Source organism: Gadus macrocephalus, chromosome 4, assembly GCF_031168955.1.
Source record: "Gadus macrocephalus chromosome 4, ASM3116895v1".
NCBI lineage: Eukaryota > Metazoa > Chordata > Actinopteri > Gadiformes > Gadidae > Gadus > Gadus macrocephalus.
Genome location: NC_082385.1, coordinates 27,504,566 through 27,754,565, shown reverse-complemented (window position 1 = coordinate 27,754,565; position 250,000 = coordinate 27,504,566). Strand labels below are relative to the sequence as shown.

The 250,000-nt window shown below is 44.5% G+C and overlaps 8 protein-coding genes, 5 long non-coding RNA genes and 4 pseudogenes across 17 annotated transcripts in view; 2 read left to right on the top strand and 15 right to left on the bottom strand.

The window, feature by feature from the left end:
* Window positions 1-9,739, bottom strand: part of LOC132455315 (uncharacterized) — a 33,132-nt gene extending 23,393 nt beyond the window's left edge. For both annotated transcript variants that reach the window (XR_009525177.1, XR_009525178.1), the window contains exons 1-3: window positions 9,673-9,739; window positions 9,050-9,166; window positions 8,574-8,730 (exon numbers count right to left, since the gene is read on the bottom strand). This is a non-coding gene — a long non-coding RNA (uncharacterized LOC132455315). The remainder of the gene's footprint in view (window positions 1-8,573; window positions 8,731-9,049; window positions 9,167-9,672) is intronic.
* Window positions 1-76,656, bottom strand: part of LOC132456607 (zinc finger protein 729-like) — a 353,266-nt pseudogene extending 276,610 nt beyond the window's left edge.
* Window positions 35,138-40,530, bottom strand: LOC132455249 (zinc finger protein 664-like; annotated as a pseudogene).
* On the bottom strand, window positions 38,203-42,786 carry LOC132455289 (uncharacterized). Of its 4 annotated transcripts, none has more exons than XM_060049133.1 (3): window positions 41,771-42,512; window positions 41,316-41,448; window positions 38,203-38,927 (listed from the first exon to the last, which is right to left on the bottom strand). In XM_060049133.1, exons 1-3 carry the CDS (start codon window positions 41,912-41,914, stop codon window positions 38,569-38,571), a joined length of 636 nt encoding a protein of 211 aa, XP_059905116.1. In that variant the 5' UTR covers window positions 41,915-42,512; the 3' UTR covers window positions 38,203-38,568. The 4 variants fall into 4 exon arrangements, 3 of the variants coding, with proteins under 3 accessions (XP_059905116.1, XP_059905117.1, XP_059905118.1); XM_060049134.1 differs by having other exon boundaries at window positions 38,204-38,927; window positions 41,785-42,512; XM_060049135.1 differs by lacking the exon at window positions 41,771-42,512 and adding an exon at window positions 42,660-42,786 and having other exon boundaries at window positions 38,219-38,927.
* Window positions 53,498-57,019, bottom strand: LOC132455244 (zinc finger protein 135-like). The gene is made up of 2 exons (XM_060049076.1): window positions 56,580-57,019; window positions 53,498-55,118 (listed from the first exon to the last, which is right to left on the bottom strand). The coding sequence occupies exons 1-2, from the start codon at window positions 56,755-56,757 to the stop codon at window positions 53,872-53,874; spliced, it is 1,425 nt and encodes a 474-aa protein (XP_059905059.1). The 5' UTR covers window positions 56,758-57,019; the 3' UTR covers window positions 53,498-53,871.
* On the top strand, window positions 60,265-61,208 carry LOC132455309 (uncharacterized). Its single transcript, XR_009525164.1, has 2 exons — window positions 60,265-60,617; window positions 60,743-61,208. It is a non-coding gene; the product is annotated as an uncharacterized LOC132455309 (long non-coding RNA).
* Window positions 76,657-79,127: 2,471 nt separating the features above from the next.
* On the bottom strand, window positions 79,128-80,769 carry LOC132455271 (zinc finger protein 431-like). The gene has a single exon (XM_060049105.1). It carries the CDS (start codon window positions 80,680-80,682, stop codon window positions 79,687-79,689), a length of 996 nt encoding a protein of 331 aa, XP_059905088.1. The 5' UTR covers window positions 80,683-80,769; the 3' UTR covers window positions 79,128-79,686.
* A 25,656-nt stretch (window positions 80,770-106,425) lies between these two features.
* LOC132456606 (uncharacterized) lies at window positions 106,426-208,467 on the bottom strand. Its single transcript, XM_060051019.1, has 14 exons — window positions 208,392-208,467; window positions 207,866-208,146; window positions 207,643-207,706; window positions 145,598-145,710; window positions 145,281-145,347; window positions 144,026-145,014; window positions 124,359-124,444; window positions 123,424-124,254; window positions 114,723-114,898; window positions 109,991-110,499; window positions 109,226-109,358; window positions 108,319-108,602; window positions 108,075-108,138; window positions 106,426-107,548 (listed from the first exon to the last, which is right to left on the bottom strand). The coding sequence occupies exons 1-14, from the start codon at window positions 208,402-208,404 to the stop codon at window positions 106,476-106,478; spliced, it is 4,683 nt and encodes a 1,560-aa protein (XP_059907002.1). The 5' UTR covers window positions 208,405-208,467; the 3' UTR covers window positions 106,426-106,475.
* Window positions 114,454-115,786, bottom strand: LOC132455265 (zinc finger protein 239-like; annotated as a pseudogene).
* Window positions 123,953-124,722, bottom strand: LOC132455334 (uncharacterized). The gene is made up of 3 exons (XR_009525198.1): window positions 124,528-124,722; window positions 124,359-124,444; window positions 123,953-124,254 (listed from the first exon to the last, which is right to left on the bottom strand). It is a non-coding gene; the product is annotated as an uncharacterized LOC132455334 (long non-coding RNA).
* LOC132455297 (zinc finger protein 845-like) lies at window positions 157,996-171,716 on the bottom strand (annotated as a pseudogene).
* LOC132455337 (uncharacterized) lies at window positions 183,265-183,816 on the top strand. The gene is made up of 2 exons (XR_009525201.1): window positions 183,265-183,355; window positions 183,424-183,816. It is a non-coding gene; the product is annotated as an uncharacterized LOC132455337 (long non-coding RNA).
* LOC132455250 (zinc finger protein 665-like) lies at window positions 185,713-187,275 on the bottom strand. Its single transcript, XM_060049081.1, has one exon. It carries the CDS (start codon window positions 187,210-187,212, stop codon window positions 185,911-185,913), a length of 1,302 nt encoding a protein of 433 aa, XP_059905064.1. The 5' UTR covers window positions 187,213-187,275; the 3' UTR covers window positions 185,713-185,910.
* LOC132455262 (zinc finger protein 239-like) lies at window positions 204,954-207,382 on the bottom strand. Its single transcript, XM_060049093.1, has 2 exons — window positions 205,999-207,382; window positions 204,954-205,962 (listed from the first exon to the last, which is right to left on the bottom strand). Exon 1 carries the CDS (start codon window positions 207,289-207,291, stop codon window positions 206,137-206,139), a length of 1,155 nt encoding a protein of 384 aa, XP_059905076.1. The 5' UTR covers window positions 207,292-207,382; the 3' UTR covers window positions 204,954-205,962; window positions 205,999-206,136.
* A 251-nt stretch (window positions 208,468-208,718) lies between the features above and the next one.
* Window positions 208,719-210,997, bottom strand: LOC132455317 (uncharacterized). The gene is made up of 3 exons (XR_009525181.1): window positions 210,573-210,997; window positions 209,409-209,541; window positions 208,719-208,848 (listed from the first exon to the last, which is right to left on the bottom strand). It is a non-coding gene; the product is annotated as an uncharacterized LOC132455317 (long non-coding RNA).
* A 3,548-nt stretch (window positions 210,998-214,545) lies between these two features.
* LOC132455294 (gastrula zinc finger protein XlCGF62.1-like) lies at window positions 214,546-215,620 on the bottom strand. The gene has a single exon (XM_060049141.1). The coding sequence runs from the start codon at window positions 215,525-215,527 to the stop codon at window positions 214,625-214,627; it is 903 nt and encodes a 300-aa protein (XP_059905124.1). The 5' UTR covers window positions 215,528-215,620; the 3' UTR covers window positions 214,546-214,624.
* A 21,045-nt stretch (window positions 215,621-236,665) lies between these two features.
* Window positions 236,666-238,702, bottom strand: LOC132456481 (zinc finger protein RFP-like). The gene is made up of 2 exons (XM_060050840.1): window positions 238,530-238,702; window positions 236,666-238,424 (listed from the first exon to the last, which is right to left on the bottom strand). The coding sequence occupies exon 2, from the start codon at window positions 238,420-238,422 to the stop codon at window positions 237,076-237,078; it is 1,347 nt and encodes a 448-aa protein (XP_059906823.1). The 5' UTR covers window positions 238,423-238,424; window positions 238,530-238,702; the 3' UTR covers window positions 236,666-237,075.
* Between the last annotated feature and the right edge of the window lie 11,298 nt (window positions 238,703-250,000).

The following is a 250,000-nucleotide window of genomic DNA, read 5'->3' as shown; positions in this document are numbered from 1 at the left end:
CTCTCTTTTTGTTATTAAAGCTTAATAAACTCAACAGTGTACAAAAAAAACAAGCACAAAAATATATTGTACACCCAAAATCTGAAGTGGTGTAAGTAATGTTGTAAGTGTGCAATGTTTACTCATCAATAGCAGTGTATAGGGTAATAAACTGGCATGTATGGAGGAAGGATAATGGGTAGGGGTTGGAATGGATGGAAATATGGCTGTGGGTACTGATGAGTGTAAACTGTGGGCTGTGTCTGTATTGCAGTCACGATGAGACGTGGCTGGTATGTCGGTTGACCAAGGGCTGTATAGGTGAGCATCTGGCCAGGGTGTCTTTCTCTGGTAGACCTCCTTAGTGCAGGCTGAGCGTCAAGCTGAATGTCTTGAATATCTCTGTCTGGACTGTGAACCTGAGCCAGCTCCTGTTCCTGGTAAGGCTGGGGTTCCTCAGCACAAGGCACACTTTCATTTTGTCTTTCATGTTCTTCCTCACTGTTACTTTCTCTTTCAGGTGCAGGCTCAACATGAACTGTTTCCTCGAGGTAAGTTCCAATCTGTTCGGTATTGTGTTGTGTTTCACAGGTAACAGTTTGATGAGGTAATGGATTTGCGATCCTTGGCACTTCCCTTGCTATCCGCAGCCAATATCTTGGTTGATCGTCTTCGTCGTCTGATCCACTTGAGTCATCATTCTGTGTCTGTTCGATTTTTCTTGTGGGTTTGGTTGACTTTCCATTTCCCCTTTGTGACTTGGCAGGTGCATTTGTGACTGGTGGCTCTACAGGTAAGTCATTCACTTGGAGCAACAAGTTTTGGTGGAGAGTGCGAGTGGGACGGTTTCCTGTCTCAGGACTCACCTTATAGACTGGGTTTTCACCGAGCTGTTCTTGTACAATATAGATTGTCTTTTCCCAGTAGGGTGTCAGTTTGCATGGACCTCCTCTTATAGAAACGTTGCGAACGAGAACCCTGTCTCCTGGCTGTAGAGTGACGCCTCTGTTTTTCCTGTCATAATATTGTTTGCCTTTTGCACTTGATTGTTGGCTATTGGTGCTGGCTATTTTGTATGCTTCGATCATTTTCTCTGCCCACTTTTCCGCATAGCTACTTGCTGTGTTTTCTTCTTTCTCTGTTACCAAACCGAACAGAAGGTCAACAGGAAGACGTGGATGATGACCATATAACAGGTAGTATGGGGAATAGCCTGTTGCCTCATGCTTGGTACAATTGTATGCATGGATGATATGAGGCAGGTGGTCCTTCCAGCTTTCTCTCTCTTTCTCGCCCAAAGTTCGGAGCATTTGTAACAGAGTCCGGTTGAACCTCTCTGCGGGATTACCTTGGGGATGGTAAGGGGATGTTCTTGAATGGTTCACGCCTGCGAACTGTCTGAGGGCTCTGAACAGTTCATTTTCGAACTCCCGGCCTTGATCATGGTGGAGTTTAGCCGGGTATCCGAACCGAGGGACAAAGTCATTGAAAATCCTGTCAGCAGCTGTTTTGCCGGCCTTGTTTTTGGTAGGGTATGCCTGGGCAAACCGGGTAAAGTGGTCGACCACCACCAGGATATATTCGTATCCACCACGGCTGGTTTCAAGGTGGAGAAAGTCAATACAGACTAGATCGAGGGGTGAGCTGGATGTTATACTGCCCATCGGCGCCCGGTCATGTACAGCTGGCTTCTTTTGTTTAATACAACGACACTTCCTGGTGATGTACTCCTCAATATCATTTTTCATGTATGGCCAATAGAATCTCTCTCTTGCGAGGCTCAAAACTCGCTCTACACCAACATGTCCCATATTGTCGTGCAGGTAGGTTAGGGCTGTCTGTTTATAAGTGGCTGGCAAGACTAGCTGTTTACGACCAAGAGTTTTCCTATACAGGATGTAATTTTCCACGTGCAGTCTGCTCCACTCTCTTGAGAGTTTTCTTGTGGATTTGTCCATTGCTCTGCGTCCCACTTCCGTCAATTCACTGTTTTTCTCCTTTAATTCCAAGATTTTCCCAATGACTGGGTCTTTTTTCTGTTCACTTGACAGTTCATGGTGGTCAATTGTTGGGAAAGGTTCCGTGTAAGTTTGCTGTTGAGATGAGATGTTAAGGGCCGCCACCCATGCTACTTCTCCATGCTGGGCTGTCCTGCTGCCTTCCCAGGTGGCGCACACTGCCTCCTCTGACAATTTCTCAGAACACTGACTCATGTAGGCATTGATGTCAAGGGGACAGCGGGATAGGATGTCTGCAACAACATTCAATTTCCCTGGTTTGTACCTTATTTCAAAGTCAAAGTCTGCAAGCTCCCCTACCCAGCGATGGCCCACTGCATTAAGCTTAGCTGTGCTCATCATGTAGGTCAAGGGATTATTATCGGTGTAGACAATGAAATGGGGAGAATAAAACAGGTAATCCCTGAACTGTTCACATACTGCCCACTTCAAAGCCAAAAACTCGAGCTTGCCACTGTGAAGATGGTAACTTTGCTCCGCTGGTGTCAGTGTGCGGGACCCATAGCCGATCACTCTCATTTTCCCATCCTGATTTTGGTAGAGTACCGCCCCAAGGCCCTGTTGGGAGGCATCAGTGTGGAGTATGAAGGGCTGATTGAAATCTGGGTAACCCAGTACTGGTGGGTTTGTAAGGATGTTTATCAGGCGTTCAAGGATCTGCTGGTGCTCACTGTTCCACTTCACTGGGGTGCGTGAATGTAGTTGAGGGCCCTGTGGTTTTCCCCTTGCAGGCTTGGGTTCTGGTGGACTTTTTTTTTTCTGAAGTAGCTCATATAGGGGACTGGCTATCCGTGAGAAGTCTTGTACGTATGTTCGGTAATAGCTCAGAAAACCTAACAGTCTCCTTACATCCCCCACTGTTCTCGGAGTTTTCTCCTTCAAGGCTTGCACTGCTTCCACATCTTTCGGATCCACCCTCACCCCATCTGCAGACACCAGCCGACCCACATACCTGACCTCTTTGCGAAACAGTTCACACTTTTCAGGTCTTAACTTTACTCCATGGCGCTGCAGAGCTCGAAGTACATTGCGCAGTACCTCAACATGCTGTTCGAAGGACTTTGAAAAACAGAGGACGTCGTCTAGATAAGGGATGCAACACTCATCCCTCAGCGTGTCAAGCATCTCCTCCATGCTTCTTTGAAAAGATGCTGGGGCATTTGACAAACCGAAGGGTATTCTAACCCATTCGTAAAAACCCCAAGGGGTTGTGAAGGCGGTCATGTGTCTGGACCCCTCTGCAATGAAGCCTTGGTGGTAGGCTTTGCCCTGGTCTAGGATGGAAAACCAGCCATAGCCACCAAGTGAGTCGATTAAGTCCTGTATCCGGGGAAGAGGATGTTTGTCGGGTACTGTCTTTTGGTTGAGCAGTCGATAGTCGACACAAAGGCGCAGTGATCCATCCTTTTTCCTGACACAAACAATAGGTGCGGCATAGGGTGAGTGTGATTTCACGATCCATCCTTTCACAATCAAATCTTGGATGTACTCTTTCACTTCCTTGTACAGTGGTTTTGGGATGGAAGCATAAGACCTCTGAACAGGGATGTCGTCTTTAAGCCTGATTGACATCTGAAGAGAGGGGATACACCCTATGTCTTCGCCGTCGTGGGCGAATGCTGCAGACTCCTCGCGCAACATTTCCTCAACCATTCGCTGCTGTTCAAGGTCAAGATGACTGAGGTCAACAGGTGGTCGCCAGGGCTCAGTCGGGGGGGTTTCACAGGTGGTAACATTGTGGACTTCAGCCCTAACTGTTGTACCCTGTGGTTTCTCAACCTGTTGTGTCTCTGTCTTATCCGTTTCAATGACTTTGGCTACGTGCTGGATGGATCCCAGCTGAGTTCTCTTTGGGAGAATTACTTCATGCTTAGTGTGGTTAGAAACAGGCACGTTGACAAGAGGCCACCTGCTGTTATTAATTTCCAGTATACCCTCCCCGACACTTAATTGTTCCAAGGGTGTGCTCCCTTCTGCGGGTTCATAAAGGACAACAGGGTTGGACGTGTCAAAGGTAGGTGGTACTCTGCACCGCACATGCAATGTTTTTCCAGCTGGGATGCTCACATCCTCTTTACCAACTCTGATCGTGGCCATGCTGTAGTTGGGTGTCTTTTGGCCCTGTATGAAGTTAACCATAGCTGCTGCCTGTTCCTCTTCAACACCCAATGCTTTTTGGAAGAGACCAATAACCATTTCATGTGCATCAGCGGGAGATTCTTGCCCATTCATCATCACTTGGAGAACATTCGCTCCCAATATAGGCTGAGGGAGGGGAAGCTGGCTGACCAGAAAAGGTGTCTGTATTGAAAGGTTTGGATTGTCATTTCCGGGGAGGTTGACCGTTAGCTCCACCCATCCATCATACGGGATTGGTTGTCCATTTGCTGCATACAGAGTGAGGCTTTCCTCTGTGTCAAGAAGCTCATGCAATGGTCGTACTGGGTGATTGGGGATAAATGTCTCTCTCCAGGGCCGGTCAATCATGCTCACTTGCGAGCCAGAGTCAAAAAGCACTGTTACTGCATAACCGTTGATGAAACATTTGAGCATGCTCTTTCTACCAACCAGCGGTGCTGTGAGAATGGCATCTTCAGGGGTTACTGGTGTCTCTCGAGAGTAGCGATCACAAGCTCTTTTACGATTCATATCTTTTTTTTGGCGTTGCTGCTTCAGTGTGGAAGTTACTGAGTGGGACTGGAACTTTGGAACGGCCCCTGGTTGTCCCTCATCAAAGACCGGTTCCCGTTTCCCTGCTGCCTGGTTCTCTTTAAACAGCCCACAGCCCGGTGTCCTGATTCACCACACACAAAACAATGATTACAATCCTCCGCACCTTGGTGTGAACACTTTGTGCAGACAGGCATTTTACCCTTTCTTGTGTGGGAGAGCTGGCCGGGGAAAGACGTAGGAGGGGCGTGTGGCTGTACATGAGGTTGGCCTAGTGCTTGGACAGGTAGGATCTTTGAGTGAGTCGCGTATACCACTGGGTTTTGCTGATCTATTAAAGCTGCAACCATGTTGGTTAAAGTCTCCACCTGAGCGCTGAGCTGCTGTATTGTCTTCTGTTCTCTAGTGTCTGAAGTCTGATCACCATCAACTTGAACACTGTTTGTGTGTGTTGCTCTCTGTCGGGAGACATTACCAAATCTACGTTGATGTTCGTTTTCAGAGTTGATTATCTTCATCACCCTGCTGACGATCTCTTCATCAGAAATTTGGTTGTTTGTGATGAGTGGCCTCAGCTGCTGGCGAATGTCTGTGTGTTTGGACCCGAGGCCCTGGTAAATGGAGTGCAGAAAAACTTGCTGGATGGTCTTGGGGTCATAGTGGATTTCTGTGTTTGCCTGTTTTGACTGGAAGAGGATTTTCTGTTTGAGGCCTATCATGCGATAGATGAACTGCTGAGGAGGTTCATGTTCGTCTTGCTTTGCACACATTAGATCCTGAAACAGTTCAGTGCCTGCCTTTTCACACAGATGAGACCGGAGAAAGCCCTTCAGTTCACAGATTGTAATGTCATCTTTATTGGTGAGCATGTTCTTAAAAGCACCAGGTTTTACACACTTCAGCACTCCTCGGATGACCTCTGTCTCTGTAAAGCCCTCTCTGTCTCCTTCGTCTATTTGCTTGCTGATACTGTTATATGTGATATCAGAGCTTTGGTCCCCAATCTGTCCTCCATGGACCTTGAATTCCCTCCGTTGCAGGTAAGACAGATGCTTTAAGGAGTCCACTTTCTCTTCGTCAACATGTAGTGGGTCGTGACGTGGGAGTTGGTGTTGTAGTTGCTGACCTAGACTGGTGGACTTACTGTGTGCTGTGCAAGCCATATCTTTGTAGTATTGAAGCTTTTTTCCGAGGTCTTCGTGCATTGCTTGTAGCTGGTCAATACTTTGAGTGGTAATGTCTCTGTCGAGGTTAGCATGTTGTTGTGTGGTGTGGTTTGTCGTGGTTGTAAGGGCAGTAAAGTGTGAGGTGGTTGGCGTGTCATCATTGACGTGTGAGAATGTAGTGTGGCCCTCTATCATGGTTGGCACAGTGGTGAGTGTAGTGTGTTTCTGTGTTACACCCTTTGTAATTACAGTTGCAACAGGATTATCAATGATACTCTTAACCAGGTCATTTAACATTAACAAATCAGACATTCCCTCATCTTCGGATTCAAGTAAGGTATCAGACTGCATATAGTAAAGGATATAGTTGACACAACTTTCTTCATCACTGGACTCCAAATCTTGGCTGCTGTCGCTGGCGATGTCCTTCGCCAGCTTGTAGACATCGTCGCATGACAGTCGGTACAAGTTCTTTTTGATGCTCCAAACGAGTTCTTTGCGTACTGTAGACATGACGTCTGTGGACCTGACAATGATAGCGTGGTTCCCCTTGGAAGAATGAAGACCCTTCTCTGGCTCCGATCTCCCCTTGTGGACACCCACCAGCTGTCGTCTCGGCAGTAGTCACGTCACCTCGCCTTGGCCTCGTGGTTCTTCTTATCACTGGATCTGCTCCCCTGGACAGTATTGTTGGAGGCAGATCCCGGACGAGCCCCCACAATTTGTTACGGGTCCCAGGATTGGGTGCCACGGCAACAATAAAGAAATCTGTAATGTACAGAAAATGGTGAGAAACAATGAAGACACGACTGCTCAGTTCGTCATCCAAGTTGCGTCTGTATTCAAATTCACAAATAAAATACAAACATTTCTCTGAGTGTCTCTTGTTCAGTCTTCAACTGTTTAAGTACATCAAATATTAACTACATCGTACATCGTATTCTAATTCACATTCATGTTATAGCTCGTGCACATTCAATATTCTCCATTAGTCCACTTGACTCTACTTGAGCAACGTACTCATTTACATTCACCTGTTTAAGTGAGTTAAAGCATTAATAATAATATAGTGCAATAAACAGCATTAATCCACTGTACTTGAATGCAACATGTTGTTGGCAATCATTCTCGATTCACACACACTTAAATAACACATAAGTATTACTCAGAGAGAGCTAAACGTTTTCAATACAAAGTTAACCAAGATGTGACTGGATGTAACAGTAACATTTTTATCTTTAACCAGTATGCATTAATATAAACATTCTTTCAAACTTGTATATCTGTAACCATGAACCTTTAACATTTATTCATATTCCCATTTGAACTGTAGTGTAAAGGAGACCACAAATAAAACTAACACTGTGCAAAGTGCTGACAAAAACCCTTACATTTCGCGGAATGCCCGCAAGGCAATACACAGGGTGAACAATAAACCCATAATCGGCGGGAACTGCCGTTTCGCGCCTTCCGGTATTTACCCCTGCCATTGTACTCAACGGCGGTATTTTAAAGTCTTTTAAGTTCGCTAAAAACACAACAAAACATGACCCGAACTTCTTTAACAGTTATACATATAAAGCAAGGCTTTAGAAGGTTGACATTTTATAGTTTGAACCAACTACTGACCTGTAATGTACAGAAAATGGTGAGAAACAATGAAGACACGACTGCTCAGTTCGTCATCCAAGTTGCGTCTGAGGACGCGGGAGGAAGTGCTCCCGTCTGACGACAACCCGGAACGCAACTACTTCAGTGTCAACAGTTCCACCTGGGTGCTGCTTAGATATTAAGTTCCTCTCAACCCTAATTATGAGGAATAAATGAATGTACTGGTCTCATACATTTATAAAAATCGTTTCAAGCCCTTAAATTCAGAGAAAATTACCTTCTGCTAATATAAATCAAATAATCAGTTTTGAGAGTACCACATGTACAACACTTGCGTTACAGTCCAGGAGCTCTATATCTAAACGATATCATATAATACATAGAAATCTATCATTTAATACATATTATCACGGCCAAAAGCTGTGTGCGCCTCCAGACGATATTATGAATCACAAACGACTTTGTTGGGTTCTGCGACGTCTCTGGTTCTTCCACTTTCACATTAACCTGAAGTCGACTGAACCGCGCGCTGCCTGCTGCCGTCTGCCCGCTGCCGGGCGATGGTGCCTCGCGGCAACCGGCGGCATATCGCAGTTCATGTACTTCAGCGAGTCAAAGCCAAAGTTCCTTTCCCCCAAATCCTTCTCAACCATGGCTCAGATAACCCCCACAACAGTCTCGTTGTGGAAATACAAGACACGTCAAAGAACCGGCAAGAAACACTTGCGTTACAGTGTGTGTATTCACACAAACACACACACACACACATGTGGCGCTCGCACGGTCGAGTCTCATTGGCGGGCCAACGTCTCTGGGCGGGCCAGGCAGAGTAAGGGGCGGAGCTGAGATTCTTGGTGACGTCATGAATACAGACATTCCAAATCAGCGCGCTTGAGCCTCCGTTTTTTCAAAGGCGAGCAGAACAGCTAGTGCTCGTTTTACACCAAACACAAGTTTTAGCCACTGGGGGACCATAGGCAGGCTAGGGGAACTCATATTTATGTTAGAAAACCTTTCATGTCATGGGATTTTCATGTCATGGGACCTTTAACAACTTTCCAAAAAAGTATTTTAGGGTCTGAATTAAAAATGTTTATATCTACAAATTGCACATTTTCGGAATGCTCACCAATAGCGATGTTTCTGCCATTCAAACTAAAAAAGAAATTTACTCTCCGTCTCTGAGTATTGCCTCGACTGACATTCCTCCACCGATATAAGTTCTCCTCTATACTCCATGACAAAGGCACCTGGTTCGATGGGCTGGGTAGCAAAAACTCCCCTTCCTATAAGTACATAAATTAATAGATTGCTTTCTTACTGCATTGGCTAAAAATATTTTGTTGTCTCATCCATTAACAGTGATTCATCCACATCTCCAATAAATGAATAACCATAAAAATATAAATATATATATAATATATATATTATAACCACTTACAATATAATCGTATACAATTTTAACCATAGCTGGTTATATTGGATTCAACAAAAACAGCAGCTTAATAACAGCTTTTAAACACAAATATTAGGGTTTTTTTTATGTGTATGTGAAAGAACAGTACTGAGAAATGAACTGGTGTAATATGATCTGCTGCCTTGTACCTTTTTCGCTATCAATGTATTTCCCTCAATTCCTGGCTTGTCCTTTGAGAGCAGAATGAATGATGTTTCTTCCTCAACAGGGTTTATTCTTTTTTTCCGGGTTGACATCATGGCTCCCTGAAAGTGATTTGGACATCATAAACCTTACACAGTTACCCAACATGCAAGAATTGACTGACTCATGATCTGTTTCAAGCAGTTACCAGAACCACAGTAGCTAACCAAAAAAGAAAAAAAAAAGTAAATGGTTCATAAACTGACTCTGATCTTCAACATTCCAGGGCTAGATGCTTCCAGTGAAGCCATAAAGATCCATGCGTAACATTTACATGGTTTATCTCTAAACACAACAACCACAATAAAATAGGAGTTGTAGGAGAAAGTCAAGAAGTTAACAAAGACTTCACTGACTTGTTAATTTATCACCATTTAAATAATTAAAATTCATAAATATGTGTATATGATATAATATGTGACTATAACCTCAAAGTCTAGCCCAATGATTCTGGTAACTTGTAGACAGAAAATTGTAAAAGCAAGGATAAATTGATCTGTTCAACATAATAAACGAATACAGATAACGTTATCTTGCTCCTTTAACGTTGCTGAGTAAATCCTCTTACCTTTCTAGCATGTGTGCATGTCGTCTTTCTTTTATATTTCACTGAATTGACAACAACTTATTGTTATTATTATCATTGCACTCATGCCTAAAATGGCGGCCATGTCCCACAATGCATTGCGGCGGAACTTCGCTAATGAGTGCTCCAACATGCTAATAGGATAACTTACACAACTAGTAGACACTCTTATAAACAACACAGCTTTAACCGAGTGTCAAGTTGTAGATAACGTTATGTTAGTGAGCTATTTAGCTAGTGCACGGCAGCCAACAGCTAATATCAAATGCACTATTTAGCAACAAGCACTCTGTAGCTAATGTTAGCCAACTAGCTATTGGTGTAAAACAGCATTGTATTACATTTGCTAACTCATTATATGTACAGTAATATCACTGGATATTTTCCGAATCATTTTGACTTAATCAGATGAATAACACCTACCTGTTGTCCATATATTTCCAAGAAATATAAAGGCAACCAGACCACCAGTGATAGGCATAGGTAATGGGACTTAATCTAACTTGCCGTCGGTCGATGCCGATTCTTCTGAGAGTGGGTCGAGTAATCCGTGAAGTGCTTCGCTTATTGTGGATCCACTCCACTCACACTTTGTTGGGTAGTATCAGTATTGGTGATTTGCTGGTTTGTGAGTGATATAGACGTACCCTCATCTGTACCATGTGAAAGAGTGTGTTATCCAAAGCAGGAGAAGTTGTTTATAAAAGGAGAAATAGTCTGAACCCCAGCATAGTGGAAAATGTTTTGTTTCTAAACACACATTTTTAAGTTGCACAAGCACATTCACTGCTCCTTACTTTGTTATCACACTGCGACAGTTTGAAAAGAATTGTTCCCTTCATTATGTGTTATTCATTTGACATAAAATATTTATTAGATCCCTATGTATTGTCATGTTTCATACTCATAATAATACACTAAACAAAATATACATTTCATTTATATGAATGAATACATGAACGATGCATAAAATGTATTTATTAAGATATATTGATTTATTTACTTGTCAGTTTTGCCATGTCTGGACTCTTGCAGGGCAGTATAGCCGATTGAGTGTATTACAAATTGATAGAATGACCTTTAATATATCTGACTATTTAACACTGGCTTCAAATAGTTTCACCACGCCATCACTATCAGACCACCTCCTTCTTCTGTATGGTTTATTGGCGGTTGACAATCCAACTTGGACTGGAGTGTGAAAAAGAGATAAATGCGGAATAAAGGAACAAATAAAAGTAAATCTCATCTCATCATCTCATTTTCGACCGCTTATCCGGGGTCGGGTCGCGGGGGGAGCAGCTCAAGCAGGGGGCCCCAGACTTCCCTTTCCCGGGCCACATTGACCAGCTCTGACGGGGGGATCCCGAGGCGTTCCCAGGCCAGTGTTGAGATATAATCTCTCCACCTAGTCCTGGGTCTTCCCCGAGGTCTCCTCCCCACTGGACGTGCCTGAAACACCTCCCAAGGAAGGCGCCCAGTGGGCATCCTTACCAGATGCCCGAACCACCTCAGCTGACTCCTTTCTAAGTAAAGGAGCAGCGGCTCTAATCCGAGTTCCTCACGGATGGCTGAGCTTCTCACCCTATCCCTAAGGGAGACGCCAGCCACCCTTCTGAGAAAACTCATCTCGGCCGCTTGTACCCGCGATCTCGTCCTTTCGGTCATCACCCAGCCCTCATGACCATAGGTGAGGATAGGAACGAAGATCGACCGGTAGATCGAGAGCTTTGCCTTGCGGCTCAGCTCTCTTTTCATTACAACGGTGCGGTAAAGCGAACGCAATACCGCCCCCGCTGCTCCGATTCTCCGGCCAATCTCACGCTCCATAGTACCCTCACTCGCGAACAAGACCCCGAGGTACTTGAACTCCTTCACTTGGGCTAAGGACTAATTTCCTACCCGGAGTAAGCAATCCACCGGTTTCCTGCTAAGAGTCATGGCCTCAGATTTAGCGGTGCTGATCCTCATCCCAGCCGATTCACACTCGGCCGCCAGCCGATCCAGTGAGTGCTGAAGGTCACAGGCCGATGATCCAATGAGGACCACATCATCTGCAAAAAGCAGTGACGAGATCCTCAGACCACCGAACTGCAACCCCTCCCCACCACGACTACGCCTCGATATCCTGTCCATGTATATCACAAACAGGATTGGTGACAAGGCGCAGCCCTGGCGGAGACCAGCACCCACTGAGAACGAAACTGACTGGCTGCCGAGAACACGAACACAGCTCTCGCTTTGGGAGTACAAAGATTGGATGGCCCTGAGGATAGACCCCCTTACCCCATACTCCCGCAGCACCTCCCACAGTTTCTCCCGGGGGACCCGGTCATACGCCTTCTCCAGATCCACAAAACACATGTAGACCGGATGGGCATACTCTCAGGCCCCCTCCAGGATCCTTGCAAGAGTGAAGAGCTGGTCCGTAGTTCCACGTCCGGGGCGAAAACCGCATTGTTCCTCTTCAATCTGGGGTTCGACGATCGGCCGAACCCTCCTTTCCTCCTTTAAAAGTAAATACATTTACACAAATTTAAAACTAGATTACTCCAATTTCTCTTCGGAGCTTAATACTATCATGATATGCTTTGCCTGCTGTTTCCCCAAAAGCCCTGACAGTGATAGGTTGTTGTGTTTTGCCAATAAACCCTACAGAAGAACTGAAGAATAACTTTTACACACATTGGCCTACCTAGTTTTTGGCACTTTGTGGGTCCCTCCTTCAGGTGTGTGTGTGTGGAGTGTGTAAGTGTGTATCGGGTGCAGTACTGGGGTCCGGTAAAGGGGGCGATAGTGAGCACACACACTTTTACACACGTACCTAGTTTTTGTCACTTTGCGGGCCAAATTTCAAAAAGCTAAAAAAAAGCAAGAGACACATCAGGGGAGGCTCCTGAGCACAGAGGGATGAAGATCGGTGTGGGGCATAGGCGTAGCGGCCATATACATTGGGGGGTACAAGTCCCCCCCAATGTTCAGATATCCCAAAATGTCCCCCCCAATAAATCGCTGGGAATAGGGATATAGCAATTCAATATTTCTATGGGTAGAACACTTAGGTTTTCCCTGAAGTACACTCCGTTCCCTGAACGCATCTCTGCACACAGTGTGCGCCGCACACCCTAAATAACTCAATCCGATTCTATCTACAGCTCTTACAGCCAATGAGAATATGGCTGTTCGGGCTAGCTAGCCAATGGGATAGATCCATGATTTGATTCGTCCCCGCACGTGCGGCTCGGTGACGGTGACTTGTGTCACTCGAGTCTTTTTTACATGACCATGGAATCAAAAACATCAACAACAGCAAATTAGTGGCATGTTACGATCGAAAAAACAGGTAAGTTATGAAGCTTTTGATAGTGTCTATCAAATTTCGTGGGTTTTTGTCGCTTCTCTAGCAAGCAGCATCATTAGCTATGTGTTACCCATGTAATAAACCAGCTAGATGACGTTGGCCCCGGCCCCATTCCGTAATTCCAACGCCTCATTATGCCGACGTCTCAATGTTCCGAAATGTTCCCCATTAGATCTAAATGCATGGGCTGTTTGGTTTTAAATGTGCTGGGGACAGAGATGCATTCGGAAGTGCATTTTCAGAAGTGCTAGGTACAATGAGGATGTGGATCTTCCCTGTGGCATGTTCACTTTGGTGTGTTCAGAATAAAGAGAGTGAAGCACAGAGAGAGCAAGAACGTTTGGAGGATGAAAGCAGCGTGTGTCAATCTGGTAGTGACATAGAGGTGAGTAGCCTAAGAGAGGAGTTCTGGAAACTAGTAGAACCTTGGCTTTTCCTATGTTCAATGCAATTTGTAAGTTACTTTGGTTAAAAGCGTCTGCAAAATGATTGTCAAAGAGTAAATATTAATGGTTTAAACCGAATTGTGACATTAGAGCAGAATCCTGTTGGCAGTGGCACTGATGTCTATAGTGTGTTTCAGTAGTCTGCTGGTAAATAGTTTGCTGATATCTGTGATATTATTCCTTCCATGTTTCCTCTGTTGTGTTCAGTGTAGAGCTAGTGAGCCAGCGGGAGAGACAGAAAGTTTGGAGGATGAAAGCACAGGGAGAGTTTGTCAATCTAGTGGTGGCATAAAGGTGAGTCGCCTAAGAGAGGAGTAAATATGAAAGGTTAAGAACGAATCATGACATTCAAGCAGAATCCTGTTAACACACATGTATATAGTGTAGGGTTGTCAAAAAAATCAGATACTAATCGATTAAAATTAAAAAAAATAATAAAGGATTAGATACTTATGTGCAACAGTATCGATACTAAAACCGCTGTCTTCATCATCTTCATCTCATTTTTTTTCTCGCCTCCTTCAGTTGACACACAACTTTACACAGCAGCGTTGCAGTTGCTAATATAGCAATATAATAATTATTAAGTCAAGTCTCATTCAAAGTTACAAAACATTGTATAATGTATGTATTCATAGATTAATCCATAACTAATCAGAAAACATTTAGGTTATGTCCTTGACATGTCCAATTCTTTAACAGTGCATCATTCATTACGGCTAATGGTTTCACCATGAGATTAGCTCAATGCGCTCTCTCATGAAACTCATCTAGGTACTTATTAAACAAGTGGTTGAAAATATCAGAAAATCTGAGGGGTAACAAAAGTTTTGGGGTGGGGTTCTATTTAGGTCCATGAGATAGATGCACCTGGGTGGGTTTTACTCAACATTGGCAAATGTGATGGTTATGCAATAAAAAATGTAATGGAAGTAAGAACTGGCTGGATTTTGTGTCCTTGTTGTGGTGGTGCAGGTGTTTGTTTGTGTGTGTTTTGTAAGAAAGACAAAACATCAATGAATTGAATGTGGGAAAACTGACTGGATTGGTTGAAATATTGAGGAGCACAAAATGTTATATTAAATTGAAAAAGTAAAGGAAAACAGAGCTCTGAAGTATTTGTGTGTAAACCTTTTCCCAATTTCAAGTCTTCCACACTCCCAGACTGCTTGGTCACATCCAGTATTAAAGTGTTTTAAACATCCATCCCTAGAAAGGTGCTAGGTATTGAGATTTTGCTCTCAGAGTGCACCAGATTAATGCATGTTCAAAATCTTTGCCTGGGGGGGCCGGACCCCGCCCCCAGGCATTTGTCCCCCCCAATGTTGAAACCATGGCTACACCTCTGGTGTGGGGCCCACCATTTTGGGCCCCACAAGGTTTCAGGGCCCCACACCGTTGGTGTGCTCCAATAGCCTGGGCCCCACGTAGTGATAAATGCAAGTACACACACACACACACACACACACACACACACACACACACACACACACACACACTTTACATATTTATTTTACGCACGCATTGACTTGTTCAGCTATTTACTGCCAAGCCTTCTCTCGCGCTCTCGCTGCCGCGGCGGAATTGCTTTTTTTTGTTAAAATGGGTAACTGTTCGGCATACGCGTTCATTAGAATTTCCAATTCCGTGGGGGAAAAGTAAGTGGATCTACGCTTTTGGTCCATGTTTGATCATGTTATCAGAGATCCATTGATGATGGCTCTTTATAGTCAACAGCCACGCCCTCAACCCAGAGTGAACATACTCAGAGTTGATTAACCCAACGCTGATCACCTGTTCTGAAACCGAAAACCCAGAGTTGCTTTTCAACCCTGAACTCTGAGTCAACCAACTCAGAGCGCAGGATTAAACTCAGAGTATGTTAAACCAGCTACCTGAAACAGGCCTCAGCCATATTAAAATCACTATTTTCAACCGTGGAGTGAATTCGCGAGTCTGCAGCAACGACCTAGTTGTACCATGCAAGTGACGTCATCGGCGCTCTAATACTAAAAGATGCATTATCTTTTGTTGCTAAAAAAAAAGCTATATATTGACTTTTTAAAGGTCCCATGACATGAAAATCTCACTTTGTGAGGTTTTCTAACATAAATATGAGTTCCCCTAGCCTGCCTATGGTCCCCCAGTGGCTAAAACTTGCGTTTGGTGTAAAACTAGCACTAGCTGTTCTGCTTGCCTTTGAAAAAACGGAGGCTCAAGCGCACTGATTTGGAATGTCTGTTCTCATGACGTCATCAGGAATCTCAGCTCCTCCCCTTACTCTGCCTGGCCCGCCCAGAGACGTTGGCCCGCCAATGAGACTCGACCGTGCGAGCGCCACATGTGTGTGTGTGTGTGAATACACACACTGTAACGCAAGTGTTTCTTGTCGGTTCTTTGATGTGTCTTGTATTTCCACAACGAGACTGTCGTGGGGGTTATCTGAGCCATGGTTGAGAAGGAATTGGGGGAAAGGAACTTTGGTTTGACTCGCTGAAGTAGCCTACATGAACTGCGACATGCCGCCGGTTGCCGCGAGGCACCATCGCCCGGCAGCGGGCAGCCAGCAGCAGGCAGCGCGCGGTTCAGTCGACTTCAGGTTGATGTGAAAGTGGAAGAACCAGAGACGTCGCAGAACCCGACAAAGTCGTTTGTGATTCATAATATCGTCTGGACTGGCGCACACAATCTGTTATATGATATAGATATCTATGTATTATATGATATTATTTAGATATAGAGCTCCAGGACTGGAGTGGAGTGGAACGCAAGTGGTGTACACTTCCTTGTTATTTGGATAACCGTTCTGCTGTTGGTGTGATGGCCACGACAAGGAGGAGAAAGGGATCTTTGCCGGGCAGCGCTTATGCACCTCCGCCTCCGGCGGTGGTCCCTCAGCGGGGCTCAAGCGGGAGACATTCGCCGCCAACAATCCCTTTCTCCTCCATGTCGTGGTTCATGTTCTTGAGGGAGTCAAAGCCAAAGTTCCTTCCCCCCAATTCATTCTCAACCTTGGCTGAGATAACCCCCAATACGAGTCTCGTTGTGGAAATACCAGAGACGAGAGTCCGACGTGTTATGCGCCATCACACCAACAGCAGAACGGTTATCCAAATAACAAGGAAGTGTACAACACTTGCGTTACAGTCCTGGAGCTCTATATCTAAATAATATCATATAATACATAGATATCTATATCATATAACATATTGTGTGCGCCTCCAGACGATATTATGAATCACAAACGACTTTGTCGGGTTCTGCGACGTCTCTGGTTCTTCCACTTTCACATCAACCTGAAGTCGACTGAACCGCGCGCTGCCTGCTGCCGGCTGCCCGCTGCCGGGCGTTGGTGCCTCGCGGCAACCGGCGGCATGTCGCAGTTCATGTACTTCAGCGAGTCAAACCAAAGTTCCTTTCCCCCAATTCCTTCTCAACCATGGCTCAGGTAACTCCCACGACAGTCTCGTTGTGGAAATACAAGACACGTCAAAGAACCGACAAGAAACACTTGCGTTACAGTGTGTGTAGGCCTATTCACATTGATGTGGACGTTGAAGAACCAGGAACGTCGGAGAACCCAACGCGGTCGTTTGAGATTCATAATATCGGCTCACACAGCTTTTGGCCGTGATAATATATATTATATGATATAGATATCTGTGTAGGCTATATGATAATATTTAGATATAGAGCTCCAGGACTCCCGTGTGTTCTAGAATATTTACAGAACACGGCTAAAGGCTGTGTGCGCCTCGCCATTGCGATACATCCACTGTAAACAGAGCGCACGGTAACGTGGCTGCAAGCTGCTCAGGGCCACACCCCCACCCTCCTCCTTGACACGCCCACCGAAACAGCGCATTTGGGGGAAGCTCAATGTGCGACTGGCTCGGAGTGGCTGTAACTCTGCACCACGGCTGAATTTCGGGAACGTCTTTGAATACTGTGTTAGTTGCCCACTAATACCTATATTAAAGAATACATAAAATAGCATGTCATGGGACCTTTAAATATTTTTTTTAGTGTCATTTTTTTATTTTTAGAATGGTCATAACTAAAACGTTAACGTTGTTTATTATTTCAGTTCAGTTCATCTTTAATGTGGTGAAAGACCAGCCTTTCAAAGCATTTCATGATCACAGGTGTTCGAGCTACTGGGCGGTAGTAGACGCACGCAGGGCTTCTCCCCGGTGTGAGTCCTCACGTGGATCTTCAGCTTGGAGCCATGACTGTATGGCGAGTGGATAGTGCCAGGATTCCCTGGAGAAGGATAACAACGTGTGAAATGAACGTGTGGAGAAGCTACGCCGCCGCCGTGTGGAGAGGATATGCACGCCGCCGCCGTTGGGACTGGGGTTCGATTCCCAGTCTATATATATAATTTTTTCTTCATTATTTTCTGGTATTAATATATCCAATGACTTGTTGATGAATAAGTTGATGACATTTTATAAAAAACGTTAGTTTTTATGTGTCAAAAAGACAAACTGTTTTAAAACAGATCTCAAAAATGTTTTGATGATTGTATGGGCATGATGTCACTTCATAGGGCAGAGGGGTATTCCACAAAGCCGGTGTTACACCGAATTCTGCGACCCGTCGAAATGTGTGACCCCAGAGGGCGCTGTTGCACATTTTCTGCAACATGCACGAGTTTGAAGCTAGACTCGGAATGGGTACATTCGTTTTGTGACACCGGGCAATGCTTTCTTTCTTGAAAGCGTCTTACTGACTGACTGTAGCGTCTTATGGGGAAAGAAGCAACGGTGATTGACCGTACTAAACACCTTATCCATTCTATGGGTCTGTGAAATGCAAATGAAATCAAATGTAGCCTATTTATTAAGCACATTTTATGTTTTTGTTGTAATGCCCACCGTTTTTATTTGTATGCCCACCGTTATTATTATTTTTTACTGCCGTTTATGAAATAAATATGAACTAATGCCACAATTATTCATGTCTGCGATCATCACAGAGTCCACAAGCAACGCAGTTCGCAATCAACGATGCCACAATCAATCTAGCGCACCGTCGAATTCTGCGCCCACACTGTAAATGCAGGAAAAATTAGGCAAACCCCAACCAAATGTTTTCAGGTCATTTGTCGTCCTCATATCTGTATTTGGACACAATTATTCATGTCTGCGATCATCACAGAGTCCACAAGCAGCAGGTCGCAATCCCCGATGGGTCACAATTCATGACAGCAGACCGTCGAAATCTGCGACCACTGTAAATGCTGGGAAAATGAGTCAAACCCCAACCAAATGTTTTCAGGTCATTTGTCGTCCTCATATCTGTATGTGCACACAATTATTCATGTCAGCGATCATCACAGAGTCCACAAGCAGCAGGTCGTCATCCCCGATGGGTCACAATTCATGACAGCAGACCGTCGAAATCTGCGACCACACAAATGCGGGGAAAATGAGTCAAAGCCCAACCAAATGTTTTCAGGTCATTTGTCGTCCTCGTATCTGTATGTGTGCACAATTATTCATGTCTGCGATCATCACAGAGTCCACAAGCAGCAGGTCGCAATCCCCGATGGGTCACAATTCATGACAGCAGACCGTCGAAATCTGCGACCACACAAATGCGGGGAAAATGAGTCAAAAATTTGACGGTGCGCTAGATTGATTGTGGCATCGTTGATTGCGAACTGCGTTGCTTGTGGACTCTGTGATGATCGCAGACATGAATAATTGTGGCATTAGTTCATATTTATTTCATAAACGGCAGTAAAAAATAATAATAACGGTGGGCATACAAATAAAAACGGTGGGCATTACAACAAAAACATAAAATGTGCTTAATAAATAGGCTACATTTGATTTCATTTGCATTTCACAGACCCATAGAATGGATAAGGTGTTTGGTACGGTCAATCACCGTTGCTTCTTTCCCCATAAGACGCTACAGTCAGTAAGACGCTTTCAAGAAAGAAAGCATTGCCCGGTGTCACAAAACGAATGTACCCATTCCGAGTCTAGCTTCAAACTCGTGCATGTTGCAGAAAATGTGCAACAGCGCCCTCTGGGGTCACACATTTCGACGGGTCGCAGAATTCGGTGTAACACCTGTTTTATCACATAACCGGGCAAATTAACCCAGGGTTTGCGGTAACCCTAGGGTTTCCGTTCCAAAATGAACACGGTATGTGTTCCAAAACCAAGGAACAACGGACCATCTCCTTCAGAAACATCAAACTTATCAACACCACAGACCTCTCCACCATGATCAGCTCCTACCCCAACCCTCCCCCAGCTTCCTCCCTGACTGACCTGGTGACTCACTACAATAACTGCCTCTCCTCCTCCCTCACCACCCTGGCCCCCCTGAAAACCCGCTCAGTCTCATTCACCCACACTGCTCCCTGGTTCACTCCTCATCTGCGCCAGCTCAAAGCCACTGGTCGTCGACTGGAGCGACTCTACAATAAGACTCAACTCACTGTACACCGCCAAATGTATTCGGACCACCTCCATCACTACAAGAATGCCCTCACCACTGCCAAAACCTCATACTACTCCAACCTCATCAACACTGGTACAGGCAACAGCAGAGTCCTCTTCTCAACAGTCAACCACTTACTTCAGCCTCCTAAATCTCTCCCTCCAGATATTTCCACCACCCAATGCACTGCGTTCCTTGACTTCTTCAGCTCTAAAATCAACACCATTCACCAACAACTGGCCTCATCTCGCACCCCCTCTGATGACCCACCCTGGATGATCACCTCTGGCCAACCTCTCATCAGCCTCTCTGACTTCACCCTAGTAACAGAACAGACCGTTTCAGAACTCATCCGCAAAGCCAAAACCACCACCTGTCAGCTCGATCCTCTTCCCACCTCCCTTGTCAAAGCATGTCTTCCGTCCATCTCCCCCATGATCACCAACATAATTAACTCCTCCCTCACTACTGGTACTGTACCCCCCACTCTCAAGCTGGCTGCCATCACTCCCATCCTGAAAAAACCTGGTGCTGACCCAACTGACCTTAACCATTACCGGCCCATCTCCAATCTCCCTTTCATCTCCAAAACACTTGAAAGGGTGGTTGCCGCACAACTACAGTCCCACCTCGACATTAACAATCTCCATGAACCGTTCCAATCTGGCTTCCGTCCAAAACACAGCACTGAAACAGCCCTTGTCAAAATCACCAACGACCTCCTCCTTGCAGCCGACTCTGGATTACTCACCATTCTCATCCTCCTCGATCTCAGCGCAGCATTCGACACCATCTCCCACCCTCTGCTCCTTGACCGCCTAGCTGGTATTGGGATCACTGGTGCTGCACTCTCCTGGTTTACATCCTACCTCACCGGCCGTCAACAATTTGTTCAACTAAGCAACCACAAGTCTGGGTGTTCAGGTGTCTCACTGGGTGTCCCCCAGGGGTCAGTCTTGGGTCCACTCCTCTTCACCACTTACCTCCTCCCGCTGGGCACACTCCTCCGTCACCATGGGGTCCATTTTCACTGCTACGCTGACGACACACAGGTCTACATCTCCACCAAACCCACCGCTGCCATCCCCCCCACCTCCCTCATCACGTGCCTGGAAGAGATCCGGAGCTGGTTGAGCAGGAACTTCCTGAAACTCAATGGAAAGAAGACCGAGGCCCTGCTCATCGGATCCAAATCCACCCTCACTAAATCACAACACACCCCAGCTCCACTCATAATTATCGATGGATTCCCAGTACCCTTCTCCTCCAAAGTCAAGAGCCTCGGCGTCATCCTGGACAACACCCTCTCATTCGCACCCCATATTCACAACATCACCCGGACTGCATTCTTCCACCTCCGCAACATCGCCAGACTCCGCCCATCACTGACCCAATCCAGCACTGAAATCCTAGTTCACTCATTTGTCACATCACGCATAGACTACTGCAACGCCCTCCTCACCGGACTCCCCACCAAACTCATCAACAGACTGCAGATCATTCAGAACTCAGCCGCCCGGATCATCACCCGCACCAAATCATCTGACCACATCACCCCTGTCCTCATTCAACTTCACTGGCTCCCAGTACACTACCGTATCCAATACAAAACCCTACTCCTCACCTACAAAGCTCTCCACAACCTAGCCCCCAGTTATCTCTGCGACCTCCTCCAAGAATACACTCCCTCCCGCTCCCTCCGCTCAACCTCTGCTGGACTACTATGTATCCCCACATCACGACTCACTACAATGGGTGCCCGGTCATTCAGCTGTTCAGCACCCAGGCTCTGGAACTCCCTCCCCCCACACATAAAACAGTCAGACACCATTACAACCTTCAAGTCACAACTAAAAACTCACCTGTTCAAACTCGCACACAACGTCTAACTGATCACTGTTTTGATTTCTTTTTTTTTTTTTTTTTTTTGTTTTATTTATTTCTTATTGCTTATGTTAATTTATTAATTTATTTATTTTTCCACAATGTCTTGTTTTTTTTAAAAAATGTATGATGACTATATGCTCTGTAAGGTGACCTTGGGTGTCTTGAAAGGCGCCTCTAAATGAAATTTATTATTATTATTATGTTAGTTACTATAGCAACATATGCTCTGAATCAAACCTGGTCGGACCAGGTTTTGTGCAGGTTAAGTTTGGAACATAACCCGGTTTTGGGGATTTAAAGCTGCGTTCACCGCAGATTCCATATGTTCACAATGGCATGCCCTTTTGATGAGAGCCCTGTTGATACCGGAGCGCCAATTATTCGTGCAATCCACCGGGAGAGAGACCACGGCTATATCCGAATGACTTTTTGCTGGAGAGATACAGATTCTCACGCAAATCTTTAATATATTTAAATAGCCTTCTCTCTAGTTCAGGCGTTCTCACGGCGACGTAGGGTAGCAGGCGTCTTAGTGGCAACGAACTTATCCACACGTCGAGAGTAGACGTACATTTTGTCTGAATTTCCTTATGTACGTCGCCGTGACACCGCCGTATGGCGAGTGGATAGTGCCAGGATTCCCTGGAGAAGGATAACAACGTGTGAAATGAACGTGTGGAGCTGCTACGCCGCCGCCGTGTGGGGAGGATATGCACGCCGCCGCCGTTGGGACTGGGGTTCGATTCCCAGTCTATATATATAATTTTTTCTTCATTATTTTCTGGTATTAATATATCTAATGACTTGTTGATGAATAAGTTGATGACATTTTATAAAAAACGTTAGTTTTTATGCGTCAAAAAGACAAACTGTTTTAAAACAGATCTCAAAAATGTTTTGATAATAATAATAATAATACATTTAATTTAGAGGCGCCTTTCAAGACACCCAAGGTCACCTTACAGAGCATATAGTCATCATTCAAAACTATGTAAAACAGACTAGGAATAAAAGGAAAAAAATAATTGATGATTGATGATTGTATGGGCATGATGTCACTTCATAGGGGTAGGCCTATTCCTTAAAGCCGGTTTTATCACATAACCGGGCAAATTAACCGAGGGTTTGGGGTATCCCTAGGGTTTCCGTTCCAAAATGAACACGGTATGTCAACATATGCTCTGAATCAAACCTGGTCGGACCAGGTTTTGTGCAGGTTAAGTTTGGAACATAACCCGGTTTTGGGGATTTAAAGCTGCGTTCACCGCAGAGTCCATGTGTTCACAATGGCATGCCCTTTTGATGAGAGCCCTGTTGATACCGGAGCGCCAATTATTCGTGCAATCCACCGGGAGAGATTTATAAGACCACGGCTATATATCCGGATGACTTTTTGCTGGAGAGATAGATTCTCACGCAAATCTTTAATATATTTAAATAGCCTTCTCCACAGTAGCGTGCAGTGAATAGGCTACATTAACGCCTCGACATGTTTCGATTGGTAGTGATTTTCACCTCTTGATATTGATTTATTTTCATTTTGAAAGAAACAACACATCTCTCGCACATCTCAACGCCATATCTCGTTCGGTTGTTTAGAACTGAAAATCCGGTTCCCAGGACAACATGACATTTTCACTTTCAAGCTGCCCGTTTCCCCATTTCGATCAGGGTTCATCTCATCTCATCTCATTTTCTTCCGCTTATCCGGGGTCGGGTCGCGGGGGGAGCAGCTCAAGCCGGGGGCCCCAGACTTCCCTTTCCCGGGCCACATTGACCAACTCTGACGGGGGGGATCCCGAGGCGTTCCCAGGCCAGTGTTGAGATATAATCTCTCCACCTAGTCCTGGGTCTTCCCCGAGGTCTCCTCCCCACTGGACGTGCCTGAAACACCTCCCAAGGAAGGCGCCCAGTGGGCATCCTTACCAGATGCCCGAACCACCTCAGCTGACTCCTTTCTAAGTAAAGGAGCAGCGGCTCTAATCCGAGTTCCTCACGGATGGCTGAGCTTCTCACCCTATCCCTAAGGGAGACGCCAACCACCCTTCTGAGAAAACTCATCTCGGCCGCTTGTACCCGCGATCTCGTCCTTTCGGTCATCACCCAGCCCTCATGACCATAGGTGAGGATAGGAACGAAGATCGACCGGTAGATCGAGAGCTTTGCCTTGCGGCTCAGCTCTCTTTTCGTTACAACGGTGCGGTAAAGCGAACGCAATACCGCCCCCGCTGCTCCGATTCTCCGGCCAATCTCACGTTCCATAGTACCCTCACTCGCGAAACAGACCGGACAGAAACAGGACTCATTTCCTACCCGGAGTAAGCAATCCATCGGTTTCCTGCTAAGAGTCATGGCCTCAGATTTAGCGGTGCTGATCCTCATCCCAGCCGCTTCACACTCGGCCGCCAGCCGATCCAGTGAGTGCTGAAGGTCACAGGCCGATGATCCCATGAGGACCACATCATCTGCAAAAAGCAGTGACGAGATCCTCAGACCACCGAACTGCAACCCCTCCCCACCACGACTACGCCTCGATATCCTGTCCATGTATATCACAAACAGGATTGGTGACAAGGCGTAGCCCTGGCGGAGCCCAGCACCCACGAGAACGAAACTGACTGGCTGCCGAGGACGCGAACACAGCTCTCGCTTTGGGAGTACAGGGATTGGATGGCCCTGAGGATAGGCCCCCTTATCCCATACTCCCGCAGCACCTCCCACAGTTTCTCCCGGGGGACCCGGTCATACGCCTTCTCCAGATCCACAAAACACATGTAGACCGGATGGGCATACTCCCAGGCCCCCTCCAGGATCCTTGCGAGAGTGAAGAGCTGGTCCGTAGTTCCACGTCCGGGGCGAAAACCGCATTGTTCCTCTTCAATCTGAGGTTCGACGATCGGCCGAACCCTCCTTTCCAGCACCTTGAAGTAGACTTTACCAGGGAGGCTGAGAAGTGTGATACCCCGGTAATTGGCACACACTCTCTGGTCCCCCTTTTTGAACAGGGGAACCACCACCCCGGTTTGCCACTCCTTTGGCACTGTACCCGACTCCCACGCGATGTTGAATAGGCGTGTCAACCATGACAGCCCCTCAACACCCAGAGCCTTTAGCATTTCTGGCTGGATCTCATCAATCCCTGGGGCTTTGCCACTGCGGAGATGTTTGACTACCTCAGTGACCTCCACCAGGGAAATTGACGACGAAACACCATCAACCTCGAGCTCTGCCTCCAACATAGAGGGCGTGTTATTCGGATTCACAAGTTCCTCAAAGTGTTCCTTCCAACGTCCGACGACCTCCTCAGTTGAGGTCAACAGAGTCCCATCCTTACTGTACACAGCTTGGACGGTTCCCCGTTTCCCCCTCCTGAGGTGCCGGATAGTCTTCCAGAAACACTTTGGTGCCGACCGAAAGTCCTTCTCCATGGCCTCTCCGAACTTCTCCCACACCCGCTGCTTAGCCTCCGACACGGCAGCAGCTGCAGCCCTTCGGGCCTGTCGGTACCCTGCAACCGAGTCAGGAGTCCTCCAGGATATCATATCCCGGAAGGCCTCCTTCTTCAATCGGACGGCTTCCCTGACCACCGGTGTCCACCACGGTGTCCGAGGGTTACCGCCCCTTGAGGAGCCTAAGACCCTGAGGCCACAGCTAGCCACCGCAGCTTCAGCAATGGAGGCTTTGAACACCGCCCACTCCGGCTCAATGCCCCCAACCTCCACAGGAATGCTAGAAAAACTCCGCCGGAGGTGTGAGTTGAAGATACCTAGGACGGGGGCCTCCTCCAGACGTTCCCAGTTCACCCGCACTACGCGTTTGGGCTTACCAGGTCTATCCGGAAATTTCCCCCATTCCCTGATCCAACTCACAACTAGATGGTGGTCGTTGACAGTTCCGCCCCTCTCTTTACCCGAGTGTCCAAAACATGCGGCCTCAGATCAGATGACACGATCACAAAATCGATCATTGATCTTCGGCCTAGGGTACTCTGGTACCAGGTACACGTATGAGCACCCTTATGTTCGAACATGGTGTTTGTTATGGATAATCCATGACTAGCACAGAAGTCCAATAACAAACGACCGCTCGGGTTTAGATCAGGGAGGCCGTTCCTCCCCACCACGCCTCTCCAGGTGTCTCCATCGTTGCCCACGTGGGCGTTGAAGTCACCCAGCAGAACTACGGAGTCCCCTACTGGAGCCCCATACAGGACTCCATTCAGGGTCTCCAAGAAGGCCGAGTACTCTGAGCTGCTGTTTGGTGCATACGCACAAACAACAGTCAGAGTTTTCCCCCCTACAACCCTTAGGCGCAGGGAGGCGACCCTCTCGTCTACCGGGGTAAACTCCAACACCGCGGCGCTCAGCCGGGGATTTATGAGTATCCCCACACCCGCCCGGCGCCTCACGCCCTTGGCAACTCCGGAGAAGAATAGAGTCCAACCCTTATCCAGGAGTACGGTACCAGAGCTGAGACTGTGCGTGGAGGTAAGCCCCACCAGATCTAACTGATAGCGCTCCACCTCCCTCACAAGCTCCGGTTCCTTTCCCCACAGCGAGGTGACGTTCCACGTCCCCAGAGCCAGCTTCTGCCGCCCGGGTCTGGTCCGTCGAGACCCCTGACCTTCGCTGCCACCCATGTGGCTGCGCACCCGACCCCAACGGGTCTTCCCACAGGTGGTGGGCCCATGAGATGAAGAGAGGGGGGGTGCCACGTAGTTTGTTCGGGCTTTGCCCGACCGGGCTCCGTGGCAAACCCGGCCACCAGGCGCTCGCCATCGAGCCCTCCGTCTGGGCCTAGCTCCAGACGGGGGCCCCGGGCTTCCTCCGGGCCGGGTCACATCTCCTCTATTTCCGTTATTCATTGAGGATTTTTGAACCATTCTTAGTCTGGCCCCTCGCCTGAGACCACTCTGCCATGAGAGACCCTACCAGGAGCACAAGGCTCCAGACAGCACAGCCCTCAGGTTCACAGGGACACGCAAACCTCTCCACCACGATAAGGTGACGGTTCCAGGAGAGGTTTATGGATCAGGGTTTCCATGATCCATAAATCACTTCTTTATAGGTTTGGCGTGGACGCGCACAACCCTGTGTTAACCAACCCTGTGTTGATTGAACTAATGCATAACCGGTGCGGTGGAACCGACAGCTCTGGTTTAGTTGGCACAGGCTCACTCAACCTAGAGTTCAGCGTTAACTCTGTTTGTTAAACGTCCATTCGTGGAATACCCCCCAGGCCGATGACATTTTCTGTTTTCTATCTAGGCTATGTTGTGCCGGCGAAATGCACATTTCATGTCGCGTTGTGCCGGCGAAATGCACACTTCTTGGACCCCTGCATAACTGCTTGCAGTTCTAGTTCACTTTCTTTTACAAAAGTTGTAGTTAATATATAAATCAATGTAACAATGTAAATGATCACAATGGAATTTCTTTGATGAAACAGAAAACATTTGTGAATTAACAACCGCATTCATCTGTGTTTCAAAGTAAATTTTAAGCATTGATCATTCAACAGAATCTGTGCTTTGACAGCAGATAATTAACCATACAAATGTTGAATTTGAGAAGGCAAGAAAGAAGAAAAACATTATTGGGCAGATAGAAGACTTCATTGTAGTCACTAGTTGTAAGCCAACATCTATTATTTTGGCAGACGGCCAAACAAAAGCTTTGATTGTAGTCATCCAATAAGGGTCTGGCAAAGCATAAAAACGTGGAACTGGGACGAGACGCTTCTGCAGGTTTAGAACCGGAACCACAGGAACCAGAATCTGGGAGGCAGGCAGGAGAAGTGGAGGTGTGGGCAAGTGGTTGAAGAGCTGGTTTAGTTGACTGGAGAGGAAGCTCAGGAGCAGGCCTCAGAACAGAAGATGGAGCCTCTATGGGTTCTCCCTGTGCAGTGCCTAAAAGTATTACCTTTTTTGTATAACAAAGCATAATATCAGATGACAACATGGCTACACAGGAAATGGCACAGATACTAGGTTATTATTGGCTGGGTAAAGTGTTTATAAACTCAACATCTTGTGATTGTCGCAGTATTTATCACTTGGAGCCGGGTGGTGCTTTTCTCCATCACCATGATATTAATAATAATGACTTGCCGGATGTGGGGGTATGGCTCAAACAATGGTGCCTGACTCCACATACGCGCCTTGATCCACAGTACTGCTCGTAGAGTTGGATGAAAAGTGCCTCAAACACACGATTGCAGTCAGGTCACTGTGCTGGGCTTCTCCCTCCTGCAAAGTATTTGCAAAGGTATTGAGTAGCATTAGTGTAGTACAAGACATGATGCAATGGCTTGCCTTGCAGTATTGTCATGCTTGCTCAGAGTATTCATTTAGAATATATTTGTTTGTGAATGTGAGCTTAATTCAAATTGTATTCATGATTGTAATCATATACTCGTGAAAATCTGTTTATTCTTGGTATTGTACGGCAACCCAGTCTCACCAATATGCGTACAGATCGCACGGTTTGACACTTTCAAAATGCGTGCAGTACATACGGCAAATGACCATTTCGCGTGCATATGATACGCAAAACCCAGCATTAACTACTGTGGAGGGCGGATGCGTCCATTTCGCGTGCATATGAAACGCAAATCCCAGCATTAACTGAATGTGAAATGCAATATTTTAGGACAGATTCACCATTAAACGTGTTTCTAATGACAATTCTAGCGAGAAATTTACTTTTTCCTGGAATAATCTTCAGTCAGTGAATGTGTATGATCATTATTAATCTTTATTATCTGAATGGGAAATGCAATATTTTAGGACCGATTCACCGTTAAACGTGTTTCTAATAACGTTTCTAGCGAGAAATATAAATATTGCATAATCTTCAGTCAGTGATTGTGTCTGATCTTTAGTTTTATAGTTATGAGGAAGATTTTATCGGCTCGCTCGCATGTTTCAACGACGTCAGACGCTGCTTTCGCTAAACTAGCAGCTCACGTGTTTCCTGCGTTTGTGTTATTAAACCGTTACTTTATGTAACCTTTAATGATATCATCTTGTTAGAAACACGCATATCCGAGAGCCAACCCAGTCGACAAAAGCATACGTTGACAGTGTACGTTTTCGTGAACCCTGGATTACGTCGCATTTCAACATAAAATAGCGTGTTATACACACACACACACACACACACACACACACACACACACACACACACACACACACACACAAACAATGCATTTCGCTGCTTAAACAACAACATATATTATATTCCCTCAAATATTATTACTTTCAAAACATTGGCCAAAGTGGAATATCTTTTTTATTTGGGCTGCTTCTAGGACATTTTGGGTGGATTTTGAACGGTATGTGGGCAGGACGTTTTTTGCAGGACCTGGCAACCCTGCGCTGTTGCCCGACGTGCAGAAATGCTCCGGAACAGATCTGGATCCACTATGGCCAAAAGACTTGTATGCCCCCCTCCCCCCTTAAATAAATACTATGGCAGAATAAAGAATAAATTCATGCATTATCATTCAACTTGAACATGTGTTTTCACAGTATAGCGTGGTGGAGGGATGACGTATGTTGGCCAACCCGGAAGCGTCGCCCTGGGTTCCCTTGACAAAAAGCCAACGGGGTTTTCCATTGGATTTTGGATTATTGCAGAAAAATTAGCATCTTTGAAGCACCCCCTCAAAAACTGAAAATAAATAAATAAATAAAAATATCCTTGCTCCAAAGAACGAAATGTAAACCAATGCATTCTGAATGGGAGTGTTTCTCCGATTTTTCCATGCTACACAGAACGAAATGTAAACCCATGCAAATAAAGACTTCATGGTCATAATAATTTAAATATCATTAATCTCCTGAGGGTGGTATTCTATTTTTTTCAACGGGGCTGCATCCAGTCACTTGACCGTCATGGTTGCTATGGTGGTTGCTATCGACCGCCCCCTCATACATGGCTCGGCTCTAAAAACCACGCGGCAAAGGAGCTGCCGTAAATTGTGTTGTTTTTGTCGTAAACTAGGGTCCGATGGTTAAAAAATAGACGGATATTCCAAGGTATCCTTAAAAGGCAGCTTGGATGTTTTTATTTTCTGCAGTTTAGACTTCTTCTATAACCTATTTTTGAAAGCAAAACACCAAGCTCATTGATTTAACGAGGCAGGGTTATTTGAACCAATTTATTAAATAAATATTTGTGAGGTCATTCCATCTCCCGAGTTTGCTTCCTATTTATGTCTAGTGTACAACCCTACTGTCCACAAGCATCACGTAGCCATCCAACCTGCATATCTGAGAATCAGGCCTCTCTTTAATAATGACCAAACGTTATGAGAGAAATACACATTAACTTTTGTCTCATAAGCGGCTTGGTGCCGGCTCCTTTTTACCTTTTGACCCCTGACTTCTGGGGGAATAGCTGCATCAATTCATTAGTCAATCAGAAGCATGTAAATATCTTCCCGGTAGCGTAACGGGGCAAACAAGGTGTCCTTTGACATCTACGTTTCGAGGCGATTGCAACAGTGCCACACATGAGCATATTCGAACATGTTTAATGGTAGTAATTAGCTGTCGAAATCGGAGGCCTTAATCAATAATGAGCAGCTATTGATTTGCTTCCCGATAGAAATTTGTGACAAATTACATGTTATTTAGCATCTACACGTTGAGCTGAGTCCAATGACACCGAGCATGACACTCTAGCAAATGGTAACATGTATTTTACATGGTACACCTAGGTCTAGGACATGATCTCGGTGTAGCAAGAGGGCGAGCTTGATCTCATTGGACTCAGCTTAACGTATAGATGCAAAATAACATGTAATTTGTCAAAAATCTCCATCGGGAAGCAAATCTATAGGTGGTCATTATTGATAAAGGCCTCCAAAATCGACAGCTAATTACTACCCCGAAACATATTCAAATATGATCATGTGTGGCACTGTTGCAATCGCCTCGAAACGTAGATGTCAAAGGACACCTTGTTTGCCCCGTTACGCTACCGGGAAGATATTTTCATACTTCTAATGGATTGATTCATATTCTAAGGTTCTCGGAGTGAGACTTTAAGATGCTGCAGCAGAAGTGTTGAGACGAAAGATGATATCAAGACATTTATAGAATATTCCCATTCACATTATGATTCTTCGTCATAACATCCGACCAAACATCCTTTACATTCACCGAGCGAAGATTATGAAAGTCCAGGCCCCCCCTTCCTGAACTCGGGGTCCGACTGGGCCAAGTTTCGGGCAGGAAGGACCCCCCCTTCCTGCCCTCGGGGTCTGACCGGGCCAAGTTTCGGTGTGGGGGTCCCAGTTAGGCCCTAGAATAAGGTATTCAAATTTCAGGGCGGTAGGACCTTCCTATCTCAAAAACTGTTTTTCCACCACATTCTGAACCATTAGGTCTTGCAGGCAACACTTCTGAGGGGCTTTGTCCAAATGACAGTCCATTTGGGAAAACTTTTTTTCTCTAAGGGCTAGAACTCCAAATCTCGGATATGTCGTTCTCGGGGCCCCGGGAAATGTGTGTAAACATTTTAGCATCCCTAGCTATCTCGAAAAGGCCGGAAAAGGGGCGTGACCTCCAACAGTACAGTAAATGTACATAAGACAGAGGTTTGTTTCTAGTCCTCATTTTTTGTGGGATGGAGGTGTACATTTGTGGCTTAAGGTGTGTAGACACAGCTGGCCTGTGGCCACGTTTTTGAAGTCTGGGGTCAAAAGGTCAAAAGGAGCCGGCACCACGCCGCTTATGAGATAACAAAAAGTTAATGTGTATTTCTCTGATAACTTTTTGTCATTATTAAAGAGAGGGCTGATTCTCAGATATGCATGTTGGATGGCTAGGGTGTAGGTCTGGGAAGAACTTCAGGCCAAAATCTTGCAAGCGAGCCGCTGGGTGAGCTGCAAAGAGATGGAGCACTTGCTGAGTTTTTCCTGTAGGGCAGGAGCCACAGGTTGAAGCGTATGCGTCCTTTCAGACCCCCTGATATATGAGACCCCAAGGTAGAGCTTACTTAAATGTTGTCGACTCAGTCACCTATTGCATCACTTCCTTTAGGGCTTCAGCCTCCTAATTGATCATTGTAGTAGGCTATAATTGAATGCCCTCTTTCATATATGATACCTCCACCACTGGGACGTGGCAACAATTCTCTAAATCCATATGGGGAGGGGGGGGGGGGGGATGCTTGTGGACAGTAGGGGTGTATACTAGACATAAATAGGAAGCAAACTCAGGAGAAGGAATGACCTCTCACAAATATTTATTTAATAAATTGGTTCAAATAACCCTGCCTCGTTAAATCAATGAGCTTGGTGTTTTGCTTTCAAAAATAGGTTATAGAAGAAGTCTAAACTGCAGAAAAAAAAAACATCCAAGCTGCCTTTTAAGGATACATTGGAATATCTGTCTATTTTTTTTAACCATCGGACCCTAGTTTACGACAAAAACAACACAATTTACGGAAGCTCCTTTGCCGCGTGGTTTTTAGAGCCATGTAAGTATGAGGGGGCGGTCGATAGCAACCACCATAGCAACTATGACGGTCAAGTGACTGGATGCAGCCCCGTTGAAAAAAATAGAATACCACCCTCAGGAGATTAATGATATTTAAATTATTATGACCATGAAGTCTTTATTTGCATGGGTTTACATTTCGTTCTGTGTAGCATGGAAAAATCGGAGAAACACTCCCATTCAGAATGCATTGGTTTACATTTCGTTCTTTGGAGCAAGAATATTTTTATTTATTTATTTATTTTCGGTTTTTGAGGGGGTGCTTCAAAGATGCTAATTTTTCTGCAATAATCCAAAATCCAATGGAAAACCCCGTTGGCTTTTTGTCAAGGGAACCCAGGGCGACGCTTCCGGGTTGGCCAACATACGTCATCCCTCCACCACGCTATACTGTGAAAACACATGTTCAAGTTGAATGATAATGCATGAATTTATTCTTTATTCTGCCATAGTATTTATTTAAGGGGGGAGGGGGGGCATACAAGTCTTTTGGCCATAGTGGATCCAGATCTGTTCCGGAGCATTTCAGCACGTCGGGCAACAGCGCAGGGTTGCCAGGTCCTGCAAAAAACGTCCTGCCCACATACCGTTCAAAATCCACCCAAAATGTCCTAGAAGCAGCCCAAATAAAAAAAGATATTCCACTTTGGCCAATGTTTTGAAAGTAATAATATTTTAGGGAATATAATATATGTTGTTGTTTAAGCAGCGAAATGCATTTTGTGTGTGTGTGTGTGTGTGTGTGTGTGTGTGTGTGTGTGTGTGTGTGTGTGTGTGTGTGTGTGTGTGTGTGTGTGTATGTGTGTGACACGCTATTTTATGTTGAAATGCGACGTAATCCAGGGTTCACGAAAACGTACACTGTCAACGTATGCTTTTGTCGACTGGGTTGGCTCTCGGATATGCGTGTTTCTAACAAGATATCATTATCATTAAAGTAACGGTTTAATAACACAAACGCAGGAAACACGTGAGCTGCTAGTTTAGCGAAAGCAGCGTCTGACGTCGTTGAAACATGCGAGCGAGCCGATAAAATCTTCCTAATAACTATAAAACTAAAGATCAGACACAATCACTGACTGAAGATTATGCAAGTAAAAAGTATATTTCTCGCTAGAAACGTTATTAGAAACACGTTTAACGGTGAATCGGTCCTAAAATATTGCATTTCCCATTCAGATAATAAAGATTAATAATGATCATACACATTCACTGACTGAAGATTATTCAAGGAAAAAGTACATTTCTCGCTAGAAATGTCATTAGAAACACGTTTAATGGTGAATCTGTCCTAAAATATTGCATTTCACATTCAGTTAATGCTGGGATTTGCGTATCATATGCACGCGAAATGGACGCATCCGCCCTCCACAGTAGTTAATGCTGGGTTTTGCGTATCATATGCAGGCGAAATGGTCATTTGGCGTATGTACTGCACGCATTTTGAAAGTGTCAAACCGTGCGATCTGTACGCATATTGGTGAGACTGGGTTGTGTACGGATAATAAATTGTTGTGTTGGTAGATCTATAGTCTCCTGTGTGTACAAGGAAATATGAAAACAGGCAAGAGAGGAGATTTAACGCTGGTTATGTTGGCTGCCATTGTCATCTCCTTTATTTTACACCACATCAGATATTCTTAGCATTGTTATCTCAATCAATGAATAATCTACACAATTTCTTCTGTATGACTCTGATTAAATAAACCCAATAACCAATAACCAAAATAAACCTTCAAATCAAATTCATTTATCTAATTACATTAATATAAATATTAAGTATAAATGTGACTCTTAACAGATATACTGTAGTAAAAGATAACACTTTCAGTGGTGTTTAATGCCAAGTCTGTAGACCTACCCATTTTAATTACAGTAAATTACCCAAACAAATTAGCAATTCATTATCTCAACTAAAACAATAATAGGTCTACTTTGAGAGTGAATAACCGTATCAAAACAGGCACCATCAAAATAGTCTACATTTAAACAACACTTTATCCGTCCTACACCATTATACATTGCTGTTCCAAGTGATATAAATGTGCTGGTTGTATAAAACACTAGTAAATCCTAAACTAAGTCATAAAATCACACGGAAGCGCTTTACCCAAACAAATTAGCAATTCATTATCTCAACTAAAACAATAATAGGTCTACTTTGAGAGTGAATAACCGTATCAAAACAGGCACCATCAAAATGGCCTACATTTAAACAACAGTTTATCTGTCCTACATTATACATTGGTGTTCCAAGTGATATAAATGTGCTGGTTGCATAAAACACTAGTTAATCGTAAACTACGTCATAAAATCACACTGAAGCGCTTTGTGGCCACATACCAAGTTCAGGCGTTCCCACGGCGACGTAGGGTAGCAGGCGTCTTAGTGGCGACGAACTTATCCACACGTCGAGAGTAGACGTACATTTTGTCTGAATTTCCTTCTGTACGTCGCCGTGACACCGCCGCCGGTGGGCGGATCTTCCATGCCGTCGCCGTGACGTCGCTGCTGGTCTCTCGTCTGCAGTCCCAATCAATCCCATTCAAAATTTCACACGTTCCCACGGCGACGTAGGGTAGGCTGCTCCTTCGCCTCTTCCAGGGAATCCTTAGGTTTGGCACTATCCACTCGCCATAGAGGGAATCCTTAGGTTTGGCACTATCCACTCGCCATATGACTGAAGCGCCTTGCGCATTGGTCACCCATGTAGGGCTTCTCCCCGGAGTGAGTCCTCATGTGGCAATTGTCTTGCTCTTGTTGAAAGTAGTTCGAAACGGGTGGCTTTTAACTCACTTTATTTGTTTAAGTATTTCGGTATGGTAACTATGAAGCAAAAGGGAGGGAATTGTATCCAACACTAGCAGAGAGAAATACCGTGAGCTACTTCGAGCCCCGGGCTTAGGCCCGACTCTCTCTGCGGGGCGCCTATGATTCTCTGACCTCCGCTGGCTCCGGTCGCTGAAAATGGACCAAGCAGGCGTGGCTTGTGTGAAGTGGGCGTGGTCTAGCTCTTAGCTTCAGCTTCCGCGTCTGTCTTAAAGATGCTGCCTTCTTGGTTCCTGGGCATGCACATTCAGCAGGACCTGACCTGGACAATAAACACCAAGGCGCTTCTGAAAAAGGCCCAACAGAGATTGTATTTCCTAAGGATCCTCAGGAAGAACAATCTTCAGGAGAAAATGCTGATGAGCTTTTATCGCTGCACCATTGAGACTGTCCTAAGCTACGGCATCTCGCTGTGGTTTGCCAGTTGCACTGCAGCTGAGAGGAAAGCACTCCAGAGGGTCATAAAAACGGCACAAAAAGTCATTGGATGTCCTCTTCTCTCTCTTGAGGATGTGTACAATAGACACTGCCTCAGGAGAGCTCATAGCATCCTGAGACTCATCCCACCCAGGCCATAACCTGTTTGAACTGTTGCCCTCTGGGAGGCGCTACAGGGCAATCAGGTCAAGAACAAATAGGCTTAAAAACAGTTTCTACCCCAGAGCTGTTATTTCTCTAAATAATGCAGAATTATAAATGACTGCATTATCATACCAATCTGACCTTTTAAATTGGCTGATATTTTAAAATGTATATGTATATTTTTTTGAGTTCAACATTCTAAATTTATTTTCAAAAAATACACTCATTTTCTCTTTTAGTTTTTGTTTTAAAAGCACTTATTTTGAGAGCCTCTACCCCAATTTCGGTGCACTTTGTGTAATGACAATAAAGAGATTCTGATTCTGATTCTGTGGCTGGGGTAGATATTACAGCTTGTGTGTTCGATCCTGCTTCCTAGTGGCTATGTGGGGGCAGCTTACGTGCTTAAAATACATAACACATGTGGTCCTCCAGGTGCCTTTTCTGACTGAAGAGCTTTGTGCATTTGTTCAGACCTGTCGGGCTTCTCTCCGGTGTGAGTCTTCATGTGGCTCTTCAGGCAGGCTTTATAAATGAAGCGCTCCGTGCATTGGTCACACTTGTAGGGCTTCTCGCGGGTGTGAGTCCTCATGTGTCTCTTCAGGCTGCCTCTCTGTCTGAAGAGCTTCGTACATTGGTCACACTTGTAAGGCTTCTCCCCGGTGTGAGTCCTCATGTGGATCTCCAGCTTGTCTTTCCGAATGAAGAGCTTCGTACATTGGTCGCACTTGTAGGGCTTCTCCCCGGTGTGAGTCCACATGTGGGTCTTAAGGTGGCTTGTCGTTAAGAAGCGCATTGCGCATTGGTCGCACCTGTAGGGCTTCTCCCCGGTGTGAGTCCTCATGTGGATCTTCAAGTGACAGTTCAGACTGAAGAGCTTCATGCATTGGTCGCACTTGTAGGGTTTCTCGCCGGTGTGAGTCCTCATGTGTCTCTTCAGGCTGCCTATCTGTCTGAAGCGCTTTGCGCATTGGTCACACTTGAAGGGCTTCTCCCCGGTGTGAGTCCTCATGTGGATCTTCAGCTGGTCTTTCCGAATGAAGAGCTTCGTACATTGGTCACACTTGCAGGGCTTCTCCCCGGTGTGAGTCCACATGTGGCTCTTCAAGTGCGTTTTCGATATGAAGAGCTTCATTCATTGGTCGCACTTGTAGGGTTTCTCCCCGGTGTGAGTCCGCACGTGGCTCTTCAAGTGACATTTCAGACTGAAGAGCTTCATGCATTGGTCGCACTTGTAGGGTTTCTCGCCGGTGTGAGTCCTCAAGTGTCTCTTCAGGTGTCCACTTTGACTGAAGCACTTTGCGCATTGGTCACACTTGTAGGGCTTCTCTCCGGTGTGAGTCCTCATGTGGATCTCCAAGTGTACTTTCCCACTGAAGCGCTTCGTGCATTGGTCGCACCCGTACGGCTTCTCGCGGGGTTTTGTCCTCATGTGAACGACCATATTGTCATTATTGGAAAAAACCTTGCCACACAAGACACCGGGCCGGCCCTTGCGGCCGCCCCGATGCCCGGTCAGCTCCTCAAGGCGGACCAACCGCACGCTGCAGTTCAGGCTCTTGGCCACGCTGCAGTCCACGGACAGCGAGCTCAAGGCCTCCGGTTCTGACGTGGTGAAGAGGGTGTCATGGCCGTCCACCGCCCGTGGGCCCTCCCCTTTTCCGTAGACGCTCAGGATCCGCAGCTCCCCGTTGTGACTGGACATGTGGGAGGAGCCAGGGGCGTCCACACCCACATTCTCAGAGGTGTCGCCGCGCTGCGTGCTACAGTCTCTGATGTCATTGCCGTTTTCTTCAGAGAGGAAAACAAAGACAGAGAAAGTAATGGTTTGAATTCATGATTTGCACAAAGGGATACAGCATGTACTTTTACACACTGATGTATTGGAAGAAGTATATTTTGACACTTTCTTTCTAACTTCTTTTTGTTTATTATGCATTTCCCTTGTTCCCCTTGGGGGGTCAAGGGTCAAAGGCCTCAGCTGAGAAGGCACCGCTACGTCTCCGCCTTTTAAGGATGTGGGGAGGTCATAAAGACACAACCCAGGTCATCTGTTGTTTCCGATCACCTGCTTTACCAATACTGTAGTTATACTGGGAATCAGAGCGGATTCAGCATTCCTGACACCTGCCATGAAGAAGATGTAAATCATTCTACTATAAACTGTATAGTAGTCCTTGTGTTTTAGGAGGGCTTTGGTCATGATTCTTTTCAAAAGAGGACCAGGCTTTTTAGCGTAGGTAGAATCGAGTACATTCTCAGTTGGTACGTTGTTTGCTTGCATGGATGCAATGTGTATTACTAACCTACAGCGGGAATGCCTCCACCAATATCCTCTTCAACCTTGATTGAAATGGTGTCTGGGGTCTGCTGCTTTCCAAAAAGAGGGAAACACACACAAGACAAAATTCTTTCATTTCCACAGAATAGATGTTAATCCCCACCCAGGATAGACTGGGTGCCCCCAGCCTGTTCTGACGGCGATTTGAATTCGCCCTGCAGAAGGGTCTGGAGAAGAGCAATTCATTTCTTTCTGCTTCCGATACGTTTTTGGAGGAGCCAATCACCAAGTTGGTTAGTTCTCCCCCTGGCGCCCTATTGGCTGGTTTAACACAATGATGACAGGGAAGCGACGGCAAGCAGACATTTGCGTACAGAGTCAGTTGAACAAGTTGATCAAGCCTCTTGTGCTGAAGACAATGACAGCAGCTTCCCCAGACCAAAGATCAATCTACGATTGAGCTTGGTCTGGCCATAGCCAGGCTACACGTACGGAACATTAAATCATAAAGGAGTGTGCTTTATAAGGGTGTGTGCTGGAGTTGTAACAGAGGAAGCCTCTCATTTGGATGCTGAATAAGAAGATTATTTCCAACCTGCACACTCAGCTCCTCACGGCAGACCAGCCGCTCGCCGCGCTCCAGGCTCTTGGCCGCGCTGTGGTCCGCAGACAGCGAGTTCAGGGCCTCCACTTCTAACGCGGTGAAGAGGGTGTCATGGCCGTCCACCGCCAGTGGGCCCTCCCCTTTACCGTAGACGCTAAGGATCTTCAGCTCCCCGCTGTGACTGGACATGTGGGAGGAGCCAGGGCCGTCCACACCCAGACTCTCCGAGGTGGCGCCGCGCTGCGTGCTACGGTCTCCAAAGGCATCGCAGTCTTCTGCAGAGGGAGAAAAAAATGTATATTTGTACACATGAAATCAATTATTTAAATGTACCATTGTCACAGAGGGTTTAAAATGTGTACTGCAGAAAAAGATTCAGAGTTTTGGAGAGGGACTTCTCCTCCAGCACCCTCCCCCTTAGACTCAAAGCTCAAGCGGGGGCCAGGTGGAGGACACTGAACGAACACCAGCGCAAAAGGATCTGAGCACAACACGACATGCGAGACAAGCACAATCATTCTATTTTGACAATAACAAGCGACAATGTATCCTTCCCTGTAAGCTGATCAGCTAACAGATACATTTTGAATTCATTGATGTTTGAGAATGATAAACCAGCTCATGGGGAATCTGTCTTGAAATCCTTCTGGGCCCCTGACTGATTTCATCTTTGAAATGCTACTCCCAAATTTGACTCGTGTTTAACAGGGCGCTGGTCATGATGCTTTTCCAAAGAGGACCAGGCTTTTCAGCGCAGTTAAGTAAGTACATTCTCAGTTGATCCAGGTTGTTTGCTGGCATGGATGTAATGTGTATTACTAACCTACAGCGCGCATGCCTCCACCAATATCCTCTTCAACCTTGATTGAAATGGTGTCCGGGGTCTGCTGCTTTCCACATAAAGAAGGAAACACATACAAGACATATTCTTTCATTTGCACAGAATAGTTGCCAATCCCCATTAAGGACACATTATGCATTTTTACACTGCCAACCCGGTTCGTTCGCGGCTTTGCACGCCCTGCAAATTCATTGTCTTGCCTGTGTACAACAGAGGGGGTAAAATCCCCCTTCGTAACGGAGCCAGCTTTCTTGGTTCACTGGAGATGGCGGGGCTATGCACGGAGAGTACACGTCTTATCAATAAATTGCATACTCCGAATGTCTTTTTTCTTTCGATTCACTCATTCTCGCATGCAAGAATAAGTTGATGAGTGTAGACTAAAACGCGATTCACTATTTACAAGCGCAAAATCAACAACATATTCTTTATTTGGCTGACCACTTTGCTGACCAAGCATCGTAAGGAAAGTTCTTCTGGTATTTTCTCTTAGATCGCACTCTCTCACCGTCTTCGTTAAATGCGACTGCATCACCTTCCCTCCCATGACGGTCAGCAGCTTGCAGATATCAGTACCCCTCCAGTTATAACTACTCATGTTGAAATCACTGCGTTGTCTCTGTTGTAGAGACAGTGCAGCAACACCTCTACCCAAGTCCCTTCCCTGGAACCTCAAAGCTGTCTAATCACATTTACATCTAAATGAAAAGCGCCAATATGTGTAAATTGGGGTGCGAAATCAAGCCGGTAAATGACCACGGTCAGTGTAAACGCGCGGACCATGCAAGGAAAAAGGTGGGCATAAGTTGGGCATATTTGGCAGCGTTTACTGAATCATAAAGGGGTGTGCTTTCTAGGGGTGTGTGCTGCAGTTGTAACAGAGGACGCCTCTCATTTGGATGCTGAATAAGAAGATGATTTCCAACCTGCACACTCAGCTCCTCGTGGCAGACCAGCCGCTCGCCGCGCTCCAGGCTCTTGGCCGCGCTGTGGTCCGCAGACAGAGAGTTCAGGGCCTCCACTTCTGACGCGGTGAAGAGGGTCCACCGCCAGTGGGCCCTCCCCTTTACCGTAGACACTCAGGATCTTCAGCTCCCCACCGTGACTGGACATGTGGGAGGAGCCAGGGGCGTCCACACCCAGACTCTCAGAGGTGGCGCCGCGCTGCGTGCTACGGTCTCCAAAGGCATCGCAGTCTTCTGCAGAGGGAGAAAAACAATGACAGAAAGTAATTGTTTCGGTACACTGTTTGCATAAAAGGAGGAACTGTGTATTTGTACATTTTAAACTATTTAAATGTATGTATATACCATTGAGACCGAGGGTTTAAAATGTGTACTGCAGACAAAGATTCAGAGTTTTGGAGAGGGATGTCTCCTCCAGCACCCTCCCCCCTAGACTCAAAGCTCAAGCGGAGACCAGGTGGAGGACACTGAACGAACACCAGCGCAAAATAATCTGAGCACAACATGACATGCGAGACAAGCGCAATTACTCTATTTTGACAATAACAAGCGACAACGTGTCCTTCCCTTTAAGCTAATCAGCTAACATTTATACATTTTGAATTCATTGATGATTGATGATTCATTGAGAATGACTAACAGCTCATGTGATATCAGTCTTGAAACCCTTCTGGGCTCTTGACTGATTCCCTCTTTGAAATACAACTCCCAAGTTTGTCTCTTTGCAGGGCGCTGGTCATGATGCTTTTCCTAAGAGGACCAGGCTTTTTAGGTAGGATCTAGCATCAGCCTAGAGTCTTTGCTGCCTAGAATCTACTACATCAAATGTAAATGTAGTCAAGGTGGAAAGTACATACCTTTACTTGTGAAGTGGGGCCGGAAAGTCTTTAAGGATAGCCGTGTGGCTACAGTATGTGTTTCCAGGTGGTCTGTATGGCAGGCAACATCCCTTGAGAGAAACACCTGAAAGTTACCAATTGATGGGCTGGCCTGTGTAGAGACAAGAAGGTCAAATTAGTACTCAATGTATTGCTTTGTATGTATTCCAGGTGCAAGTTGTAAGAACATATAAGGTACGCATGTTTAGTGAATTACATTAGCCAGAGACTTAAAATTAGATCTATGAAGTCATCAAATGATGTTACATTCATTTGTTTGCATATTTCATGCAACGTAAAAGATCATCTCATCATCTCACTACAATTACATCAAGCTCTGCAGAAACCTGTAAATAACCCATTGATTTGAATCAGGTGCGAAGGGGAAAATATGAGTGGGCCCTGGAATGGCAGTCCAACCCGCAACTCACTACCTGTGAACTCGTACCAGATCGATGTATAACATTCTGCTGCATCCGGGGACACATTTCAGACCGTAAGTTACGAGCTGTAACGAGGTCATAGATCTGGTAGAGGGTTGTGAAAACACGGGTTACGGGTTGCCTGGATCGCACCATATGTATGATTATCTCCTCATCAGTAAAACGCTAGAACTACTGCGGTCACGTCGCTGTTAAAATACAGCTGTATTAGTTTGTTGTAGAGCCCGACCAATATATCTGCAGGCCGATATTAGGCATATTAGCCCTAACCCTGGAATAACAGGGCATTTTCTTTTACATAGAATCCAAAATCATATTTAATATGTCTCATATTGGAATTTTTGGTGGGCTTTTATTTTGAAACTCCACATCAGAATATCCTGAAACTTCGTGGTATCACTATGGGGTCGTGAACCATAACCTTGAAGTGAAATGAGCCTGAAATAACAGGGCATTTTCTTTTAAATTGAATCCAAAATCATATTTAATATGTCTCATATTGGAATCTTTGGTGGGCTTTTATTTTGAAAGTAAATACCCCAACGGCCGTACACTTCCTTTGATAGTATTTGCTTTTATTGACCGTCTTTTTGTATGTACCCGACGAATGCTTTTACTTTAAACTAGTTCCGAGACGCTATTACCGTAATGGCTAGTATATACAGGTACGGCAAAAAACTGGGTCGGCTGGCTTGACCGCCGATCTCGATGAGTGGGCTGGCATGACGGTGCTTGAAGGTAGGTTTGCAATGTTGACACTAGACCGGTAGACCTCGGGAGGTTGGCTATTTGAAAAGTAGATCTTGGGTCAAAAAAGGTTGGGCAGCCCTGCTGTAGAGCTAATGCTAGGGTAACAAGGTAATTTAGGTAGTTTACTTACTTGTCCGAGATTTGTCGCTGAGCCGAGGAGTGTTGGTACTAATCCGGACTCCATTTCCAGACGTTCCGCAAGTCCAGCTTTGTATTGGACCAAGTTGAGGAAGCAGTCGTCGGTGAAACTTACTATGGCTGGGTTGCACCAACATGGATTAACTCTTAAACTGGATTAATTCCAGGTTTAACTGTTAACCGTGTTGCACCAAACTCTAACCTGGTTTAAACATAGTTTAATATTAATCCTGGTTATATTTAACCCTTTGGTAATCTCAGTTTAAACTCAATTTAAACTGAGATTAAATTTAAATCCGTTGCACCAGCAATTTCAAACCTAGTTTAATCCTGGTTTAACAGTTATATTTAAACCACCTCTGGAGGAGGTTTATGTTAGGTTTATCGCTGTTTTCTTGAGAACATGGCAGCATATCTTCGCTGGATGGCGTTAGAGGAAAGAGTTCCTCGCAGGAAAATTAGAGATAGATTAAACCCAATGGAATTTTATGAAAATAGCGAGTTTTCACAGCGATATAGATTCACCAAAGAATCTGTCATATGCCTCAATGGGAAGGTTGGACCAGCTATCAAGCATCAAAGTGAGAGGAACTTTGCTGTGCCACCACTTCAACAGCTTTTAATAGCATTGCGATTTTACGCTACCGGCTGTTTTCAGTTGGTTGACGGGGATCTTTTTGGAGTTCATAAATCCACAGTCTGCAGGATTGTCAGAAGAGTGTCGACGGCAATTGCCAGATTGAAGGGTCAGTATATACGGTTTGAACCGAGGAGAGAGACAACAGCTGGATTCTATCGGAGAGCAGGTTTTCCGGGAGTAATTGGGGCTATTGACTGCACCCACGTTCCCATTACCAATCCAGGTGGTGAGAATGGGGAACTGTTTCGCAATCGAAAGGGCTACTGCTCGATTAATGTCCAGGTTGTGTGCGATGACCAGGCCAGGATCACAAACGTTGTTGCGAGATGGCCAGGATCCACACATGACAGCCGTATCTTCGACAACAGTCAACTTTGTGCGCTGCTGGAAGAAGGGGACATCCATGGACACCTAGTGGGTGACAATGGATATGCATGTCGCCCCTACCTGATGACACCTCTTTTGAACCCTCAGACCCAGGCAGAGAAAAATTACAATTACTCCCACATTCAAACCAGAGGAATAATAGAGAGACTATTTGGTGTGTGGAAGCGGAGATTTCCATGCATAAAAGAGGGACTCCGCACAAAAGTGGACACTACCCTGGCCGTCATCGTTGCAGTAGCTGTGCTGTATAACTTTGGGAAGAGAGTAGGAGACGAGCTACCAGAGGTGGATGAGGACCCACTTCAGAACGACCTGGAAGATGCTCAAGTGCAGAATGCTGCAAACCCAAATGGCAATGCTGTCAGGAGAACACTGATTGAAAATCACTTTGCAGCATAAGGTCAGTATTGACATAATTGTATATGTTGATGGATACTAAGGGCACTTCTACATTAGATTACCTTAACCCATACTTACTAATTTATATGCTTCTTACTTTCTCCTCCAGAAGAACTCACCAGAAAATCAAGACAAGGAGACAATTGAATTGAAAGAAACATTTTATCATACAAATATAACACAATACAGGGGGGAAGGCAATTGCTTATTCAAAAATAAATACGTTAATGATATCACAGTTTCAGAATTCATTCACTACTTAATTACTAGGCTACTTCATTAATTACAAATTATAGTTGCGGCTCGCATATGTCGAGTAGCTTTTGCTTCTGAAGCGATAGGACCTCTTTCTGAAGCAAAAGGACTTCTTTTTTTATGTGGGCATTTTCGATGTCAAGCATGCATCTTTCTGTCTCCAATCTCAGAAGTTCCCGGTGACAGCCAAGCTTAGAGCGCTTTTCAGCAGGGGCATTCACTGGTGATGCTGCTTCTTCTCTCAGGTTTCCATCATCCGGCTCCAGTGGCTCAATCAGGTCGAGCACAATGAAAGTCTCAGCTAAACAAACAAAAACACAGAAGACATGAAACAAATTAATAGAAGGATACCCACAGCTAAAGACAAACGTTACTATTTTAACGTTTTTTTTTTTTTTACGTTAGGCTTTCATTGCTGCGATTAATGGCTTTGGACAGAGGGGGTGACACATTATTGTAACCTGCTAAGTTACGTTATTAATAATATTATAAAAACGGTTATAAAATGTAGTTAACGAGCTATGGTTACTAGTTAACGGTACTTACTTTCGATTTCTGTCGCTGCATTCCTCTCTAATGCGCCGTCATCGTCGTATGGGTTAGGGAGGGGGGAAATCTGCTGCGGGATCATATTAATGATTTTTTTCGATAGAGGGTCCGTAATCATTGGTGGTGGTCCTCCGCCAGTTTTAAACATCCCCCTCCTCTCTTCTGCCGCATCCTTTTTTGCCTTTGCCTTTAAGTTCTTCCAGCAGGCTTTCAGTTGTGACTTGTCCCTCGCCTCCTTAATGCCAGTTGAGCCATTGAAGCGCTCCGCTAACATGACCCAGGTCTCCTCCTTTTTTTCCAGGGTAACGCTGTCAGTCTTTTTATCCTCAATTATAATACCAAAGTCCTCCATCAATTCCGACAGCAACATCTTTTCAAATGTGGAAAAGTTTGATCCTCGTTGACGTGCCATCTCTTAATAAATGTAGCTACTTATGTTCATTTCAGTGTCAACTGTAACAGTTAAGGTAAATTAACGGTTAACTTTATTCAAAAAGTGAGCTTGTGAATATATTCACGAGCCCTCTCTCGTGAACAGTTGTTTTTTTTCACGATGTAGGATATAAAAAAGACATAAAATTGTGGATTATATTGTGCAATTTGTTCACATTTCGCCGGGATCCATCATGGCAGACTGAACACAAACTAATCCTATTTTAATCCTTGTTTAAACTAGGTTAACTAATCCAGAGTTAAAACTAAGATGTGCAACGCATCTCGGATTAATTATAAACCAGTTTAAACCTAGATTTACTAACCCTAGATTAACCCTAAACCAGGATTAATTTAATCCATGTTGGTGCAACCCAGCCTATATGTAGTGATGTTATGGTTTGCGTCGAGGCATCGGGGCGTGTGTCGACTGTACCTCGGCTCCTCCCCCCAGCGAAGCTCCCTATCGAGCAGGCTTCACGTAGGCGAAATGACGTAGCGGGTGACGTCCGAGGCTTCATCTCGGGCTGTGTAAAAGGTAACCTCTCCCCGTATTTTTCTTATTCTTTTTTATTGAACATGTTTATAGATGATAATAAAAAACAAAAGAATGACCGATAAAAAGCAAGAAATAAAATAAAAACGAACAAATGAGATCCTCAGGATCCTTAGCTTAGGTAATACAGTTCAAATAATACTTTTTTTTCATTATTTCCTTTTTGAAGAGTTTTGTTAGATTTGATATAGTGGTACATTTTAACCCTTTGCATTGGTTCTTAACACACACACACACACACACACACACACACACACACACACACACACACACACACACACACACACACACACACACACGTTTTTGGTGGAATAATTACTTTACTACTTTATTACTCCTCTTCTTGTTCCCTGTGTCAATACCCGACGTCGTACTAGTGCAACTATCTTGCCGTTATTAACAAAGATCCTTTATCAACAGTCTCTGTTAATGTTAAAAGTAACTTGTTCTATCAATCACATGCACATTCTGAGTGCAGAAACTGACGATTGCAGATCGAAAATCTGATTTACAGAGCAGTTAGGATTACCTAAGTTAAGATAAGATAGGAGGCCAAAGATAAGATAGGAAACGGCCAACAGGTTAGGGACTGCTTCTGTAATAGGAAGTTAGGATTTTTCCTATCTTTGAGTCCCTAACTTAAGTTAGGATGAGAAGTTAGGATTTTTTCTGTAATGAGGCCCCTGGTGTGTAAAAAGACTAACTCTGCCAACTAGCCACTGTTATTCACAAACGTTAGCAAGTAAACAATGTGGAAATTAGAGTCAACTCGGCTGATACTGTGCTGAATTTCACACACTAACAACATGCCGACAAGCTGTTGCGGTCTGGGATTATACACAGCGTTATAACAAGGATTCAGGAGGTTATTTCTAAAGGTTTACAAAGCAAAGTGACAGTAAAAGAAAGCCTTCATTTTCATCCAGAGTTACGAGTTGTCTGATATGAGGAAAGTGACGATTTCTCCGTCAAATGAACCGTCCGTCTTTACTCTTTTTTTTGCCAACCAGTTTACGTGCGGGATTCCAGAATCACAACGATAAAGGCCAATTTCCACCGGAATCGGCACGGAAGCGCCACGGCAGCGAAGCGGCTGTGTTCCGTACTGCAATCCCCACTGGAAGCGGCACGGACACGTTCCGACAGATGGCTCAAGACGTGAATAATTATAAGTATTCATACAATATTATTCACGAGTTATATTGAAACCATATATATTATAATATACATTATAATATATATATATACATAGGCCTACCTTATAGTCAACCATACACATGACATAACCCATTAAATACGGTAGACCTATGATTTCTAGATGTCATGGCAACGTCCACTCGCGACACTGGACTTGCGAGGCATCGACGCAGACTTTCATTTCTTCTTTGCCACTGATTAGCTATTGATACCATACCATGATAGATAGACTCATGTATAATATATAAATACCCTGTGAATTGCATAGGGATCGATGTGAGCTCATGAATATTCATGCGCAAAGGCAAACTGATTGGCTGTAGTCGTGTTCTGAGACACGGCAGCGAACCGGCAACTTTCAGAAATAGAAGAGACAAGTATCGTAAACGAAGTGCCGGTTTGGGGACGGTTCCGTGCCGTGCCGGTGCCGTATCCAATGGAATAGCCTACGTTCACTTGAATGGTTTCTATTATTTTCGGCGAGCGATTCGCTGCCGTGCCGCTTCCGTGCCGATTCCAGTGGAAATTGGCCTTAACGTTCAACGTGTCTATTAATATGGCCAGCAACATTTTACACCAGTTTTAGAATGTTCACTACAACAGATGTTGAACACCAACATGCTTATGTAAAATCAGCATAGTACCATATTCAGCTATGGACAGATTACATACGGAATGTAGGGAATTGGATGTCCGGCTGGTGTTTTGATCGCGAAGTTTTGCCTTCTTGGGGCCAAAAAAATCGGAAAATACTTATTTTCTGTGACACATAGCACTTGTAACAAGCTTGACTTTTGGATTTTTCCCGCCGCGCACATAGCATTGTTCTGCGTTGTGCGTCATAGCCTTCGTCAGCCTACACAGACAATGTCCTAAATAAAATGAAATGCTAATATGATAAATATAACAAAAAGGGTGGATGTCAATAATTTCAAGAAAAATCATGTTGTATGATAAAATTCTATCAAACGTTCTCACTTGCAGTTACAGCCAGGGACCGCCAGGGGGGTACAGCAGCACCCTAAGCACCCCCACTTCCCGCGTCCCTGAACACAGCCAAAGATGACACAGTTTCACGGCTACTGTTGGGGATACAGACAGGAACAGCAACGTCCAAAGCGTTGAACATGCCGCTTCAGCAGCAGCAGCTAGCTGGGAAGTGGCGCTAGGTGAAGACCTGTGAGAAGACGTCAATGACATAGGACTCTGTTATTGGCGGAATTATTGGCGACCCTCTTCACAGAGGTATTATGAGCACATGCCACAAACTGAAGTGAGCTATTGCTTTTATTCAACGGTTACTATTATGGCAAAACGAAAGTCACACGGTAGGTAGTGATGTTACGTTTTGCGTCGAGGCATCGAGGCGTGTGTCGAGTATCTCGGCTCCTCCCCCAGAGAAGCTCCGCTTCGAGTAGGATTCACGTTGGCAAAATGACGTAGGGTGTGACGTTCGAGGCTTCGCCTCGGGCTTCTGCTTCGAAATATGGGTTCAGTATTGGCGGGAGATTTCGACTATAAAGATGTCCCGTATACGATCACAACCCTGTGGTATATTCAATATACCACTAGTCTGTGATCGTAGTAGTTTGAGCATTGCATTTTCTGTAGTATCAATCGAAACATCACACATTGTGTAAACATCACGTAGGGAGCTACGTGAAACATTACCCCCCCCTGCACCTCCCTCCAAAGTTACACAAAACACTGTCCCCCACATCTCATCCACATTTCCCCTTTTACAAAATCAGGGGCCGTATTCACAAAGCATTTTATCTTACCGCTAGGAGTGCTCCTAACTCGCGCTAAAACATTTTACGTAGGAGTTTTTTCTTAAAAGTTATTCACAAAGCCGCTGAGACCTACTCTTACTAAGGATAAATCACAAAGAGTGAACTAAGAGTGACGCGCCGTTGCTATGGATTACGTCAATTCTCGTGCACGAGTTTAGAAGCGGTCAGTTCGGTGATTGGTTGTTCAGACGAGCCCACTGAATCACCGAAAAACAAGGAAATAGCCTAGGCTAGAAATGAATTCCTATTAAGTAGTTATAGTGCAGTTAGCAGAATACACGCATGATGACAATTTTGTGCAGACCACGATAATGACGTTGTAGCCTGCACGTTCAAGAGAGAGAGAAAGCAAACAATAAAAATACGTAAAATCTAAAAGAAAATAAATGTTACGAACTACCCAAGTGTTGACTGATTTGTGCCAAGGTGTTTACCTAAAATGTGTTTTCAAAGTGATCCCTAAATGCCTGTCCACTCGGTTCCACACGTCCAAATTCCTTGTAATGTTGATCGCCATCATCATCATCATCATCATCATCATCATCGTCTGGCTGTGGAATGTTCCTCCGCTTGCAGAGGTTGTGTAGAATGGCACATACAGTGATTACTGTGCTTGCCCTCTCTGGGGTGAGGCGTATTTCGCCGTGGAGGACATGAAACCGACGTTTCATCTGCCCAATTCCTCTCTCCACAACATTTCGTGTATGTTTGTGTGCTCGCAAAGAGCCAATACGATGTGTTTTACGCATAGGACTAAGCGTAATATGCGTAATCACTTACATGTTACACTTTAACTGTGCTCCCGGTTGTGGATTGAGGTAGGGACGGGTGTCTAGAGCCACGTCTTGCATGGATAGTCACTGTCACCCAGCAAGTGACACCCAACTGGTACATCTCAAAAAGCTGCCTCAGACCGCTCACCATTAAAATGCGCGAATCATGGGTAGCTGAAGATCCAGGCCACTTTGCAACAAGATCCAGTAGGCTATGTTAAAATTTTGCATCAATTTGCATCAAAAACAACCTGCGTGTTGATGGAATGCACTTTCTTCCTATTGACGAACACGTCCTCGTCTTTTGATGGCGCAATTATTTTTATTTTTTATAAGTTATATATATTTTTTTATAATTTAGAATTTTTATAACATTTTATTTCGGGACTAATCTGATTATTCCTGTTAGTCGGGGATGTTATTGCATCGCGCATTAACTCCACAATAAGTTGAATACCCTAACATTTCGTCTCGCAGGCATTTTAAGATTCTTTGTGAATAGGTCTTACTGAGTTAGGAGTCCTCTTGAGGACTTTTAAGCTCTCCTAGACTTAGGTGCTACTTTTAGTCTTAAAATACTTTGTGAATTGCTCTTAGTGAAAGAAGTTAGGAGTCCTAAATTTAAGAGTGACACGCCCATTATTTTTAGGAGTTACTCCTAAATTCGCCAGTTAGGACCTACTTTTAGCCCTAAGATCCTTTGTGAATACGGCCCCAGTTCTATCATTCTGCCAAAAAAAATCAATAACCACTGTCCAGAACACTGTAATGGCTATTAAATTAATGAGTCCTTCTCAGTTATCATGCAGTGTGGGTCGGCTTAGCTCAGGAGATAAAGCAGTTGACCTGTAACCAGTAGGTTGCTAGTTCAATCCCCAGCTCCTCCTAGCTCAGTGTTGTCTTCACCCTGTGACTTTGCTCCTGACAGCTGACTGTCGCCTTGCATGGTTGACTCTGCCGTCGGTGTGTCAATGTGTGTATTTACCGATGTAAGTCGCTTTAGATAAAAGCGTCTGTTAAGACACACTTTTGCCAAATGATTTATTTTCTAGCATGAGCTCTGTGCCATTTTATGAATGTCACACTCACACATGTATCACTGAAATTACTTCAATTCTCAAATGATTTAATGTATCGGCACACGAAGCAAAAATCACATTTTGGGTTGGGTTGTCATAATTTCATTCACCACTAGATGTCCCTAGCGTACTCATTTGAAGCTTCGAGCACGAACCACTTTGGTGGTTCACCTGGCTTTGAGGCTTTGACGTTTCATGAGGCATCATCTCGGCACCACTAACGGTAGGTAGCCTACATTAAACCGCTCGGCTAGAGCGGTTCCCCGGCAATTTATCCTATGGAGCAGTTCACTCGCCGTGTGCCTAAGCTTTCGTTAGTCCCTCCATCGCCTTGCTCACTCCCGGAGTAACAACATTTACACCCTCTCCATCAGGGACGTGCACAGGAATTTTGAGGGGCAGTTGCTCTGACCTGAAAAAAGAGCACCCCCCCCCCCCCCCCAAAAAAAAAAAAAACTCACAGGCTATCTGAAGGACTGAGAATAACAGGGTCTTTATTAATATATTAATACAAATAAGTAAAACACTGAAATAACTACTACTAACGATAATGCAGAAAAACATGACTTGAAGAAGAAGAACATAACATGAACACAAACATAATTAAACAACATCCTATGAAGTCAAATTGACATTTTAAATGTCACACACTTGACCACACTGATTTCAGATTTCGGAGTGATGTGCTCCTCTTTGCTGCCTCCTTTAGTTGTCTCTCTCTCTCCTGAATCCTCCTCTTTTCACTGGGCATTTCGGCTTCACTTAACAATAACAAACAATACCCAAAATAGTGATAAGATTTAGGCATGAACCATTTTGAATGAAAGAATTCATTTGATGCATTACTTCCATCATTTATTCTTCTTGTTAAAACGAAATGTTAGAAACTAACTATCAGCAGACATGTAACTTAGTTTGCCTACCAAAAAATGTGTAGACTATATGATAACGGGCTGCTTGTCTGCAAGCTAGCGAGCTGTCTGATTATTTAGGCTAAACGTTACGTGGCAAACTGAGCCTGGATTTATGAAGATTGTAATTCATTTCATAAAACGTGATGATGATTGTTTGTTTGTTATACATCTCAAATTCACCTTTTCCGAGAACATCAAGGCAGTCGTCTCACAGGTGCCGGTGTTCCGGTCGCGTGCAGCGCTGCAGCTACGTAAAGCAGCTTTCACACGCCGCGCGGCAACTCACCCCCTCCATTCATTTCAACGGGGGAAGGGCGGCAGAGGGGAGGCGGCAAAAGCGGCTGTTGCCACGCGGCAGAGTTTGCCCTCCCCCTACTGACTTTCACTCTGTGCCCGAACGGAATTGAATGAGGCTACGCTTACTTTATAAAATGTTTCGAGTGGCGATTTTTATTATCTAGGCCTACATGAAATTCTGCATCCATTAAATGATTAAAAATATCTATATATATATTTTTTTTTTTTTCGTCGGAAGGGCAACCTGAGTCGAGGAGGGCATATAGGCAGTTGCCCAAGCAACCTGAGCAACCCCCCTGTGCACGTCCCTGCTCTCCATCATTCAACATGTTTTACTTTGTAACTACTTCCAGGTGCGGAGTGATATGCAAACGTTCACAAAGTGATTGGGCGTCATAGCAGTTATGTATACGCTCATTATACACAACCCGGTATCACCCGGTATTATACAACAGTTAGGAACCAATCATATCGCTGGATTTAAGCCACCCGTTGTATAAAGGCCTAATAATAATCGTAATTTACCATAAAATGTAGGGTTATATTCTTCCGTACTATTACCAGTTATCTGTATTCACCGTCTAACCCCTACCTGCTGCTTAATCACATGGGGCTGTATTCACTGTCTAACCCCTACCTTCTCTTTGAATCACATGTATCTGTATTAGCTGTCTACCCTACCTACTGCTTCATCACATGTATCCTTAATCACTGTCTTATCCCTACCTACTGCTTCATCACATGTATCCTTATTCACCGTCTAACCCTAGCCTGGTTCTACCAGACTCTCGTACTTCACTTCATTTCATTTGTACAGAGTCTGGACCTAATCAATTGACAAACGTTAACTCACTTGAAGGCGGGTGTCTGTTGAAGTTTAAAATGATTGGATCTGCCCAGTGCCACTCTGGATCTGCCATAACCAATCGCTAACGTTTGGTTGTGACGTATGTCATGCGCCGGGAATCACGCGCAGGTTGTACACAAACCAAACACCTTGCGCGTCTGCACGAAAATGTCCGTCAACGACAGCTGCAGGTTTTGTTCGTCGAATTTAATTTATCAGGGAAAAATTGCACATTGTAAATCAACTACCGACCTACAACAACAACAACTCAAACTGGCGCACGACTTTATCGTCATTGTTCTCAGACACGCCCACTGTTCGCTGATTGGACGCCGCTGTGGCGGCACCAGAAAACCAAATTACATACAGCAGGTCCAGACCTAGTACTGAAGGGAAATTCAAATTGAGCGGAAGTACTTTGGCGGGCGGAGCCAGGCTAGTCTAACCCCTACCTACTCCTTGAATCACATGTATCTATGTACTGTAAGTCGTTTTAGGGTGAACGGGTCTGAAGGGTATCAACCACTATAGAAACGATCGAAAACGTTAAATTCAAACAATTTTCTGTTGAGATCTGAAAGAAATTAACTGCCTATTGTGATTCAAGGTATGAACTAGAAAATAATGGCAGTAGAAAGACAGCAATTAGAAAGTCAAAACAAGAGGTAGTTGGCATTAAGGACATGCCAAAAGGTAAGTGAAACAAACACAATCATGTATAATGTGGGGTTCAATTGCAGTCTATTTCACAGGTCAACTTTGCAGGCTTTTTCTAATAACAAAGGTAGAGGTAACGACAGTGTCGAAATATCAAGCGTAAGTTTAATATATACAATTATATACAAATGATATAAACCCTGTTTATAGAATAGAATACTTTGTCATTATACAATGTAGAACAATGGCTATGGCGTCCTCCGTTGATCAATTTGATCGATAGGCAAACTGGTGGGGGTCGAAGCTGGGTGGGAGGCGGGCTTTAAAGATGAACTGAGCTGAGATCTGAAGGTTAGTTGATATAACAGATGTATTGTCTGCCTTCTCATTGGTACAATAAGTAAAAAGGGCTGAACTTGCTAAAAGGGATTAAATTGTACTGTAGGGCTTCTCTCCGGTGTGAGTCTTCATGTGGCTCTTCAGGCAGGCTTTATAAATGAAGAGCTCCGTGCATTGGTCACACTTGTAGGGCTTCTCCCCGGTGTGAGTCCTCATGTGGACATTTAGGCTGCCTCTCTGTCTGAAGCGCTTTGCGCATTGGTCACAGTTGAAGGGCTTCTCCCCGGTGTGAGTCCTCATGTGGATCTTCAGCTTGTCTTTCCGAATGAAGAGCTTCGTACATTGGTCACACTTGTAGAGCTTCTCCCCGGTGTGAGTCCTCATGTGGATCTGGATCTGAAGGGTGCTTGTCTGTTCGAAGCGCATTGCGCATTGGTCACACTTGTAGGGCTTCTCCCTGGTGTGAGTCCACATGTGCCTCTTAAGCTGCCTTGGCTGTCCGAAGCGCTCTGCGCATTGGTCACACTTGTAGGGCATCTCGCCGGTGTGAGTCCTCATGTGGGTCTTAAGATGGCTTGAATGTCCAAATCCCTTTGCGCAATGGTCACACTTGTAGGGCTTCTCCCCAGTGTGAGTCCTCATGTGGCCCGTAAGCTGGCTTGTCTGTCTGAAGCGCTTTGCACAATGGTCACACTTGTAGGGCTTCTCCCCGGTGTGAGTCCTAATGTGGATCTGAAGGGCGTTTGTTTGTCCAAAGCGCTTTGCGCAATGGTCACACTTGTAGGGCTTCTCCCCGGTGTGAGTCCACATGTGGCACTTCAAGTGCGTTTTCGATATGAAGAGCTTCATGCATTGGTCGCACCTGTAGGGCTTCTCCCCGGTGTGAGTCATCATGTGGCTCTTCAGATGTCCATTTTGACTGAAGCACTTTGCGCATTGGTCACACTCGTACGGCTTCTCGTCGGGTTTTGTCCTCATGTGAACGATCATATTGTCATTATTGGGAAAAACCTTGCCACACAAGACACCGGGCCGGCCCTTGCGGCCGCCCCGATGCCCAGTCAGCTCCTCAAGGCGGACCAAACGCACACTGCAGTTCAGGCTCTTGGCCACGCTGCAGTCCGCCGACAGCGAGCTCAAGGCCTCCACTTCTGACGTGGTGAAGAGGGTGTCATGGCCGTCCACCGACAGTGGGCCCTCCCCTTTTCCATAGACGCTCAGGATCCGCAGCTCCCCGTTGTGACTGGCCATGTGGGAGGAGCCAGGGGCGTCCACACCCAGACTCTCTGAGGTGGCGCCGCGCTGCGTGCTGCGGTCTCTGATGTCATTGCCGTCTTCTTCAGAGAGGAAAACAAAGACAGAGAGAGTAATGGTTTGAATTCATAATTTGCACAAAGGGATACAGCATGTACTTTTACTAGAGCTGTAGCGATGCGTCGATGACGTCGACGTGTCGACGTCAAAAATTCGTCGACGTCAAATTTCTCCGTCGACGATTTTCGACGGAGAAATGGACGAAAGTCACAATAAAGGAAAATGTCCGCGCACAAAATCATCAAAGGTATGGAAATACTTCAAGTTAAGTCCTAAACGGAAAGGAGTTGTGATTTGCACTCTTTGCCAAATGGAGTTGGCATATCACAAGAGCACGACAGCAATGTTGGAGCATCTCAAACGAGAAAGTATCTCGTGCGCATGAGAAAGTATCTCGTGCGCACGAGAAAGTATCTCATGAGCATGGGGAAACATCGTGCGCATATCACTGGCAGTGTGTGTGTGTGTGTGTGTGTGTGTGTGTGTGTGTGTGTGTGTGTGTGTGTGTGTGTGTGTGTGTGTGTGTCGTCAGCGAGTAGGTGGACGAGCGTGCGTGCGATAGCGTGCGTGTCAGTCTAGTGAAGTCATGAACGAGTCCGGTTGTGTGTAAGAATAAAATACCCAGCCTGTCAAGAATCGGTGGCCGCTTCATTCCATCATATTCCGACCTATAAGCAGACTCACTGTCGGTCAAAGTGAAGGGTCATGCCCCCGAGAGCGCATCGGACCTGGAGGGAACGGATCACCTGTGCTCCTCGGTCTGGGAGCCGACAGCAGGAAAGATAACTCGTAGTTGGAGGCGGAGCGCAAGAGTATACGCGCACACATTTTTTTCATGTCCCTTTACGGGTTCCGTATTAAATAAAGTATATTATTAAGAATTTTTTGGTATTTATTTGAGACACATTATGGTTTTTATTAATCGAGCAACAGAAAAAAAAAAAAAAAACGTCCAATTGGTCATTAGATTAGTCGACTAATCGATAAAATAATCGCCCGATTAATCGTTTGATAAATAATCGTTTACCCCCAGCCTTAACTTTTACACACTGATGTATTGGAAGAAGTATATTTTGACACTTTCTTTCTAACGTCTTTTTGTTTATTATGCATTTCCCTTGTTCCCCTTGGGGGGGGGGTCAAGGGTCAAAGGCTTCAGCTGAAAAGGCATCGCTACGTCTCCACCTTTTAAGGATGTGGGGAGGTCATAAAGACACAACCCAGGTCATCTGTTGTTTCCGATCACCTGCTTTACCAATACTGTAATTATACTGGGAATCAGAGCGGATTCAGCATTCCTGACGTCTGCCATGAAGAAGATGTACATCATTCTACTATAAACTGTATTGTAGTCCTTGTGTTTTAGGAGGGCTTTGGTCATGATTCTTTTCAAAAGAGGACCAGGCTTTTTAGCGTAGGTAGAATCTAGTACATTCTCAGTTGGTAGGTCGTTTGCTTGCATGGATGCAATGTGTATTACTAACCTACAGCGGGAATGCCTCCACCAATATCCTCTTCAATCTTGATTGAAATGGTGTCTGGGGTCTGCTGCTTTCCAAAAAGAGGGAAACACACACAAGACAAATTCTTTAATTTGCACAGAATAGTTGTTAATCCCCACCTACGATAGACTGGGTGCCCCCAGCCTGTTCTTCCGGCCATTTGAATTCGCCCTGTGGAAGGGTCTGGAGAAGATCAATTCATTTCTTTCTGCTTCCGATACGTTTTTGGAGGAGCCAATCACCAAGTTGGTTAGTTCTCCCCCTGGCGCCCTATTGGCTGGTTTAACACAATGACGACAGGGAAGCGACGGCAAGCAGACATTTGCGTACAGAGTCAGTTGAACAAGTTGATCAAGCCTCTTGTGCTGAAGACAATGACAGCAGCTTCCCCAGACCAAAGTCCAATCTACGATTGAGCTTGGTCTGGCTACACTTACGGAACATTAAATCATAAAGGAGTGTGCTTTATAAGGGTGTGTACTGGAGTTGTAACAGAGGAAGCCTCTCATTTGGATGCTGAATAAGAAGATGATTTCCAACCTGCACACTCAGCTCCTCGTGGCAGACCAGCCGCTCGCCGCGCTCCAGGCTCTTGGCCGCGCTGTGGTACGCATACAGCGAGTTCAGGGCCTCCACTTCTGACGCGGTGAAGAGGGTGTCATGGCCGTCAACCGCCAGTGGGCCCTCCCCTTTACCGTAGACGCTCAGGATCTTCAGCTCCCCGCCGTGACTGGACATGTGGTAGGAGCCAGGGCCGTCCACACCCAGACTCTCCGAGGTGGCGCCGCGCTGCGTGCTACGGTCTCCAAAGGCATCGCAGTCTTCTGCAGAGGGAGAAAAAAAATGACACCAAGTAATAGTTTTCATACACTGTTTGCACAAAAGAAGAAAGTGTAATGGTACATTTGAAACTCTTTAAATGTATGTTTATGTAACATTGAGAGAGGGTTTAAAATGTGTACTGCAGACAAAGATTCAGAGTTTTGGAGAGAGATGTCTCCTCCAGCACCCTCCCCCCTAGACTCAAAGCTCAAGCGGGGGCCAGGTGGAGGACACTGAACGAACACCAGCGCAAAATGATCTGAGCACAAAATGACATGAGAGACAAGCGCAATTATTCTATTTTGACAATAACAAGCGACAACGTGTCCTTCCCTGTAAGCTGATCAGCTAACATTTATACATTTTGAATTCATTGATGTTTGAGAATGATAAACCAGCTTATGGGGAATCCGTCTTGAAACCCTTCTGGGCTCTTGACTGATTCCATCTTTGAAATGCTACTCCCAAATTTGACTCGTGTTTTAACAGGGCGATGGTCATGATGCTTTTCCAAAGAGGACCAGGCTTTTCAGCGCAGTTAGAATCGAGTACATTCTCAGTTTATCCAGGTTGTTTGCTTGCATGGATGCAATGTGTATTACTAACCTACAGCGGGAATGCCTCCACCAATATCATCTTCAACCTTGATTGAAATGGTGTCCGGGGTCTGCTGCTTTCCACGTAAAGAAGGAAACACATACAAGACATATTCTTTCATTTGCACAGAATAGTTGTCAATCCCCACTAAGGACACATTATGCATTTTTACTCTGCCAAGCCGGTTCGTTCGCGGCTTTGCACGCCCTGCAAATTCATTGTCTTGCCTGTGTACAACAGAGGGGGTAAAATCCCCCTTTGTCACGGAGCCAGCTTTCTTGGTTCACTGGAGATGGCGGGGCTATGCACGGAGAGTACACGTCTTATCAATAAATTGCATACTACGAATGTCTTTTTTCTTTCGATTCACTCATTCTAGCATGCAAGAATAAGTTGACATCTGAGTGTAGACTCAAACGCGATTCACTATTTACAAGCGCAAAATCAACAACATACAGTGGCGATTTGAGAGTGAGTGGGCGCCCTAGGCAAAAATTCCTAAATTTTAATTTATTATGTTATAAATAATCTGACCCAAACAGTGTCTCGAACAAAAACCTTTTATTTAAAATATATATATATAACATCTTAACCACTTGGTCTTCGGGCCATTGTTTAGTTTTTGCACTGCGCCTACTCTAGAGAGCACTGCTCTTTCATAGTATGACCTCTAATCACATGCTTGGTCTCTTTGGAAAGCTGAGAACCTGTAGAATTGTATGACATTATCAGAATAACTGCATCATGTACTGACACAGTGCTGGGAAGGCTACAACATTGTTTTTCCTTCCAGCCGATTTCACACACCTCTAAAACCAAGCTAATTGTAGTACCCCTGGGTAACTCCATGTCCCTTGGAAACACTACTGAGCCCTAGGTCTTGTGATGCGGTGTGTAAAAGCAGATCAAAGCATAAAAGATGAAGTCTCCAGCTCCTTTTATGTAATATGTCCATTCGTTTTGGTCAGGGTCCTTTTAGAGACTCCAAAAAAAGACCTTTGGCTACCCAAAATGCTTACTGTAAACAAAAGGTTTACTACACATGAACCCAAACATGTCTTGGTCTCAAATGAAAGGTTACTTTCTGGGCTTCCTTGTGAACCATTTAGATAGCATACCAGATGATATGTAATGAGACAAGGATTATCACACAAAAATCAAATTTTTAGCTATTCCGCCTATGCAACTTTGACCAAAAAAAGCTAAAACAAAGTGTTTTGGCAATTATTTTTACTTAAAAAGTGCAAACTGCATTGGTATAAAACACCAAAACTGAAATAGTGAAAATACTATATATAACTGTACAAATAAACAAAAATAAGTAAAATTACAATAACAATGTACAAATAAACAAAAATAACTATTTACATGATTCCCTCCCTCCCTTTATCAACTCCCTCCCCCTCCTTTCTTCTCCGGGCGTTTGGCTATCTTTCAAAATGTTCATAAAACCAAACTCAGAATACTAAATAAAAATAAAACCACACACAAGCGCGCAAATCAACCTCCTGCTCCACACTCGCACTCTGGCGACGACGAGCCTGCTACTTTACGCACACCCCTGGCGCATTTGTTTTCTCACCCACACGTGAGAAGGTGTTTGACATGCTGGATATCGTCAGAAAGGTCTCTTCATTAGCTATTAGCAGAGCTATAGAGAGAGAGAGTTGCGACACTTCCATTGGACTCCGTTGTAGCGCCTACTTCCGGGGTATGGAGCCTCGAATAGTTCCAAACAACCATTTTACGGCGGAGGAGACCGTTCATTTCCATTGCTGGCCGCCGAGTAACTTCTGAGGTAAATTGATTAAATAGCTACCTCTTTTGAATTGTCAACTGTCTATATTGTATCAGAGGCCCTTTATGATGCATATACTGATCTTTATTTGTAAATGCACAGCGTAATTATATATATTTTTATCTTGGTAGACGACCGATTGCCTGCTAGTTTGTTAGCTCGACTTCACCACCTGTGAAGGTATCTCCGGGGGTACATTGATTAAATAGCTACCTCTTTTGAATTGTCAACTGTCTATATTGTATCAGGACCTTTTATGATGCATATATTGATATTTATTTGTATATGGACAGCGTAATTATATATATTTTTATCTTGGTAGACGACCGATTGCCTGCTAGTTTGTTAGCTCGACTTCACCATCTCTGAAGGTATCTCCAGGGGTAAATTTATTAAATAGCTACCTCCTTTGAATTGTCAACCGTCTATATTGTATCAGGACCTTTTATGATGCATATACTGATATTTATTTGTATATGCACAGCGTAATTATATATATTTATATCTTGGTAGACGACCGATTGCCTGCTAGTTTGTTAGCTCGACTGCACAATGTGATGGTATCTACACCAACAATTACAAAGTTCAGTACTAGTGAATCTAACTTTTATTTAGTTAGTTATTTATGTTGGATTACTAGGATAATTTAGGTTGATTTAAGGACGGGTTTTATGATGCGATAGCTAGTAGAAATAACAGTGTTTGTTTAATTATATCCTGGAAAGGGTGATGTTCAGCACATGAAGCCCAACAGATGCCGCCGATTCAACAATGCTGATTATGATGGGCGGTCAATTTAACCTGTATGGCTTTTTCGTTTTAACTTCTTGTTGACTGAATTGTTTCTCTTTCTTAGTGCCAAATTGATTCTTTTTTGTTTTGCAATAGCCCTCTCTGCTCTCCTTCTCATTAATTTTTCCTTTTCTAGTTGCCTTATTAGGTCCTCCACAGTCGCCCCATCAGTCCCTGGCAGTCTGGTCCCTGGAGCAGCTGGCCCTGGCAAAAGTTATTCCTTCACTGTTGACCCCTGACTGACTGGCCCTCGGCACACAAATCCCTGGATCACCTGCCCCTGGATCACCTGCCCCTGGCAATGTAACCTCTTGATTGCTCTCTCCGTCTCCTGTGATGTCCTTTTCAACGCTCTTGAAATCCACCTCAATCTCTGTAATAATTACAAGGTAATGTTGCTGTTATATGTATTTTGCCTTTGCATTTGCAACTACTGTCATCTCCAATGTAATAAAATGAATTAAAGCAAAACATTTCTGTAATGTGAATTAAATCATCTGCCACAATCAGAAACCAATACAATTTATAAATGGATCTACCGGCAATTGTTAATTGGGTAGAAATGTGTCGATTATCTACATTGTGTGCAAATCCTCAGAGAATCCCTGCCTTCTGGTTGTTTTTTAAACTGAATGTACAAATATGAATTATGTAATCTCATTAGGAGTGTAGTCTATCCTTGAATTACATGAAATGGGGAATATTGTTAGCTGCATGGATCATACCGAAGTTTAATTTGGTGCAATATGTGTGGTCCGTTGCACTTGGTTCCGGAGGCACCCTCACAGAAGGGGGTTTCCTCCTCTTCGGTTTAGGGCGATGGATGAAAACTGTTGGGCCTGCATCGGGCCTCAACTTCAACATCCTATCTACTTTTGTGGCTTTGAATCTGTCATTTTCAAAGTGTACCTGTAGGTAGGCTTGTAAGATCAGTTTCCATTGCACTTCAAATATCATTGGAAAGTCATAATTCTCTACACTTAGAATTATTATGCCCTTTGAAATGCTAGCAAGTGATCTGAACATTACGTTACATCGTTTTTGACTGTTGCTGACTGTCAATAAGTTTTGACGGCTGACCATTGCCATCCATTTCTCCCTGCGCTCTTGGTCCTTGGGGAAGCCGTACATGTGATAACCCTTCTCGGACCGATTGGGGCATCCAAATGCTGCACAGCCAACCATGGTATGACCATTTATCTATAAAATGTTAGTTGTAACCAATGAACCATGACACCATTGAAGATCACAGAGCGGGTAACAACTGTTCCTCAACCACTTATGCCCCGACTTTTGAGAATAGGTTAGAGGTCAGAGTTCATGACCAAACGAGGATCCTCCCTCCTAAACCCATTTTGAATTTGCTCAGGGCTATTCTAAGTATTGTAACGGCATAAAGTATAGTATATTTGCAACGTTATATGTTAATGGTTTGCCCTAAGTATATAGTGTTCCTGCTGTGTCCATTGTTGAATCTGTTCACACAATCGCAATCACTTGTTCTTGTCACACTAATTGTTTAATAAAAAAAATTACAATTTCATTCATCGAAGCGTAATGAGTTGTTATTCTTTAATATATTTGATACTTTGTGTGGCTTATATCTTTAAATGATCATGGTAGAACATCTTGAATACTTTGATTTCAACACAGATGTAAGGTAAAAGTTAAGGTTAGGCCAGTATGCTAACACGAACGTGAAGCTTTCCCTCCAAAACTTAAAAACGTATCTAAGTAATAGTACTTATAGATAGCTTTCAGTTGCCCCCCTACCGCTCTAAATGTAAAACTGATATTTACAAATATGCAATAATGCAATAACAGTCAGACAAATACTTGTATGTGATTTTTTCATACATATTTACCATTTAATATTGAAATCTCTGCTGTCGTCCCATAGAATAACATTGAAATCGCGGCGTGTTTGGAACTATTGAGGCTTACATGAACCACGTGACAACCACGTGACCACCCTGTCGGCGAGATCATAGCGTGTCGCAACTCTCTCTCTCTATAGCTCTGGCTATTAGGATATCTAAGGTCCGCCCCCGAAACTTGCTGTTTGCTGGTGAAGCTGTCAATCAAAGTATACATACCCCGTTTCGATAGTGATCGCCTCATTGGCTTGTAAAGGCTTGTTTACAATAGGCCGCAAGGTGAAGCACGAAAAGTCCTTTAGAAAATGAATCCCGTTCCACTCACTGGCATCTACACAATCTTTAGCTTATAAAAAAGAACGAGTCGTGGTTAGTTACCAAAAAAAAGTTTGTCGCTGATTTTCCAGTCGATTGTCTATATGGCTTTGTTTTATGCAGAACTAGAGACTTCAGAGCGTAATAAGATTTTTGTCGGGAGCCGTGCCACGGTTCAACATGTGATCATGCTACACCAATAAGAAGGCTGCTTTTTGACAACAGAATGGAAAAATGGCAGCTCCCGTGTGGTTAGAAACAACGTTAATGATAGAGGAAAACACCCGAACATCCTCAAAAGTGGGCTAAATTAATTCTAATTAGTGCTGTATACATAGCATCGTCCAAGAATAACAATGAGGCAAATATACGATAATGTTATTTTTATGTTAAGTCATTTACATCACTTATATGATCAGCCAGCTGCTGATAATGTAAATGAAGCTAGGTACAAGGCTTTCTGTATGACATCATCAGCCTTGCCAGAATTATCCATTCCCCCTACCACTGATGCCCTCCATCAGCACTGCAAAAGGGCAAACTACCAGGCTGCAATAATGAGGTCCTGTCTCAAACAAAATATAAGTGCTCCATCACCTGCTGGATATGGTTGGCAAATAGAGGATGGGAACTTGCACGTCACCTGGATGACTAGAAATCCGGCCCCTGACAGTGTTTTGCATGTGATACACTGTGGCTGCAAAGGTGCCTGTGAGACAGACAGATGTTCCTGTTTTTCTGCAGGATTGTGTTGCACAGACCTATGTCGTTGCCGTAGTTGTGCCAACACAAAAGAATCGGAGGAACTGGAAGATAACTGTCCTGACACTGACACTGACACTGAGGACTGAGTGTCCCTAATCTGTTATTTCTTATTCAGTTTTGTACAGTTTTATATATCATATTTAATGTTTCATAAAGAGTGTTTTTATGGTTCATTAGTGTTGTTTTCATTTGTGGAAGAATGAATGAATGAACAAACAGATGGTCATTGGTATAAGTACAATTACTGCCTTTTATTGATACATGGAGGTTTATTTGTCACATACATAGAAATACTACTGTTTTTTCTGTGCGAGTGTGAAGAAAGAAAGATCAAGAAATATTTTTCATAAATAGCAAGAGGGAGTTTAAAGGGACTCTCACCTTTGTTGCATTTGAGAATTACAGCACATTCAAATCATCCCGCCTTCCTCCAATGCCCCACCCCCTAAGCGTTATTTTTTAGAGTACAAAAGTTCTAGACTCCCATGGGTTATGTTTAGACTCCCATGGGTTATGTTTAGACTCCCAGGGGTCATAATATCTACCAGGGGCCGTATTCACAAAGCATTTTATCTTACCGCTAGGAGTGCTCCTAACTCGCGCTAAAACATTTTACGTAGGAGTTTTTTCTTAAAAGTTATTCACAAAGCCGCTGAGACCTACTCTTACTAAGGATAAATCACAAAGAGTGAACTAAGAGTGACGCGCCGTTGCTATGGATTACGTCAATTCTCGTGCACGAGTTTAGAAGCTGTCAGTTCGGTGATTGGTTGTTCAGACGAGCCCACTGAATCACCGAAAAACAAGGAAATAGCCCAGGCTAGAAATGAATTCCTATTAAGTAGTTATAGTGCAGTTAGCAGAATACACGCATGATGACAATTTTGTGCAGACCACGATAATGACGTTGTAGCCTGCACGTTCAAGAGAGAGAAAGCAAACAATAAAAATACGTAAAAGAAAATAAATGTTACGAACTACCCAAGTGTTGACTGATTTGTGCCAAGGTGTTTACCTAAAATGTGTTTTCAAAGTGATCCCTAAATGCCTGTCCACTCGGTTCCACACGGCCAAATTCCTTGTAATGTTGATCGCCATCATCATCATCATCATCGTCGTCTGGCTGTGGAATGTTCCTCCGCTTGCAGAGGTTGTGTAGAATGGCACATACAGTGATTACTGTGCTTGCCCTCTCTGGGGTGAGGCGTATTTCGCCGTGGAGGACATGAAACCGACGTTTCATCTGCCCAATTCCTCTCTCCACAACATTTCGTGTACGTTTGTGTGCTCGCAAAGAGCCAATACGATGTGTTTTACGCATAGGACTAAGCGTAATCTGCGTAATCACTTACATTTAACTGTGCTCCCGGTTGTGGATTGAGGTAGGGTGTCTAGAGCCACGTCTTGCATGGATAGTCACTGTCACCCAGCAAGTGACACCCAACTGGTACATCTCAAAAAGCTGCCTCAGACCGCTCACCATTAAAATGCGTGAATCATGGGTAGCTGAAGATCCAGGCCACTTTGCAACAACATCCAGTAGGCTATGTTAAAATTTGCATCAAAAACAACCTGCGTGTTGATGGAATGCACTTTCTTCCTATTGACGAACACGTCCTCGTCTTTTGATGGCGCAATTATTTTTATTTTTTATAAGTTATATATATTTTTTTATAACTTTATAACTTTATAACATTTTATTTCGGGACTAATCTGATTATTCCTGTTAGTCGGGGATGTTATTGCATCGCGCATTAACTCCACAATAAGTTGAATACCCTAACATTTCATCTCGCAGGCATTTTAAGATTCTTTGTGAATAGGTCTTACTGAGTTAGGAGTCCTCTTGAGGACTTTTAAGCTCTCCTAGACTTAGGTGCTACTTTTAGTCCTAAAATACTTTGTGAATTGCTCTTAGTGAAAAAAGTTAGGAGTCCTAAATTTAAGAGTGACACGCCCATTATTTTTAGGAGTTACTCCTAAATTCGCCAGTTAGGACCTACTTTTAGCCCTAAGATCCTTTGTGAATACGGCCCCAGGGGTCTAGTAAACAAGAAATTTAGCAGGTGGCTCACTGTAATTTTATGGGCTTCGTGTGATACCGTTTTGAGGCCCCATGTTGAAGGACAGTGGTCCCACTGAGTATAAGAAAGGTGTATGAGCATTACAAACAGAGTAGCGGGACAACGTAGCGTCTGAGCCCGAAATGGGTCCCGTAATCGGACTGAGTGGTGCGGTTGGTTGCCAACGGTCTGGAGGTCTTGAGAATCATCCAGGGGAGCGGGACCACTTGGCTTCTGAGGCCGAATCGGGTCCCCTTGTCGGACTGAATGGTGCAGTTGGTGGCCAACAGTCTGGAGGTCTTCCTGAGGCTCCAGAGGAGGGTAACTCTGTGAGTCTGAGTCCGAGATGAGTCCCCTAATCGGACTGAATGGTGCAGTTGGTGGCCAACAGTCTGGAGGTCTTCCGGAGGCTCCAGAGGAGGGTAACTCTGTGAGTCCGAGTCCGAGATGAGTCCCCTAATCGGACTGAATGGTGCAGTTGGTGGCCAACAGTCTGGAGGTCTTCCTGAGGCTCCAGAGGAGGGTAACTCTGAGTCCGAGTCCGAGATGAGTCCCCTAATCGGACTGAATGGTGCAGTTGGTGGCCAACAGTCTGGAGGTCTTCCTGAGGCTCCAGAGGAGGGTAACTCTGTGAGTCTGAGTCCGAGATGAGTCCCCTAATCGGATTGAATGGTGCAGTTTCAGTACGCCGTGGACCACTTTGGTCTGCCATCGTCAGTCGCTACGGTCGCCGTGGAATCAAAACAAACCCTCTAGTTGAGGACGCGCCTTGATGACGCGGGCCCGAATGCGCCACAAGAAGCAGACGGAAAACCTTATATATCCATGCAGCAAACAGACAGGTCTGTCGGCCAATAAGGTCCTTCGGTCCGAAGAATTTTATTGGTTGAAGTTTTCACTAAATATTATGAGAGTAAAATAATTGTTTGTTTTTACTCCTGGTGGGTCTGTCTTGCATATTAGAGTGTTATTACCTTATTAATACCAATTCAACCTTATCCAAAAAAAGTGTAAAAATGCAACAAAGGTGAGAGTCTCTTTAAAGAGCAGTGTGTGAAAAAAGGTGTAATTGATGTTTTATAGTCATTGTGTGTGTTCAGGATAAGGAATGCTTGAGGAAAGAAGCTCCTCCTCAGTCTCTCTGTTCTGGTCTTGTAGCAGCAGAGACGTTTGCCTGACCTCAGTGTTTTGAAAAGTCCATGGTCAGGATGTTAAGAATCCTTTACAATACCTTGGGCGCTGGTAGGTAAGTCTTTTCTTGTAGGTCTCCTGCAGAATATGGAGAGATGCTCTGATGATTCGGTGCTGCAGTCACAGGCTGTACAGTTCCCATACCAAGTGATGCTGTCAGGACACACAGCTGATGGGTGCGGATGCTCTGAACTTCCTCAGCTGATGTAGGAAGTACAGTCTTTGCCTTGATTTCTTCGGTGTGCTGGGTGTTCACAGTCCATGTAAGATCGTCAGTAATGTGTATTCCCAATTCCCATGTATGTCAAACTTGATGTAAATGACTTAACATAAAAATAACATTATCGTATATTTGCCTCATTGTTATTCTTGGACGCGGCTATGTATACAGCACTAATTAGAATTAATTTAGCCCACTTTTGAGGATGTTCGGGTGTTTTCCTCTATCATTAACGTTGTTTCTAACCACACGGGAGCCGCCATTTTTCCATTCTGTTGTCAAAAAGCAGCCTTCTCATTGGTGTAGCATGATCACGTGTCGAACCGTGGCACGGCTCCCGACAAAAATCTTATTACGCTCTGAAGTCTCTAGTTCTGCATAAAACAAAGCCATATAGACAATCGACTGGAAAATCAGCGACAAACTTTTTTTTGGTAACTAACCACGACTCGTTCTTTTTTATAAGCTAAAGATTGTGTAGATGCCAGTGAGTGGAACGGGCTGAAACGAAAACCGTGTTCACCTTACGGCCTACAAGGAAGTATTGGTCTTACGGACATGTGTGGGGGCTCTACGTCAGTGTGAGACCCTGGCGAATAATAGCGGAATTCAAACCCTAACTCGCAGTTCTCTTCAAAAAACATTGCAGCGTTTCGGTTTTCTATTTTTCGGCTGCTTTGTATAAGATGGCTTGTGCATATACACAATGTAATTAGACTAAAATAATATTGATATCCGATTTCTGTGGACCCTTATGAACATTTCAAGACCCAACATGAAGTATAAACTCATTGCTAAGGATATCCACAATGACGATTTTTCTAACCTGTATAGATGACATATCCAGTTAGAAAAGAACCGTCACTCTCCACGGTCACTAGTAAGTGACACAGATTGATGATGGGAATGACAACGAGGGGGCGGGGAACTCAAGGGGGTTGTCTCAACTTGTCGTTGAGAGAGTTGTCTCAACTTGTCCTGAGGGAGCTGCGGTCACTGCTGAGTCATTAAGTTTGTCGGCCGTTGGGGGGGCCCCCTGGCGGCTCGGGGCCCCAAGCAGTTGCCTGCCTTGCCTGTTCACAAGCTGCGCGTCTGACAACATATTCTGTAATTGGCTGACGACTTTGCTGACCAAGCATCGTAAGGAAAGTTCTTCTGGTATTTTCTCGTAGATCGCACTCTCTCCCCGTCTTCGTTAAATGCGACTGCATCACCTTCCCTCCCATGACGGTCAGCAGCTTGCAGATATCAGTATCCCTCCAGTTATAACTACTCATGTTGAAATCATTGCGTTGTCTCTGTTGTAGAGACAATGCAGCAACACCTCTACCCAAGTCCCTTCCCTGGAACCTCAAAGCTGTCTAATCACATTTACATCTAAATGAAAAGCGCCAATATGTGTAGGGTCTGAGAGGGTAAATTGGGGTGCGAAATCAAGCCGGTAAATTACCACTGTCAGTGTAAACGCGCAGACCATGCAAGGAAAAAGGTGGGCATAAGACGGGCATATTTGGCAGCGTTTACTGAGTCATAAAGGGGTGTGCTTTCTAGGGGTGTGTGCTGGAGTTGTAACAGAGGACGCCTCTCATTTGGATGCTGAATAAGAAGATGATTTCCAACCTGCACACTCAGCTCCTCGCTGCAGACCAGCCGCTCGCCGCGCTCCAGGCTCTTGGCCGCGCTGTGGTCCGCAGACATCGAGTTCAGGGCCTCCACTTCTGACGCGGTGAAGAGGGTGTCATGGCCGTCAACCGGCAGTGGGCCCTCCCCTTTACCGTAGACGCTCAGGATCTTCAGCTCCCCGCTGCGACTGGACATGTGGGAGGAGCCAGGGCCGTCCACACCCAGACTCTCCGAGGTGGCGCCGCGCTGCGTGCTACGGTCTCCAAAGGCATCACAGTCTTCTGCAGAGGGAGAAAAAAAAAAGACAGTCATTGTTTTGACACAGTGTTTGCATAGAAGGAGGAAGTGTGTATTTGTACACATGAAAAAACTATTTAAATGTACCATTGACACAGAGGGTTTAAAATGTGTACTGCAGACAAAGATTCAGAGTTTTGGAGAGGAACGTCTCCTCCAGCACCCTCCCCCCTAGACTCAAAGCTCAAGCGGGGGCCAGGTGGAGGACACTGAACGAACACCAGCGCAAAATGATCTGAGCACAACATGACATGCAAGACAAGTGCAATTATTCTATTTTGGCAATAACAAGCGACAACGTGTCCTTCCCTGTAAGCTGATCAGCTAACATTTATACATTTTGAATTCATTGATGTTTGAGAATGATAAACCAGCTTATGGGGAATCTGTCTTGAAACCCTTCTGGGCCCTTGACTGATTCCATCTTTGAAATGCTACTACCGAATTTGACTCTTGTTTTAACAGGGCGATGGTCATGATTCTTTTCCAAAGAGGACCAGGCTTTTCAGCGCAGTTAGAATCGAGTACATTCTCAGTTGTTTGCTTGCATGGATGCAATGTGTATTACTAAGGCACAGGTTGAAGAATTGAGACAGGAAACTAGACAAGGTATTGCAAAGATAGACAAGTCAGGGCTGCCAGGTAAGCTTAAGTTGTGGTGTCTGCAGTTTGGTTTATTGCCTCGGCTAATGTGGCCATTGACAGTGTATGAAGTTCCTCTGTCAAAGGTAGAAAGGATGGAAAAAATGATCAACTCTTTTGTCAGAAAGTGGCTTGGAGTCCCACGCTGCCTAAGCAGCGTGGCCTTGTATGGGAAGGGCATTGTAGAGTTGCCCATATCTAATCTGACAGAAGAATTTAAATGTGCTAAGGTTAGACTGGAGATGACTCTTACTCAGTCCAAGGACCCAGTGGTGAGGAGGGTTGCACCCACAGTTAACGCAGGGAGGAAATGGAAACCAAAACAAGCGGTCCAGCAAGCTCAATCGGCACTTAGACATAGAGATATTATGGGCCATGTTCAGCACGGGCGGGGGGGCTTAGGGAGGGACGTAGGTAAACCCTCGTGGGGTAAGGCTTCTGCAGGGGAAAGGAGAAAATGGTAGTGGAGGAAATACATAGGCAGGAGGAGATTGTAAGATGTACTAAGGCAGTGTCACAGGCAAAACAAGGGCAGTGGGTGAATTGGGAGGGAGTGGAGAAGAAGAAGATAAAGTGGAGAGATCTATGGAGCATGGAGGCTAGCAGGATCAGATTTATGATAGGTGCCACTTATGATGTACTCCCATCTCCCCAGAACTTAAATCAGTGGTATGGTGAGGATGAGACATGCACACTATGTTCCTGTGTATGCAGCCTCCGCCATATCCTATCAGGGTGCAAGGTAAGTCTCTCCCAGGGGCGGTATACGTGGCGTCACAACCAGATATTGAAATGTTTGGCAGAGGCTGTTGATGATAAACGGGGAGAAGCTAATTCATCAGCCGCTAGTAAAGAGGGTAGGCAAATTAACTTTGTGCAGCAGGGGGAAAAGGCTAGACCATTTAGAGGCAGGCACAGAGTCGGGCAGCTAAGTAATGGAGGAGCCTGGGAATTGAAGGCGGATCTTATTCAGCAGGTTGTTGTGCCTCCACACATTGTTAGCACTCGGCTAAGACCAGATATGCTATTGTGGTCAGACTCAGAGAAGATTGTTTATTTTATTGAACTTACAGTTCCTTGGGAAGACAGAGTTGAAGTAGCTAATGAGCTTAAGAAAGCGAAATATGCTGAGATGGCTGAAGAGGCAGCACAGAGAGGCTGGAGTTCGCGACTAAGGCCTATTGAAATCGGTGCACGGGGGTTTGTGGCTAGATCTGCTATTAGCTTGCTGACTGAACTGGGTATTTGTGGACGAAGTCTGAGGCAGGCGGTTAGTAACATGTCTGTGGCAGCAGAACGAGCAAGTGAATGGCTGTGGGTAAGGAGAAAACATACTTCCTGGGGTGCAAGCTGAGGTAAGCCAGCTGTGCTAACGTGAGCTAATATGCCAACGTGTTTGTGTGGTCAGGGTTAGGGGTAGGGCTAGGGGTACGATGCAGGAAAGAGTGTTTAGATGCATTAAATGTGGCAATGTGGTGGCAGCATTGAGGGGGGTGAATCCAGGACGCTGGTTTCATTGTTAAGCCTTCAGGAGGTGTCGTGGGCCTAACTTAAACGAAACATCTGTGAAAGAGGGTGCCCACTTGATAACCCCAATGATATTCTGCTTACTGCTTACTGCTGTATTTACTGCTGTTAGTTGGACTAGTTGTCTCGTGTTTTTTTTTTTTTTTTCTCACCTTTGGTTGGTAGCTCAGTAGCCAGCGTGCTTATAAGGTTGGTTTGGACAGGGGCTTCTGAATATGTGTTTTCCTTGGATTTTGGCACAAGGGATTATAACATCTGATCCTGTGTATTAATGAATTACTAACCTCCAGCGGGCATGCCTCCACCAATATCCTCTTCAACCTTGATTGAAATGGTGTCTGGGGTCTGCTGCTTTCCACATAAAGAAGGAAACACACTCAAGACATTCTTTCATTTGCACAGAATAGTTGTCAAGCCCCACTAAGGACACATTATGCATTTTTACACTGCCAAGCCGGTTCGTTCGCGGCTTTGCACGCCCTGCAAATTCATTGTCTTGCCTGTGTACAACAGAGGGGGTAAAATCCCCCTTCATCACGGAGCCAGCTTTCTTGGTTCACTGGAGAAGGCGGGGCTATGCACGGAAAGTACACGTCTCATCAATAAATTGCATACTCCGAATGTTTTTTTTTTAATTCAAGACACTCATGCAAGAATGAGTTTACATCTCAGTGTAGGATAAAACAACAAGTGCAAAAACGACAACATATGCTTTATTTTGCTGACCATGCATCGTAAGGAAAGTTATTCTGGTACTTTCCCGTAGAACGTACCATCTTTCCCCGTCTTCATTAAATGCAACTGCATCACCTTCTCTCCCATGATGGTCAGCAGCTTGCGGATATCAGTATCCCTCCAGTTAGAACAACTCATGGTGATATCGCTGCGTTGTCTCTGTTGTAGAGACAATGCAGCAACACCTCTCTACTACGGGTGTAGCAGTACACGTATTTGTACCGAACCGTCACGGTACAGGCACCTTGTGCGGTTACAGAGGTTTACCGCGGTTTGTAAATGCGGCGTACATAGCGTTAATATGGTCGGAGTTCCACCCGGACAGTTTAGCCAAAGTATACAACTCCGACTCCGTAATCCGACTCCGTAACTACGGAGACCCCTCAGCAGTTCTCCGTCGGGATGTCGGATACGCAATGCAATACACCGCCCGATCCATCTTATATGTTGACTACAGTACAGACCATGTAAGCAGTAACTTCGGACCTTTCTTGGAAGGAATTATTAGTGACTGGACCTTGTTCAATTTTATAGGCGCGTTGTCTTTTTTTACAGTTTAATAAAATGTTTACAACCCGCCAGCTCTCGTTGTGAAGTCACCATGCCATTCGTTCCAATGGGAATAGTGACGGTATATAATTTCAACATAAAATGTACATATTTGTAATTTCAAAGCCGTACCAGCCTTTATACCACAGATACTATAGGGTCTATAGCATATAACCACGTTTTCCGATTAAAGTTTAATGCATTTTTCAAAATTTACCAGCTCTCATTTTGAAGGCAGTGTTCATTTTGCCATCCATTATAGATTTAGTCTTGGGCTGCACAGGGTTCTGTTTATGAGAGCCTAAAACACCCAGGACCCCCACCATCATTGCTAAATCAAGTCTAGTATCTTGCTGATATGTTAAACATTCAATAATCAACTACACTCCCAATCCCGCTGTGTTTGGTTAATGTTATAATGTCGACGATTGAGAATGAGAACGAGGGAGGAGCTGAGTTTGAGAACCGTGCATTCCTTGATTCGATTCACCGCTACCGGAAAGTCGACTGAACGAACGAACGATTCCCGATCGACTCGTCTTGGCGAACTGACCGAAGCGAACTGAATCACGGAAACGAATCAATACTAAATCCCCCACTACCCGTGAACAGGCAACACAAAGCCTCCGAGTGGTTTGCAAAGTCACTGCCGATGTTCTCGACTTCGGCTCCTTATATATCCAATCCTTACCCAACATTATTGATTTACATAACATGATTTTTTCCAGGTCAGAGCGTACATTGATCACAATGCATACAGAACACACGAGCAGCGTTGGTGTGTAGTGTGTGCTTGTCAGCACATTTTTCAAAGTGCAGCCGAAGTTTGAAGTCTGTTCATCTTGAACCCTACACCTGGCAGTAGCTACACAAGATAGGAACAGAGGGACCCGACTCCGCTGCGCCGTTTAAAACCTAATTTCCACTGTTAATGTATATGATATAGGCCTGATAATAATAGTTTGTTAATTTATTCCATATGAGCAGACATTCTTAAGCCCAGTTCAGACCAAAGATTCACCTTGCAACGGCTTGCAACTCGCAACTCCTTGCAACGCCTTGCAACGAGACGGGCTGCGACGTTCTAAAACTGGGCAGTTCACACTGGCTGCAACGGGCTGCGACGCTAGGTGGTTTCCATAGCAACTGTGAACGCTCTGGCACAGCTGAGAGCCGCAACATCATCATTTGCGTAGGTTAGGTTAGATTAGTTAGGTTTGCGATTAGTTAGGTTTGCAATTAGTTTTATTTTTATTTTGCTTGAGAGTAGGCTAGAGTTATGTTTTGTCATTCTCCACTACATCTGCATTGGAGTAAATAGCTGGAGCTTACAGTTAGTTTAGATTACCCGTTGTTGGTTACATTGCATTTTCCGTTAGTTGAATTTCAGTTTGATCTGTCTTTGTTCACCATCGGCTCAACTACTACTTGGAGATGGATAACTTAATTATAAACATGCCTAATTATGTTAGTGAGAGTGAAATGGTCGCAGTTTTTGCTGTGGCTTTAATCATGAAAAGAAGAAGACGGCGAGTTAGAAAGCCAAGAATATGGAACCGCAGTTGGGTACTTCAGCGGCAGAAACAGGGTGCCTACGCCAATCTGTGTATAGATTGGCGAATTAAGTTCTCCTCCCTCTCATCGGACCAGAAGTCTGCCATCTTCAGATCTTTTTATGCTGGAGTGGACAGTGCGGTACCGGGACGGAGTAAGGCCGTGACGTACAAGTTGTTTTGTGCTGTGATTGGCTGAAGAGGAATAGTTAAATCGCCGCGTTCTAAAACTGGACCTTGCGATTTGACATGTTCAATCTCTGGCGACTCCTTGCAACGCCTTGCGACGCCTTGCAACGGCTTGCAACGGCTTGCAACGACCCGTTCACACCGCCCCTGCGACGTTCTAAAACCGTCTCGTTGCAAGCCGTTGCAAGGTGAATCTTTGGTCTGAACTGGGCTAAAGATTCGGGACATTCTCTTGGTATCCAAGCAGTAGAGATCAGTGCCTGTACCCCCTTTGCTAAACTTTGCCCATTCTCGTGTGATCCCCCTGGTTTGCAGAGGTGCCCACTCAGACAGAACGGTTATCCAAATAACAAAGAAGTGTACAACACTTGCATTACAGTGTGTGTATTCAAACACATACCCGATACCATCTACCTTTGCATTAGACAGTGAAACAGTAGCTGGGCTGTTAAGGCCGATTTAGGGTCGTTTTAGACGCAGAGACGTAAGCACGTAATTTACACAAGGGACTTGTTTTAGACAAGTTTTGATTTACGGTTCCTTGTTCCTTGCGCGTGTTGCAAGGGGATTCTCCGTCAGAACAGTAGGGGGAGCAACGAACGAATCTGTGGGCGTGGAAGTGGAAATCGCTGGCTTGTTTATATTTATGCACTTCCAGTATTTTCGACGAGAGTAGCAGTAGCTAAGTTTAGGTTAGCGGTCTTTTTCCACACTCTGAACGATGTTAAGGTTGCTGTAAAACCGGAAATGTGAGACTCCTGAAAGGATGTGGTTAGCTGGCCAATCACATTTTTTGCGAGCTGCGTAGGGCCGTAGTGTTTTAGTCGCATAGTCAGGAATTTTGGGCGACGCACTTAAGCACGTAAGGGGGGATATTTTACCGCGCAAGGGGGGGTTATGTATCTTACGTGCTTACGCGTTAAGGCCGATTTAGGGTCGTTTTAGACGCAGAGACGTAAGCACGTAATTTACACAAGGGACTTGTTTTAGACAAGTTTTGATTTACGGTTCCTTGTTCCTTGCGCGTGTTGCAAGGGGATTCTCCGTCAGAACAGTAGGGGGAGCAACGAACGAATCTGTGGGCGTGGAAGTGGAAATCGCTGGCTTGTTTATATTTATGCACTTCCAGTATTTTCGACGAGAGTAGCAGTAGCTAAGTTTAGGTTAGCGGTCTTTTTCCACACTCTGAACGATGTTAAGGTTGCTGTAAAACCGGAAATGTGAGACTCCTGAAAGGATGTGGTTAGCTGGCCAATCACAGTCTTTGCGAGCTGCGTAGGGCCGTAGTGTTTTATGCCGCTTTTCCACTGCATGGTACCAGCTCGACACGACTCGACTCGACTCAGCTCGCCTTTTTTGCGTTTCCACCGCGAAAACATGGTATCTGGTACCTGAAGTGGCTGCTTTTTCTAGTACCGCCTCGCTCTAGGTTCCAAGCGGCTGAGCCGATGCTAAAAGGTGACGTCGGCAGACGGCCGGCCACTGATTGGCCAGAGAGTGTGACGAAGTCACGAGAGCGACATGGCAACCATGCTGGTAACAGCCATAGCAGCGCCGCAGCCAACATATTCCACTTCTTCAACATGCCAGCTAATAATACGAACACGAATACCATCGCATCGATGTTCTCCATTGTTGTTATGTGGGTTCTGTCCATGTGTGGGTTACGTAGGTGTTGTTTGCGTCGCGTACAAAAATACGTCACGGCCCTTTCGCGCAGCCGACCCCGCCCACGTCCCGGAGGTACTATTTGCGGTGGAAAAGGACCCGCGCTGCTACCGTGTCGAGTCGTGTCGAGTCGAGCTACATGTGCGGTGGAAAAGCGGCATTAGTCGCATAGTCAGGAATTTTGGGCGACGCACTTAAGCACTTAAGGGGGGATATTTTACCGCGCAAGGGGGGGTTATGTATCTTACGTGCTTACGCGTTACGTCTAAAAAAGCATATATCGGCCTTTACGTCTAAAACAGAGCATATATCGGCCTTTAGCTGTAGAGCTAATGCTACAACAACATTATAAGGGTAACAAAGTAATATACAGTAAAGCAACACAATGATATAGCGGTAGTTCACTTACTTGTCCGATGTTTGTAGCTGAGCCGAGGAGAGTTGGTACTGAACCGGACTCCATTTCCAGATGTTCCGCAAGTCCAGCTTTGTATTGGACCAAGTTGAGGAAGCAGTCGTCGGTGAAACTTACTATGCGTGCTGAGCTCACGCGGTCGTAGCTCATTTTCTCATGGGCGGTCGGGACAAATTCTCTGGACGGGCAAAGTAGAGAAAGGGGAGGTAACCTCTCCCCGTATTTTTCTTTTCTTTTTTATTGAACATGTTTATAGATAATACAAACAAAAGAATGAGCGATAAAATGCAAGAAATAAAATAAAAAATGTAATGAGGATCAATGAGATCCTCAGGATCCTTAGCAACAAATATAGGGTTAGGTAATACAGTTCAAATAATACATTTCTCTTTCATTATTTCCTTTTTGAAGAGTTTTGTTAGATTTGATGTAGTGTTAAATGTTAACCCTTTGCATTGGTTCTTATTGGTGGTCACCATGTCCAGTATTAAGCTCACCATGTCCAGTATTCCGAATTCAAAGCATTTATTCACACATTTGCCAAGCGGAGCCGACAGTCCTGTGGTAGACAAGTATGCAAATTAGCCATGTGCGGCAAACAGAAGATAGACGCAATGTATAGAGTGGCGAAGTCACGCCCCTTCCGGTAGGGCTCAAGGGACCTATGAGATCGAAAAATATGAATGGGTGTCAATGGAGAGAAAATAATTATTTTCTGGTCCCAGTCTTTATATGCCCTGGATTACACATATGTTGTTTGTGGATTTAAATGATAATTTTTCATGCAAAGAAAACAAAAAATGTTCGTGAAGAAGTTTGATAATTTTAGGTTTTATGTGAGGCCGCTTTGTGAACTACAGCTCTTCGCTGCTCTAGACGCATATGATATACGTCACCACACCCGCCCTTGGAACTCGGCACAAGGATGGCGATCTCTCTGCCCCACTTCACCGCTTTTTCCAAGGGGAGGATAGACGCATCGAAAGAGGTGAAAACCATTATAAATCGGGGCACGTGCAGAGTTTCAGTTATGCCGATGGGAAGATTGTCGGTCTTCTCCACGCCAGTCGCAGGGAGCGTGACGTCACATACGAGCCGTGTAGTCTTTCTCGTTGTGTTTTCTCTACAGCCTTTATCTGAACAATTGCACAATAAACGGTCGAACTCTTTGCATGAAAAATTATCCTTTAAATCCACAAACAACATATGTGTAATCCAGGGCATATAAAGACCGGGACCAGAAAATAATAATTTTCTCTCCATTGACACCCATTCATATTTTTCGATCTCATAGGTCCCATGAGCCCTACCGGAAAGGGCGTGACTTCGCCACTCTATATAACTGATTGTTGTGCATTGTTGTGGATATGTAGGCTGGTTAGTTGTGGTTGTTTGTGGTCTTAGTGAAACAGCCTTGCCTTGGAGTTGGAGAAGTTGGAGTGATTGTGTGAATCTGCGAGAGAGAGCGGACCTGCCGTGGTGATGTTGGGCTTGTTGTGGGCTTATATGTGATCAATGATGTATCTGTCTGATCGTATTAGCTGTAGATGGATGGTTAAATAATGTCAAAAGATCGGTCATACTGCAGGCTCATACTACGGGCACACTGATTGTGTGCCCGTCTCCGATATGCTATATCTGGCATTTATTTAGTTCATGTTCTTCTGAGTGCGCAAGAATGTTGCCAATTATTGTCGTGTTTGCATTGTAATGCACAACTTTGCCTCTCCCTGTGTTATAAAATAACGTGCATCCCAACAACTTTAGCCAATGCAGGCTCCTATTGCTTTACGTCTGTGTGTGTGTGTGTGTGTGTGTGTGTGTGTGTGTGTGTGTGTGTGTGTGTGTGTGTGTGTGTGTCTCCAAATTTGACTCAGATTATCTTGTTCGCCACCTACAGAGCTGCTATGTACGATGAGGGAACCGGAGCCTCGGATGCGGGACTTCTTCAGAGGTCTATTGTTTTTCATATTTTATTAACACCACATGATTGGACCATTCAGCGAATCAATCAAATAGGCTACCTCCCTCAGTAGCAATCGCGCAACACAACTGCATGCAGAGAAAAGAGATAGATAACTAGCAGAGAGTTGCAAATTACAACTCTGCTAGAGTTGTAGCAGAGAGTTGTAAATTCTCTGGTGGGTGGAAAGGAGCTTTTCCACCCATTTCAGTGGAGGAATTGGACTCCCAAAGAACTTAAAACGGGCAAGTAAGTTACATATTAATTTAGTCTTTTGGCCCATAGCCTATAAACAAAGTGAAGCAACAATCCCATATTTCTAACTGCATTTGAAGTAGACATTGAGACTCACAAAAAAATGGAGGCTATAGGACAGTGATCATGATATGCCTCAATATCAGAATAACAACCTTTTGGTCAAATAGCAATGGCTAGTGGAAAAAACATAAAATGGCCATTAAGTATAGGTCTGTATTTGCAGTGTAAGCTTGTCCAGGCCCTGCAAGTCAGGGTGTAGGCTATGATTTTTAAGCTAGTGGGCATCTCAGAAATGCACCAGAATACAGAAAATAAAATGTACCAAATTCAAAATTGTCTACCCCCGTTCATTACTGCACCCATCCCACACATTTGATCACCAGCCGCCACGGCAAACAAGGAGTGAAGGCTCTGAATCTTCCGACTCTGTCCCCTGAGAATAATGCTGCACTCTAGGAGGACCGGCATGAACTGACTCAAGCATCACTGAGATCTAGACATTTAACCAGGGACCTTTTTAAGTGGATCCTCTTCAACCACGATTGCCTATTGTGGTACAAGATATGAAATAGAATATAATGGCAGTAGAAAGACAGCAATTAGGAAGTCAAAACAAGCGATAGTTGGCATTAAGGACATGCCAAAAGGTAATTGAAACAAACACAATCATGTATAATGTGTGGGGTTTAATTGCAGTCTATTTCACAGGTGAACTTTGCAGGCTTTTTCTAATAAAAGGTAGAGGTAATGACATACTTGTGGAAATATCAAACGTAACTCCAATATACAATTGTATATAAATGATATAAACCCTGTTTATATAATTAATCAATTTAAAGTAATTTATATACATTCTCCTTGGACCTAGAGACACCTCCCGTCCCCTCTAATTAAAAGGCATTAAGATAGTTTGCATTTGCAACTTACTGAACGAATGCTTGGTAAATTTGCTGCCTGTTTCTTCCCATGATTAAGCTCTAAAAATAAATCAAATGTTTTGCAGTCAGAAGTGTCCTAGAACTAAGTCATTCTTCATCACAGACATAATTTCTCAAAAATAAAAACATGGCGAATCAAAGTTGGAAAGCATTTAATCATGATGAAAAAAAAGCAGCACCTGGATACAGGTGTGAAAGCATCCCTTTAAAGGGGTAGTTCCGAATTTTGGACAAAGGGCCTGATTCTCATAATGTTAGAAATAGAACTAGCCTCGCATTAGAAATTAAACTTCTAGCCGGTGTGAGTCTTCATGTGGACTTTCAGGGACGAGCTCTGGCTGAAGCACTTCGTGCATTGGTCACACCTGTAGGGCTTCTCGCCGGTGTGAGTCCTCATGTGGATCTTCAGCATGCCTTTCAAACTGAAGCGCTTCGTGCATTGGTCACACCTGCAGGGCTTCTCCCTGGAGTGCGTTCTCATGTGGATCTTCAGATCGTTGCTCTGACTGAAGCTCTTCGTGCATTGGTCACACCTGTAGGGCTTGTGAGTCCTCATGTGGCTCTTCAGGTGGTTTTGCTGACTGAAGCGCATCGTGCATTGGTCACAGCTGTAGGGCTTCTCCCCGTGTCCACACGGAGCCACATGAGGACCCGTGTGAGTCCTCATGTGGCTCCACAGGGACGAGCTCCGGCCGTAGCGTTTCGTGCATTGGTCGCACCCGTAGGGCTTCTCGCTGGAGTGCGTACTAATGTGGTTCTTCAGAGCGTCTTTCCGCATGAAGCGCTTCATGCATTGGTCACAGCTGTAGGGCTTCTCGCCGGTGTGAGTCTTCATGTGGCCCTTCAGGTGTTCTCTTTGACTGAAGCGCTTTGTGCATTGGTCACAGCTGTAGGGCTTCTCCCCGGAGTGCGTTCTCATGTGGTTCTTCAGGACGTTACTTCGACTGAAGCTCTTCGTGCATTGGTCACAGCTGTAGGGTTTCTCCCCGGTGTGAGTCCTCATGTGGTTCTTCAGTACGTTTAGCTGACTGAAGCTCTTCGTGCATTGGTCACAGCTGTAGGGCCTCTCCCCAGAGCAAGTCCTCATGTGGATCTTCAGGAAGTCTTCCCGTATGTAGCGCTTCTTGCATTGGTCGCACCCGTACGGCTTCTCGTCTGGTCGGGTCCTCATGTGTACGATCATATTGGCATTGTTGAGAGAAACCTTCCACCAACCATCCACCGCCAGTGGGCCCTCCCCTTTTCCGTAGACGCTTAGGATCTGCAGCTCCCCGTTGTGACTGGCCATGTGGGAGGAGCCAGGGGCGTCCACACCCAGACTCTCTGAGGTGTCGCCGCGCTGCGTGCTGCAGTCTCTGATGTCATTGCCGTCTTCTTCAGAGAGGAAAGAAAGAGAGAAAGTAATGGTATTAATTAATTATTTGCACAAAGGGATACAGCATGTACTTTTACACACTGATGTATTGGAAGAAGTATATTTTGACACTTTCTTTCTAACGTCTTTTTGTTTATTATGCATTTTCCCTTGTTCCCCTTGGGGGGGTCAAGGGTCAAAGGCTCCTACTGAGAAGGCACCGCTACGTCTCCACCTTACCAATACTGTAGTTATATTGGGAATCAGAGCGGATTCTGCATTCCTGACACCTGCCATGAACAAGATGTAAATCATTCTACTATAAAACTGTATAGTAGTCCTTGTGTTTTAGGAGGGTGCCGGTCATGATGCTTTTCAAAAGAGGAATAGCGCAGTTAGAATCGAGTACATTCTCAGTTGGTAGGTCAGTTTACTTGCATGGATGTAATGTGTATTACTAACCTCCAGCGGGCAAGCCTCCACCAATATCCTCTTCAACCTTGATTGAAATGGTGTCTGGGGTCTGCTGCTTTCCACATAAAGAAGGAAACACATTTTCATTTCCTTTCATTTGCACAGAATAGTTGTAAATCCCCCCTTACGATAGACTGGGTTCCCCCAACCTGCTCTGACGGCGATTTGAATTCGCCCTTCATAAGGGTCTGGAGAAGAGCAATTCTTATCTTTCTGGTTCCGATACGTTTTTGGAGAAGCTGAGACCGTTTTTTGAGACCAAAATTGTACCGGGGGCGAAAGTTGTACCGCTTACGTAATCTGCGTTCGAAATTTCCAAACCTGCCTGGCAACGGACGAACGATGCATGGGAAGCTTCATGAATATTCCCAAACATTTGTTCTGTTCTGATGGCGATTTGAATTCGCCCTGTGGAAGGGTCTGGAGAAGAGCAATTCATTTCTTTCTGCTTTCGATACGTTTTTGGAGAAGCCAATCACCAAGTTGGTTAGTTCTCCCCCTGGCGCCCTATTGGCTGGTTTAACACAATGATGACAGGGAAGCGACGGCAAGCAGACATTTGCGTACAGAGTCAGTTGAACAAGTTGATCAAGCCTCTTGTGCTGAAGACAATGACAGCAGCTTCCCCAGACCAACGAGTCTGGCAATAGGCAGGCTACACTTACGGAACATTAATTCATAGAGGAGTGTGCTTTATTTATTTATTTTTAAGGGTGTGTGCTGGAGTTGTAACAGAGGAAGCCTCTCATTTGGATGCTGAATAAGAAGATGATTTCCAACCTGCACACTCAGCTCCTCGCGGCAGACCAGCCGCTCGCCGCGCTCCAGGCTCTTGGCCACGCTGTGGTCCGCAAACAGCGAGTTCAGGGCCTCCACTTCTGACGCGGTGAAGAGGGTGTCATGGCCGTCCGTCGCCAGTGGGCCCTCCCCTTTTCCGTAGACACTCAGAATCTTCAATTCCTCGCTGTGACTGGACATGTGGGAGGAGCCAGGGGCGTCCACACCCAGACTCTCCGAGGTGGCGCCGCGCTGCGTGCTACGGTCTCCAAAGGCATCGCAGTCTTCTGCAGAGGGAGAAAGAAAAGGAAAAAGTATATTTACATTTAGATATTGCATAAAGGGATGCATTGTGTATTTGTACACGTGAAAGAAACTCTTTAAATGTATGCAACATTGACACAGAGGGTTTAAAATGTGTACTGCTGACAAAGATTCACAGTTTTGGAGAGGGACGTCTCCTCCAGCACCCTCCTCCCTAGACTCAAAGCTCAAGTGGTTGGCCAGGTTAAGGACACTCAACGAACACCAGCGCAAAATGATTCTATTTCGACACTAAAAAGCAACAACGTGTCCTTCCCTCTAAGCTGATCAGCTAACATTCATGCATTATGAATTTATTGATGTTTGAGAATGATAAACCAGCTCATGTGGCATCTGTCTTGAAACCCTTCTGGGCTCTTGACTGAGTCCATCTTTGAAATGCAACTCCCAAGTTTGACTCGTGTTTTAGCAGGGTGCTGGTCATGATGCTTTTCCAAAGAGGACCAGGCTTTTCAGCGCAGTTAGAATCGAGTATATTCTCAGTTGATCCAGGTTGTTTTCTTGCATAGATGCAATGTGTATTACTAACCTACGGCGGGCATGCCTCCACCAATATCCTCTTCAACCTTGATTGAAATGGTGTCTGGGGTCTGCTGCTTTCCACATAAAGAAGGAAACACACACAAGACATTCTTTCATTTTCACAGAATAGTTGTCAATCCCCACTACTGACAGATTCTGCGTTTTTACACTGCCAAGCTGGTTCGGTCGCGGCTTGGCACGACCGAACCAATGTCTTGCCTGTGTATTTTTTTTTGTGGATTCAAGACCCTCGCATGCAAGAATGAGTTCACATCTGAGTGTAGGTTAAAACGCGATTAACTATTAACAAGTGCAAAAATGCCAAAATATTCTTTATTCTGCTAACCAGCAGTTCATCGCTGTGACTGGACATGTGGGAGGAGCCAGGGGCGACCACCGCCAGAATCTTTGAGGTGGCGCCACACTGAGTGCTACGGTCTCCAAAGGCATCGCAGTCTTCTGCAGAGGGAGAAAAAAAGGAAAAAGAAATTGTTTTGATATATTATTTGCATAAAGGGAGGCATTGTGTGTCTGTACAACTCTTTAAATGTTCGCAACATTGACACAGAGGGTTTAAAATGTGTACTGCTTGCTGACAAAGATTCACAGTTTTGGAGAGGGACGTCTCCTCCAGCACCCTCCTCCCTAGACTCAAAGCTCAAGTGGTTGGCCAGGTTAGGGACACTCAACGAACACCAGCGCAAAATGATCTGAGCACAACATGACATGCGAGGCAAGCACAATAATTATATTTGGACACTAAAAGGCAAAAACGTGTCATTCCCTCTAAGCTGATCAGCTAACATTCATACATTATGAATCCATTGATGTTTGAGAATGATAAACCAGCTCATGTGGCATCTGTCTTGAAACCCTTCTGGGCTCTTGACTGATTCCATCTATGAAATGCAACTCCCAAGTTTGACTCGTGTTTTAGCAGGGCGCTGGTCATGATGCTTTTCCAATGAGGACCAGGCTTTTTAGCGCAGATAGAATCTAGCATCAGCCTAGAATCTATACTGCCTAGAATCTACCAAATCAAAGAAAAAAAATACTCAATGAGTAATGTACACACCTTCACTTTTAAAATGGGGCTGCATAGACTTTAAGGATAGCTTTGTGCCTACAAATATGCGTTTCCAGGTTTTCTGTCTGGCAGGCAACATCCCTTGAGAGAAGCTGCTGAATGTAAGCACTTGATGAGCTGGCCTGCGTAGAGACAACAAAGAAAAATCAGTACTCAATTTTTTACCTTGTATGTATTCCAGGTGCAAGTTGTAAGAAAATATAAGAGAAGCATGTTTGGTGAATTACATTAGCCTAATACTTAAAATGAGTTCTATGAAATGATATTACATCCTTGATTTGTTTACATATTTTATAGTTCATCTCAACAACCCAATACCATGACATCAAGCTCTGCAGAAATCGGCTAACCCTTTGATTTGAATCAGGTGTGAAGGGGAAAACATGCCTATAATAGTGTTTTCCAGGTACACTTTTTTGCCCGTAAATAACCAGCTATAACTGGGAGTACAAGAGGGTAGAAGGGTGCGAAAACACGTGTTTCCCAGGAACGCACCATATGTATTTAGGATGAGTTTAACAGGTCAATCTCCTCATCAGTAAAACGCTAGAACTACTGCGGTCCAGTGGCCGGTAGAATACAGTTGTATTCGTTTGTTGAATGGTGAGCAGACATTGTTAAACATCGCATTCCCTTGGTATCCAAGCAGTAGAGATCAGTGCCTGTAGCCCCTTTGTTGAATTGTGCCCATTCTCGTGTGATGACCCATGCTTGTTTAGATGCACTCTCGACTTACAGTGTGTGTATTTATAGGAATGAATGGGCGGCCATGTATTAGTCCACTGTCCTTTCTCTATAATAGGTCCATGGTATTTAAACACATAACTGATGCTATCTACCTTAACATTAGCGACAATAACTTGGCTGTTAGCTGTAGCGCTAATGCTAAAGCAACATTATAATGCTAACAAGGTAACTATAGACAGTAAAGCAACACAATGATATGGCGTTAGTTAACTTACTTTTTCGAGATTTGTAGCTGAGCCGAGGAGAGTTGGTACTGATCCAGACTTGATTTTCAGACGTTGAGCAAGTCCAGCTCTGTATTGGCCCAAGTTGAGGAAGCAGTCGTCAGTGAAATGTTTGGCGCTGCCGTGTTCTAGCAACGGGACGCCCATACGTTCCTGACCTCATCTGACTCCCGCGCTGCGTTTGTATCCAGTAGGCGTGGCCTATGCCGTATTGGCTCCGGCTTCCTCATCTGTCTAAAAATGCTGCCAGAGCCATAAAGAGAGAAGAGTTGCGCCACTCTCTGGGGCCGTATTCACAAAGGATTTTAGGGCTAAAAGTAGGTCCTAACTGGCGAATTTAGGAGTAACTCCTAAATATAATGGGCGTGTCACTCTTAAATTTAGGACTCCTAACTTTTTTCACTAAGAGCAATTCACAAAGTATTTTAGGCCTAAAAGTAGCACCTAAGTCTAGGAGAGCTTAAAAGTCCTCAAGAGGACTCCTAACTCAGTAAGACCTATTCACAAAGAATCGTAAATGCCTGCGAGACGAAATGTTAGGGTATTAAACTTGTTGTGGAGTTAATCGCAATGCAATAACATCCCAGACTAACAGGAATAATCTGATTAGTCCCGAAATAAAATGTTTGGCCACACTACGTTATTTAGCAACAGGGGAAATGCAACTTTGCAATGCCGACGATTTAAAAATATCGCAACCATCAGTCAGCCGTGCCATAAACTTTCCTTTGGACATTCAACAATTACACAGGATCAAAGCCAACTTCATGGCAATTGCAGGTATGCCCGGTGTGGTCGGTGCTATTGACGGGACGCACATAAAAATAATTGCGCCATCAAAAGACGAGGACGTGTTCGTCAATAGGACGAAAGTGCATTCCATCAAGACGCAGGTTGTTTTTGATGCAAATTTTAACATAGCCTACTGGATGTTGTTGCAAAGTGGCCTGGATCTTCAGCTACCCATGATTCGCGCATTTTAATGGAGAGCGGTCTGAGGCAGCTTTTTGAGATGTACCAGTTGAGTGTCACTTGCTGGGAGACAGTGACTATCCATGCAAGACATGGCTCTAGACACCCTACCTCAATCCACAACCGGGAGCACAGTTAAAGTATAACATGTAAGTGATTACGCATATTACGCTTAGTCCTACGTGTAAAACACATCGTATTGGCTCTTTGACGCCTTTTATTTGTTGAATACATATTTATTATTGTTTACTGATTTCTTCCATATATGCTAGAGCACACAAACATACACGAAATGTTGTGGAGAGAGGAATTGGGCAGATGAAACGTCGGTTCATGACCTCCACGGCGAAATACGCCTCACCCCAGAGAGGGCAAGCACAGTCATTACTGTATGTGCCATTCTACACAACCTCTGCAAGCGGAGGAACATTCCACAGCCAGACGATGGTGATGATGATGATGATGATGATGGCGATCAACATGACAATGAATTTGGCCGTGTGGAACCAAGTGGACCGGCATTTAGGGATCACTTTGAAAACACATTTTAGGTAAACACCTTGGCACAAATCAGTCAACACTTGTGTAGTTCATAACATTTATTTTCTTTTAAATTGTACGTATTTTTATTGTTTGCTTTCTCTCTCTTGAACGTGCAGGCTACAACGTCATTATCGTGGTCTGCACAAAATTGTCATCATGCGTGTATTCTGCAAACTGCACTATAACTACTTAATAGGAATTAATTTCTAGCCTAGGCTATTTCCTTGTTTTTCGGTGATTCAGTGGGCTCGTCTGAACAACCAATCACCGAACTGACTGCTTCTAAACTCGTGCATGAGAATTGACGTAATCCATAGCAACGGCGCGTCACTCTTAGAGTAGGTCTCAGCGGCTTTGTGAATAACTTAAGAAAAAACTCCTACGTAAAATGTTTTAGCGCGAGTTAGGAGCACTCCTAGCGGTAAGATAAAATGCTTTGTGAATACGGCCCCTGATCTCGCCGGCAGGGTGGTCACGTGGTTCATGTAAGCCTGTATAGTTCAAAAACAGGCCGCGCTGCCGTGTTCTTCAATGGGACTGCCAGCAGCGATTGCAATATTGAATTGTAAATATATATTAAAAAACACAAGTACTTTTCTGACCATTGTTGCATATTTGTAAACGTTTACATTTGGAGTGGTAGGGTGACAACTGCAAGCTACACAGATACGTTGTTAAGTTTGAGGGAAAGCTTCACGTTCGTGTTAGCATGGGTAGCACTAGGCTACTGACTTTAGTGGCTTAACCTTACATCTGTTCTGAAATCAGAATCAAAAGTATCACATATATTAAAGAATAACAAATGAAAGTATTTTTTTTATTAAACAATGGGTCAGACAACAAGAATGTGTGTGTGTGTGTGTGTGTGTGTGTGTGTGTGTGTGTGTGTGTGTGTGTGTGTGTGTGTGTGTCCAACTTGAAAAACAACAACAAAGTGAAGGAACAGGGATGAATATTGTGTTAACAAGAGAGGAATACGCTGAGGAAAGGAGACAATTAAAAAAGTAAAATGGACCACTGGTTATAATAAAACCCTGCAGCAAATGCAGATTCCACTGGCTAACATCTGCACGCTGCAAAGAGAGTAGGCACCAAGTAAAGCTGGGCCCCGTTTCCCGAAAGCATCGTTAGCCTAAGTGGATCGCAGAGTGGGTCGTACGAGCATCGTACAGTTTTCACACCGTTTCCCGAAAGCATCGTTGGTTACGAACGTCTTAAACGCTCGTAGCTAACGAGTGCTCCAGGGTACTCGTAGGACGCTAACGCCTCGTTTCCACATACGTATGTTTTTCGTATCCGTGCTTCCGTAAATTTACGGAAGTAGTCGCTAGTGTTTTACGTACGGACATGAATTTATTTACGGACAAAAGATGGGGGAGCGTATGATAATGGCCGAAGATCGACCGGTAGATCGAGAGCTTTGCCTTGCGGCTCAGCTCTCTTTTCGTCACAACGGTGCGGTAAAGCGAACGCAATACCGCCCCCGCTGCTCCGATTCTCCGGCCAATCTCACGCTCCATAGTACCCTCACTCGCGAACAAGACCCCGAGGTACTTGAACTCCTTCATTTGGGCACTCATTTCCTACCCGGAGTAAGCAATCCGCTGATTTCTCCTAACATCTTTTGTCCGTAAATAAATTCATGCCCGTACGTAAAACACTAGCGACTCCTTCCGTAAATTTACGGAAGCACGGACACGAAAAACTTACGTATGTGGAAACGAGGCGGAAAGTTAAATTTTTTTAACGTATATTACGGACATACCGGACAGAAATTTTACGGAGGGGAGGAGTCTCGGAGGAAAAACAGACATTACGGAGAATCACGTAGGAATGAATGGACTTTCGGTCGGAGACGGTTGGATCGCATACGAGAATGTACGTATGTGGAAACGAGGCGTTAGAGCATCGTTAGCCTACTATAGAGTGAACTCATTATTGCATGCGGGTGTCTTCATTCATAAAAAAATGAAAACATTCGGGAGTATGCAATAATACAAATGATTCTAAAGAGGTCAGAGACTCCGTGCACAGCCCCGCCTTCCCCAGTGAACCAAGAAACCCCGCGCTGTGACGAAGGGGGGACTTAACCCCCTCGGTTTGACACAGGAAACTTGAGATAAGAAGGTGAAATCGCCGGGCGTGCCAAGCTGCGACCGAACCGGCTCGGCAGTGTAGAAAGACCTATAGCCAGGGTTCGAGTTAGGTGGGAGGCAGTGGGAGCTGAGCTCCCATCAAGAGAGGTCTGGCTCCCATGAAAGCAGTAAACTCAAATATCTTTGGGGGTCTCGGAAAATACAGCCGCATAATATTGTAGATACAAATAAAGCTATTTTCCCTTCCACATGCAGAGTAATATTGACGTTAAGTGGGATAATAGAACGCCGGTCATTATCGGGAAAATAAGCCCAGACAGGGCGAACCGGACACCGACGCGAAACGGAGGTGCTTCGACCTGAAGGGGCTTATTTTCGATTATGAGCAGCTGCTTGCCAAACGAAAAAATAGCCCGACTTCACAAGGTGTCTTTTTATAATTTATTTGTTACCATACGTAGTGTTGATCAGCAGAGAAATAGTTAGCAGAAGACGTTGACGTCGCTTAGCAGCCGAAGACGCTGGCGTTGTTGTGAAGGTCCCATGCAAGTGAACGGAGCGTTCCACGGCATTGAGAAGAGCCGTGTCATAATAGCCCATATTTACGTCCTATATCCCCCCCCCCAAATGCTCCAAAGAAATTATCGATGGTTCGAAACACCAACAGCCGTCGCCAGCACAAGCCGCCACCACTAGCAGCAGAAGGCGACACCACCATCCTTCGCCACCACCAGCCAGCTCAAGCAGCCATCGCCTCAAGCAGCAGCGACCTGCAGCAGCAGTGTTATCCGGCCCCAGCCAGCTCAAGCCACCAGCAGCAGCAGCCACCAGCAGCAGCATCCACCTTCAGCAGCATCCACCATCAGCCGCATACACATAACCGCTATGTCAGTGACACAATTAGGCCTAGGCATTTTTTATTCATACTATAGCTGTGAGAATTGTTCAGAAAAATCACCTCCATAGTCGCCCTGGAGTCACAGGCCGACAGTCGCCTGCAAGAATCAGGGAAACCTATTATAGGACATTCTGTCCAGAAATTAAACATTTAGAAGAATACGTGACACTTTGCTTTGATAGTTATATACCTCTGATTGGAGATTGATTGTCGGCAGCTCCTCCAAACTAATGATTGTACCTTCAACTAAAAATGACAATTAATTTACACTCAATCATTTCACAACAATTTGAATAGCAAGACAATTATTGATGTCCATTGCCAATACATGAATACATACTCAGGGCCGGCGATCGGCATAGGCGAGCTAGGCGACCGCCTAGGGCGACAAATGCGTTGGGGGCGCCCTCTGGTGGCGCCCTTAATTAAAAAATATATCAATTAAAATATACGACGCGAACGGAGAAGCGAGGGGGCGCGGGAGCAATTGTCAGGGCGGCCCGAAACCGTCAGCGTAGCACCCCCCCCCCCCCGCTCGCAAGACCTGTCCAGGGCGCAAGTTGATTTCGAGTCGCCTAGGGCTCCGAAACGGCCAGCGCCGGCCCTACTCATTACAAAGGCCTTTAATGTCGAGGCAGTGGGGTCAGAGGACCCCCCCCCTTCCACTCCTACCATCATCGGCCGACCTTCGTTATTGGCGAGAGCCAGCTCCTCCGAAGTGGTGAAGGGCGGTGGAGCGGTCCTCCTCCCAGTCGTATTAAATTTGTTTTTTTTATTTGCTGCAGGTAATCAACATGTGACTAATGGTTGGAGCCTAGGCCATTGCAAATCATAGGCTAGATTCACCTGAAATTATTCAAATGGATGCTTACAACTTACCACATTGAATATTATTTTAATATTTATTTTTGACTTGGCCCCATGTTCGTAGGAGCGTGCTTGCACCACATCTATGGGGGTAAAAGGCATGATGATACATGATATTTTTAGACAATATGCAGAATCTTTTCACTTACGAATGAACACGGACGGCTATTTTTTGCCAGCACGCTACCCTAGCCATATTATGGGCAACCGTGTTCCCCTTGGCTGTGATTTGGACCTTGAATTCCTCGTAGGAATTCATAATAATACACCACACACGCACGATTCACTTTGCATAAGGGGGAGTCAAATGACGTGATAAACACACCTTTTCTGTGAACGCGCATTGAACCTAAAGCGGAAAACCTGGTTTGACTAATTGAATCTAAAGTGAGTGTCGTGGAACCATTTAACTCTGACTGCGAGTTGCGTCTCTGTCGAACCAGGTTTTCCCAAGAAAAGCTGGGTATGTTCAGTGAGGTTCGTGGTATACTCCCCTCACAAGTTTCCTTTGTATTTACCAACGATGTGAACGGTTCCTAATATTTTACTGTTAGAGAAATAAGTTCTTTATCACACATACATAAATTACTAAAATGAAAACAAAGCAAAACAAAGCGAATCAAAAGCAGGAAAGTGTTTAATCCTGATGAAAAGAAAAACTAAAAGCAGTAATTTTGACACATACCGGACAGAGGTCTCAATCAAAGCACCCCATTACCCTGTGTGAAAGCACCCCATTGCCCGTGTGCTTGAGCATGTGCACACTCAAATTGCTTGGGTCGCTGTAGCTGGCGTTGCACTGCACCAACAGGCAGGGCTTCTAACCGGAGTGAGTCCTCTTGTGGATCTTCAGGTTGCTTTTGTGACTGAAGCGCATCGGGCATTGGTCACACTTGTAGGGCTTCTCCCCAGAGTGAGTCCTCAGGTGGATATTGAGGACATCTCTCCGACTGCAGCGCTTACTGCATTGGTCACACTTGTAGGGCTTCTCCCCGGAGTGAGTCCTCATGTGGTTCTTCAGGATGTAATTCTGACTGAAGCGCATCATGCATTGATCACACTTGTAGGGCTTCTCGCCGGAGTGAATCATCATGTGGAATTTCAGGTGGCCTTTCTGTCTGAAGCACTTCATGCATTGGTCACACCTGTAGGGCTTCTCCCCAGAGTGAGTTCTCATGTGGATCTTCAGGGCGTAGCTATCACTGAAGCGCTTTGTGCATTGGTCACACTTGTAGGGCTTCTCGTCGTTATGGGTCCTGATCATATTGGCCTTGTTGGGAATAACCTTTCCACACAAAACACCGGGCCGGCCCTTGCGGCCGCCCTGATGCCCAGTCAGCTCCTCAAGGCGGACGAGCCTCACGCTGCAGTTCAGGCTCTTGGCCACACTGTGGTCAGCGGACAGCGAGCTCAAGGCCTCCGGTTCTGACGCGGCAAAAAGGGTGTTATGGACGTCCACCGCCAGTGGGCCCTCCCATTGTCCGTAAACGCTCAGGATGCGCAACTCCCCGCTGTGACTTGACATGTGGGAGGAGCCAGGGGCGTCCACACGCAGACTCTCCGAGGTGGCGCCGCGCTGCGTGCTGCAGTCTCTGATGTCATTGACGTCTTCTTCCAGAGAGGAAAACAGAGAAAGAGAGAAAGTAATGTTTTTAATTAATCATTTTCACAAAAGGTATACAGTATGTACTTTGTACACACTTGTGTATTTCTAACTTCTATTTGTTGATAATGCATTTTCCTTGTTGCCCATTGGATGGTCAAGGGTTGAAGGCTCCTGCTGAGAAGGCAGAATTGCGTACATTCTCAGTTTAAAGGTTGTTTTCTTGCATAGATGCAATGTATATTACTAACCTACGGCGGGCATGCCTCCACCAATATCCTCTTCAATCTTGATTGAAATGGTTTCTGGTGTCTGCTGCTTTCCACATAAAGAAGGAAACACACAAAATACACACAAGACATATTCTTTCATTTTCACAGAATAGTTGTCAATCCCCACTAACGACTGATTAGGCATTTTTACACTGCCAATCTGGTTCGGTCGCGGCTTGGCACGCCCTGCAATTTGCAACACTGCCAAGCTGATAAAATCCCCCTTCGTCTCGGAGCTGGCTTTCTTGGTTCACAGCAGAAGGCGGGGCTACACACTGGAGGACTTTTTACAATGAATTGCAAAAAAATAAATTTGATTCAAGACCCTCGCATTCAAGAATGAGTTCACATCAGAGTGTAGAGTAAAACACGATTAACTATTCACAAGTGCAAAAATCCCAACGTATTCTTTATTTTGCTAACCACTCTGCTGAAGAAGCATTTTAAGGAAAGTTTGCCTGGTACTTTCTCTTAGATCAACCATTTTTCGTCTTCTTTAAATGCGACTGCATCACCTTTTCTCCCGTGATGGTCAGCAGCATTGTGATATCGCTAAATCGTCTCTGTTGTAGAGACAATGCAGCAACACCTCTACCCAAGCCTCGCCCCTAGAACCGCAAAGCTGTCTTATCGCATTTACATCAAAATGAAAACGCCAATATGTGTAGGGTCAGAGAGGGTTAATCGGGGTGCGAAATAAAGCCTGTAAATGAATTCCGTCAGTGTAAATGCGCGGATCACACAGGGGAAAAGTTGGGCATAAGACGGGCATATTTGGCAGTGTAAAAAGGTTTACTGAATCATAAAGGTGTGGGCTTTCAATGGGTTTGTTTTAGAGTTGTAACAGAGGAAGCCTCTCTTTTGGATGGTGAATGAGAAGATGATTTCCAACCTGCACACTCAGCTCCTCGCGGCAGACCAGCCGCTCGCCGCGCTCCAGGCTCTTTGCCACGCTGTGGTCCGCAGACAGCGAGTTCAGGGCCTCCACTTCTGACGCGGTGGAGAGGGTGTCATGGCCGTCCACCGCCAGTGGGCCCTCCCCTTTACCGTAGACACTCAGAATCTTCAGTTCCTCGCTGTGGCTGGACCAGTGGGAGGAGCCAGGGGCGTCCACACCCAGACTCTCTGAGGTGGCGTTGCGCTGAGTGCTACGGTCTCCAAAGGCATCGCAGTCTTCTGCAGAGGGAGAAGAAAAGGAAAAAGTATATTTACATTTAGATATTGCATAAAGGGAGGCATTGTGTATTTGTACACGTGAAAGAAACTCTTTAAATGTATGTAACATTGACAGAGGGTTTAAAATGTGTACGGCTGACAAAGATTCACAGTTTGAGAGGGCCGTCTCCTCCAGCACCCTCCTCCCTAGACTCAAAGCTCAAGTGGTTGGCCAGGTTAAGGACACTCAACGAACACCAGCGCAAAATGATCTGAGCACCACATGACATGCGAGGCAAGCGCAATAATTCTATTTTGACACTAAAAAGCAACAACGTGTCCTTCCCTGTAAGCGGCTCAGCTAACATTTATACATTTTGAACCCTTCTGGGCTCTTGACTGATTCCATCTTTGAATTGCAACTCCAAGTTTATCTTTTAGCAGGGCGCTGGGCATGATGCTTTTTCAAAGAGGACCAGGCTTTTTAGCGCAGGTAGAATCTAGCATCAGCCTAGAATCTATGCTGCATAGAATCTACTACATCAAGGGAAAAAAATGTCAATGTAGAAAGTACACACCTTCACTTTTAAAATGGGGCTGCAAAGTCTTTAAGGATAGCTGTGTGCCTACAGTACGTGTTTCCAGGTGGTCTGTCTGGCAGGCAACATCCCTTGAGAGAAGCTGCTGAATGTAAGCACTCGATGAGCTGGCCTGCGTAGAGACAACTAAGTAAAATCAGTACTCAATTTATTACATTGAATATATTCCAGGTGCAAGTTGTAAGAAGATATAAGATAAGCATGTTTAGTGAATTACATTAGCCTAATGAAATGATATTAAATCCTTGATTTGTTTACATATTTTATAGTTCATCTCATCAACTCAATACCATGACATCAAGCTCTGCAGAAATCTGCTAATAACCCTTTGATTTGAATCAGGTGTGAAGGAGAAAACATGCCTATAATAGTGTTCCGTAATTGTCATATTCAAACCACACTGGGTCACTCAATAAAACTCCCTCAAGAAAACTTGGCCAAGTTATTGATAAGAACATTTGGTACAAATAATAATGTGTCATTCAATTTAATATCTCATTCAACTTAAATTGGAGTGGATAAAAGTGTGATTAATCGCGAGTTGTCTCACCAAACGATGCGATCAAAACTTGTAATCTTTGTCCAGCCGTAATAAATACATAATTGATGGAGATGGTTTCCCCTATTTTTGTCCTTTAATCGTATTCCTTTGCAAAGATGGACAATGAATGGTCTAACAAATACCTTCATGAATAACGTGTGTGTGTTATAGTTGTGTTGTGACGCTAAAATCAACGTAGCAGACTAGTAGACGACTACTGCCGCACAGCCTGGTGTGAGGTTTGTCCCATTTCGCTTTCCGTACATCCAGCTGTTTTCGATTTGCGTTTCTTCCTCAAGTACGTACGGTAACACAGCAACTGCGCACGGCTCATCAGTAAATCAGTGTAAGGGGGAACAGGAACTGGGGGGGAACCATGGACATAATAAAGGATGGACCACGGACTGGAAAATGGCCGCCCATTCATTCCTATACAAACTGCTCAGTGGCGCAGGGTAACATACAGGAGCGATTGGCTTCCGCGTTATGCGGCCAAGACACGTGGGCTAGTCCGTGACGTACCGGATGCAGAAATATAGAACTGATACCGTAATGCACCGCTTCTTTGTCTTTGGATCTTTTGAATAAATGGTTCAATACATGATGAATCACAATGATCGCAAGCAGAGGACCGTGAGAGTTATTGAGCAGCAGATGAACCAGTCCAAAAATCGGACACGTTAACGGCGCACTGAACTAGGCCCTATCGGATGCCATTTGTTTCACTAGGACTCCTTTCAGCTGCACACCAGTGAGATAACGGCTAATAAAACGCTTGAGGTGGCGTTTTGAAAAGAAAAAACTTAAATTTTTTTAGGACATGGCATGAAGGTAATTATGAGCCTTTGGTTGATATCCAGACATTTTTTGCGGAGACACAATCCTGTTCCCCACTTGTATTGGAGTGGACGGCGATATCGACTTCTGGGCCGCCTGAAATGACAGACCCCCGTCCACAGCCAGAATAAACAGCTGCAATACCAGGCTTGGCCTCTGAGCACTGGTGGATTGCGGAAGTTTGCGCCTATCCTTGGGGCCTGGGGGCGAATTTTTTTTTTGCAGGGTGGTAGCGGGAAGCTCGTGAATATTCATGAGGGAACTGATCCCTGATTGGCTGGGACTTGTTGGCTGGGACTTGGCTCGCTGGGACTTTGTCAGAGGGCTTGTGTGAAAATCATGAACGCAAATGAATTAAACGTTATAAATCAACACGAATAATGTGACACATAATACCCACCTACTACACGGCAACTCTATAGCTACCTTTCTGTAAGTACAAACGTTAGCTCACTCGTCTAAAAGCCCCTGTGAAACTGTTATGTGTCACGGGGGCTACTGTAGTAAATCCTTTTTGTATTTATTATATTTTATAACGTTATGTATAGCGCATCGCAGTGCTTTCGGCAGCTGGTGATTGTTTCCAAGTTTTTTTTTTCTAATTGTTGTCCATCCATGTCTTGATATTTCCATTAAGATTCCATTCTGTTCTGTTTCTAGAAGTAGTGAGCATAATGGCAGGATTTATTAAAGCTTGCAACATTTGCCAGACCCATGTCAACTTTGAGGAGATGGAGCTGCTGGAGGTTAGGTGTAGATGGATAAGAATAAACCGTATGATTTCTGATAGGCCTATTTGTTCATAGTGGTTCTGCCACACCCCACAACCAATTACATTATAGAAAGAAGGGCCATAAAATCTGTAGGCCTATCCATAGAATATTTTCGCGTAGGGCTAAATGAATTTTAATATTGATTTTCACCTATCAATCCACCTACTACACGGCAACTCTATAGCTACCTTTCTGTAAGTGCCAAAACAAACGTTAGCTCGTAATGCTAACTCGTCTAAATACAACTACTTTATAACATGTGTCACACTATTGATACAATGATTTGTGTTGATTTATAACAACGTTTCATTTATTTGCGTTCGTGATTTTCACAAGCCCTCTGTTTTCACAAGCCCTCTGACAAAGTCCCAGCGAGCCAAGTCCCAGCCAATGAGGGATGAGTTCCCTCATGAATATTCACGAGCTTCCCGCTACCACCCTGCAAAAAATAAACTCGCGGCCTGGGGGGAACCAAATCGGGTGCTACAGCGGCCATGATTTAGTCCGCTGTCCTTTCTTATAGGTCCATGGTATTTACACACATAACTGATGCTATCTACCGTAGCATTAGCGACAGTAACTTGGCTGTTAGCTGTAGCGCTAATGCTAAAGCAACATTATAATGGTAACAACGGAACAATATACAGTAAAGCAACACAATGATATTATAGCGTCCGTTTTCCTATAAAAGGCCGCTAAGAGGCTTAAGTGGGCTCCAGGCAGTTACGCGTCGTACAATGAATCCAAGTCCGGTGATGAATATAGTTTGAGAATTTTATTGCTGCAGACCGAATGACAATTGATGAATGAAAACATGGTTGTTTGACGATGACGACGACGACGACGACGTTGACGACGGTAAACAGAAAATATAATCAGGTGCGCCACTAACCCCCTTTCTCCCCTCGCTCCGCTGATCTGACTGCCCAGGTATATAGATTAAGCCACACCCATGTGTCAATCAAACGGAAGTGACATGATCCAAAACAGTGTGACTAACCTTTCAAAATAAACAATAAACAAACAGACCAAATATGCATTTTGGCCCCTACAATTCCGGCCCCTAATTATTATGTTTCAAATAATAATTACAAATTTGACATAACAATCAACATAGTATGTAAATATATTTTCTTTCTTCATTATTTGTAATCCGATATACGTTGTCCAAGGAAAGAGTGATTAATCAAAGTCAAGTGTTCAGGAACAAAGTCAAGGGGTCAAAAGTCAGTTTGGGTCAGTCAATGATCCGCTGCCTCCAGTAGTAGGCAGACTTTGGTGATGGGCCAGGTCAGAAATCCGGTCTTTGACTTGATCCGAAGCTGACGTACAAGTCCCTTTTTGTCCATAATGGTCTCCACAATCCTTCCAGTCAACCAGGAGTTGCGAGGCGCTGAATCATCCACAATGATGACGATGTCTCCTGGTGTGAAGTTGCGTCTTATGTTGGACCATTTCTGTCGTTCTTGCAGTTGGGGAAGATACTCCTTTTCCACCTTTTCCAAAATAAGTCAGACATATATTGAACTTGCCTCCACCTGCGGCGAGCATATAGGTCTTCCTTCTGAAACTGTCCTGGTGGCACTTCCTGATGAAAACAGCTGGGCAATCCTCCTCTGCCGTATCCATGGGCAACACGTCCGTCTGCACTGCCGTCAAAGTCATAGCGATGTCCATCATCCTCCTCCCATTCATGCTGGGCCTTAAGGCTCGGCTTTGTCGTTTAGTCACGTCCAGCTCTTTGGTCAGGTGAATGACCTCGATGCTCATGTTCTTGGCTTTCTCCTCTTCTTCCAAGAACCTTTGCTGCAGCACTGAGTAATCTAGCTGGAGCTGAGACAGCTGGTCTTCTTTGTTCATGAGCTCGTGGATCTTCTCCTTGAGAGCCACAACGTCAGCTTGGAGGTCTTTGGTCATGGCCTCCTCTCGCTTACAGCATTGTTGGAGATCTTCTCTGGGACAATCCTCCTCTCCTTTCTCTATAGCTTTGTTCCGTGCGATCTGACTCCTCATTTCTTCAATCTGCCGGGAGAGGATGTTAGCCTTGTCTTGTTCGGTGAGGAACTTTTTCTTTAAGGAGGTCGCACTGATCCTCCGTCTTGATCAAGTCGCCCTCTACCACCTCGAGTTGTTTGAGGCGTTTCTTCAGCTCTTCAATTTCAAAGGTCAGTTCCACTAATTTGTTGTCATCTGCTATGGCAGAGCCAGATCCTCTACCCAGTTCACATCTTCCTATGTTTTTAAGCGGTGACTTTTCTGCTGGGTCCAACCCATCTAACCTCTTTTTCAGTTGGTTGATCTTGCAGTTTAGGTCTTTATTTGTATCCAATTCATTCAATATTTTGGTGCTCAACTCTATTCTCACTGGTTAGAGTTTCTACTTTGTTCCCCATTTCAGATTTTAACTTCAGGAACTTTTTGCTCTCATCTATTAGTCTCTCAGTGACCTCCGTAACCTTTCTCTGTTCAATTTTGAACATATTGCCTAAATCCTCCTTTTTCTTCTCCTCGGACTTCATCCTATCCATTAGATTCTTTCTTTCATCCATCAAAGCAACTGTCAACGACTTCAGTTTACTCAGGTCATCTTTGAGGCTCAGTTCAGACTTTTCTAGCCGCAACTCGGAAGACTCAACCTCTTTCATTCAAATCCGCAGAGCTACCAGCTCATCCGACAGCTCCTTCGTCAGCCCCTTCTCCCTTTCCAGTGCAGTGTTCAACTGGGTACATTCAGTCTTGCCAACTGATATCCTGTTAACACTGATTTCTGACTGCTCCTGAGCATAATCACCTTTTCCTCCCAGAGGTCCGTTAACTGTCCAGCCGAGCATTGTTTTGACGGCATATGGTCCATCTCCCACACTCCTGATGACTTGAAGTGGTTCCAGAGCCTTTGGTACATCGGAGCCAATCAGCAACTCAATCTCACAGTCCAGTTCAGGCAAGTGAATATTCTTTAAATGATGCCACTGATTGATGTCATTTTGATGTGGGATGTTCCCTTTGTGCACAGGCATAGTCTTCTGAGTGTACACGCATGGGAGATCACAGAAATCAATGCCATGAAGTCCTGTAACCTCTAGGCCTGAAACAATGCTGGTTTCAACGACCTTCCTTTGACCCATTGTTCTCAGAAGAATATTAGATTTTCTTCCCTGGAGATTGAGCTTATTCATTAGCCCCAATGTGCAAAATGACGCAGTGCTTCCCGGGTCAAGGAATGCATATGTATGCACTGTTGTATTCCCCTTCTTGGCCTTTACTTTCACAGGCACTATGGAGAGTTTGCAATTGTCTTCACCGGCCCCAGTAAGACCACTTGTCTGTACCGAGGCTATGGCTCTGATGTCAGCTTCTTCCTTTGTTTGAGCTTGATGTTTGTCCATTTCAAATCTTCTTTGGTGGATATGCAGCATCTGAGGATGCTTCAAATTGCATATGTTGCAGCTGAGTCGCTTCCTGCAGTCCTTGCTCATGTGTCCTTTCTGCAGACAACCAAAGCAGGCTCCATTTTCTTTAAGGAAAATGATTTTCTCATGATGTGCTTTCTTTTCCAATAGGAAACACACCTCCAAAGCATGTCCACCTCCACAGAACAAACACCTTTTTACAGCCGGCCAACTCTCCATTTTCCTAGGTCCATTTCCATTTTTCTCATGTGCAACTGTCACAGTGGTTGCAAATGTACTTCCTTTGATTTTTGGATGAGGTGGTTTTGACATAAAACCTCTTCCATCCTTGCTTGGTGTGGGAGTGTCTCTGATGTCTCCAAATACTGGATCAGTTGCAATCCTCACCTGTTTTTCAAGGTAATTTACCAGATCCCTGAAGGTAGCTCTTTGGTTGTACCTTTCCTGAAAATCACATGCCACAGATCTCCATTTATCCCTCAGTCGATATGGCAGCTTCTTAATTATAATTAGCAGGTTAGCAGACATGTTGAGCTCTTGCATGTTGTTGACATCTTCCATGGCATTGCAACATCCTCTTAGAAACAGAGTGTATGCTTGTAGTGTTTTTGTGTCATCTGGTTTAATTGACGACCATGAAAGAGCCTTCTCCATGTAGGCTGTAGCAATTTTATGCTTGTTGCCAAAGTGCTCCTGCAGTAAGGATTTTGCCTTCCTGAATCCTCTATCTGCGGTCATATGAAGGCAGCTCCTCACCATTTCTCTTGGTTGTGCTTCGGTATATTGTTCCAGATAATAAAGACAATCTGTGGGATTTGGGTTCTTGCTTTCGATGTTGTGTTCAAAGGATTTTATGAATGTTTGAAATTGAAGTGGGTCACCATCAAAACGACGAATCTCCTTCTTGGGCATTAAAGAGAGAGACTGTTGTTGAACCATTAATGCAGTGATGTCATTTTGCTTTTCCATGATGTTAAGCATGTTGATCTGTTCACCATTGCTTGGAGCAGGCAATGTTGTTGGTATTGTAACATGTGCATCCATAGTTAATGTATTTGACTGAATTGTCATTGGCACTGTGGGGAGAGATTGGGTTTGATTAATGTCTCCGTCAGCAGTGGCAATCATTTGTGTTTTCTTTTCACGTTGTTTTTTCTCCATATACGAGTTCATACCATCCGACACTCTTGATCTGTGGCTACGCACACCAGATCTACTTGAGGCTCCAAGAATCTTCATTTTTGCCATTGTAGCAGCAAGATTTCCATCCAGCTCCAGTTGCTCTTTTTTCCTCCTTAGCTCCTCCTCTTGTGCTTCTATGGCATGTTTATCTTTTAGCATTTGTTGTATTACAATAAGAGCAGCCATTTCAGCCTCAGCCTTGATGCATGCAGATGAGGTGGTGGAAAATCTTGAGCATGAAGAATGTGATTTGTGACTCCTGTTGGTAATATTTGACACACTGTCACTTGGCTTTATTTCATCCTGCATGTCAGATATTGCTTTATTCTGTTGGGAAGGAATGGCAGCTGGAACATCAGAGTGTGGTATATTTTCCTTTAATTCAACAGGTGCAACAGGTGCTTCCTCTTCAGGTGGAATGGGAGAGATGACTGGGAGAGCAAACACATCTTCAGTCACCTTTCTTGCTTGTTGAAAGTGTCTTTCAATCTCAGAGAGCCATGTCTTTACATCATCAATGAAGTCTGTGTTGTGTTTTATTATGCGTCCAAACCTCATTTTGTGTTACCTTTTCCTCTTTGGGAAGTAAAACAATCACTGACTCATGTGCTGCATTTGCATTTTCATACAGTTGTTTGAGTTCATTCAGTTTGAATTGCACTTTCTTTGCATTTTCATCATTTTTCATGAGCCCTTTAATTTCACGTGAGAGCTCTTTCATTTTTGTCACATTAGATTGACGTTGCTTTTGAAGAGTTTCCATTTTGCAAGCCAGTGCTTTGGCTGTAAGCTTGACCGTTCTCTTCTCCGTATTTTCCATTTCATTTGAGTCACTCATGTGAACTTTCAACGTGCACAATTCACCAAAGCACAGAGCCACACACACAATGCAATCCGCAATGACATTGATTCAGTCACAATGCGATTTTCAACACAACAGCACAGCACAGCAAACGTCGGCCACTGCTCATCACGCAGTCCTCCAATCAGCCCAAACAATTGCCGATCGCGACAAACCAAGCACGCGCAACACAAGCCCAAACAAACAGTCCCCAATGGACAAAACGGCAGCCTTTCCAAACTGTGTTCAACTTCAAACAACTACACAGAAGGATCAACAAACATACCGATTCTGATGGCTGTGATGCGCTGCTGTCACTTCCGCGTTACACCGCTACTACAGTCAATTATGTGTCTCTGATCCCAGGCGTCCGCAGAAGAGTCCCCTGTTGCATAGTTCGTTCCGTCCAAAACATCGAGATCCAAGCGATAAGAGCAACGTTGAATCCCGTGGTGTTTTTGGATTATTTCTGTTTACTAAATATAGCGTCCGTTTTCCTATAAAAGGCCGCTAAGAGGCTTAAGTGGGCTCCAGGCAGTTACGCGTCGTACAATGAATCCAAGTCCGGTGATGAATATAGTTTGAGAATTTTATTGCTGCAGACCGAATGACAATTGATGAATGAAGACATGGTTGTTTGACGATGACGACGACGACGACGTTGACGACGGTAAACAGAAAATATAATCAGGTGCGCCACTAACCCCCTTTCTCCCCTCGCTCCGCTGATCTGACTGCCCAGCAGGGACGTGCACAGGGGGGTTGCTCAGGTTGCTTGGGCAACTGCCCATATGCCCTCCTCGACTCAGGTTGCCCTTCCGAGGAAAAAAAATATATATATATATTTATTTTTTAATCATTTAATGGATGCAGAATTTCATGTAGGCCTAGATAATAAAAATCGCCACTCGAAACATTTCATAAAGTAAGCGTAGCCTCATTCAATTCCGTTCGGGCACTGAGAGTGAAAGTCAGTAGGGGGAGGGCAAACTCTGCCGCGCGGCAACAGCCGCTTTTGCCGCCTCCCCTCTGCCGCCCTTCCCCCATTTAAATGAATGGAGGCGGCGAGTTTCCGTGCGGCGTGTGAAAGCTGCTTTACGTAGCTGCAGCGCTGCACGCGACCGGAACACCGGCACCTGTGAGACGACTGCCTTGATGTTCTCGGAAAAGGTGAATTTGAGATGTATAACAAACAAATAATCATCATCACGTTTTATGAAATGAATTACAATCTTCATAAATCCAGGCTCAGTTTGCCACGTACCGTTTAGCCTAAATAATCAGACAGCTAGCTAGCTAGCTTGCAGACAAGCAGCCCGTTATCACATTTTTTGGTAGGCAAACTAAGCTACATGTCTGCTGATAGTTAGTTTCTAACATTTCGTTTTAACAAGAAGAATAAATGATGGAAGTAATGCATCACATGAATTCTTTCATTCAAAATGGTTCATGCCTAAATCTTATCACTATTTTGGGTATTGTTTGTTATTGTTAAGTGAAGCCGAAATGCCCAATGAAAAGAGGAGGATTCAGGAGAGAGAGAGACAACTAAAGGAGGCAGCAAAGAGGAGCACATCACTACAGGGTAGTGATGTGCTCCGAAATCCGAAATCAGTGTGGTCAAGAGCGGCTGTCTGACCTCCTCCTGCTGTCCATAGAGAAGGACATACCAATCGACAAAGAAGAGGTTCTGAAGGCTTCTCTTTTGAAGTTTTGCATTTTTAAAATGTCAATTTGGAGAAACTTATCAGTGACTTGATAGGATGTTGTTTAATTATGTTTGTGTTCATGTTATGTTCTTCTTCTTCAAATCATGTTTTTCTGCATTATCGTTAGTAGTAGTTATTTCAGTGTTTTACTTATTTGTATTAATATATTATAAAGACCCTGTTATTCTCAGTCCTTCATATAGCCTGTGAGGTTTTTTTTTGGGGGGGGGGGGGGGGGGCTTTTTTTCAGGTCAGAGCAACTGCCCCTCAAAATTCCTGTGCACGTCCCTGCTGCCCAGGTATATAGATTAAGCCACACCCATGTGTCAATCAAACGGAAGTGACATGATCCAAAACAGTGTGACTAACCTTTCAAAATAAACAATAAACAAACAGACAAAATATGCATTTTGGCCCCTACAGATATGGCGTTAGTTAACTTACTTTTTCGAGGTTTGTAGCTGAGCCATGGAGAGTTGGTACTGATCCAGACTTGATTCTCAGACGTTGAGCAAGTCCAGCTCTGTATTGGCCCAAGTTGAGGAAGCAGTCGTCAGTGAAATGTTTGGCGCATTTCCAGAGACAATAAAATTAACCCACTGGTTCTTCAGCGGCTCGGAGGAAGGAACAAAATATAGACTTTGGTGTTCATTTGTACATCCAAACACTAAGCAACTGCTATGCTTCGCTCGTTTGCGCGCCATGGTGTCTCTCAAGGAAAGAACTACGTGTAGTACACGATCGTAAAGTAGGGTCTGTCTGCGTCCTGCAAGACGGAGGCGTAACTTGTAGTAGGAGGCGTAACTTCTTCTTCTTCTTCTTCTTTTATTTAGGTAGTCTGGACGCAGCTATGGCGTATAACTGCCCCCCACTGTTTGTTATTTCCCCCTAAACTTTAAATCCTTTTATATACTCCAATGACTACGTAAATACTGAATAAAGGCAATAAAGGTAAATACTCCCTTAGAATGTCAGACACCGTCCCTCTCTGTAATCTCTGACCTCAAACAAGGACTATAATTCTTGCACCTTTTGCACAATACTGTACAATTATTTTTGTACAGTGCTGTCTTTTATGTATGTATGTGTATGTGTATGTATATATATATATATATATATATATATATATATATGTATATATATATATATATATATGTATATATATATATATATGTATATATATATATATATATATATATGTATATATATGTGTGTATGTATACATGTATGTATACGTATATATATGTATGTATATGGTGTTGTATATATATTTATATTGTCCTTAAATTTGTGATTTGTTTTTCTTAGGTTGTATCTTTTATCTTTTGTTAATGTATGTGTATTTATGTTGTATGTATATATATATATATATATATATATATATGTATATATATATATATATACGTATATGCGTGTGTGTGTGTATGTATATATATATATATGGATATGGATATATATATGTTATATTTTATATTATATTTTATTCTTAATATTTATTTATTTATTTGTGTATGTATATCTGGAGTTCGTGACAAAAATAATTTCCCTCTGGGATTATTAAAGTATTTATCTATCTATCTATCAATGATGTGAAGGCAGTCCATCAATTCCTTTGTTTTATCCAGTGAATCCAGATTTAAAAGGGTGCGCACACTAAAAAACTGATTCCCCAGCTGATCCAAGCCTCCGGTACAGAGTCCTCCTTTACCTGGAATAGCGCCCCCACTGGAGAAGTACATGTTTTACAGTCTCTCTTTCTCCACACTCACACCTGTCATCTTTGTGTTTGCCAATCAGAGCCAGCCCACTCCTCAGCCCACAGTGTCCAAGCCTCAGTCTTGTGATTGCTACATCATCTTTTCTTATGCACCTAAAAGTGCACCTATCTTTCTTCACATTTTCCTGTATTGAAAAGTACACCCTTCCCTTCCTTTCCTTCTCCCAAGAATTTTGCCACCTTTCTTTTAGAGCCCTGTTTATTTTTTCCATGCACTCGGGTGCCCCATATTGCAAATTAATTTGCACTGTTTCCTCCTTCACCGCCTTCTTTGCATTTGAAATAGACCTTGAGACTCGGGTAAAACACTATAGGACATTGATCATGATATGCCTCAATATCAGAATAACAACCATGGGTCAAATAGCAATGGCTAGTGGAGTGAAAGTGAAAGCAGTGTAAGCTTGTCCAGGCCCTGCAAGTCAGGATGTAGGCAATGAATAAGAATAAATTTTTAGCTAGTGGGCATCCCAGAAACCAATTCTATATTTTCTTGGGGAGGACCCTCGTCCATTACTGCACCCCACCCACGAATTGGATCACCACCAGCCGCCGCTGCAAACAGGGAGTGAAGGGGGACCAATGCTAGGAATCTTCTGACTTTGTCCCGTTAGAATAATGCTGCCTTCTAGAGGGAGGACCGGCCTAAACTGAGCATCACTGAGATCTAGACATTTAACCAGGGACCTTTTAAAACGGATCATCTTCAACCATTATCGCCTATTATGAGACAATCCATCCAAGGTAGTTAGCATAAAGCGCACGGAATGGAAAGGTCAGTGGAATGAACACAATCATGTATAATGTGGGGTTCAATCGCAGTCTATTTCACAAGTGAACTTTGCAGGCTTTTTGTAATAACAAAGATAACGGTAATGACAATGTTGTGGCAATATCAAGCTCAACTTTAATATACAAAATATATGAACCGTTTGAATAATTTGACAATATCAATGAATTTCTATGCATTCTCCATAGACCTAGAGATACCTCCCGCCCTCTCTAATAGAAAGGTGTTAAGATAGTTTGCATTTGCAACTGTGGGCACCAAGTTTGATACTGAGGCCAATCCACAGACTTCTTTGTTGTGTAGATTCCTTTAACTGTCTTGCAGCCATGTCCACTTCACCCATATTGTGAATTGCAATTTAACTTGGTCTCTCCTCTGGCCAATCCTAAACTCCACGAAGGCCCCTCCCCCTGACCTTTGTTTCCTTTGTATTTACCCACGATGTGAACGTTTCCTATAAGAATCATGTACACCCATCGTCTCATTGACTGTATGCTTGGTAACTTTGCTGCCTGTATCTTCCCCTGATCAAGCTCTACATTAAATCAAATATTCTGCTGTCAGAAGTGTCCTAGAAATAAGTTATTCAACACGGACATCGATTATTAATAAAAACAGAAAGCGAATCAAAAGTTGAAAGCGTTTAATCGTGATGAAAAGAAAAACAAAAAGCAGTAATATAAACCAATACCAGACAGAGGTCTCAATCAAAGCGTCCCGTTACCCCGTGCCAAAGTGTGCTTGAGCATGTGCACACGCAAACTGCGTGGGTCGCTGTAGCTGGCGTTGCACTGCAGACACACGTAGGGCTTCTCCCCGGAGTGAGTCCTCATGTGGATCTTCAGGTGGCCTGACTGACTGAAGCGCTTCGTGCATTGGTCACACTTGTAGGGCTTCTCACCGGAGTGAGTCCTCAGGTGGATCTTCAGGTTGCTTGTCAGACTGAAGCACTTCGTGCATTGGTCACACTTGTAGGGCTTCTCACCGGAGTGAGTCTTCATATGGCTCTTCAGGCAGCTTGTCCGACGGAAGCGCTTCGTGCATTGGTCACATTTGTAGGGCTTCTCCCCGGTGTGAGTCCTCATGTGGTTCTTCAGGATGTTATTCTGACTGAAGCGCTTCGGGCATTGGTCACACTTGTAGGGCTTCTCGCCGGAGTGAGTCCTCAGGTGGATCTTCAGGTGGCTTGTCCGACTGAAGCGCTTCGTGCATTGGTCACACTTGTAGGGCTTCTCCCCGGAGTGAGTCTTCATATGGCTCTTCAGGGAGCTTGTCCGACGGAAGCGCTTCGTGCATTGGTCACACTTGTAGGGCTTCTCCCCGGAGTGAGTCCTCATGTGTTTATTCAGGGTGCCTTTCTCACTGAAGCACTTCATGCAATGGTCACACCTGTAGGGCTTCTCCCCGGAGTGAGTCCTCATGTGGACGATCATATTGGCATTGTTGGGAATAACCTTTCCACACAAGACACCGGGCCAGTTCTTGCGGCCGCCCTGATGCCCAGTCAGCTCCTCAAGGCGGACGAGCCGCACGCTGCAGTTCAGGCTCTTGGCCACGCTGTGGTCAGCGGACAGCGAGCTCAAGGCCTCCAGTTCTGACGTGGCAAAGAGGGTGTTATGGACGTCCACCGCTAGGGGGCCCTCCCCTTGTCCGTAGACGCTCAGGATCCGCAGCTCCCCGCTGTGACTGGACATGTGGGAGGAGCCTGGGGCGTCCACACGCAGACTCTCCGAGGTGGCGCCGCGCTGCTTGCTGCAGCCTCTGATGTCATTGCCGTCTCCTTCAGTGAAGAAAACAAAGACGGAGAGAAAGTAAAGGCTTTAATTCATTATTTGCACAAAGGGATACAGTATGTACTATGTACTGTGTGTATTGGAAGAATTATATTTTGACATTCTTTCTTTCCAACTTCTATTAGTTGATTCATGCATTTCCCTTGTCCCCCTTGGGGGGGGTCAAGGGTCAAAGGCTCCTACTGAGAAGGCACCGCTACGTCTCCGCTTTTAAGGATGTGGGGAGGTCATAAAGACACAACCCAGGTCATCTGTGGTTTCCCGTCACCCGTTTTACCAATACTGTAGTTATATTGGGAGTCAGAGCTCATTCACCATTCCTGACACCTGTTTGCCATGAAGAAGATGTAAATCATTCTACCATGGACTGTATATGTAGTCCTCTTGTTTTAGCAGGGCTCTGGTCATGATGCTTTTCAAAAGAGGCCCAGGCTTTAAAGTGCAAGTAGAATTGAGTACATTCTCAGTTGATCCAGGTCGTTTGCTTGCAAAGATGCAATGTGTATTACTAACCTACAGCAGGACTGCCTCCACAAATATCCTCTTCATCCTTGATTGAAATGGTGTCTGGGGTCTGCTGCTTTCCACATAAAGAAGGAAACACACACAAGACACTCTTTCATTTGCACAGAATAGTTGTTAATCCCCACTTACGAGACATTGAATCATAAAGGTGTTATATATCCAAGAGTGTATGCTGGAGTTGTAACAGAGGAAGCCTCTCTTTTGGAGGGTGAACAAGAAGATGATTTCCAACCTGCACACTCAGCTCCTCGCGGCAGACCAGCCGCTCGCCGCGCTCCAGGCTCTCGGCCGCGCTGTGGTCCGCAGACAGCGAGTTCAGGGCCTCCACTTCTGACGGGATGAAGAGGGTGTCATGGCCATCCGTCGCCAGTGGGCCCTCCCCTTTTCCGTAGACGCTCAGGATCTTCAGCTCCCCGCTGTGACTGGACATGTGGAAGGAGCCAGGGGCGTCCACACCCAGACTCTCTGAGGTGGCGCCGCGCTGCGTGCTACAATCCCCAAAGGCATCGCAGTCTTCTGCAGAGGGAGAAAAAAGACAATAAAGAGTAATAGTTTTGATACATTATTTGCATAAAAGGAGGAAGTGTGTATTTGTACACGTGAAAGGAACTATTTCAATGTATGTGTATGTAACATTGACCCAGAGGGTTTAAACTGTGTCCTGCAGACACAGATTCACACTTTTGGAGAGGGACATCTCCTCCAGCACCATCCTCCCTAGACTCAAAGCTCAAGCGGGTGACCAGTTGGAGGAAACTCAACGAACACCAGCGCAAAATGATCTGAGCACAACATGATATGCGAGACAAGCGCAATAACTCAATTTTAACAATAACAAGTGACAACGTGTCCTTCCCTGTAAGCTGATCAGCCAACATATATACATCGTGAATTCATTGATGTTTGAGAATGATAAACCAGCTCATGTGGCATCTGTCTTGAAACCCTTCTGGGCTCTTGACTGATTTAATCTTTGAAATGTGACTCGTGTTTTATCAGGGCGCTGGTCATGATGCTTTTCCAAAGAGGACCAGGCCTTTTAGCGCAGGTAGAATCTAGCATCAGCCTAGCCCTAGAATCTATGCTGCCTCGAATCTACCACATCAAAAGTATATGTACTCAAGTTTGAAAGTACATACCTTCACTTTTAAAATGGGGCTGCAAAGTCTTTAAGGATAGCTGTGTGCCTACAGTAGGCGTTTCCAGGTGCTCTGTCTGGCAGGCAACATCCCTTGAGAGAAGCTGCTGAATGTAAGCACTTGATGAGCTGGCCTGTGTAGAGACAACAAGGTCAAAATAGGACTCAATTCATTACTTTGTATATATTCCAGGTGCCTGTTGTAAGAAGATATAAGATAAGAATGTTAAGTGAATTGCATTAGCCCAACATCATTTATTTGTTTACAAAATGTATGCATCTTAAAAGCTAATCTCACTATCTCAATACAATGACTTCAATCTCTGCAAAAATCTGCTTATAACCCTTTGATTTGAATCAGGTGATCCCCCTGGTTTTCAGAGGTGCACACTCATTCAGAACGGTGATCCAAATAACAAAGAGGTGGACAACACTCGCGTTACTGTGCGTGCGTGCGCGCGCGTGCGTGTGTGTGTGTGCGTGTGTGTGTGTGTGTGTGTGTGTGTGTGTGTGTGTGTGTGTGTGTGTGTGTGTGTGTGTGTGTGTGTGTGTGTGTGTGTGTGTGTGTGTGTGTGTGTGTGTGTGTGTGTGTGTGTGTGTGTGTGTGTGTGTGTGCACAAATACCTGATGCCATCTACCTTTACATTACCAACAGTAACTGGGCTGTGCTGTGCTGTACAGCCATTGCTTCACCAACATTATAATGCTAACTAGGTAACCATATACAGTAAAGCAACACAATGATATATGGCGTTAGTTAACTTACATTTTCGAGGTTTGTAGCTGAGCCATGGAGAGTTGGTACTGATCCAGACTTGATTCTCAGACGTTGAGCAAGTCCAGCTCTGTATTGGCCCAAGTTGAGGAAGCAGTCGTCAGTGAAATGTTTGGCGCAGACGGACGCATTTCCAGAAACAATAAAATTAATCCACTGGTTCTTCAGAGGCTCGGAGGAAGGAACTAAAAATACAGTTTTGTGTTCATTTGAGCATTCAAACACTGAGCAACTGCCATGCTTCGCTCGTTTTCGAGCCATGTTGTCGTCTTCTTCTTCTGAATTTATTGGCGGATTTGCAAAATGATATGGAGCATTACCGCCACCTACTGTTTGGTTTGGAGATTCTTCTTCTTCTTCTGTTTCTTCTTCTTGTTTCTTCTTCTTCTTCTTCTTCTTCTTCTTCTTCTTCTTCTTCTTCTTCTTCTTCTCATAATTCAACTTAATTTCTTTAAGATTCAATATCAGTTCCCTTCTCTCAGCATCATTCAGAGCATATTACATATCAAAGGTCTCACCTCTTCAACCCATTGTAATGCGAACAAATTTACCGTCATCTCTCCTGTATACACCAACAGTCCATCACTGATTCGTTTGGAAATTTTAATGCTGAACTCTGGAACCGAGTTCTTTGTAGCATCTGTATAAATTCGATCCCAACTATAATAGTTACTATCTATATATGTCTTTATTACTTGTGGGTGTAAAATAAATTCCTTATCTTTGTTCTTTTTGTCAAGCAATGTGAGATCACCAATAGGATCAGAAATTATCCATGGCTGTATTACTGAGAGTGGTACCCTTGGACAAATATTTATTTCATTAACATCAAGTTATTTTGCTTTCTGCTCAATTATTTATCCAAAACTTTTTGTTTCTCTTCTCTCTTTTTCCCAACATTGTTTCAGTATATCTTGTATCGGATGATCTTCATTATAACCTTTTAAATTAACCCAGTAGTTTACAGATAGCTGTGTTTTCCTTAATTCCAGTGTCATTTCTCCCATTTCCACTCGTAATGCTGATGTTGCGGTCGTTCAAATAGCACATGAGAATAGTCTCAAAGCCTGATATTTAATATTATCCAACCTTTTCAGAGATGTGTTTGCTGCAGATCCAAACTCTATGCAACCAGAATCTAATACTGATCTGGTTAATCCTACATACATGTTTTTAGTGAAGTTCTTTCTATTTTCTGAATGTGTACATTCCATGTAATTCTTTCATCAAACCGCAAACCAAGAAATTTGAGTTGTTGTACTCTCTCCAATTCTTGATCACATAATCTAAGTTTTAAATGACCAACAATTATTTTCCTTGTAAAGAACATTGTCTTTGTTTTATCTATGGAAAATTTAAATCCCCACTTAAACGACCATTCTTCTATTTTAATAATAGCCTCTTGTAGTTTCTTCACAATAAATTCCAAATTCCTACCCTTCTGGTTTTGAGCATCGATGGAGGTTATACGTTATTAACTATGCATAAGAACAAAAGTAAATAAACAAAAGCATATAAATAGAAAACAACAGATAATAAAACAAACCCTAAATTAATAAATAAATAAATAAATAAATGATAGTCTGTCAAATAAACCTGTTGCTTTTGGGTATGCCATTACATGTTTCCATGCTGGTGGTCTGTCTGAGTGTGGAAAAGGAGAGTAAACCCTCCAAGGTCAGGCTTATTTGACCCAATGCTTTAACATTTTCCAACAGCTCTCTTCTCTCCAAATTGTATGGAGAGAAGATTCAATGTGAAGAAGACTTCACATTGCAGTAGAACATGCTCCACTGTCTATCTTCCATTACATTTAGGACAGACCCCTGTTTCATGTTTGCCCATGATGTTCATGGTTAAGGCATGTGTGCTATGCGTATAGTCTTGTGATGATAACCTCACATCTTCTCTTCCAGTAGCCATGACTCCTTGTTACCACCTGCCTCTGAATTCTATGCAGGAACCGACCCTTATTTTCCCTAACCCATTGTTCTTGCCACACCTTGTTGATTTCTGATTTAATTATTGTTTTTGAGCCGTGATGTCTCTCGAGGCGATAACTTTTGGTGCGTTCAAGACACCTCGGAGGGGCCTCTACGAATTCTCTTTTTTGCGTAGGAAATTTCCTTTCCTAACGAGATGAACCGGAAGTACTTGGAGGAAAGGTGGGTCGAATTCTAAAATTGCTTAGGAAAGGAGCCTTGATGCCTCCTTTAGCATAGGGTACTCCTGAGAAACCTTTACGAAAGGAAAGCAAACATGACACCGACGAAGTTAACCGACTCTAGGAGAAGACGCAAGAGAGACGCAGTAAAGCAGAAGAAGATAAGGAAATACAATAGATAATGGATACCAATTGCAGAAACATATTATTTGATTATTTGAGTTATTAAGCACACAATATAGCCTACACCACTAAGAAAATAAAATGCTGACTTCACATTTAAGAAACACTACCGGGGGCAGTCAATTTCAAAATCAACATAAATGTATCCTCTTTTTTATTTATCATGTGAATTGATGAACGGCGTCCCAACTTCGGAAAACTAGTAGTTCCATGCTAGAGACACTAGAGGTAAGCAATACTTGCCGTCGCGTAATGACGTCGGTTTGGAAAAGTGGAGCCCTAATCATTTTAAACAGTGCTGCTGTCTCTTCCGTTTGAAAGGAAGCACCTTTTCTTCTCTCCTTGACCCGATGACGTTTTCCGCCAAGGTTAAGGAAAGGAGGCATAAAGGTTAGGAGATTTGACTACTGGCAGAGGCCCCATATATGGCACCTCACACAATCGTAGCTCATTTTCTCATGGGCGGTCTGGCCAAATTATCCTGGAACGCAAAGCAGAGAAAGGGGAGGTAACCTTTCCCCCGTATTTTAATGTAGGAATCAATAGCAGACTATTTCACAAGTGAACGTTGCAGGATTTTGGTAACGGTAATGAGTGTCGTGGAAATATCAAGCTTAACATTTATGTAAAATTGTATACAAATTATACACTGCTCAAAAAAATAAAGGGAACCCTAAGAAATGCCACCCCACACCATTACTGACCCACTGCCAAACCGGTCATGCTGGAGGATGTTGCAGGCAGCAGAACGTTCTCCACGGCGTCTCCAGACTCTGTCGCGCCCGTCACATGTGCTCAGTGTGAACCTGCTTTCATCTGTGAAGAGCACAGGGCGCCAGTGGCGAATTTGCCAATCTTGGTGTTCTCTGGCAAATGCCAAACGTCCTGCACGGTGTTGGGCTGTAAGCACAACCCCCACCTGTGGACGTCGGGCCCTCATACCACCCTCATGGAGTCTGTTTCTGACCGTTTGAGCAGACACATGCACATTTGTGGCCTGCTGGAGGTCATTTTGCAGGTTCTCTGGCAGTGCTCCTCCTGTTCCTCCTTGCACAAAGGTGGAGGTAGCGGTCCTGCTGCTGGGTTGTTGCCCTCCTATGGCCTCCTCCACGTCTCCTGATGTACTGGCCTGTCTCCTGGTAGCGCCTCCATGCTCTGGACACTACGCTGACACACACACTACGGCCTCCTCCACGTCTCCTGATGTACTGCCCCGTCTCCTGGTAGCGCCTCCATGCTCTGGACACTACGCTGACAGACACAGCAATCCTTCTTGCCACAGCTCGTATTGATGTGCCATCCTGGATGAGCTGCACTATCTGAGCCCCTTGTGTGGGTTGTAGACTTTGTCTTATGCTACCACTAGAGTGAAAGCACTCCAGCATTCAAAAGTGACCAAAACATCAGCCAGAAAGCATAGGAACTGAGAAGTGGTCTGTGGTCACCACCTGCAGAACCACTCCTTTATTGGGGGTGTGTTGCTAATTGCCTATCATTTCGACCTGTTCCATATGCAAAACAGCATGGGAAATTGATTGTCAATCAGTGTTGCTTCCTAAGTGGACAGTTTGATTTCACAGAAGTGTGATTGACTTGGAGTTACATTGTGTTGTTTAAGTGTTCCCTTTATTTTTTGGAGCAGTTTATAAACCCTGTTTATGTATTTACTAGTCAATTTAAAGGATTTCCATACATTCTCCTTGGACCTAGAGATAACTTCCATCCTCTCTAATTGAAAGGTGTTGTGATGGTTAATTTGCAACTGTTTGGTTAGATCCCTTTAACTGTCTTGCGGCCATGTCCACTTCACACATTTTGTGTATTGCAATTTAACTTGGTCTGTCATCTGGCAAATCCTAAACTCCACGATAGCAACTCACCCTCACCTTTGTATTTACCCACGATGTGAACATTACCTATAAGAATCATGTAAACCTATCGTCTCATTGAATGTATGCTCGGTAAGTTTTCTGCCTCTATCTTCCCATGATCAAGCTCTAAAATGTAATCAAATATTTGCGGTCCGAAGTGTACGAGAACTAAGTTCTTCATCACAAAAATAAATTAGCAATGAAAACAAATCAAATCAATAATTGGAAAGCGTTTAATCATGATATTTTTTATTAAGCAGTAATAACTACGGGTCAGAGGTCTCAAACAAAGCGTCCCGTTACCCCGTGGGCTTGAGCATGGGCACACGCAAACTACTTGGGTCGCTGTAGCTGGCGTTGCACTGCAGACACACGCAGGGCTTCTAACCGGAGTGAGTCCTCATGTGGATCTTAAGCGCAGAGCTATGACTGAAGCGCCTGGTGCATTGGTCACAGCTGTAGGGCTTCTCGCCGGAGTGAGTCCTCATGTGGATCTTTAGGGTACCTTTCTGACTGAAGCGCCTCGTACATTGGTCACAACTGTAGGGCTTCTGGCCGGTGTGAGTCCTCATGTGGATCTTCAAGGCGGAGCCACGACTGAAGCTCATCGTGCATCGGTCACACTTGTAGGGCTTCTCCTCGGAGTGAGTCCTCATGTGGAACTTCAGCGCAGAGCTATGACTGTAGCGCCTCGTGCATTGGTCACAGCTGTAGGGCTTCTCCCCAGAGTGAGTCCTCAGGTGGCTCTTCAGGTGGCCTTTCTGACTGAAGCACTTCGTGCATTGGTCACACTTGTAGGGCTTCTCCCCGGAGTGAGTCATCATGTGGACCTTCAGGCTGTAATACTTACTGAAGCGCTTCGTGCATTGGTCACACTTGTAGGGCTTCTCCCCGGAGTGACTCCTCATGTGTTTATTCAGGGTGCCTTTCTCACTGAAGCACTTCGTGCATTGGTCACACCTGTAGGGCTTCTCGCCGGTGTGAGTCGACATGTGGAACTTCAGGGTGCGGCCATGACTGAAGCGCATTGTGCATTGGTCACACTTGTAGGGCTTCTCCCCGGAGTGAGTCCTCATGTGGATCTTCAGGTTGCTTGTCCGACTGAAGCGCTTCGTGCATTGGTCACACTTGTAGGGCTTCTCCCCGGAGTGAGTCCTCATGTGGACGATCATATTGGCATCGTTGGGAATAACCTTTCCACACAAGACACGGGGCCGGCCCGTAAGGCAGACGAGCTGCACGCTGCAGTTCAGGCTCTTGGCCACGCTGTGGTCAGCGGACAGCGAGCTCAAGGCCTCCAGTTCTGACGCGGAAAAGAGGGTGTCATGGCCGTCAACCGCCAGTGGGTCCTCCCCTTGTCCGTAGACGCTCAGGATGCGCAGCTCCCCACTGTGACTTGACATGTGGGAGGAGCCAGGGGCGTCCACACGCAGACTCTCCGAGGTGGCACCACGCTGCGTGCTGCAGTCTCTGATGTCATTGACGTCTTCTTCAGAGAGGAAACAAAGAGAGAAAGTAATGGTATTAATTAATTATTTGCACAAAGGGATACAGCATGTACTTTTACACACTGGTGTATTGGAAGAAGTATATTTTGACATTCTTTCTTTCTAACGTCTTTTTGTTTATTATGCATTTCCCTTGTTCCCCTTGGGGGGGTCAAGGGTCAAAGGCGTCAGCTGAGAAGGCACCACTACGTCTCCGCCTTTTAAGGATGTGGGGAGGTCATAAAGACACAACCCAGGTCATCTGTGGTATCCGATCACCTGCTTTACCAATACTGTAGTTATACTGGGAATCAGAGCGGATTCAGCATTCCTGACACCTGTCATGAAGAAGATGTAAATCATTCTACTATAGACTGTATAGTAGTCCTTGTGTTTTAGCAGGGTGACGGTCATGATGCTTTTCAAAAGAGGACCAGCGCAGTTAGAATCGAGTACATTCTCAGTTGGTAGGTCAGTTTGCTTGCATGGATGCAATGTGTATTACTAACCTACAGCGGGCATGCCTCCACCAATATCCTCTTCAACCTTGATTGAAATGGTGTCTGGGGTCTCCGGCTTTCCACATAAAGAAGGAAACACATTTTCATTTCCTTTCATTTGCACAGAATAGTTGTTAATCCCCAATTACGATAGACTGGATTCCCCCAACCTGCTCTGACGGCGATTTGAATTCGCCCTTCATAAGGGTCTGGAGAAGAGCAATTCTTATCTTTCTGGTTCCGATACGTTTTTGGAGAAGCTGAGACCGTTTTTTGAGACCAAAATTGTACCGGGGGCGAAACTTGTACCGCTTACGTAATCTGCGTTCGAAATTTCCAAACCTGCCTGGCAACGGACGAACGATGCATGGGAAGCTTCATGAATATTCCCAAACATTCGGGCTCATTCATTGAGCGTCGCAAGACGTAATAACATTAAGCAGATAACACTTATTTTACAAATGACATTTATTAGCGTTGCTAACTTTATAATTGCATTGTATTTAATTGTTTAATGGCATTTAGCTAGTAAACTGAGTGTCTTAACACAAGCTAGCAAGACTATGATACACTTTAAAACACTCAGTTTACTAGCTAAATTCAATACAAATATATATTAAAAAAAAGTGTTGTCTGTATTATGTTATTTCTTCTTTGGCAACATGAGTGCGAATGTTTTTTGAAACCTGCCAAGCAACGGACAATCGTGTCGAACGATGACGTAATGTTTCGAACCGAATTACGTAGGTGGTACAATTTTCACCCCCGGTACAATTTTGGTGCGATAGCTCCAATCACCAAGTTGGCTTGGATGACGACAGGGAAGCGACGGCAAGCAGCCATTTGCGTATAGAGTCAGTTGAACTAGGCCCGTTGATCAAGCCTCTTGTGCTGAAGAAAATGACAGCAGCTTCCCTTGACCAACGAGTCTGGAAATAGCCAGGCTACACGTACGACTCATTAAATCCTAGAGGTGTGTGCTTTATAAGGGTGTGTGCTGGAGTTGTAACAGAGGAAGCCTCTCATTTGGATGCTGAATAAGAAGTTGATTTCCAACCTGCACACTCAGCTCCTCGTGGCAGACCACCCGCTCGCCGCGCTCCAGGCTCTTGGCCACGCTGTGGTCCGCAGACAGCACGTTCAGGGCCTCCACTTCTGACGCGGTGAAGAGGGTGTCACGGCCGTCCGTCGCCAGTGGGCCCTCCCCTTTACCGTAGACGCTCAGGATCTTCAGCTCCCCGCTGTGACTGGACATGTGGGAGGAGCCAGGGGCGTCCACACCCAGACTCTCTGAGGTGGAGCCATGCTGCGTGCTACGGTCTCCAAAGGCTTCGCAGTCTTCTGCAGAGGGAGGAAAAAAATAAAAAAGTCATTGTTTTGATACACTGTTTGCATAAAAGGAGGAAGTGTGTATTTGTACACATGAAATAAACTATTTAAATGTATGTTTATTAGGGCTGTAACGATATGCATATCGAAACCGGAATCACAACACTCAAAGCCACAAACCTTTAACGCGGTGTGAGAAGGCAGAAGCGCGATACGCCCTTTCTAACTCTCCGGTCAAATTGTCAAATGGAAATTTGCTAATAACCTGTCTAAATAATAGTCTGCCGACACCGCCCCCTCTTATCGATGCCGTAAGTCTGCGACGAGATGCCCTCTCTGTGATGACAGCTCTCCGTGGCTACGGAGGATTGCATTTCTCCACAGCCTGCGAAGTCCTCATATGCAATATCAACGACATTTATCCAGAGTGGGACAAATGCAAAAAAATAGCCTGTGTGATCCTGTCTCTAGTGTTTTGTGTGCTTTGAACGGCAGTTGGTCTGCTTATAGTTCGGAATGAAGCGGCCACCGATTATTGACAGGATGGGTACTTTATTCTACCGGACACGTTTGTTTCTTCACTAGACACACACACACACACACACACACACACACACACACACACACACACACACACACACACACACACACACACACACGCTACCGCTCGCTCTCCTTGCTCGCTGACGTCACTCACACACACATACGCAGACTGCCATTCACGCAGACACACACACACACACACACACACACACACACACACGCCTTGTTATTGCGAATCAGACGTTCATGTTTTTTCCTCTATTTGAAAGTTAGCCTATTAAACATGTTGCATTCTATACGGCCTGATTATGTAATTAATTCAGCTACATAGCCTAATAAGAATCCATGATAGGATCTTTGTCGAAACCATAAAACTAGTTGAGGGTTTTTGCCTACCTGCAAGCATCCTCCAACTGCAATCTTTGGTTATTTATTTATTAATTTAGCGATACACTAATAGTATTCTTTCTGTTCAAATCTGATCAGCATTCCAAATTTTTTTTTATTAAATGTTACATTAAGTTTATTGTTATATTAGTGTTGTTTAAATAAAATGCTTTTTAGATAAAAAAAAATTGTTGGATGTATCGAACCGTGGGTCAAAAATCTTGATACAAACCGAATCGGGTGTTGGTTTATTGTTAGAGCCCTAATGTTTATGCAACATTGAGACAGAGGGTTTAAAATGTGTACTGCAGACAAAGATTCAGAGTTTTGGAGAGGGATGTCTCCTCCAGCACCCTCCCCCCTAGACTCAAAGCTCAAAGTGTGGATCGATTTACACATTTCGTACTCAACAACGGCAGCACTCTTAGCTACGTAGCTGAAGAGGGCGGATCCAGGCTAAGCCAAAGTCTGCGCATTTTCCACATAGCCTGCATTAATGGAGTCATTTTGTAGTTTTTATAGATTTTCATAGTTGCTAGGCGTAAAGAATTCACCATTCAAAGCGGGATGTTTATTGCGGGGGAGGAGCCGTGGCCGCAGTCGTGATCGTAATTTCCAGTTAGTGCACCACGGAGTATTCGATTTGGAACAACACTGACATCTGCAAATTAGCGCACTTAGTGAGTGTTGATAGTGTACTACGTTTAAGGGTACTCATGGAAGTATGGTTATTGGAACACAGCACAAGTGACAACGTGTCCTTCCCTGTAAGCTAATCAGTTAACATTCATAAATTGTGAATTCATTGATCTTTGAGAATAATAAACCAGCTCATGTGGCATCCGTCTTGAAACCCTTCTGGGCCCTTGACTGATTCCATCTTTGAAATACAACTCCCAAGTTTGACTCGTGTTTAACAGGGCGCTGGTCATGATGCTTTTCAAAAGAGGACCAGGCTTTTCAGCGCAGTTAGAATCCAGTACATTCTCAGTTGATCCAGGTTGTTTGCTTGCATGTATGCAATGTGTATTACTAACCTACAGCAGGCATGCCTCCACCTGTATCCTCTTCAACCTTGATTGAAATGGTGTCTGGGGTCTGCTGCTTTCCACATAAAGAAGGAAACAAACACAAGACATATTCTGTCATTTTCACAGAATAGTTGTCAATCCCCACTAACGACACATTAGGCGTTTTTACACTGCCAAGCTGGTTCGGTCGCGGCTTGGCACGCCCTGCAATTTCAATGTCTTGCCTGCGTATTTTTTTTTTTTGATTCAAGACCCTCGCATGCAAGAATGAGTTCACATCTGAATGTGGGCTAAAAAGCGATTAACCACCAATTCCTCAGCTAACATTCATGCATTATGAATTCATTGATGTTTGAGAATGATAAACCAGCTCATGTGGCATCTGTCTTGAAACCCTTCTGGGCTCTTGACTAATTCCATCTTTGAAATGCAACTCCCAAGTTTGACTCGTGTTTTAGCAGGGCGCTGGTCATGATGCTTTCCAAAGAGGACCAGGCTTTTTAGCGCAGTTAGAATCTAGCATCAGCCTAGAATCTATGCTGCCTAGAATCTACCAAATCAAAGAAAAAAAATACTCAATGAGTAATGTACACACCTTCACTTTTAAAATGGCGCTACATAGACTTTAAGGATAGCTTTGTGCCTACGAATATGCGTTTCCAGGTTTTCTGTCTGGCAGGCAACATCCCTTGAGAGAAGCTGCTGAATGTAAGCACTTGATGAGCTGGCCTGCGTAGAGAGAACAAAGAAAAATCAGTACTCAATTTTTTTACCTTGTATGTATTCCAGGTGCAAGTTGTAAGAAGATACAAGAGAAGCATGTTTAGTGAATTACATTAGCCTAATACTTAAAATGAGTTCTATGAAATGATATCACATCCTTGATTTGTTTACATATTTTATAGTTCATCTCAACAACCCAATACCATGACATCAAGCTCTGCCGAAATCGGCTAATAATAACCCTTTGATTTGAATCAGGTGTGAAGGGGAAAACATGCCTACAATAGTGCGTTTCAGGTACACTTTTTTGCCCGTTAATAACCAGTTATATCTGGGAGTACAAGAGGGTAGAAGGGTGCGAAAACACGGGTTACCTGGAACGCACCATATGTATTTAGGATGAGTTTAACAGGTCAATCTCCTCATCAGTAAAACGTTAGAACTACTGCAGTCCAGTGGCCGATAGAATACAGTTGTATTCGTTTGTTGTAGCATGAGCAGACATTGTTAAACATTGCATTCCCTTGGTATCCAAGCAGTAGAGATCAGTGCCTGTAGCCCCTTTGTTGAATTGTGCCCATTCTCGTGTGATGCCCCATGCTTGCTGAGATGCACACTCGACTTACAGTGTGTGTAGGAATGAATGGGCGGCCATGTATTAGTCCACTGTCCTCTCTCTATAATAGGTCCATGGTATTTACACACATAACTGATACTATCTACCGTAACATTAGCGACAGTAACTTGGCTGTTAGCTGTAGCGCTAATGCTAAAGCAGCATTATAATGCTAACAAGGTAACCACTAACCATATACAGTAAAGCAACACAATGATATGGCGTTAGTTAACTTACTTTTTCGAGGTTTGTAGCTGAGCCGAGGAGAGTTGGTACTGATCCAGACTTGATTTTCAGACGTTGAGCAAGTCCAGCTCTGTATTCGACCAAGTTGAGGAAGCAGTCGTCAGTGAAATGTTTGGCGCTGCCTTGTTCTAGTTCTAGTTCGTGACGTACCGGATGCAGAAATATAGAACGCATGCGTGCCCACCATGGACATAATTCGCTCTGTGCACAATATGGCGACCGTTGGCGGAAATGATCTGTATAGGATGCTGAGCACTTCCGGTCTAAACATCCAGATTTGACAGCGACCACGAAAACAGCCAGAGAGCGAATTAGTTAGTTTTTTCAGTTTCACAATGAGCCTTTTTAAAATCCAAGGGAAGCGACTTAGCTTTCAACAGGTGGGAAACACTGTACGTCATTGCTGTGTGCCGTTGTGTACCTGTTCATCGAAGTACAACAAAACAGTTAGCTTCCATTCATTCCCCGTTGACGCTGCGGTACGGGCTGAGTGGAAGCAGAAAATCCGTAGGGATGACTTCATGCCGACCAAGCGCACCCGGGTCTGTAGTCGACATTTTAAGCAGACTGATATTGATGTGACTGTCGGTGGACGAAGGAGGGTGAAGAAGTTTTATTTTCTTGGAACGGATACCAGCTACCTGCGCCCAGACCGAGTGTGTGGGAACGGCGTCCGCGGGCCGAGAGTCCCCCCCCAGAGCCAGACTCGGACTCGGAGATGGAGACTGGAATGGCTCCAGATCATGATTACTGTGTCGTCCCCCAAACAGGAGCGAGGGCAAGTAATTTGTCAGACGAAAACGAAGCTCTACGTCGTCAGATCAGGGAGCTTCAACAGCAGGTGGAGGATCTCAATCTTCGTCAGCGTTTTGGAATAGAGCGTCTGTCTGCATCAGATGAGGACGTGCGCTTTTACACCAGGTTTGCCTCCTACAGAAGTTTCATGGCATTTTGGAGACTAATTGAACCTGCTGTGACCCACAAAATGATTCGCACAACCAGCGCCAAGACAGCCTCTGCCAGCATCAGGACAACGGTAGGTTTATTGTTGGTATGTTTTTGTTGATATGTTTTTAGTTTTATGTTTTATGTTTTTGTTGATATGTCTCAACAGAAACTGAGACCCATTGACGAGTTTCTGCTGTTCCTGATGTACCTGTCAGTGGGTTTTCCTCTGAGGGACCTTGCAGAGAGGTTCAACATCCACCGCACAACAGCAGGTCGTATCATCACTACATGGACCCACTTCCTGTACTGCCTGCTGGGAAGCAAGCGCCTTTGGGTTCCTCCAGAGGTAGTGAGAGCTCACCTGCCACCTGAGTTTGCAGCTTTTGCAGATACACAGGTAGTCCTTGATTGTACAGAAATATTTTGTCAGACACCATCCTCTCTGCTCCTTCAGAGTGAGGTTTTCTCAACCTACAAATCTCATGCCACATTCAAGGCCATGGTTGGCATGGCACCCCACGGTGCTGTCACCTTTGTGTCTGGACTGTATGCAGGCTCTATGAGTGACCGGGAGATTTTCAAATTGTCTGGGATTATGAAGCTGTTGAAGCCAGGTATGGCAATCATGGTGGACAAAGGGTTTCGTGTGGACGACCTTGTTCCTTGTAAGGTTTACCGGCCTGCATTTCTCAGGAACAAACAACAAATGAGTCGTGAGGATGTTAGACAGACACAGGCGATTGCACGTCTGAGAGTGCATGTGGAGAGGTGTATCAGGAGAGTAAAAGGGAACAAACTGTTTGACAAGGCCATACCACTATCTATATGTGGGAACATCGATGAACTGTTCAGTGTGGCCTGCTTCCTGGTCAACTACCAGAATGGGCCTTTAGTGAAGGCATGGGCAACTAGTAAATAAAGTAAATGTTTTATTTTGTGCTGCGTTACGTCTGTTTGTATTGTCCCGTGTTCTCACCCGAATGGTCTGCACCTTGTCGCGGTGGGTGAGCTTTAAACTGAGACAGGCCAATTTTGTGTTTTGCATTTGCTGTCACTGTGTTTGCCACTGTATGTACATTAGCTTTGGGTTTTAAAGGACTTGAAATGAAAACCAGATGCATCATAGATGACACTAGAATATGTAGAATTTAATAAGGAAAGATTGAACAACACTTTTTCAATGATCCTATATCAACAATCCACATAGTTTTACACTCATTTCAATCAGTTCGAAAGGTATGGTCTTTGAATGAAACATTCATTTAAAAAAGATCAGATTAAAAAATGATAGAAAAAGAAATAATCCCCCCTCTCCCTTATGACCCTGGCAACCTCAGCATCTTTATAAATTCTTTGCACAAGAACATCATCCTCTGCAAAAACCACAAAATCACACCACTGCATCCCTGTGATAAGCAGCTGGCCTTGCACCTGCCAGTAGTAGCTGTGGCTTGGCTTCAGACGGAGGGCGCCATTCTGCATGCGCAGGTACCCGCAGTCCACGTAGCTCTTCACGTTAGGACACTTCACCTCCACCAGCCCAAATGGTGGTGCCTCCGTGGGATCAAAAACGACCCCATCTGGAGAAGAACCGAGCCAGGGAGCATCTGGATGGATGACAAATCCTGATGGCCAGTAGCTGATGTTTTTAATGTGGGCATACTCCTGAATAGCTACTGGCTCCAGTGCAAGCCCCCTCTTCATCAGAGCTGTCTGAACCCCACCTTTGCGGATACGTTCGGCAAGGTTCTCAGCAGAGCTGTGACCTCTGACATGGCACACCTCCCGGAACCTTGAGGAGGTGAGCCTCATCTTCCTCAGGCTGTGCCATTCTGCGCTACCACTCTGTTCCCTTGTGGCCCTCTCAATGGATCTTGCCATGTCGAAATTGATAGTAAGCGCCATTGCATTACATTGTTGTTGGTGAGTGCACACAAAGGAACATGTGCTTGGGTCCAGCCTGTGACCATGTAACGGCAGTGGGGGTGGAGAGGGTGCGTCTGGGTGGTGGATGATGACCCTACTCACTGGCACAGGGTGCTGATAAGAAATAGGGCTTCCATCTTGAACGCTCCCAAAAGTGGAATTGACGAGGGGGACACCAGGACTTATGGAGAGCGTGGTGATTAATGGTGCAAGGTCTGCCATGAAGTCCTGGTATGCCTCGTCGACCTTCAGGACATCTGGGTCTGGCAAGTCCCCCCGCACTGCTTTGTAGCGCTTGCTCCTTTTGAAACAGTTACATCATAATTAAAAAAAAACAATAACTCTTATAACAAAACAATCTGACAATGACTGCAGAATATATTTGTACTTAACAATGAATATTACCTCACACCATCAGCAGCTGTGTACTGTCTCGACTTTGGTTTGGTTGAGACAAATACCATATTACTCACTCTGCCAGGTTTCACACCCTATCAAGAAAGCGGGTAAAGTTTCAATCAAATTTCAAAAATCCATATAACATTAACAATCTGCTTAGTTCTTAAGTACTAACCAGTTTTCGGGGCTTATGCCACTGCTGCTCAGTTTCAGTGCAGCTGAGGACTGGCGGAACTGCTTTCAGTTGCAATGCCGAGTATTTCGTGCTCTGGTACAGCAGTGCAACACTGTGATTGCAGAGAGCAGTTCCAGCCACACAAGAACACTCAGCCGCAGCTATTTGAATCTGTGGCTGAGTGCTGTCCTCAAAAGTGATCTATGGATAAAACATGATTTTATTATTATAATTATTATTATTTAAATAATACAGTTTAGTATTAATAGAGCATTGAACTGGTTAGTATGGCCTAGATTGAGGATACAAAGTCAGCTCTTACCTCTCACTGACTAATGTACCCATCATGTAAAGGCCTACTTAAACTTGTACTCCAAAGAACAGGAGCAGTACAGAATTGAACAGGTTAGTATACCGTAAATCCTCAATTGTGGCCAGAGGGTTTTATTTATTTAGGCTGCACAGCCTGTTTTCTAATTGAATCTCTGTCTTTACTTGAGGATTTACGATAGCCTAGACTGAGGGTACAAAATCAGCTCTTACCTCACACTGACAAATGTTCCCACCATGAAAAGGCATACTTAAACGTATGCTCCAAAGAACAGGAGCAATAACAACCGGTTTCTGGGGTGTCCATGTCCAAGTATAGTTCAGGTTTAAGTAAAATAAACAGATTCGAGATGAATTATTGTTGTTCTACATCCACATCGCCAACTATAGCCACAAAAACACCCCAGAATCTTGAACTTGAACTGATTAAACACATGTATTCCACCCTACTCTGACGTCGTGAGGCTTCTCATGTTTGCGCATGGACCTATAGCAGACGGCCCTGACGGTCACCCTCCCCGCAGCCGGGTCTTTATTTGACACTGTGGGAATTCAACGTCATTCATGTAATGTGAATCAAAACACACTGGACTTCTTTTCAACACAGTACAGTCGATCAAACAACCTGATGCTCGAAAAGTAACTAGTAACTGCGCGATTTGTCTCTAGTTTTCTGAACCAAGCTAGCTACCTAGCGATGGCACAATGTGAACGTATTCTGATGTCAGTTTGGAACTTACCTTCAAAATTGTCAATATAACTCGAGAGGTACATCTTGTACCCCTTTTCCCGTTTACTCCGGGGGGCAACGCATCCTTTTTGGACAAGTCTGTGGACGTCTGATATGGTCAGTTTGGGCAGGTCTTGTAGACATCTGGTGAAAAACATCGCCATCGTGCCGGAAGTACTGAGCATCACAATCGAGGGAGCGGAAGTAGAACGGAAGTAGCTTCTTGCACCGAGCGAATAAAGGATGGACCACGGACTGGAAAATGGCCGCCCATTCATTCCTATACAAACTGCTCAGTGGCGCAGGGTAACATACAGGAGCGATTGGCTTCCGCGTTATGCGGCCAAGACACGTGGGCTAGTCCGTGACGTACCGGATGCAGAAATATAGAACTGATACCGTAATGCACCGCTTCTTTGTCTTTGGATCTTTTGAATAAATGGATCAATACATGATGAATCACAATGATCGCAAGCAGAGGACCGTGAGAGTTATTGAGCAGCAGATGAACCAGTCCAAAAATCGGACACGTTGACGGAGCACTGAACTAGGCACTCGCGGATGCCATTTGTTTCACTACGACTCATTTCAGCTGCACACCCCTCTTCCCCAGCGAGATAACAGCTAATAAAACGCTTGAGGTGGCGTTTTGAAAAGAAAAAACTTATTTTTTTTTAGGATATGGCATGAAGGTAATTATGAGCCTTTGATTGATATCCAGACATTTTTTGCGGAGACACATTCCTGTTCCCCACTTGTATTGGAGTGAACGGAGATATCTACTTCTGGGTCCCATGATTTGAGGGACCCGTCCACAGCCCGCTTAAACAGCTGCAATACCAGGCTTGGCCGCTGAGCACTGGTGGATTGCGGAAGTATGCAGTGTTCCTGGGGGCTTGTGCCAGAGCCATGAGAGAGAAGAGTTGCGACCATAGATATATATAGAACATCTCTATCATATCTAGTGTTCTATATATATCTATGGTTGCGACACTCTCTGATCTCGCCGGCAGGGTGGTCACGTGATTCATGTAAGCCTATAGTTCAAAAACAGGCCGCGCTGCCGTGTTCTTCAATGGGAATGCCAGCAGCGATTGCAATATTGAACGGTAAATATAAATTAAAAAACACAAGTACTTATCTGACCATTGTTGCCTATTTGTAAACGTCAGTTTTACATTTGGAGTGGTAGGGTGACAACTGCAAGCTAGATACGTTTTTAAGTTTGAGGTAAAGCTTCACGTTCGTGTAAGCATGGGTAGCACTAGGCTACTGACTTTAGTGGCTCAACCTTACTACATCTGTTCTGAAATCAAAGACGATTCAAGATGTTCATTTTAGCGCAACTGGACCATTACATTTTCTTGATTTTGCTGGTAATTCCGATTCACGTAACCGTGGTCAGAGAGCGATTGATAAAGCAGAGTAGCAACAGTCAATTTAGCATTTAGTTTCCAGGGAACTTCTTCTGATGAGGCAGTGAGCTGACCACACAACCATGCTAAGACTAAGCCGAACACAAAGTATCACATATATTAAAGAATAACAAATGAAAATATTTTTTTATTAAACAATGGGTCAGACAACAAGAATGTATGTATGTATGTATGTAGTATGTGTGTGTGTGTGTGTGTCTCCAACTTGAAAATCAACAAAGTGAAGGAACAGGAATGAATAATGTATATATAAGTGTTGACAAGAGAGGAATACGGTGAGGAAAGCAGACAATTAAAAAAGCAATACAAGTAAAATGGACCACTGGTTATAAAACCCTGCAGCAAATGCAGATTCCACTGCCTAACATCTGCACGCTGCAAAGGAGTAGGCGATGGTAAAGCTGGACCCAGTGTTTGAGATGCCAGATATATCAGGCTGAGGTTTGTGGAACCAAAAACAAGTGGGAACAAGGACTAAGAACAACGAAGCAAACATACAGTAAGTGAACAAGAACAGCAAAGTAGAGCCAGGGGGTATCAATTAATAAAACAATTTTAGTCATGTGTGGAACAAGAACAACAAATCTGTAAACAGGTGTGCGTGTATGTCTAACTTGTAAAACAAGAACAAAGTGAAGGAACAGGGAGGAATATAAGTTATTAATTTAAAAAAAGAAAATACTCCATAAACATCGGGCTGAGGTTAAGGATAGTAAAGTGCATCAGGTCGAAAGGAAGGACAACAATCGCAGCAGTCGCCGCCGCCACCACCACCAACAGCCGTCGCCAGCACAAGCCGCCACCACTAGCAGCAGAAGGCGACACCACCATCCTTCGCCACCACCAGCCAGCTCAAGCAGCCATCGCCTCAAGCAGCAGCGACCTGCAGCAGCAGTGTTATCCGGCACCAGCCAGCTCAAGCAGCCATCGCCTCAAGCAGCAGCGACCTGCAGCAGCAGCCATCAGCATCCACCATCATCAGCATCCACCATCAGCAGCATTCACCTTCAGCAGCATCCACCATCAGCCGCATACACATAACCGCTATGTCAGTGACACAATTAGGCCTAGGCATTTTTTATTCATACTATAGCTGTGAGAATTGTTCAGAAAAATCACCTCCACGGTCGCCCTGGAGTCACAGGGCGACAGTCTCCTGCAAGAATCAGGGAAACCTATTATAGGACATTCTGTCCAGAAATTAAACATTTAGAAGAATACGTGACACTTTGCTTTGATAGTTATATACCTCTGATTGGAGATTGATTGTCGGCAGCTCCTCCAAACTAATGTTTGTACCTTCAACTAAAAATGAAAATTAATTTACACTCAATCATTTCGCAACAATTTGATTAGCAAGACAATTATTGATGTCCATTGCCAATACATGAATACATACTCATTACAAAGGCCTTGGAAGTCGAGGCAGTGGGGTCAGAGGACGCGCCCCCCCTTCCACTCCTACCATCATCGGCCGACCTTCGTTATAGGCGAGAGCCAGCTCCTCCGAAGTGGTGAAGGGCGGTGGAGCGGTCCTCCTACCAGTCATTAAATTTGGCTTTCTTTGCTACAGGTAATCAACATGTGACTAAAGGTTGGAGCCTAGGCCATTGCAAATCATAGGCTAGATTCACCTGAAATTATTCAAATGGATTCTTACAACTTACCACATTGAATATTATTTTAATATTTATTTTTGACTTGGCCCCATGTTCGTAGGAGCGTGCTGGCACCACATCTATGGGGGTAAAAGGCATGATGATACATGATATTTTTTAGACAATATGCAGAATCTTTTCACTTACGAATTAACACGGACGGCTATTTTTTGCCAGCATGCTACCCTAGCCATATTATGGGCAACCGTGTTCCCCTTGGCTGTGATTTGGACTTTGAATTCCTCGTAGGAATTCATAATAATACACCACGCACGCTCGATTCACTTTGCACAAGGGGGAGTCGAATGACGCGATAAACACACCTTTTATGTGCACGCGCATTGAACCTAAAGCAGAAAACCTGGTTTGACTAATTGAATCTAAAGTGAGTGTCGTGGAACCATTTAATTCTCACTGCGAGTTGCGTCTCTGTCGAACCAGGTTTTCCCCAAGAAAAGCTGGGTATGATCAGCGAGGTTCGTGGTATACTCCCCTCACATGTTTTTTGTATTTACCAACGATGTGAACGTTTCCTAATATTTTACTGTTAGAAGAGTCAGAGTAATAAGTTCTTTATCACACAGACATAAATTATTAAAATGAAAACAAAGCGAATCAAAAAGCTGGAAAGTGTTTAATCCTGATAAAAAGGAAAAACTAAAAGCAGTAATTTTGACAAATACCGGACAGAGGTCTCAATCAAAGCGCCCCGTTACCCTGTGTGAAAGCACCCCATTGCCCGTGTGCTTGAGCATGTGCACACTCAAATTGCTTGGGTCGCTGTAGCTGGCGTTCCAATGCACTAACAGGCAGGGCTTCTCGCCGGAGTGAGTCCTCATGTGGATCTTCATGTTGCCTTTCACAATGAAGCCCTTCGTGCATTGGTCACACTTGTAGGGCTTCTCCCCGGTGTGAGTCCTCATGTGGATCTTCAGGTTGCTTGTCTGACTGAAGCGCATCGGGCATTGGTCACACCTGTAGGGCTTCTCCCCAGAGTGAGTTCTCATGTGTTTATTCAGGGTGTCTTTCAGACTGAAGCCCTTCGTGCATTGGTCACACCTGTAGGGGCTTCTCCCCGGAGTGATTCATCATGTGTCTATTCAGGTTGCCTTTCAGACTGAAGCACTTCATGCATTGGTCACACCTGAAGGGCTTCTCGCCGGAGTGAGTCCTCATGTGGACGATCATATTGGCATTGTTGGGAATAACCTTTCCACACAAGACACCGGGCCGGCCCTTGCGGCCGCCCTGATGCCCAGTCAGCTCCTCGTGGCGGACGAGCCTCACGCTGCAGTTCAGGCTCTTGGCCACGCTGTGGTCAGCGGACAGCAAGCTCAAGGCCTCCAGTTCTGACGCGGCAAAGAGGGTGTCATGGCCGTCCACCGCCAGTGAGCCCTCCCCTTGTCCGTAAACGCTCAGGATGCGCAACTCCCCGCTGTGACTTGATATGTGGGAGGAGCCAGGGGCTTCCACACGCAGACTCTCTGAGGTGGCGCCGCGCTGCGTGCTGCAGTCTCTGATGTCATTGTCTTCTTCAGAGAGGAATACAGAGAAAGAGAGAAAGTGATGTTTTTAATTAATCATTTTCACAAAAGGTATACAGTATGTACTTTGTACACACTTGTGTATTGTAAGAATTATATTTTGACATTATTTCTAACTTCTATTTGTTGATTATGCATTTTCCTTGTCGCCCCTTTGGATGGTCAAGGGTTAAAGGCTCCTGCTGAGAAGGCAAAATCGAGTACATTCTCAGTTTAACACGGTTGATTTCTTGCATAGATGCAATGTGTATTACTAACCTACGGCGGGCAAGCCTCCACCAATATCCTCTTCAACCTTGATTGAAATGGTGTCTGGGGTCTGCTGCTTTCCACATAAAGAAGGAAACGCAAACAACACATTCTTTCATTTTCACAGAATAGCAGTCAATCCCCACTACCGACAGATTAAGCATTTTTACACTGCACTTGGAACGACCTGCAATTTCAATGTCTTCCCTGTGTATTTATTTTTTTTGATTCAAGACCCCCGCATGCAAGAATGAGTTCACATCTGAGTGTAGCCTAAAACACTATTAACAATTTACAAGTGCAAAAATGCCAACATATTCTTTATTCAGCTAACCAGCAGTTCCTCGCTGTGACTGGACATGTGGGAGGAGCCAGGGGCGACCACACCCAGAATCTCTGAGGTGGCACTGCGCTGAGTGCCACCTCAGACGCAGTCTTCTGCAGTCTTCTGCAGAGGGAGAAAAAAAGGAAAAATTAATTGTTTTGATACATTATTTGCATAAAGGGAGGCATTTTGTATTTGTACACGTGAAAGAAACTCTTTAAATGTATGCAACATTGACACAGAGGGTTTAAAATGTGTACTGCTGACAAAGATTCACAGTTTTGGAGAGGGACGTCTCCTCCAGCACCCTCCTCCCTAGACTCAAAGCTCAAGTGGTTGGCCAGGTTAAGGACACTCCACGAACACCAGCGCAAAATGATCTGAGCACCACATGACATGCGAGGCAAGCGCAATAATTATATTTTGACACTAAAAAGCAACAACGTGTCCTTCCCTGTAAGCTGCTCAGCTAACATTTATAAATTTTTAACCCTTCTGGGCTCTTGACTGATTCCATCTTTGAATTGCAACTCCAAGTTTAACTTTTAGCAGGGCGCTGGGCATGATGATTTTTCAAAGAGGACCAGGCTTTTTAGCACAGGTAGAATCTAGCATCAGCCTAGAATCTACTACATCAAGGGAAAAAATACTCAATGTAGAAAGTACCCACCTTCACTTTTAAAATGGGGCTGCGAAGTCTTTAAGGATAGCTGTGTGCCTACAGTACGTGTTTCCAGGTGGTCTGTCTGGCAGGCAACATCCCTTGAGAAAAGCTGCTGAATGTAAGCATTTGATGAGCTGGCCTGCGTAGAGACAACAAAGTAAAATCAGTACTCAACATATTACATTGAATATATTCCAGGTGCAAGTTGTAAGAACATATAAGATAAGCATGTTTAGTGAATTACATTAGCGTAATACCTAAAATTAGTTCTATGAAATGATATTACATCCTTGATTTGTTTACATATTTTATCATAGTTCATCTCATCAACTCAATACCATGACATCAAGCTCTCCAGAAATCTGCTAATAACCCTTTGATTTGAATCAGGTGTGAAGGAGAAAACATGCCTATAATAGTGTTACGTAATTGTCATATTCAAACCACACTGGGTGACTCAATAAAACTCCCTCAAGAAAACTTGGCCAAGTTATTGATACGTAAATTTGGTATAAATGATAATGTGTCATTCAATTTGATATCTCATACAACTTAAATTGGAGTGGATAAAAGTGTGATTAATCCCGAGTTGTCTCACCAAACGATGCGATTAAAACTTTTAATCTTTGTCCAGCCGTAATAAATACATTATTGATGGAGATGGTTTCCCCTATTTTTCTCTTTTAACCGTATTCCTTTTGCAAAGATTGACAATGAATGGTCTAACAAATACCTTCATGAATAACGTGTGTGTTATAGTTGTGTTGTGACGCTAAAAACAACGTAGCAGACGACTACTGCCGCACATCCTGATGTGAGGTTTGTCCCATTTCGCTTTCCGTACATCAAGCTGTTATTGATTTGCTTTTCTTCCTCATGTACGTACGGTAACATAGCAACTACGCACGGCTCTCATCAGTAAATCAGCGTAAGGGGGAACAGGAACTGGGGGTGAACCAAATCGGCTGCTCCAGCGGCCTTGATTTAGTCCGCCGTCCTTTCTTATAGGTCCATGGTATTTACACACATAACTGATGCCATCTACCGTAGCATTAGCGACAGTAACTTGGCTGTTAGCTGTAGCGCTAATGCTAAAGTAACATTATAATGGTAACAACGGAACAATATACAGTAAAGCAACACAATGATATGGCGTTAGTTAAAGGTTGGGTACGCGATTTGCGAAACGCCAGCAGATTTTGAAAATACACAACTCAAATGGTCCTACCCCCTCTCCTTCAACGCTGACTCTGACTCCACCCATTCCAAGTACCTGGACGCGCAATCATGCACGAGCGCGAACAGAGATGCGCGAGAGCGAGCCAGGCTAGCGTAGGTTTTCGTTTAACAACATGGCACTACATTCAGCTGTAAATTGCACCCAGTACCGCGGGAAGTAGGGGTTTTGGGGGTGCTGCAACACCCCCTGTCCGAGGCCCTGTCTTATCACAGAAAACGATCATTTCTAAAAACTCCGGCCAAAGTGGAGATTTCTGAAAACGCCGGTTATGTGTTGTCGTATCAACGGGGAGAAACGGGATTTTAGGTTCTGAAGCGTCACATTATGCACCAGGAAATGCTTAACGTCATGTGAGCGTCCGCTGTACCGTATTGGTCCGAATATAAACACAAACCCCATTGTAATACGACCTATATTTGGAAAAAAGATTTGAAGACCAGATCTTGATTTCATGAATAAATAAATTGTATTAATTGAAATAATATACGAAAATAAAAAGGCATAGAATAAAACACTGCATTGCCACTAAACAGTAGTGCAAATAGGCCGTACAGATGTGTACACCAAAGACTTCCTGACACTCCTCTGCCCCGCTGTGTTCGCTCTGGCTGTGGTCGCTCCGAACTGTTTCGGCCCGTGGCAAAGCGAGTCATCCTCGCTGGCTGCTGTCCAAGTCATGTTGAGACGCAGCATTTATTTAATGCTCATATGTCCTAGTGCTGAAAAAAGGTTATATGAAAAAGTGTGAGGGTAGCGGTGGTGCGCTAAACTTGTTCTGTGAGCAGCTGGATGTGAACCATGGTGTGAAGGAAGTGAACACAACGATCGATTTTCAACTGTGCGCGCATGCACTGGTGTAATTGAGCTGCGCTGCTATATATCTTTTTTATCAATGTGACGAGTTGCGAGTCTAGTGCAGGCCGGGTTTTTTTTCCCAGCACCCCCTGCTGAGAATACGTTCTCGCGGCTATGGTTGCACCAGATGTTATAAACATTAAACGGTCACATAAATCATTACTATTTTTAGAAAATGTATGTTTGTTTCATATAATTGTATTGGAAGTCCTGGTTTTCACTAGGGTTGCCGCGGTGTGGACATTTTCACACCGATTAATACACTCGTCTCAACACCGGTATTACCGAGTATAAACGGTATAAACTTTGAAACTAGGTCAACCGCCACACAAGCATCGGTTTTTAGACCCTTCTCGTCCTTCAGTTGCCGCAAACGTTCAAAAGCAGCGCCTAGGATTATTCTTGATTTCAGTTTTTCTCTTTCAACGTTTTTATTATCAATTACTCTCTGAAAAAGAGTTTTCCTTCTCTTTGCTGGTGGTGGTGGTGGTGGTGGTGGTGGTGGGGATGGTGGCGTCTTGTCTGCCATGGAAATTGTCTTCTACTGCTAGGTCCAAATGTGGATTAACTAGTTCCAGTAGATACCGCAGGATAACAACAAACAGGAGCTTGCTCTGGGTCACGAGCTCTGGGTCACGAGTACTGCACGAAGGGGTCGCGCGCGGGGCGCGGGGGAGGGGGGGAGGGGGAGTGCAGTACGACCGTTTGATTGACGTACTTACTGTCCAATGAAACTCGGTGGCAATGGAAATGATTGGCTGGAGTTTTTCGAGCCCTGCCCGTTCCACAGATGATTGACAAGTTTAATTTTCATGTCAGTACTTCTAACTCAGTGGCTGTAAGCGGGTTATGATAAGGATTTCAAGTAATTTTGCAAAAATGGCCAAAAAAGCGAATCACCTACGCAACCTTTAACTTACTTGTCCGAGGTTTGTAGCTGAGCCATGGAGAGTTGGTACTGATCCAGACTTGATTCTCAGACGTTGAGCAAGTCCAGCTCTGTATTGGCCCAAGTTGAGGAAGCAGTCGTCAGTGAAATGTTTGGCGCTGCCGTGTTCTAGCAACGGGACGGCCATATGTACCTGACCTCATCTGACTCCCGCGCTGCGTTTGTATCCAGTAGGCTTGGCCTATGACGTATTGGCTCCGGCTTCCTCATCCGTCTAAAGATGCTGCCAGAGCATGGACATAATAAAGGATGGACCACGGACTGGCCGCCCATTCATTCCTATACAAACTGCTCAGTGGCGCAGGGTAACATACAGGAGCGATTTGTTTCGGCGTTATGGGGCCAAGACACGTGGCCTAGTTCGTGACGTACCGGATGCAGAAATATAGAACGCATGCGTGCCCACCCCCAGGCCCCCAGGACAGGCATATACTTCCGCAATCCACCCGTGCTCAGAGGCCAAGCCTGGTATTGCAGCTGTTTAGCTGGGAGTGGACGGGGGTCCGTCATTTCATGCGGCCCAGAAGTAGATATCGCCGTCCACTAGCTGGAACAGGCACGCACGTATTGATTACCTGAATGATTATGGGAGACCTACGTAATTTTCATAATATTGTAAATTGTCTGATATTAACATTTCAGTTGCGTTGGTAGGTATTTCATTTTCATTTGCTTGTTTAGCTATGTATGACAGGGTTATGGTTAGCTATGTATGACAGTTGACAATGTTGGTGTATTACAATTCAATATTTGGGTAGGCTACTCCAACTTCGTTGCTGGTCGATATGTAAACATTTACTTTTATATAAATTATTGATTGCATTCTTCGTAAAATAGTTACTTGGAAGGAATCTGTTTCTTAAGCAATAACATTGAACTGAATTTTTTAGGCCTACATACGTTTACTATGTTACTATGGTATTATATGGAGCAATCTTACATATTTATGAAGTTTCCAGATCAATAAAGTTCCATCTCTTTTTATTTGAACTGCCTGTACGTCCTCTTGATTATAGTATTACAGTGTACCTTGGTTATCAGCTATCATAGAATGGTGTCCAAATGGCTGCATGTGTAAGAAATAGGATTTGAACCAAGTGTTACAATAAAAAAAAAGCTTTTATTAAAAGACCCCCCACCCCAAATTTGAACAAAACACATTTTTTGGCTGTTTGGCTGGGGCAGAAGAGTGGAAGGGGAAACAAAGACAGGTAGCCTAAGAAGTAAGGAAAGGAATGAGAGGAAGAACAGTGAAATGAATGAACAGTGTGATAAACGCAAATGATTACAAAATGATTACGAAAAAGGTTATAATTACTGATTTATCAAATACGCAGAGAAGAGCATCATCGAATAAAGATTAAGGACCTGGATTATATCTTACAGTATTGAAAACTGTTGAAATTACAATTCAGAGTGGAGAAGGCTGAAGGCATTGGCCCTAAAAGTGTCAGTTTCACCCACTCTGGATTATCGCTTCAAGAGACTGTGAAATGCTTTTTAAAAAAAAAAGTCATTTCCCCTATTGGTGAAATTAACCTTGTCTTTTAGGTATAAACCACAGCAGTTAAACCTTATTCCAGGATGCTCTACGCTGTTGCCTCCTAGCTCCACACTAACAAATGCGTTCATCACACTGTTCACCCATTTCCTAGCGTGATTTAGCTTCCCCGGATGGTCAGCCCTCCACCAGCGTCTCTCTAAGTTTTATAACAAATAATTCAATACGTGAAGATTTGGTGATAGAGGTAAAGCATCTTCTTTTAAATATTATAAGCCTTGGTTTAGTTATTCAGTTCTGTTGGATTCCAGCCCACCATGGAATATATGGCAATGAAATTGCTGATAAATTAGCTAAAAGATACTAACCTAATTAGAAGAATTAAACCTTAAGTATATATATTTTTATTTATTCATTTCTTTTGTTAGTTTGTTTTATTTTGTTTCGTTAGTTTGGTTTTTTCTTTGAATTTATTTGTATGATTTAAAGTATGATTTGCCAACGTCCTTGTCCTTGTCAACGTCCTTGTCACAAACTCCTGTGTAGTAGTCCAGTAGGTCGCGGTATATGGGGAAAAACTATGATCCGCCACTAAACTAGAAGAAGAAGAAGATCTCTGCATCCGGTACGTCACGGACTAGGTCACGTGTCCTGGCCACATACCGCGGAAGCAAATCGCTCCTGTATGTTACCATGCGCCACTGAGCAGTTTGCATAGGAATGAATGGGCGGCCATTTTCCAGTCCGTGGTCCATCCTTTATAGAGTGGCGAAGTCACGCCCCTTCCGGTAGGGCTCATGGGACCTATGAGATCGAAAAATATGAATGGGTGTCAATGGAGAGAAAATAATTATTTTCTGGTCCCAGTCTTTATATGCCCTGGATTACACATATGTTGTTTGTGGATTTAAATGATAATTTTTCATGCAAAGAAAACTAAAAATGTTCGTGAAGAAGTTCGATTATTTTAGGTTTTATGTGAGGCCGCTTTGTGAACTACAGCTCTTCGCTGCTCTCAACGCATATGATATACGTCACCACACCCGCCCTTGGAACTCGGCACTGAGATGGCGATCTCTCTGCCCCACTTCAGCGCTTTTTCCAAGGGGAGGATAAAAGCATCGAAAGAGGTGAAAACCACGGGGCACGTGCAGAATTTCAGTGATGCCGATGGGAAGATTGTCGGTCTTCTCCACGCCAGTCGCAGTGAGCGTGACGTCACATACGAGCCGTGTAGTCTTTCTCGTTGTGTTTTCTCTACAGCCTTTATCTGAACAATTGCACAATAAACGGTCGAACTCTTTGCATGAAAAATTATCCTTTAAATCCACAAACAACATATGTGTAATCCAGGGCATATAAAGACCGGGACCAGAAAATAATTATTTTCTCTCCATTGACACCCATTCATATTTTTCGATCTCATAGGTCCCATGAGCCCTACCGGAAGGGGCGTGACTTCGCCACTCTATTATGTCCATGGCCCACCCCCCCCACTCCGGTCCAACAACAATATAAAATGATACCGTAATGCACCTGTTCTTTGTCTTTGGATCTTTTGAATAAATGGATCAATACATGATGAATCACAATGATCGCAAGCAGAGGACCGTGAGAGTTATTGAGCAGCAGATGAACCAGTCCAAAAATCGGACACGTTAACGGAGCACTGAACTAGGCCCTCTCGGATGCCATTTGTTTCACTACGACTCCTTTCAGCTGCACACCCCTCTTCCCCAGCGAGATAACAGCTAATAAAACGCTTGAGGTGGCGTTTTGAAAAGAAAAAAATGATTTTTTTTTAGGACATGGCATGAAGGTAATTAAGAGCCTTTGATTGATATCCAGACATTTTTTGCAGAGACACATTCCTGTTCCCCACTTGTATTGGAGTGAACGGAGATATCTACTTCTGGGTCCCATGATTTGAGGGACCCGTCCACAGCCCACTTAAACAGCTGCAATACCAGGCTTGGCCGCTGAGCACTGGTGGATTGTGGAAGTATGCAGTGTTCCTGGGGGCTTGTGCCAGAGCCATGAGAGAGAAGAGTTGCGACACTCTCTGATCTCGCCGGCAGGGTGGTCACGTGGTTCATGTAAGCCTGTATAGTTCAAAAACAGGCCGCGTTGCCGTGTTCTTCAATGGGACTGCCAGCAGCGATTGCAATATTGAATGGTAAATATATATTAAAAAACACAAGTACTTTTCTGACCATTGTTGCATATTTGTAAACGTCAGTTTTACATTTGGAGTGGTAGGGTGACAACTGCAAGCTACTTAGATAGTAAGTAAGTAATTAAGTTTTATTTATAGAGCACATTTACACACAGCATACACTGACTAAAGTGCTGTACAATAAGATAAAAAATAATAAAAATAATAATGATAATTAAAAATAACAATAATAATAATAATAAATAAAGATAAAAAGTGAATAAAATACAACAACACAACAATACATAGAGGTCATAAGGGGGAACATTCATTTCCAGGGCCTACCACACAGACATGAACAGGAGGTAGGCTAAAAGGTCAAGGGGCAAGGAAGGCCAGGGAGTAGAGGTGGGTTTTTAGCCTAGATTTGAAGGCAGAAATGGAGGGGGCGGATCTAATATCCAGGGGGAGCTGGTTCCACAGACGTGGAGCAGCAATGGCAAAGGCTCTAATAATAATAATAATAATACATTTTATTTATACTGCACTTTATATTCAAGAATCTCAAAGTGCTTCAGAGAAAAAAATACCAAAAAACCTCAAAGAAAGTTTAGCTGAATGCTCTTTTAAAGAGATGGGTTTTGAGGTTCCGTTTAAAAAGAGCTGTAGTCTGTGGAGCCCTCAGGTGGTCAGGGAGGGCGTTCCATAGTCTAGGGGCAGCAGCAGAAAAGGCCCGATCACCCATGGTGCACAGCTTCGTATGTCGGGTTTGGAGGGTGTGAGTGGATCCTGAACGGAGTGTACGTGAGTTTGTCGGGGGGGTGAGGAGTTCCTGAAGGTAGAGGGGGGCAAGTCCGTGAAGGCACTGGTGGGTGAGGAGGGAGACCTTGTACTCAATTCTGAGTGAGACAGGGAGCCAGTGCAGTGATTTCAGGATGGGGGTGATGTGGTCATGCTTGCGCACCCTCATCAGGACCCTGGCAGCACTGTTTTGAATGTATTGGAGCCTCTGGATGCTCTTGCCAGGGATCCCAATGAGGAGTGCATTGCAGTAGTCCAACCTGGAGGAGACAAAGGCATGGACGAGCTTCTCTGCATCAGCCAGGGTGAGTGATTGGCGGAGTTTGGCGATGTTCCTGAGGTGGTATAAAGCTGTCTTACAGAGGTGTTTGATGTGGGTGTCAAAATTAAGTTGTGGGTCCATTTTAACACCGAGGTTGGTGACGGATGTGGAAAGGGGGACGTTTTTGCCAGAGAAGGTGATATTGGTGATGGTGGGGGAGCGGAGCTGATGTGGCGTGCCAACAAGGATGGCTTCCGTTTTATGGCTGTTAAGTTGTAGGAAGTTGAGCTTCATCCACGCCTCTATCTCCTCCAGGCAGGTGGTCAGTGTGGATGTTGGCAGAGGGGCAGAAGAAGTGGGGGTTGTCCTGATGTAGAGCTGTGTATCATCAGCATAGCAGTGGTAAGACAAGCCATGCCTGCTAATGACACTACCCAGGGGGAGCATGTACAATGAGAACAGTGTGGGGCCCAACACCGAGCCCTGGGGGACACCGCAGGTGACGTTGTTGGTGTGTGATTTTGCTTTGCCCAGGGCAACGTGCTCAGTTCTGTCAGTGAGGTACGAGGTGAACCAGTTCTTTACATTTCCTGATAGTCCAATGGTGTATTGCAGGCGGTGAAGGAGAATATTGTGGTCAACCGTATCAAAAGCAGCTGTTAAGTCCAGGAGGATGAGGAGGGATGGGGAGCCGGTGTCTGCTGCCATCAGGAGGTCATTTGTGACCCTGACCAAGGCTGTTTCTGTACTGTGGCCATAGCGGAAACCAGACTGGAATTTTTCAAACAAGTGATGTTGTATGAGGTGATCCTGGAGTTGTGCTGCAACTGTTTTTTCCAGAACTTTTGAGATTTGAGATGGGCCTGTAGTTGGAGAGGACTTCTGGATCAAGGGTAGGTTTTTTTAATGTTGGTCTGATGACAGCAGTTTTTAATGCAGATGGGATATGGCCGGCCAGGAGGGAGTGGTTAATGATATTGGTGATGAGTGGAGAGACAGCAGAGATGTTGGCCTTCAGCAGAGCTGTAGGGAAGGGGTCTAGTGCACAGGTGGATGGCTTCATTTTCCTGATGACGTCCTCCACCTCTTCCTTTGTGATGCTGGAGAAGGAGCAGAGGGTCTGGACAGAGTCAATCGGTGGGTCAGCAGTTTGAAGGGGCAGGGCAGTAGTGATGGAGAGGTGTGAGCGGATGTTATTCACTTTTTGTTTAAAACAGTTGATGTGCATGTTGCACCTCTCCGTGGTGACATCAGATTGGGATGGTAAAGGGGGTTTGAGAAGGTGATGGACAGTTGAAAAGAGCTGTTTGGAGTTACCAGGGCTATTGTTGATTATTGCGGAATAGAACCTGGACCGTGCATTATTCAGGGCTTCAGCATATGCCCTCCTGTGTTCCCTGTATGCCTGTTTGTGAACGGTCAGACCAGAGGCCTTGAGTCGCCGCTCAAGGACACGCCCAGCAGCCTTCATTGTACGTAGTTCACTGGTGTACCAGGGTGCGGAGCGCGAGAAGGAGACTGACCTCGATGTTAAGGGGGCGTGGAGATCCAGGAGACTGCTCAGGGACTGGTTGTATAAGTCCACTGAGTCAGCAACAGAGAGGGAGTCAGTTGAGCCAGAGGAGAGATGCTGAAGGTCCAGGGCCAGGGCATCCATGTTGATATTTTTCACATTCCTGAAGTGGATCTGCCGCTTTGGTTTGGTGTGGGAGGAAGGAAAAGGGAGCTCCATTGACGTTGGATATCCAAAATCAAGCTCAGGATGCGGTAAAGTGCAAGAAAAAATTGTGACAAAAGAAGGCCAAAACGAAGTTAAAACGTATGACAAACTTTGTCATAAAAATAAAATAGATTAAATTGCGAAAACTTGAATAAAAACAAGGCAGACGGAGCGGCGTCAGTGTCGCCAGCGTCCCCGTAACCTAGCAACAGATACGTTTTTAAGTTTGAGGTAACGCTTCACGTTCGTGTAAGCATGGGTAGCACTAGGCTACTGACTTTAGTGGCTTAACCTCACTACATCTGTTCTGAAATCAAAGACGATTCAAGATGTTCATTTTAGCGCAACTGGACTATTAAATATAAATATAAATATTTGTAAATATTTTTTATTTGTTTATTTTTTTCCACAATGTCATTTTTTTTTTAAACGATTTATGATGACTATATGCTCTGTAAGGTGACCTTGGGTGTCTTGAAAGGTGCCTCTAAATTAAATGTATTATTATTATTAAATGTTCTTGATTTTGCTTGTAATTCCGATTCACGTACCCGTGGTCAGAGAGCGATTGAGAAAGCAGAGTAGCAACAGTCCATTTAGCATTTAGTTTCCAGGCAACTTCTCCTGATGAGGCAGGAGCTGACCACACAACCATGCTACTTTTAAGACTAAGCCGAACACAAAGTATCACATATATTAAAGAATAACAAATGAAAGTTTTTTTATTAAACAATGGGTCAGACAACAATAATATGTGCGTGTGTGTGTCCAACTTGAAAAACAACAAAGTGAAGGAACAGGGATGAATATTGTATATATAAGTGTTGACAAGAGAGGAATACGGTGAGGAAAGGAGACAATTAAAAAAGCAATACAAGTAAAATGGACTACTGGTTATAAAACCCTGCAGCAAATGCAGATTCCACTGCCTAACATCTGCACACTGCAAAGGAGTAGGCGCCAGGTAAAGCTGGACCCAGTGTTTGAGATGCCAGATAAATCAGGGTGAGGTTTGTGGAACCAAAAACAAGTGGGAACAAGGACAAAGAACAACAAAGCAAACATGCAGTAAGTGAACAAGAACAGCAAAGTAGAGCCAGGGGGTATCAATAAATAAAACAATGTTAGTCATGTGTGCAACAAGAACAACAAATGTGTAAACAGGTGTGCGTGTATATCTAACTTGTAAAACAAGAACAAAGTGAAGGAACAGGGAGGAACATTATAAGTTATTAATAAACAAAGAAAATACTCCACAAACATCAGGCTGAGGTTAAGGATAGTAAAGTGCATCAGGTCGAAAGGAAGGACAACAATCGCAGCAGTTGCCGCCACCACCACCAACAGCCGTCGCCAGCACAAGCCGCCACCACTAGCAGCAGAAGGCGACACCACCATCCTTTGCCACCACCAGCCAGCTCAAGCAGCCATCGCCTCAAGCAGCAGCGACCTGCAGCAGCAGTGTTATCCGGCACCAGCCAGCTCAAGCAGCCATCGCCTCAAGCAGCAGCGACCTGCAGCAGCAGCCATCAGCATCCACCATCATCAGCATCCACCATCAGCAGCATTCACCTTCAGCAGCATCCACCATCAGCCGCATACACATAACCGCTATGTCAGTGACACAATTAGGCCTAGGCATTTTTTATTCATACTATAGCTGTGAGAATTGTTCAGAAAAATCACCTCCATAGTCACCCTGGAGTCACAGGCCGACAGTCTCCGGCAAGAATCAGGGAAACCTATTATAGGACATTCTGTCCAGAAATTAAACATTTAGAAGAGTACGTGACACTTTGCTTTGATAGTTATATACCTCTGATTGGAGATCGATTGTCGGCAGCTCCTCCAAACTAATGTTTGTACCTTCAACTAAAAATGACAATTAATTTACACTCAATCATTTCACATTTGATTAGCAAGACAATTATTGATGTCCATTGCCAATACATAAATACATACTCATTACAAAGGCCTTGGAAGTTGAGGCAGTGGGGTCAGAGGACGCCCCCCCTTCCACTCCTACCATCATCGGCCGACCTTCGTTATTGGCGAGAGCCAGCTCCACCGAAGTGGTGAAGGGCGGTGGAGCGGTCCCCCTCCCAGTCGTATTAAATTTGGTTTTATTTTTATTTGCTGCAGGTAATCAACATGTGACTAAAGGTTGGAGCCTAGGCCATTGCAAATCATAGGCTAGATTCACCGGAAATTATTCAAATGGATGCTTACAACTTACCACGTTGAATATAATTTTAATATTTATTTTTGACTTGGCCCCATGTTCGTAGGAGCGTGCTGGCACCACATCTATGGGGGTAAAAGGCATGATGATACATGATATTTTTTAGACAATATGCAGAATCTTTTCACTTACGAATTAACACGGACGCCTATTTTTTGCCAGCACGCCACCCTAGCCATATTATGGGCATCCGTGTTCCCCTTGGTTGTGATTTGGACTTTGAATTCCTCATAGGAATTCATAATAATACACCACGCACGCTCGATTCACTTTGCACAAGGGGGAGTCGAATGACGTGATAAACACACCTTTTATGTGAACGCGCATTGAACCTAAAGCGGAAAACCTGGTTCGACTAATTTAATCTAAAGTGAGGGTCATGGAACCATTTAACTCTGACTGCGAGTTGCGTCTCTGTCGAACCAGGTTTCCCAAGAAAGCCTCGGCATGTTCAGCGAGGTTCGTGGTATACTCCCCTCACAAGTTTCCTTTGTATTTACCAACGATGTGAACGTTTCCTAATATTTTGCTGTTAGAAGAATCAGAGAAATAAGTTCTTAATCACACAGACATAAATTACTAAAATTAAAACAAAGCAAAACAAAGCGAATCAAAAGCTGGAAAGTGTTTAATCATGATGAAAAGAAAAACTAAAAGCAGTAATTTCGACAAATACCGGACAGAGGTCTCAATCTCGCCCCGTTACCCTGTGTGAAAGCACCCCATTGCCCGTGTGCTTGAGCATGTGCACACTCAAATTGCTTGAGTCGCTGTAGCTGCCGTTGCAATGCACTAACAGGCAGGGCTTCTAACCGGAGTGAGTCCTCATGTGGTGCATTGGTCACACTTGTAGGGCTTCACCACAGATTGAGTCCTCAGGTGGATCTTCAGGCTGCCTTTCAGACTGAAGCACTTCGGGCATTGGTCACACCTGTAGGGCTTCTCGCCGGTGTGAGTCCTCAGGTGGTTCTTCAGGATGTTATTCTGACTGAAGCGCATTGGGCATTGGTCACACTTGTAGGGCTTCTCGCCGGAGTGAGTCCTCATGTGGATATTTAGGGTGTCTTTCAGACTGAAGCACTTCATGCATTGGTCACACTTGTAGGGCTTCTCGCTGGAGTGAGTCCTCATGTGGATATTTAGGGCATCTCTCCGACTGCAGCGCTTACTGCATTGCTCACACTTGTAGGGCTTCTCCCCGGAGTGACTCCTCATGTGTTTATTCAGGGTGTCTTTCAGACTGAAGCACTTCATGCATTGGTCACACCTGTAGGGCTTCTCCCCAGAGTGAGTTCTCATGTGTTTATTCAGGGTGTCTTTCAGACTGAAGCACTTCATGCATTGGTCACACCTGTAGGGCTTCTCCCCAGAGTGAGTTCTCATGTGGATCTTCAGGGCATAGCTATCACTGAAGCGCTTTGTGCATTGGTCACATTTGTAGGGCTTCTCGTCGTTGTGGGTCCTCATGTGGACGATCATATTGGCCTTGTTGGGAATAACCTTTCCACAAAAGACACCGGGCCGGCCCTTGCAGCCGCCCTGATGCCGAGTCAGCTCCTCAAGGCGGACGAGCCGCACGCTGCAGTTCAGGCTCTTGGCCACGCTGTGGTCAGCGGACAGCGAGCTCAAGGCCTCCGGTTCTGACGCGGCAAAAAGGGTGTTATGGACGTTCACCGCCAGTGGGCCCTCCCATTGTCCGTAAACGCTCAGGATGCGCAACTCCCCGCTGTGACTTGACATGTGGGAGGAGCCAGGGGCGTCCACACGCAGACTCTCCGAGGTGGCGCCGCGCTGCGTGCTGCAGTCTGTGATGTCATTGACGTCTTCTTCAGAGAGGAAAACAGAGAGAGAGAAAGTAATGTTTTTAATTAATCATTTTCACAAAGGTATCCAGTATGTACTTTGTACACACTTGTGTGTTGGAAGAATTATATTTGGACATTCTTTCCAACTTCTATTTGTTGATTATGCATTATCCTTGTCGCCCTTTGGATGGTCAAGGGTTAAAGGCTCCTGCTGAGAAGGCAGAATCGAGTACATTCTCAGTTGATCAAGGTTGATTTCTTGCATAGATGCAATGTGTATTACTAACCTAGGGCGGGGAAGCCTCCACCAATATCCTCTTCAACCTTGATTGAAATGGTGTCTGGGGTCTGCTGCTTTCCACATAAAGAAGGAAACACACACAAGATATATTTCACAGAATAGCTGTCAATCCCTCTACCGACAGATTAGGCATTTTTACACTGCACTTGGAACGACCTGCAATTTCAATGTCTTCCCTGTGTATTTATTTTTTTTGATTCAAGACCCCCGCATGCAAGAATGAGTTCACATCTGAGTGTAGGCTAAAACACTATTAACTAATTACAAGTGCAAAAATGCCAACATATTCTTTATTCTGCTAACCAGCAGTTCCTCGCTGTGACTGGACATGTGGGAGGAGCCAGGGGCGTCCACACCCAGAATCTCTGAGGTGGCGCCACACTGAGTGCTACGGTCTCCGAAGGCATCGCAGTCTTCTGCAGACGGAGAAAAAAGGAAAAATTAATTGTTTTGACACATTATTTGCATAAAGGGAGGCATTGTGTATCTGTATATGTGAAAGAAACTTTAAATGTATGTCACATTGACAGAGGGTTTAAAATGTGTACTGCTGACATAGATTCACAGTTTTGGAGAGGGACGTCTCCTCCAGCACCCTCCTCCCTAGACTCAAAGCTCAAGTGGTTGGCCAGGTTAAGGAAACTTAACGAACACCAGCGCAAAGTGATCTGATCACAACATGACATGCGAGGCAAGCACAATAATTATATTTTGACACTAAAAAGCAACAACGTGTACTTCCCTCTAAGCTGATCAGCCAACATTCATGCATTATGAATTCAGTGATGTTTGAGAATGATAAACCAGCTCTTGAAACCCTTCTTGGCTCTTGACAGATTCCATCTTTGAAATGCAACTCCGAAGTTTGACTCGTGTTTTAGCAGGGCGCTGGTCATGATGCTTTTCAAAAGAGGACCAGGCTTTTTAGCGCAGGTAGAATCAAGTACATTTTCAGTTGATCATGGTGGTTTTCTTGAATAGATGCAATGTGTATTACTAACCCACGGCGGGCAAGCCTCCACCAATATCCTCTTCAACCTTGATTGAAATGGTGTTTGGGGTCTGCTGCTTTCCACATAAAGAAGGAAACACACACAAGACATATACTTTCATTTTCACTGAATAGTTGTCAATCCCCACTAACAACACATTATGCCTTTTCACACTGCCAAGCTGATTCGGTCACGGCTTGGAACGCCCTGCAATTTCAATGTCCTATGTAAAACTGAGGGGTAAAATCCCCCTTCGTCTTGGAGCTGGCTTTCTTGGTACACCGGAGAAGGCGGGCCTACACACGGAGAGTTGGACACTTTACAATGAATGCAAAAAATATTTACATATTTTTTGATTCACGACCCTCGCATGCAAGAATGAGTTGAAATCTGAGTGTAGGCTAAAACGAGATTAACTGTTTACAAGTGCAAAAATACTGAAATATTCTTTATTTTGCTAACCACTTTGCTGACTAAGCATTGTAAGGAAAGTTTGTCTGGTACTTTCTCTTAGATCGACCATCTTTCGTCTTCTTTAAATGCGACTGCATCACCTTCTTTCCCATGATGGTCAGCAGCTTGCGGATTTCACCGTCTCTCCAGTTACAACTATTCATGTTGATATCGCTGCATCGTCTCTGTTGTAGAGACAATGCATCAACACCTCTACCCAAGCCTCGCCCCTAGAACCGCAAGGCTGTCTTATCACATTTACATCAAAATGAAACCGCCAATATGTGTACGGTCAGAGTGGGTTAATAGGGGTGCGAAATACAGCCCGTAAATTACCTCGGTCAGTGTAAACGCGCGGATCACACAGGGGAAAAGTTGGGCATAAGACAAGCATATTTGGCGGTGTAAAAACGTTTACTGAATAATAAAGGTGTGAGCTTTCTATGGGTTTGTTTTAGAGTTGTGACAGAGGGAGCCTCTCTTTTGGATGGTGAATGAGAAGATGATTTCCAACCTGCACACGCAGCTCCTCGTGGCAGACCAGCCGCTCGCCGCGCTCCAGGCTCTTGGCCGCGCTGTGGTCCGCAGGCAGCGAGTTCAGGGCCTCCACTTCTGACGCGGTGAAGAGGGTGTCATGGCCGTCCTCCGCCAGTGGGCCCTCCCCTTTTCCGTAGACGCTCAGAATCTTCAGCTCCTCGCTGTGGCTGGACATGTGGGAGGAGCCAGGGGCGACCACACCCAGAATCTCTGAGGTGGCGCCGCGTTGAGTGCTACGGTCTCCAAAGGCATCGCAGTCTTCTGCAGAGGCAGAAAAAAAGGAAAAAGTATATTTACATTTAGATATTGCATAAAGGGAGGCATTTTGTATTTGTACACGTGAAAGAAACTCTTTAAATGTATGCAACATTGACACAGAGGGTTTAAAATGTGTACTGCTGACAAAGATTCACAGTTTTGGAGAGGGCCGTCTCCTCCAGCACCCTCCTCCCTAGACTCAAAGCTCAAGTGGTTGGCCAGGTTAAGGACACTCAACGAACACCAGCGCAAAATGATCTGAGCACCACATGACATGCGAGGCAAGCACAATAATTATATTTTGACACTAAAAAGCAACAACGTGTCCTTCCCTGTAAGCTGCTCAGCTAACATTTATACATTTTGAACCCTTCTGAGCTCTTGACTGATTCCATCTTTGAATTGCAACTCCAAGTTTATCTTTTAGCAGGGCGCTGGGCATGATGCTTTTCCAAAGAGGATCAGGCTTTTTAGCGCAGGTAGAATCTAGCATCAGCCTAGAATCTATGCTGCCTAGAATCTACTACATCAAGGGAAAAAATACTCAATGTAGAAAGTACACACCTTCATTTTTAAAATGGGGCTGCGAAGTCTTTAAGGATAGCTGTGTGCCTACAGTACGTGTTTCCAGGTGGTCTGTCTGGCAGGCAACATCCCTTGAGAGAAGCTGCTGAATGTAAGCACTTGATGAGCTGGCCTGCGTAGAGACAACAAAGTAAAATCAGTACTCAATTTATTACATTGTATATATTCCAGGTGCAAGTTGTAATAAGATATAAGATAAGCATGTTTAGTGAATTACATTAGCCAAATGAAATGATATTACATCCTTGATTTGTTTACATATTTTATAGTTCATCTCATCAACTCAATACCATGACATCAAGCTCTGCAGAAATCTGCTAATAACCCTTTGATTTGAATCAGGGGTGAAGGAGAAAACATGCCTATAATAGTGTTCCGTAATTGTCATATTCAAACCACACTGGGTCACTCAATAAAACTCCCTCAAGAAAACTTGGCCAAGTTATTGATAAGTACATTTGGTATAAATGATAATGTGTCATTCAATTTGATATCTCATTCAACTTAAATTGGAGTGGATAAAAGTGTGATTAATCGCGAGTTGATGCGATTAAAACTTTTAATCTTTGTCCAGCCGTAATAAATACATTATTGATGGAGATGGTTTCCCCTATTTTTCTCTTTTAACCGTATTCCTTTGCAAAGATTGACAATGAATGGTCTAACAAATACCTTCATGAATAACGTGTGTGTGTTATAGTTGTGTTGTGACGCTAAAATCAACGTAGCAGACTTGTTGACGACTACTGCCGCACAGCCTGGTGTGAGGTTTGTCCCATTTCGCTTGCCGTACATCCAGCTGTCAATTACGTACGGTAACATAGCAACTACGCACGGCTCATCAGTAAATCAGCGTAAGGGGGAACAGGAACTGGGGGGGAACCAAATCGGCTGCTCCAGCGGCCATGATTTAGTCCGCTGTCCTTTCTTATAGGTCCATGGTATTTACACACATAACTGATGCTATCTACCGTAGCATTAGCGACAGTAACTTGGCTGTTTGCTGTAGCGCTAATGCTAAAGCAACATTAGAATGGTAACAACGGAACAATATACAGTAAAGCAACACAATGATATGGCGTTAGTTAACTTACTTTTTCGAGGTTTGTAGCTGAGCCATGGAGAGTTGGTACTGATCCAGACTTGATTCTCAGACGTTGAGCAAGTCCATCTCTGTATTGGCCCAAGTTGAGGAAGCAGTCGTCAGTGAAATGTTTGGCGCAGACTGGCGCATTTCCAGAGACAATAAAATTAACCCACTGGTTCTTCAGCGGCTCGGAGGAAGGAACAAAATATAGACTTTTGTGTTCATTTGTACATCCAAACACTAAGCAACTGCTATGCTTCGCTCGTTTGCGAGCCATGGTGTCTCTCAAGGAAAGAACTGCGTGTAGTACACGATCGTAGAGTAGGGTCTCTGCGTCCTGCAAGACGGAGGCGTAACTTGTAGTAGGAGGCGTAACTTCTTCTTCTTCTTCTTCTTCTTCTTCTTCTTCTTCTTTTATTTAGGTAGTCTGGACGCAGCTATGGCGTATTACTGCCCCCCACTGTTTGTTATTCCCCCCTAAACTTTAAATCCTTTTATATACTCCAATGACTACGTAAATACTAAATAAAGGCAATAAAGGTAAATACTCCCTTAGAATGTCAGACACCGTCCCTCTCTGTAATCTCTGACCTCAAACAAGGACTATAATTCTTGCACCTTTTGCACAATACTGTACAATTCTTTTTGTACAGTGCTGTCTTTTATGGATGTATGTGTATGTGTATGTATATATATATATATATATATATATATATATATATATATATGTATGTATGTATGCATGTATGTATGTATGTATATATATATATATATATATATATATATATATATATATATATATATATATATATATATATATATATATATATATATATATATATATATGTGTGTATGTATATATGTATGTATATGTATATATATATATATATATATGTATGCCTTTTCTTGCCTTTTTAAAAGGATGAACCGGGGCAAGTAACGGTGGCAGTGGTAACTTCTGTTTTTTTTTTCTTCCATCGTGTTAACGTTGTAGGCTCACTAGGTCTAGTCCACTGTCATGAACTACTATGATAACAACGCTTTCTTTGCCCTCCGTGAACGCGCTCAGGCCGGCTCAGGCTCGTACACAGAGGGGAGAGAACGCGCAGGCTTGTGATTGGTTCTTTAGATTCGGGTACAATGTCTCCGATTGGTAAGCATTTTAACAGGTTTATAGCAGATACAGAATTCGTTTTTTTCCCGCTTCTTTTTCATTGCCCATAAGTTATTTATTGCTGTCTGGATGTATAAACCAATTTCAACAACATATTAAAAAGTGCATGTCACTGAAAATCGTACAATATGCCTTTAAGTGATTCTTGGAACAAGCAGCGCGTCTGGCAAAAATAGATTTTCCCGATCTAGCCTCTCGGTGACTAAATAAGTGGTTCGATAGTCGCCATACATTTGTCAACAAAACTGTGACACAACCACATGGATTGGAGCCACAAAAGGACCCGACATGTCACAAATGGACGCGTGGAGCAACAAAGGAATGCATGATATGCAAACAATGTAAGGAGGACGCGCACAAACAGATAACAAGGACGGACTGAAAGGATAGGCGGTAACGTACCCGACCCGTTCCGTGACTGCTGTGATACATGATTGATTGGAACACTTTGATCTGGTTCCGCCGCTGAGTGGAAACTGTCTGTCATTGTGAATTGTGATATCACGCTGTGTTCGCGGCCCGCCGGGCCAGGCTGTGTGTGTGACAAACTAACGTGCTCTGCTCTGTCTCTATGCTATCGCCGATAGCTGTGACTGTTTTATGTGGCTGCTTTGCTTTGGATTCTCTCATTGTGATCATTTACTTGTGCGTTCAAGATGAGTGGAACAAGTGTTGGTTCAGATGTTGGGAAACAGGACATGGGAAAGAGGAAAGTAATTCTAACTGAAAAGGCTCTTGCAAATAAAATTGAGTCCATACAAAAGGAACGAAAAAGGAAAGTGGATGAAATAAAGACTGTGATAAACTCTATGAAAGAGCTCATGAAAGATGGAAAACATGTTTCAGCTGTTAAAGGGAAACTTGATGGCTTGATAAAATTGTCTCACACCTCTAATGAACTACATGCTTCCTTAATGCCTCTCATTCCTCATGATGAACAAGAAAAACAAACCGGTTGGTTCTCAAAAATCATTAAACGTAAAGATGATTTTATTGAGGATGTTAATGCATGGTTTTCTGTAACCAGACTCAGAGGATCCCCAAGCAGGCCTCTGCTGGTGGCTAATAGGTCAAATGAAAGCCCTCTGCTACATGAGGCTGCAGAAGAGGAAAATGGAGGTGTGGAAAATGTGGAAGTGACTGGGCCTCAGTCACATAATGTTCAGGATGATATTCAGCCAGATGACAGCATATCAAACTATAGCAGCCAGAATCATGGTTCAAAATCTATCAGGTCAAAAGTGTCCTCTACTGCATCTGCCCGTGTTAGAGCCGAAGCTGAAATGGCTGCTTTAATAGCTCGAAAAAGGTTGCTCGAACAAAAGCATGCTCTTGAGGAAGAGGAAGCCAAAATAAGGCATGCGCTGCAAGAGCAGGAAGCTCGAGTCAGAAAGCAAAAGGAACAACTTCAACTTGAAACGGACATGGCCGCATCGGCGGCAAAGCTTAATGTTTTGAGAACCTCTGGGTTAGGGGTACGGAGTGTTGCTTCTCAGAAATTGGATGGAATGGAAGCCTACTTTGAAAGTGGCCTCAAGTTTAATGCAGAGACCTTTGTACGGCAAAATGTTGGAGATGTTGGAAGAGGACAACCTGCAGAGTTTGGAGGCACAAGGCCGAAACAAAGGCAATGTGATGGAAACAAACATCTCCAGAGGACCTCAGCCCCCACACAGGCTCAGAGCACAGTCAGAAAGGCTACAGGAGCCCCACTGTCTCTGCATAGACACACACAATCTGCTTCCGGAAACATCAGCAGTGAACAGGACACCATGATGTCTATAATGCAAAAACAAAATGACATAACTTTGATGTTGGTGCATCAGCAATGCATTGCTTCACTACCTAAAAGAGACATCCAACTGTTTAACGGTGACCCTCTGCACTATCATGCTTTTATGCAGTCATTTGAGCAGACCATAGAACTGAGGGCTGACGATGCTGTTGACCACCTGCATTACCTGGAGCAATACACCAGGGGTCAGCCTAAACAGCTAGTCAGAAGTTGTCAACACATGACTGATGGCATTGGATATGCTACAGCAAAGGCTTTACTCCAGGAACACTTTGGAAATGAGCACGTCATAGCATCCGCTTATATGGACAAGATCTTTGCATGGCCAGCAATAAAGTCGGAGGATGGAAAAGCTTTACAAGCATACAGCTTATTCTTGCGAGGATGTCACAATGCCATGAAAGATGTATACAACCTATCTGACTTGAACACGTCTGCAAACATGGTCTCTGTGATCAAGAAGCTGCCTTACAAGTTGAGAGACAAGTGGCGAGCGAAGGCATGCGACATTCAGGAAAAGCATCGGAAAATAACTATGTTTGCTGATATTGTGACCTTTATTGAGCGTGAAGTTAGGATCACTACAGACCCTGTATTCGGAGACATACAAGATGCTCCAGTCATAGGGGCCTTCAAAGAAAGTGGTAGAGCTAAACCTGTGCCTCGTCCTAAGGCTAGAGGAAGCAGCTTTGCCACAACTTTCACTACTGTGGAAAGAGATGCTCATTGGGAGAACAGGGTTAAAGATGGACCCGAGAAGACCTGCCTTTTCTGCAAAAAGGGTAGACACACACTGGAGTCGTGTTTTCTATTGGAGAAGAAAGCTCACAGTGAGAAGATGGAGTTCCTGAAGAAAAATGGAGTTTGCTTCGGCTGCTTGTGCACTGGGCACATCAGCAAGGAGTGCAGGAAACGTCTGTCTTGCAAGACATGTGGCTCACGACACCCCAGCTTGCTCCATATCCACTCTAAGGAGAATGGAGATCCAGAGAAAGGCAGGAGCAACTCTGACAGAGCAGTGGACAGTGCTCTAGTCGAAGTCCAAACCGGTGGTCTTACTGGGGCCGGTGAGCAAGATTGTAAGCTTGCTATCGTGCCAGTCAAGGTTAAGTCCAGTAAAGGTCAAAGGTCAGTCGAAACCTACGCCTTTCTGGACCCAGGGAGTTCAGCGTCCTTCTGCACAATGGGTCTGATGGATAAGCTGGGACTCTCTGGGAGAAGAACAAGGATTCTTTTACGTACCATGGGCCAAGAGAAGGTGGTTGACAGTGGCATTGCATCAGACTTGGAGGTCGCTGGATTGGACAGTGACTGGTACTGTGAAATGCCGAAGATCTTCACCCAACATCAAATGCCTGTTAACAGAGGTAACATCCCACGACAGCAAGATCTGGAAAGATGGCCACATCTGAAGCCTGTCTATCTGCCACAGATAGATGCAGACGTGGAGATGTTAATTGGCTTGAATGTTCCCAGAGCATTGGAACCACTGGAAGTCATCCGAAGTGTGGATGGAGGGCCATATGCGGTCAAAACAATGCTTGGATGGACTGTAAATGGACCCCTTGGAGGAGAGGGCAGTGACGATCCTGTGACTGTCTGCAGTTAGCATCAACAGGATCTCTGCTGTCACTCTTGACGAGCTCTGGAACCAACAATTCAAGACTGACTTCCCTGAAAACAGCCAGGATGAACTGCAAGGGCTGTCAAGGGAAGACTAAGTTCCTGGAAATGGCTAACGAGACTGTGGAACTGGTTGATGGCCATTATGTTGTTGGATTGCCGCTGAAGGACAAATCAATTACCATGCCCAACAATCGCAAAGTTGCAGAGCAACGTACTCTCAACCTCAAGAGGAGGTTTGGCAGGGATGCAGCATTCCACAGGAAGAGGAGAGAAGTCACTGCATGTGATTCTCAGCCAGCATTGAACCTAACTAAACACAAAGATGTTCTTGATAAGGAGATTTGCCTCTCATTGGAGGAGATCAAAGGAGCTGAACTGGAGATAATCAAGATCTGTCAAAGAAGAAAGTTCTCTGAAGAGTTATCTTGCCTCCAAAAGGGAGAGTGTGTGAAAGGGAACAGTCACATTTACAGACTCAGTCCGATACTGGAAGAAGGTGTGTTGAGAGTCGGAGGCCGACTTAGTAAGGCTGCCATGCCCGAAGAGTCTAAACATCCAGCCATAATAGCAAAGGATCTCCACATCTCAGACCTCATCTTACGCCAGATACATCGAGAGGTGGGCCATGGCGGTAGGAACCATATGCTGTCAAGGCTGCGTCAGCAGTACTGGATTCCTGCTGCAGGCGTTGCCATAAGGCAGATCATTTCCAGATGTGTCATCTGTCGTCGGCTGCACGGAGCTGCAGGTCAGCAACAAATGGCAGACTTGCCTAGTGACAGAGTTTCGACTGGAGAACCTCCATTCACTTATGTCGGAGTTGACTATTTTGGACCATTTGACATCAAGCGTGGCCGGAGTCTTGTGAAAAGATATGGAGTTATCTTCACATGTTTGACAATAAGAGCTGTACACATTGAAGTTGCCTCATCTTTGGACACAGATTCGTTCATCAATGCTTTAAGGCGCTTCATCGCAAGAAGAGGACAAATCAAAGAGCTGCGTTCTGATGATGGCACTAATTTCATTGGTGCAGAGCGTGAGCTGAGAAGAGCTGTTGAAGGATGGAATCTGGAGAAGATCAATGATGTGCTCTCATTGAAAGGAATCAAGTGGACGTTTAACCCTCCCACTGGATCACATCACGACGGAGCATGGGAGAGGTTAATACGTTCCATCAGGAAGATTCTCAATTCCACTTTGAGGACCCAAAGTCTGGATGAGGAGGGACTCAATACAGTACTCTGTGAGGTGGAGTCAATTCTCAACAGTAGACCTCTCACGAAGGAATCCACAGATCCGAATGACTTGGAGGCTTTAACACCTAATCATCTTCTGCTGCTTAAAGTCAAGCCCAGCTTACCACCTGGTCTGTTTCTCAAGGAGGACAACTATGCACGCCGGAGATGGAAGCAGGTGCAATACATTTCGGACCTGTTCTGGAAAAGGTGGATTAAAGAGTATCTGCCACAACTACAGGAACGACAGAAATGGACAAAGATCAAGAGGAACTTTGCCCCCGGTGACATAGTGATCATAATGGACGATTCTGCACCTCGCAATTCCTGGATCATTGGGAGGATTACAGAGACAATGCCAGACAGGAACGGACTGGTGCGACAGGTCCAGATCAAGACCCGCACCAGCCTTCTCTGCAGACCTGTGACAAAGATCTGCCTTCTTCAGGAGTCGACGGAGTCGTGAAGGCTTCCCTTCTTTTCCATGGATTTGGATTATATTGACTTTTGCCTGACATGACCTTTTTTCGTGACTTTGGATTGACTTTACTTTGGGGCGGGTTTGGTTCATGAAGGATGAAGACCTGCAATGGCCATATGAACTATGAACTCTCTCCTTGCGCACAAAAAATCGCAAAAAAAAGACAAAAAAATGTGCGTTGGTAATTATTACTACTGTGTAATAACATGTAACAATTAGGGGCCGGAATGTTGGTGACAGGTATAGGCAGACTGACAGGTCACGTGGTATTGGGGCTACGTCAGTCAGGATCAGTGGTAAAAGTCAGCTGCTCACGCGCGGGTTTGATTGAATGAAATGTTTGAGATGAGAGGGGGTGGACGGGGGAAGTCCAACTTTATTGACCGCACAATCTGTTAACATTTAACGCACTTTAGCACCGATCACTTTAGGACTATGGAACGTTTTTAACTTATCTTTAATAAACCAACAAAACGCAGTACCCATTCTTAAGTGATTCTTGGAACAAGCAGCGCGTCTGGCAAAAACAGATTTTCCCGATCTAGCCTCTCGGTGACTAAATAAGTGGTTCGATAGTCGCCATACACTTCCCTTTGTCCTTTGAGCTTCATTAGGTATTTCAAGCCAAGTTTATATCTTCTTAATACTAGCGGCATCTCACCCATTTCTATTAGTAATGCTGCTATTGGAGTTGTACAGAATGCTCCACAGCACACTCTTAAGGCTTTTGCTTGGACTATGCCTAATTTGTTTAACACTGAAAGAGCTGCTGATCCATAAACCATGCATCCACAATCAATTAATGATCTTATCATTGCTCTGTAAATCCTCATCATTGATTCTCTATCAGCCCCCCAGTCTGAACCAGCCACACACCTAAGGACATTATTTATTTTCCCACACTTCAAAGCTACCATCTCAATATGCTTTATCCCTGTCATTCTTTCGTCCAACCACATTCCTAGAAACTTAAAGTACTTGACTTTCTCAAGATCGTTGTCGCATAATTTAATTGTCTGCGATGGCATCTTTTTCTTATTTCCAAACACCATACACTTAGTTTTTTCTGAACGACACATCAAAGACGTATCAAAGTAAATGCATGTGGAACCATTTGGGGGCGGTGAATCCTCCTCGGTGCAGTTCACCTTCTGAACTGCAGCCACACACACACACACACACACACACACACACACACACACACACACACACACACACACACACACACACACACACACACACACACACCACAATAAGCAAGAAAAAATAAGAAAGACCGAACACAAACCCTACCCCTGTTACTGAACACACAACATGAAGGATTCATCAAGATAGGCTTGTTCTCCTTTCCCAACAGTAACTGAATTACTCAGAGTATTGAAGAAACACTTGTCACTACACTGTCTTGTGTTTCAACACATTGTAGTAATTTGGAGCTGATTGGACAATTCAGCCAATGAATCTAATAGCCTACCTCCCTCAGCAGCATTCGTGCATTGCACAATATAACTATATCCAGAGAGAAGTGATAGTTTGATAATTAGCAGAGAGCCGTAAAAGCACTTTCTACCCATTTCAGTGGAGGAATTGGACTCCTCAATCACGCAATGTTATACTTAAAAGGAACAAGTAAGTTACATATTAATTAAGTCTTTTGGCATGTATTTGCATTTGAAATAGACCTTGAGACTCGGGTTAAACACTATAGGACATTGATCATGATATGCCTCAATATCAGAATAACAACCATGGGTCAAATAGCAATAACTAGTGGACTGAAAGTGAAAGCAGTGTAGGCTTGTCCAGGCCCTGCAAGTCAGGATGTAGGCAATGAATCAGAATAAATTTTTAGCTAGTGGGCATCCCAGAAACCAATTCTATATTTTCTTGGGGAGGACCCCCGTCCATTACTGCACCCCACCCACGAATTGGATCACCAGCCGCCGCTGCAAACAGGGAGTGAAGGGGGACCAATGCTAGGAATCTTCTGACTTTGTCCCGTTAGAATAATGCTGCCTTCTAGAGGGAGGACCGGCCTAAACTGAGCATCACTGAGATCTCGAATTTCAATGAATTTCTATCCATTCTCCATGGTCCTAGAGATACCTTCCGCCCTCTCTAATTGAAAGGTGTTTAGATAGTTTCCATTTGCAACTGTGGGCACCAAGTTTGATACTGAGGCCAATCCACAGACTTCTTTGCAATTGAACTTGGTCTCTCCTCTGGCCAATCCTAAACTCCACGAAGGCCCCTCCCCCTGACCTTTGTTTCCTTTGTATTTACCCACGATGTGAACGTTTCCTATAAGAATCATGTACACCCATCGTCTCATTGACTGTATGCTTGGTAACTTTGCTGCCTGTATCTTCCCCTGATCAAGCTCTACATTAAATCAAATATTTTGCTGTCAGAAGTGTCCTAGAAATAAGTTATTCAACACAGACATCGATTATTAATAAAAACAGAAAGCGAATCAAAAGTTGAAAGCGTTTAATTGTGATGAAAGAAAAACTAAAATCAGTAATTTAAACCAATACCAGACAGAGGTCTCAATCAAAGCGTCCCGTTACCCCGTGCCAAACTGTGCTTGAGCATGTGCAAACGCAAACTGTTTGGGTCGCTGTAGCTGGCGTTCCACTGCAGACACACGCAGGGCTTCTCCCCAGTGTGAGTCCTCATGTGGATCTTCAGGTTGCTTGTCTGACTGAAGCCCTTCTTGCATTGGTCGCACCTGTAGGGCTTCTCGCCGGAGTGAGTCCTCATGTGGATCTTCAGGTTACCTTTCACAATGAAGCCCTTCGTGCATTGGTCACACCTGTAGGGCTTCTCGCCGGTGTGAGTCCTCATGTGAAGATTCAGGCTGCCCTTCTGACTGAAGCACTTCGTGCATTGGTCACACCTGTTGGGCTTCTCCCCAGAGTGAGTCGACATGTGGAACTTCAGGGTGCCTTTCAGACTGAAGCACTTCGTGCATTGGTCACACTTGTAGGGCTTCTCGCCGGTGAGAGTTCTCATGTGGATCTTCAGGTTGCTTGTCTGACTGAAGCGCTTCGTACATTGGTCACACTTGTAGGGCTTCTCACCGGGGTGAGTCCTCAGGTGGCTCTCCAGGTCGCATTTCCGATGGTAGCTCTTCATGCATTGGTCACACCTGTAGGGCATCTCCCCAAAGTGAGTCGACATGTGGAACTTCAGGGCGCGGCCTTGACTGAAACGCTTCGGGCATTGGTCACACCTGTAGGGCTTCTACCCAGTGTGAGTCCTCATGTGGATATTCAGCTGGCCTTTCTGACTGAAGCACTTCATGCATTGGTCACACTTGTAGGTCTTCTCGCCGAAGTGAGTTGTCATGTGGATATTCAGGTGGCTTGTCCGACTGAAGCGCTTCGTGCATTGGTCACACTTGTAGGGCTTCTCCCCAGAGTGAGTCATCATGTGGCGCGTCAGGATGCCTTTCAGACTGAAGCACTTCGTGCATTGGTCACACCTGTACGGCTTCTCGTCGTTGTGGGTCCTCATGGGGACGATCATATTGGCATTGTTGGGAACAACCTTTCCACACAAGACACCGGGCCGGCCCTTGCAGCCGCCCTGATGCCCAGTCAGCTCCTCAAGGCGGACGAGCCGTACGCTGCAGTTCAGGCTCTTGGCCACGCTGTGGTCAGCGGACAGCGAGCTCAAGGACTCCAGTTCTGACGCGGCAAAGAGGGTGTCATGGCCGTCCACCGCCAGTGGGCCCTCCCCTTGTCCGTAAACGCTCAGGATGCGCAGCTCCCCGTTGACTTGACATGTGGGAGGAGCCAGGGGCGTCCACGCGCAGACTCTCCGAGGTGGCGCCGCGCTGCGTGCTGCAGTCTCTGATGTCATCGTCTTCTTCAGAGAGGAAAACTGAGAAAGAGAGAAAGTGATGTTTTTAATGAATCATTTTCACAAAGCTACACAGTATGTACTTTGTACAAACTTGTGTATTGGAAGATTTATATTTTGACATTCTAACTTCTATTTGTTGATTATGCATTTTCCTTGTCGCCCTTTGGATGGTCAAGGGTTAAAGGCTCCTGCTGGGAAGGCAAAATCGAGTACATTCTCAGTTGATCAAGGTTCAACTGAGTTCTAACAAAGACCAAAAAATTTGATCATATTACATTGGCTTCCTGTAGGTCAGAGAATTGATTTTAAAATCATGTTGCTTACCTATAAATCCCTACATGGTTTAGGCCCAAAATATTTAACTGATATGCTTCCACTACATCAGCCTTTTAGACCACTAAGAAGCTCTGAGACCAATCTGTTAATTATCCCCAGAGTAAACACAAAAAATGGGAAAGCAGGATTTAGTTACTACGCAACAAATAGCTGGAATAAACTCCCAGAGGATTTAAGACTTTCCCCAACTCTGAGCACCTTTAAAACAAGACTGAAGACTTTTATGTTTGCTATAGCTTTCTGCTAAATCTGAAATACATTGCACTTTCTAAAAAAGCTTTTTTAACTTTGCCTTTATTTTCTATTTTAATACTAAAATGCCTTTTAACTTCTATTTTTTGCATATGTTTTTCTTTTACTTACCTATTATTTTATTTTATTGTATGACAATGTTTATATGTGAAGCACTTTGAGTCTGCCTTGTGTATGAAAAGTGCTATATAAATAAAGTTGCCTTGCCTTGCCTTGCATAGATGCAATCTGTATTACTAACCTACGGCGGGCATGCCTCCACCAATATCCTCTTCAACCTTATTGAAATTGTGTCTGGGGTCTGCTGCCTTCCACATAAAGAAGGAAACACACACAAGACATATTCTTTCATTTTCACAGAATAGTTGTCAATCCCCACTACTGACAGATTAGGCGTTTTCACACTGCCAAGCTGGTTCGGTCATGGCTTGGCTCGCCCTGCAATTTCAATGTCTTGCCTGTGTATTTTTTTTTGTGGATTCAAGACCCTCGCATGCAAGAATGAGTTCACATCTGAGTGTAGGTTAAAACGCGATTAACTATTTACAAGTGCAAAAATGCCAAAATATTCTTTATTCTGCTAACCACCAGTATCTCGCTGTGACTGGACCAGTGGGAGGAGCCAGGGGCGACCACCGCCAGAATCTTTGAGGTGGCGCCACGCTGAGTGCTACGGTCTCCAAAGGCATCGCAGTCTTCTGCAGACGGAGAAAAAAAGGAAAAATGAATTGTTTTGGTACATTATTTGCATAAAGGGAGGCATTGTGTATTTGTACACGTGAAAGAAACTCTTTAAATGTATGTAACATTGACAGAGGGTTTAAAATGGGTACTGCTGACAAAGATTCACAGTTTTGGAGAGGGACGTCACCTCCAGCACCCTCCTCCCTAGACTCAAAGCTCAAGTGGTTGGCCAGGTTAAGGACACTCAACGAACACCAGCGCAAAATGATCTGATCACAACATGACATGCGAAGCGCAATAATTCTATTTCGACACTATAAAGCAACAACGTCTCCTTCCCTCTAAGCTGATCAGCTAACATTCATGCATTATGAATTCATTGATGTTTGAGAATGATAAACCAGCTCATGTGGCATCTGTCTTGAAACCCTTCTGGGCTCTTGACTAATTCCATCTTTGAAATGCAACTCCCAAGTTTGACTCGTGTTTTAGCAGGGCTCTGGTCCTGATGCTTTTTCAAAGAGGACCAGGCTTTTTAGCGCAGGAAGAATCTAGCATCAGCCTAGAATCTATGCTGCCTAGGATCTACCAAATCAAAGAAAAAAAAAACTCAATGCCCAGGTTTGGTTGCGAGCGTAAGTCACCATGGTGATACAGCGACGCTAAAAGAGATCGACTTTCATGGTACAGCTAACCCAGGCTTTCAGCTCAACATACCTCACTAACCCTCTAATCGAGCTTCGTAGTACAGGCCCCTGGATTGGGCTTCGCGGGTTTGTTTACCGGCGTTTCTATTGTTACCGGTCTTGCGTGTTCCAACAGTTTATTAGGTGTCTATGCCGCTTTTCCACCGCACATGTAGCTCGACTCGACTCGACACGACTCGACACGGTAGCAGCACGGGTCGTTTTCCACCGCAATTGTACCTCCTGGACGTGGGCGGGGTCGGCTGCGCGAAAGGGCCGTGACGTATTTTTGTACGCGACGCAAACAACACCTACGCAACCCACACATGGACAGAACCCACGTAACAACAATGGAGGACATCGATAACATTACTATTATTAGCTGGCATGTTGAAGAAGTTGAAGAAGTGGAATATGTTGGCTGCGGCGCTGCTATGGCTGTTACCAGCATGGTTGCCATGTCGCTCTTGTGACTTCGTCACACTCTCTGGCCAATCAGTGGCCGGCCGTCTGCCGACGTCACCTTTTAGCATCGGCTAAGCCGCTTGGAACCTAGAGCGAGGCGGTACTAGAAAAAGCAGCCACTTCAGGTACCAGATACCATGTTTTCGCGGTGGAAACGCAAAAAATGCGAGCTGAGTCGAGTCGAGTCGTGTCGAGCTGGTACCATGCAGTGGAAAAGCGGCATAATAATAAATCGCTGTCTAATCAATACTTCATTCACTGCCTCTTCCGTGGTTATTACAATATTATGAATAGACTGCTCTGTAAAAAAATAAATAATAATAATTATACCAGATACATTTTCAGTCGCACCGGTGCGCCCAAATAAAATATTTGGTCGCACTACCCCGAATTCTAGGCGCATGTGCGCCCAAATTAGGCGCACTCTGGAGCCCTGTACACACATAAATGATACTATCTACCGTAACATCAGCGACAGTAACTTGGCTGTTAGCTGTAGCGCCAATGCTAAAGCAGCATTATAATGCTAACAAGGTAACCATATACAGTAAAGCAACACAATGATATGGCGTTAGTTAACTTACTTTTTCGAGGTTTGTAGCTGAGCCAAGGAGAGTTGGTACTGATCCAGACTTGATTTTCAGACGTTGAGCAAGTCCAGCTCTGTATTGGCCCAAGTTGAGGAAGCAGTCGTCAGTGAAATGTTTGGCGCTGCCGTGTTCTAGCAACGGGACGCCCATATGTTCCTGACCTCATCTGACTCCCGCGCTGCGTTTGTATCCAGTAGGCGTGGCCTATGACGTATTGGCTCCGGCTTCCTCATCCGTCTAAAGATGCTGCCAGAGCATGGACATAATAAAGGATGGACCACGGACTGGCCGCCCATTCATTCCTATACAAACTGCTCAGTGGCGCAGGGTAACATACAGGAGCGATTTGCTTCCGCGTTATGGGGCCAAGACACGTGGCCTAGTCCGTGACGTACCGGATGCAGAAATATAGAACGCATGCGTGCCCACTCCCCCACTCCGGTCCAACAACAATATAAAATGATACCGTAATGCACCTGTTCTTTGTCTTTGGATCTTTTGAATAAATGGATCAATACATGATGAATCACAATGATCGCAAGCAGAGGACCGTGAGAGTTATTGAGCAGCAGATGAACCAGTCCAAAAATCGGACACGTTAACGGAGCACTGAACTAGGCCCTCTTGGATGCCATTTGTTTCACTACGACTCCTTTCAGCTGCACACCCCTCTTCCCCAGCGAGATAACGGCTAATAAAACGCTTGAGGTGGCGTTTTGAAAAGAAAAAAAAAAATAAAAATTAGGACATGGCATAAAGGTAATTATGAGCCTTTGATTGATATCCAGAATTTTTTGCGGAGACACATTCCTGTTCCCCACTTGTATTGGAGTGAACGGAGATATCTACTTCTAGGTCCCATGATTTGAGGGACCAGTCCACAGCCCGCTTAAACAGCTGCAATACCAGGCTTGGCCGCTGAGCACTGGTGGATTGCGGAAGTATGCAGTGTTCCTGGGGGTTTGTGCCAGAGCCATGAGAGAGAAGAGTTGCGACCATTTTGCGACACTCTCTGATCTCGCCGGCAGGGTGGTCACGTGGTTCATGTAAGCCTGTATAGTTCAAAAACAGGCCGCGCTGCCGTGTTCTTCAATGGGACTGCCAGCAGCGATTGCAATATTGAATGGAATGGTAAATATAAATTAAAAAACACAAGTACTCATCTGACCATTGTTGCATATTTGTAAACGTCAGTTTTACATTTGGAGTGGTAGGGTGACAACTGCAAGCTACTTAGATACGTTTTTAAGTTTGAGGTAAAGCTTCACGTTCGTGTAAGCATGGGTAGCACATGGGTAGCACTGACTTTAGTGGCTTAACCTCACTACATCTGTTCTGAAATCAGACGATTCAAGATGTTCATTTTAGCGCAACTGGACTAAATATAAATAAAAAAAAATATATATTTTTTATTTATGTTTATTTTTTTCCACAATGTCTTTTAAAAAAAACAACGATTTATGATGACTATATGCTCTGTAAGGTGACCTTGGGTGTCTTGAAAGGCGCCTCTAAATTAAATGTATTATTATTATTATTAAATGTTCTTGATTTTGCTTGTAATTCCGATTCACGTACCCGTGGTCAGAGAGCGATTGAGAAAGCAGAGTAGCAACAGTCCATTTAGCATTTAGTGTCCAGGCAACTTCTTCTGATGAGTCAGGAGCTGACCACACAACCATGCTACTTTTAAGACTAAGCCGAACACAAAGTATCACATATATTAAAGAATAACAAATGAAAGTTTTATTAAACAATGGGTCAGACAACAATAATGTGTGTGTGTGTGTGTGTCCAACTTGAAAAACAACAAAGTGAAGGAACAGGGATGAATATTGTATATATAAGTGTTGACAAGAGAGGAATACGGTGAGGAAAGGAGACAATTAAAAAAGCAATACAAGTAAAATGGACCACTGGTTATAAAACCCTGCAGCAAATGCAGATTCCACTGCATAACATCTGCACACTGCAAAGGAGTAGGCGATGGTAAAGCTGGACCCAGTGTTTGAGATGCCAGATATATCAGGCTGAGGTTTGTGGAACCAAAAACAAGTGGGAACAAGGACTAAGAACAACAAAGCAAACATACAGTAAGTGAACAAGAACAGCAAAGTAGAGCCAGGGGGTATCAATAAATAAAACAATGTTAGTCATGTGTGGAACAAGAACAACAAATGTGTAAACAGGTGTGCGTGTATGTCTAACTTGTAAAACAAGAACAAAGTGAAGGAACAGGGAGGAATATTATAAGTTGTTAATAAACAAAGAAAATACTCCACAAACATCAGGCTGAGGTTAAGGATAGTAAAGTGCATCAGGTCGAAAGGAAGGACAACAATCGCAGCAGTTGCCGCCACCACCACCAACAGCCGTCGCCAGCACAAGCCGCCACCACTAGCAGCAGAAGGCGACACCACCATCCTTCGCCACCACCAGCCAGCTCAAGCAGCCATCGCCTCAAGCAGCAGCGACCTGCAGCAGCAGTGTTATCCGGCACCAGCCAGCTCAAGCAGCCATCGCCTCAAGCAGCAGCGACCTGCAGCAGCAGCCATCAGCATCCACCATCATCAGCATCCACCATCAGCAGCATTCACCTTCAGCAGCATCCACCATCAGCTGCATACACATAACCGCTATGTCAGTGACACAATTAGGCCTAGGCATTTTTTATTCATACTATAGCTGTGAGAATTCTTGCAGGCCGACAGTCGCCTGCAAGAATCAGGGAAACCTATTATAGGACATTCTGTCCAGAAATTAAACATTTAGAAGAGTACGTGACACTTTGCTTTGATAGTTATATGCTTCTGATTGGAGATTGATTGTCGGCAGCTCCTCCAAACTAATGTTTGTACCTTCAACTAAAAATGACAATTAATTTACACTCAATCATTTCACAACAATTTGATTAGCAAGACAATTATTGATGTCCATTGCCAATACATGAATACATACTCATTACAAAGGCCTTGGAAGTCGAGGCAGTGAGGTCAGAGGACGCCCCCCCTTCCACTCCTACCATCATCGGCCGACCTTCGTTATTGGCGAGAGCCAGCTCCTCTGAAGTGGTGAAGGGCGGTGGAGCGGTCCTCCTCCCAGTCATATTAAATTTGTTTTTTTATTTGCTGCAGGTAATCAACATGTGACTAAAGGTTGGAGCCTAGGCCATTGCAAATCATATGCTAGATTCACCTGAAATTATTCAAATGGATGCTTACAACTTACACATTGAATATTATTTACATATTTATTTTTGACTAGGCCCCATGTTCGTAGGAGCGTGCTGGCACCACATATATGGGGGTAACAGGCATGATGATAAATGATATTTTTAGACAATAAGCAGAATCTTTTCACTTTTGAATTAACACGGACGACTATTTTTTGCCAGCACTCCACCCTAGCCATATTATAATAATAATAATAATACATTTTATTTATACTGCACTTTATATTCAAGAATCTCAAAGTGCTTCAGAGAAAAAAATACCAAAAAACTATTAAAAAAGGGGGAACCTCAAAGAAAGTTTAGCTGAATGCTCTTTTAAAGAGATGGGTTTTGAGGTTCAGTTTAAAAAGAGCTGTAGTCTGTGGAGCCCTCAGGTGGTCAGGGAGGGCGTTCCATAGTCTAGGGGCAGCAGCAGAAAAGGCCCGATCACCCATGGTGCACAGCTTCGTATGTCGGGTTTGGAGGGTGTGAGTGGATCCTGCACGGAGTGTACGTGAGTTTGTCGGGGGGGTGAGGAGTTCCTGAAGGTAGAGGGGGGCAAGTCCGTTATAGGCACTGGTGGGTGAGGAGGGAGACCTTGTACTCAATTCTGAGTGAGACAGGGAGCCAGTGCAGTGATTTCAGGATGGGGGTGATGTGGTCATGCTTGCGCACCCTCATCAGGACCCTGGCAGCACTGTTTTGAATGTATTGGAGCCTCTGGATGCTCTTGCCAGGGATCCCAATGAGGAGTGCATTGCCGTAGTCCAACCTGGAGGAGACAAAGGCATGGACGAGCTTCTCTGCATCAGCCAGGGTGAGTGATTGGCGGAGTTTGGCGATGTTCCTGAGGTGGTATAAAGCTGTCTTACAGAGGTGTTTGATGTGGGTGTCAAAATTAAGTTGTGGGTCCATTTTAACACCGAGGTTGGTGACGGATGTGGAAAGGGGGACGTTTTTGCCAGAGAAGGTGATATTGGTGATGGTGGGGGAGCGGAGCTGATGTGGCGTGCCAACAAGGATGGCTTCCGTTTTATGGCTGTTAAGTTGTAGGAAGTTGAGCTTCATCCACGCCTCTATCTCCTCCAGGCAGGTGGTCAGTGTGGATGTTGGCAGAGGGGCAGAAGAAGTGGGGGTTGTCCTGATGTAGAGCTGTGTATCATCAGCATAGCAGTGGTAAGACAAGCCATGCCTGCTAATGACACTACCCAGGGGGAGCATGTACAGTGAGAACAGTGTGGGGCCCAACACCGAGCCCTGGGGGACACCGCAGGTGACGTTGTTGGTGTGTGATTTTGCTTTGCCCAGGGCAACGTGCTCAGTTCTGTCAGTGAGGTACGAGGTGAACCAGTTCTTTACATTTCCTGATAGTCGAATGGTGTATTGCAGGCGGTGAAGGAGAATATTGTGGTCAACCGTATCAAAAGCAGCTGTTAAGTCCAGGAGGATGAGGAGAGATGGGGAGCCGGTGTCTGCTGCCATCAGGAGGTCATTTGTGACCCTGACCAAGGCTGTTTCTGTACTGTGGCCATAGCGGAAACCAGACTGGAATTTTTCAAACAAGTGATGTTGTATGAGGTGATCCTGGAGTTGTGCTGCAAATGTTTTTTCCAGAACTTTTGACAGAAATGGGAGATTTGAGATGGGCCTGTAGTTGGAGAGGACTTCTGGATCAAGGGTAGGTTTTTTTAATGTTGGTCTGATGACAGCAGTTTTTAATGCAGATGGGATATGGCCGGCCAGGAGGGAGTGGTTAATGATATTGGTGATGAGTGGAGAGACAGCAGAGATGTTGGCCTTCAGCAGAGCTGTAGGGAAGGGGTCTAGTGCACAGGTGGATGGCTTCATTTTCCTGATGACGTCCTCCACCTCTTCCTTTGTGATGCTGGAGAAGGAGCAGAGGGTCTGGACAGAGTCAATCGGTGGGTCAGCAGTTTGAAGGGGCAGGGCAGTAGTGATGGAGAGGTGTGAGCGGATGTTATTCACTTTTTGTTTAAAAAAGTTGATGTGCATGTTGCACCTCTCCGTGGTGACATCAGATTGGGATGGTAAAGGGGGTTTGAGAAGGTGATGGACAGTTGAAAAGAGCTGTTTGGAGTTACCAGGGCTATTGTTGATTATTGCGGAATAGAACCTGGACCGTGCATTATTCAGGGCTTCAGCATATGCCCTCCTGTGTTCCCTGTATGCCTGTTTGTGAACGGTCAGACCAGAGGCCTTGAGTCGCCGCTCAAGGACACGCCCAGCAGCCTTCATTGTACGTAGTTCACTGGTGTACCAGGGTGCGGAGCGCGAGAAGGAGACTGACCTCGATGTTAAGGGGGCGTGGAGATCCAGGAGACTGCTCAGGGACTGGTTGTATAAGTCCACTGAGTCAGCAACAGAGAGGGAGTCAGTTGAGCCAGAGGAGAGATGTTGAAGGTCCAGGGCCAGGGCATCCATGTTGATATTTTTCACATTCCTGAAGTGGATCTGCCGCTTTGGTTTGGTGTGGGAGGAAGGAAAAGGGAGCTCCATTGACACAACTCTGTGATCCGAGACGCCAAGATCATAGACCTGTAGGTTGCTGATGGGGGCGGAGTTTGAGATGACCAGGTCAATTGTTTGTCCTCTGGAGTGTGTGGGGGCATCAACATGTTGTTGTAGGTTGAGGGAGTCTAGCAGCTGAAGAAAATCAGCAGCGGGCTGGCATGAGGGGGTGTCAACATGAATATTTAAATCACCCAGAATGATGGTATTGGCAGAGGTAGTACAGAGTGTTGTGAGGAGATCAGACATTTCCGGGATGAAAGCAGAGTTGGGTTTAGGGGGCCTGTATATGAGTAGAACAGTCATGGGATGGGGGGGCTTGAATGTGAATGCAAGACATTCAAAGGAGGAAGTTGTAGGCAGCACCATGGGGGACAACTCCAGGTCCTGTTTGTGGATGACAGCTAGGCCACCACCGCGTCCAGTTCTGCGGGCTGCCTCCAAGTAACTGTAGCCTGGGGGACAGGCTTCGTTTAGGGCAGAGTAAACCTCTGGCTGGTGCCAGGTTTCTGTTAGACACATGAAGTCAAGTCCTTTTTCCCTGATATGCTCTTCAATCAAGCTGGATTTATTATTCAAGGATTGAGTGTTGAAAAGTTCAAATTTAACCAGTGACTGTGGAGTTATTCTCTGTACAGGTCGCAGAGCCTTAAAATCCACTCCGCGCAGGTTGGAATCCACTCCATGAAATCTATCCAGCCGGGAGTGCGGGGATCTCGCCATGTTACGTCTTTTGCCCTCAGCCGTCTCAGCGGACCTAATGGATGTGATGAAGCCGGCAGGCTGACCATAAATAAAGTTTCTCCCTGAGCCTCTGTGGATATATCGAGGTCTATGCAATAGTCCTAGCTGCTTAATGGTGGAAATACAGGGTGGGATGGAGCGATTGTTGTACTTCAGCAGCTGTGGGGCGAAGTACGTCAACATCGAACCTGATGTTGAGTGATGTTTGCCTGTTAGCAGCTAGGTACGGACCCGACGCATCTGGGGAAGAGCTGGGAGGCAGTGCAGAAAATCCACGAGACAGTAGAGACAGCTTAGCAGGTTGACCAGGGCATATTCCTCACCAGGATCGCCGGAAAAAAAATCGCCAGCAGTGACCAGGAAAATGTCACATCGGCTACTTGTTTTTAGCCGTTACTAGGGAAACCAAAATAACAAGTGAGCTACACGGCTCTTCACAATAACACAATAACACTGGAACAACTAAAGACAGTCCATAAGCTTGCTTTTCGTCGCTGATGTAGCTTGCAGGGAACCAAGTAGAGATAATATGTCAACAAAAAATCACTTTTTAAGTAAAATTGGCCAAAATTGGCCCAAAAATTGCTTGGAAAAGCGGCGAACAGACAGCGCCAGCGTCCTCTCCGTTTGTTGCCTAGATACAATCATATTATGGGCAACCCTGTTCCCCATTGCTGTGAATTGGACTTTGAATTCCTCATAGGAATTCATAATACACCACGCACGCTCGATTCACTTTGCATAAGGGGGAGTCAAATGACGTGATAAACACACCTTTTATGTGAACGTGCATTGAACCTAAAGCGGAAAACCTGGTTCGACTAATTTAATCTAAAGTGAGTGTCGTGGAACCATTTAACTCTCACTGCGAGTTGCGTCTCTGTCAAACCAGGTTTTCCCAAGAAAGCCTAGGTATGTTCAGCGAGGTTCGTGGTATACTCCCCTCACAAGTTTCCTTTGTATTTACAAACGATGTGAGAGTTTCCTAATATTTTGCTGTCAGAAGAATCAGAGAAATAAGTTCTTTATCACACAGACATAAATTACTAAAATGACAACAAAACAAAGCGAATCAAAAGCTGGAAAATGTTTAATCCTGATGAAAAGAAAAACTAAAAGCATTAATTTCGACAAATACCGGACAGAGCTCTCAATCAAAGCGCCCCGTTACCCTGTGTGAAAGCACCCCATTGCCCGTGTGCTTGCACACTCAAATTGCTTGGGTCGCTGTAGCTGGCGTTGCAATGCACTAACAGGCAGGACTTCTAACCGGAGTGAGTCCTCATGTGGATCTTCAGGGTGCCTTTCAGACTGAAGCCCTTCGTGCATTGGTCACACCTGTAGGGCTTCTCGCCGGTGTGAGTTCTCATGTGGATCTTCAGGTTGCCTTTCACACTGAAGCGCATCGTGCATTGGTCACACTTGTAGGGCTTCTCCCCAGAGTGAGTCCTCAGGTGGATCTTCAGGCTGCCTTTCAGACTGAAGCACTTTGTGCATTGGTCACACTTGTTGGGCTTCTCCTCGGAGTGAGTCCTCATGTGGATCTTCAAAGTGCCTTTCTGACTGAAGCGCATCGTGCATTGGTCACACTTGTAGGGCTTCACCCCAGAGTGAGTCCTCAGGTGGATCTTCAGTCTGCCTTTCGGACTGAAGCACTTCGTGCATTGGTCACACTTGTAGGGCTTCTCCCCAGAGTGAGTCCTCAGGTGGATCTTCAGGCTGCCTTTCAGACTGAAGCACTTCGTGCATTGGTCACACCTGTAGGACTTCACGCCGGAGTGAGTCCTCATGTGGGTCTTCAGGCTGCTTGTCCGACTGAAGCGCTTCGTGCATTGGTCACACTTGTAGGGCATCTCGCCAGAGTGAGTCCTCAGGTGGTTCTTCAGGTTGCAGCCATGACTGAAGCGCTTCGTGCATTGGTCACACTTGTAGGGCTTCTCGCCGGAGTGAGTTCTCATGTGGGTCTTCAGGTGGTCTTTCAGACTGAAGCACTTCGGGCATTGGTCACACCTGTAGGGCTTCTCGCCGGAGTGAGTCCTCATGTGGGTCTTCAGGCTGCTTGTCCGACTGAAGCGCTTCGTGCATTGGTCACACTTGTAGGGCATCTCGCCGGAGTGAGTCATCATGTGGCGCTTCAGGTGGCTTGTTTGACTGAAGCGCTTCGGGCATTGGTCACACCTGTAGGGCTTCTCGCCGGAGTGAGTCCTCATGTGGGTCTTCAGGCTGCTTGTCCGACTGAAGCGCTTCGTGCATTGGTCACACTTGTAGGGCTTCTCGCCGGAGTGAGTCCTCATGTGGACGTTCAGGTCGCCATGCCGAGCGAAGCGCTTTTTGCAATGGTCACAGCTGTAGGGTTTCTCCCCGGTGTGAGTCTTCATGTGGCCCTTCAGGTGTTCACTTAGACTGAAGCGCTTCCTGCATTGGTCACACCTGTGGGGTTTCTCGCCGGTGTGGGTCCTCATGTGCATCTTGAGGGTGTAGCTATGACTGTAGTGCTTTGCGCATTGGTCACACCTGTAGGGCTTCTCCCCGGAGTGCGTACTCATGTGGATTTTCAGGTTGCCTTTCTGACTGAAGCTCTTCGTGCATTGGTCACACCCGTACGGCTTCTCGTCTGGTCGGGTCCTCATGTGTACGATCATATTGGCATTGTTGGGAGAAACCTTCCACCAACCATCCACCGCCAGTGGGCCCTCCCCTTGTCCGTAAACGCTCAGGATCCGCAGCTCCCCGCTGTAACTTGACATGTGGGAGGAGCCAGGGGCGTCCACACCCAGACTCTCCGAGGTGGCGTCGCGCTGCGTGCTGCAGTCTCTGATGTCATTGACGTCTTCTTCCGAGAGGAAACAAAGAGAAAGTAATGGTATTAATTAGGGCTGTAACGATACGCGTATCAAACCGAAAATCGCGATACTCAAAGCCACGATCCTGTCTCGCGGTGTGAGAAGGCAGAAGCGCGATATGCCCTTTCTAACTCTTCGGTCAAATTGTCCGATTGAAATTTGCTAATAATTTGTCTAAATAATAGTCTGCTGACAGCTCCCCCTCCTATCGATGCCGTAAATATGTGACGAGATGCCCTCTCTGTGATCACAGCTCTCCGTGGCTACGGAGGATTGCATTTCTCCACAGCCGTCGAAGTCCTCATATATGAACGACATTTATCCAGAGTTGGCCAAGCGCGAAAAAAATTGCCTGTGTGATCCTGTCTCTATTGTTTTGTGTGATTTGACTGGCAGTTTGTCTGCTTATAGGTCGGAATGAAGCGGCCACCGATTATTGACAGGATGGGTACTTTATTCTACCGGACTCGTTCGCTTCTTCACTAGACACACGCGCTACCGCTCGCTCTCCTCGCTCGTCCACTCACTCGCTGACGTCACTCACACACGCATACGCACACTGCCATTCTCCCGCACACACATATGCTACTCGTAACACTATGCCTCGTTATTGCGACGTTCATGTTTTTCCTCATCTATTGAAAGTTAGGCTATTAAACATGTTGCATTCTATAAGGCCTGATTATGTCATTATTTAAGCTACATAGCCTAATAAGAAGCGCCAATAAGAATATTTGAATAAACCAACCAAACAGTTAAAGGGGCCCTATTATGCCTACCAGCAAAAAGCATCCTCCAACTGCAATCTTTGGTTATTTCTTTATTAATTTAGCTATACTTTAATAGTATTATTTTGGTTCAAATCTGTTCAGTGTTCCAAATTATTTGTTATTAAATGTTACATTAAGATAATTGGTATTTAAGTGTTGTTTAAATAAAATGCTTTTTAAATTTAAAAGAATCGTGGGATGTATCGAACCGTGGGTCAAAAATCGTGATACAAACCGAATCGTGAATTTGTGTATCGTTACAGCCCTAGTATTAATTAATTATTTGCACAAAGGGATACAGCATGTACTTTTACACACTGGTGTATTGGAAGAAGTATATTTTGACATTCTTTCTTTCCAACGGCTTTTTGTTTATTATGCATTTTCCTTGTTCCCCTTGGGGGGGTCAAGGGTCAAAGGCGTCAGCTGAGAAGGCACCGCTACGTCTCCGCCTTTTAAGGATGTGGGGAGATCATAAAGACACAACCCAGGTCATCTGTGGTTTCCGATCACCTGCTTTACCAATACTGTAGTTATACTGGGAATCAGAGCGGATTCAGCATTCCTGACATCTGCCATGAAGAAGATGTAAATCATTCTACTATAAAACTGTATAGTAGTCCTTGTGTTTTAGCAGGGTGCCGGTCATGATGCTTTTCAAAAGAGGACCAGCGCAGTTAGAATCGAGTACATTCTCAGTTGGTAGGTCAGTTTGCTAGCATGGATGCAATGTGTATTACTAACCTACAGCGGGCATGCCTCCACCAATATCCTCTTCAACCTTGATTGAAATGGTGTCTGGGGTCTCCGGCTTTCCACATAAAGAAGGAAACACATTTTCATTTCCTTTCATTTGCACAGAATAGTTGTTAATCCCCAATTACGATATACTGGGTTCCCCCAACCTGTTCTGACGGCGATTTGAATTCGCCCTTCATAAGGGTCAGGAGAAGAGTAATTCTTATCCTTCTGCTTCCGATACGTTTTTGGAGAAGCTGAGACTGTTTTTTGAGACCAAAATTGTATTGTAACAATGACGTAGGAAGGTTCATGAATATTCACAAACATTTGCGCTCATCCATTGAGCGTCACAAGACGAAATAACATTAAGCAGATAACACGTATTTTACAAATGATATTTATTAGCGTTGCTTACTTTATAATTACATTGCATTTAATTGTTTAATGGCATTTAGCTAGTAAACTGAGTGTATTAACACAAGCTAGCTAAACTATGATACACTTTAAAACACTCAATACAATACAAATATAAAGTAAAAAAAAGTGTTTGTATTACGTTATTTCTTCTTTGGCAACATGAGCGCGAATGTTTTTTGAAACCTGCCAAGCAACGGACAATCGTGTCGAACGATGACGTAATGTTTAGAACGCGAATTACGTAGGTGGTACAATTTTCACCCCGGTACAATTTTGGTGCGACAGCGCCAATCAACTAGTTGGCTTTTCCCCCTGGCGCCCTATTGGCTGGATTAACACAATGACGACAGGGAAGCGACGGCAAGCAGCCATTTGCGTACAGAGTCAGTTGAACAAGTTGATCAAGCCTCTTGTGCTGAAGAAAATGACAGCAGCTTCCCTAGACCAACGAGTCTGGAAATAGCCAGGCTACACGTACGACTCTTTAAATCATAGAGGTGTGTGCTTTCTAAGGGTGTGTGCTGGAGTTGTAACAAAGGAAGCTTCTCGTTTGGATGGTGAATAAGAAGACGATTTCCAACATGGATACTCAGCTCCTCGTGGCAGACCAGCCGCTCGCCGCACTCCAGGCTCTTGGCCACGCTGTGGTCCGCAGAAAGCGAGTTCAGGGCCTCCACTTCTGACGCGGTGAAGAGGGTGTCATGGCCGTCCTCCGCCAGTGGGCCCTCCCCTTTTCCGTAGACGCTCAGAATCTTCAGCTCCTCGCTGTGACTGGACATGTGGGAGGAGCCAGGGACGTCCACACCAAGAATCTCTGAGGTGGCGCAACACTGAGTGCTACGGTCTCCAAAGGCATCGCAGTCTTCTGCAGACGGAGAAAAAAAGGAAAAATCTATTGTTTTGATTAGAGCTGTCAGTTAAACGCGTTATTAACGGCGTTAACGCAAACCAATTTTAACAGCGTTAAAAAAAAAAATTGCGCGATTAACACAATTGTTTTATTAAAAAAAATAAAAATGATATATATTTATTTTTTTCTTTGGCTCAAAACAAAGAAGCAGTAGCCTGACTGCTATGTTCAAATGACATTTGTTCATAGCAGTCGTTTAATTGCACTATAGGCTCTTTTTTTGTATCGTCCTGTTTTGATCAGTATATGCCAATGTTGTTATCAATAAAAAATCATTTGCACAAGGCAAGCCGATGCACTTCACCATGTTGATAAGAGAATTAAAATGAGAAGAATTATGGGACAAAAAAATCAAGGGATATTTAGCATAGAAAAAGAATTTGCGATTAATCGCGATTAATCGTGAGTTAACTATGACATTAATGCGATTAATCACGATTAAATATTTTAATCGCTTGACAGCTCTAGTTTTGATACATTATTTGCATAAAGGCAGGCATTGTGTATTTGTACACGGGAAAGAAACTCTTTAAATGTATGCAACATTGACACAGAGGGTTTAAAATGGGTACTGCTGACAAAGATTCACAGTTTTGGAGAGGGACGTCACCTCCAGCACCCTCCTCCCTAGACTCAAAGCTCAAGTGGTTAAGGACACTCAACGAACACCAGCGCCAAATGATCTCACAACATGACATGCGAAGCGCAATTCTATTTCGACACTAAAAAGCAACAACGTCTCCTTCCCTCTAAGCTGATCAGCTAACATTCATGCATTATGAATTCATTGATGTTTGAGAATGATAAACCAGCTCATGTGGCATCTGTCTTGAAACCATTCTGAGCTCTTGACTGATTCCATCTTTGAAATGCAACTCCCAAGTTTGACTCGTGTTTTAGCAGGGCGCTGGTCATGATGCTTTTCCAAAGAGGACCAGGCTTTTTAGCGCAGTTAGAATCTAGCATCAGCCTAGAATTTATGCTGCCTAGAATCTACCAAATCAAAGAAAAAAAATACTCAATGAGTAATGTACACACCTTCACTTTTAAAATGGGGCTGCATAGACTTTAAGGACAACTTTGTGCCTATAAATATGCGTTTCCAGGTTTTCTGTCTGGCAGGCAACATCCCTTGAGAGAAGCTGCTGAATGTAAGCACTTGATGAGCTGGCCTGCGTAGAGAGAACAAAGAAAAATCAGTACTCAATTTTTTACCTTGTATGTATTCCAGGTGCAAGTTGTAAGAAGATACAAGAGAAGCATGTTTAGTGAATTACATTAGCCTAATACTTAAAATGAGTTCTATGAAATGATATTACATCCTTGATTTGTATACATATTTTATAGTTCATCTCAACAACCCAATACCATGACATCAAGCTCTGCCGAAATCGGCTAATAACCCTTTGATTTGAATCTGGTGTGAAGGGGAAAACATGCCTACAATAGTGCGTTTCAGGTACACTTTTTTGCCCGTTAATAACCAGTTATATCTGGGAGTACAAGAGGGTAGAAGGGGGCGAAAACACGGGTTACCTGGAACGCACCATATGTATTTAGGATGAGTTTAACAGGTCAATCTCCTCATCAGTAAAACGCTAGAACTACTGCGGTCCAGTGGCCGGTAGAATACAGTTGTATTCGTTTGTTGTAGTATGAGCAGACATTGTTAAACATTGCATTCCCTTGGTATCCAAGCAGTAGAGATCAGTGCCTGTAGCCCCTTTGTTGAATTGTGCCCATTCTCGTATGATGTCCCTTGCTTGCTGAGGTGCACACTCGACTTACAGTGTGTATTTATAGTTATGAATGGGCGGCCATGTATTGGTCCACTGTCCTTTCTCTATAATAGGTCCATGGTATTTACACACATAACTGATGCTATCTACCTTAACATTAGCGACAATAACTTGGCTGTTAGCTGTAGCGCTAATGCTAAAGCAACATTATAATGCTAACAAGGTAACTATATACAGTAAAGCAACACAATGATATGGCGTTAGTTAACTTACTTTTTCGAGGTTTGTAGCTGAGCCGAGGAGAGTTGGTACTGATCCAGACTTGATTTTCAGACATTGAGCAAGTCCAGCTCTGTATTCGCCCAAGTTGAGGAAGCAGTCATCAGTGAAATGTTTGGCGCTGCCTTGTTCTAGTTCTAGTTCTTGACGTACCGGATGCAGAAATATCGAACGCATGCGTTCCCACCCCCCCCCCCCCACTCCGGTCCAACAACAATATAAAATGATACCGCAATGCACCTGTTCTTTGTCTTTGGATCTTTTGAATAAATGGATCAATACATGATGAATCACAATGATCGCAAGCAGAGGACCGTGAGAGTTATTGAGCAGCAGATGAACCAGTCCAAAAATCGGACACGTTAACGGCCTGAACTAGGCCCTCTCGGATGCCATTTGTTTCACTACGACTCCTTTCAGCTGCACACCCCTCTTCCCCAGGGAGATAACAGCTAATAAAACGCTTGAGGTGGCGTTTTGAAAAGAAAAAAAATATTTTTTTTTAGGACATGGCATGAAGGTAATTACGAGCCTTTGATTGATATCCAGACATTTTTTGCGGAGACACATTCCTGTTCCCCACTTGTATTGGCGTGAACGGAGATATCTACTTCTGGGTCCCATGATTTGAGGGACCCGTCCACAGCCCGCTTAAACAGCTGCAATACCAGGCTTGGCCGCTGAGCACTGGTGGATTGCGGAAGTATGCAGTGTTCCTGGGGGCTTGTGCCAGGGGACTCTCTAAATCGACGCCACTTCGACCTGGGCGGGACTTTACGTCCTACGTCACTCGCTATGGGTGTGCATGTGTGCGCGTAGCCATTTGTCTCAGGGATCTGTGCACGAAGTCCCTTGCACTACAGGATTACGAGCGTCAGTGTCGTACGCGATGGAGGGTGGGTGACATTCCTACAGTCTGTGATGATAGGCTATATTTCTACAAATGACATGACGCAACAACACAAACTAAGCTAACATTAGAGTAGCCATACCAGATAACGCCATACCAGCTAACCCTAACTATTTCTATTAAACTCTGAACCACTTTGCAACAGGCAACTGTGTGTTGGTGTGTCTTATTGCTTCCCACGTCTGCGTCTGCATCTTTCCCACTCCTGTCTAATAGTTTCAGCTTTTGTACTGTATATCAGAAATGATCACCCTGTACCACACTGCTGACTTGTAAATGTTTCGTGAGCACTCAGGCATTTCTCTAGGTATCTTAAAGGTCCCATGACATGCTATTTTATGTATTCTTTAATATAGGTATTAGTGGGCAACTAACACAGTATTCAAAGACGTTCCCTAAATTCAGCCGTGGTGCAGAGTTACAGCCACTCCGAGCCAGTCGCACATTGAGCTTCCCCCAAATGCGCTGTTTCGGTGGGCGTGTCAAGGAGGAGGGTGGGGGTGTGGCCCTGAGCAGCTTGCAGCCACCATGCGCTCTGTTTACAGTGGATGTATCGCAATGGCGAGCCGCACACAGCCTTTAGCCGTGTTCTGTAAATATTCTAGAACACACGGGAGTCCTGGAGCTCTATATCTAAATATTATCATATAGCCTACACAGATATCTATATCATATAATATATATTATCACGGCCAAAAGCTGTGTGAGCCGATATTATGAATCTCAAACGACCGCGTTGGGTTCTCCGACGTTCCTGGTTCTTCAACGTCCACATCAATGTGAATACACACACTGTAACGCAATTGTTTCTTGTCGGTTCTTTGATGTGTCTTGTATTTCCACAACGAGACTGTCGTGGGGGTTATCTGAGCCATGGTTGAGAAGGAATTGGGGGAAAGGAACATTGATTTGACTCGCTGAAGTACATGAACTGCGACATGCCGCCGGTTGCCGCGAGGCACCATCGCCCGGCAGCGGGCAGCAGGCAGCAGGCAGCGAGCGGTTCAGTCGACTTCAGGTTGATGTGAAAGTGGAAGAACCAGAGACGTCGCAGAACCCGACAAAGTCGTTTGTGATTCATAATATCGTCTGGAGGCGCACACAATATGTTATATGATATAGATATCTATGTATATATTATTTAGATATAGAGCTCCAGGACTGTAACGCAAGTGTTGTACACTTCCTTGTTATTTGGATAACCGTTCTGCTGTTGGTGTGATGGCGCATAACACGTCGGACTCTCGTATCTGGTATTTCTACAACGAGACTCGTATTGGGGGTTATCTCAGCCAAGGTTGAGAATGAATTGGGGGGAAGGAACTTTGGCTTTGACTCCCTCAAGAACATGAACCACGACATGGAGGAGAAAGGGATTGTTGGCGGCGAATGTCTCCCGCTTGAGCCCCGCTGAGGGACCACCGCCGGAGGCGGAGGTGCATAAGCGCTGCCCGGCAAAGATCCCTTTCTCCTCCTTGTCGTGGTTCATGTTCTTGAGGGAGTCAAAGCCAAAGTTCCTTCCCCCCAATTCTTTCTCAACCTTGGCTGAGATGACCCCCAATACGAGTCTCGTTGTAGAAATACCAGAGACGAGAGTCCGACGTGTTATGCGCCATCACACCAACAGCAGAACGGTTATCCAAATAACAAGGAAGTGTACACCACTTGCGTTCCACTCCACTCCAGTCCTGGAGCTCTATATCTAAATAATATCATATAATACATAGATATCTATATCATATAACAGATTGTGTGCGCCAGTCCAGACGATATTATGAATCACAAACGACTTTGTCGGGTTCTGCGACGTCTCTGGTTCTTCCACTTTCACATCAACCTGAAGTCGACTGAACCGCTCGCTGCCTGCGGCCGGCTGCCCGCTGCCGGGCGATGGTGCCTCGCGGCAACCGGCGGCATGTCGCAGTTCATGTACTTCACAGAGTCAAACCAAAGTTCCTTTCCCCCAATTCCTTCTCAACCATGGCTTAGATAACCCCCACGACAGTCTCGTTGTGGAAATACAAGACACGTCAAAGAACCGACAAGAAACACTTGCGTTACAGTGTGTGTATTCACACACACACATGTGGCGCTCGCACGGTCGAGTCTCATTGGCGGGCCAACGTCTCTGGGCGGGCCAGGCAGAGTAAGGGGAGGAGCTGAGATTCCTCATGACGTCATGAGCACAGATTTCCAAATCAGCGCGCTTGAGCCTCCGTTTTTTCAAAGGCGAGCAGAACAGCTAGTGCTCGTTTTACACCAAACGCAAGTTTTAGCCACTGGGGGACCATAGGCAGGCTAGGGGAACACATATTTATGTTAGAAAACCTCATAAATTGAGATTTTCATGTCATGGGACCTTTAAGTTTCCTACTGGAGTCATCAAAACTTTGAACTTTGTTATTGTAAGAAATATTGTGTTGCAAAAACACTTTGTGTCTTACCCTTACCGTTACCCTAACATTAACCCCAGTAACATTTCTTCATCATAAACTACAAGTTACGCAAAATGGCATACAAACATCCAGTCCAATATGAAAGAAAAAAGCTAGCTTCATTAAGGAATCAAACCCCTTCTCCCCGCGTCAATGAGTTGTTCTCTGACCACTAACCCATCAGGTCTTAGTTCAAGAGTTAACCACTTGACAATCTTCAAACTTCGGTTGCCTAGAAATTGTAAAGACAGTGATGTGTGTACATTGTGCGAGTATCCTTCACTCGCGATGTGTGTGCAGTCCAAAATGAAAGAAAAAACCTTGCATCACTAGGGAATCGAACCCCCAATCATCAGTCTTTAAACGTTGGTCGTTGGTAACTGTAAACATAGAGATCGCATTTTGTTTAACTGCTAACTAACAAACGGGTTTATGCGTTCACTGAACAAAGATTATGGAAATAAAAGACCACTTTTCCATCAGAAAAATCATCAGAACCGTTATTACCAACCCATAGACACTAAAAGCCAAAACCTTTCTCACATGCACACCCATCGCGAGTATGGCAAGCCGAATTGTCATTTATTAACTAAGTTTGACTATCCGGAAATTACATTGCAGATATCTGCAATTCAGTTTCGCCTAGTCAAAACTAACATTTCGGATATCCGCAACTACATTCCTCCTATCCGCAATTGTCATTTCAGATATCCACAAAGACATTCCTCCTAGGCGAAATTACGTCATTTTCGCCATTCATGTCTATGGGGTTTCTCATTGCGGATATCTACAATTCAGTTGCGGATATCCACTTTGTGGATTACGGATATCTGCAACTGAATTGTAGATATCTGTAATTCCAGTTTGAGATATCTACAATTTGATTCTGACTAGTCATAATTCCAGTTCAAGATATCTTTAATTCACCTCAATTCAAGATATCTACATGTCCCTTTTCAGATATCTTAAATTAAGTTTTGACTAGGCGAAATGAAGTTGTAGATATCTCTAACTGGAGTTACGACTAGTCAAAATGACGTTGTAGATATCTCTAACTGGAGTTACGACTAGTCAAAATGACGTTGTAGATATCTATTATCAAGTTATAGATATCTTGAAAGGAATTTTGATTAGAGATATCTACAATTGTAGATATCTTTAACTTTCATTCTGCCTAGGCGAAACTGAATTATAGATATCTTGAATTCGAGTTTTGACTAGGCGAAATGACGTTTCAGATATCTGTAATGACGTTTCAGATATCTGTAATGACAAATTATAGGACCGTTTACTTTAAGCGGGAGCGGAGCAGCTCCTTGTTCAATCATCATTCACACAATTCACTGATTACATCGCTCCATATTTTCTCGTGATCTTTTCGATCACAGCCAACGCCATGACTGCTCCTTTCTTATTCCATTCGGAAATGAACCCACTTCTTCTTTGATTATGGCGGCAAGGGGAAATTACGTATTTCTGGATATCTAAAACGTAATGCCCAACACTCAAATGACGTTTGAGATATCTTTAACTTTCATTCTGCCTAGGCGAAACTGAATTACAGATATCTGCAATTGTCATTTAAGATGTGTGACGAGTTGAATGTCGTTTTCCGTGAAGTCATTGCAGATATCTGTAATTCAGTTTCGCCTAGTCAAAACTGAATTACAGATATCTCTAACTATCGTTTCGACTAGTCAAAACTACGTCACAGATATCTCTAACTGTCGTTTCGACTAGTCACAACTACGTAACAGATATCTTGAATGAAGTTGTTGATATCTACAACGTAAATTCCGGATAGTCAAACTTAGTTAATAAATGTCAATTCGGCTTGCCATACGCGAGTGACTGCTACGCGCACACATGCACACCCATAGCGAGTGACGTAGGACGTAAAGTCCCGCCCAGGTCGAAGTGGCGTCGATTTAGAGAGTCCCCGGCCTTGTGCCAGAGCCATGAGAGAGAAGAGTCGCGACACACTCTGATCTCGCCGGCAGGGTGGTCACGTGGTTCATGTAAGCCTGGAAAGTTCAAAAACAGGCCGCGCTGCCGTGTTCTTCAATGGGACTGCCTGCAGCGATTGCAATATTGAATGGTAAATATAAATTAAAAAACACAAGTACTTTTCTGACCATTGTTGCATATTTGTAAACGTCCGTTTTACATTTGGAGTGGTAGGGTGACGACTGCAAGCTACTTAGATACGTTTTTAAGTTTGAGGTAAAGCTTCACGTTCGTGTAAGCATGGGTAGCACTAGGCTACTGACTTTAGTGGCTTAACCTTACTACATCTGTTCTGAAATTTAAGACGATTCAAGATGTTCATTTTAGCGCAACTGGACTATTACATTTTCTTGATTTTGCTTGTAATTCCGATTCACGTACCCGTGGTCAGAGAGCGATTGAGAAAGCAGAGTAGCAACAGTCCATTTAGCATTTAGTTTCCAGGCAACTTCTTCTGATGAGGCAGGAGCTGACCACACAACCATGCTACTTTTAAGACTAAGCCGAACACAAAGTATCACATATATTAAAGAATAACAAATGAAAGTATTTTTTTATTAAACAATGGGTCAGACAACAATAATATGTGTGTGTGTGTGTGTGTGTGTCCAACTTGAAAAACAACAAAGTGAAGGAACAGGGATGAATATTGTATATATAAGTGTTGACAAGAGAGGAATACGGTCAGGAAAGGAGACAATTAAAAAAGCAATACAAGTAAAATGGACCACTGGTTATGAAACCCTGCAGCAAATGCAGATTCCACTGCCTAACATCTGCACGCTGCAAAGGAGTAGGCGCCAGGTAAAGCTGGACCCAGTGTTTGAGATGCCAGATATATCAGGCTGAGGTTTGTGGAACCAAAAACAAGTGGGAACAAGGACAAAGCAAACATACAGTAAGTGAACAAGAACAGCAAAGTAGAGCCAGGGGGTATCAATAAATAAAACAATGTTAGTCATGTGTGCAACAAGAACAACAAATGTGTAAACAGGTGTGCGTGTATGTCTAACTTGTAGAACAAAAACAAAGTGATGGAACAGGGAGGAATATTATAAGTTATTGATAAACAAAGAAAATACTCCACAAACATCAGGCTGAGGTTAAGGATAGTAAAGTGCATTAGGTCGAAAGGAAGGACAACAATCGCAGCAGTCGCCGCCGCCGCCAGCACCACCAACAGCCGTCGCCAGCACAAGCCGCCACTACTAGCAGCAGAAGGCGACACCACCATCCTTCGCCACCACCAGCCAGCTCAAGCAGCCATCGCCTCAAGCAGCAGCGACCTGCAGCAGCAGTGTTATCCGGCACCAGCCAGGGCCCCGTTTCCCCGAAAGCATCTTTAGCCTAAGTGGATCGCAGAGTGGGTCGTAAGAGCATCGTACAGTTTTCACACCGTTTCCCGAAAGCATCTTTGGTAACGAACATCTTAAAAACGCTCACGAGTAGCTAACGAGTGCCCCAGGGTACTCGTAGGACGCTAAGAGCCTCGTTAGGCTACTATAGCCTCAGTGGCGTAGCCAGCGGACATTCCTAGTATTGGATGCGTTTTATTATAACACATTGGTAATGGTGTATCACGTGCGTCTGAGCCTAATGTGGGCCATTATGTTCTTAGTTTGAGAGAGACAGTCCAGGAAATGTTTGAGCAGGCAGGGCACTTAAAATGTGTGAGAGAAAGTGGGGGGGATTTGTGCAGACTGACATAGGCTACTCATAAAACGTAGCATAAAATAATGTAAAAAAAAATAAAAAATAAAAAAATTATAAAAAGAAATATTTTTTTTTATAAAAAACAAGCAAAGGAGCAGGCAAAAGGCTGGGATATGGTGGGGATTGGTCACGTTGACGGGAATGTTTAGTGACATGTGGGAGGGTGGAGGGGGTTAAAAAAAAGTCTCAATCACTCTTCGACGTGCATGAAAACCAGCCGCGTAGTTATGAGGGAGGCCGTCCTCACACCGATCTTCCTCGTCGTCATCGTCCTCAATGTCCTCCGGTTCAACCAAAGCTACCCCAGCTTTGCAATGTTGTGCAACATTGCTGTCACACATATCACAGCGCATGACTTGGCCGGCGAAAACTGGAGCCCTCCGCTGGACTGCTATATATGTCGGCCTAGACTTAATCAATTGTGTTTTAATATCTTTAGCATTCATATTATTGCAATCTATTCTTTTCGTAGGCTACTCTGCGGTTGGCCTTGATGGGGAGATATTTTAACCCCATTTTCCTCCGACATTCCTGCGTCTCCCCCTGCGTCATAGCCCGTTTCAGCACCATGTCAGTGGACAGGTACAATCCTAAGATCGTCTTCATTGCAGCGAATGCGCGTTCACGTTAAGAGGAGTTTCGGGAAACGCTCCAAAGAAATTATAGATGGTTCGAAAGCTCCCTCTTTCGAACCATCTTACGAGCGAAGATCCATCGATATCGGGAAACGGGGCCCAGCTCAAGCAGCCATCGCCTCAAGCAGCAGCCATCAGGAGCATTCACCTTCAGCAGCATCCACCATCAGCCGCATACACATAACCGCTATGTCAGTGACACAATTAGGCCTAGTCATTTTTTATTCATACTATAGCTGTGAGAATTGTTCAGAAAAATCACCTCCATAGTCGCCCTGGAGTCACAGGCCGACAGTCGCCTGCAAGAATCAGGGAAACCTATTACAGGACATTCTGTCCAGAAATTAAACATTTAGAAGAGTACGTGACACTTTGCTTTGATAGTTATCTGATTGGAGATTGATTGTCGGCAGCTCCTCCAAACTAATGTTTGTACCTTCAACTAAAAATGACAATTAATTTACACTCAATCATTTCACAACAATTTGATTAGCAAGACAATTATTGATGTCCATTGCAATACATGAATACATACTCATTACAAAGGCCTTGGAAGTCGAGGCAGTGGGGTCAGAGGACGCCCCCCCTTCCACTCCTACCATCATCGGCCGACCTTCGTTATTGGCGAGAGCCAGCTCCTCCGAAGTGGTGAAGGGCGGTGGAGCGGTCCTCCTCCCAGTCATATTAAATTTGGTTTATTTTTATTTGCTGCAGGTAATCAACATGTGACTAAAGGTTGGAGCCTAGGCCATTGCAAATCATAGGCTAGATTCACCTGAAATTATTCAAATGGATGCTTACAACTTACCACATTGAATATTATTTTAATATGTTTTTGACTTGGCCCCATGTTAGTAGGAGCGTGCTTGCACCACATCTATGGGGGTAAAAGGCATGATGATACATGATATTTTTTAGACAATATGCAGAATCTTTTCACTTACGAATTAACACGGACGGCAATTTTTTGCCAGCCCGCTACCCTAGCCATATTATGGGCAACCGTGTGCCCCTTGGCTGTGATTTGGACTTTGAATTCCTCGTAGGAATTCATAATAATACACCACGCACGCTCGATTCACTTTACATAAGGGGGAGTCAAATGACGTGATAAACACACCTTTTATGTGCACGCGCATTGAACCTAAAGCGGAAAACCTGGTTTGACTAATTTAATCGAATGTGAGTGTCGTGGAACCATTTAACTCTGACTGCGAGTTGCGTCTCTGTCAAACCAGGTTTTCCCAAGAAAGCATGGGTATGTTCAGCGAGGTTCGTGGTATACTCCCCTCACAAGTTTCCTTTGTATTTACCAACGATGTGAACGTTTCCTAATATTTTGCTGTTAGAAGAATCAGAGAAATAAGTTCTTAATCACACAGACATAAATTACTAAAATTAAAACAAAGCAAAACAAAGTGAATCAAAAGCTGGAAAGTGTTTAATCATGATGAAAAGAAAAACTAAAAGCAGTAATTTTGACAAATACCGGACAGAGCTCTCAATCAAAGCGCCCCGTTACCCTGTGTGAAAGCACCCCATTGCCCGTGTGCTTGAGCATGTGCACACTCAAATTGCTTGGGTTGCTGTAGCTGGCGTTGCAATGCACTAACAGGTAGGGCTTCTAACCGGAGTGAGTCCTCAGGTGGATCTTCAGGGCGCCTTTCAGACTGAAGCGCATCGTGCATTGGTCACACTTGTAGGGCTTCACCCCAGAGTGAGTCCCCAGGTGGATCTTCAGGCTGCCTTTCAGACTGAAGCACTTTGTGCATTGGTCACACTTGTAGGGCTTCTCCCCAGAGTGAGTCCTCAGGTGGAGCTTCAGGGTGCCCGTCCGACTGAAGCGCTTCGTGCATTGGTCACACTTGTAGGGCTTCTCCCCAGAGTGAGTCCTCATGTGGCGCTTCAGGGGGTCTTTCAGACTGAAGCACTTCGGGCATTGGTCACACCTGTAGGGCTTCTCGCCAGTGTGAGTCCTCAGGTGGTTCTTTAGGTTGCAGCCATGACTGAAGCGCTTCGTGCATTGGTCACACTTGTAGGGCTTCTCGCCGGAGTGAGTTCTCATGTGGGTCTTCAGATGGTCTTTCAGACTGAAGCACTTCGGGCATTGGTCACACCTGTAGGGCTTCTCGCCGGTGTGAGTCCTCAGGTGGTTCTTCAGGTAGCAGCCAAGACTGAAGCGCTTTGTGCATTGGTCACACTTGTAGGGCTTCTCGCCGGAGTGAGTTCTCATGTGGCTATTCAGGTAGTCTTTCTGACAGAAAGACTTCGTGCATAGGTCACAGCTGTAGGGTTTCTCACCGGAGTGACTCCTCAGGTGGGTCTTCAGGGTGCCTTTCAGACTGAACCGCTTCGGGCATCGGTCACACCTGTAGGGCTTCTCGCCGGTGTGAGTCCTCAGGTGGTTCTTCAGGTAGCAGCCAAGACTGAAGCGCTTTGTGCATTGGTCACACTTGTAGGGCTTCTCGCCGGAGTGAGTTCTCATGTGGCTATTCAGGTAGTCTTTCTGACAGAAAGACTTCGTGCATAGGTCACAGCTGTAGGGTTTCTCGCCGGAGTGACTCCTCAGGTGGGTCTTCAGGGTGCCTTTCAGACTGAACCGCTTCGGGCATCGGTCACACCTGTAGGGCTTCTCGCCGGAGTGAGTCCTCATGTGGACGATCATATTGGCATTGTTGGGAATAACCTTTCCACACAAGACACCGGGCCGGCCCTTGCGGCCGCCCTGATGCCCAGTCAGCTCCTCAAGGCGGACGAGCTGTACGCTGCAGTTCAGGCTCTTGGCCACGCTGTGGTCAGCGGACAGCGAGCTCAAGGCCTCCAGTTCTGACGCGGCAAAGAGGGTGTCATGGCCGTCCACCGCCAGTGGGCCCTCCCCTTGTCCGTAAACGCTCAGGATGCGCAGCTCCCCGCTGTGACTTGACATGTGAGAGGAGCCAGGGGCGTCCACACGCAGACTCTCCGAGGTGGCGCCGCGCTGCGTGCTGCAGTCTCTGATGTCATTGTCTTCTTCAGAGAGGAAAACAGAGAAAGAGAGAAAGTGATGTTTTCAATTAATCATTTTCACAAAAGGTATTCAGTATGTACTTTGTACACACTTGTGTATTGCAAGAATTATATTTTGACATTCTTTCTAACTTCTATTTGTTGATTATGCATTTTCCTTGTCGCCCTTTGGATGGTCAAGGGTTAAAGGCTCCTGCTGAGAAGGCAGATTCGAGTACATTCTCAGTTGATCAAGGTTGTTTTCTTGCATCGATGCAATGTGTATCACTAACCTACGGCGGGCATGCCTCCACCAATATCCTCTTCAACCTTGATTGAAATGGTGTCTGATGTCTGCTGCTTTCCACATAAAGAAGGAAACACAAAATACATATTCTTTCATTTTCACAGAATAGATGTCAATCCCCACTAACGACAGATTGGGCATTTTTACACTGCCAATCTGGTTCGGTCGCGGCTTGGCACGCCCTGTCCGAGTCCGGGTCAACAACACCTTCTCCGACCTCGACGGGCTCCCCTCAGGGCTGTGTGCTCTCACCTCTGCTCTTCATCCTCTATACCAGAGGTCTCAGAGTCAAGGCCCGCGGGCCACTTGTGGCCCGCAGGCCGACATTTTGTGGCCCTTGAGTGGTCGTCAGTAGGGATCGACCGATATATCGGTCGGCCGATATTATCGGCCGATATTCGCGTTTTTTACGTGTATCGGTATCGGCCGATACGCGGCTGATTTTCGCCGATTTTTTTATTTATTTATTTATTTTTTATTTTTTTACTTGTTCTACCTCACCTGTTTTTAATATTTGTTAAATATTGTTCATGATGAACAATATTTAACAAATAGTAAAAAACAGGTGAGGTAGAACAAGTAAGAACAAGTAGATGAACTTCATCTACTTGTTCTTACTTGTTCTACCTCACCTGTTTTTACTATTTGTTAAATATTGTTCATCTACTTGTTCTTACTTGTTCTACTTCACCTTTTTTTACTATTTGTTAAATATTGTTTTTTATAATGAAGTACAATAAATGTTTCTTTAAAAAAAAAAAAAAAAAAAAAAAACGGCTCAAGAAAGTCGGTATCGGCGTATCGGCTAAGGCTGATGAAAAAAAATCGGTATCGGTATCGGCCCTAAAAAAAACGGTACCGGTCGATCCCTAGTCGTCAGTATGTAATGTTAATGTGGCCCGCGTGTCTTTACCAAACGCGCTTTGGCCCGCATGGGCTACCATAGCAGGCAGCCAGCCAGGTTGCTAGGAAACGCAGCAAGCAACGGAGTGACACCAAGTGGAAGCGTAGCGTCACATCATGTCCCTCTCAAAACCTAGTGGGAAAAGAAAGGTCGACGATGTCCACAGACAATTTCATGAAAGGTGGGAGTTAGAATATTTTTTTGTTGAGCACAGGGGAACCCCTACCTGCCTTGTATGTGCTGAAAAAGTTGCCGTTGTCAAAGAATACAACATCAGACGCCATTACTCAACGAGGCATGCCGAGGAGTATGCGAAATACCGGGGAGATGAGAAGGAGAAGCGAGTCACAGACCTAAAGAAATGTTTCACCTGGCAACAAACTCTCTTTAGGAAACCAACCGACGAGGCTGATAAAGCAGTAAAGGCCAGCTTTACACTGAGCGAAATGATCGCTAAGGCAGGAAAGCCTTTTACAGAAGGCGAGTTTATTAAGGAGTGTATGTTGCAGGCTGCGAGTATTGTCTGCCCCGAAAAGAGAGCTCAGTTTGCCAGCATCAGCTTGTCACCTAACACGCTCTGTCACCTCGGTAACAGAGCGTGTTACCGAGCTGTCGGGTAACATTTATGGTCAACTACGTGACAAAGTCAAAGACTCAGTGGCAGAGGTGGGGGTAAGTCACTCATGTGCAAGTCACAAGCAAGTCTCAAGTCATAACCTTCAAGTCTCAAGCAAGTCCCAAGTCACTGTGGTGAGAATCAAGCAAGTCTCAAGTCAAGTCATTGCTCAGGTCAAGCAAGTCACAAGTTAAGTCATACAAAAATCTGACCATCTAACCCAGTTTCCACATTTAAAAATCGGTAGAGTGAGTGGTTCATAAGTTGAGTTTTATTTCAACATTAACAATAACAATGTCTTAACATTAACAATAACTCAAACTATTCAAAACATTCCAAAACCATTATGTGAATAGGCCCAAAACTGAAGGCAGCTCTGTCCATCACAAATGTCCAGGTAGTGGTTCAACTGAATTTGGGGACTGGAACTTGAACCCTCTTCATTTTTTTTGCGGTATGCTGAGAACAGCCCAGTCTGACGCTCTGGCTCTGACGGTGTAATTTTACTTGAAAATCACTTGAAATCATTATTATAACCCACTTATAGCCACTGAGTTAGAAGTAGCCTACTGACATGAAAATTAAACAAGTCAATCATCTGTGGAACGGGCAGGGCTCGAAAAACTCCAGCCAATGATTTTCAGAACCACCAAGTGGCATTGGACAGTAAGTACGTCAAACGGTCGTACTGCACTCCCCCTCCCCCGCTCCCCGCGAGTGACCCCTTCGTGCACGTGCACGTACTCAAAGCTCGTGACCCAGAGCAAGCTTCTGTTTGTTGTTATCCTGCGGTAGCTACTGGAGCTAGCTAACTAGCTAATCCACATTTGGACCTAGCACTAGAAAACAACCCTAAACTCCAACCTAGCTAGCCTGGCTCACTCTCGCGCATCTGTGTTCGCGATCGTGCATGATTGCGCGTCCATGTACTTGGAATGGGTGGAGTCAGAGTCAGCGTTGAAGGAGAGGGGGTAGGACCATTTGAGTTGCGTCTTTTCAAAATCTGCTGGCGTATCGCAAATCCCATATCCAACATTTAATCTAACTTTAGAAAAGTCATTTCGAGTCATCTGTCTCAAGTCTAAGTCAAGTCTCAAGTCATGAAGACCAAGTCAAAGTCAAGTCGAGTCTTTTATCAGTGTTAGTCAAGCAAGTCTCAAGTCCTCAAATTTGCGACTCGAGTCTGACTCGAGTCAAGTCATGTGACTCGAGTCCCCCATGTCTGCTCAGTGGCCCTGGATGAGAGCACAGACACCACTGACACTGCCCAACTGGCAATATACGTTTGTGGTGTTGATGATAAGTTTCATGTAACGGAGGAATTACTCAGGGTTATCCCTATGTGTGGCCAAACCACTGAACTGTTCAATGTTCACTTTAAAAAAGAGACTTGTTCTTACTTCCCTGGGTAAAAAAGGTACAATTAAAATTACATTTTTTTCCAGAGGAATTTATGTTTATAATTACTTTTCATGCACTTTGAGATTGTTTACATTGCAATACAAATGTAATAATAATAATAATAAATGTCGGTTGAGGAACTGTTATGTAATAATAAATACTGTGAAGGTTGGAACAGTTGTTTTCTAAAAGGTTAAATTAAAAATATATATATTTTTTTTTTCAGAGGAATTTATTTATGTTCTGTTTATGCACTTTGAGAATGTTGAACTGTTGATGAACTGTTAATAATAAATATTGAGAAAATTGGAACAGTTTTTTTTTTTTATATACTAAACACCCTTTTTAAGAAATACTTGAGTACTTGTGGCCCAACCTCAGCCAAGCTCTTCCTCCAGTGGCCCCCAGGTAATTTGAGTTTGAGACCCCTGCTCTATACAGATGACTGCCGATCCACACAGCCTCAGTGTCACCTGGTGAAGTACGCAGACGACACAGTTCTCCTGTCCCTGCTCCCAGGTCCTTCACAGCAGCATGGATCAGCTGTCCAGCAGTTTGTGGAGTGGTGCGACAGCTCATGCCTTGAGATGAATGTGAGTAAGACCAAAGAGATGGTGGTGACCATTTCTAAGAGGCAGAGAGAGCTGGCCGCAGCATCCATCATCTCAATCCAAGGGAGGCCGGTGGAGCTGGTGGAGGAGTATAAATACCTGGGCACCATCTTCGACAGCCAGTGGAAATTCTCAGTTGAAAACACTGAAGAGATCCTTAGGAAGTGTCATCAGCGGAAGTAGCTCTTAAGGAAACTAAATTCCTTTGGAGTCAGCAAAAACATACTGCTTACTTTCTATTACTCCTTCATTGAAAGCATCTGTACATTTTCCATAACTTGCTGGTTCCACTCCATCACCCTCCAAAACAGAAACCGCCTGGAGAGTACGGCCAGAGTTTGCTCTAAAATAATTGGACTTTCAACAAGAACTCTCTCCTCCTTCCATGACCAGCAAACACTCTGGTTAGCCAACAGAATTATGCAGGACCCCTCACACCCTCTACACTCCGCCTTTGAGTGGCTCCCCTCAGGGCGCCGACTACGCTGCCACGGCCGCAGGACACAGAGGAGAAAAGCAACCTTTGTTCCCAAGGCTGTTCACCTCCTCAACTCCTCCTAAACCCCCCACCCGGGCTTGTGCCCTCCCCACATGGACTGGTGAAGCCGTGAACTCTGTTTTGCCCTCTCACTCCCATTAACGGTTACAACATAAATACCTCGCCTCAATTCATCTCAAATGTATTATAACCAGCATGGTATTTATTAACTGATTGCACTTTATATTTATGTCATATTTGACATATTTCAGTTCTCCATTTATAAACATGCACTTTGCATATTTTATACATATTTATATAAATTGGTGTATTTGTAGACACCTGTGCTTGTGTGTATTGTCTGCCAGGTAGCAATGCTATGTTTTCTTTGTTTTTTGTTTGGACGTGGCCCTGTCATTGGTAATGCTGCTGCTATGTGCCCTCATTTGCCCCCTGGGGACCAATAAAGTTTTTTTTTAATTTGAATTTATTTTGCTAACCACTTTGGTGACGAAGCATTGTAAAGAAAGTTTGTCTGGTACTTTCTCTTAGATCAACCATTTTTCGTCTTCTTTAAATGCGACTGCCTCACCTTCTCTCCCATGATGGTCAGCAGCTTGCGGATTTCACCTTCTCTCCAGTTACAACTATTCATGTTGATATCGCTGCATCGTCTCTGTTGTAGAGACAATGCAGCAACACCTCTACCCAAGCCTCGCCCCTAGAACCACAAAGCTGTCTTATCGCATTTACATCAACATGAAACCGCCAATATGGGTAGGGTCAGAGAGGGTTAGTTACCTCGGTCAGTGTAAACGAGCGGATCACACAGGGGAAAAATTGTGCATAAGACGGGCATATTTGGAGGTGTGAAAACATTTACTGAATCATAAAAGGTGTGGGCTTTCAATGGGTCTGTTTTAGAGTTGTGACAGAGGAAGCCTCTCTTTTGGATGGTGAATGAGAAGATGATTTCCAACCTGCACACTCAGCTCCTCACGGCAGACCAGCCGCTCGCCGCGCTCCAGGCTCTTGGCCACGCTGTGGTCCGCAGACAGCGAGTTCAGGGCCTCCACTTCTGAAGTGGTGAAGAGGGTGTCATGGCCGTCCACCGCTAGTGGGCCCTCCCCTTTTCCGTAGACACTCAGAATCTTAAGCTCCTCGCTGTGACTGGACATGTGGGAGGACATGTGGGAGGCATCGCAGTCTTCTGCAGAGGGAGGAAAAAAAAGTAATTGTTTTGATACATTATTTGCATAAAAGGGAGGCATTGTGTATTTTTACACGTGAAAGAAACTTTTTAAATGTATGCAACATTGACACAGGGGGTTTAAAATGTGTACTGCTGACAAAGATTCAGTTTTGGAGAGGGACGTCTCCTCCAGCACCATCCTCCCTAGACTCAAAGCTCAAGTGGTTGGCCAGGTTAAGGACACTCAACGAACACCAGCGCAAAGTGATCTGAGCACAACATGACAAGCACAATAATTATATTTTGACACTAAAAAGCAACAACGTGTCCTTCCCTCTAAGCTGTTCAGCTAACATTCAAACATCATGAATTTAGTGATGTTTGAGAATGATAAACCAGCTCATGTGGCATCTGTCTTGAAACCCTTCTGGACTCTTGACTGATTCCATCTTTGAAACGCAACTCCGAAGTTTGACTCGTGTTTTAGCAGGGCGCTGGTCATGATGCTTTTCAAAAGAGGACCAGGCTTTTTAGCGCAGGCATAATAGAGTACATTCTCAGTTGATCCAGGTTGTTTTCTTGCATAGATGCAATGTGTATTACTAACCTACGGCGGGCAAGCCTCCACCAATATCCTCTTCAACCTTGATTGAAATGGTGTCTGGGGTCTGCTGCTTTCCACATAAAGAAGGAAACAAACACAAGACATATTCTCTCATTTTCACATAATAGTAGTCAATCCCCACTACCGACAGAATAGGCGTTTTCACACTGCCAGGCTGGTTCGGTCGTGGCTTGGCAGGCCTGCAATTTCAATGTCTTGGCTGCGTATTAATTGTTTTGATTCAAGAATGCAAGAATGAGTTCACATCTGAGTGTAGGTTAAAACGCGATTAACTATTTACAAGTGCAAAAATGCCAAAATATTCTTTATTTTGCTAACCACCAGTTCCTCGCTGTGACTGGACCATTGGGAGGAGCCAGGGGCGTCCACACCCAGAATCTCTGAGGTGGCGCCACGCTGAGTGCTACGGTCTCCAAAGGCATCGCGGTCTTCTGCAGAGGGAGAAAAAAAGGAAAAAGTAATTGTTTTGATACATTATTTGCATAAAGGGAGGCATTGTGTATTTGTACACGTGAAAGAAACTCTTTAAATGCACGCAACATTGACACAGACGGTTTAAAATGTGTACTGCTGACAAAGATTCACAGTTTTGGAGAGGGACGTCTCCTCCAGCACCCTCCTCCCTAGACTCAAAGCTCAAGTGGTTGGCCAGGTTAAGGACACTCAACGAACACCAGCGCAAAGTGATCTGATCACAACATGACAAGCGAGGCAAGCGCAATAATTCTATTTGGACACTAAAAGGCAACAACGTGTCCTTCCCTCTAACCTGATCAGCTAACATTCATACATTATGAATCCATTGATGTTTGAGAATGATAAACCAACTCATGTGGCATCGGGCATGAAACCCTTCTGGGCTCTTGACTGATTCCATCTATGAAATGCAACTCCCAAGTTTGACTCATGTTTTAGCAGGGCGCTGGTCATGATGCTTTTCCAAAGAGGACCAGGCTTTTTAGCGCAGATAGAATCTAGCATCAGCCTAGAATCTATGCTGCCAAGAATCTACTATATCAAAGAACAAAAATACTCCATGAGGAAAGTACACACCTTCACTTTTAAAATGGGGCTGCAAAGTCTTTAAGGATAGCTGTGTGCCTACAAATACGCGTTTCCAGGTGCTCTGTCTGGCAGGCAACATCCCTTGAGAGAAGCTGCTGAATGCAAGCACTTGATGGGCTGGCCTGCTTAGAGAACAAAGTAAAAGCAGTACTCAGTTTTTTAGATTGTATATAGTCCAGCAGCAAGTTGTAAGAAGATATAAGATAAGCATGTTTAGTGAATTACATTAGCCTAATACTTAAAATGAGTGACATGAAATGATATTACATCATTGATTTTTTTTCATATTTTATAGTTCATCTGAACAACCCAATACCATGACATCAAGCTCTAGAGAAATCTGCTAATAACCCTTTGATTTAAATCAGGTGTGAAGGGGAAAACATGCCTATAATAGTGCGTTCCAGGTACACATTTTTTGCCCGTAAATAACCAGCTATAACTGGGAGTACAAGAGGGTAGAAGGGTAGAAAACACGGGTTCCCAGGAACGCACCATATGTATTTCGGATGAGTTTAACAGGTCAATCTCCTCATCAGTAAAACGCTAGAACTACTGCGGTCAAGTGGCCGGTAAAATACAGTTGTATTCGTTTGTTGTATGGTGAGCAGACATTGTTAAACATTGCATTCCCTTGGTATCCAAGCAGTAGAGATCAGAGCCTGTACCCCCTTTGTTGAATTGTGCCCATTCTCGTATGATGCCCCTTGCTTGCCGAGGTGCACACTCGAGTTACAGTTCATGTATTTATAGTTATGAATGGGCGGCAATGTATTAGTTCGGTGTCCTTTCTTTAATAGGTGGGTCCATGGTATTTACACACATAACTGATGCTATCTACCTTAACATTAGCGACAGTAGCTTGGCTGTTGGCTGTAGCGCTAATGCTAAAGCAACATTATAATGCTAACAAGGTAACCATATACAGTACAGCAACACAATGATATGGCGTTAGTTAACTTACTTTTTCGAGGTTTTGTAAGTCCAAACACTGAGCAACTGCGATGATTCGCTCGTTTGCAAGCCACGGTGTCTCTCAAGCAAAGAACTGTGTGTACACGTTCGTAACTCATTTTCTCATGGGCGGTCGGGACAAATAATGTGGGCGGGCAAAATAAGAGGAAGGGGAGGTAACCTTTCCCCCGTAATTTCCTTTTTTTTTTTTTTATTAAACATGGTTAAAAATAATACAAACAGAATAAATTCAAGAAAAAATCCTAAGCAATAAATAATGAAGTTCAAAATACAGTTTTTTATTATTATGATGATGTTCAGCTCGTTTGTTAAAAGAAATCAAAGCTTTTGGACCAAACAATAACACAATATTTGATCAGATTAACCGAAACCATCAAACAAGAAAAGGAAAACAGAAATTCACTGCTCCAGCTCATAACAATTCATTATTTTTTTCTGAAGATTCTTTTTAGGTTTGATATAGTGGTACATTTTAAGCCTATTGCATTGGTTCAAAGTTTCCCTCTGGTTTAGGAACTTTCTACACACACACAAACACACCGGCAGACACACACACACACACACACACACACACACACACACACACACACACACACCGGACACACACACGCGGACACTCACACACACACACCGGACACACGCACACACACACCGAAATAATTAGTAACAGAAAAAGAAGAGACCCACCCGACACAAACCCAACCCCTGTAGCCTACATGACCATGCGACATAAGGAACGATTGATCATGGTAGGTTTGTTTACCTACCAAGTGTATTAAAGAAACACTTGACACTACACTGTGTCTTGTGTTTCAACTCATTGTAGTAATTTGGAGCTGATTGGACAATTCAGCCAATGAATCAAATAGGCTGCGTCCCTCTGCAGCTTTCGTGCATTGCGCAACATAACTAGATCCAGAGAGAAGTGATAGATAGTTAGCAGAGAGTCGTTAAAGCACTTTCTACCCATTTCAGTTGAGAAAAGAAGGTATATATAGAAAAAAATGTCTGTTATTTTTTTCTGAAGATTCTTTTTAGGTTTGATATAGTGGTACATTTTAAGCCTTTTGCATTGGTTCAAAGTTTCCCTCTGGTTTAGGAACTTTCTACACACACACAAACACACCGGACACACACACACACCGGACACACACACGCGGACACATACACACACACACACACACACACACACACACACACACACACACCGGACACACACACACACACACCAAAATAATTAGTAAACAGAAAAAGAAGAGACCCACCCGACACAAACCCAACCCCTGTACATGACCATACGACATAAGGAACGGTCCCAAACTGCATTTGAAATACGACGCTGAAGTTGGCATCCGATTCGGCTTGAAAAAGACACATCAAGTCTTCCATCATTGGACCCATACCAACAGTTGACAGGGGAATAAACAGATTCAGTCGTCTACTTGCACTGAATACATGGCTTTCCAGAGTCTGCAATGAAAGAGGAAGGGACTTTATTGACAATTTCAACTTATTCTGGGGGCGCAAATATCTTTTCAGAGCAGATGGCCTACACCCAAACAGGTTAGGCTCAAAACTGTTGAGGGACAATCTTCTCTTCTCGCTTTACGCACAGGCCACAATCTTGCCATGGTCTGACGCACAGGCCACAATCAGAGCACAGGTTGAGAAGAAGCGAGACTCCAGCCTCCCCCACACAACTACTCTGCCACTATCTGACACACAGATAGCAGACAGCCCACAGACCTTGAAGAGAGACAACTGCCCGCCCGACGCCATCAACACTGTGCCCTCCCCCATCGCTGATGCTGGCTTGGCGAGGAACGGCCACCCCCCTCCTCTGCATTCCCCCATCGACGATGACCTCCAGCCTCATCTCTCCAATAGCCACAACAACAACTCCAGCTCCAATGACTCCCTTTGCGATTTTCCAGCCGAATTTAAGAAACTGGAATATGCTGGCATCAAACTTGCATCTGTGTCAATGATAGCATCGCCACGTCATGGCCGCAGGATGCTAACACCCAGGAGGATGACGCCCCACCCCCACCACCGTACTGATAGTAGTCCTGAGTATTACTGAGACAAAAAAGGGTTCAGCCGTAGACACAGTATAAAGGAAGTTTCTCATAATCTGCTGAACCCAAGGTTGCCTACGTCAAAACATGGCAACTTTTGCATTCCTGCTGTAACCACTAAGAGAGTAAACAAAGGGAAACGTAGACACACTGCTAGCCTCACAAATCTCATACCTATTGCCTCCAAACCAAAAACAACCTTAAAGCCTATCAACAACACCATCAGGATGGCTCTACTTAATGTGAGGTCTCTTAATAACAAATCATTTTTAGTTAATGATCTTATTAACACTTCTAAACTGGATTTTATGTTTTTAACTGAAACATGGCTGGAACAAAATAACAGTGCAACCGTTCTGATAGAGACAGCTCCTCCCGACTATAACTTTTTTGATGCATGTAGATCTGGAAAAAGAGGTGGAGGGGTTGCTGCTATATTTAAAAATGTATTTCAGGGGAAACAGATGTTATTTGGTGATTTTCCATCGTTCGAATACCTTAGTGCTGTATTGAAATGCTCCCCCAGAGTTCTCCTATTAATTATTTACAGGCCACCCACATATTCTGCAAATTTTTTCGATGACTTCACAGAATTATTGTCTAGCATCTCCACAGAATTTGACTGTCTAGTTATAACTGGTGACTTCAATTTTCATACTGATGATTTGAATGACAAGTGTGCAAAAAAACTTTTTACCATTTTGGACACATTTGAACTGTCTCAACATGTGAAAGAGGCTACTCATTGTAAGGGGCACATTCTAGACCTGGGGCCGTATTCACAAAGGATCTTAGGGCTAAAAGTAGGTCCTAACTGGCGAATTTAGGAGTAACTCCTAAAAATAATGGGCGTGTCACTCTTAAATTTAGGACTCCTAACTTTTTTCACTAAGAGCAATTCAAGTCTAGGAGAGCTTAAAAGTCCTCAAGAGGACTCCTAACTCAGTAAGACCTATTCACAAAGAATCTTAAAATGCCTGCGAGACGAAATGTTAGGGTATTCAACTTATTGTGGAGTTAATGCGCGATGCAATAACATCCCCGACTAACAGGAATAATCAGATTAGTCCCGAAATAAAATGTTATAAAGTTATAAAGTTATAAAAAAATATATATAACTTATAAAAAATAAAAATAATTGCGCCATCAAAAGACGAGGACGTGTTCGTCAATAGGAAGAAAGTGCATTCCATCAACACGCAGGTTGTTTTTGATGCAAATTTTAACATAGCCTACTGGATGTTGTTGCAAAGTGGCCTGGATCTTCAGCTACCCATGATTCGCGCATTTTAATGGTGAGCGGTCTGAGGCAGCTTTTTGAGATGTACCAGTTGGGTGTCACTTGCTGGGTGACAGTGACTATCCATGCAAGACGTGGCTCTAGACACCCTACCTCAATCCACAACCGGGAGCACAGTTAAATGTAAGTGATTACGCAGATTACGCTTAGTCCTATGCGTAAAACACATCGTATTGGCTCTTTGCGAGCACACAAACATACACGAAATGTTGTGGAGAGAGGAATTGGGCAGATGAAACGTCGGTTTCATGTCCTCCACGGCGAAACACGCCTCACCCCAGAGAGGGCAAGCACAGTAATCACAACCTCTGCAAGCGGAGGAACATTCCACAGCCAGACGACGATGATGATGATGATGATGATGGCGATCAACATTACAAGGAATTTGGCCGTGTGGAACCGAGTGGACAGGCATTTAGGGATCACTTTGAAAACACATTTTAGGTAAACACCTTGGCACAAATCAGTCAACACTTGGGTAGTTCGTAACATTTATTTTCTTTTACGTATTTTTATTGTTTGCTTTCTCTCTCTCTTGAACGTGCAGGCTACAACGTCATTATCGTGGTCTGCACAAAATTGTCATCATGCGTGTATTCTGCTAACTGCACTATAACTACTTAATAGGAATTCATTTCTAGCCTGGGCTATTTCCTTGTTTTTCGGTGATTCAGTGGGCTCGTCTGAACAACCAATCACCGAACTGACAGCTTCTAAACTCGTGCACGAGAATTGACGTAATCCATAGCAACGGCGCGTCACTCTTAGTGATTTATCCTTAGTAAGAGTAGGTCTCAGCGGCTTTGTGAATAACTTTTAAGAAAAAACTCCTACGTAAAATGTTTTAGCACGAGTTAGGAGCACTCCTAGCGGTAAGATAAAATGCTTTGTGAATACGGCCCCTGGTTATCACAAAGGGCCTCAATGTTTCTGATCTCTCTGTGACTGATCCTTCCTTGTCTGACCACTTTTGTGTTTTCTTTAACATATCTTTTATTCCCGACATACAGACAAAATCAAACACTGTCAAAAAACGGTATATCAATGAAGATTCTAATGTACTTTTTAAAAAGGCCATCTCCTTGCTACCACCTCTAAACCCATGTTCTGCTGATGATCTTGTAGAAAACTTTAATTTGAAAATTTTGAAAGTCATAGATGTCATTGCACCTTATAAGGTTAAAACGATTTCTGGAAAGCAAAAGGCACCCTGGAGTAAAGCTGCTTCTGTAACAGCACAGAAAAAAGAATGCAGGAAGGTTGAACGCATCTGGCGTAAAACAAAACTTCATATTCACCATGATATCTATAAAGAGAGCCTCCGTGCCTACAATTTAGACTTAAAAAATGCTAGAGAAACATTTTTCTCCAATATCATTAAAACCAACACTAATAATGCAAAAACCCTGTTTGCAACTTTTGACGGACTGACCAACCCCCCAACAGAAATTCCACCTGATCTCCATTCCACGCAGAAATGCAATGAGTTTGCAGCTTTTTATATTGATAAAATTGAAGGTATCAGACGCGCCATCAATATCTCCACGTCAAACAAAAATGTTGGACTACCACCCTGTTCAGGCAAAAATTACGTGGCAAGGATGGCATGCTTTGATGTTATAGACTCTCAAAATCTTGTGGAAACTGTGACACAACTAAAGCCATCCACCTGTTGCCTTGATACTATACCTACCAACCTCTTTAAGAATTTTTTCGACTGCCTAGCAGTAGACATATTGCAGATAGTTAACAACTCTCTCCAGTCAGGCAAGTTCCCAAAAGCTTTGAAAACTGCAGTTATTAAACCCCTTTTAAAAAAGCGGAGCCTAGATGCCTCTATTATTAACAACTACAGACCAATATCAAATCTACCCTTCATAAGTAAAATCATTGAGAAAGTTGTCCTCCAGCAACTAAATCACTTCCTGGCATCAACTGGTTGCTATGACACCTTCCAATCAGGATTTCGACCCCTGCACAGCACTGAGACCGCCCTTATTAAAGTTGTAAACGACATCCGTCTTAACACAGACTCTGGCAAAACCTCAATACTAATGCTACTTGACCTCAGTGCTGCATTCGACACTGTAGACCATACATTACTTCTGGAAAGGTTAGAAAACTGGGTGGGGCTTTCAGGCACTGTCTTAAATTGGTTCAGGTCCTACCTACAAAATAGGAACTACTTTGTTTCCATTGGCGACTTTGTATCAGAATCAACCAACGTGACATGTGGAGTCCCACAAGGTTCGATCTTAGGACCCTCTTTATTCAACATCTACATGCTCCCACTAGGGCAAATCATGCAAAATAACAATATTGACCATCATTGCTATGCTGATGACACGCAAATCAATGTATCGCTATCACCAAATGACTATCGGCCCATAGATCTGCTGTGCCAGTGCAGTGAGCAAGTGAAGGAATGGATGTGCCGAAATTTCCTTCAACTAAAGGACAAAACAGAGATAATTGTATTTGGTTCTAAAACGGAAAGGCTTAAAGTAACCCAACACCTTCACTCTCTGTCCCTGAAAACCTCAATCAAAGCCAGAAATCTAGGGGTTATCATGGATTCAGATTTACATTTTGACAGTCACATCAAATCAGTTACAAAATCGGCATATTATCACCTTAAAAATGTAGCAAGACTTAGAGGGCTCATGTCCACCGAAGACTTACAAAAACTTGTACATGCCTTTATCACTAGTAAGCTTGATTACTGCAATGGTCTCCTCACAGGTCTCCCAAAACAAACTCTGAGGAAGCTTCAGCTTGTTCAGAATGCTGCTGCTAGAGTTCTAACAAAGACCAAAAGATTTGATCATATTATACACCTTCTCAAATCGTTACATTGGCTTCCTGTAGGTCAGAGAATTGATTTTAAAATCATGTTGCTAACCTATAAATCCCTACATGGTTTAGGCCCAAAATATTTAACTGATATGCTTCCACTACATCAGCCTTCTAGACCACTAAGATCCTCTGAGACCAATCTGTTAATTATCCCCAGAGTAAACACAAAACATGGGAAAGCAGGATTTAGCTACTATGCAACAAATAGCTGGAATAAACTCCCAGAGGATTTAAGACTTGCCCCAACTCTGAGCACCTTTAAAACAAGACTGAAGACTTTTATGTTTGCTATAGCCTTCTGCTAAAATCTTAAATACATTGCACTTTCTAAAAAGCTTTTTAACTTTGCCTCTATTTTAATACTAAAATGCCTTTTTCTATTTTACCCATTTCTTTGCATATGTTTTTCTTTTACTTATCTATTATTTTATTTTATTGTATGACAATGTTTATATGTGAAGCACTTTGAGTCTGCCTTGTGTATGAAAAGTGCTATATAAATAAAGCTGCCTTGCCTTGCCTTGAAAACCACTTAGAATCTTCAAATCGGTCCTGATTGAAAACCACTACACCTATACTCTTCAAATCTGGACTACATTATCACAGTGAGGCTATACATTATGTAAAAGATAGTTTAAGATTCTTGAAACCTTTACCCTATTTGTGATAATGCAATGCGGTCTGGACCCCTAAATGAGCCTGTATTGCATTTTCACAAATAGGGTAAAGGTTTCACAAATCTGAAAATATGTTTTACATAATGTATAGCCTCACTGTGATAATTTAGTCCAGATTTGAAGAGTCTAGCTGTAGTGGTTTTCAATCAGGACCCGTTCTAATGCGGTCTGGACCCCTAAAAAGCATTAAAATGAGCCTGTATTGCATTTTCACAAATAGAAAAAAGGTTTCACAAATCTGTAACTATGTTTTATATAAAGTATAGCCTCACTGTGAAAATTTAGTCCAGATTTGAAGAGTCTAGGTGTAGTGGTTTTCAATCAGGACCGATTTAAAGTGGACCAGCTGCCGAATCGGATGCTGCGAATCGGATGCCAACTTCAGTGTCGTATTTGAAATAGACCTTGAGACTCGGGTAAAACCCTATAGGACATTGATCATGATATGCCTCAATATCAGGGGCCGTATTCAGTAAGGATTTTAGGGATAAAAGTAGGTCCTAACTGGCGAATTTAGGAGTAACTCCTAAAAATAATGGGCGTGTCACTCTTAAATTTAGGACTCCTAACTTTTTTCACTAAGAGCAATTCACAAAGTATTTTAGGCCTAAAAGTAGCACCTAAGTCTAGGAGAGCTTAAAAGTCCTCAAGAGGACTCCTAACTCAGTAGGACCTATTCACAAAGAATCGTAAATGCCTGCGAGACGAAATGTTAGGGTATTAAACTTGTTGTGGAGTTAATCGCAATGCAATAACATCCCCGACTAACAGGAATAATCCGATTAGTCCCGAAATAAAATGTTTGGCCACACTACGTTATTTAGCAACAGGGGAAATGAAACTTTGCAATGCCGACGATTTAAAAATATCGCAACCATCAGTCAGCCGTGCCATAAACTTTCCTTTGGACATTCAACAATTACACAGGATCAAAGCCAACTTCATGGCAATTGCAGGTATGCCCGGTGTGGTCGGTGCTATTGACGGGACGCACATAAAAATAATTGCGCCATCAAAAGACGAGGACGTGTTCGTCAATAGGACGAAAGTGCATTCCATCAACACGCAGGTTGTTTTTGATGCAAATTTTAACATAGCCTACTGGATGTTGTTGCAAAGTGGCCTGGATCTTCAGCTACCCATGATTCGCGCATTTTAATGGAGAGCGGTCTGAGGCAGCTTTTTGAGATGTACCAGTTGGGTGTCACTTGCTGGGAGACAGTGACGATCCATGCAAGACGTGGCTCTAGACACCCTACCTCAATCCACAACCGGGAGCACAGTTAAAGTATAACATGTAAGTGATTACGCATATTACGCTAAGTCCTACGTGTAAAACACATCGTATTGGCTCTTTGACGCCTTTTATTTGTTGAATCCATATTTATTATTGTTTACTGATTTCTTCCATATATGCTAGAGCACACAAACATACACGAAATGTTGTGGAGAGAGGAATTGGGCAGATGAAACGTCGGTTCATGTCCTCCACGGCGAAATAAGCACAGTCATTACTGTATGTGCCATTCTACACAACCTCTGCAAGCGGAGGAACATTCCACAGCCAGACGATGGTGATGATGATGATGATGATGATGGCGATCAACATGACAATGAATTTGGCCGTGTGGAACCGAGTGGACCGGCATTTAGGGATCACTTTGAAAACACATTTTAGGTAAACACCTTGGCACAAATCAGTCAACACTTGTGTAGTTCATAACATTTATTTTCTTTTAAATTGTACGTATTTTTATTGTTTGCTTTCTCTCTCTTGAACGTGCAGGCTACAACGTCATTATCGTGGTCTGCACAAAATTGTCATCATGCGTGTATTCTGCTAACTGCACTATAACTACTTAATAGGAATTCATTTCTAGCCTAGGCTATTTCCTTGTTTTTCGGTGATTCAGTGGGCTCTTCTGAACAACCAATCACCGAACTGACTGCTTCTAAACTCGTGCATGAGAATTGACGTAATCCATAGCAACGGCGCGTCACTCTTAGTTCACTCTTTGTGATTTATCCTTAGTAAGAGTAGGTCTCAGCGGCTTTGTGAATAACTTTTAAGAAAAAACTCCTACGTAAAATGTTTTAGCGTGAGTTAGGAGCACTCCTAGCGGTAAGATAAAATGCTTTGTGAATACGGCCCCAGAATTACAACCATGAGTCAAATAGCAATGGCTAGTGGAATGAAAGTGAAAGCATAGTAAGCTTGTCCAGGCCCTGCAAGTCAGGATGCAGGCTATGAATGCAGGCTATGAATCAGAATACATTTTTGGCTAGTTGGCATCCCAGAAACCAGTTCTATATTTTCTTGGGGAGGACCCCCGTCCATTACTGCACCCCACCCACGAATTGGATTACCAGCCGCCGCTGCAAACAGGGAGTGAAGGGGGACCAATGCTAGGAATCTTCTGACTTTGTCCCGTTAGAATAATGCTGCATTCTAGAGGGACGACCGGCCTAAACTGAGCATCACTGAGATCTAGACATTTAACCAGGGACCTTTTAAAATGGATCATCTTCAATCATCTTTGTCCTAGTAATAAGTTATTCAACACAGACATCAATTATTAATAAAAACAGAAAGCTAATCAAAATTGGAAAGCGTTTAATCGTAATGAAAAGAAAAACAAAAAGCACTAATTTCAACTAGGGCTGCAACTAACGATTATTTGAATAATCGATTAATCTGTCGATTATCTTTTCGATTAATCGATGAATCTGATACATTTTTTTTTTTTTTTTTAATTGCTGCATCTTTATTCAAAAACCGATCATCACTTCAAATTCACAGTGCAGACTGAAGTGTAAAAACACCAGGTTATTGCTCCAACGTCCCAGAACTATTAAAAGTAATATTAAATAATAAAACAATTAAAAAAACATAACTGGGATAACACAAAGAAAACATACAATGTATGATATACTTTTATATGTATATAAGGGATGTCCATGGTTAACCGGTCAAACCTATTGATACCAATTTCGAGACTCCTTGAAATAGAACTTGTAATATTGCTTTAATTGCTGATAAGATGATGATAGTTCAAGATAGGACATTAAACAGGTCATAATTATATCTTTACTATCTAATTTACTATCTATCTAATAACAAGTTTTCACCAAAATCTCATTTTATTTTTTTTCTGTTGCATTTGAACGCATCAATCATATTACTGAGCCGACCTGAACACATCACATTTGACACTGTTTGTGACCATTGGTCTTTTTTTTTTTTTTTTAAGCTAACTAGCTCTATATCCTGCCGATTTTAAAATGGATTTAAAAACTGCATTACTATTTTTAACTGACGGGACTTTCTACACCGTCCGGTTGTGTGATTACTACCGCTGCTTTGAATGACTGTTGATGCACTCGGTGCCGACTTCGAGCCCGTCTGTACAACGTCTGCAGCAGCAGCTGACAGTTTTCGGTAGGACTAGACGGATACTGAGTTGAAGGAGTTTTTTTAACCCAAAGACAGTGTAGGTACAACACTTCTATGTAGGCCTACAGTCCAGTGTTAAGATATGACCAAAATACAAGCTGTGGTCGCTCACACTAAAGCTCGCTGTGGGCGTGCATGAACCGTGAACCAACCTGTCGGCGGCTGGCTGTAAACAGTGCCGCGCCTACGAGTAACTTATTAATCGCGCGACTCAACGAATCGACAACCAAATTCGTTGCCAATGCATTTAGTAATCGATTTTTTATCGATTTTATCGATTCGTTGTTGCAGCCCTAATTTCAACCAATACAGGACAGAGGTCTCAATCAAAGCGTCCCGTTACCCCGTGCCGAAGTGTGCTTGAGCATGTGCACACGCAAATTGCTTGGGTCGCTGTAGCTGGCGTTGCACTGCAGACACACGCAGGGCTTCTCCCCGGTGTGAGTCCTCATGTGGATTTTCAGGTCGCCGCCACGACTGAAGCCCTTCATGCATTGGTCACACTTGTATGGCTTCTCGCCGGAGTGAGTCATCATGTGGATCTTCAGGTTGCAAACACGACTGAAGCGCAACGTGCATTGGTCACACCTGTAGGGCTTCTCGCCGGAGTGAGTTCTCATGTGGCGCTTCAGGGCGGAGCTTTGAATGAAACACTTCGTGCATTGGTCACACCTGTAGGGCTTCTCGCCGGTGTGAGTCAACATGTGGAACTTCAGGCCGGAAGCATGACTGAAGCACTTCGGGCATTGGTCACACCTGTAGGGCTTCTCCCCCGAGTGAGTCGAAATGTGGAACTTCAGGCTGCGGCCAAGACTGAAGCACTTCATGCATTGGTCACACTTGTAGGGCTTCTCGCCGGAGTGAGTTCTCATGTGTCTATTCAGGTAGTCTTTCTGACAGAAAGACTTCATGCATTGGTCACACTTGTAGGGCTTCTCCCCGGAGTGAGTCCTCATGTGGATCTTCAGGTGGCCTTTCTGACTGAAGCGCTTTGTGCATTGGTCACACTTGTAGGGCATCTCGCCGGAGTGAGTCCTCATGTGGATCTTCAAGGCATAGCTATAACTGAAGCGCTTTGTGCATTGGTCACACCTGTAGGGCTTCTCGCCGGTGTGAGTCGACATGTGGATCTTTAGGGCATCTCTCCGACTGAAGCGCTTACTGCATTGGTCACACTGGTAGGGCTTCTCCCCAGAGTGAGTCATCATGTGGACGATCATATTGGCATTGTTGGGAATAACCTTTCCAAACAAGACACCGGGCCGGCCCTTGCGCCCGCCCTGATGCCCAGTCAGCTCCTCAAGGCGGACGAGCCGCACACTGCAGTTCAGGCTCTTGGCCACGCTGTGGTCAGCAGACATCGAGCTCAAGGCCTCCAGGTCTGACGCGGCAAAGAGGGTGTCATGGCCGTCCACCGCCAGTGGACCCTCCCCTTGTCCGTAGACGCTCAGGATGCGCAGCTCCCCGCTGTGACTTGACATGTGGGAGGAGCCAGGGGCGTCCACACGCAGACTCTCCGAGGTGGCGCCGCGCTGTGTGCTGCAGTCTGTGATGTCATTGTCTTCTTCAGAGAGGAAAACAGAGAAAGAGAGAAAGTAATGGTTTTAATTAATCATTTTCATAAAGGTATTTAGTATTTACTTTGTACACACTTGTGTGTTGGAAGAATTATATTTTGACATTCTTTCTAACTTCTATTTGTTGATTATGCATTTTCCTTGTCGCCCTTTGGATGTTCAAGGGTTAAAGGCTCCTGCTGAGAAGGCAGATTCGAGTACATTCTCAGTTGATCAAGGTTGTTTTCTTGCATAGATGCAATGTGTTTTACTAACCTACAGCGGGCATGCCTCCACCAATATCCTCTTCAACCTTGATTGAAATGGTGTCTGGGGTCTGCTGCATTCCACATAAGAAGGAAACACACACAAGACATATAATTGGCAGTGCAAAAACGTTTACTGGATCATAAAGGTGTGGGCTTTCTATGGGTTTGTTTTAGAGTTTTAACAGAGGAAGCCTCTCTTTTGGATGGTGAATGAGAAGATGATTTCCAACCTGCACACTCAGCTCCTCACGGCAGACCAGCCGCTCGCCGCGCTCCAGGCTCATGGCCGCGCTGTGGTCCGCAGACAGCGAGTTCAGGGCCTCCAATACTGACGCGGTGAAGAGGGTGTCATGGTCGCCCACCGCCAGTGGGCCCTCCCCTTTTCCGTAGATGCTCAGAATCTTCAGCTCCTTGCAGTGACTGGACATGTGGGAGGAGCCAGGGGCGTCCACACCCAGACTCTCTGAGGTGGCGTTGCGCTGAGTGCTACTGTCTCCAAAAGCATCGCAGTCTTTTGCAGAGGGAGAAAAAAAGGAAAAATCTATTGTTTTTTTTGATACATTATTTGCATAAAGGGAGGCATTGTGTATTTGTACACGTGAATGCAATGTTTATTATTTAATTATTGATTATGCCTTTTCCTTGTCACCCTTTGGATGGTCAAGGGTTTAAGGCTCCTGCTGAGAAGGCAGATTCGAGTACATTCTCAGTTGAGCAAGGTTGTTTTCTTGCATAGATGCAATGTGTATTACTAACCTACGGCGGGCATGCCTCCACCAATATCCTCTTCAACCTTGATTAAAATGGTGTCTGGGGTCTGCTGCTTTCCACATAAAGAAGGAAACGCACACAAAACATATTCTTTCATTTTCACAGAATAGTTGTCAATCCCCATTACCGACAGATTAGGCGTTTTCACACTGCCAAGCTGGTTCGGTTGCGGCATGGCGCGCCCTGCAATTTCAATGTCTTGCCTGCCCATTTTTTTTTTTGTTTCAAGACCCTCGCATGCAAGAATGAGTTCATATCTGAATATTGACAAAAACGCGATTAACTATTTACAAGTGCAAAAATGCCAACAAATTCTTTATTTTGCTCACCAGCAGTTCCTCGCTACGACTGGACATGTGGGAGGAGCCGGGGGCGTCCACACCCAGAATCTCTGAGGTGGCGCCGCGCTGAGTGCTACGGTCTCCAAAGGCATCGCAGTCTTCTGCAGAGGAAAAAAAAAAAGGAAAAATCAATTGTTTTGATACATTATTTGCATCAAGGGAGGCATTGTGTATTTGTACACGTGAAAGAAACTCTTTAAATGTATGTAACATTGACAGAGGGTTTAAAATGTGTACGGCTGACAAAGATTCACAGTTTGAGAGGGCCGTCTCCTCCAGCACCCTCCTCCCTAGACTCAAAGCTCAAGTGGTTGGCCAGGTTAAGGACACTCAACGAACACCAGCGCAAAGTGATCCGAGCACCACATGACATGCGAGGCAAGCGCAATAATTCTATTTTGACACTATAAAGCAACAACGTGTCCTTCCCTATAAGCTGCTCAGCTAACATTTATACATTTTGAACCCTTCTGGGCTCTTGACTGATTCCATCTTTGAATTGCAACTCCAAGTTTATCTTTTAGCAGGGCGCTGGGCATGATGCTTTTTCAAAGAGGACCAGGCTTTTTAGCGCAGGTAGTATCTAGCATCAGCCTAGAATCTATGCTGCCTAGAATCTACTACATCAAGGGAAAAAATACTCAATGTAGAAAGTACACACCTTCACTTTTAAAATGGGGCTGCGAAGTCTTTAAGGATAGCTGTGTGCCTACAGTACGTGTTTCCAGGTGGTCTGTCTGGCAGGCAACATCCCTTGAGAGAAGCTGCTGAATGTAAGCATTTGATGAGCTGGCCTGCGTAGAGACAACAAAGTAAAATCAGTACTCAATTTATAACATTGAATATATTCCAGGTGCAAGTAGTAAGAAGATATAAGTTAAGCATGTTTAGTGAATTACATTAGCCTAATACTTAAAATTAGTTCTATGAAATGATATTACATCCTTGATTTGTTTACATATTTTATAGTTCATCTCATCAACTCAATACCATGACATCAAGCTCTGCAGAAATCTGCTAATAACCCTTTGATTTGTATCAGGTGTGAAGGAGAAAACATGCCTATAATAGTGTTCCGTAATTGTCATTTTCAAACCACACTGGGTGACTCAATAAAACTCCCTCAAGAAAACTTGGCGAAGTTATTGATAAGTACATTTGGTATAAATGATAATGTGTCATTCAATTTGATATCTCATACAACTTAAATTGGAGTGGATAAAAGTGTGATTAATCGCGAGTTGTCTCACCAAGCGATGCGATTAAAACTTGTAATCTTTGTCCAGCCGTAATAAATACATTATTGATGGAGATGGTTTCCCCTATTTTTGTCTTTTAATCGTATTCCTTTGCAAAGATTGACAATGAATGGTCTAACAAATACCTTCATGAATAACGTGTATGTGTTATAGTTGTGTTGTGACGCTAAAATCAACATAGCAGACTAGCAGACTACTGCCGCACAGCCTGGTGTGAGGTTTGTCCCATTTCGCTTTCCGTACATCAAGCTGTTATCGATTTGCGTTTCTTCCTCAAGTACGTACGGTAACATAGCAACTATGCACGGCTCATCAGTAAATCAGCGTAAGGGGGAACAGGAACTGGGGGGGAACCAAGTCGGGTGCTACAGCGGCCATGATTTAGTCCGCTGTCCTTTCTTAAAGGTCCATGGTATTTACACACACATAACTGATGCTAATGTCGTAGCATTAGCGACAGTAACTTGGCTGTTAGCTGTCGCGCTAATGCTAAAGTAACATTAGAATGGTAACAACGGAACAATATACAGTAAAGCAACACAATGATATGGCGTTAGTGAACTTACTTGTCCGAGGTTTGTAGCTGAGCCATGGAGAGTTGGTACTGATCCAGACTTGATTCTCAGACGTTGAGCAAGTCCAGCTCTGTATTGGCCCAAGTTGAGGAAGCAGTCGTCAGTGAAATGTTTGGCGCAGACTGGCGCATTTCCAGAGACAATGAAATTAACCCACTGGTTCTTCAGAGGCTCGGAGGAAGGAACAAAATATAGACTTTTGTGTTCATTTGTACATCCAAACACTAAGCAACTGCTATGCTTCGCTCGTTTGCGAGCCATGGTGTCTCTCAAGGAAAGAACTACGTGTACACGATCGTAGAGTAGGGTCTGTCTGCGTCCTGCAAGACGGAGGCGTAACTTGTTGTGGGCGTAACTTGTAGTAGGAGGCGTAACTTCTTCTTCTTCTTCTTTTATTTAGGCAGTCTTGACGCAGCTATGGCGTATTACTGCCCCCCACTGTTTGTCATTTCCCCCTCAACTTTAAATTATTTTATATACTCCAATGATGTGAAGGTAGTCCATCAATTCCTTTGTTTTATCCACTGAATCCAGATTTAAATGGGTGCGCATACTAAAAACTGATTCTCCAGCTGATCCAAGCCTCCGGTGCAGAGTCCTTCGTTGCCTGGAATATCGCCAGCACTGGAGAAGTACATGTTTTACAGTCTCTCTTTCTCCACACTCACACCTGCCATCTGGGTGTTTGCCAATCAGAGCCAGCCCACTCCTCAGCCCACAGTGTCCAAGCCTCAGTCTTGTGATTGCTACATCATCTTTTCTTATGCACCTAAAAGTGCACCTATCTTTCTTTACATTTTCCTGTATTGAAAAGTACGCCCTTCCCTTCCTTTCCTTCTCCCTTTCTTTTAGAGCCCTGTTCATTTTTTCCATGTACTCGGGTGCCCCATATTGCAAATGAATTTGCACTGTTTCCTCCTTCACCGCCTTCTTTGCCTCCTCATCCGCCTCCTCGTTCCCTTTCACACCCACATGAGCCGGCACCCAGAGAAACCCCACCTCCTCCCCGCCTTGTAAATTCTGAACAGAGACTGTAGTATTTCCACAATTAAATCCGGTCTGGACTTGGATTTTCCTTCTTTTATTGAAATTAAAGCTGCAGCTGAATCACTACATATTATTTAATACCCCTGTTTAATATCCTCCACCCATCGTAAGGCCCATAAGACTGCCACCATCTCTGCTGTGAATACTGACATATGATCTGAGATTCTATACCCTATTCTGTACCCGATTTCAGGAATGCTAATACCAACTGCTACTTTACCACTCTCATGCTCCTTTGACCCATCAGTGTAAATGAGTAGATGGTCTCCCCATACTTGTTGTTGCTGCCAGACTTCTATCTCTTTTACTACACCCTCTGACATCCTTGATTTGCTTAAACTCATAAACTTTAGGTCAACACTGGGATCTGGGATCAGCCATGACGGAGCAACTGAGCGACACACTCGACAACAAACACTAACATCCCTAATACCAATTTCCTGCGCCACAGATTTAAGATTTTCTGCAAAGTTAGTTTTAGTTTTTCTTATTCCCATAAACTCCCAATGATCACACAGTAGGTATTTTGTTGGTAACACTTCCCTTCGTCCTTTGAGCTTCATTAGGTATTTCAAGCCAAGTTTATATCTTCTTAATACTAGCGGCATCTCACCCATTTCTATTAGTAATGCTGCTATTGGAGTTGTTCAGAATGCTCCACAGCACCCTCTTAATGCTTTTGCTTGGACTATGCCTAATTTGTTTAACACTGAAAGAGCTGCTGATCCATAAACCATGCATCCATAATCAATTGCTGATCTTATCATTGCTCTGTAAATCCTCATCATTGATTCTCTATCAGCCCCCCAGTCTGAACCCGCCACACACCTAAGGACAATATTTATTTTCCCACACTTCAAAGCTACCATCTCAATATGCTTTTTCCCTGTCATTCTTTCGTCCAACCACATTCCTAGAAACTTAAAATACCTGACTTTCTCAAGATTGTTGTTGTACAATTTAATTGTCTGTGATGGCATCTTTTTCTTATTTCCAAACACCATACACTTAGTTCTTTCTGAACAACACATCAAATACTTATCAAAGTTAATGCATGTGGAACCATTTGGGGGCGGTGAATCCTCCTCGGTGCAGTTCACCTTCTGAACTGCGGCGACACACACACACGCACACACACACACACACACACACACAAAAAGAAGAAATAAGAAGAAAGACCGAACACAAACCCTACTCCTGTTACTGAACACACAACATGAAGGATTCATCAAGATAGGCTTGTTTTCCTTTCCCAACAGTAACTGAGTATTGAAGAAACACTCGTCACTACACTGTCTTGTGTTTCAACACATTGTAGTAATTTGGAGCTGATTGGACAATTCAGCCAATGAATCTAAAAGGCTACCTCCCTCAGCAGCATTCGTGCATTGCGCAACATAACTACATGCAGAGAGAAGTGATAGTTTGTTAATTAGCAGAGAGCCGTAAAAGCACTTTCTACCCATTTCAGTGGAGGAATTGGACTCCTCAATCACGCAATGTTATACTTAAATGGAACAAGTAAGTTACATTTTAATTAAGTATTTTGGCACAGAGCATATAAAAAATATATATACAACGGTCCTAAACTGCATTTGAAATAGACCTTGAGACTCCGGTAAAACAATATGATATGCCTCAATATCAGAATAACAACCATGGGTCAAATAGCAATGGCAAGTGGAATGAAAGTGAAAGCAGTGCAGGCTTGTCCAGGCCCTGCAAGTCAGGATGTAGGCTATGAATAAGAATACATTTTTAGCTAGTGGGCATCCCAGAAACCAATTCCATATTTTCTTGGGGAGGACCCCCGTCCATTACTGCACCCCACCCACGAATTGGATCACCAGCCACCGCTGCAAACAGAGAGTGAAGGGTGACCAATGCTAGGAATCTTCTGACTTTGTCCCGTTAGAATAATGCTGCCTTCTAGAGGTAGGACCGGCCTAAACTGAGCATCACTGAGATCTAGACATTTAACCAGGGACCTTTTAAAATGGATCAACTTCAACCATTATCGCCTATTATGATACAATCCATCCAAGGTAGTTAGCATTAAGCGCACAGAATGGAAAGGTCAGTGGAAAGAACACAATCATGCATAATGTGGGGTTCAATCGCAGTCTATTACACAAGTGAACTTTGCAGGCTTTTTGTAATAACAAAGATAACGGTAATGACAACGTTGTGGCAATATCACGCGTAACTTTAATATACAAATTATATGAACCCTGTTTGAATAAATTGTCAATTTAAATTAATTTCTATCCATTCTCCATGGTCCTAGAGATACCTTCCGCCCTCTCTAATTGAAAGGTGTTAAGATAGTTTGCATTTGCAACTGTGGGCACCAAGTTTGATACTCAGGCCAATCCACAGACTTCTTTGTTGTGTAGATTCCTTTAACTGTCTGGCAGACATGTCCACTTCACCCATATTGTGAATTGCAATTTAACTTGGTCTCTCCTCTGGCCAATCCTAAACTCCACGAAGGCCCCTTCCCCTGACCTTTGTTTCCTTTGTATTTACCCACGATGTCAACGTTTCCTACAAGAATCATGTACACCCATCATCTTTGACTGTATGCTTGGTAACTTTGCTGCCTGTATCTTCCCCTGACCAAGCTCTACATTAAATCAAATATTTTGCTTTCAGAAGTGTCCTAGAAATAAATTATTCAACACATTTACATTTACATTTAGCAGACGCTTTTATCCAAAGCGACTTACATCGGTTAATACACACATTGACACACCGACGGCAGAGTCAACCATGCAAGGCAAATCAAGACAAATCAACACTCAGCTAGGAGGAGCTGGGGATCGAACTAGCAACCTTTCGGTTACAAGTCAACTGCTCTACCTCCTGAGCTAAGCCGACCCCACGGACATCAAACAATAAAAACAGAAAGTGAATCGAAAGTACGAAGCGTTTAATCGTGATGAAGAGAAAAACTAAAAGCAGTAATTTCAACCAATACAGGACAGAGGTCTCAATCAAAGTGTCCCGTTACCCCGTGTCAAAGTGTGCTTGAGCATGTGCACACGCAAACTGCTTGGGCCGCAGTAGCTGGCGTTGCACTGCAGACACACGCAGGGCTTCTCCCCAGAGTGAGTCCTCATGTGGATCCTCAGGCGGTATGAACGAATGAAGCGCTTCGTGCATTGGTCACACTTGTAGGGCTTCTCGCCAGAGTGAGTCAGCATGTGGCCATTCAGGTGGCTTTTCTGACTGAAGCGCTTCGTGCATTGGTCACACTTGTAGGGCTTCTCACCGGAGTGAGTCCTCATGTGGCTCTTCAGGGAGCCTTTCAGAATGAAGCCCTTCGTGCATTGGTCACACTTGTAGGGCTTCTCACCGGAGTGAGTCCTCATGTGGATCTTCAGGTGGCTTGTCCGACTGAAGCGCTTCGTGCATTGGTCACACTTGTAGGGTTTCTCCCCAGAGTGAGTCATCATGTGGCGCTTCAGGGTGCCTTTCAGACTGAAGCACTTCGTGCATTGGTCACACCTGTAGGGCTTCTCCCCGGAGTGAGTCCTCATGTGGCGCTTCAGGGGGCCTTTCTGACGGAAGCACTTCATGCATTGGTCACACTTGTAGGGCTTCTCCGCGGAGTGAGTCCTCTTGTGGATGATCATATTGGCATTGTTGGGAATAACCTTTCCACACAAGACACCGGGCCGTCCCTTGCGGCCGCCCCGATGCCCAGTCAGCTCCTCAAGGCGGACGAGCCGCACACTGCAGTTCAGGCTCTTGGCCACGCTGTGGTCAGCAGACAGCGAGCTCAAGGCCTCCAGTTCAGACGCGGCAAAGAGGGTGTTATGGACGTCCACCGCCAGTGGGCCCTCCCCTCGTCCATAAACGCTCAGGATGCGCAGCTCCCCGCTGTGACTTGACATGTGGGAGGAGCCAGGGGAGTCCACACGCAGACTCTCCGAGGTGGCGCCGCGCTGCGTGCTGCAGTCTCTGATGTCAATGCCGTCTTCTTCAGAGAGGAAAACAGAGAAAGAGAGAAAGTAATGTTTTTAATAAATCATTTTCACAAAGGTATACAGGATGTACTTTGTACACACTTGTGTATGGTAAGAATTATATTTTGACATTATTTCTAACTTCTATTTGTTGATTATGCATTTTCCTTGTCGCCTCTTTGGATGGTCAAGGGTTGAAGGCTCCTGCTGAGAAGGCAAAATCGAGTACATTCTCAGTTTATCAAGGTCGATTTCTTGCACAGATGCAATGTGTATTACTAACCTATGGCGGGCAAGCCTCCACCAATATCCTCTTCAAGCTTGATTGAAATGGTGTCTGGGGTCTGCTGCTTTCCACATAAAGAAGGAAACACAGACAAGACATATTCTTTCATTTTCACAGAATAGTTGTCAATCCCCACTAACAACACATTATGCCTTTTCAGACTACCAAGCTGGTTCGGTCGCGGCATGGAATGTCCTGCAATTTCAATGTCCTATGTAAAACTGAGGGGTAAAATCCCCCTTCGTCTTGGAGCTGGCTTTCTCGGTACACCGGAGAAGGCGGGCCTACACACGGAGAGTACGTCTCCTTACAATGGATGCAAAAAAATATTTACATATTTTTTGACTCAAGACCCTCTCATGCAAGAATGAGTTCAAATCTGGGTGTAGGCTAAAACGAGATTAACTCTTTACAAGTGCAAAAATGCTGAAGTATTCTTTATTTTGCTAACCACTTTGCTGACGAAGCATTGTAAGGAATGTTTTTCTGGTACCTTCTCTTAGATCGACCATCTTTCGTCTGCTTTAAATGCGACTGCATCACCATCTTTCCCATGATGGTCAGCAACTTGCGGATTTCAACGTCTATCCAGTTACAACTATTCATGTTGATAACGCTGCATCGTCTCTGTTGTAGAGACAATGCAGCAACACCTCTACCCAAGCCTCGCCCCTAGAACCGCAAAGCTGTCTTATCGCATTTACATCAAAATGAAACCGCCAATATGTGTAGGGTCAGAGCATCAACTGGTTGTTATGACACCTTCCAATCAGGATTTCGACCCCTGCACAGCACTGAGACCGCCCTCATTAAAGTTGAAAACGAAATCCGTCTTAACACAGACTCTGGCAAAACCTCAATACTAATGCTACTAGACCTCAGTGCTGCATTCGACACTGTATACTTTTGGACAGGTTAGAAAACTGGGTGGTGCTTTCAGGCACAGTCTTAAATTGGTTCAGACCTACCTACAAAATACGAACTACTTTGTTTCCATTGGCGACTTTGTATCAGAATCAACCATCGTGATGTGTGGAGTCCCACAAGGTTCGATCTTAGGACCCTCTTTATTCAACATCTACATGCTCCCACTAGGGCAAATCATGCAAAATAACAATATTGACCATCATTGCTATGCTGATGACACGCAAATCTATGTATCGCTATCACCAAATGACTATCGGCCCATAGATCTGCTGTGCCAGTGCATTGAGCAAATGAAAGACTGGATGTGCCGAAATTTCCTTCAGCTAAATGAGGATAAAACAGAGATAATTGTATTTGGTGCTAAAACGGAAAGGCTTAAAGTAAGCCAAAACCTTCACTCGCTGTCCCTGAAAACCTCAATCAAAGCCAGAAATCTACGGGTTATCATGGATTCTGATTTACATTTCGAAAGTCACATCAAATCAGTTACAAAATCTGCATATTTCCACCTTAAAAATGTAGCAAGACTTAGAGGGCTCATGTCCATCGAAGACTTACAAAAACTTGTACATGCCTTTATCACTAGTAAGCTTGATTACTGCAATGGTCTCCTCACAGGTCTCCCAAAACAAACTCTAAGGAAGCTTCAGTTTGTTCAGAATGCTGCTGCTAGAGTTTTAACAAAGACCAAAAAATTTGAACACATTACACCAATTCTTAAATCGTTACATTGGCTTCCTGTAGGTCAGAGAATTGATTTTAAAATCATGTTGCTTATCTATAAATCCCTACATGGTTTAGGCCCAAAATATTTAACTGATATGCTTCCACTACATAAGCCTTCTAGAACACTAAGATCTTCTGAGACCAATCGGTTAATTATCCCCAGAATAAACACGAAACATGGGAAAGCAGGATTTAGTTACTATGCAACAAATAGCTGGAATAAACTGAGGATTTAAGACTAGCCCCAACTCTGAGCACCTTTAAAACAAGATTGAAGACTTTTATTTTTGCTTTAGCTTTCTGCTAAATCTTAAATACTTTGCCTTTATTTTACTAAAATGCCTTTTTAACTTTTCCTTTATTTTCTATTTTTTAACTCTTTTGAGAAGAGGTGTATAAGGGTTAGAGTCCTGAGTTTGCATTTGTTTAAGGGTTAGAGTCCTGAGTTTGTATTTGTATAAGGGTTCGAGTCCCGAGTTTATATTTGTATAAGGGTTAGAGTCCTGAGTTTGCATTTGTATAAGGGTTAGAGTCCTGAGTTTGTGTGTGGGTGGAATTCAAGAATAAGGCCTTTTGTCTGGGTTAGAGTCCTAGAATCTGGGTTAGAGTCCTTGAATAGGAATTGCATGTCATCCAGAGAGACTGTTGATCTGGGGCCGTATTCACAAAGGATTTTAGGGCTAAAAGTAGGTCCTAACTGGCGAATTTAGGAGTAACTCCTAAAAATAATGGGCGTGTCACTCTTAAATTTAGGACTCCTAACTTTTTTCACTAAGAGCAATTCACAAAGTATTTTAGGCCTAAAAGTAGCACCTAAGTCTAGGAGAGCTTAAAAGTCCTCAAGAGGACTCCTAACTCAGTAAGACCTATTCACAAAGAATCGTAAATGCCTGCGAGACGAAATGTTAGGCTATTAAACTTGTTGTGGAGCTAATCGCAATGCAATAACATCCTCGACTAACAGGAATAATCAGATTAGTCCCGAAATAAAATGTTTGGCCATACTACGTTATTTAGCAACAGGTGCAATGCAACTTTGCAATGCCGACGATTTAAAAATATCGCAACCATCAGCCAGCCGTGCCATAAACTTTCCTTTGGACATTCAACAATTACACAGGATCAAAGCCAACTTCATGGCAATTGAAGGTATGCCCGGTGTGGTCGTTGCTATTGACGGGACGAACATAAAAATAATTGCGCCATCAAAAGACGAGGACGTGTTCGTCAATAGGAAGAAAGTGCATTCCATCAACACGCAGGTTGTTTTTGATGCAAATGTTAACATAGCCTACTGGATGTTGTTGCAAAGTGGCCTGGATCTTCAGCTACCCATGATTCGCGCATTTAATGGAGAGCGGTCTGAGGCAGCTTTTTGAGATGTACCAGTTGGGTGTCATTTGCTGGGAGACAGTGACTATCCAGGCAAGACGTGGCTCTAGACACCCTACCTCAATCCACAACCGGGAGCACAGTTAAAGTATAACATGCAAGTGATTACGCATATTACGCTTAGTCCTACGTGTAAAACACATCGTATTGGCTCTTTGACGCCTTTTATTTGTTGAATCCATATTTATTATTGTTTACTGATTTCTTCCATACATGCTAGAGCACACAAACATACAAGAAATGTTGTGGAGAGAGGAATTGGGCAGATGAAACGTCGGTTCATGTCCTCCACGGCGAAATACGCCTCACCCCAGTGAGGGCAAGCACAGTCATTACTGTATGTGCCATTCTACACAACCTCTGCAAGCGGAGGAACATGCCACAGCCAGACGATGATGATGATGATGGCGATCAACGTGACAATGAATTTGGCCGGCATTTAGGGATCACTTTGAAAACACATTTTAGGTAAACACCTTGGCACAAATCCGTCAACACTTGTGTAGTTCATAACATTTATTTTCTTTTAAATGTTACGTATTTTTATTGTTTGCTTTCTCTCTCAAAGCATTTTATCTTACCGCTAGGAGTGCTCCTAGCGGTAGGATAAATCACAAAGAGTGAACTAAGAGTGACGCGCCGTTGCTATGGATTACGTCAATTCTCGTGCACGAGTTTAGAAGTGGTCAGTTCGGTGATTGGTTGTTCAGACGAGCCCACTGAATCACCGAAAAACAAGGAAATCGCCTAGGCTAGAAATGAATTCCTATCAAGTAGTTATAGTGCAGTTAGCAGAATACACGCATGATGACAATTTTGTGCAGACCACGATAATGACGTTGTAGCCTGCACGTTCAAGAGAGAGAAAGCAAACAATAAAAATACGTAAAATTTAAAAGAAAATAAATGTTATGAACTACACAAGTGTTGACTGATTTGTGCCAAGGTGTTTACCTAAAAAGTGTTTTCAAAGTGATCCCTAAATGACGGTCCACTCGGTTCCACACGGCCAAATTCATTGTCATGTTGATCGCCATCATCATCATCATCATCATCATCATCATCATCATCGTCTGGCTGTGGAATGTTCCTCCGCTTGCAGAGGTTGTGTAGAATGGCACATACAGTAATGACTGTGCTTGCCCTCTCTGGGGTGAGGCGTATTTCGCCGTGGAGGACATGAATCGACGTTTCATCTGCCCAATTCCTCTCTCCACAACATTTCGTGTATGTTTGTGTGCTCTAGTAGCCTGGCGATGTCATACTCATAATTCTAGTCAGAATATGAGTCTGAGACCGAACCATTGGGCTGTGATTATAGGGCGGAACCGGGAAGGAAAATGCCTCTTCGCTCAATTGGATAGACCTAAAACCAATCAGAGCAACGTAGTATGTGACGTATGTTGTGCGAAGCACAGCTATTCTCAAACTAACTCAACTGAGCGCACGTTCGAAGAAGTAGAAAAAGAAGATGGACATAAACGATTTATGCCGGTTTTGTAAAAATAATTTAACGATACACGGACAAATTGGCTACACGGTCAGCATTTTTGAGAAAAAAAGTAAAAGCGCTGAGCGCTCTTTGGTTACGTGGTTGATTACGTTAATGTGTATCATCTGTCCATCAATGTATAAAGCCCGCCCTTACAATTTGATTGGTCAGATCACTTTTTGATCTGACCAAATACCTCCCAACGAGCTCAATTCCAGACTGAATCTCCCAGACCAAATATTTTGTGGGCGGAGTTCAGACTGGTATCCAGGCTAGTGCTCTAGCATATATGGAAGAAATCAGTCAACAATAATAAATATGGATTCAACAAATAAAAGGCGTCAAAGAGCCAATACGATGTGTTTTACACGTAGGACTAAGCGTAATATGCAAAATCACTTACATGTTATACTTTAACTGTGCTCCCGGTTGTGGATTGAGGTAGGGTGTCTAGAGCCACGTCTTGCATGGATAGTCACTAGGGATGTCCCGATCCGATATTTGGATCGGATCGGCCGCCGATATTATCAAAAAAATGCATATCAATATCGGATCGGCCTGCACGGGAAAATCCCGATCCGGACTCCCGATCCAGTTTGTTTTCAAAACTCCGGTCCGTTTTCGAGCGCACCAATGTAGGTAATCCATTCCAGTTTTTTTCAGCTTTTCCCCCCAAATCCGGTCCGCGTTGTTCAGCACACCTAGCGCACACCTTCAAGAGCAGAGCACTGATGCCAATTCATTGTGTGTGTGGTAATTTGACTATTTTCTACTCAGGTTTTGTGTGTGTTGCTTTTATATATAATGTTATATTGTTTACAATATTGTTTACACTCTTGTTGTTCAAGAACAGAGCACTGATGCCAATTCAGTGTGTGTGGTCATTTGACTATTTATTATTTTGTCTATTTTGTGTTTATTTAACCCTGAATAAACAGGTCAGCTTCTCATTACCAACTATTGTGGATTATTCAAACTAACCTAATTAAGTTGGCTAGTTGTTCTTAAGAGTAAAACCCTTTTCAACATGAGTAGTACAACAAAATAAGTAAATATCTTTAATCTTTAATACATGCTTGGATCGGCCGGTATCGGTATCGGCCGATGCTAAAAGCTACAATATCGGAATCGGATCGGAAGTGCAAAAAGCTGGATCGGGACATCCCTAATAGTCACTGTCTCCCAGCAAGTGACACCCAACTGGTAGCCTACATCTCAAAAAGCTGCCTCAGACCGCTCTCCATTAAAATGCGCGAATCATAGGTAGCTGAAGATCCAGGCCACTTTGCAACAACATCCAGTAGGCTATGTTAAAATTGAATCAAAAACAACCTGCGTGTTGATGGAATGCACTTTCTTCCTATTGACGAACACGTCCTCGTCTTTTGATGGCGCAATTATTTTTATGTGCGTCCCGTCAATAGCACCGACCACACCGGGCATACCTGCAATTGCCAAGAAGTTGGCTTTGATCCTGTGTAATTGTTGAATGTCCAAAGGAAAGTTTATGGCACGGCTGACTGATGGTTGCGATATTTTTAAATCGTCGGCATTGCAAAGTTGCATTTCCCCTGTTGCTAAATAACGTAGTGTGGCCAAACATTTTATTTCGGGACTAATCTGATTATTCCTGTTAGTCGGGGATGTTATTGCATTGCGATTAACTCCACAACAAGTTTAATACCCTAACATTTCGTCTCGCAGGCATTTACGATTCTTTGTGAATAGGTCTTACTGAGTTAGGAGTCCTCTTGAGGACTCCTAACTCAGTAAGACCTATTCACAAAGAATAGGTCTAGACTTAGGTGCTACTTTTAGGCCTAAAATACTTTGTGAATTGCTCTTAGTGAAAAAAGTTAGGAGTCCTAAATTTAAGAGTGACACGCCCATTATTTTTAGGAGTAACTCCTAAATTCGCCAGTTAGGACCTACTTTTAGCCCTAAAATCCTTTGTGAATACGGCCCCTGATCTTAAATACATTGCACTTTCTATTTTACTCATTTCTTTGCATATGTTTTCTTTTACTTATCCATTATTAAATGTATTGTATGACAATGTTTATATGTGAAGCACTTTGAGTCTGCCCTGTGTATGAAAAGTGCTAAATAAATAAAGTTGCCTTGCCTTGCCTAATAGGGGTGCGAAATAAAGCCGGTCGATTACCTCGGTCAGTGTAAACGCGCGGATCACACAGGGGAAAAGTTGGGCATAAGACGGACATATTTGGGAGTGTAAAAACGTTTACTGAATCATAAAGGTGTGGGCTTTCTATGGATCTGTTTTAGAGTTGTAACAGAGGAAGCCTCTCTTTTGGATGGTGAATGAGAAGATGATTTCCAACCTGCACACTCAGCTCCTCGCGGCCTACCAGCCGCTCGCCGCGCTCCAGGCTCTTGGCCGCGCTGTGGTACACATACAGCGAGTTCAGGGCCTCCACTTCTGACGCGGTGAAGAGGGTGTCATGGCCGTCCACCGCCAGTGGGCCCTCCCCTTTTCCGTAGACGCTCAGAATCTTCAATTCCTCGCTGTAGATGGACATGTGGGAGGAGCCAGGGCCGTCCACACCCAGACTCTCTGAGTTGGCGCCGCGCTGAGTGCTACGGTCTCCAAAGGCATCGCAGTCTTCTGCAGAGGGAGAAAAAAAGGAAAAATCAATTGTTTTGATACATTATTTGCATAAAAGGAGGTATTGTGTATTTGTACACGTGAGAGAAACTCTTTAAATGTATGCAACATTGACACAGAGGGTTTAAAATGTGTACTGCTGACAAAGATTCACAATTTTGGAGAGGGACGTCCCTCCTCCCTAGACTCAAAGCTCAAGTGGTTGGCCAATGGCCAGGTTAAGGACACTCAACGAGGACCAGCGCAAAGTGACCTGATCACAACATGACTTGCGAGACGAGCGCAAGTTTTATTCTGACACTAAAAAGCAACAATGTGTCCTTCCCTCTAACCTGATCAGCTAACATTCATACATCATGAATTCATTGATGTTTGAGAATGATAAACCAGCTCATGTGGCATCCGTCTTGAAACCCTTCTGGGCTCTTGACTGATTCCATCTTTGAAATGCAACTCCCAAGTTTAACTTTTGTTTTAGCAGGGCGCTGGTCATGATGCTTTTCCAAAGAGGACCCGGCTTTTTAGCGCAGGTAGAATCAAGTACATTCTCAGTTGATCATGGTTGTTTTCTTGCATAGATGAAATGTGTATTACTAACCTACGGCGGGCATGCCTCCACCAATATCCTCTTCAAGCTTGATTGAAATGGTGTCTGGGGTCTGCTGCTTTCCACATAAAGAAGGAAACAAACACAAGACATATTCTTTCATTTTCACAGAATAGTTGTCAATCCCCACTACTGACAGATTAGGCGTTTTTACACTGCCAAGCTGGTTCGGTCGCGGCTTGGCACGCCCTGCAATTTCAATGGCTTGCCTGTGTATTTTTTTTTTGTGGATTCAAGACCCTCGCATGCAAGAATGAGTTCACATCTGAGTGTAGGTTAAAGCGCGATTAACTATTTACAAGTGCAAAAATGCCAAAATATTCTTTATTCTGCTAACCACCAGTTCCTCGCTGTGACTGGACATGTGGGAGGAGCCAGGGGCGACCACCGCCAGAATCTTTGAGGTGGCGCCACGCTGAGTGCTACGGTCTCCAAAGGCATCGCAGTCTTCTGCAGAGGGAGAAAAAAAGGAAAAAGTAATTGTTTTGATACATTATTTGCATAAAGGGAGGCATTGTGTATTTGTACAAGTTAAAGAAACTCTTTAAATGTCTGCAACATTTACACAGAGGGTTTAAAATGTGTACTGCTTGCTGACAAAGATTCACAGTTTTGGAGAGGGACGACACCTCCAGCACCCTCCTCCCTAGACCCAAAGCTCATGTGGTTGGCCAGGTTAAGGACAACACAAACACCAGCGCAAAATGACCTGATCACAATATGAAATGCGAGGCAAGCGCAATAATTCTATTTCGACACTAAAAAGCAACAACGTGTCCTTCCCTCTAAGCCAGTGCTTTCAAACCCGCGGCCCGCCGGACGATATTTTGTGGCCCCCTACATGACATCAAAGTTTAGTCACTTTTTCTTTTTTTTGCTGAGTCGCTGCTCTTGCCCAGGGGCCTCATTTATAAAGCTTGCTGCGCACAAAAACCTTGCATAAGACGGAGGTGAAATGTACGTAAGCTAATGGCATGGCTTCTCCCAAGTGTGTGTGCGCTAGTGTTGGCTCGTTCGTTCTCGAACCGGTTCGAATGACCGAGCCTTTAGGACGAACAAACTGATCCGGTTCGTCTCTCTCGTTCGTTCGGTCGTCTCGTTCACCATTCGATTCACCGGAAACTCGACTGAACTGGGAGGAGTCGTTCACGAATCGTATGTTCGTTCAGCCTGGTTTCCGGTAGCGGTAGATCGTATCATGGAATGGACCCCATTGCACGGTTCTCAGATGAGTCAGTCAGACTCAGTTGAGTTAGTGCTACCGGAAACTCGACTGAACGAACGAACGAACGATTCGCGAACGACTCCTCGTGGCGAACTGAATCATGCGAACTGGGTCACGGAAACGAATCATTGAATCCACCACTAGCGTGCGCTGGAGATACGCCCTTCTCTCCTGTGTGACTCCTCTGATGTATTTCGAGCTTACTGAAGCATCTGAAACTAACCGCTTAGCAACCGAGTTCCTCAAGTTGTGGAGCTTCATATCCCTGAGCATTAAATGTGCGTCAGTTTTTCTCACTGCAAACGCTGGTAGGCTATTTATAGAAAATGTCTATGTTTTAACATGTTTGATTGCATTTTATAACTGCATTGGCCTGGATACGTCGGTAGGTGTGTGTGTGTGTGTGTGTGTGTGTGTGTGTGTGTGTGTGTGTGTGTGTGTGTGTGTGTGTGTGTGTGCTTGTCTTCCTGTGTGTCCAGTGGGAAAGGAAATATCGACGGTGTGAAAGAGTGTTTTGTATCAAGTTGAGGCAGACACATAATCATTGAAATTTATACATCATGAGATAAAATCATGTAATACATTTAGGAAATTATTACATGCATCTCCTCTCAAAAATATTCGACCCTGGAAGTTTAAACAAATCAGTTTCTCTGCCGCAATCATCTGCGCGCCTAGGCAGGGCTCCAGACAAACTTTTTCCTTGGGTGCACTGGTGCGCCTAAATTTTAAATTTGGGGGCACCAGCTCGTATTTATGGTGCACCCAAGTTGTTAGTTGTTGAGAGGGGGGGGGGCGGGAGGGGGGGGGTGACAGCATCTGGGCCCCCGGGCAGCTGGACCGGTTGCACCGTCGATATTTACGCCACTGATTAATAATATTTTGACCATTAAATAAATGCCTTCAGTAAGACCTGGGGGGTACCACGAACCTCGCTGAACATACCCGGCAGTAACAAAAGTGTCCGTTATGTCTGTCCGTGATGTGTCCTGAAACATCTCTGGACCAGCGGTGACATAATGGGCGTCTTATCACTATTTGGCATTGTGAATTTGATTTTAATGAAAGCACAGCAGGAGAGAGCTTTTCTCTGCCTGCTCCTTCAATTAAGAAGGAGGACAGCACAGCTACATCCAATATGTATATTTACCCCCACCGCCACCGCAAACAAGAGGAATTTAAATGCGAGTCCGCAGCCAAGACTGGTGGGAGAGAGTGGTCTCCCTTAAGAAGTATTTTAACGTTCAGCCTGCAAAAGTACTAGTAGTAGCCTACTCATCTACAGTTATCTCGGACGCGCGCGGACACTACGATACGCAAACACGTCATTAATAAACACCCATGTCCCGTCGCTTAGCAATCGGACACGCTTACCGGACTACTTACGAACAAAGACGTGAATCAGGCAATAAATCCACTTTCCTTGACAGAGGTCAAGTTCGGTGTGCATAAAAGTACCAACGGAGCTCAGTGGACCAATTGCGAACTACTGCATATTTGTACTTTATTGTGGAATACTTGATGCGGCCCAGCCTCACCCAAACTCTACCTCCAGCGGCCCCCAGGTAAATTGAGTTTGAGACCCCTGCTCTAAGCTGATCAGCTAACATTCATGCATTATGAATTCATTGATGTTTGAGAATGATAAACCAGCTCAAGTGGCATCTGTCTTGAAACCCATCTGGGCTCTTGGCTGATTCCATCTTCGAAATGCAACTCCCAAGTTTAACTTGTGTTTTAGCAGGGGGCTGGTCATGATGCTTTTCCAAAGAGGACCAGGCTTTTTAGCGCAGGTAGAATCAAGTACATTCTCAGTTTATCAAGGTTGTTTACTTGCAAAGATGCAATGTGTATGACTAACCTGTGGCGGGCATGCCTCCACCAATATCCTCTTCAAGCTTGATTGAAATGGTGTCTAGGGTCTGCTGCTTTCCACATAAAGAAAGAAACACACACAAGACATATTCTTTCATTTTCACAGAATAGTTGTCAATCCCCACTACTGACAGATTAGGCGTTTTAACACAGCCAAGCTGGTTCGGTCGTGGCTTGGCACGCCCTGCAATTTCAATGTCTTGCCTGCGTATTTTTTTTTTTGATTCAAGACCCTCGCATGCAAGAATGAGTTCACATCTGAGTGTAGGCTAAAACGCGATGAACTATTTACAAGTGCAAAAATTGCATCATATTCTTTATTTTGCTAACCACCAATTCCTCGCAGCGACTGGACCAGTGGGAGGAGCCAGGGGCGACAACACCCAGAATCTCTGAGGTGGCGCCACACTGAGTGCTACGGTCTCCAAAGGCATCGCAGTCTTCTGCAGACGGAGAAAAAAAATGAAAAATTTATTGTTTTGGTACATTATTTGCATAAAGGGAGGCATTGTGTATTTGTACACGTGAGAGAAACTCTTTAAATGTATGTAACATTGACACAGAGGGTTTAAAATGTGTACTGCTGACAAAGATTCACAGTTTTGGAGAGGGACGTCACCTCCAGCACCCTCCTCCGTAGACTCAAAGCTCAAGTGGTTGGCCAGGTTAAGGACGCTCAACGAACACCAGCGCAAATTGATCTGATTGCAACATGACATGCTAGGGGAGCACAATAATTCAATTTGGACACTAAAAAGCAACAATGTGTCATTCCCTCCAAGCTGTTCAGCTAACATTCATACATTATGAATTCATTGATGTTTGAGAATGATAAACCAGCTCATGTGGCATCGGGCTTGAAACCCTTCTGGGCTCTTGACTGATTCCATCTATGAAATGCAACTCCCAAGTTTGACTCGTGCAGGGCGCTGGTCATGATGCTTTTCCAAAGAGGACCAGGCTTTTTAGCACAGATAGAATCTAGCATCAGCCTAGAATCTATGCTGCCAAGAATCTACTGTATCAAAGAACACAAATACCAGTGTTTCCCCCACGTTCACGCGCCGCTGCTGAATTTTCTCCGCCGCTGCAATAAAAATCCTTCTCCTAATTTTTTTTTTTTTTTTTTTTTTAAGTAGCTCCTTTTAGAAAATGTACAGCGCGTAACGTCAATTGCGCAACACGCGGCACATCGTCACGTAACCAACATCAAAGAAGAAAAATACACAGCGAGTGTGGCAGTTTTTGGCAGTAGGCTACCCTACACGGTTGCAAAGTTACATTGATTCTAGCAGTAGCGAGTGAAGCGGCAGATCGAAGAAAGAAGGAAAGAGAGAGACAGACAGAGAGAGAGACAGAGAGAGAGAGAGAGAGAGAGAGAGAGAGAAAGTAAGTTGCTAAAATGTGTCGCTACATGACCACCAGTGTTAAAAACCCTCTGAGCCCAATCATTTTATTGTATCTATAAACCGCAACCTCCGTGCCGTTTTTCCTCTAGTATTGTGTGTGTGTGTGTGTGTGTGTGTGTGTGTGTGTGTGTGTGTGTGTGTGTGTGTAGGCCTATGTGTGTGTGTGTGTGTGTGTGTGTGTGCGTGTCGTCGCTCTTTTTGGGATCACTCATAGCCTTTACAGTATCGAGCTTATATCCAGTCAGGAATTTATAGCCTAGGTATTTTCGGGAACTTTGAAAAATGAATCCATACTGTTAGATCCGATGTTGTTCTTTATTGCCATATAAAATCCGTTTTCATCGCGTATTTTAGTCAGGGATTTATGCTAATCGCCTGTAAGCATGTGGTCATTAGCATAAATGCAGGAAAAAAACCTAAGGACTTCTTAAAAGATCATGAATAGTTTATATTATGTATAACTTATATTTATTTTATAATTTTCTCATCACTTTTTGACTCCCAAGACTAAGAAGAAGTGTTTTAAGCAATAACAAGCTTATCATCGCTCTCTTGTCCTCTTCCCCTGACTCTCACTGTCTCACAAAGGAGCTGAGCTCACCTGAGGTCTATTTGTAGTGCTAAGGCTCACACTGATTGGTATTCAATTAGCTTTATTTTTTATTTTTCATGTGTGTGAGTCTGTGTTCTTTTCAAATTTTAGTTAGGTTTATAATTTAAAAAGATGTGTTTTGCCCATTGTTGCAGGAGATTTCATTTTTTAACAAAGTGTCTTATGTAAAAAAAACAGTTATGCTTTGGGCATAGCAACCATGTTTAGTGTTTAAGCATTAGGCAAAAATCTGTAAATAAATTGTGCGAATTATATTTGCGTTGTGGCATTTTTTGTTTAAATATTACTATACAAAAATAAAAAAATCTGTAAATGAAGACACAAAAGGCAAAGTTACAACACCAATAATCCCATCTACAGTAATACACAGGACTGTTTCAATAGGATTTAAATGCATATTCTCCTCTCAAAGTGCACCAGATTCATGCATTCCAATGTAAAGGGTACAAAAATTTTTCGGTCGGGGGGGCATGCCCCCGGACCCCCCTAGAGGGATCGGGGACCACACCACCGCTGCTGAAAAAAATCCTGCGGGAAACACTGAATACTCAATGAGGAAAGTAAACACCAGCATTTTTTAAATGGGGCTGCAAAGACTTTAAGGATAGCTGTGTGCCTACAGTATGCGTTTCCAGGTGCTCCGTCTGGCAGGCAACATCTCTTGTGAGAAGCTGCTGAATGTAAGCACTTGATGAGCTGGCCTGCTTAGAGAGAACAAAGTAAAATCAGTACTACATTTTTTATATTGTATATAGTCCAGCAGCAAGTTGTAAGAAGATATAAGATAAGCAGCATGTTTAGTGAATTACATTAGCCTAATACTAAAATTAGTTATATGAAATGATATTACATCATTGATTTGATTACATATTTTAAAGTTCATCAACTCAATACCATGACATCAAGCTCTGCAGAAATCTGCTAATAACCCTTTGATTTGAATCAGGTGTGAAGGGGAAAACATGCCTATAATAGTGTGTTCCAGGTACACTTTTTTGCCCGTAAATAACCAGCTATAACTGGGAGTACAAGAGGGTAGAAGGGGGCGAAAACACGGGTTTCCAGGAACGCACCATATGTATTTAGGATGAGTTTAACGGGTCATTCTCCTCATCAGTAAAACGCTAGAACTACTGCGGTCCAGTGGCCGGTAGAATATAGTTGTATTCGTTTGTTGTATGGTGAGCAGACATTGTTAAACATTGCATTCCCCTGGTATCCAAGCAGTAGAGATCATTGCCTGTACCCCCTTTGTTGAATTGTGCCCATTCTCGTATGATGCCCCATGCTTGCTGAGGTGCACACTCGAGTTACAGTGCGTGTATTTATAGTTATGAATGGGCGGCAATGTATTAGTCCGCTGTCCTTTCTTTAATAGGTCCATGGTATTTACACACATAACTGATACTGTCTACCAATTAGCGACAGTAGCTTGGCTGTTAGCTGTAGCGCTAATGCTAAAGCAACATTATAATGCTAACAAGGTAACCGTACAGCAACACAATGATATGGCGTTAGTTAACTTACTTTTTCGAGGTTTTGTACATCCAAACACTGAGCAACTGCGATGATTCGCTCTTCTTCTTCTTCTTCTTGGGGTTTTACGGCGGTTGGCATCCACAACTTGGTGCATTACCGCCCTCTTCTGATCTAGTTAATGAATCAAAACAAAAAAAAATATCCAAACACTCACTCATTCACACCTTCTTTCTACTCTATATCCTATCATATAACCCTGTTTCTCTCAAAAAGCCAAACAATACTTTCATACAATTCCTCTTCATTAATATTAAAATATTTTCCAAAGTAAACTCCAGCATACCCAATTCTCTCAATTGATTTTTCATACTTTCCCTCTCCATCCCATAACCACTACAGTTCATTAAAACATGTTCCACTGTCTCCTCTACCTGGCACCCCTCACATAATCCAGTGTGGTGTTTACCTATCAAATTCATTGTTTTATTTAGTGCACTGTGCCCCAACCTTAACCTTATCAAAATTTGTTCATCCTTCCTCTGACCACTATACCTTATTTTAACATTAACACTTTTTTGAATATTATATAAATATCTCCCTTTCTCCTCACTGTCCCATTTGTCTTGCCACATTTTGTTAACTTTTTCCCATATCAGGCTTTTAACTACTGCCTTACTTAAACTGATATTCATTTATACTTTTTCCTTCTCCAATGCCTTCTTCGCCATCTTATCGGCTTTCTCATTTCCCTTCACCCCTACATGAGCTGGAACCCATAAAAAATGTATTTGCCTCCCCTGCTGAACGATTCTCGTAATTGACTGTAGAACTTCATATAACAAACCTTGGCGACTACTTGAATAAAACAACCTCATACTTGCCAAAACAGATGCTGAATCTGTGAAGATCACAATTTTTTCCACTGTACTTGATTCCACCCATTTTAATGCGACCAGCACCGCCAACATCTCCACTGTATAAACGCTTAAATTATCTGATGTTCTTCCATTAAACTCTATCCTTTTTGATGGAACAACTACTCCAAACCCTGTCACTCCTGTCTCAGGTTGTTTGGCACCATCTGTAAAAACATGAACATACTCACTGTGCTCTATAAGAAGATGAATATTAAAAACACTAGCCAGGTCTATGTGTTCTCTCTCTCTCTTCTTTATATCCAACACAAACCAGTCCACCTCTGGCCACACCATCCTCCACGGCGGCATTAATGGATATACCACTGTTGGACTAAGCTTCAATTCACCCACACCAAACTCTTTCGCTATATCATTCCCCACCCGACCAAAATGATTCCTCTCACACTTCCCATAAACCCAGAACTCTTTCAACACTCCTTCTGTGGGGTGAGACTCACTGTGCCCTCGCAGATTAGCCCAATAGTTCCCCATCAATTGTTTCCTTCTCAACTCCAGCGGAATTTCCCCCATTTCTACCTGCAGAGCAGGCACTGGTGATGATTTAATTGATCGATGTTTGTGACACAGTGACGAGCTTGGTTCTGCCGGTGAGGTAAGAGGTGAACCAGATGTGTGCATTTCCTGTGAGTCAAATGGTGTATTGCAGGCGTGGAGGAGGATATTGTGGTCGACGGTGTCAAAAGAAGCTGTTAAATCCAAGAGGATGAGAAGTGATGGGGAACCGGTGTCTGCTGCCATCAGCAGGTCGTTGGTGACCCTGAACAAAGCAGTTTCTGTACTATGGCCAGGGAGGAAACCAGACTGAAATTTCTCAAACAGATTATTTTTTATGAGGTGATCCTGAAGTTGTGCTGCAACTGTTTTCTCCAGAGCCTTTGACAGGAACGGAAGATTGGAGATGGGCCCGTAGTTGGAGAGAACTTCTGGATCCAGGGTGGGTTTTTTCAATAGTGGTCTGATGACAGCAGTTTTTAATGCAGGTGGGATATGGCTGGCCAGGAGGGAGTGGTTAATGATCTTGGTGATGAGTGGAGAAACGGCAGTGATGTTGGTCTTCAGCAGGGCTGAAGGGATGGGGTCCAGTGCACAGGTGGACGGCTTCAATTTTCTGATGACGGCCTCCACCTCTTCCTGTGTGATGTTGGAGAAGGAGCTGAGGGGCTGGACAGTCTCAGACAGTGGGTCGACAGTTTGGTGGGGTGAGACAGCAGTGGTGGAGAGGTGTGAGCGGATGCTATAACCTTTTTTTTTGAAAAAGATAATGTGCATGTTGCACCTCTCCTCGGTGGCCTCAGAGTGGCAGGGTGAAGGGGGTTTGAGAAGGTGGTTCATTGTTGAGAATAGTTGTTTGGAGTTACCGGGGCTGTTATTTATGATGGTGGAATAGAACCTGGCCCGTGCATCCCTCAGAGCTTCTGCATATGCCCTCTTGTGCTCTCTGTATGCTTGTTTGTGAACAGTCAGTCCAGGGGCCTTGATCCGCCGCTCAAGGACATGCCCATCCGCCTTCATCTTACGCAGCTCGACAGTGTACCAGGGTGCCGGGCGCGAAATGGAGACTGACCTGGTTGTAAGGGGGCGTGGAGGTCCAGGAGACTGCTCATGGACTGGTTGTAAAAATCCACTGAGTCAGTAACAGAGAGGCAGTCATCAGAGCCAGAGGAGAGAAGTCGGAGATCCAGGGCCAGGGCATCCGTGTCAATATTCTTTATGTTCCTGAAGTGGATCTGTCGCTTTGGTTTGGTGTGGGGGGAAGGGAAGGCCAGCTCCATTGACACAACCTTGTGGTCTGAAACACCAAGATCGTATCCCTGTAGGTTGCTGATAGGAGCAGAGTTTGAGATGACCAGGTCGAGCGTGTGTCCCCTGACATGTGTGGGGACATCGAAATGTTGTTTCGAGGTTGAGGGAGTCAAGTAGCTGAAGAAAATCAGCAGTGGAATGACATGAGGGGGTGTCGACATGAATATTTAAATCTCCCAGAATTATGGTGTTTGCAGATGTAGTACAGAGTGTTGTGAGGAGATCAGACATTTCCGGCATGAAAGCAGAGTTGGGTTTTTGGGGGCCGGTAGATGAGGTGCACAATCACGGGATGAGGGGGTTTACATTTGAATGCAAGACACTCACAGGAGGAAGTTGTAGGTAGTGGGACGGGGAACAACTCCAGGTCCTGTCGGTGGATGACAGCTAGGCCACCACCACGGCCAGTGCTGCGGGCTGCCTCCAAGTAACTGTACCCGGGTGGGCAGGCTTCATTAAGGGCAGAGTAAACCTCTGGCCGGTGCCAGGTATCTATCAGACACATGAAATCAAGTCCTTTCTCTCTGAGGTGCTCTTCAATCAGGCTGGATTTGTTGTTGATAGATTGACAGTTAAAAAGTTTGAATTTAACCAATGACTGTGGGGTAAATCTCTGTACAGGTTACCAAGCATTACGCCTCGTTTCCACATACGTACATTCTCGTATGCGATTCAACCGTCTCCGACCGAAAGTCCATTCATTCCTATGTGATTCTCCGTAATGTCCGTTTTTCCTCCGAGACTCCTCCCCTCCGTAAAATTTCTGTCCGGTATGTCCGTAATATACGTTAAAAAAATTGAACTTTCGCCGTCGTTTTACGGAGATACCGTATGAAAGTTTTTATGTTTTTCACAAAACTTGTAGGCTAAGTACCTGGCAGGCCAAACTCCTCGGCGATCTCTTTCCAAGCCTGGTTGGTTTGTTTTTATCTCTGCATATGTCGATCCTCATGTTCCAAAGTACCGGTCTCCTATCCGCTTATCCGGGGTCGGGTCGCGGGGGGAGCAGCTCAAGCAGGGGGCTCCAGACTTCCCTTTCCCGGGCCACATTGACCAACTCTGACGGGGGGATCCCGAGGCGTTCCTAGGCCAGTGTTGAGATATAATCTCTCCACCTAGTCCTGGTTCTTCCCCGAGGTCTCCAGGGAGACGCCAGCCACCCTTCTGAGAAAACTCATCTCGTCCGCTTGTACCCGCGATCTCGTCCTTTCGGTCATCACCCAGCCCTCATGACCATAGGTGAGGATGGGAACGAAGATCGACCGGTAGATCGAGAACTTTGCATGCGACTCAGCTCTCTTTTCGTTACAACGGTGCGGTAAAGCGAACGCAATACCGCCCCCGCTGCTCCGATTCTCCGGCCAATCTCACGCTCCATAGTATCCTCACTCGCGAACAAGACCCCGAGGCACTTGAACTCCTTCATCTTTTGTCCGTAAATAAAGTATTGCCCGTACGTAAAACACTAGCGACTCCTTCCGTAAATTTACGGAAGCACGGATACGAAAAACATACGTATGTGGAAACGAGGCGTTAAAATCCACTCCGCGCAGGCTGGAATCCACTCCATGAAGTCTATCCAGCCAAGAGTGCGGAGATCTCGTGTTGTTTTCCATGCTGGAGTGCCAAGATCTCGCAGTATTTCCTGTGTTGATGTTAGCTGGAGGGATGGCGCTCCGATGACGTGTCAGACGTGCGACGGATGACCAGAGAGACGGGATGTTTGTATCAGAGGAGCTGTGATGAAGTTCATGGACTGTGAGTTTTCGGCCGGAGCCTCTATGAATGTAACGAGGGCGGCGGAGAAGTCCAAGCTCGTTGATGATGGGGTTGTTAAATCCAAGAGAGGTTGCAGGGTTAAGTTGGTGGAGCTGGAATAACGAAACATCATGCTTGCCAAGGACGGATGGCCAGACAAGCATTAACTCCAGGTACTGGAAGGTGGTGAAAGGGAGGAAAGTTGTCCGGCAAGGCGATGTTGATGGTTGGACTTGGAACCAGAGGGCTCTTTCCCGGTGGGGCAAAGATTGACAGTTGGAAGCAGCTAGGTGCCTAGCTAACCCGTTAACAACGCCGGTGAGTCTTAGGATCAATGTCACGTAAAATGGGTAGGGCTCGTAACAATAGCTTGATAAAAAATGTAAATACCAAAAGTGCAAAGTCACAGGAAAAACTATTTTAACAGTCACAAAATTGAAAAAACATCGTGGGCAGGGAAGCGGCTAACAAACAACGCCAGCGTCCTCTCTGGTAGCCATGGCAACCAGAGAGTCCAAATGACCAAATGTCATTAGAAACACGATTAATGGTGTATCTGTCCTAAAATATTGCATTTCCCATTCAGATAATAAAGATTAATATAGGCTACGTGACAATTTCACCAAATGCTGGGAGAACGTCTCGCCCCCTGTTGGTGCTATTCCTCCATTCATTTAGATGAGCGGAAGAAAGCGTGTACTCCTCACGCTTTGATCAGGCAAAGCGTGACACTGAACACGCCTTGCGAGGTGGACCAACATATCTATTTCACGCTTTGGCGTGATACCGGGTTGCATAGTCAGTTACAATCCTACGTCGTTAGCGCAGTGCACGCACGTTCATGTAAAGAGGAGTTTCGGGAAACGCTCCAAAGAAATTCACGATGGTTCGCAAGATCCATCATGAGAATGATCGTACGAGCGTGGATCCATCGTTATCGGGAAACGAGGCCCAGACCTGGGCGTTCATCTCACTGGACGCTCTGGATAAAAAAACACCTGCTAATGTTAAAATTTTGTTGAATTTGGCTAACATGATATTCTATATTTGTAGGTAAGAGAATGTTTAGGAACTACACAGAATAGCTATACAACAAATCTTGTTTTTCATGCCATTGAGATTTCGTATCGCATCAAAAAAATCTTATCTCATCTCAATCGGTGCAAGTAGTTCTTCCTGCAATGTGTTTCACATTTTAACCTTAAATGGGGTATGTACGGGGTGATTCCCTAAACTAAGCGGTCAATGGCTTGTCCAAAGCGTGTGACGTCATCACTCAGCGAAAGTTCAGCACCTTGGAGAGCGACAGCCGAAGACGTCTCCCACTCTGTCTGCTGCGGCTATACCCGACACACCAGCCACCAAGCTGACGCCATATACACGTTGCATTCATTTAACACCTTCATTTTATTCAACGATGCAATTCAAATAATACTGTGTGTGAGAACGAGACCGCAGACGACTCTTAACAGAACGGCTAATCAAAATAAATGCAGAAAAAAAGTTAATAGTTTGTAGGCTACCTTAATCATGCGATAAAATGCAAATAAAAGAGAATAATGTTTCACAATGATAAATAAATAGTCCAATGCCAGGCGTACTACAAAGGAGTAGGATTAGGGGCCCACAATGTACGTTCCGCCCCTCTGTGGTGATACCCGCTCCCGCCACTGGGTGACGCTCATAACACTGATTATGGGACTGCTACTTGTATGCGCCAGGGGACAGGTAGTAGACTATAGCAAAGACAAGTCAAAAGGGTGTTTACATTAAGATGAGATGATGGAGAGGAGAACAGAGCTGACAAGACAAAGTAACGGTACTCACACACACGAGGAGTATCATTACATGTAGTCACTGAGACCTTTGTGTAAATGTATAACACATGTTGGGTTGTTGTATCGTGTACGTTTAAAGTAGATCGACCCCTTCGCTTTTCTCCATTTTTATTTAAATCATAAAAGTGTTGTCATAGATTCATACATTTTATTGCGCTGTCATTCATGATTCAGAAGAAAAGTAATAATTAGAATATTATGGTGAACATTAATCCCTGAAACAAGTTACACATTACTGCAAACATAAACAACTGTAGGGCATTAAACCTTTAAAAAAACATAAGAAAAAGACGATAAAGTATATCCTGTAATGTAATCATTTACAGTGGTTTATATTTTATACTATTCAGGGATCTTTTCTTAATGAAATGTTCCTTGTTATATTAAAAAAGACATTAATGCAGTTCTCTCAGATCTCACATAGTAGAGATTCTTATTCAAGAAACAACATTAGTTATTTTGGTTGTTTGATTATTTTATTATTAAACAAAGGTCCTAGTCTGTTTGACAGGTGAAATGATAAGGGGGGCAGAGTTGTTACCTTCATAATTATAGCGACCTGGACCGAGGAATGGATAGAGAGGCTCACAAAAGGTGCAGCCAGTAACAGAGTAGATATGAACCCTGGCTTCCACATCATAGAAGGAGACCAGACCCTCATCATAATCAACAAACACCCCCACCTTCTGGAGCTCAGCTCTCAGAGGAAGACGGACAACAGGATGGTCTCTAAATACCAACCCGTCCTTGTTGAAGTAAAGAATCCATAAACCTTTCTCAGGGGTCTCTGTGATCTGACTTTTTCTGTTGATGGACTCTATGGCCACACCTAAACACCATGCAGCCTTATCTTTGACCTGAACCTCGAAGTAAAATCTCCCTGAGGAGAAGCTCTGCTTTGTGAGAACATATACATGCCGTGTAAACCTCTTAGGGTTGTCTGGGAGCTTCTTGACCACTTCTCCATCATGTAGTTGTTTCCCATCCTCAGACAGAATGAGCCTGGGATGAGCTGTATCAGGATCCAGAGTCACATCTACTTCATACTGCTGGACCATTTTCAGTTCAGCACCACACAGCTTCTTCATCTCCATGTTCAGTGTCTCCTCCAGCTGATCCAGGGATCTCCTCGAGGACCCTACGTATGACGGAGGACGGACCTCCACCGTCGTCCAGTCCCTGGTGGGTGGAGGATCCTTCAGGGATCTGAAGGCCTGGAGGAAGTGGAGGTGGTCTTTAGTCTGTGAGAGCTGCTTCATCTCTGAGCTTCTATTTGTCAGATCTTCTATTTCCTGCTCCAGCTCTTTGATGAGGTCTTCAGCTTGTTTCTCGGTGGATTTCAGTCTCTCTTCAACCATTTGGTTGAGATCATCCCGGCACTTTTCAAGGCAGCGCCTCAGAGCTTCGAGGACCTGCACACCATCGGCTATCTCTCTGTCTGCATCTTTCTTGTTCATTTCTACCGTGTCTTTGATCTCCTTAATCTTTCCCTTTCTCTCCTGGATCATCTGCTGAACTTTAGACACAATCTTTCCCAACTCGACCGTCTTCACGTCATATTCCTCCTCATCCCCCGCTTTAACTCGTACGGTTGTTCTAAACTGAGCAGCCAGATCTGATAAGAGAAAATTGACCTGTAGATCAGGTCTTGTGTGGAAAATCTTGTTGCAAAGAGGACATTTGTACTGAACTTCTCCATCCCAGAACTTTGTAATACAGGTTCTGCAGAAGCTGTGTCCACATGGTGTGGAAACTGGACTGCTGAACACATCCAGACAGATGGGACATGAAAAGTTTTCCTCAGACCAGGAAATGTTAGCAGAGGCCATTCCTAGACACAGACAAGGTTTATGTATTGAGCAATTCCATTATTGTTTTAATTCCAAAACGGGAAGAGAGGTTGTAACTTCTCTGAAAGTTGTTCTGTTTTACTCACCTTGTTGTTTCTGTCTGTCTGACTATGCGTTTCAAAATGCGTTTTATTTTCTCCCTGATCGAGAGAACTGCTCCACGTCGGGTGTCTTCGGTTTCTATGAATGTTAAGTTTAGTTTCCTGATCAACACGTCCTCTCCACTCCTCTCCTAACACCTGGCTCCTCCCCTAACACCTCTCCCCGCCCCCACGGACACGCAGTTCACTGAAATGTAAGCACTGTTCTTCAAATATGTTGATGTTATTTCAAATATGTTTGAAAACACAATGTAAGACAAAACACAGACAAAGAGATGGTGCAAAACCAGAGACATTGTGGTGATTTAATGGTGATTTGCTACTGTAACTGGAATTAAGAGCTAAAGAAAACAATTTACTTGAACTTACTTTTCCCTAGGCTGGTATTTTCTCTGCAGTCTTTGAAAAACCACCCTTTCCCTGTGCACCGGTTAAATGTGCTAACATGGTTTGTGATTTAATATTGCGTTAACGCTGCAAGGCATTCTAACCTCATAAGAGAATTGCGTCATGTGACTCATGGTAGGGCAGACGAACCAGACCAACAAGTTCACTATTCAGAGTCAACACATTCAATGCCAACGCAGAGACAGAAAAACAAACCTAAAATGTGCCGTGGCAGTTAACTATGTCGCATTATCACTGGTGGTGCTTTATATGTAGCTTTAACTTACCAAGGACAAACAGTGTGAGAATCTAAAGTGACGGTCAATTAATATTGTATTAATAATAATAATATTACATTTAATTTAGAGGCGCCTTTCAAAACACCCAAGGTCACCTTACAGAGCATATAGTCATCATACAATTTTTTAAAAAACAAGACATTGTGGAAAAAGATAAATAAATAAATAAATAAATAAACATAAGCAATAAGAAATAAATAAAACAAAAACAGGACAAAACTAAAAAACAATCAAAACAGTGATCAGTTAGACGTTGTGTGCGAGTTTGAACAGGTGAGTTTTGAGTTGTAGTTTATTTCTAGTTGTGATTTAGGGTTATCAAGGTGTGATTTAGCAAAATGATGTTCCATTAATCCATTGCAGTCTTACGTCATTTCAGTCCATGGATTTCCTTCTATTCCTTTCAAGCCAAATTAATGGGTGGAGTCTGCTTTCTCTCCTGGCTCCGTAGCCAATCTGGTGACCAAACACCATACACTCAACTTATGGTGACGGTTCAGCTGAGTTATTACAGAACTAGCTTATTAAAGACCTTTCTACCTGGGTTATCTGGAGAGCCATATGAAACTCATAACAACTGGACTTTGTCTTTGTTACTCTTTCACTGCAGCCATTAGTTTGGTTCAAAATTATGAGAAATGCTTTAGTGTCTAAAGAAAACCGTCCAAAACCCATCCACCCACGACTTAATCAAGCAGAATAATTGTTATTCCCTTCTAAACAAATTAGGCCTGTGGAGAAAAAAGGAGCGAATAAGAATAACATTTTGGACAATATGGTCGCAGTAATGAAGTAACTTGCAGTCAAGATATGAAGTGAAACCAAACACGCTGTTGGAGCTGGTCCCAGCCCACTCTCAGAATGTGGAAAATGCATACTGGCTGACTTCTGGGAAACTGTAGTTTTCCTCTGAGGGGCGGGGCTTGATAGCAGAACAGGTTTTCACCGTCTCTGGGGTGGAGCCAGAACATTTGATTGACGCCTGATAATTCAAAATTGCCAGTAACAGTTAAAACGTAGTGTAGCATGTGTGTAATAGAGGGCTATTTGAGAGCATATTTACAAACGCTTTTTTTAATGTAATGCACTTAGGTTGAGATTTTGACTAGGATGAATCCACATCACTACTATGTAAACAACTGCATCACCTTTCATCAAACAAACAACAAAACACTTTTTGGGTAGTATGGCTGCATGATTTCATCATATAATGTTCTTTATTTCACTGTTATAGACACAAACAATGAACACGCACACACACAAACAGGTGTCACCATATACCAACAACTCACCGTGAAACCAAAGTCAGTCAGTCAGTCAGTCAGTCAGTCAGTCAGTCAGCCAGTCTCTCTCTCTCTCTCTCTCTCTCTCTCTCTCTTTCTCTTTATGTATATATATATATATATTGTGGCAGACGCCAGGGAGGAGTGAGGGGAGTGGTAGGTCTGGCAACCTGCTGGCTCCACCCCCAAGCCATATATGGTGAGAGACGCAGTCGCCGCCGCCGCGAGAGACGCAGCCGCCGCCGCCGCGAGAGACGCAGCCGCAGCCGCCGCGAGAGACGCAGCCGCCGCGAGAGACGCAGCCGCCGCGAGAGACGTAGCCGCCGCGAGAGATGCAGCCGCCGCCGCGAGAGACGCAGCAGCCGCCGCCGCCGCGGGAGACGCAGCAGCCGCCGCCGCCGCGAGAGACGCAGCAGCCGGCGCCGGCGCCGCGGGAGACGAGGCCGCAGCGGGAGATGACCCCGCAGCCGGAGATGACCCAGCACAGGGGATTTCAGAGGCCCTGTCCAGGGGGGTTGCTCTAGGGAGCTGGACCGCCCCTCCCTCTAGGTCGGAGCTGAGGTGGAGGGTGTGTGGCAGACGCCAGGGAGGAGTGAGGGGAGTGGTAGGTCTGGCAACCTGCTGGCTCCACCCCCAAGCCATATATGGACTTCCTCCCTTTAACGAGGCGAGCCTGGGGATCATTAAGCAGGGGTGCTGGGGCTTAAGAGGGCTAGCCAACAGACATGTGGGGAAGTTGGAGTTGGAAGAGGAGCTAGGGCTAGGTGAGGACAGGCAGGATCTGTGTGATCGCCTGGCAGTGTGGTACGCCTTAAGGGAGAGAGATAGGTGGAAGGGGTTGGACGGACATTGGAACTTTAGCACATAAGAGGTGGATGACCCTTTCCTACCCTGGTTTGCATTTACAAGGTAAATAAACCATTCTGTGCTTGGAACTGCTCTGTGTGTTGTGTCATTTGTCTACTCAACTTGGTGGCGTGGAAACCCTAACCCACTGGCCCGCTACAATATATAATAAGATTGTAATCTCACATGGCATGGTAAACAGAAGAGTATATTGTGACAAGGGGTGAGAGAAAAAAGTAGAGAGAGAGAGGGACAGACAGACAGACAAAGGGAGAGATGAATCAAATCAGATAAATCATTGACATGACCTTTAAGATTAGTAGCTAAGCTAGTATTTAAGCCCTCTAGACCCTTAGCCATCTACAGGACAAGGAAACAACCCCTTAAAGCCCAAATGGAAGGAACCCTGGAGCGACCGATAATGAAATACCTCAGTGGACGGTAAAACGCTTTTAACCATCTAACTCAAACGAGGGTTAGATGGTTAGCAAGGATGTTGCTCCTTAATGAGTTGTTGTTGGTTTCCTTTAGGTGCCGCTCCTCCCAAATTCTCCCAAACATTATTATTTTTAATTTTGAGCTCACTAAAAAGGCCATGTCTGCTGGCGGTGTGCTGCGCTGGATACGCTACTTATGTTTTTGTTTTTTCTTTTAATAAAGGGTGACTCAACCATTCCAGGAATCCTTTGGGTGATTTGAATCTCTAGTCCCTGGTGGCCCGACCGGTAGAGCTTGGCAGTTGGTGCCGCGCCCTCAAAGAAACTCAGAACGGCCCGTAGTTCAGGGAAGGAACTGAAATCATTAATTAATTTAGGGCTTTTAATCAATAATTCAAGCAGATATATTTTACACCATTTATAGATCGGTTTCCATTATTTATATTCCCTGACTCCCTCTCTCGGTGAAACACCTGCTGGTTCAGGCAGCACTTCTGCACCTGTCCTCCTCTTATTGAAGCTGAACTGAAGGGGCGTTCACAGGGGAGCCGGCAGCCCTGCAGCCCCACAATGAACCAGGACTGTTGAGGGGTCAGGGGACCCGGTTGGTTGGTTTGTTTAGACTCCTCGTCCAAAGGATCCCCAATGTCCTCCCTGAGCAGCCCAGACCAGGGGTCTCATTTATAAAACTGTGCGTGGGATCGTTACTTAAAGTGTACATACGCCCAAAAGCCAAGTTTTGCGTGCTCCAAAAAATATTCAGATTTATAAAACCCTGCGTACTTCACGTACCGCCCTGTACACGCCCCTTTTTAACGATAAATGGTCAATGCAAATGACCTCATGAATGCGATCTGCATATAAAACAGACTCAGATGCAAGCATTATGTCTTGTCGGAAACAATGGCAGAAGGACTGAGAAAATCTAAAAAGCAAAATTTCATGTAGGTTGAAGTGGAGACACTTCAACCTCCATCTCACTTCAAAAGGGTGAGATGGAGGCCCGAAAAGTTTTGTTTGGCGGTCACGGGATTGGGATCGCCAACAACAAAAAGCAGAGTGAGTGGCAGCATGTTGCTGCAGCAGTGAACTCTGTCAGTAGCACGGAGCGCACAGTCCCAGAATAAAAAAAGAAGTGGTCTGACATAAAGGTACATATTTTAATGTTGCCTACCAATAAATCGTTATGGTCCCTAAAGACCCTCTCCCTCCGAATCCTGCCATTTGCATGGTCCGCCAGAAGTGCCATATATGGTGCAGCATTACCACGGCGCTCACCTCTGCATTTATAGGGTTACGGTAATAAGACTGACCGAGAACACCTTGGATAATCAGTTTGTAATCACCCACGTAAAATGTTCTTGAACATAACCCCTTTTTAATGCCTGATTTGTCATGAAAAGTAAAGTAACAGACAAAGATTGTGAAGAGAAGTGTGGCTTGGTTTTCAACACTTGGGATTTAATTGACATTTGATTATGTGTTTGCAGTGTCACATAAAAATATTATGTTATTGACACATGTTGGACAGATGCTTTATTCCATGCAGATGTGCCGTCAGTGGACAGTATGGAGTGACAGGATCAAATATAGAGATTTTTTTTTATTTATATTCTAAGGAGATGTTTCTGGAGTTATAACTGAGAAATAACGCAGTGGACTTAAATTATTCATTACATAGATTTAACGCATGATACGGGTTGAAATAAAATTCATGAAGGGCGATGATAAAACATAATCGTTCTTCTCACTCTACAATTCTTCTGTCTGACTTCAGTTCACCACCACACCATCTGTGTCTAATTCTCCTTTTCCTCCAAACCATGCGTACGCATGGGTCAGAGTTTGCTTAGGGCTGCGCGACTTCTCCCGTCAAGTTGGTATTTTATAGATCACAACCTTGCCGTGGAAAGTCACGTACGCCAATTTCAGCCCTGTTTTGTGCATACGCAACGGTTATAAATGAGACCCCTGGGCCTTCATCTCACTGGACGCTCTGGATATAAACGCCTGCTAATGGTCATATTGTGAGTTATAATTTGGCTAACATTATCTTCTATAATTGTAGGTGAGAGGTGGTTTAAGAATCGGACAGAATTGCCACATACGAGTCTTGTTATTAAAACGATTGAGGTTTTGTACTACCACTTTGCAGGTAGTACTACCTGCAAAGTGTTTCACATTTGTACTTCTTTTTAAGTGGAGTATGTCCATTGGGGGCTAAAGTTCAGCACCTTGGAGAGCGACAACGGAGGACGTCTCCAACTCTGTCTGCTGCGGCCAGGGACGTGCACAGGAATTTTGAGGGGCAGTTGCTCTGACCTGAAAAAAGGGCAACCCCCCCCCCCCCCCCCCAAAAAAAACAAAACTCAAAGGCTATATGAAGGACTGAGAATAACGGGGTCTTTATTAATATATTAATACAAATAAGTAAAACACTGAAATAACTACTACTAACGATAATGCAGAAAAACATGACTTGAAGAAGAAGAACATAACATGATGGCATCATTCAGTGGAGAAAATTCCAGCCAGGGGTCATCATTATACCATTGGGCTTGAAAAGAGCGCCCATCTGGATTTTGAGGGAAATTTACCATAGGACGGCAAGGTCCGACTGAATTGGAAAATATGATGAAGGTCTGATCGTATTTTAGATTGCTGCTCTGTACATGAGCTGGATCTGTGGGATTAGCCAACCTCAGCAAAAAATCGAAATCTGTGGATTCTGCCCCACTCTTCATCTCAATATCCTCCCTTGCTGATGTTCTCCTCTCCCTCATCTCATCCTCTTGCTCATCTCTCCTTTCCCAGTCTGTCCTGATCTCATCTGGGATTGGCTCTGGCTCTGGCTCTCTGAACGCAGCTGATGCACTGGGCTCATCATCTGTCCAATGACATATTATTGTTATTACCATTACTATTATTATTGTTATTACCATTATTATTATTATTGTAATGCCCACTAGAAGCAGTGGTATTTATATTCTGCTCATGCAAGATCTTTGAAAGGATCTCTAAAATAGCCTGTTTTTTTTTAGATTACAATTATTTAGCATGCAGCTCTTTAGCCCTGTACTTTCTAGCATGGTCCTCTCATATATGGTGATCAGCACTTAGGCCTACCTGCCCTATGTGCCTCCTCCTGGTCCACATTTTCCGAGTGTCTGGAGGCTTGTGGCTGCTCCTCATCTTAAATGTAATGTAATTATTCGTGCACGTGCGCGAAAGCTGCAGGCTGCCGGTTACGTTGCTCCAGCCTTTGAGTTCGCTTTTTTTAACTTTCTTAACTTTTATTACTTTTGTTCGTTGTTTCACTTCTAACCCGGTGAAGTCCTACCCTCTCTAACGAGGCTGCTTTTGAGTGTTTTAGTGCTTTTTTAGTGATTGTTTTTTATGCCGCAGCAACAAGCTGCCTTTGTTTACTCCGGTGAACAGCTGTTTGCGCTAATGCCGACCGGCATAGTGGACAGACCAGCTGATATCCCACCTGAACTCTGGAGGAAAGCTAACCGGGGATGCAGAGGAGGGAAACAATGTCGTGGGATGAGAGGAGGGTCGAGACGGGAAGGGCTTATGGATAGGAGAAGATTTAAGCCGTGTCTCCCCTCGGTTGTTATGGGAAATGTGCGGTCTCTTAGCAACAAAATGGACGAGCTGACGGCGCTGACGCGGAGCCACCGGGAGTACCGGGAGTGCAGCCTGATGTGTTTTACTGAGACATGGCTGCACAGGGACATTACGGACCATATAGTCTCCGTGGATGGCTTCCACACCATCCGAGCTGACCGGGATTGTATTGAGAGCGGTAAGTGGAAAGGAGGGGGGGTTGCCGTTTTTGTAAACAGCAGTTGGTGCAATCCTGGTCACATCACCATTAAAGAACAGCTCTGTAGCCCGGATGCTGAACTGCTCGCCGTTGGACTTCGTCCATACCATCTGCCTAGAGAGATCCCGCATGTTATCATTGTTGTACTGTACATCCCTCCCTCTGCAAACCCAACATCTGCCAGCAGCATCGTCCATACCACCATCTCCAAACTCCAGACTCAACACCCCAGTGCCCTCATCATCATTTCGGGAGACTTTAACCACGTCACCTTGGATAGAGTTCTGCCGACCTTCAAGCAATATGTGAGCTGTCCTACCAGAGAGGAGAGGACCCTGGACCTGATGTATGCTAACATTAAGGATGCATACATCTCCTCTTCTCTCCCCCCTCTGGGCAGGTCAGATCATAACCTGGTTCACCTCAAACCCTGCTATGTGCCTCTGGTGAAGAGGAAGCCTACGACCACAAGGACTGTGAGGAGGTGGTCGGGGGAGGCTTATGAGACACTGCAGGGCTGCTTTGAGGTGACTGCCTGCACTCTGTGAGCCCCACGGGGAGGACATTGATGGGCTTACAGAGTGCATCACAGACTATATCAACTTCTGTGTGGACTGCAATGTCCCTGCATGGACTGTTACCTGTTATGCCAACAATAAGCCGTGGATCACCAAGGACATTAAGGCCATCCTGAATGAAAAGAAGAGGGCGTTCAGAGATGGCAACCGTGATGAGGTGAGGAGAGTACAGGTGGTACTCAAACTTGCAATCAAGGAGGCAAAAAGCAGATACAGGAGAAAGCTGGAGAATAAACTCCAGCAAAACAACACGAGGGATGTGTGGAGTGGTATGAGAAACATCACTGGGTTCTAGAAGACTGGTGGCATGGGGTTGGAGGGCTGTGTGGACCGGGCCAATGAACTGAACCTATTTTTCAATAGGTTTGATACTGTGGCCCCTCCCCCACAAGACTCTTCTGCTGGCTGCCAAACACCTACTGCCACTCCACCTCCCCCTACTCCTTCTCCTTACAGACCTCTTGTCTGCCCCTTGACACCTCAATTCACTCCTACCTACTCCACCCCTCCTCCCTGCTCTGCATCATGTCCTCTACAACCTGAGGACCTCACCCCTCCCCCAACTGTCCTCTACAGTGTCCTTCACGCCTGACCTGGTGAGAAGACAGCTAACAAGACTCCACTCCGGCAAAGCTGCAGGCCCTGATGGTGTGTTGCCCAGGGTGCTTAAAGCCTGTGCCCATCAGCTGTGTGGAGTACTGAGTCTGGTCTTCAGCCTGAGCCTGCCCCTTCAGAGGGTCCCCGTGCTGTGGAAGACGTCCTGCCTCGTTCCTGTACCTAAGAAGCCGCGTCCCAACGGCCCTCAGGACTACAGACCGGTGGCCCTGACGTCCTACGTCATGAAGACCCTGGAGAGGCTCATCCTGGAGCAGCTAAGGCCTATGGTCAGGCCCTTCACTGATCCACTACAGTTCGCCTACCAACCCCGCCTGGGAGTTGAGGACGGCATCATCTACCTGCTGAATAGAGTCTACACTCATCTGGACAAGCCGGCAAGCACTGTGAGAGTCATGTTCTTTGATTTCTCCAGTGCCTTCAACACCATCCGTCCGGCTCTACTGGGTGAGAAGATGACTGCGATGGAGGTGGAGGCCCCCATCGTGTCCTGGATTGTTGATTACCTGACGGGCAGACCAAAGTACGTACGCCTACAGAACTGTGTGTCTGACAAGGTGGTCAGCAACACTGGGGCCCCACAGGGGACTGTCCTCTCTCCCTTCCTCTTCACCCTTTTCACCTCAGACGTTAACTATTGAGTCCTGCCACCTTCAGAAGTTTTCTGATGACTCAGCAATAGTTGGCTGCATTGAAAAGGGGGATGACCGTGAATACAGGACTGTTGTGGACAATTTTGTCACTTGGAGTGAGCTGAATCACCTGCAACTCAACGTGACAAAGACGAAGGAGCTCATTGTGGATCTGAGGAGGGAGAAAACAGCAGCTGTGACCCCTGTTTCCATACAGGGGGTCCCAGTGGACACTGTTGAGGAATACAAGTACCTGGGGGTGTACTTTAATAACAAGTTGGACTGGACTAGAAACGCCGAGGCTGCCTACAAAAAAGGCCAAAGCCGACTCTTTTGCCTCAGGAGGCTGAGGTCCTTTAACATCTGCCGGACGATGCTGAGGATGTTTTACGAGTCTGTTGTAGCCAATGCAATCTTCTTCGCTGTCACATGCTGGGGCAGTGGGATGAGGGTTGCAGACACCAACAGACTTGAAAGACTGATTAGGAGGGCCGGTGATGTTGTGGGGGAGGAACTGGACACCCTGACGACCGTGGCAGAGAGGAGGATGCTGTCCAGGCTTCAGTCCATCTTGGACAATGTCACCCACCCTCTCTATGACACACTGGCCCTGCAGAGGAGCACCTTCAGCAGGAGATTCCTCTCACCCAGATGCACCACAGAGCGCCACAGGAAATCTTTCCTGCCTGTGGCCATTGAACTTTACAACGCCTCCCTTAGGGCCCGAGTCCACCAAAAGCGTTTTTAAAAGACGGAGCGCTCCGTGAACTGCTTTCAACGCGTTTGTGCGCGCCGCTCAAAGACGCACGAAGCGTTTTTCGTTTACGTCATTAAATACGCGTCATCGCTTGTATCCATAGATACACAGCTTCTATCTTGGCTCCATCATATGGCATCTGACACCTGAACGTCCTGGTTACTCCTACAATTTGCGAAATGAATCCAAGAGTAATAGCGCTTCTTGCCGTGGCAGCGGAGGTTGCGGACGATCCCCCTGCGCCTGTCGTGGTTGCCCGGAGGAGAGTGTGGGTCCACAGTATTAATCGTGGCAGGGGGCAGTACGGGGAATACCACCGGCTGTGCCAAGAGCTCCGCCTGGACGAGGATCGCTTCAAGGTCTATTTCAGACTCAACCGGCAGCAGTTTGAAGGAGTTTTAACATTTATTGGGCCGACCATCGCCAAGATGAACACCAATTATAGGGAGAGCATCAGTCCCGCCCAACGGCTTTGCATTTGTCTGAGGTGAGTAGTATAAACTGAAATGTGTCTTTGTAAATAAACACAACAGTTGCTATTTAACGTTAGGTCTACAGACCTAACGTTAAATACCAATAAATTAAATGTAGGCTATTTTCATATTTAATTAATTAGAAGGCAAACCTTTATTAGCAGCTGTGCAGTTCTTTTTTGTTTTCTAATTAACTGAAGATAATGTAGGCTATCTTTGTTTATGTTGCAGGTACCTGTCAACTCGAGACTCGTACAGGTCCATAGCCTTCAGCTACAGGGTGGGGTTCTGCACTGTGGCGAGGATTGTGAGGAGTGTGTGTGAGGCCATATGGCAGTGTATGGTCTCCACATACATGCCTGTGCCAGGGGCAGAGGACTGGATTAAGATAGCGGGGGACTACGAGAAGCTGGCGGACTTCCCCAACTGCCTCGGCGCCATAGACGGCAAACATGTGGTTATCCAGGCCCCACCGTCTACTGGCAGCCAGTACTTCAATTATAAGGGGGCATTCTCCATCGTCCTTCTGGCGGTGGTGGATGCCCGCTATCGCTTTAGGGTCGTGGATGTGGGGGCCTACGGCAGGAGCAGTGATGGAGGCACGCTCTCTTCTTCGGCCTTTGGCACTGCTCTGCGGCTGGGGAACCTGGACCTTCCACCTGATCGACCCCTACCTGGAGCAGACCATCTGGGACCCCAGCCGCATGTTTTCATTGGGGATGAAGCTTTTCCTCTGCGGAGGAACCTCCTGCGGCCCTACCCTGGCCAAAACCTGGGGGGAGAGCGGAGGAGCTTCAATTTTCGGCTGTCCCATGCCCGGAGGATTGTGGAGTGCGCCTTTGGCATCCTCGCCAACCAGTGGAGGCTCTACAGGAGGGTTCTCGGCGTGTCTCCAGAGGTTGCAGAGAGCGCCGTGAAAGCCACCTGTATCCTCCACAACTATATGCGATGGGATGGTGAGGGAGAGGATGGCCCCCGCACTCCAACTGTGCCATCACAGGGTGCAGTGCAGAGCATCCCCAGGGTCGGCAGCAACAACGCCTCCAGGGAAGCGGTCGCAGTGAGGGAGACCTTCAACCGCTATTTTTCATCTCTGCCTGGTCGAGTGACTTGGCAGGATGGAATTTAGTTTATAATTTTTGTATATATTTAAATCAAAAAAGGCGAAAAACCAAAACTAATAATACAATTTCTTAAATCAATCTAACATTCATGTTGTATGCTGGATTACTTCTGAAGACAAAAACACACCTTTAACACCTTCATCATCATCAGAGCATTCATTATGTATCTACTACCTAATGTAATGAAAACAAAACA

What these genes read in the sequence shown, in the direction of transcription:
- LOC132456606 (XM_060051019.1), bottom strand. An exon ending in CTTATCACAGGGATGCAGTG is followed by an intron (nt 114,899 to 123,423) that starts GTGTGATTTTGT and finishes GAGGCGCTACAG; the next exon opens with TCATAGCTCTGCGCTGAAGT. An exon ending in GAGGCGCTTCAGTCAGAAAG is followed by an intron (nt 110,500 to 114,722) that starts GTACCCTAAAGA and finishes CCTTTGATATGT; the next exon opens with AATATGCTCTGAATGATGCT.
- LOC132455271 (XM_060049105.1), bottom strand. Translation starts at nt 80,682, where the DNA reads ATGGCCAGTCACAACGGGGAGCTGCAGATCCTAAGCGTCTACGGAAAA.
- LOC132455294 (XM_060049141.1), bottom strand. Translation starts at nt 215,527, where the DNA reads ATGTCAAGTCACAGCGGGGAGCTGCGCATCCTGAGCGTTTATGGACGA.
- LOC132455244 (XM_060049076.1), bottom strand. Translation starts at nt 56,757, where the DNA reads ATGGCCGGAAGAACAGGCTGGGGGCACCCAGTCTATCGTAGGTGGGGA. An exon ending in TGGAGGCATTCCCGCTGTAG is followed by an intron (nt 55,119 to 56,579) that starts GTTAGTAATACA and finishes TCCTCTCTGAAG; the next exon opens with AAGACGGCAATGACATCAGA.
- LOC132455289 (XM_060049133.1), bottom strand. Translation starts at nt 41,914, where the DNA reads ATGGTGCGATCCAGGCAACCCGTAACCCGTGTTTTCACAACCCTCTAC. An exon ending in GATCTGGTACGAGTTCACAG is followed by an intron (nt 41,449 to 41,770) that starts GTAGTGAGTTGC and finishes GTCTCTACACAG; the next exon opens with GCCAGCCCATCAATTGGTAA. An exon ending in GCCCCACTTCACAAGTAAAG is followed by an intron (nt 38,928 to 41,315) that starts GTATGTACTTTC and finishes CTCCCTCTGCAG; the next exon opens with AAGACTGCGATGCCTTTGGA.
- LOC132456481 (XM_060050840.1), bottom strand. Translation starts at nt 238,422, where the DNA reads ATGGCCTCTGCTAACATTTCCTGGTCTGAGGAAAACTTTTCATGTCCC.
- LOC132455262 (XM_060049093.1), bottom strand. Translation starts at nt 207,291, where the DNA reads ATGTCAAGTCACAGCGGGGAGCTGCGCATCCTGAGCGTCTACGGACAA.
- LOC132455250 (XM_060049081.1), bottom strand. Translation starts at nt 187,212, where the DNA reads ATGTCAAGTCACAGCGGGGAGCTGCGCATCCTGAGCGTTTACGGACAA.